At 35.5% G+C, this 254708-nt stretch overlaps 8 protein-coding genes across 20 annotated transcripts; 5 read left to right on the top strand and 3 right to left on the bottom strand.

Annotated features, from left to right (window-relative positions):
• Positions 1-22606: 22606 nt before the first annotated feature.
• On the bottom strand, positions 22607-70997 carry LOC138336336 (uncharacterized). Of its 3 annotated transcripts, none has more exons than XM_069285792.1 (4): positions 70652-70997; positions 28759-29225; positions 27567-27678; positions 22607-27187 (listed from the first exon to the last, which is right to left on the bottom strand). In XM_069285792.1, the coding sequence occupies exons 2-4, from the start codon at positions 29171-29173 to the stop codon at positions 27004-27006; spliced, it is 711 nt and encodes a 236-aa protein (XP_069141893.1). In that variant the 5' UTR covers positions 29174-29225; positions 70652-70997; the 3' UTR covers positions 22607-27003. The 3 variants fall into 3 exon arrangements, with proteins under 3 accessions (XP_069141893.1, XP_069141882.1, XP_069141887.1); XM_069285781.1 differs by lacking the exon at positions 70652-70997 and adding an exon at positions 49395-49694; XM_069285786.1 differs by lacking the exon at positions 70652-70997 and adding an exon at positions 49406-49694.
• On the top strand, positions 49719-66549 carry LOC138336319 (uncharacterized). Of its 2 annotated transcripts, XM_069285761.1 has the most exons (9): positions 49728-49854; positions 52343-52883; positions 53402-53504; positions 55282-55412; positions 55657-55778; positions 56223-56405; positions 59133-60726; positions 61013-61194; positions 64280-66549. In XM_069285761.1, the coding sequence occupies exons 2-9, from the start codon at positions 52466-52468 to the stop codon at positions 64919-64921; spliced, it is 3375 nt and encodes a 1124-aa protein (XP_069141862.1). In that variant the 5' UTR covers positions 49728-49854; positions 52343-52465; the 3' UTR covers positions 64922-66549. The 2 variants fall into 2 exon arrangements, with proteins under 2 accessions (XP_069141871.1, XP_069141862.1); XM_069285770.1 differs by lacking the exon at positions 52343-52883 and having other exon boundaries at positions 49719-49854.
• Positions 70998-71094: 97 nt separating the features above from the next.
• On the top strand, positions 71095-81702 carry LOC138336310 (uncharacterized). Its single transcript, XM_069285750.1, is given in 9 exon segments — positions 71095-71522; positions 71849-72389; positions 72910-73012; positions 74822-74952; positions 75197-75318; positions 75762-75944; positions 76332-77928; positions 78370-78551; positions 80088-81702. Coding segments are annotated over 8 exon segments (3378 nt in total). The 5' UTR covers positions 71095-71522; positions 71849-71971; the 3' UTR covers positions 80730-81702.
• Positions 81703-86214: 4512 nt separating this feature from the next.
• Positions 86215-106335, bottom strand: LOC138336295 (uncharacterized). Of its 2 annotated transcripts, none has more exons than XM_069285739.1 (10): positions 106206-106335; positions 104852-105314; positions 101590-101692; positions 97493-97629; positions 97152-97273; positions 96079-96252; positions 91392-92949; positions 90875-91056; positions 89090-89933; positions 86215-87830 (listed from the first exon to the last, which is right to left on the bottom strand). In XM_069285739.1, the coding sequence occupies exons 2-10, from the start codon at positions 105285-105287 to the stop codon at positions 87676-87678; spliced, it is 3711 nt and encodes a 1236-aa protein (XP_069141840.1). In that variant the 5' UTR covers positions 105288-105314; positions 106206-106335; the 3' UTR covers positions 86215-87675. The 2 variants fall into 2 exon arrangements, with proteins under 2 accessions (XP_069141840.1, XP_069141832.1); XM_069285731.1 differs by lacking the exon at positions 106206-106335 and adding an exon at positions 105926-106199.
• Positions 106336-124813: 18478 nt separating this feature from the next.
• On the top strand, positions 124814-141761 carry LOC138336286 (tryptophan 5-hydroxylase 1-like). The gene is made up of 14 exons (XM_069285719.1): positions 124814-125329; positions 125591-125981; positions 130932-131051; positions 132315-132519; positions 132957-133066; positions 133214-133281; positions 136322-136372; positions 136725-136823; positions 137760-137806; positions 138391-138526; positions 138697-138823; positions 139082-139177; positions 139501-139634; positions 140058-141761. Exons 2-14 carry the CDS (start codon positions 125811-125813, stop codon positions 140278-140280), a joined length of 1587 nt encoding a protein of 528 aa, XP_069141820.1. The 5' UTR covers positions 124814-125329; positions 125591-125810; the 3' UTR covers positions 140281-141761.
• Positions 141762-149756: 7995 nt separating this feature from the next.
• On the top strand, positions 149757-156202 carry LOC138336271 (stomatin-like protein 1). 3 transcript variants are annotated; one of them, XM_069285688.1, is made up of 10 exons: positions 149757-149882; positions 150392-150650; positions 151057-151160; positions 151533-151599; positions 151820-151902; positions 152906-153109; positions 153466-153521; positions 153867-153991; positions 154272-154523; positions 154888-156202. In XM_069285688.1, exons 2-10 carry the CDS (start codon positions 150449-150451, stop codon positions 155121-155123), a joined length of 1329 nt encoding a protein of 442 aa, XP_069141789.1. In that variant the 5' UTR covers positions 149757-149882; positions 150392-150448; the 3' UTR covers positions 155124-156202. The 3 variants fall into 3 exon arrangements, with proteins under 3 accessions (XP_069141789.1, XP_069141809.1, XP_069141800.1); XM_069285708.1 differs by lacking the exon at positions 149757-149882 and adding an exon at positions 149989-150081; XM_069285699.1 differs by lacking the exon at positions 149757-149882 and adding an exon at positions 150072-150207.
• Positions 156203-160310: 4108 nt separating this feature from the next.
• On the bottom strand, positions 160311-176772 carry LOC138336243 (proteasome assembly chaperone 1-like). 5 transcript variants are annotated; one of them, XM_069285678.1, is made up of 5 exons: positions 176625-176772; positions 174740-174849; positions 173369-173580; positions 172914-173112; positions 160311-161382 (listed from the first exon to the last, which is right to left on the bottom strand). In XM_069285678.1, coding segments are annotated over exons 1-5 (615 nt in total). In that variant the 5' UTR covers positions 176717-176772; the 3' UTR covers positions 160311-161380. The 5 variants fall into 5 exon arrangements, with proteins under 5 accessions (XP_069141779.1, XP_069141745.1, XP_069141764.1 ...); XM_069285644.1 differs by lacking the exon at positions 160311-161382 and adding an exon at positions 170607-170860; XM_069285663.1 differs by lacking the exons at positions 160311-161382; positions 176625-176772 and adding exons at positions 170607-170860; positions 175819-175972.
• Positions 176773-176815: 43 nt separating this feature from the next.
• On the top strand, positions 176816-253817 carry LOC138336223 (synapse-associated protein 1-like). 3 transcript variants are annotated; one of them, XM_069285636.1, is made up of 10 exons: positions 176816-177179; positions 183421-183503; positions 184732-184878; positions 186922-187061; positions 187195-187286; positions 188840-188902; positions 189863-189904; positions 224704-224868; positions 236888-236974; positions 250216-250352. In XM_069285636.1, the coding sequence occupies exons 1-9, from the start codon at positions 176921-176923 to the stop codon at positions 236950-236952; spliced, it is 1056 nt and encodes a 351-aa protein (XP_069141737.1). In that variant the 5' UTR covers positions 176816-176920; the 3' UTR covers positions 236953-236974; positions 250216-250352. The 3 variants fall into 3 exon arrangements, with proteins under 3 accessions (XP_069141737.1, XP_069141721.1, XP_069141729.1); XM_069285620.1 differs by lacking the exon at positions 236888-236974 and having other exon boundaries at positions 250216-253817; XM_069285628.1 differs by lacking the exons at positions 189863-189904; positions 236888-236974 and having other exon boundaries at positions 250216-253817.
• Positions 253818-254708: the final 891 nt, after the last annotated feature.

Genomic DNA, 254708 nt, shown 5'->3' with positions numbered 1-254708 from the left:
GATACACTATACAGCTATTCTCATGTAAGATACACTATACAGCTATTCTCATGTAAGATACACTATACAGCTATTCTCATGTAAGATACACTATACAGCTACTCTCATGTAAGATACACTATACAGCTATTCTCATGTAAGATACACTATACAGCTATTCTCATGTAAGATACACTATACAGCTATTCTCATGTAAGATACACTATACAGCTATTCTCATGTAAGATACACTATACAGCTATTCTCATGTAAGATACACTATACAGCTATTCTCATGTAAGATACACTATACAGCTATTCTCATGTAAGATACACTATACAGCTATTCTCATGTAAGATACACTATACAGCTATTCTCATGTAAGATACACTATACAGCTATTCTCATGTAAGATACACTATACAGCTATTCTCATGTAAGATACACTATACAGCTATTCTCATGTAAGATACACTATACAGCTATTCTCATGTAAGATACACTATACAGCTATTCTCATGTAAGATACACTATACAGCTATTCTCATGTAAGATACACTATACAGCTATTCTCATGTAAGATACACTACAGCTATTCTCATGTAAGATACACTATACAGCTATTCTCATGTAAGATACACTATACAGCTATTCTCATGTAAGATACACTATACAGCTATTCTCATGTAAGATACACTATACAGCTATTCTCATGTAAGATACACTATACAGCTATTCTCATGTAAGATACACTATACAGCTATTCTCATGTAAGATACACTATACAGCTATTCTCATGTAAGATACACTATACAGCTATTCTCATGTAAGATACACTATACAGCTATTCTCATGTAAGATACACTATACAGCTATTCTCATGTAAGATACACTATACAGCTATTCTCATGTAAGATACACTATACAGCTATTCTCATGTAAGATACACTATACAGCTATTCTCATGTAAGATACACTATACAGCTATTCTCATGTAAGATACACTACAGCTATTCTCATGTAAGATACACTATACAGCTATTCTCATGTAAGATACACTATACAGCTATTCTCATGTAAGATACACTATACAGCTATTCTCATGTAAGATACACTATACAGCTATACAGCTATTCTCATGTAAGATACACTATACAGCTATTCTCATGTAAGATACACTATACAGCTATTCTCATGTAAGATACACTATACAGCTATTCTCATGTAAGATACACTATACAGCTATTCTCATGTAAGATACACTATACAGCTATTCTCATGTAAGATACACTATACAGCTATTCTCATGTAAGATACACTATACAGCTATTCTCATGTAAGATACACTATACAGCTATTCTCATGTAAGATACACTATACAGCTATTCTCATGTAAGATACACTATACAGCTATTCTCATGTAAGATACACTATACAGCTATTCTCATGTAAGATACACTATACAGCTATTCTCATGTAAGATACACTATACAGCTATTCTCATGTAAGATACACTATACAGCTATTCTCATGTAAGATACACTATACAGCTATTCTCATGTAAGATACACTATACAGCTATTCTCATGTAAGATACACTATACAGCTATTCTCATGTAAGATACACTATACAGCTATTCTCATGTAAGATACACTATACAGCTATTCTCATGTAAGATACACACTACAGCTATTCTCATGTAAGATACACTATACAGCTATTCTCATGTAAGATACACTATACAGCTATTCTCATGTAAGATACACTATACAGCTATTCTCATGTAAGATACACTATACAGCTATTCTCATGTAAGATACACTATACAGCTATTCTCATGTAAGATACACTATACAGCTATTCTCATGTAAGATACACACTACAGCTATTCTCATGTAAGATACACTATACAGCTATTCTCATGTAAGATACACTACAGCTATTCTCATGTAAGATACACTATACAGGCTATTCTCATGTAAGATACACTATACAGCTATTCTCATGTAAGATACACTATACAGCTATTCTCATGTAAGATACACTATACAGCTATTCTCATGTAAGATACACTATACAGCTATTCTCATGTAAGATACACTATACAGCTATTCTCATGTAAGATACACTATACAGCTATTCTCATGTAAGATACACTATACAGCTATATTCTCATGTAAGATACACTATACAGCTATTCTCATGTAAGATACACTATACAGCTATTCTCATGTAAGATACACTATACAGCTATTCTCATGTAAGATACACTATACAGCTATTCTCATGTAAGATACACTATACAGCTATTCTCATGTAAGATACACTATACAGCTATTCTCATGTAAGATACACTATACAGCTATTCTCATGTAAGATACACTACAGCTATTCTCATCATGTAAGATAGACTAACCACCAATTCTATGTAAGATGTGTAATGATACTACAGAAAATGACATGGACAGTCTAACCACCAATTCTATGTAAGATGTGTAATGATACTACAGAAAATGACATGGACAGTCTAACCACCAATTCTATGTAAGATATGTAATGATACTACAGAAAATGACATGGACAGTCTAACCACCAATTCTATGTAAGATGTGTAATGATACTACAGAAAATGACTTATGACAGTCTTACCACCAATTCTATGTAAGATGTGTAATGATACTACAGAAAATGACTAATGACAGTCTAACCACCAATTCTATGTAAGATATGTAATGATACTACAGAAAATGACATGGACAGTCTAACCACCATTCTATGTAAGATGTGTCTATGTAATGATACTACAGAAAATGACTATGACAGTCTAACCACCAATTCTATGTAAGATGTGTAATGATACTACAGAAAATGACTTATGACAGTCTTACCACCAATTCTATGTAAGATGTGTAATGATACTACAGAAAATGACATGACAGTCTAACCACCAATTCTATGTAAGATGTGTAATGATACTACAGAAAATGACATGATGTACAGTCTAACCACCTAATTCTATGTAAGATGTAATGATACTACAGAAAATGACATGGACAGTCTAACCACCAATTCTATGTAAGATGTGTAATGATACTACAGAAAATGACATGGATTACACTGGACAGTCTAACCACCAATTCTATGTAAGATGTGTAATGATACTACAGAAAAATGACATGGACAGTCTACACCACAGCCAATTCTATGTAAGATGTGTAATGATACTACAGAAAATGACTATTCGCTCATGGACAGTCTAACCACCAATTCTATGTAAGATGTGTAATGATACTACAGAAAATGACATGGACAGTCTAACCACCAATTCTATGTAAGATGTGTAATGATACTACAGAAAATGACATGGACAGTCTAACCACCACATTCTATGTATGTGTAATGATACTACAGAAAATGACATGGACAGTCTAACCACCAATTCTATGTAAGATGTGTAATGATACTACAGAAAGCTATGACTATGGACAGTCTAACCACCAATCTATTCTATGTAAGATGTGTAATGATACTACAGAAAATGACATGGACAGTCTAACCACCAATTCTATGTAAGATGTGTAATGATACTACAGAAAATGACATACTAGTCTAACCACCAATTCTATGTAAGATGTGTAATGATACTACAGAAAATGACATGGACAGTCTAACCACCAATTCTATGTAAGATGTGTAATGATACTACAGAAAATGACATGGATGTACAGTCTAACCACCAATTCTATGTAAGATGTGTATACAGCTATGATACTACAGAAAATGACTCATGTACAGTCTAACACTATACAGCTAAACCACCAATACAGCTAATTATACTACAGATGTACAGCTATTCTCATGTAAGATACCTATACAGCTAATTTCTCATGTAAGATACAATGATCACTACAGAAAATGACATGGACAGTCTACACCACAATTCTATGTAAGATGTGTAATGATACTACACAGAAAGACTATTCTCATGACAGTCTACACCACCAATTCTATGTAAGATGTGTAATGATACTACAGAAAATGATGATGGACACAGTCTAACCACCAATTCTATGTAAGATGTAATCATGTAAGATGATAAAGCTTACTACAGAAAATGACATGACAGTCAGTCTAACCACCAATTCTATGTAAGATGTGTAATGATACAATTCTTAAAAATGACATGGACAGTCTAACCACCAATTCTATGTAAGATGTGTAATGATACTACAGAAAATGACTTGACAGTCTAACCACCAATTCTATGTAAGATGTGTAATGATACTACAGAAATGATACAGTCTAACCACCAATTCTATGTAAGATGTGTAATGATACTACATAATGACAGTCTAACCACCAATTCTATGTAAGATGTGTAATGATACTACAGAAAATGACTATGGACAGTCTAACCACCAATTCTATGTAAGATGTGTAATGATACTACAGAAAATGACTTATGACAGTCTAACCACCAATTCTATGTAAGATGTGTAATGATACTACAGAAAATGACATGGAACAGTCTATGTACCAGCTACGACTCCAGCTAGTCTCATGTAAGATACCAATTTATCTTACAGTCTTAACCACCAATTCTATGTAAGATGTGTAATGATACTACAGAAAAATGACTAAATGACAGTCTAACCACCAATTCTATGTAAGATGTGTAATGATACTACAGAAAATGACAATGACAGTCTAACCACCAATTCTATGTAAGATGTGTAATAATGATACTACAGAAAATGACATGGACAGTCTAACCACCAATTCTATATAAAGACAATGTGTAATGAATGATACTACAGAAAATGACATGGACAGTCTAACCACCAATTCTATGTAAGATGTGTAATGATACTACAGAAAATGACTGGACAGTCTAACCCACCAACTCCAATTCTATGTAAGATGTGTAATGATACTACAGAAAATGACATGGATGACAGTCTAACCACCAATTCTATGTAAGATGTGTAATGATACTACAGAAAATGACATGGACAGTCTAACCACCCAATTCTATGTAAGATGTGTAATGATACTACAGAAAATGACTGACTAATTCTATGACAGTGTAATGATCTAACCATGGACCAACCACCAAGATATGTAAGATGTAAATGATACTACAGAAAATGACATGGACAGTCTAACCACCACCAATTCTATGTAAGATGTGTAATGATACTACATGTCTAACCACTATTCTATGAAAGATGTGTAATGATACTACAGAAAATGACATGGACAGTCTAACCACCAATTCTATGTAAGATGTGTAATGATACTACAGAAAATGACATGGACAGTCTAACCCACCAATTCAATTCTATGTAAGATGTGTAATGTAATGATACTACAGAAAAACCAATGACATGTAATTGATTTAGTGTAATGATACTACAGAAATATCTACAGTCTACCACCAATTCTATGTAAACATGTAATGATTTGTAAATGATACTACAGAAAATGACTTGTATGACAGTCTAACTAACACCAATTCTATGTAAGATGTATAATGATACTACAGAAAATGACATGGACAGTCTAACCAGAACAATTCTATGTAAGATGTGTAATGATACTACAGAAATGACTAATGACAGTCTAACCACCAATTCTATGTAAGATGTGTAATGATACTACTACAGAAAATGACATGGACAGTCTAACACCACCAATCTATGTAAGATGTTAATGATTACTTGTATTTGTGATTATTGTTAATGATAAACCAATTCAGAAATGTGTAATGATACTACAGACATTGACTATACAGACAGTCTAACACCAAATCTATGTAAGATGTGTAATGTACTACAGAAATGTGACTAATGACAGTCTAACCACCAATTCTATGTAAGATGTGTAAATGATACTACAGAAAATGACATGGACAGTCTAACCACCAATTTCAAGATCGTGTAATGTAACTATGTAAGATGTGTAATGATAATGATACTACAGAAAATGACAGTCTAACCACCAATTCTATGTACAAAATGACTAGATAAACTGACTACCACCAATTCTATGTAAGATGTGTAATGATACCCTGAAAACTACAGAAAATTCTATGTAAGATGGGTAATGATTTACCTACTATCAAAACTAATTTGAGGAAAGTGAAACCACCAATGTATGTAAGATGTGTAATGGCAAATACTCTAGTGCACAGAATGAGGAAACAGTCCACCAGAAATTCTAATGACAAATGGAACTACACAACTGAACCTAACCACCAATTCTATGTAAGATGTGTAATATGTAAGACATGAAATGTAATGTAATGATACTACAGAAAATGACATGGACAGTCTAACCACCACCAATTCTATGTAAGATGTGTAATGATACTACAGAAAATGACATGGACAGTCTAAACCACCAATTCTAATGTAAGATGTGTAATGATACTACAGAAAATGACAAGTACAGTCTAACCACCAATTTCTATGTAAGATGTGTAATGATACTACAGAAAATGACATGGACAGTCTCCTCACCAATTCTATGTAAGATGTGTAATGATACTACAGAAAATGACAATGACAGTCTAATGGCCAAGATAATTCTATGTAAGATTCAAAGTGTCTTGATGATACTACAGAGACATTTATTCTTCTTAACCACCAATTCTATGTAGATGATGTGTAACCAAGATACTACAGAAAATGAAAGCTTATGAGAGTTCCTGAGTCTTACCACCAATTCTATGTAAGATGTGTAATGATACTACAGAAAATGACTAATGGACAGTCTAACCACCAATTCTATGTAAGAGGTGTAAAGATACTAAAGAAAATGATGATGGATTTCGGTAAATTGAGGTAAATGTGTTGATACTACACATGTGACAGTCTAACCACCAATTCTATGTAAGATGTTGTAAATGATACTACAGAAAATGACTGATGGACAGTCTAACCACCAATTCTCATGTAAGATGTTTAATGATACTACAGAAAATGACTAGTATTTGACAGTCTAACCACCAATTCTATTAAGATTGTAATGATACTACATTAAAATGACAGATGATAGGGTAGGTGTGATACTCAGAAAATGGTCTATTTGTAATTACTGCAAGAAATAGATACTACAGAAAGTTATGACAGGACAGTCTAACCACCAATTCTATGTAAGATGTGTAATGATACTACAGAAAAGTGACATGGACAGTCTAAACCAATTCTGTAAGATTGTAAGAGATACTACAGAAAATGACAGTGTCTTGGAGAAGTACTAACCACCAATTCTATGTAAGATGTGTAATGATACTACAACTTGAAAAAGACATGGACAGTCTTACCACCATTCTTTATAAGATGGTGTAGTGCCTACTGAGGAGAAAATGACTAGTGCCAAGATTCTAGAGTTAAGAGTGTAATGTACTACAGAAAATGTGTTTATTTACAGTCTAACCACCAATTCTTGGTTACTATGTCACCATGGTGTAAGACCGGAACTTCCCATAGAGGGCGTGTCACTCATTTTAGGCAATGACTACAGAAGAGAAAGTTAGGGTAGATCCCTTAGTGTCCAATTCCATGATAAAACATGATGTGAATGATACTTCAACAGGAAATTCCTGGTATTTTCAGTCTAACCACCAATTCTATGTTCAGATGATGTAATGATACTACAGATGTTGACATGAGACAGTCATTAAGTCCACCCCTTAGGTGACAGATTCTTGTAATGATACTACAGGATGTGGGACAAGTGGACATTTAACCAATTCTGTAAGATTTGTATAGTGATACTACAGAAAATGACTTCTTTGTGACAGTCAAAATCACCAATTTCTAGAAGATGTGAGCTTATACTAGAACAGGAAAAGACCTGAAATCTCCTTATGTAAGATGTAATCGGGCTTTGAGTGACAGAAAATGACATGAGAAAGTCCCGGTTTGTTACTTCACAGTCATGGTTGTTGATGCGCAAGTGATACTACAGATGACATGTGTCTCCGAGGAAGACTGGAAGGTTGTCAATACAAATAGTTGTCCCCCACCGAGGTATAGGCAAGATACCAATTTGTCTCATGATCAAGATATGGCAATGGCATACTAGGTGAAAATGACTTATGGACAGTCTTACATCATTCTTTTGTAAGATGTGAAATGATACTGGCAGAAAAATGACATGTAGGTCTTGTCATAATTCTATGTAAGATGTGTAATGAAACCTAATCAGAAAATCCCATGTTGCACAGTCTGCACCCCATTCCAATTCTATGAACCATTTAGTAGATGATTATACACTGTGTAGGTCAGTCTACCCACCAATTAAGTTGGGATGAGTAATTTTAACAGATTATGTGTGCTTCCACACGTCCTGAAGCCATTCCACTCAGGAAATATTAAAGCCCCTATCAAGATGTGGTAATTCTTTACATTGAAAATGGTCTTCCAAAAGCTGTCCAACCACCAATTCTAATTTCATGATGGTATTTTTCAACAAGTCATGTACCATGCTCAGATCAAGCAGTATAATTCTATGTTATCATCCAGATGTACAAGGGTGACTTATGAACAGTTTTCATCAGACATTCTATATGATGAGATTTATTGTTTTGATACTACAGAAAATGATTGGGACATGTATAACCACAATTCTATGTAAGTTTGTGTTAAGATACTACAGAGAATCTCTTGGCTTAACCAGTCCAATTTGTAACTTGTGTTATGGACATACAGTATGGTCATTGACAGTTTAACCACAATTTATGTAAAGATTGTAATGAATACTACAGAAAAAATGTCTAACAGTCTAAGCAAATTATGTACAAGTGTTGTGAACTGGCAAAAGAAAATTTGGACAGTACTAACCACCAATTCTATGTAAACATGTATGATAAAGATGCCCGTGCAAGAAGTTTTGATCAGGTGACAAAATTTTGGCTCTATTACCAATACCGGGTCAGCCTTTGCAATATATTTTGGACCTTATGTGTTGAGAGAAAAAATCGATGATGTTAACTACAGATTGTACAAACTCCAGGGAAAAGGCATTTGATTTTCACAATCCTATACCAATTATGTCATGGACCTACATGTATATGTAGATAGAGAAGAGAGCAAGACCTCTCAACCTATGTGCTACTTTGGCCTCTGTTCTGATTACTAAGTGAAAGTCAGGGATATTTGTTTAGTTAGACAATGGTGGTTACAATTGATTTAGAAATTGAAATGTTACGAATTGATTGTCGAACTTGGACAAGAAAACTTGTCATTATCAGTTAAAACGTTTATGTGCTTCTTAAAGACGTTGATATTGAGTATAAACATTTGTTTCCTGATGGTACCAGGCAAGTAAATGATGCTATCTATACTTCGTGGATAGTAATGACCACCTGTCAAGCAACATCCTTACCGTGTCAATCCTTTGAAAGATTAACACTTAAAGAAAGAAATTCAATACATGTTGGACAATGATTGATTTATTGAACCAGCAAAATCTGAATGGAGAAACCAGTGTTCTGGTGCCAATTCAGACAATGTTGGTACCGGTTCTGTACTGACGTGGTGTGGAAAAAGTAAAAATAGCGTTGCAGTAAAACAGTTCCTTATCCAATTCTGTTTTACTGATTGACATTAAAATGTAGTTGGCAAAGCCAAGTACTGTAACAAGTTTGACCTGTTGATGAAGGATAGGCTATGCCTTATGAATTGCTAAAGAAGTGTCGGCATTTGTAACCTCAAGGTTTATTTCACCCTACAAAGTTATGCTATTTGGTATGAAGAATGCCCCTTTGTAGGTCTTCTTAAATTGTGATATGACATAATTGTTTTATGATGGATATTTTATTCTTAACTACCACGCACGTTTAGACATTACGCGGGATTGTGAAACAAGATTCACTACCATGAAATTGATGTAAACTTATTGAAATGTGAATTTTGTCATGAAACAACTGTTGAATTTTTAAGGCCATGTTTAGGACAGGTGGCGGTTAAACCTGTTCAGGATTCCAAATCAATTATAGTAATGATATCATGGAATTGAAAGTGAGAACAATTATAGACCTAGAGATGTAATTATGGCCATACATCAGAAACAGATTTTGAAAATTTCAAAATTTAATTACTAAAAGGTCCTTTACAAAGAAAAAAATGTCAAATTTGTCTGTCAGACGAATGTATAGTTGAGTTATGTTGAAAATTGCTAAAGCAAATTGAAATGAATATTCTGACTGAAAATTTTTTTAAACTGTTTTCCGGACAGTGTTATGTAGGCAGGATTTGTAAGATGCATAGTATTACTGAACTTTTACCAAAGGAGTATTTCGGAGAAAACATACAAACACCAGCTACCAAAATTGAGAAAAAATTGTTTAACAGTTTTGGTCTACCTTATTTTAGATGTGTATACTTTGCACTACAGTTTATGGTGGTCTTCATTTCTAGAAGAACCCTTTGTTACATTCATTTGGGAAAATCAGTGCAAAATTTAAAGTTCATGTAATGTTTTTAACTTCATGCATTCTATCTTTTACACAAACATAGTCCTCAATGAAGGATGTTTATTACTAGGACTTTTCACCAAAATATGAGATATGTCAATAAGTTTTGTCCTCATTAGATTAAAATGTACTAAGTTCTGTTATGGTACCATATGTAAAATATTACATGTAATAAAAAAAGTAAGTTTAGAAAACTCATAGCTTTTTTATACACAAAGGAGGGATTCCTCATTTGGGTTAACATTGATTACTTACATCAGACTACAGTTACCCAAATATGTTGATGGCACATCATTGCGATCAATGATCTACCAGAAACTACGGTACTAGTCAAGTGTACAATTTAGTTACCACATCCGATGTCCTAAATTTATTCAAAATACAGTTTTAGCTATATATACTCAAGCTACTTTTGTACATGTTGACCATTATACAGTATGTCCACACAATGTAGAATCTACTAGTTTTTTTCATGTTTGTTAACCCATTGATTGATTATACTTTTGTACCTGATATACAAATACTGGATACGTGTTATTAGATTGCGATAATTACTATTTGCAATATACTACTAGGTCCTATGCTCCAATACACACAGATGGCCCAACAACAGTAATTTAAATATAGAAGCAAGCGCGCGTTCGATACGAACCAGATCTAGACCTTCGTATGATATGCGATCATGTGTAGCGCCATTATATAAATGTAGACTAAGTACAGTTTGCATACACAAATATGTAGCCGTGTTCCCTAGACAGTAATTCTGTTTATCTGTGTCAATGCAGGCAAGGAATATGACCATGTATAAGATATATACTTCCTTGAAGTAAGTAAAACATACATGTTGCATATGTACATTTGTACATGTATGCACTTGATCTATTTTACAGTTATGAGAGGTACGGTTTGTATTGATATTGACAAATCCTTTGTGTTATTCAGGCTTTATCACTCCATTCCTCGTACTGACGGAGTGAAGCGAATCGGGAAGTAAAACCAGAATTTTGGAAATTTTCTAGTTATTGTGTACTATATGTACCACCAGAGGTTTAAATAGTATTTAAATCTCTGGTACGACACAACAATCGTTTTTAAAAAGTTTGTAGTTTGATATGAAAGTTATAAAATCTCAATTACTAGCCTGGATATTGAATGGAATTTATTGGGTAACTGCATAAACAAGTCTGCTGGCTGTCCTTGGTTAACTACAACGAAGAACCAACTTACTTATCAGATCATGTACAAACAGTTACATTTTTAGATTGTAAAATAGTCGGAAATCTGAGAGTGATATTGCCTAATCGAAATACTATAATGAAAATATATCGATGGGAAAATTCCTCAAATGGTAAACTTATCGAAGTATTGAGGGGAGGGGGGGTATAGCTATAAAAGATATTCTGAGGCTTGAATCTACACTGTACTGATATCCCATGTACTAATGAGGGAGTGAATAATGCAACATCTTTGATTGCAGACAATAACGATGTATGTCGGTTATATACATAGAAAAGTGAAACCAAAGCAAACCAAAAAAAGGCACTTTGGACAGACAAGGATTTTTTTAGCCTTAGGTCAACGGTTAACAGTCTGGGCAATAAACTTAAGCTCAGGCTGAAATTTCTGTTTTATTGCAAACAACTTAAACATATGAAAAAAAGAAGAATATAAATGTTTAAGCAAACAATTCTTGAAAAAATAAATGCAATGCCTAACAGTGAGTCTAATCAATTGTGGAAAGTACTGAAATCCCTCAAATTCCGTAAAATTGATGACGAAGATACCCTCATTGGCAAGAATTTTAAGCACATTTAAAAAATTTGGGGAACATAAGCAACTGTCAGGATCCAGAATTTAAAAAGGAAATCGAATTGAAACTTAATCAGCTGAAAGAGTATTACGGAGAACTATAACAATAAGAGAAATTACAGATGTTATCAAGCTCCTAAAGAAAAGAAAATCGGTCGGACCTGATTATATATTCAATGAAATTATAAATATTTCTATAAATGCTATGCTTCCGTCATTAGCAAAGTATTTTAACGCAATTCTAAGCCGTTGTTGCAATCCTAATTCCTGGAATAAATCATACCTTATTCCTGTTTTCAAATCTGGTGATGCAGATCTCCCTATTAATTACAGAGGCATCTCTCTTCAAAGTTGTCTGGCAAAATATTTAATTCAATTTTGAATAATAGAATTACTGTCTTTATGCCAGATATGATATGTCCAAATTAATTTGGTTTTCGGAAAAATAGTAGAACTAATGATGCTTTAAATACTCACAGGCCAAAAGCAAAGTGTATGCTTGCTTTCTTGACTTTACAAAGCTTTGATAGCGTTTGGAGCACAGGTTTACTAAATAAACTTGCCGAACATGTAATGGTAAAAATATTTTCAATATAATATGCGACATGTATGAAAACACAATCCTCAATTAAATTCAAAACGTTTACGACGGACTAATTTGATATTATGATATCAGAGGGGTAAGACATCCCCATTACGTTTCATCTTCCTACGCCACTGGATGTTTTAGATCATAAGAAGACAAGAGTCGTATTAAATTTTCAAAATCTGTTTGATGGTGGTTAATTGCATCTTTATGACTGTAGCAGGGTCTACTTAGTGGTTTTAAAGTAATGAAGCACTCCACGCAGAAGTAATCCAATTGATGAAGTTTCTTACTCCACAAAACACCCTCTTCATGAATGAAGAGGGCCCAACTCCCGGGAACACCCGTACGTCGTACGTAATGGAGCTGATCTATCTAAAGTACGCTCTAGATCAAGATCTACATATAATCATATATACGTCCTGTCTCTACCACGGCCAGTACGGGAGTGACGCTACCCTGTCATCTACAGGATTTAGGCCTCTTTGTTAAAAAGTCATTTGAACATAGGAAAGCTGGCTTGATAAGTGTAAGTTGTTGTTTTGATCTACTCTGTGTTATGTATATCTATGTTTTGCTATCGGTCCCTTTTGTATGGATGTAAGGAAGCAATAAAGTTGAATTGAATTGAATTGTAACAGGGCGAAAGTAGTGTTCCGCCAGCCGGGCTCGAACCCGCGACCCCGGAAGAACAGGGAAAATACATATTCCTGTCGAGTGCCCCGACCAGGAATCGAACCCGGGTCTCCGGCGCGGAATTCTACGGCTCTACCGACTGAGCCAAAGAAGCATGCTCCGTCAGTTGAGTGACAGAGACCGTATTTATCACTATGTACAAACCACACCGACCCGCTCCTTTTACAGTTATATACGTATACGTACCATGATGTTTATGATACTCATCAATTTGTTTTATTCATTCCAGATAACTAGATTGATTAGAGCCCAATTCCTACATGAAGTCACAAGTACATGCATGTAGTTGTAAGATGTGCGGAATATACCACTTTGATACTTGGTGATAAGTTAAACTTCTCCAAACAGTAAAATGGCATGGGTAGTTGACAACATTAAAGTTCAACCTTGGGACAGCATACGTAAACAACTTATAGAAATGTTTGATGACGATGAAGATATATTTGACAATGTAATTCAGCATTCGGAGGAGTTCTTGAAAATGTCTGAAGGAAATCCGCGTCCCTGGAATGGCAATGAATACTTCCAAATACTAGAAAGCAGTTTTGGGAGCTCAGTGGACATGGTCGATTTCTTGATACGAGTAACTAAGGAGCTGAATCTTCACACGGACATGGGCACCAGGCCAGTGGCCGATACCTTACAACAACACAGGAGTGAACTGATGTGTAGACTCTCTGTTTATCACCTTTTAGCGTTTGTTTGCTAAGTCGAATTAAACAGAAAGTAATGATGAAAATGTTGATTTGTGTATGTTTGACCCCAAATTTCTCCCTCGATTTGGTTTTCGTAATTATAAAAATTATGTCATAAGATACATCACGCCAAGATTTATGAGCATGCATAATTTTAGCAAATTTGTTACTTCCGTTTCCTTATTACCCAAATCGCAGTTATAAGCGTGTTGGTAGGTTAAATTAGCCGTGTAAATATTTCGTTCAAGATGATTATCGCTCTTTCTCTTCATTTAATACACATGTCGCCCTAGGCTGTATTACATTGCTATTTATGCAATAAAGCCTCGTGACGTCACAACATCAACACAATTACTACTTTCTATGTAGAATTTTAACATTTGTTTCAGAAACTAGGGTGGATTAACTTCAAAACATACAAACAACGGAATTTTGCAGTTGCGTTTTTTATATTTTATTTCGAAATAGTAGAGGAAAATATAATGAAGTTGTAAAATTGCAATAAAATGTCGAAGAATAAGAGAAAAATACCATTTCATATGTGTATATGAAGGATAGGGATATTTCATCCTCATTTTGTGGCCCTCGGGTAGAATATCCCTATCCTTCACATCCACATATGAAAGAGTCTTATAATATTATAAACACAGTGTATTTAGTTTATGTAGCTAAGATACAGAACAAAGACATCCATTCATAAATAAATATTGCATTTCATTTACGTTGCTGTGTTAATTATATCCAATTTACGAAGGTTTATAAAAAAGTTACGTCACACATCGGAGAAATCCTTTTATGACATGGTCAATGATGCATGACATGGAGGATCGCCTTTATATTATCTGTTACCTTATTCTACGTATGGTGTATAGATACAGATGGTTTATCTGTTATCTGTAGAGGTCGTGTGCTATCATCCATGGCGACAGGTATCAGACTAATAGTCTATTGATTGTCCTGAAAACGTTGTAAACTAAACACATTTAATAAAACATCAAAAAGAAACCTAGTTCCGGTTGTTTGCTTCCAAAATGACATGAATTATTCTTGAGGTTATCATAGATCATACCTAGAAAATCAATACAACACTGAAAGCCAAATAAAGTACTGGAGCATGACAGCACGTGCAATGTGCATTATTTAGGCCATGTTTAGGCAGATGCAGGCAAGCATGCAGTCAAATAACAAATGGGCATATACAGAGGTAGCTTGCGTTTTATTAAAGCTAGTTTCCATTAGTGTAACGACTATATGATGAATTATATAGTAGCCCCAAGTTTTGTGAGTTATCAGTAACATGTTTGAGGTGTGTTAAACGTAATTTGATATGTATAAACGTGATCGGTCGGGCTCATCGGTACAATCTTAGTGTTTGCTCAAATGCCACTTCAATTGGACATCATCAGTTCTCCTCACAATACACATTATTCTATAGGTCTAAACATTAACAAGCATGTTTCTATGGTATTGTTTTATTTCGTTGTGAGAGAACGTTCACAGGAGCCGCGTGGTTAAGATGTCCCGGCAAGCTACCACCAACTCTCCACTTTTAGGTCGCGAGTTCGAATCCCATGTAGGGGAGTTAACAGGTACAGGCCGTTGGTCGGTGCTTTTTATCAGAATATTCCGGAATTTCTCGACCCAACGACCCTGGCATTCTTTAAAAGGCCGCACTGGATAATAGGACATTAAAACAATTAAAGACCAAAATATAAACTCAACAGAGGAAGTATTGCTTATTTACATCAGGCGGTTTCTGATTTCGACGCGCCTAGGTCGGTATTATCAAAGTTGGCGTATTTTTGACTAACCTGTCATTTTTGGTAAGACCGTCAAGTCTGAGACATCCAGCATCACGTATTGCTCTTAAATCTTATTCAATGAGTGTGTTGTGGTATTAATATTAATGTACTACGCTGTATATGAGAATATCTTGATATGTCTGCTAAGGATGTAAGGCCTACCAAGGGCCATAGTGAAATAGTAGCATTAAGATAACAATGACAGTATCCATCATCCTAACTAGTTGAAGATCAAAATTTTTAGTAGTACGTTTATCTCGTTCTATATGTACATAAAATTGCAGCTTTTTCCTCGTTAGTGAGTTTTTACTGAGGCTAAATAAACGGAGGCTGCAGAAAATACTAAGAAGAAACAAGAAAAATTGTTTACGTTACAGAGCGAAGCTACGAGAGAGTAGAGATTAGAGTTTGATATACGAGTAGATGACAGAATTTGTGAGATGATATGACACCTTGTGTCTCAGAGTGTATAGTCATGAAGAAATAATATATTAAGATACTTAATACTATTTAAAGTGATGCTCATTCTTATATTTGTTTCATGAGATAGCGGGTTAATTTTTCTGACTATCACACCGCCGTCGAAGATTCGTATCATTGTGAAACGATAATGTATCAAAAGCTTGCAAAACCTAGCAAAGCGTGCCAAAGAAATATACCAACGCGAGTGTTCTCGTATTATGAATTTGGACTAGGCCTAGCACAGGTACTTGACACATTATTAGTATGACACTCTTCGGATTACCTATAACACGATACTTATATATACTAACTTATGACTTTTAGATATATCGGAGAGGTTGCCTTGGACATGTCAGTGGCTTATCAGACTATACCTAGTGTACAATGTTATCGTCCGTGCTTGAACTAATATAAACTTGGGTTTGGGCCGGCTACTAATAAATGGATATTTCACATTACTCAATAGACTGCTCCTTAACAAGTAGTATAGCATATGATTAATGACTTTATATATGCAGTTTTTGGTATCATCTGTAGTTAGATATAGTAAAACTATTGATTTAAAGATGTAACTACAACTGACCTACATGTACCTTTATAGTTCTAGCGACGCATCATAGTAATTGATGCCGAGATGACCCCCGCGACCACATGTCATTTTGTAAACCTGAGCAAGACCTAATCACCACAGGTATGCTCATGGGATGTTTTAATTTTAGATAGGAAGAGAGCTAGTAGTTGTGGAATGATCGACAGAATGTTCTCCAGTTGTGTACTACAGTGTTGGCATGTCATAGCTACGTTTAAATTAAAGATAAACAGTTCCGAAATCCGGCTCCATGTTATATATTAGCTTATAGTGAAGTGGAGGTGCCGGTAGGACCACTATGACCGAGTTGTTGCCGGCCCATGACATTAAGAGAATACAACCAAGACCATATAATAGATTTATATATTAAGAACAAAATATTATATTGTGCGCCCTGCGATGTCATCAGGTAGGCTCATGATGTTATTGTCTTTATTAATCACTAACGACAACGGCCCATAACGTCTTACCATTCCAAGTTATAAGGTTACTGTGCATATAAGTTTTGATGCTGCCATCATGAAATAAGGGGAGTCGGGAAGTGTTGGGGCATAGTATATTATTATTATTATTATACATTAAAACAGTGCTGAAAACCGATACTTACATTATATATATATCATTGGCTTCTGATGTAAAATATGTGTTCTCAGTTTAAATATCACATACATAAGTGTATATAGACGAATAATGACAATAAAAAAGCTAAGCTAATTTTATAACATATATATAATATATATAATTCATTTTTCACAAAAAATAATACGGGCATGCCACTTGAAACGTCATGATAATACACGTGCATATCAAAAAGTCTCCAATACTTTTAAAATGACATACGTATCAAATTACTTAGTAAACGTTTTCTGTCATAATTTGCGTGCCCCTGTGTTTTGGCTGAGGTGACCAAGATTGCTTTTTACGGTCTCGGAATAGCAGTTGAGACTGTTTGTTTGACACAAGTTCATAAGAAATTTAACTGTCGAAAACAAGATATATCTAGATTTAAATATCCATGGAAAAGTTACATAACATAAGACCACGATCGAGAGCATCGTGGGTAGCGATAGGCCAAGGTCGTCTCCTTGCAGGCGGTGTATGGGATTCGCAAATTATTAAGTCTAATGAAATAAATGATTATTCTAATTACTGGATTATGTAAATAATGAATGTACTTGCAATATTTCCAACGTTCAACATTTTTATTTTGCTATAATTGATATCGATGCTGCTATCGTTTTTGCGATGAGATGAGAGATGAGATGAGGAGGTTTTGCAGGGTCATCTCTGTTTTCCCTGTCGACACCAAAATAAAACTTGTATTGTAAGATAGTGACCGGGTATTCTGTTTATCCTGCAACTTTTTCATTATACATACAGAAGATGGTATTCAAAACGAAAGCAAATTGCCTGTTATTTACACGATTTCGCTCAAAGCGAAACGCTTCTTTGATGATCAAGAAAAGATGCATTCACTAAACCGAATGAGTGTGTACTCCTTTTTACTACCGTGGGAATTATGTAAGCGACGTCATTCCAGTGATTGTGACGTCACTGTTTGGCGGGACTGACTGCCGTTTCATTCTCTCCTACTAAAAGTAACGTCACTGGAATGTTCGGGATCAAGTCAACAAATTTAGAAATTGAATCAAACGAAAGAAATTAAACATTTATTTACTGACATCGTAATATTTTCCTATTGCAACTATTACAGGAAATTTTTATTATCCGATATCGGGTTTTGTGCCCGACTAATGTCGATATTAGAGCTGAAAATGCATTGTTTCTTGATATTATTCCGCTTCTATTGTTGACTTTAAATTCGTAAAATGAACTTAACCCGCGAAGGGCGTCAGAACGCTTGTTTTCAACGTGAATAAACACCGTAGTGATAAAGACCTTCCAAGTGAATATTTGCATCAGGGAAGTAGGGACACAAAAAGACGATTTTCTCCAAAAGTAAGTAAGTTACACTACATTAATTTTGCTGGAACACTTAAACAAGAGGCCCAGAGGGCCTGTATCGCTCACCTGGTTTTTTGTTAGTAATTATCACAAGAACTCTGACAATTAGAAAAATAAGCAAAATTGACTCCCAAAGTTTAATTTTTGAATCACAACCATACAATGATGCTATTGATACCATACAAAATTTTGGGGGTTGCCTATCCAATACATAGGTTTCAGGAGACAAAGTAATTTATATGAAAATAGTAGCCTAATTGACCTTTTGACCTCGCATCTATTGCCGTCTAAGGCCCCGGGGGTCAGCCCTATCATTTGTACAATTTCAAATCCCAACCCCTATAAGGATGCTACCATTGCACTAATAAGTGCTCTTCCATTCTTTGAGTTGCAGAGAAGAAGTCGTTTATATGGAAATAGCTAAATTGACCCCTTTTGACCCCACCCTTCAGGCCCCCGGGGGGTCAGCCCCATCATTTGCAAAATTTGAATCCAAACCCTATAAGGATGTAACCATTGCATTATGAGCGTAATCCCATGTTAAGTTGCAGAGAAAAAGTCATATATATATGGAAATTGACCACTTTTGACCCCGCCCCTCAGGCCCCCGGGGGGTCAGCCCTATCATTTGCACAATTTTGAATCCCCACACTATAAGGATACTACCATTGTATTATGGGTGCTATACCGTGCTTAGTTTCAGAGAAGAAGTTGTTTCAATGGAAATAGCCAAATTGGCCACTTTCGACCCCGCCCCTCAGGCCCCCTGGGGGTCAGCCCCATCATTTGCACAATTTTGAATCCCCACCCTATAAAGATGCCACCATTGCATTATGGGTGCTATACCATGCTTAGTTTCAGAGAAGAAGTACGTTTATATGGAAATAGCCAAATTGGCCCCTTTTGACCCCGCCCCTCAGGCCCCCCGGGGGTCAGCACCATCATTTGTACAATTTTGAATCCCCAACCTATAAAGATACTACCATTGCATTATGAGTGCTATCTCATGCTTAGTTTCAGAGAAGAAGTCGTTTATATGGAAATAGCCAAATTGACCCCATTTGACCCCGCCCCTCAGGCCCCCGGGGGGTCAGCCCCATCATTTGTACAATTTTGAATCCCCACCCTATAAGGATGCTACCATTGCATTATGGGTGTTATCCCATGCTTGGTTTCAGAGAAGAAGTTGTTTATACGGAAATAGCCAAATTGACCCCTTTTGACCCCCGCCCCTCAGGCCCCCGGGGGGTCAGCCCACATCATTTGTACAATGTTTGAAATCCCCACCCTATAAGGATGCTACCATTAAACATTTATTTACTGACATACATCCTACAGAATCCGATAATCGGAAGTTTTGTGCCGACTAATGGTCGATATAGAGCTGAAAATGGACCGTTTCTTGATATGCCCCAGCCCCTCAGCCCCATGATGGGTCAGCCCCATCATTTTGTCACAATTTGAAGTTAGTAGGCCCATAAGTGAGCTACCAGTTCAGAACTCTTGTGTTGAAAATGAATAACCAACCGGATCGGTTATGGATGAAGAAGTTCGAAATGATTGACGGGACTGTCACGGACGTCTACGACGTCCGACACTGTACAAGCTTACCCGAAAATTTTCAGACCCGGACAGCCACGGTTATTAAGTCTACCTAACGTCTACCTTGAGTCTATTTTTGCTGGACCAGGTGATTAAAAAATCGTTCCGATTTCAGAACAATTGGAATTATGAAGATATCTCTTACAGTATTTTTATTATTATTATTATATATAATGTAAGTTAACAAGCTAACCGATACTTACATTATATATATCACTGGCTTTTTAGGTAAAATATGTGTTTTCGTTTAAATATCACATACAGTGTATATAACAATAATGACAATAAAAAAGCTAACCGAATTTTATAACATATATGAATAATTCATTTTTCACAAAAAAATAATACGGGCAGCCACTTGAAACGTCATGATATACATGTGCATATTAAAAGGTCTCCAATACTTTTTAATGGCATACTATCAAATTACTAGTAAACGTTTCTGTCTGTCATAATTTACGTGCCTCTGTGTTTTGGCTGAGGTGACCAAGATTGCATTTTATGGTCTCGGAATAGCAGTTGAGACTGCTTGTTTTACACATGTTCATAGAAATTTAACTGTCGAAAACAGATATATCTAGATATATATATCCCATGAAAAGTTACATTATATAAGACCACGATCGAGAGCATCGTGGGTAGCGATAGGCCAAGGTCTCCTTGCAGGCGGTGTATGGGATTTGCAAATTATTTAGTATAGATAAAATAAATTATTATTCTAATTACTGGATTATGTAAATAATGAATGTACTTGCAATATTTCCAACGTTGGACATTTTTATTTTGCTATAATCAATATCGATGCTGCTATCGTTTTTGCGATGAGATGAGATGAGGAGGTTTTGCAGAGTCATCTCTGTTTTCCCTGTCGACACCAAAATAAAACTTGTATTGTAAGATAGTGACCGGGTATTCTGTTTATCCTGTAACTTTTTCATTATACATACAGAAGATGGTATTCAAAACGAAAGCAAATTGGCTGTTATTTACACGATTTCGCTCAAAGCGAAACGCTTCTTTGATGATCAAGAAAAGTTGCATTCACTAAACCGAATGAGTGTGTACTCATTTTCACTACCGTGGGAATTATGTAAGCGACGTCATTCCGGTGATTATGACGTCACTGCTTGGCGGGACTGACTGCCGTTTCATTCACTCTTACTCAAAGTGACGTCACTGGAATGTCGGGGATCAAGTCAACAAATTTAGAAATTGAATCAAACGAAAGAAATTAAACATTTATTTACTGACATCGTAATATTTTCCAATTGCAACTATTACAGGAAATTCTTATTATCCGATATCGGGTTTTGTGCCCGACTAATGTCAATATTAGATATGAAAATGCATTATTTCTTGATATTATTCCGCTCCTTTTGTTGATTTTAAATTCGTAAAATGAACTTAACCCGCGAAGGGCGTCAGAACGCTTGTTTTCAACGTGAATAAACACCGTAGTGGTAAAGACCTTCCAAGTGAAAATTTGCATCAGGGAAATAGGGGACACAAAAAGACGATTTTCTCCAAAAGTAAGTAAGTTACACTACATTAATTTTGCTGGAACACTTAAAAAATCGTTCTGATTTCAGAACAATTGGAATTATGAAGATATCTCTTACAGTATTTTTATTATTATTATTATTATATATAATGTAAGTTAACAAGCTAACCGATATTTACATAATATATAATTTTCAGTCATGTGGACATGACGTACATAGGAATTATTTTACATAATGAATAATTTGCATGCCCCTGTGCTTGGGCTGAGGTGACCAATATTACATTTCACGGTCCCGGAATAGCAGTTGAGATGGGTTGTTTTTATCTTGTACATACGTTCCTTCCACATATTCATAATTCTAAATATAACTGTCGAAGACAGATATATCTGGATTAAATTATCGATGAAAGTTACATAATACATATGTATAAGACCATGATCAAGTGTATTGTGGGTAGCGATAGGCCTAGAACGTCTCCTTGCAGGCGGTATATGGAATTTTCAAATTATTATTTGCCTAGTTGAAATAAATGATTTGTTTTAATGTCCAGGAGACAGGAGTCATCTCGTCTTTCCGTGTCAACACCAAAATAAAACTAACAAGGAGACAGGAGTCATCTCGTCTTTCCGTGTCAACACCAAAATAAAACTAACAGGTCTATTCAAGGACACGTCCTTTGCCTAGTTACTGTAAGATACTGACCATGTATATATCCGATGTAAATCCTCAGATATATAATTATTTATTCTGTAGTAATAGAGCTACATGTACATGTAGCCCTCGCCAGATATTGTGAATAGTTTGAATAGGCATGTTTGCACGATATATTAAAAAAAAAAAAAAAAAAAAAAAAAATTGCCGCCGGTGGTGAGAATCGAAAGATCAGAAGATCTGCACGTTAACACTCAACCAGATTTATGCTTTTTCATATACAGTGATTTTTTTATAAGAAGCAGATAACATTGTTGTATGATAGAGTATTTCCTTATAGGAAAAATAAAAAATTGTAAATGTAATGTGCATGTAGCTGTTGTTTCAGCATGAAGAAAAGTGAAAAAAGGATAATAACACATTGATCACAACTCACAAAGTTTTTTGTTGTTCTTTAATATACCTGGTATACGATAATCTTTGTTTGTTATTTTATTGATTTTTTTTCTGATATGCTCGAACGTCGTTAAAGACACCCTCTGAGAGGAATGAGTTAGATTTCGCCGAGACGAAGCACACGCTCGTGTTACGTTGATATGGAGAAAACGACAGTTTTTATTTTATACCATGGAATATCAAAGTTATATTATGCATTGAGAAATTGTACAATACAATCTTTTTTAGATTATATCTTTCTACTGCGTATGCATCGTAAAATTCTACTAAGTTGCATGAAAAATCACGATAACTGCAGGTACAGGTAGGCCTAATGTTATACAATGCACAGTCGATGTCGGGAACAGATCCGATTTGATGCATTCAACTCAAATATAAAAAAAGGAATGCTATAGCCGAAACCTTTTGGACTCAGAGATAGTCAAAGATCGCTTTTTTAATGAATAAGAAAAAATAAACACGAAAAAATCACGATAGCTGCTCGCAACCCAGTAGTACCGCGGTTTCATCGGTTTTCGACGGCGAAAGACCAAAATAGATTTTTTACACACAATGTCAAACATATTCAATTCAACTCATTAATTATATGTGTCAGAAGCATGTTAATGATGTTTTTTGTGCATATTTCATGAAATTCATCTACTAGAATCTAAACGAAGCCTTGTATCCACAAACGCTGTAAGATTTACATTGTAGCCTACGTAGGCCTACTGTTTCTTTTTGTCAAAGTGACGTTTAAATAATGAAATGTTCCATGATAAAGTAACACTATTATTTTAAACTATGTTAAGCTGTATATGAGTGCAAATTGCCACCATAATACCGCAAATGAGTGCTTATTCAATCCTTCAAAACGTCAGCTTACAAGGTCGAATCACCCGGGCTCATAGAGGACTAAAAAGTGACGTCATTGGAATGTTCGGGATCAAATCGTCAAATTTAGAAATGGTAATCAGAATAAAGAAATTAATCATTTATTTACTCACATCGCAATATTTTCATATCGCAACTGTTACAGGAAATTCTTATTACCTGGTATCGAGTTCTATGCCTGATTAATCTCGATATTTAGTGCTAAAAATATCTGGTTTATTGATATTATTCCGCTACTTTTGTTGAGTTTGAATTCGCAAATTCGAAGGGCGTCAGAGCGCTTGTTTTCAACCGGAATCAACACCGTAGTGATAAAGACCTTCCAAGTGAATTTTTGCATCGACATAAAAAGTTGATTTTCTCAAAAAGTAAGAAAAATAAAATACATTAATTTTGCTGGAACACTAAAAACATCATTCTGATTTCGGAACAATTGGAATCATAAAGATACCTCTAACAGTATTTTTATTATTATTAGTATATATTATGTAAGTAATTATTATTCTTCTACACTTATTTTGTGTCCAAAAGATCTTCAAAACGGTAAGAGGTATGCCAATGGCTTTATTGTTATATTGTATGGCATGAGTTGAAGAGGTGACCGCAACATTTTTAAGTAGGTCAAAAATCCAAGATGGCCGCCATGACGTCATACCTAAAAAGTTTAAAACAGCCATAACTCAAAAACCCTTTAAGATACAGCAAATATTTTTGATGTTTTATGTAGATCATGTAATAGACTAACTTTCATTCATTACAGCAATTAGGTCAAAGGTCAAATAAAAAAGCTCGCTATGGGGTCAAAGTTCACAAATTTTTATTTTTTTGATTTTGCGAAATTTCTTTTTACATATCGATGCAGAATGTCATTCTGATGAATTTGGTGTCTTTTATTTTTCGGTAGCACTTCCGGTTAATGCTGTATGCCATTTTGAACATTCCTTTGATCTTTGCGAAATTCCCGCCAAAATGTTTAACATTATATATTGTCGAATGACTAATATAGTCTACAATTGCTATAGAAAAGACCCCTCTAATGTTCTCTAACGTTTGATATGACTTTCATCTTCATCAAAAAAACAAAATGGCCGCTATGACGTCATATCTTAAAATTTAAAAATGCTTATAACTCACTAACAGTTCTTTTCACAGAGTTCATCCAATAATATTTTTTGCAGATAATCTTAAGCGTAAACTTTTTCTCTCTACATGTTATTACAAAAAATGGCAACTTCCGGTTTTCGGTAAGGGTCAAATGTTAAAGGTCCTGTTTTAAACAATAAACTTGAAAACTTTTCTACTGAAGTTCTGTAAGGTCTATGATCTTTATATTTCATATATAAGATGTCCAGGGGATGGGCTATGAAGTCAGATATAAGAATGACCTTAACCCATATTCAAGGTCACATGAGTCATATATGTTCAAATCTTTAAATGACTCAACAATAACCAAAATGACAAGAGTTTTCATACGTTCAAGGTCACAGGGGTCCAGAGTTTAAATATACATACCGGGGTATATATACTTAACAACACTGCAAGTCAGATGACGTTAAGGCGCATTCGATCTCGTTATCATTTGCTCGAACGAATTTGGAAATATTAATTGGATTAAGATGAGAGTTCTCTTCGGCTGATCAAACTTAATCTGCGCAAATAAAGATAACTCCCCCTAAAAACCTATGTAACAGTATATTTCTTTATAAGTGATTACCCTTGTTCATATGTTGGTAAGCAAGTCGAAATGACTCAACAATAACCAAAGAGTTCTCTTCGGCTGATCTAACTTCATGCAGATCTTCACTAAAACATTTTTATTCGGGGCTGAAAGTCAAGGTCATTTATTGGTTACAACTTCAAAACCCATGCATTACCTAGTTTTTAACTTACCTGGCAATGACGGTATTGTAAACTAAATATAGTGAAAAGCCCGCCAAATTGTCTATGACAATTTCTAGTTTGATTTGTTGATGATTAACAAAATATAGTTGATTTCCTCTTCAGTATTTATTTTCCATTCTTGTCATTCTAACACACATTACATATTGGGATGCTGGCCTGTACTATAAAATTGGTCTAATGTCCATGGGTTCGGTGCACAGGCCAGCACACCACTTTCTCTCTGGTCCACACTCTTTTTCTAACTAACTAACACACTCTATATCATTATCCCATATATTACAATAATTACTAAAAATACTAAGTTAGACTTTGATTGGCTATACAATTAATTAGTGGACGGAGTTACCCTAAAAATCTTACATTACAGTGATAATCTAATATACTCTTGCCTATGGTCAACATTGTACAATAGAACCCAAATTAAATGGACATGTTTATTTTACTAATTACAATTAGACTGGCTGAGCCAACTTAGGGGCTTGTCACCTGTCTACTCCCTGAACATGCCAAGACTGGTCACTGGTCAACTCGAACTAATGAACACTATTCAAATCCAATTATCTAGTCTTAGCTCCAAAATCCTGAATATAAACCAACTATAATAATCTCCTATATTTGAAATACAATTTATACTGAAATATCTGAACAAATGTTGAAATATAAAAATTACTATTTATTAAAGACGTCACACATCCATTAACAGAAGACCATTACCACTAGTTCCGCATTCTGCCATTGCATTTTACAGAGGTATTTGCACTTGCTATTATTATGTCATTCTTGTGCACAAACTAATGAGGTAACAATCAAAAAGATATTTCACTGTCAATGCTGCATTCCAATTGGTCAAAAGCCAGTGAACATATCAAAATTTATATTTTCACTGGAGTGAAGTACATGTATATCACTTTTATGTTATATTTCACTGTGGAAAATTTGATAAATATCAATACTGACTATGCGAAATGTTGCCCAGGTACTGTAAGATGATGGCCTGCATCTTGCTATCCATGGTATCTTTAAGGCTGTTTTGTAGATCACATGTAGCTTCATCTGACATTGTTTGATCATCTTTCTTCTGAAGCTCCAAAATGATGTCCTTCAGCAAATCTCCCATAGAGGACTTCCCTCTGTAACACAAAGCATCGTGAGCCTAATTACTGATAAATGTCCATATGGACAAAGTTATACACGTAAAACATTTCTGTGGTTTTTATTTTACTAACAAAAATATTTGGTCTAACCACTGATTCACTAAATCATTTCAATGTTTATGTATTTGCCATTTTTGGTTGAAGTTACAGTAGACATCCACTTTCGTTCACATGTGGAGCTTCCAAGGGGTAATTTCTCTGGAGTTATTTCCCTTACCTTTTAACTCCACTGAAATGTCAAACTTATTCAATGTCATGTGATCAAATTTTAAATCAATCAGAGCATTATAAATGAATGTGAGATATACTGATATTTTTGATACATTAATTTCAAAAACAATGCAATGAATTTTACCTTAGATCTATTTTGATGACTTCCCAAAAACGATCTGATGCCCAAAGTCGCCGACACACTTCATTGCCAATGGATGTCTTTCCTATACCTCCAGCACCCCACAAACTGACACCTTTAATTCCAGAATAGTACTGGGGTTTATATGATAACCCAGGAAAACAAAATTTCAAAACATACCTTACTACCACATATACAAGTAGATTCTAATTCAACACATTTTGTTTTATCATCTTACCATTAGTCCATTATAGTACAAAGGAAATTAGTTTTCAATAGAAAAGCATCTGGACACTATGATCAGCTAAAAATGGTGTCACAGTTAGCTGATTGTAATTATCTTCCAGAAATTGTGAGACCATTTATTGGTCAAAATATGACATCCCAATCACTGGAAAGTGGAACTAATGTTGATCACATGATTCAAACATCATTTTGTAATCAAAACCATCCTACTGAGAAATACATTTTTAATCACCCACACAATCTTATCCCAAGCCTGAAATCATCCGATATTCCAGTTTATTTCCTTTTATTGGGTACTTAATGCAATAAAAATGTTGTTGGATCCAATCCCTAGATATTATTTAGCTACACAGTTTGTTAGTGACCTAACAAGTAAAACATGGTTATATTTAAATAAACTAGTATCGGTTGAGGCAAAGCCGAGTCTGATAGGTGTTTATTTTCGATGCATTATTTTTTCCATTTTAAGTCACTGACAAACTGTGTGAAGGCCCTTTCATTTAAATAACTGCAAAATGCATTATGTATGACTAAAATGACTCATAACTTTTTCACCTCATTGAATGACTCAAACACGTTGTCATGGTCAATTTCTGTTTAATAATCCTGAATAAGTATTGCCAATTTTGTTTTGCTTTTGAAAGTGGACATCAGCATCGTCATTCAAACATATTGTTTCCATTTCTCTGAGTGCCGTTGTCCAAAGCATTACTTAACCTCCATCTAATTGCTAATGACGTTTAGGCGCAAAGAACTTTAACTCTATCATCCAAACCTAAACCAATTTCTACTAACCTTATACAACTACATTGTATATCTTAGATATCATGTGACATCATTTTAACCAATAGGAATACAAGATTATTGTCTGAGGCGGGATAAAAAGGTTGACACTGGTGATTTTTTTTACAGTAAAAACATTTTTAGCAGAAGGTTAAAAATTACTTACCAGTGATATTTACGTCTTTGTTCTGGATGAAGGTGTTCATAATATCATTGATTTCTTGATCTCTTCCAATAAAATTGGAATCAAAAATGTTCTTTTTCATCCAATCTTGTTTAAGTTCCTCAAGTTTGCATTTGCACTCCTTTAATGTATCTGCTACCCTCCTTGTACCAAATAAGATATGCAAATTCTGGAAATCAGTGACATTCGTCAGAAAATCAAGCATATCTTCTCGTCCCAAATTATTTTCAAGAAGATCAAAATATTCTTTGGGATTTCTGACATTTTGAGAATGAAGATTAGTCCTAGACAGATTGACAATCTCCTTAAATGAGCTATCATCACCCTCTAGTTCTGATATGAGTTTCTCAATTATATCATCTAGGTCATCCATCTTCGTCTGCTCTCCGAGATCCATGTAATTATCTACCTTGGTAATCGTCTTGAAGCTCTACACAACGTACATCCACCTACAAATGAAATATTATAACTTTCATATAATATATGAAATCTGTGGATGATTTAGTCTTATCAAAATGATCTGTGTAGAGCTCTATTATTCAATACAACTCGGGGCCCAGGCATTTTTTATAATAATACATAAAGCATTACAGAAGATATGGAAAAATCTTCAGTAAATAGTTTAATTCCTAAACTACCTGGTATATCTATTGAACTTTTATTTTTGTGTATAGGCTATTGGCTTTTTATTTCTATGTTATAAGCTAATGAGTTTTATTTTTATGTTTCTAACCTATTGGGATTTTATTTTTAATTTCATAAGTTATTTGCTTTTTATTTTTATGTTTAAGTCTGGTTAAATATTTCATAGTTTTACCAAGAGCTTATACCTAACATTTATGCATTGGAGCATAATTTGCAATATTTCCACATTTAACTGTGGGTAACTATTATTCTTTTTAAAGAAAGCAATGGTTATTTATGTCCAGCAAGCAGTCATACTTATCAGAAAACTAATTTAGAAATTCGCTAATTCATGCATTAGCGTTTTATGTGTATGCGTAGGGTAACTGACGGAACACGGAACATATTAAAATGCAGTATGCGGAATGACAGTACACACTAAAAACACAGAAACATACAATGAGATAAAGTTCAATATTTTCTTTTTTTCTGAGCTTAGCAAACTTAATTAAAACTGTTGGTCTTTAGGTCTGGCTACATTGCATCTTGCACTAACACAAGCTCACAAATTACAAAATGGCTCCCACCAGGACATTTGAAATTGCTTAGCAATATAGTTCTTTCCAACCAAAGGGTTTTTGGAAAGATAATACTTGTGATGTCAGTATTGTCCATGATAAAGGGGAGGTAATTCAATTTTTATTTTATTTCATTTTTTTTTTTTTTTTGCAATACACATGAAAAACTAGGGAAAAACCATAACAATGAGAAAGCTAGTGGGATTATTTAATAATACTGCAAACTTTTGCAGACTTTTGGCTTTAAAGATATACATACACCTCTTATATAAGTTATAAGCGAGAACCAATGCTTCATACCATCTAAGGTAGATCATCAAGGAGACTCAAGGGAGGTAATTCTGTCTGTAAATATAAATAACTTGTGCAGAAAGTCTGACTAAGGGGAGATAATTAAGTCTCTAACAAATCCTTATATTTGATTCATTATAATTATATATACTGTATTCGACCCAATAAGCGCCCAGGGCGCTTAAAAAACTGATAAAAATGAAAAGGTGCTAATAAGTCAAAATTATTGCAAATCTATACCGTTTTATGTAATTTTGGTCCTTATATATGTCTTGGCAATTGAAATTGAGGCCTCAAAAAGGGGGAGGGGCGCTTATAGGGACATGGGCGCTTATTGGGTCGAATACGGTATATATAATTTGTCAATGACAAAGTTAGAAAAGGGTGAATTCAACCCAAGTTCATCATTGGTAACTGTGTATAATTTTAATATAGTGTGATAAGTTATTACAAAGTAAATGAATTCAATCTATGTTTACCACACTGGTAACGGTGTATAATTTTAATATACAGTGGTGAGATATTAAAACAGGAGACAATTCAATCTCATAACATGTAGGTAACATAAGTAAGTCTAAGGAAAGGTAGCTGTCATTAGCATCTAAAATACAAGTACTATCACCAATGTTAACACAGATAATTAACACAGGTAATATATGTAAGTCTAAGGAAAGGTAGCTGTCATTTGTATCTAAAATATAAGTACTATCACCAATGTTAACACAGGTAATTAACACAGGTAATATATGTAAGTCTAAGGAAAGGTAGCTGTCATTTGTATCTAAAATATAAGTACTATCACATCAATGTTAACACAGATAATTAACACAGGTAACATAAGTGTAAGTAGTAATTTGTATCTAAAAAAAGGTAGTTAACTGACACATTTGTATCTAAAAAGGTAGCTGCATTTGTATCTAAAAAAAGTATCACCAATGTTAACACAGATAATTAACACAGGTAAATATGTAAGTGTAAGGAAAGGTAGCTGACATTTGTATCTAAAATATAAGTACTATCACAATGTTAACAGGTAACTATGTAAGTGTAAGGAAGGTAGCTGAATTTGTATCTAAAATAAAGTACTATCAATGTTAACAGATAATTAACACAGGTAATATATGTAAGTCTAAGGAAAGGTAGCTGACATTTGTATCTAAAATATAAGTACTATCACCAATGTTAACACAGGTAACATATGTAAGTGTAAGGAAAGGTAGCTGACATTTGTATCTAAAATATAAAATATAAGTACTATCACCAATGTTAACACAGGTAACATATGTAAGTGTAAGGAAAGGTAGCTGACATTTGTATCTAAAATATAAGTACTATCGCCAATGTTAACACAGATAATTAACACAGGTAACATATGTAAGTGTAAGGAAAGGTAGCTGTCATTAGTATATAAAATATAAGTCCTATCATCAATGTTAACACAGGTAATATATGTAAGTCTAAGGAAAGGTATCAGTATCTAAAATATAAGTACTATCATTATATCAATGTTATTTCACCACTCTAGTCTATCAATGTGAAGTTCGAAGTACTTTGAAGTATCAGAACATTTTATTTCACCTTCATCTCGTTTTACATTCCCATTTAAACAAGAGATCCCAGAGGGATCTTGGTGCCCACCAAAGAATGATCTATGTCTAACAATGGAAAGAGGGATCTTTTCCCTGCTTTTCAAACATTTAAAAAAATACTACATATAAAATTTGACACAGATCGCTTGAGTACTTTCTGAGAAATTGCGGTAACAAACTTCAACAATGAAATCCAAGATGGCAGGCAGTTGGCCATCTTGTTGACCAATCAGTCCAAAAAGGTACTATGCACAACTGGGGCCCAAGGGGAACCTATATATGGAATTTGAGAGAGATCCCTTCAGTAATTTCTGAGAAATAGCGGTAATTATCAAAATCCAAGATGGCAGACGCTCAGCCATCTTGTGGACCGATCAGTCCCAACACGCAATATGCACAACTAGGGCCCCAGAGGAACCTTAGTCCTACATATGAAATTTGAGAATGATCCCTTTGGTACTTTCTGAGAAATAGCGATAACAAACTTTTAACTATCAAAATCCAAGATGGCTGCCTGGCGGCCATCTTGTTGACCGATCAGTCCCAAAATGCTACATAATGTATATGCACAACTAGAGCCCCAGAGGAACCTACATATGAAATTTGAGAATGATCCTATTTATACTTTCTGAGAAATTGCGATAACAAACTTTAACTATCAAAATCCAAGATGGCTGCCTGGCGGCCATCTTGTTGACCGATCAGTCCCAAAATGCAGTATGCACAACTAGGGCCCCAGAGGAACCTACATATGAAATTTGAGAATGATCCCTTTGGTACTTTCTGAGAAATAGCGATAACAAACTTTGACTATCAAAATCCAAGATGGCTGCCTGGCGGCCATCTTGTTGACCGATCAGTCCCAAAATGCAATATGCACAACTAGGGCCCCAGAGGAACCTACATATGAAATTTGAGAATGATCCCTTTGGTACTTTCTGAGAAATAGCGATAACAAACTTTGACTATCAAAATCCAAGATGGCTGCCTGGCGGTCATCTTGTTGACCGATCAGTCCCAAAATGCAATATGCACAACTAGGGCCCCAGAGGAACCTACATATGAAATTTGAGAATGATCCCTTTAGTACTTTCTGACAAAATAGCGATAACAAACTTTAACTATCAAAATCCAAGATGGCTGCCTGGCAGCCATCTTGTTGACCGATCAGTTCCAAAATGCAATATGCAAAACAAGGGCCCCATGGGAACCTACATATGAAATTTGAGAATGATCCCTCCAGTACTTTCAGAGAAATAGCGATAACAAGAAATGTTAACGGACGGACGGACTGATGATGGTGGGCTAAAAATTAAAAGCCGTTTCGGAAAAGGCACACTACCTTTCCAAAGATTAGTTTCTTAAAATCAATTGTAACATAACAAAATTAATATTGATGGCATACAACAACACCAAACAAATGCAAAATTCCCTGCATAAACTATGTTAACAGTGAATACTCATTTCGCTGTTTTGCTGTCTAGCGCAGTGGAAGTCAACTAGCGCATGGTAATTAGGACAACGGCGGGAAAAATGATACGACCCGCATTATTAAAATTGACATTTTAGTTATTTTACTTTAATCATTTAGATGGTGATGACATGTGTATTATTAACGTTTAGCTATTAATTTTTGCGACTCTACAAAAATATATAATCTTGTTTTACTTTCCAATTATGAAAATTAAATGCAATTACGAAAGACTTTAATGACAGTCTAACCACCAATTCTATGTAAGATGTGTAATGATACTACAGAAAATGACATGGACAGTCTAACCACCAATTCTATGTAAGATGTGTAATGATACTACAGAAAATGACATGGACAGTCTAACCACCAATTCTATGTAAGATGTGTAATGATACTACAGAAAATGACTTATGACGGTCTAACCACCAATTCTATGTAAGATGTGTAATGATACTACAGAAAATGACATGGACAGTCTAACCACCAATTCTATGTAAGATGTGTAATGATACTACAGAAAATGACATGGACAGTCTAACCACCAATTCTATGTAAGATATGTAATGATACTACAGAAAATGACATGGACAGTCTAACCACCAATTCTATGTAAGATATGTAATGATACTACAGAAAATGACATGGACAGTCTAACCACCAATTCTATGTAAGATGTGTAATGATACTACAGAAAATGACATGGACAGTCTAACCACCAATTCTATGTAAGATGTGTACATGATACTACAGAAAATGACATGGACAGTCTAACCACCAATTGTAGATGTAATGATACTATGTACAGATGTAAGTAAATGATACTACAGAAAATGACATGGACAGTCTAACCACCAATTCTATGTAAGATGTGTAATGATACTACAGAAAATGACATGGACAGTCTAACCACCAATTCTATGTAAGATGTGTAATGATACTACAGAAAATGACTTATGACAGTCTTACCACCAATTCTATGTAAGATGTGTAGATGTGTAATGATTAACTACAGAAAATGACATGGACAGTCTAACCACCAATTCTATGTAAGATGTGTAATGATACTACAGAAAATGACTAATGACAGTCTAACCACCAATTCTATGTAAGATGTGTAATGATACTACAGAAAATGACTAATGACAGTCTAACCATCAATTCTATGTAAGATGTGTAATGATACTACAGAAGATGACATGGACAGTCTAACCACCAATTCTATGTAAGATGTGTAATGATACTACAGAAAATGACTAATGACAGTCTAACCACCAATTTTATGTTAGATGTGTAATGATACTACAGAAAATGACTAATGACAGTCTAACCACCAATTCTATGTAAGATATGTAATGATACTACAGAAAATGACATGGACAGTCTAACCACCAATTCTATGTAAGATGTGTAATGATACTACAGAAAATGACTAATGACAGTCTAACCACCAATTCTATGTAAGATGTGTAATGATACTACAGAAAATGACTAATGACAGTCTAACCACCAATTCTATGTAAGATGTGTAATGATATACTACAGAAAATGACATGGACAGTCTAACCACCAATTCTATGTAAGATGTGTAATGATACTACAGAAAATGACATGGACAGTCTAACCACCAATTCTATGTAAGATGTGTAATGATACTACAGAAAATGACATGGACAGTCTAACCACCAATTCTATGTAAGATGTGTAATGATACTACAGAAAATGACTATGGACAGTCTAACCACCAATTCTATGTAAGATGTGTAATGATACTACAGAAAATGACATGGACAGTCTAACCACCAATTCTATGTAAGATGTGTAATGATACTACAGAAAATGACATGGACAGTCTAACCACCAATTCTATGTAAGATATGTAATGATACTACAGAAAATGACATGGACAGTCTAACCACCAATTCTATGTAAGATGTGTAATGATACTACAGAAAATGACATGGACAGTCTAACCACCAATTCTATGTAAGATGTGTAATGATACTACAGAAAATGACTATGACAGTCTAACCACCAATTCTATGTAAGATGTGTAATGATACTACAGAAAATGACTAATGACAGTCTAACCACCAATTCTATGTAAGATGTGTAATGATACTACAGAAAATGACATGGACAGTCTAACCACCAATTCTATGTAAGATGTGTAATGATACTACAGAAAATGACATGGACAGTCTAACCACCAATTCTATGTAAGATGTGTAATGATACTACAGAAAATGACTATGACAGTCTAACCACCAATTCTATGTAAGATGTGTAATGATACTACAGAAAATGACATGGACAGTCTAACCACCAATTCTATGTAAGATGTGTAATGATACTACAGAAAATGACATGGACAGTCTAACCACCAATTCTATGTAAGATGTGTAATGATACTACAGAAAATGACATGGACAGTCTAACCACCAATTCTATGTAAGATGTGTAATGATACTACAGAAAATGACATGGACAGTCTAACCACCAATTCTATGTAAGATGTGTAATGATACTACAGAAAATGACTAATGACAGTCTAACCACCAATTCTATGTAAGATGTGTAATGATACTACAGAAAATGACTAATGACAGTCTAACCACCAATTCTATGTAAGATGTGTAATGATACTACAGAAAATGACATGGACAGTCTAACCACCAATTCTATGTAAGATGTGTAATGATACTACAGAAAATGACATGGACAGTCTAACCACCAATTCTATGTAAGATGTGTAATGATACTACAGAAAATGACATGGACAGTCTAACCACCAATTCTATGTAAGATATGTAATGATACTACAGAAAATGACTTATGACAGTCTAACCACCAATTCTATGTAAGATGTGTAATGATACTACAGAAAATGACATGGACAGTCTAACCACCAATTCTATGTAAGATGTGTAATGATACTACAGAAAATGACATGGACAGTCTAACCACCAATTCTATGTAAGATGTGTAATGATACTACAGAAAATGACATGGACAGTCTAACCACCAATTCTATGTAAGATGTGTAATGATACTACAGAAAATGACATGGACAGTCTAACCACCAATTCTATGTAAGATGTGTAATGATACTACAGAAAATGACATGGACAGTCTAACCACCAATTCTATGTAAGATGTGTAATGATACTACAGAAAATGACTAATGACAGTCTAACCACCAATTCTATGTAAGATGTGTAATGATACTACAGAAAATGACATGGACAGTCTAACCACCAATTCTATGTAAGATGTGTAATGATACTACAGAAAATGACATGGACAGTCTAACCACCAATTCTATGTAAGATGTGTAATGATACTACAGAAAATGACATGGACAGTCTAACCACCAATTCTATGTAAGATGTGTAATGATACTACAGAAAATGACATGGACAGTCTAACCACCAATTCTATGTAAGATGTGTAATGATACTACAGAAAATGACATGGACAGTCTAACCACCAATTCTATGTAAGATGTGTAATGATACTACAGAAAATGACATGGACAGTCTAACCACCAATTCTATGTAAGATGTGTAATGATACTACAGAAAATGACATGGACAGTCTAACCACCAATTCTATGTAAGATGTGTAATGATACTACAGAAAATGACATGGACAGTCTAACCACCAATTCCTATGTAAGATGTGTAATGATACTACAGAAAATGACATGGACAGTCTAACCACCAATTCTATGTAAGATGTGTAATGATACTACAGAAAATGACATGGACAGTCTAACCACCAATTCTATGTAAGATGTGTAATGATACTACAGAAGATGACATGGACAGTCTAACCACCAATTCTATGTAAGATGTGTAATGATACTACAGAAAATGACATGGACAGTCTAACCACCAATTCTATGTAAGATGTGTAATGATACTACAGAAAATGACATGGACAGTCTAACCACCAATTCTATGTAAGATGTGTAATGATACTACAGAAAATGACATGGACAGTCTAACCACCAATTCTATGTAAGATGTGTAATGATACTACAGAAAATGACATGGACAGTCTAACCACCAATTCTATGTAAGATGTGTAATGATACTACAGAAGATGACATGGACAGTCTAACCACCAATTCTATGTAAGATGTGTAATGATACTACAGAAAATGACTAATGACAGTCTTACCACCAATTCTATGTAAGATGTGTAATGATACTACAGAAGATGACATGGACAGTCTAACCACCAATTCTATGTAAGATGTGTAATGATACTACAGAAAATGACTGACAGTCTAACCACCAATTCTATGTAAGATGTGTGAATGAATGACATAAAAAATGACTATGACAGACAGTCTAACCACCAATTCTATGTAAGATGTGTAATGATACTACAGAAATGACATGACAGTCTAACCACCAATTCTATGTAAGATGTGTAATGATACTACAGAAAATGACATGGACAGTCTAACCACCAATTCTATGTAAGATGTGTAATGATACTACAGAAAATGACATGGACAGTCTAACCACCAATTCTATGTAAGATGTGTAATGATACTACAGAAAATGACATGGACAGTCTAACCACCAATTCTATGTAAGATGTGTAATGATACTACAGAAAATGACATGGACAGTCTAACCACCAATTCTATGTAAGATGTGTAATGATACTACAGAAAATGACATGGACAGTCTAACCACCAATTCTATGTAAGATGTGTAATGATACTACAGAAAATGACTATGACAGTCTAACCACCAATTCTATGTAAGATGTGTAATGATACTACAGAAAATGACTATGGACAGTCTAACCACCAATTCTATGTAAGATGTGTAATGATACTACAGAAAATGACATGACAGTCTAACCACCAATTCTATGTAAGATGTGTAATGATACTACAGAAAATGACATGGACAGTCTAACCACCAATTCTATGTAAGATGTGTAATGATACTACAGAAAATGACATGGACAGTCTAACCACCAATTCTATGTAAGATGTGTAATGATACTACAGAAAATGACATGGACAGTCTAACCACCAATTCTATGTAAGATGTGTAATGATACTACAGAAAATGACATGGACAGTCTAACCACCAATTCTATGTAAGATGTGTAATGATACTACAGAAAATGACATGGACAGTCTAACCACCAATTCTATGTAAGATGTGTAATGATACTACAGAAGATGACATGGACAGTCTAACCACCAATTCTATGTAAGATGTGTAATGATACTACAGAAAATGACATGGACAGTCTAACCACCAATTCTATGTAAGATGTGTAATGATACTACAGAAAATGACTAATGACAGTCTAACCACCAATTCTATGTAAGATGTGTAATGATACTACAGAAAATGACATGGACAGTCTAACCACCAATTCTATGTAAGATGTGTAATGATACTACAGAAAATGACATGGACAGTCTAACCACCAATTCTATGTAAGATGTGTAATGATACTACAGAAAATGACTATGACAGTCTAACCACCAATTCTATGTAAGATGTGTAATGATACTACAGAAAATGACATGGACAGTCTAACCACCAATTCTATGTAAGATGTGTAATGATACTACAGAAAATGACATGGACAGTCTAACCACCAATTCTATGTAAGATGTGTAATGATACTACAGAAAATGACATGGACAGTCTAACCACCAATTCTATGTAAGATGTGTAATGATACTACAGAAAATGACATGGACAGTCTAACCACCAATTCTATGTAAGATGTGTAATGATACTACAGAAAATGACATGGACAGTCTAACCACCAATTCTATGTAAGATGTGTAATGATACTACAGAAGATGACATGGACAGTCTAACCACCAATTCTATGTAAGATGTGTAATGATACTACAGAAAATGACTGACAGTCTAACCACCAATTCTATGTAAGATGTGTAATGATACTACAGAAAATGACATGACAGTCTAACCACCAATTCTATGTAAATGTGTAATGATACTACAGAAAATGACATGGACAGTCTAACCACCAATTCTATGTAAGATGTGTAATGATACTACAGAAAATGACATGACAGTCTAACCACCAATTCTATGTAAGATGTGTAATGATACTACAGAAAATGACATGGACAGTCTAACCACCAATTCTATGTAAGATGTGTAATGATACTACAGAAGATGACATGGACAGTCTAACCACCAATTCTATGTAAGATGTGTAATGATACTACAGAAAATGACATGGACAGTCTAACCACCAATTCTATGTAAGATGTGTAATGATACTACAGAAGATGACATGGACAGTCTAACCACCAATTCTATGTAAGATGTGTAATGATACTACAGAAAATGACATGGACAGTCTAACCACCAATTCTATGTAAGATGTGTAATGATACTACAGAAAATGACATGGACAGTCTAACCACCAATTCTATGTAAGATGTGTAATGATACTACAGAAAATGACATGGACAGTCTAACCACCAATTCTATGTAAGATGTGTAATGATACTACAGAAGATGACATGGACAGTCTAACCACCAATTCTATGTAAGATGTGTAATGATACTACAGAAAATGACTAATGACAGTCTAACCACCAATTCTATGTAAGATGTGTAATGATACTACAGAAGATGACATGGACAGTCTAACCACCAATTCTATGTAAGATGTGTAATGATACTACAGAAGATGACATGGACAGTCTAACCACCAATTCTATGTAAGATGTGTAATGATACTACAGAAAATGACATGGACAGTCTAACCACCAATTCTATGTAAGATGTGTAATGATACTACAGAAAATGACTAATGACAGTCTTACCACCAATTCTATGTAAGATGTGTAATGATACTACAGAAAATGACATGGACAGTCTAACCACCAATTCTATGTAAGATGTGTAATGATACTACAGAAAATGACATGGACAGTCTAACCACCAATTCTATGTAAGATGTGTAATGATACTACAGAAAATGACATGGACAGTCTAACCACCAATTCTATGTAAGATGTGTAATGATACTACAGAAAATGACATGGACAGTCTAACCACCAATTCTATGTAAGATGTGTAATGATACTACAGAAAATGACATGGACAGTCTAACCACCAATTCTATGTAAGATGTGTAATGATACTACAGAAAATGACTTATGACAGTCTTACCACCAATTCTATGTAAGATATGTAATGATACTACAGAAAATGACTTATGACAGTCTAACCACCAATTCTATGTAAGATGTGTAATGATACTACAGAAAATGACTAATGACAGTCTTACCACCAACTCTATGTAAGATGTGTAATGATACTACAGAAAATGACATGGACAGTCTAACCACCAATTCTATGTAAGATGTGTAATGATACTACAGAAGATGACATGGACAGTCTAACCACCAATTCTATGTAAGATGTGTAATGATACTACAGAAAATGACTTATGACAGTCTTACCACCAATTCTATGTAAGATGTGTAATGATACTACAGAAAATGACTTATGACAGTCTAACCACCAATTCTATGTAAGATGTGTAATGATACTACAGAAAATGACTTATGACAGTCTAACCACCAATTCTATGTAAGATGTGTAATGATACTACAGAAGATGACATGGACAGTCTAACCACCAATTCTATGTAAGATGTGTAATGATACTACAGAAAATGACTAATGACAGTCTAACCACCAATTCTATGTAAGATGTGTAATGATACTACAGAAAATGACATGGACAGTCTAACCACCAATTCTATGTAAGATGTGTAATGATACTACAGAAAATGACATGGACAGTCTAACCACCAATTCTATGTAAGATGTGTAATGATACTACAGAAAATGACATGGACAGTCTAACCACCAATTCTATGTAAGATGTGTAATGATACTACAGAAAATGACATGGACAGTCTAACCACCAATTCTATGTAAGATGTGTAATGATACTACAGAAAATGACATGGACAGTCTAACCACCAATTCTATGTAAGATGTGTAATGATACTACAGAAAATGACATGGACAGTCTAACCACCAATTCTATGTAAGATGTGTAATGATACTACAGAAAATGACATGGACAGTCTAACCACCAATTCTATGTAAGATGTGTAATGATACTACAGAAAATGACATGGACAGTCTAACCACCAATTCTATGTAAGATGTGTAATGATACTACAGAAAATGACATGGACAGTCTAACCACCAATTCTATGTAAGATGTGTAATGATACTACAGAAAATGACTATGGACAGTCTAACCACCAATTCTATGTAAGATGTGTAATGATACTACAGAAAATGACATGGACAGTCTAACCACCAATTCTATGTAAGATGTGTAATGATACTACAGAAAATGACATGGACAGTCTAACCACCAATTCTATGTAAGATGTGTAATGATACTACAGAAAATGACTATGGACAGTCTAACCACCAATTCTATGTAAGATGTGTAATGATACTACAGAAAATGACATGGACAGTCTAACCACCAATTCTATGTAAGATGTGTAATGATACTACAGAAAATGACATGGACAGTCTAACCACCAATTCTATGTAAGATGTGTAATGATACTACAGAAAATGACATGGACAGTCTAACCACCAATTCTATGTAAGATGTGTAATGATACTACAGAAAATGACATGGACAGTCTAACCACCAATTCTATGTAAGATGTGTAATGATACTACAGAAGATGACATGGACAGTCTAACCACCAATTCTATGTAAGATGTGTAATGATACTACAGAAAATGACATGGACAGTCTAACCACCAATTCTATGTAAGATGTGTAATGATACTACAGAAAATGACATGGACAGTCTAACCACCAATTCTATGTAAGATGTGTAATGATACTACAGAAAATGACATGGACAGTCTAACCACCAATTCTATGTAAGATGTGTAATGATACTACAGAAAATGACTATGGACAGTCTAACCACCAATTCTATGTAAGATGTGTAATGATACTACAGAAAATGACATGGACAGTCTAACCACCAATTCTATGTAAGATGTGTAATGATACTACAGAAAATGACTTATGACAGTCTAACCACCAATTCTATGTAAGATGTGTAATGATACTACAGAAGATGACATGGACAGTCTAACCACCAATTCTATGTAAGATGTGTAATGATACTACAGAAAATGACTAATGACAGTCTAACCACCAATTCTATGTAAGATGTGTAATGATACTACAGAAAATGACATGGACAGTCTAACCACCAATTCTATGTAAGATGTGTAATGATACTACAGAAAATGACTATGACAGTCTAACCACCAATTCTATGTAAGATGTGTAATGATACTACAGAAAATGACATGGACAGTCTAACCACCAATTCTATGTAAGATGTGTAATGATACTACAGAAAATGACATGGACAGTCTAACCACCAATTCTATGTAAGATGTGTAATGATACTACAGAAAATGACTTATGGACAGTCTAACCACCAATTCTATGTAAGATGTGTAATGATACTACAGAAAATGACATGGACAGTCTAACCACCAATTCTATGTAAGATGTGTAATGATACTACAGAAAATGACATGGACAGTCTAACCACCAATTCTATGTAAGATGTGTAATGATACTACAGAAAATGACTATGGACAGTCTAACCACCAATTCTATGTAAGATGTGTAATGATACTACAGAAAATGACATGGACAGTCTAACCACCAATTCTATGTAAGATGTGTAATGATACTACAGAAAATGACATGGACAGTCTAACCACCAATTCTATGTAAGATGTGTAATGATACTACAGAAAATGACATGGACAGTCTAACCACCAATTCTATGTAAGATGTGTAATGATACTACAGAAAATGACTATGGACAGTCTAACCACCAATTCTATGTAAGATGTGTAATGATACTACAGAAAAATGACATGGACAGTCTAACCACCAATTCTATGTAAGATGTGTAATGATACTACAGAAAATGACATGGACAGTCTAACCACCAATTCTATGTAAGATGTGTAATGATACTACAGAAAATGACATGGACAGTCCTAACCACCAATTCTATGTAAGATGTGTAATGATACTACAGAAGATGACATGGACAGTCTAACCACCAATTCTATGTAAGATGTGTAATGATACTACAGAAAATGACATGGACAGTCTAACCACCAATTCTATGTAAGATGTGTAATGATACTACAGAAAATGACATGGACAGTCTAACCACCAATTCTATGTAAGATGTGTAATGATACTACAGAAAATGACATGGACAGTCTAACCACCAATTCTATGTAAGATGTGTAATGATACTACAGAAAATGACATGGACAGTCTAACCACCAATTCTATGTAAGATGTGTAATGATACTACAGAAAATGACATGGACAGTCTAACCACCAATTCTATGTAAGATGTGTAATGATACTACTACAGAAAATGACTATGGACAGTCTAACCACCAATTCTATGTAAGATGTGTAATGATACTACAGAAAATGACATGGACAGTCTAACCACCAATTCTATGTAAGATGTGTAATGATACTACAGAAAATGACATGGACAGTCTAACCACCAATTCTATGTAAGATGTGTAATGATACTACAGAAAATGACATGGACAGTCTAACCACCAATTCTATGTAAGATGTGTAATGATACTACAGAAAATGACATGGACAGTCTAACCACCAATTCTATGTAAGATGTGTAATGATACTACAGAAAATGACTAATGACAGTCTAACCACCAATTCTATGTAAGATGTGTAATGATACTACAGAAAATGACATGGACAGTCTAACCACCAATTCTATGTAAGATGTGTAATGATACTACAGAAAATGACTAATGACAGTCTAACCACCAATTCTATGTAAGATGTGTAATGATACTACAGAAAATGACATGGACAGTCTAACCACCAATTCTATGTAAGATGTGTAATGATACTACAGAAAATGACTTATGACAGTCTAACCACCAATTCTATGTAAGATGTGTAATGATACTACAGAAAATGACTAATGACAGTCTAACCACCAATTCTATGTAAGATGTGTAATGATACTACAGAAAATGACTTATGACAGTCTTACCACCAATTCTATGTAAGATGTGTAATGATACTACAGAAAATGACTAATGACAGTCTAACCACCAATTCTATGTAAGATGTGTAATGATACTACAGAAAATGACTTATGACAGTCTAACCACCAATTCTATGTAAGATGTGTAATGATACTACAGAAAATGACATGGACAGTCTAACCACCAATTCTATGTAAGATGTGTAATGATACTACAGAAAATGACTATGACAGTCTAACCACCAATTCTATGTAAGATGTGTAATGATACTACAGAAAATGACATGGACAGTCTAACCACCAATTCTATGTAAGATGTGTAATGATACTACAGAAAATGACTAATGACAGTCTAACCACCAATTCTATGTAAGATGTGTAATGATACTACAGAAAATGACATGGACAGTCTAACCACCAATTCTATGTAAGATGTGTAATGATACTACAGAAAATGACATGGACAGTCTAACCACCAATTCTATGTAAGATGTGTAATGATACTACAGAAAATGACATGGACAGTCTAACCACCAATTCTATGTAAGATGTGTAATGATACTACAGAAAATGACATGGACAGTCTAACCACCAATTCTATGTAAGATGTGTAATGATACTACAGAAAATGACTAATGACAGTCTAACCACCAATTCTATGTAAGATGTGTAATGATACTACAGAAAATGACATGGACAGTCTAACCACCAATTCTATGTAAGATGTGTAATGATACTACAGAAAATGACTAATGACAGTCTAACCACCAATTCTATGTAAGATGTGTAATGATACTACAGAAAATGACATGGACAGTCTAACCACCAATTCTATGTAAGATGTGTAATGATACTACAGAAAATGACATGGACAGTCTAACCACCAATTCTATGTAAGATGTGTAATGATACTACAGAAAATGACATGGACAGTCTAACCACCAATTCTATGTAAGATGTGTAATGATACTACAGAAAATGACTAATGGACAGTCTAACCACCAATTCTATGTAAGATGTGTAATGATACTACAGAAAATGACATGGACAGTCTAACCACCAATTCTATGTAAGATGTGTAATGATACTACAGAAAATGACTATGGACAGTCTAACCACCAATTCTATGTAAGATGTGTAATGATACTACAGAAAATGACATGGACAGTCTAACCACCAATTCTATGTAAGATGTGTAATGATACTACAGAAAATGACTTATGACAGTCTAACCACCAATTCTATGTAAGATGTGTAATGATACTACAGAAAATGACATGGACAGTCTAACCACCAATTCTATGTAAGATGTGTAATGATACTACAGAAAATGACTATGGACAGTCTAACCACCAATTCTATGTAAGATGTGTAATGATACTACAGAAAATGACATGGACAGTCTAACCACCAATTCTATGTAAGATGTGTAATGATACTACAGAAAATGACATGGACAGTCTAACCACCAATTCTATGTAAGATGTGTAATGATACTACAGAAAATGACATGGACAGTCTAACCACCAATTCTATGTAAGATTGTAATGATACTACAGAAATGACTATGACAGTCTAACCACCAATTCTATGTAAGATGTGTAATGATACTACAGAAATGACATGACAGTCTAACCACCAATTCTATGTAAGATGTGTAATGATACTACAGAAAATGACTATGACAGTCTAACCACCAATTCTATGTAAGATGTGTAATGATACTACAGAAAATGACTATGACAGTCTAACCACCAATTCTATGTAAGATGTGTAATGATACTACAGAAATGACTTGACAGTCTACCACCAATTCTATGTAAGATGTGTAATGATACTACAGAAATGACATGGACAGTCTAACCACCAATTCTATGTAAGATGTGTAATGATACTACAGAAAATGACATGGACAGTCTAACCACCAATTCTATGTAAGATGTGTAATGATACTACAGAAAATGACATGGACAGTCTAACCACCAATTCTATGTAAGATGTGTAATGATACTACAGAAAATGACATGGACAGTCTAACCACCAATTCTATGTAAGATGTGTAATGATACTACAGAAAATGACTAATGACAGTCTAACCACCAATTCTATGTAAGATGTGTAATGATACTACAGAAAATGACTAATGACAGTCTAACCACCAATTCTATGTAAGATGTGTAATGATACTACAGAAAATGACTTATGACAGTCTTACCACCAATTCTATGTAAGATGTGTAATGATACTACAGAAAATGACATGGACAGTCTAACCACCAATTCTATGTAAGATGTGTAATGATACTACAGAAAATGACTTATGACAGTCTAACCACCAATTCTATGTAAGATGTGTAATGATACTACAGAAAATGACATGGACAGTCTAACCACCAATTCTATGTAAGATGTGTAATGATACTACAGAAAATGACATGGACAGTCTAACCACCAATTCTATGTAAGATGTGTAATGATACTACAGAAAATGACATGGACAGTCTAACCACCAATTCTATGTAAGATATGTAATGATACTACAGAAAATGACATGGACAGTCTAACCACCAATTCTATGTAAGATGTGTAATGATACTACAGAAAATGACTAATGACAGTCTAACCACCAATTCTATGTAAGATGTGTAATGATACTACAGAAAATGACTAATGACAGTCTAACCACCAATTCTATGTAAGATGTGTAATGATACTACAGAAAATGACTAATGACAGTCTAACCACCAATTCTATGTAAGATATGTAATGATACTACAGAAAATGACATGGACAGTCTAACCACCAATTCTATGTAAGATGTGTAATGATACTACAGAAAATGACATGGACAGTCTAACCACCAATTCTATGTAAGATGTGTAATGATACTACAGAAAATGACATGGACAGTCTAACCACCAATTCTATGTAAGATGTGTAATGATACTACAGAAAATGACATGGACAGTCTAACCACCAATTCTATGTAAGATGTGTAATGATACTACAGAAAATGACATGGACAGTCTAACCACCAATTCTATGTAAGATATGTAATGATACTACAGAAAATGACATGGACAGATTATGTAGTTTCTAGTCTAAAGCACTTGTGCATGTTATCTCATCAATCAATTAATTTGTTTACAGATAGGTTACAGGATCAAAAAGGTATTTGATTTTCTACAATATTTCCCCTAGATACAGAGGTTGTCAAGGACCTACATGTATCTTGTATAGTACAGTGTAAAACACTTATTCATCCCTACAACGTATATATTACACATTAGTACATCACATGAGAGAACACTGGATTCTGATTGGCTACACTCATGGGTACTATTCGCAATAGTGCCCGGGCAAGCGGGCACTATTGAAGTGGCGCGAAATTGAATGTGAATGTATTGTGACGTCACCATTACATGATTTCATTATAACGTTGCATGTGCTTCGATCGAGACGTCAAGATGGCGGACAGGCTGCTGTGTGCTGGGATGGAAGTAAATGTTACTTTTCTACAGAAGATAGTTCACTCACGTTCTATACTGATTTACTTTTAATCTTCATGAAGCAAAATCTCGTTTTATAGAAACACAGATTTCTGTGACAATTCCTATGTTGTACTTTTAATGTGACAACGTGGTGTGGAAATGAAAATAGCGTTGCGAGGTTGCCTGACGTGCTTCTGTTACGATGACATGAAAATGGGTCTCATGTGAGGTTTATGTACTTAACCCATTATGGCCTGGTTAAGAGAGCGCTATTGCCTCATAGAATTGGCTCCTGATGGGATAGTGCCCTCGCCGATCAGCTCGGGCACTATTTCATCCCTCGACAATACTATGAGGCAATAGTGCCCTCTCAACCAGGCCATAATAGATAAATGTGCATATATATATACATTGTTTATTTTGAAGTTTTTTCTGTATGCATAGTTTAGAAATTGAGGCGGGTAGGGTAAAAAAGATTCCGTCCTCTGCAGTTATGCATATTTTGTAATGACATATTGAGGATGAAACCCTCTTCATTTTTAAGTGTTCCGTTAACTCTAAAGTGAGAACAATTTTATAGACCTAGAGATGTAATCATAACCATCATATAACAGATTTTGAAAATTTCATAGTTTAATTACTAAAAGGTCCTTTGAGATGAGGAAAGCTGGCTTGATAAATGTTAAAGTTGTTGTCATAATCTATAATTTTGAGTTATGTATGTTTTGCTATAAAATTGAATTGAATATATTAATTGATTTTAGTTTATTTTAATGTCCCCTTGACATTCCGGACAGTGTTAATGACATGGCAGGATTTGTAAGATATATTAGTCTGAGTAAAACAGGAGTATTCCGGAGAAAACATACTTAAACCAGCTAGTAAAGGCGAGTATTTGTTTAACTCAGGCGAGTATTTGTCTAACTTTGTAGGAAGATTACAATTTATAGGTGCTCTCCATTGTCTAGAGTGTATAGTCATCAGGGAAATTCAGTGCAAATTAAATGTCATGTTTGAATGAGTTTTACCTGTGTTCTATTTTTAACAGCATAGTAAACAATGAAGATGGTTTAATTTGTGACTTTTACCAAAATTGAGACAATTGAAGTTTGTCTCATTTAGATTAATAATGTACTAAGTTATGTTATGGTGCCATATCAAAATTATTACGCCTTTTTTTGATAAAAAAGTTTAAGTTTAAACTTCATGCATTTCTCTTACACAAAATTCCTCATTTGGGTAACTTATTGATTACTACAAACAGGTAACTGTTACCCATATGTAATAGGCTTACATGTAGATTACAACTACCTCACTACGTGTACATGTACAATGTAGTACAGTGTATAACAAATACAGATGGCTATATTTATACAAAAGGAGGGATTTCACTACTTAACAATACTTACATCAGACTTACAGACTAATGTTGATGGCATCATTGCGATCAGCTTCACGTACTAGTCCACACAATTTACCACATCCGATGTCCTACATCAATAGATTTTACATGTTGACCATTATACAGTATGACAGTAGAATCTACTAGTCTGTTCCCATTGATTATACTTTTGTACCTGATATACAAATACTGGATACGTGTTATTAGATTGCGATAATTACTATTTGCAATATACTACTAGGTCCTATGCTCCAATACACACATATAGAAGCAAGCGCGCGTTCGATACGAACCAGATCTAGACCTTCGTATGATATGCGATCATGTGTAGCGCCATTATATAAATGTAGACTAAGTACAGTTTGCATACACAAATATGTAGCCGTGTTCCCTAGACAGTAATTCTGTTTATCTGTGTCAATGCAGGCAAGGAATATGACCATGTATAAGATATATACTTCCTTGAAGTAAGTAAAACATACATGTTGCATATGTACATGTATGCACTTGATCTATTTTACAGTTATGAGAGGTACGGTTTGTATTGATATTGACAAATCCTTTGTGTTATTCAGGCTTTATCACTCCATTCCTCGTACTGACGGAGTGAAGCGAATCGGGAAGTAAAACCAGAATTTTGGAAATTTTCTAGTTATTGTGTAATATATGTACCACCAGAGGTTTAAATAGTATTTAAATCTCTGGTACGACACAACAATCGTTTTTAAAAAGTTTGTAGTTTGATATGAAAGTTATAAAATCTCAATTACTAGCCTGGATATTGAATGGAATTTATTGGGTAACTGCATAAACAAGTCTGCTGGCTGTCCTTGGTTAACTACAACGAAGAACCAACTTACTTATCAGATCATGTACAAACAGTTACATTTTTAGATTGTAAAATAGTCGAAAATCTGAGAGTGATATTGCCTAATCGAAATACTATAATGAAAATATATCGATGGGAAAATTCCTCAAATGGTAAACTTATCGAAGTATTGAGGGGAGGGGGGGTATAGCTATAAAAGATATTCTGAGGCTTGAATCTACACTGTACTGATATCCCATGTACTAATGAGGGAGTGAATAATGCAACACATCTTTGATTGCAGACAATAACGATGTATGTCGGTTATATACATAGAAAAGTGAAACCAAAGCAAACCAAAAAAGGCACTTTGGACAGACAAGGATTTTTTTAGCCTTAGGTCAACGGTTAACAGTCTGGGCAATAAACTTAAGCTCAGGCTGAAATTTCTGTTTTATTGCAAACAACTTAAACATATGAAAAAAAGAAGAATATAAATGTTTAAGCAAACAATTCTTGAAAAAATAAATGCAATGCCTAACAGTGAGTCTAATCAATTGTGGAAAGTACTGAAATCCCTCAAATTCCGTAAAATTGATGACGAAGATACCCTCATTGGCAAGAATTTTAAGCACATTTAAAAAATTTGGGGAACATAAGCAACTGTCAGGATCCAGAATTTAAAAAGGAAATCGAATTGAAACTTAATCAGCTGAAAGAGTATTACGGAGAACTATAACAATAAGAGAAATTACAGATGTTATCAAGCTCCTAAAGAAAAGAAAATCGGTCGGACCTGATTATATATTCAATGAAATTATAAATATTTCTATAAATGCTATGCTTCCGTCATTAGCAAAGTATTTTAACGCAATTCTAAGCCGTTGTTGCAATCCTAATTCCTGGAATAAATCATACCTTATTCCTGTTTTCAAATCTGGTGATGCAGATCTCCCTATTAATTACAGAGGCATCTCTCTTCAAAGTTGTCTGGCAAAATATTTAATTCAATTTTGAATAATAGAATTACTGTCTTTATGCCAGATATGATATGTCCAAATTAATTTGGTTTTCGGAAAAATAGTAGAACTAATGATGCTTTAAATACTCACAGGCCAAAAGCAAAGTGTATGCTTGCTTTCTTGACTTTACAAAGCTTTGATAGCGTTTGGAGCACAGGTTTACTAAATAAACTTGCCGAACATGTAATGGTAAAAATTATTTTCAATATAATATGCGACATGTATGAAAACACAATCCTCAATTAAATTCAAAACGTTTACGACGGACTAATTTGATATTATGATATCAGAGGGGTAAGACATCCCCATTACGTTTCATTTTCCTACGCCACTGGATGTTTTAGATCATAAGAAGACAAGAGTCGTATTAAATTTTCAAAATCTGTTTGATGGTGGTTAATTGCATCTTTATGACTGTAGCAGGGTCTACTTAGTGGTTTTAAAGTAATGAAGCACTCCACGCAGAAGTAATCCAATTGATGAAGTTTCTTACTCCACAAAACACCCTCTTCATGAATGAAGAGGGCCCAACTCCCGGGAACACCCGTACGTCGTACGTAATGGAGCTGATCTATCTAAAGTACGCTCTAGATCAAGATCTACATATAATCATATATACGTCCTGTCTCTACCACGGCCAGTACGGGAGTGACGCTACCCTGTCATCTACAGGATTTAGGCCTCTTTGTTAAAAAGTCATTTGAACATAGGAAAGCTGGCTTGATAAGTGTAAGTTGTTGTTTTGATCTACTCTGTGTTATGTATATCTATGTTTTGCTATCGGTCCCTTTTGTATGGATGTAAGGAAGCAATAAAGTTGAATTGAATTGAATTGTAACAGGGCGAAAGTAGTGTTCCGCCAGCCGGGCTCGAACCCGCGACCCCGGAAGAACAGGGAAAATACATATTCCTGTCGAGTGCCCCGACCAGGAATCGAACCCGGGTCTCCGGCGCGGAATTCTACGGCTCTACCGACTGAGCCAAAGAAGCATGCTCCGTCAGTTGAGTGACAGAGACCGTATTTATCACTATGTACAAACCACACCGACCCGCTCCTTTTACAGTTATATACGTATACGTACCATGATGTTTATGATACTCATCAATTTGTTTTATTCATTCCAGATAACTAGATTGATTAGAGCCCAATTCCTACATGAAGTCACAAGTACATGCATGTAGTTGTAAGATGTGCGGAATATACCACTTTGATACTTGGTGATAAGTTAAACTTCTCCAAACAGTAAAATGGCATGGGTAGTTGACAATATTAAAGTTCAACCTTGGGACAGCATACGTAAACAACTTATAGAAATGTTTGATGACGATGAAGATATATTTGACAATGTAATTCAGCATTCGGAGGAGTTCTTGAAAATGTCTGAAGGAAATCCGCGTCCCTGGAATGGCAATGAATACTTCCAAATACTAGAAAGCAGTTTTGGGAGCTCAGTGGACATGGTCGATTTCTTGATACGAGTAACTAAGGAGCTGAATCTTCACACGGACATGGGCACCAGGCCAGTGGCCGATACCTTACAACAACACAGGAGTGAACTGATGTCGCGTCAGAGAGACGAGGAAGAAGACAAGAACTTCGTCGGCAGAAAAAAGTACATAGAGGAGATTGTTGAGATAATTGTGGCTGTGCGAAACAAGTTCAAAGGTAACTCTAACAAAGTACGCACGGAAATATCGCAACGAAAAAAGCATACAATTTTACTATGCAATTTCAATGTTTATTTCATGCTGATGTGAAATGTATCATAATTGTTCATAGACATCAAAAGCTAACACAATGAAAAAAATGCAAAATATAGACGCATCTATTAAAATCACATAATTTTTATGACGATAAAAATAATTTCGTTCAAAATAACTTGGTATTTATATCACTTTGTTTGAGCTGTAAAAGAATGAACGCTAGCACAACAGTCTACCTAAGCTTACATTATAATAAATATAATATAATTATTATAAGGTTCATTTTCAAACAGAGCAGTTTCCATTTGAGGAGTATAAGCAAAAAAAACCGGACGGAATGATTTTGAATTTTTCGCTGAAGGACGTCCAATATGTGTTCAATTGTAATTGTAGTTCACAAGTAATGCAGTTTACACACATGAAAATAACAAAACAAAAATCATCTTGATTACAACAGCTCAAAGTTGAAAATTGTTTTAGGTGTAAGCATTTGTGGGATGGGAGGTTTAGGCAAGACAGCACTGGCCAACAAAGTCTGCAGGGAATTACAAGGGACATGGAAGATAATTAAAGTTGATCTCCGGTAAGTATCCTAAAACGACATAAACTGGCTTGATCTCCGGTAAGTGTCCTACAACGAAGTAAACTGACCCGATCTCCGGTAAGTATCCTAAAACGACGTAAACTGACTTGATCTCCGGTAAGTATCCTAAACCTTCGTAGACTGACCTGATCTCCAGTAAGTATCCTAAAACGACGTAAACTGACCTGATCTCCAGTAAGTATCCTAAACCGTCGAAGACTGACCTGATCTCCAGTAAGTATCCTAAAACGACGTAAACTGACTTGATCTCCGGTAAGTATCCTAAACCGTCGAAGACTGACCTGATCTCCAGTAAGTATCCTAAAACGACGTAAACTGACCTGATCTCCAGTAAGTATCCTAAAACGACGTAGACTGACCTGATCTCCGGTAAGTATCCTAAAACGACGTAAACTGACTTGATCTCCAGTAATGTACTAAAGCTATGTAAACCAACTTGATCTCCTGTATGTATCCTAAAACGACATAAACTGTCTTGATCTCCAGTAAATATCATAAAAAGAGATAAACTGACCTTATCTCCGGTAAGTATCTTAAAACGACGAATACTGTCTTAAAACTGTATGTCATGTTACATTGATTAGTAAAAAATAATATAAGACTGAGAACATTTCGTTAAAGGGACAATTCAGCCTAAGAGAACATTAAATTGTGTACATATATCGGGAAAAACAAGTTCTAATTGAAATCAGATCAGTCGGTTTTACTGTGATATGCCTCAAAAGCCCATGGTTGTGACATGTGTGTAGATGTTCAAACTCGCTCGCTGTCCGCCATTACACATTGTGGTCGGACTTCTTGCATGCCGAACCCTGTCCCTTGCTCGTAGAGTAATGCAATTTTTGTCTAGAACTGCTCAAATCGCTCTGACAGTAGTGTGTTTTACCTTATTAGGGGAATTGTCTTGCCTAAAAATCATTTTATCACCTTCTCAGTGGTTATGTAGTGTATTTGTTCAACGTGCGTGACTTTGGCTCGGGTATGGGTACAGCGTCCATATTGTACCTGCTTAATCGTATTGATCAACGATTTGATATTTCAACGATATTAATTAAAATACTAAACAATGACGTGGAATTTGTCAATATTTTATGTTATATGTTTCATAAGAAATGTAGAACAATACATTTATGCCATATTTTGCTTCTTGGTTATGTAAAAGAATTAGCCTGAGTGAATTGCCCCTTTAACTATAGGCGGGGTTCTGTACATGCATCAGTATAGAGGACGATGATAAGCAGGGTGACACCAAAGGAAGCTATAAATACCTACGTATACTCCATTTGTTACTTTTAACAAATCTGCATTCCGATTTGCTTTCAACATTTGACTACTTTTTAAGTGCATGTTTGTTATTTTAATTGAATTTGAAATAGGTATTTTTTTATCTAAAGTATAGAACAACTGAATATTTACTGTATTTGGGTACTACATCTTATGTCGGAAAGTTAATATATGTGGCGGTTAGCTTCCCTGAATATGACAAGAAACTACTGCTTGATCACCACTGTATAAATATAGAGTTAAAAGTTATAAGATAAAAAAAAATCCAAACAAAGGTTACTTATCATGTTTATCTAAAAAAATGTTCAACAGTTACTTGTTGAGACACCTCTATTTATCTAATGATGACTTTTTCGGAGAACTTTCTTTATGTCGTTTTTATCATGTATTTAGCCTTTGCAACCAGTTGCATTTATTAAACTCTGTATGTAAATATCATCAAACTCCATTGTAATTAGTTTTGTATTGGCAGCGAAGTGAAATGCACAAGGGAAATGTACAGAAAACTGTTTATGGAACTTACAAGCGGATCCCTACCACGAGGAGATGAAGGCGAGATTCTCCAAATGATTCTCTGTTTTCTGAGGGACCATGTTCATTCTAGTAAGTGTTGAATATCATACTATATAACTAAAATGTTTTGTTTATTTGAAATTATCATAACTGGTCTATTGTCTAAATAAAATTGATGAACTTCCCTAAGAAAGACTGTTCTTGTAGAAGTACCCAGACAATAGACTTAACTATGTCGGTGTAAATCCTCATAAGTTACATTGTTCATCATTGTATATCATAGAGATCAATTTGTTCTACTAAAGGTGACAAGTCATATAAAATCATGTTTTAGAAACCATAGTGTTACTAGACAACATCGAAGATGTTTTGGAAAGAGAGGGAATACGCAAGCTTCAGAAAGAGTTCTTGGACAAGCTCTTCGAATTTTTCAACGAGTTTGGGGATGAATGCAAAGTAAGGCGACACTACTATCAAACACTAAACTCGTACAGCATTGGATTTATTTTTCTTATCATCACTCTGTTAGCTGGATTTAAAATTATTTTGATAATTTTGGTATTGAAAATAATCATGGTCATCTGAGCAGTAATTGCATTTTGTTTTAAATCGTACACTTATCAGAGCATGGATTCGTAACCAGATTGATCCGTCTAGAAATTACCAGTATGAGATAAAGCACCATTTATGTGAAGTTGGCAGGGTCATGTCAAATCTTCTAGTTCTAGTTCTAGTTAAAGAATTTGAACTTGCATATTAAATGCCCACCTTAGCCCAAACCAGCAGAATACGTGTATATCATATTAAACTGGGATTTAGAGTTAAAACAACTCCGAGAGAATGAGGTTTCAGTTTTTTATAATGACTAGATATAGACGTTTGTGGATATTATCGTTTTAGATTCGCCTTCTTCTGACAACACGCATTCTACTGACTTGTCATCCACTGATACCTAACGCCGTAGACAGATTCTGGAAAATGGTTAGACGACAAGAAAGACATTACGCATTGATAAGGGAAATCGAAATGCTTCCATTTGGTATCCAGGAAGCAATGGAATTCTTCGCAATATGCATGGGAGAGGTAAGACACACAAACACTTAAAATGAACAAAATCTGGAGAAAATATACAATAAAAGTATGATACACCAAATGGATATTAATGATATAGAAAATAAGGAAAGGCAGATATCCGAACCCTATGGTAAGTGTAGCTACTACGGTGACATCATAACTTCACTGCAATAACTCCCTCACAACACTTCGGTCAAACAAGGATGTTTGGCAGATATTTTTCGATATATTAGCTAAATCATATACAATGTAGTTTAGATCTTTGTTCTTTTTGAAATTCTATATACGTAACAAAGTTTTCAATTGTAGTCATTGGCATAATAATCTGCTTTCATTGATCACAAGTCGAAGGACTAATTATTAACTTACATTATATATAATAATAATAATAATAATAATACTCTAAGAGGTTTCTTCATAATTCCAATTGTTCTGAAATCAGAACGATTTTTTAAGTGTTCCAGCAAAATAAATGTAGTGTAACTTACTTACTTTTGGAGAAAATCGACTTTTTGTGTCCCTATTTCCCTGATGCAAATATTCACATTTGCCATACTTGGAAGGTCTTTATCACTACGGTGTTTATTCCCATTGAAAACAAGCGTTCTGACGCCCTTCGCGGGTTAAGTTCATCTTACGAATTTAAAGTCAACAAATGAAGCGGAACACTATCAAGAAACAATGCATTTGCAGCACTTATATCGACATTAGTCGGACACAGAACTCGATACCGGATTATAAGAATTTTCTGTAATGGTTGCAATAGGAAAGTATTACGATGTCAGTAAATAAATGTCTAATTTCTTTCGTTTGATTCAATTTCTAAATTTGATGACTTGATCCCTAGACTGGTTCCCGCCTCAGTTACCTCCCTTGCGTACGCTTCACTGAGCGGAGCGCAGCCTAGCGGAGAGTAGAGAACTAAGGGAAGGGAACCAGTCTAACTTGATCCCGAACATTCCAGTGACGTCACTTTTAGTAGAGGTGAATGAAACAGCAGTCAGTCCCGCCAAACAGTGACGTCACAATCACCGGAATGACGTCGCTTACATATTTCCCACGGTAGTCAAAAGGAGTACACACTCATTCGGTTTAGTGAATGCATATTTTCTTAATCATCAAAGAAGCGTTTCGCTTTGAGTGAAATCGTGTAAATAACAGGCAAATTGCTTCGTTTTGAATACCATCTTCTGTATATATAATGAAAAAGTTGTAGGATAAACAGAATACACCAGTGGCGTAGGAAGATGAAATGTAATGGGAGGCAAAGGTCCTCAATATTTTGTAACCCAAATTATTGTAATTTAGAAGGGCTGAGATGAGTTTTACAATGAATTTTGATGATTTTGCGAGGGCCCGAAAGCGCGAGATTTTGGTGTTTGGGGGGCCGGGGCCTCCCCGGGAAAATATTACCATTTAGAATAGCTTAAATGAGTTTTGATGAATTTGCGACCGCCCAAAGGCGCGATAATTTGGTGTTACGGGGTCCGAGGGTCTCCACCGGGAAAAAAATACGATTTGGAATGGCTGAGATGAGTTTTACGATGTATTTTAATGATTATAAAGCGTTCTTAACATTGAAATTTTTCGATTTAAAGCTACCTGCATTTAGAAATGATAATTGTGTCGTCATCACATTATGCAACCCTACTCGATCTGAATACACCGGCTTCACACCATCGGCACATTGTTGTGTAACATAAAAAAATGAATAAATTGTCTCGCTAAGACATAAACAGATTGATCTTTTAAGAGACATTTTTTTAAATAGTACATAGAATCCCTTGATGGACACTTTTAGTCTAGTTCGTGTGCATTGAATTTTTACTATGTAAGGTTTGACATTATGTGCTTGAACGTTTTAGGAAATGCGCCGCGCAGCGGAAAATTTTCTAGAATGAAGTACGAAAAATGTGCAGGAGGACCCTTTTTTCTTTCAAATAAGCATTTTTGGAAAATTTCAGTCGGCGAAAATGGGGAGTGGGGGGGGGGGGGGGCAAAAAGACATGTTTGCTCCCCCCCCGTCCTGGGAAACGGGAGGGGGGAAGCAGTTGCCCCTCCCGCCCCCGCTTCCTACGCCCCTGTACACAGTCACTATCTTACAATACAAGTTTTATTTTGGTGTCGACAGGGAAAACCGAGATGACTCGGCAAAACCTCTTCATCTCATCTCCTCGCATAAACGATAGCAGCATCGATATTAATTTTAGCAAAATAGAAATGTCCAACGTTGGAAATATTGCAAGAACATTCATTATTTACATAAACCAGTAATAAGAATAAACATTTATTTCATCTAGACTAAATAATTTGCAAATCCCATACGCCGCCTGCAAGGAGATGTCCCTGGCCTATCGCTACCCACGATGCTCTCGATCGTGGTCTTATATTATGTAACTTTTAATGGGATATTAAATCTAGATATATCTGTTTTCAACCGTTAAATTTCTATAAACATGTGTAAAACAAGCAGTCTGAACTGCTATTCCGAGACCGTAAAATGCAATCTTGGTCACCTCAGCCAAAACACAGGGGCACGCAAATTATAAAACTCGGTTAGCTTTTTTATTGTCATTATTGTTATATACACTGTATGTGATTTTTAAACGAAAACATATATTTTACCTAAGAAGCCAATGATATATATAATGTAAGTATCGGTTAGCTTGATAAATATATAATTAACATAATACGTATCTTTTAAATTAATTGTTAATATCCTATTTTGTATTGTAGAAACAGTTCGACACTAGACAAATGGAAAGGATAGTGAAAATCTGTGGTTTCAGTCCACTAGCTATTGAAGTCCTATGCAGTTCCATGCTCCAGAATTCATTATCCCCAGAAACTATCATAGCACAACTAGAACCAAACTTCTGGCTGAAACATATTTTAAAACCAAATGTTTTAAGCTGTCTGAAAAAATCATTTGAGCCTTTAAACAAAGGCATACAAAATAATTTGATACGACTTTCTGTTTTTCGTACTGCATCGTTCGGTATTGATGCTGCTGCAGCAGTCCTCGAGATGTCTTCAGGGCACTTTGATACGAATGCAACAAGACAGAAGCTACTGATACTGAAATCATGTAGCTTTATTCAGATTGATATTGAAGACCGTCAACACACAGAGAGATTTTCGCTGCATCCAGTAGTATATCACTTCTTGAAAAACGAAGCAAAGAAATCTGGAGATTTTCGCAAAGAGCTTCAGATTGCGACGAAATACTTTGCTGAGCACTTCAAAAAAGTTATTTGCGAAGTTGCAGAAGAAATGGAAGAAAACTGTGTAGCTGGGTACAGAAAACTGGGATATGACAAAGCGCATGTACTAAACCTATATGAAATAATTGCAACACATGACCTGCAATCTATTTTTAGCAAAACTCGCGATAGCCTTGAGACAGTGGTGGAAAGTAGGAGGGTTTATGAAATCGCAGACCTTCTTCTGTACGACGATACGAAGTGGAGTGTTATACGAAATTTTCTTCTTACAACCACGAAAAGCAAAGACAATCAGCTGCATTATCTATTCTGGCGTGCTTGCGAAATAGCTGTTCTGGTGGATCTAGATAGAAACGAAGATGCCAAAAGGAAAATCGACGAAGTAGATGTGGTGATGATCAAAATGAGAGAGAAACATGAACCAGACAAGGAAACAATGGCAGCCGTCAGTGGTACCTTTCACTTTCAAAAGGGTAGATACTTCCGCAGAGAATACCGCTGTGAAGAAGCACTTCGCTGTTTGCAACTTGCCGAAGAAGAGATTTTACGTGTGAAGAAGGTGAAGGAAAGCCACTTAATCCTTTTGTCTAAGATTTATAATGTCATGGGAGGATCTGAATATAGAAAGAAGAATGCAAATTATTGTAAAGCCAGGGAGCGCCATACGCGGGCATTGGAAATCATCCGAGCACGTACACACACTCACGAAAATAGTGAATACCTCAATGTTGAGGCGTCCGAGTATATCCAAAACATTGGAACATGCTTTCTTAGGGAGGGTGATACACATCGCAAGGCGGGAAAAGAAAAAGAGGAAATTGAATCAAAATACAACAAGGCTATCGAGCATTTTACAACTGCAGTACACCTTGATCAGCAGATGAAGCTGGATAACATGGCGATTCATGCGCAGATCCTTCAGAACCGAGGAGAAGCTTTCGGTTCTATGGAGAAATGGAAAAATGCTGAGGAAGATCTGAAGGAGGCCATGATACTTCGCAGCAATATACTGGCTCATCCAAACAGGCAGATCACTATAGGAAAGTTTAAAATGTCTGAACTACTGTATAAAAAAGGCGTTTTCCTTTATCATACAGGAGAAAAGGGTTAGTTGTTTTCGTCTTATTAGACATCCCACCTCTAGTGGTTATAATGTAACGTTTACTACAGAAATATGTTAATGTAATATACAGTTGTAGTTTCATACGCTAGTAATAAAATCATTTGAGATGGTATTCAGAAAATAGCACAACGATTTTTTACCCCCCTGAACAATCGAGATTTAAACATCATAAATTATCTTTTTTGAAAACCTGTATTTGGAATGTAATTTCGATTGTGAAACGAATTGTAGCAGCGTCATTTCTCGTTTATTTTTACTTACTGTTTCAGATACAGCATTGGATTCAATGTTATGCGGTAGGCTGCTATGTGAAGATATAGCAAAGATGGTCGTTACAGGAGGACTGCCTGTATACGACGCTCACTACCCAGAGGTCAAGGATCTGACCTTCAAACTTTTATATACCCTCCATGACAACAAAACACGCCGTCATGTTCGTAACCAATACAAGGTTTGTAATCATGTAATATTTGTATATTTTAATATATTAGGTATTTTGTGGCAGAGCAAAGAATACTGTGAACGAAGAGTACTGTAAACAAAGAATAATGTAAACAAAGAATAATGTAAACAAGGAAACTGTAAACCAACCTATTTGCGCATGCGATGTACGTAATTCGCGCATATCACGGATTACCAAAAATCGACTTTAAGTACAGTAGAGCGTTTTACAAAAAATCGACTTCAAGTACAGTAGAGCGTTTTACCAAAAATCGACTTCAAGTACAGTAGAGCGTTTTACCAAAAATCGACTTCAAGTACAGTAGAGCGTTTAACCAGAAATCGACAACAAGTACAGCAGAGTGTTTTACCAAAAATCGACTTCAAGTACAGTAGAGCGTTTAACCAGAAATCGACTTCAAGTACAGTATAGCATTTTACCAAAAATCGACTTCAAGTACAGTATAGCGTTTAACCAGAAATCGACTACAAGTTCAGTAGAGTGTTTTACTAAAAATCGACTTCAAGTACAGTATAGCGTTTAACCAGAAATCGACTACAAATACAGTAGAGTGTTTTACTAGAAATCAAATACGAGTACAGTAGAGCGTTTTACCAAAAATCAACTTCAAGTATAGTAGAGAGTTTTACCAAAAATCGACTTCAAGTATAGTAGAGAGTTTTACCAAAAATCGACTTCAAGTACAGTAGAGAGTTTTACCAGAAATCGACTACAAGTACAGTAGAGCTTTTTACCAGAAATCGACTTCAAGTACAGTACAGCGTTTTACCAAAAATCGACTTCAAGTACAGTATAGCGTTTAACCAGAAATCGACTACAAGTTCAGTAGAGTGTTTTACCAAAAATCGACTTCAAGTACAGTATAGCGTTTTACCTGAAATCGACTACAAGTACAGTAGAGCGTTTTACCAGGAATAGACTACAACTGCAGTAGAGTGTTTTACCAGAAATCAACTTCAAGTACAGTAGAGAGTTTTTCCAGAAATCGACTACAAGTACAGTAGAGTGTTTTACCAGGAATCGACTACAAGTACAGTAGAGCGTTTTACCAGGAATCAACTTCAAGTATAGTAGAGAGTTTTACCAGAAATCGACTTCAAGTATAGTAGAGAGTTTTACCAGAAATCGACTTCAAGTACAGTAGAGAGTTTTACCAGAAATCGACTACAAGTACAGTAGAGCATTTTACCAGAAATCAACTTCAAGTACAGTAGAGCGTTAACTAGAAATCGATTACAAATACAGTAGAGCGTTTTACCAGTAAATCTACTTCAAGTTCAGTAGAGCGTTTTCTAGAAATCGACTACAAGAACAGTAGAGCGTTTTACCAGAAATCAAATACGAGTATAGTAGAGCGTTTGACCAGTAAATCAACTACAAGTACAAAGCGTTTTATCAGTAAATCTACTACAAGTGCAGTAGAGCGTTTTACCAGAAATCAACTACTAGTACCGTAGAGAATTTTTCAAGAAATCAACTGCTAATGCAGTAAAACCTTTAACCAGTAAATCTACTACAAGTACAGTAGAGCGTTTTACCAAGAATCGACTACAAGCACAGTAGAGCGTTTTACCGGAAATCGACTACAAGAACAGTAGAACGTTTTACCAAAAATCAACTACAAGTACAGTAGAGCGTTCCACCAGAAATCGACTACAAGTACAGTAGAGAGTTTTACCAGAAATCGACTACATGTACAGTAGAACGTTTTACCAGAAATCAGTAGAGCGTTTCACCAGAAATCAACTACTAGTACCGTAGAGAATTTTTCAAGAAATCAACTGCTAATGCAGTAAAACCTTTAACCAGTAAATCTACTACAAGTACAGTAGAGCGTTTTACCAAGAATCGACTACAAGCACAGTAGAGCGTTTTACCGGAAATCGACTACAAGAACAGTAGAACGTTTTACCAAAAATCAACTACAAGTACAGTAGAGCGTTCCACCAGAAATCGACTACAAGTACAGTAGAGAGTTTTACCAGAAATCGACTACATGTACAGTAGAACGTTTTACCAGAAATCAGTAGAGCGTTTCACCAGAAATTGACTACAAGTACAGTACAGCGTTTTACAAGAAATCAACTACAAGTACAGTAGAGCGTTTTACCAGAAATCGGCTACAAATACAGTAGAGTGTTTTACCATAAATCAAACTCGACTACAGTAGAGAATTTTACCAGAAATCAGTAGAGCGTTTCACCAGAAATTGACTACAAGTACAGTACAGCGTTTTACCAGAATTCGAGTACAAGTAGAGTAAAGCGTTTACAAGTATAGTAGAGAGTTTTACCAGTAAATCTACTACAAGTACAGTACAGCGTTTACTAGAAATCGACTACAAGAACAGTAGAACGTTTTACCAGAAATCAACTGCAAGTACAGTACAGCGTTTTACCAGTAAGTCTACTACAACTAAAGTAGAGCTTTTTACCAGAATTCGACTACAAGTACAGTAAAGCGTTTTACCAGAAATCAACTTCAAGTACAGTAGAGTGTTTTACCAGAAATCTACTACAAGTACAGTAGAGCGTTTACTAGAAATCGACTACAAGTACAGTAGAGCGTTTTATCAGAAATCGACTACATGTATAAGTACAGTAGAGCGTTTTACCAGCAAACCACGAAATTAAATACCCGTAAAAATATCGTTGGGCGTGAAAACGCGAGATAAATTTGCCGCGAAAATAGCTAGGTTTACAGTAGGTTTTTTAATTTTGTCTTTGATGAAGATAAAACATATATCAGAATGACCTTGACCTTATTTTTGTGTACGAATTCTCAATCTGTCCTGACGAACGTGTGACTTTTAAGGTGACAAGTAATATTGTAGGTCGCGATGCTGTAAAGGTTTGTTTCATTATAAGCTATTGGTGATTCAAGAGTCGAAAATTTAAGACAAATGTAGATCGTGAAATAATACTCATCTGTGTAACTCTGTTAATTGTCGTTTTAAGGACTTTTGATAAACATAATTACAAAAGTTAAAAGTTTTGATAATTTAAATTTAGAACAAAACCAAAATGATTTAACATCATACTTTAAAATTTCATTTCTGAATGTCTTTTTTCAGAAGTTCGAACGAGGGAAATACGATAAACGAAACAGCAGTCGTAAAAGCATTGAACAGTCGCATTTTACGCGAAACCCCAAGTATGGAACTAAGTGGAGGAACCCGGCTAAACAGGATGATTCTGATTCCTCGTCTATCGATGAAAATAGCGACAGCAATGATGACGAACTTATTGAAATGACCCAAGAAGAAGCTGATATTGACTTTACAGGTGTCAAACCTACAGTGGATATTGAACAAGTAAGGAATTGGTATGAAGGAGGCGGGGCAACTCATTATCTCAAAGCTGTCTTTGCAAGAGGTAGAGAGGAGGACGAGGAATCAGAAGAGGATTTGAATGAACGTATTTCATCGTTAGGCATTGGTGATGTTCACGATGATGAACATTTACAAAGAGCCACTGATGACGAGTCAATGGGAAACAGGGATACAAGAACTCATGACCCAACTGCACTTCCTCCAATGGAGGTGGATGAATATACCGTGTCAAACACCCACAGTGAGAACACGAAACGCTTACCTCACACTCAAAAATCAAGAAAACGACCACAGAGTGAACGCGCGGCTCCGCATCAAAACCAGGAAGACGAGGAGGAATTGGCAGTGCAGGGCAAACGACCATACCAACGTGATACCAATTAGCTATGGCTACTCGTAACAATGGATGACGATATTGCTTTCTAAGGAAATCCTATCACCGCTGATAACTGCTGGAATGTCTATCAATTTTGTTCGACAACAATACCACTGGATCTCATAGTAAACCGTTTTCTCAGACACTTGGGTGTAAAGATGTTTTAAAGATAATACAGTGCACCGTTTCGGACGATATCTTTTAATGTACGAAAAAAAACCAAACTATCTGTCTTATCTGATATACAGAGTGTCACTCCCTCGGATATTGAGGATGTTCATTTAGTTTTATCGGCTCCTAGATTTACACAATGGAACGGTGAACGCATACTCCTACTATACACATGGTCTTCGAGCATTGTTCAGCAGCCTTTCTTCATGTCCTTTTCTGATTTTGTCGATTCAAACTGATTTTGATTCACTTAGGAATGTTTCCTTGTGGCGTAATATCAAATTTATTTGAGTTTGTAAACGGCAATTTCGAGAATATTTTTTTTCATTCCTTCTCAAATTTAAGTCCTTTTCAGAGTCGATATAATAACTTCAGTTCACTACGAGGAAAATTGTCAAATGAGATATACAGCAGAAGTGTGAGAGGTTATCTATAACTTGTTTAAAATGCGTATAACTTCAATAAAAATCTTTTAATTCTTGTAACCAAAATAAATTAACTTATAATAATAATGTAGTGTCGTTAAAATACACAGAACCTTATAATGTATGTGTGATTATATATCTAATTCACATTTAAAACGATTGTTCTTGGCTCCAAATAAATATTGCAATATATCGCGTAAAATATCAACAGGCTAAATCTATGAATGTCTCTAAAAATCATTAATAAAAAATACTACTGCACAACACAACCAATACAATAATAAACATTGCAGTACAAAAATAATAATTATAATTATTTAAAAGCCCACTACCATTTAAAAACAAAAAATAAACTAACGGTGATAAGGACGACGGCGGGAAACAAAAGAAGACCCGCGCTGTGAAAATTAACAATTGATTTATGTTAATTAAATTGTTTAGGTGCTGACAAGTGTAGAATAAACGGTAAGTAAATAACTTCTGCGACTCTACAATATTATCATTACAATTTAAAAAAAATTAAAGCCGTTTCGGAAAGGTAGTGGACCTTTAATGGCAATATTTGTGTCGAACATATAGTTATAAAACATAACTTTATATAATCAAACATTATCATCATTACATCTCGAAATGACACCACGATAAGTAACTGAAATCGGGTAAGGCTTTCTTAATTCTTCCGAGAACTTTGGAATCGTACGACATTGTTTATTGATAGTCTTGTATTTACAGAGCTATATTTCCGGGCAGGTATCCATTGTGACGTCATTATTTTGTGAGAAAAACACGTGTAATTTTATCAGAAAATCATGAAGATACGCACACAAACAGATGACGATACAATCAATACCTACCTAAGGTCAGATAACACTGTTTTATTCAAATTCAGGTCTTTTATATAAAACCAGTAATGATATCAGTTACCATGGTAATGAAGCTGTACAACATATCATTAGTAACATATAAAATGGTGTCGTGTGTTTTGCTCGTTTTCTCCTCTGCTACGCTATTCATTTGAATAAATATGGAATTTTACGCTTTTACTGTCTTATTAGTTTCTAATTTTCTCGCGAGACAATACTAAGAAATTTGAAGTCAAACGTGTTCTCAGCAAGCTTGACAAGTTTGGTAAAAGTCTCATTACAACATGCTGCGTTCAAGATATAGCCCAACGCACAAACCGACTATCACTGTACTTATACACGTATGATAAAAATTCAATACAAAATTAAGCATTTATCAGTAGTTTATCAATAGCTGCAATTATTTATCAATATAAATCTATCATAATATCGCTAGTATATTAATTACTGCTGTAAATATTAACTATAAAGGCATCTTAAATACAGAAATCACAACCGTAAATAATCAATAAATAGATCATTTTATATGAATTGTAGACCTAAAACTACAGTATTATGGTATTCACCATAGTCATATCAATATCCGTTGTAGACCTACACAATAATCATTTTTTTTTATTTCTTTTTTCTTTTTCAGAAGTTTTCAATATGTAAAAGTTACATCAGACATCTGCACACAAATCATTCATCATCTTCATCATCATACATATACCACTCAATATACAACGTCATTCAGTAATCACCATATCCCACAGTAGCTCCATACTTTTGAGAAAACCCATGTCATTTTTTTCTAACAGGTCTTATTTTCTTGCATTTTTCATGTAGATTTCAAATCTGTAAAGATAAATGGGTGTTCTCGAACTACTTTTTGAGATATTTGAGCTTGAAATATACCATCCATGCAAATTTGCTGACTGAAAATAGAAAAAATCATAAAATTATGTTTTCTGTAATATTAGGGTGAATGTAGTCTCGATCCTGTTGATATTTTGTCCTAAATTCCTAACGATAGAACAATATACAAAACTCTTGTATTTTTACAAATGCTAACTAATTTTTGTTATTTTCCAGGACCGTTTCTATACGTAATTATCATGTTTTGCCATATTTTCGCCCGTAAAAAATCAATGAATAGGCCAAAAAGGAAATGAAACCCATGTCAATTTCACAATATTTGTATATGATATACCCAAGATAATATATTTTTCAAATATCATATAAAAACATGGGGTCCTCGATCAAAATTTCACATTTTTGTAAGCTTGAAGTTTGTAACTCACAACCCTACCCCCATTTCATCCAGTGCTAAGATGGGTCATATTTGATTATTTTTTGAAAATCATGCCACAAAAAAACTTTCCACATCAGTTCATATGTTTATGTGATAGTATATCTGGTTTATGTCTGTTTGTTTTTATGATTTTCTCCAAATTTTGTGTTTAAAGGAAATTCGTATGCGATTTTTTTTAGAATTCCGGAATTTCGGTCCGGCCGGGTCCCCTCATATCATTTATAGCGATGAAGAGCACTTCCGGTGTTTGAAAATCCATTCCCATTTACGACAGAGAACGCAAAAAACCTCAGAGATAGCATATAATTTTCACTTCACTGCTTTTATTTGATTTATTTAATGATTTTAAGCATTCAATATTATATATAGACAATTTTCACCTATTGAAAAAATATCCAAGTGGGATGTCGTGGCGTATCGGAAATCATTCTGGACTTCAAATTCCGCAACTTCCGGTATAGCGTCATATAAATTGGCGCGGTTTTCAAAAGTATGGACCTACCTTAATATCATCAATAACTCTTATATTTTAATATCATAAGAAATGTTATCACATCTATCCTCCTATCATCAAACATAACATTATATATAATACCATCACCCGCATCGACATCATCCATAAAATAATGATAATTATACAAGGTCATCACAGTACATGTAAGCGTCGAAATTGATATGAATGAGTTATATTTGTAATATTATTTTAATTGAGTTGTGCACAAACAGAATAAACATACCGAATACTAAGGAGAGAGGGAGAGAGACAGACAACACATACAGGCAGACAGACAGACAGATAGACGGACAGACGTGCAGACAGACAGATAGATGGACAGACGTGCAGATAGACAGACAGTCAGAGACAGACAGACAAGCAAGCAGGCAGAGACAGTCAGACAGAGACAGACAGATATGCAGACAGACAGACAGACCTGCAGACAGACAGACAGAAAGGTGTGTAAATATGAGACATCAAATATTCAACATCGCAAGAAAAGCAAAATTTGATTAATTGTGGCAATAACTTTCAAGGTCAGGAAGATAATATTATATTCACTATAGTATCATCATATCCGGTATATCAGTCGTAGATCTAAAACAACATAATTATGGTATTCATTGACTATCATAATATATCAGGTGTAGACCTAATCAACGATATGACCAATCAAAAAGAGGCCCAAAGCTTTAACGGTCTTCTGACATTCTAAGCAACAATCTTAAAGGAAATTAATTAAATATGGCGTCATGGTGACCATCTCTGATTTGGAAACAACCCAAAATATAACAACACTTGGTTGGGACCATGTCAGAATCATTTCAGGCAAGTTTCAGCTTAATTGCACCGACGGAACTGGAGACGAAGTTCAAAATGTGATTTCAAGATGGCAGCTGTGGCGGCCATCTTGGACTTCGGGTCGACCCGAAAAATAACAACCATTGGTAAGGACCATGGTACCGCACAAAGCTTCGTAACTTACGAATTTTCGCAACTTTTGCGTAAGTCATGTTTACGAATTACTAAGCGTTTCACATAATTTCTACGCATTTTCATGTCGGTATTGCAACACTCGTCATGTCTCCTTCAAATGTGGAACTATCGCAATAATATTTACACATTGTAAAACTACGGATAAAAACGGACAACTTTTGTTCACTTTCTCTTTCAGCGAGTTATAAAATCATGCCAACTCATGCTAAATCCGAGCTATTGATTCCACAAATCGGCACATAACTTCAATGGAAATCTGGTGTGGTACAAATTTTAAATTTTAAACATCTTATGCACATGTAAGATTTCAAATCTCAAAAAGTCCATCCAATGTATATCTTATACAATGTACATACATTGTCTACAATATTTATGTTCTAAGTTTATTCTGTACGTATATATATAGTTTAAAAATCGAGGCGGGTAGGGTTATGCATATTTTGTTATGACGTCGAGGATATACCCATTTCATTTTTAAGTGTTCCAATATATCTACAGTGAGAACAATTTTGTAGACATAAAGATGTAATTAACCATCATCTAACAGATTTAAAAAAAAAAATCATAGTTTAATTATTAAAAAGTCCCTTGGCTGAGGAAAGCTGGCTTGATAAATGTTTAGGTTGTGGTTTTGATCTATTATTATCTATCTATTATTGTTACGTATGTTTTGCTATCTATCCTTTTTGTATGCATGCAAGAAAGCAATAAAGTTGAATTGAATATATTAATTGATTTTAGTTTATTTTAATGTCCCCTTGTCATTCAGGACAGTGTTAATGATATGGCGGGATTTGTAAGATATATTATTCTGAGTAAAACAGGAGTATTCCGGAGAAAACATACTAACCAGCTAATAAAGCCGATTATTTATAGATTACAACTACCTCACTACGTGTATAAATACATGTGCGATGTAGTACAGTGTATAACAAATAGAGATGGTTATATATTTATATTTATCCCATAACTATGCATGTTTCACAATGGAAAAACCATGTGATAAATTCCATAGCAGTTGGTTATCGTTTATGTTTACACACTCCAGTGTGTCAACACCTACGGCGCCTCTGATTGGTCAACTCCAAGATCTCTTGATTCCGATTGGCTCTCAACTTCGGGCTACTTTCATTGTATTTACTGTTTAACAGGTAGTTGCTTATTCAAAATATAAAATAATATAATATTGGCTCTCTATTTATGCACAATATTTTATGGCGGGAAATGTCCCTGAATGAAGACGAGAAAATGGTCACCACGGTATAAATATAAAGTAAAAGTTTTGGGATAAATAAGTTCCCCAACGCGTGACTGTTGTTTAGCATGTTTATCTAAACTCTCGTTAGTTAATTTTCAAATTTTGAAAAGACACTCGCTAAAGCTCGTGTCTTTTCAAAATTTGAAAATTAACTAATTCGAGTTTGATAAACATGATAAACAACAGTCACTTGTTGAGGAACCTCTATTTAACAATTCTTTAACAATATACTTACATAATGTACATCAGACTTACAGACTAATGTTGATGGCATCATTGCGATCAGCTTCGCGTACTAGTCCACACAATTTATCACATCCGATGTCATGACCTACATCAATAGTTTTTACATTTTGACCATTATATACAGTATGACAGTAGAATCTACTAGTCTACTCCCATTGATTATAATTTTGTACCTGATATACAAATACTGGATACGTGTAATTAGTTTGCGATAATAACTACTTCCAACACACTATTAAGTCCTATGCTCCAACACACACAGATGACACAACAGAATACATGTATATATTTAGATAAAGAAGTGCGCGAGGTGTTCAATACGAACTAGACCTATGATATGAGATCATGTGTCGCGCCATTATAAAAATGTAGACTACAGTTTGGATACACATATATATAGCCGTGTTATTCTGTTTATCCATGTCATTGACAGCGTTCGAAATTAACGCCTATCCGTCTGCCCGTGACCGGATACTTTATAGTAGGGTAGACAATTTTTGCCATGCACCTGGTCCTTTGACCGGCATATTTTTGGTCCAGTTCTGTTAGAGTACTAAAGATTTACAAAGCAAAAATAGCAGTTGCATTGAAGAAAGGTTGAAGAAAATATTCTGGTTTTCAGTCAACTTTGCTGAGAGCGCACGATACTAAAACAGATATGTCGATATTTTATTGTAGAACTATTAATTTGCCAGTATATAAACTACAAGGATGAATTGTAACTTTGTAAGGATCAGTTATTTTCAGTCAGGAACAGTTATTTTTAAGTTCAGCCAATCCTCCGGTCCAGTTGGAAAATATCCTCAAGGGAGAACACTAGTCAATGCAGACAAGGATATGACCATGTAGAAGTCCTTGATGTAAGTAAAACATAGTACATGTACATGTATGCACTTGATCTATTTTACAGTTATGAGAGGTACATTTTGTATTGTTTTTGACGAAGCATTTGTGTTATTCAGGCTTTATCATATCATTCCTCGTATTGAAGGATTGAAGCGAATCGGGAAGTAAAACCAAAATTCGGGGAATTTTCTTGTAATTGTGTTCGACACAACAATCGTGTTTAAAAGTTCGTAACTTGATACGAAAGTTATAAAATTTCAATTACTTGCCTATAGATTTGTATTGTTTTATACGTACAATGATGTTTATGGCACTCATCAATTTGTTTAATTCATTCCAGATAACTAGATTGATTAGAGCCCAATTCCTACATGAAGTCACAAGTACATGCATGTAGTTGTAAGATGTGCGGAATATACCACTTTGATACTTGGTGATAAGTTAAACTTCTCCAAACAGTAAAATGGCATGGGTAGTTGACAACATTAAAGTTCAACCTTGGGACAGCATACGTAAACAACTTATAGAAATGTTTGATGACGATGAAGATATATTTGACAATGTAATTCAGCATTCGGAGGAGTTCTTGAAAATGTCTGAAGGAAATCCGCGTCCCTGGAATGGCAATGAATACTTCCAAATACTAGAAAGCAGTTTTGGGAGCTCAGTGGACATGGTCGATTTCTTGATACGAGTAACTAAGGAGCTGAATCTTCACACGGACATGGGCACCAGGCCAGTGGCCGATACCTTACAACAACACAGGAGTGAACTGATGTCGCGTCAGAGAGACGAGGAAGAAGACAAGAACTTCGTCGGCAGAAAAAAGTACATAGAGGAGATTGTTGAGATAATTGTGGCTGTGCGAAACAAGTTCAAAGGTAACTCTAACAAAGTACGCACGGAAATATCGCAACAAAAAAGCAGCATACAATTTTACTATGCAATTTCAATGTTTATTTCATGCTGATGTGAAATGTATCATAATTGTTCATAGACATCAAAAGCTAACACAATGAAAAAATTGCAAAATATAGACGCATCTATTAAAATCACATAATTTTTATGACGATAAAAATAATTTCGTTCAAAATAACTTGGTATTTATATCACTTTGTTTGAGCTGTAAAAGAATGAACGCTAGCACAACAGTCTACCTAAGCTTACATTATAATAAATATAATATAATTATTATAAGGTTCATTTTCAAACAGAGCAGTTTCCATTTGAGGAGTATAAGCAAAAAAAACCGGACGGAATGATTTTGAATTTTTCTCTGAAGGACGTCCAATATGTGTTCAATTGTAATTGTAGTTCACAAGTAATGCAGTTTACACACATGAAAATAACAAAACAAAAATCATCTTGATTACAACAGCTCAAAGTTGAAAATTGTTTTAGGTGTAAGCATTTGTGGGATGGGAGGTTTAGGCAAGACAGCACTGGCCAACAAAGTCTGCAGGGAATTACAAGGGACATGGAAGATAATTAAAGTTGATCTCCGGTAAGTATCCTAAAACGACATAAACTGGCTTGATCTCCGGTAAGTGTCCTACAACGAAGTAAACTGACCCGATCTCCGGTAAGTATCCTAAAACGATGTAAACTGACTTGATCTCCGGTAAGTACCTTCGTAGACTGACCTGATCTCCAGTAAGTATCCTAAAACGACGTAAACTGACCTGATCTCCAGTAAGTATCCTAAACCGTCGAAGACTGACCTGATCTCCAGTAAGTATCCTAAAACGACGTAGACTGACCTGATCTCCGGTAAGTATCCTAAAACGACGTAAACTGACTTGATCTTCAGTAATGTACTAAAGCTATGTAAACCAACTTGATCTCCGGTATGTATCCTAAAACGACATAAACTGTCTTGATCTCCAGTAAATATCCTAAAAAGACATAAACTGACCTTATCTCCGGTAAGTATCCTAAAACGACGTAAACTGACTTGATCTTCAGTAATGTACTAAAGCTATGTAAACCAACTTGATCTCCGGTATGTATCCTAAAACGACATAAACTGTCTTGATCTCCAGTAAATATCCTAAAAAGACATAAACTGACCTTATCTCCGGTAAGTATCTTAAAACGACGAATACTGTCTTAAAACTGTATGTCATGTTAGATTGATTAGTAAAAAATAATATATGACTGAGAACATTTCGTTAAAGGGACAATTCAGTCTAAGAGAACATTAAATTGTGTACATAAATCGGGAAAAACAAGTTCTAATTGAAATTAGATCAGTCGGTTTTACTGTGATATGCCTCAAAAGCCCATGGTTGTGACATGTGTGTAGATGTTCAAACTCGCTCGCTGTCCGCCATTACACATTGTGGTCGGACTTCTTGCATGCCGAACCCTGTCCCTTGCTCGTAGAGTAATGCAATTTTTGTCTAGAACTGCTCAAATCGCTCTGACAGTAGTGTGTTTACCTTATTAGGGGAATTGTCTTGCCTAAAAATCATTTTATCACCTTCTCAGTGGTTATGTAGTGTATTTGTTCAACGTGCGTGACTTTGGCTCGGGTATGGGTACAGCGTCCATATTGTACCTGCTTAATCGTATTGATCAACGATTTGATATTTCAACGATATTAATTAAAATACTAAACAATGACGTGGAATTTGTCAATATTTTATGTTATATGTTTCATAAGAAATGTAGAACAATACATTTATGCCATATTTTGCTTCTTGGTTATGTAAAAGAATTAGCCTGAGTGAATTGCCCCTTTAACTATAGGCGGGGTTCTGTACATGCATCAGTATAGAGGACGATGCTAAGCAGGGTGACACCAAAGGAAGCTATAAATACCTACGGATACTCCATTTGTTACTTTTAACAAATCTGCATTCCGATTTGCTTTCAACATTTAACTACTTTTTAAGTGCATGTTTGTTATTTTAATTGAATTTAAAATAGGTAGGTTTTATTATCTAAAGTATAGAACAACTGAATATTTACTGTATTTGGGTACTACATCTTATGTCGGAAAGTTAATATATGTGGCGGTTAGCTTCCCTGAATATGACAAGAAACTACTGCTTGATCACCACTGTATAAATATAGAGTTAAAAGTTATAAGATAAAAAAAAATCCAAACAAAGGTTACTTATCATGTTTATCTAAAAAAATGTTCAACAGTTACTTGTTGAGACACCTCTATTTATCTAATGATGACTTTTTCGGAGAACTTTCTTTATGTCGTTTTTATCATGTATTTAGCCTTTGCAACCAGTTGCATTTATTAAACTCTGTATGTAAATATCATCAAACTCCATTGTAATTAGTTTTGTATTGGCAGCGAAGTGAAATGTACAAGGGAAATGTACAGAAAACTTTTTATGGAACTTACAAGCGGATCCCTACCACGAGGAGATGAAGGCGAGATTCTCCAAATGATTCTCTGTTTTCTGAGGGACCATGTTCATTCTAGTAAGTGTTGAATAGAATACTATATAACTAAAATGTTTTGTTTATTTGAAATTATCATAACTGGTCTATTGTCTAAATAAAATTGATGAACTTCACTAAGAAAGACTGTTCTTGTAGAAGTACCCAGACAATAGACTTAACCATGTCGGTGTAAATCCTCATAAGTTACATTGTTCATCATTGTATATCATAGAGATCAATTTGTTCTACTAAAGGTGACAAGTCATATAAAATCATGTTTTAGAAACCATAGTGTTACTAGACAACATCGAAGATGTTTTGGAAAGAGAGGGAATACGCAAGCTTCAGAAAGAGTTCTTGGACAAGCTCTTCGAATTTTTCAACGAGTTTGGGGATGAATGCAAAGTAAGGCGACACTACTATCAAACACTAAACTCGTACAGCATTGGATTTATTTTTCTTATCATCACTCTGTTAGCTGGATTTAAAATTATTTTGATAATTTTGGTATTGAAAATAATCATGGTCATCTGAGCAGTAATTGCATTTTGTTTTAAATCGTACACTTATCAGAGCATGGATTCGTAACCAGATTGATCCGTCTAGAAATTACCAGTATGAGATAAAGCACATTTATGTGAAGTTGGCAGGGTCATGTCAAATCTTCTAGTTATAGTTCTAGTTAAAGAATTTGAACTTGCATATTAAATGCCCACCTTAGCCCAAACCAGCAGAATACGTGTATATCATATTAAACTGGGATTTAGAGTTAAAACAACTCCGAGAGAATGAGGTTTCAGTTTTTTATAATGACTAGATATAGACGTTTGTGGATATTATCGTTTCAGATTCGCCTACTTCTGACAACACGCATTCTACTGACTTGTCATCCACTGATACCTAACGCCGTAGACAGATTCTGGAAAATGGTTAGACGACAAGAAAGACATTACGCATTGATAAGGGAAATCGAAATGCTTCCATTTGATATCCAGGAAGCAATGGAATTCTTCGCAATATGCATGGGAGAGGTAAGACACACAAACACTTAAAATGAACAAAATCTGGAGAAAATATACAATAAAAGTATGAGAGACCAAAGGGATATTAATGATATAGAAAATAAGGAAAGGCAGATATCCGAACCCTATGGTAAGTGTAGCTACTACGGTGACATCATAACTTCACTGCAATAACTCCCTCACAACACTTCGGTCAAACAAGGATGTTTGACAGACGGTTTTTAATATATTAGCTAAATCGTTTTCAAATTCTATATACGTAACAAAGTTTTTAATTGTAGTCATTGGCATAATAATCTACTTTCATTGATCACAAGTCGAAGGACTAAATAAATATATAATAAACATCATACGTATCTTTTGGATTACTTGTTAATGTCCTCTTTTGTATTGTAGAAACAGTTCGACACTAGACAAATGGAAAGGATAGTGAAAATCTGTGGTTTCAGTCCACTAGCTATTGAAGTCCTATGCAGTTCCATGCTCCAGAATTCATTATCCCCAGAAACTATCATAGCACAACTAGAACCAAACTTCTGGCTGAAACATATTTTAAAACCAAATGTTTTAAGCTGTCTGAAAAAATCATTTGAGCCTTTAAACAAAGGCATACAAAATAATTTGATACGACTTTCTGTTTTTCGTACTGCATCGTTCGGTATTGATGCTGCTGCAGCAGTCCTCGAGATGTCTTCAGGGCACTTTGATACGAATGCAACAAGACAGAAGCTACTGATACTGAAATCATGTAGCTTTATTCAGATTGATATTGAAGACCGTCAACACACAGAGAGATTTTCGCTGCATCCAGTAGTATATCACTTCTTGAAAAACGAAGCAAAGAAATCTGGAGATTTTCGCAAAGAGCTTCAGATTGCTACGAAATACTTTGCTGAGCACTTCAAAAAAAAGGTTATTTGCGAAGTTGCAGAACAAATAGAAGAAAACTGTGTAGCAGGGTACAGAAAACTGGGATATGACAAAACGCATGTAGTAAACCTGTATGAAAAAATTGCAACACATGACTTACATTGGCTTTTTAGCAGAACTCGCGATAGCCTTGAGACAGTGGTGGAAAGTAGGAGGGTTTATGAAATCGCAGACCTTCTTCTGTACGACGATACGAAATGGAGTGTTTTACGAAATTTCCTTCTTACAACCGAGAAAAGCAAAGACAATCAGCTGCATTATCTATTCTGGCGTGCTTGCGAAATAGCTGTGCTGGTGGACCTAGATAGAAACGAAGAAGCCAAAAGGAAAATAAACGAAGTAGAGGTGATGATGATCAAAATGAGAGAGACACATGGAACAGACAATGAAACAATGGCTGCCGTCAGTGGTATATTTCACTTTCAAAAGGGTAGATACTTCCGCAGAGAATACCGCTGTGAAGAAGCACTTCGCTGTTTGCAACTTGCCGAAGAAGAGATTTTACGTGTGAAGAAGGTAAAGGAAAGTCACATAATCCTTTTGTCTAAGATTTATAATGTCATGGGAGGATCTGAATATAGAAAGAAGAATGCAAATTATTGTAAAGCCAGGGAGTACCATACGCGGGCATTGGAAATCATCCGAGAACGTACACACAAACACAAAAACAGTTATTGCCTCAATGTTGAGGCATCCTAGTATATCCAAAACATTGGAACATGCTTTCTCAGGGAGGGGGATACATTTCGCAAAGCGGGAAAAGAAAAAAAGAAAATTGAATCAAAATACAACAAAGCTATCGAGCATTTTACAACTGCAATACTCCTTGATAAGCGTATGAAGCTGGATAACATGGCGATTCATGCGCAGATCCTTCAGAACCGAGGTGAAGCTTTCGGTTCTATGGAGAAATGGGATGATGCTGAGGAAGATCTGAAGGAGGCCATGATACTGCGCAGCAATATACTGGCTCATCCAAACAGACAGCTCACTATAGGAAAGTTTAAAATGGCTGAACTACTGTACAAAAAAGGTGTTTCCCTCTACTATAAAGGAGAAAAAGGTTAGTTGTTTTCGTCTTATTATCCCACCTCTAGTAATTATAATTTACCATTTTATTAAAGAAATATGTTAATGTAATATAGTTTCATTCCCAAGTAATAAACTATTTGAGATGGACTTCAGAAAATAGCATGATGATTTCATTATCCTCTTTAAAACAGAAACTTTTGAGAACTCCTGTCTTTGGATTATAATTTCGATTATCATTTAGAAAGGGTTTTATGAATTATGGATGTGTACCGATTAGTAGTAAAATGATTTCTCGTTTCATAGCTCACCTGATCCGAAGTGCCGGTGAGCTTATCTCATGGCGCGGCGTCCGTCGTCCGTCCGTTCGTCCGCACATTTCCTTTAAGAAAATAAATTTCAGAACATTATCTGGTATTACAAACTAAGTGAGCGATACTAGGCCTCTGTGCCTCTTGTTTACTTACTGTTTCAGATACAGCATTGGATTCAATGTTATGCGGTAGGCTACTATGTAAAGATATAGCAAAGATGGTCATTACAGGAGGACTGTCTGTATACGACGCTCACTACCCAGAGGTCAAGGATCTGACCTTCAAACTTCTATATACTCTCCAGGACAACAAAACACGCCGTCATGTTCGCAACCAATACAAGGTTTGTAATCATGTAATATTTGTACATTTTAACATATAAGGTATTTTGTGGCAGAGCAAAGAATACTGTGAACGAAGAATACTATAAACAAAAAATGTTGTTAAGGAAATAATACTGTAACAAAGAATACACAAAATATATTACAAAAAAAGAAAACCGTAAACAAAGAATACTGTAATAAAGAAAACTGTAAACAAAGAATACTGTAATAAAGAAAACTGTACACAAAGAATACTGTAATAAAGAGAACTGTAAAAAAAGAATAATGTAAACAAAGAATACTGTAAATCAACTATAAGTACAGTAGAGCGTTTTACCAGAAATCGACTACAAGTTGAGTAGAGAGTTTTACCAGAAATCAACTAAAAGTACAGTAGAGAGTTTTACCAGAAATCAACTCCAAGTACAGTAGAGAGTTTTACCAGAAATCAAGTACAGTAGAGAGCTTTACCAGGAATCGACTACAAGTATAGTAGAGAGCTTTACCAGGAATCGACTACAAGTACAGTAGAGAGTTTTACCAGAAATCAACTACAAGTACAGTAGAAAGTTTAACCAGAAATCAACTACAAGTACAGTAGAAAGTTTAACCAGAAATCAACTACAAGTACAGTAGAGAGTTTTACCAGGAATCAACTACAAGTACAGTAGAGTTTAACCAGGAATCAACTACAAGTACAGTAGAGCGTTTTACCAGAAATCGACTACAAGTACAGTATAAAGTTTAACCAGGAATCGACTACAAGTACAGTAGAGAGTTTAACCAGGAATCAACTCCAAGTACAGTAGAGAGTTTTACCAGAAATCAAGTACAGTAGAGAGCTTTACCAGGAATCGACTACAAGTATAGTAGAGAGCTTTACCAGGAATCGACTACAAGTACAGTAGAGCGTTTTACCAGAAATCAACTACAAGTACAGTAGACCGTTTTACCAGAAATCAACTACAAGTACAGTAGAGTTTTACCAGAAATCGACTACAAGTACAGTAGAGCGTTTTACCAGAATTCGACTACAGGTACAGTAGAGAGTTTAACCAAAAATTAAATCCCCGTTAAAATATCGTTGGGCGTGAAAACGCGAGGTAAACTCGCCGCGAAAATAACTTTGTTTACAGTAGGTTTTTTAGTTTTGTCTTTGATGAAGATGAAATAAAGATGAGAATGGCCTTGTTTTTGTTTATGATATGTCGTTCTATCCTGATGAATGTATGACCTTTAGGAATACCTACAACCAGCGATATACGGATACATATTGATAGGGGAGCTACTATAATTCATAAAACATTTCATATTTTCTATTTTTGTCTATTTTATTCATATGCTTTATAACACATTGTAATTCTTTTCTTTTTTGATCTCATAATATTAATCAATAGTTTTGCAATGAAACAAACTATAACGTTAACCGTATAATCCTACCCGTTACCCAGGTATCACACAGAAAATATTTTGATCATTTAAATTTAGAACCATACCGAAATAGTTCATATAATCACCATACTTTTGAAATTTTATTTCTGAATGTCTTTTTTCAGAAGTTCGAACAAGGGAAATACGATAAACGAAACAACAGTCGTAAAAGCATTGAACAGTCGCATTTTACGCGAAACCCCAAGTATGGAACTAAGTGGAGGAACCCGGCTAAACAGGATGATTCTGATTCCTCGTCTATCGATGAAAATAGCGATGGCAATGATGACGAACTTATTGAAATGACCCAAGAAGAAGCTGATATTGACTTTACAGGTGTCAAACCTACAGTGGATATTGAACAAGTAAGGAATTGGTATGAAGGAGGCGGGGCAACTCATTATCTCAAAGCTGTCTTTGCAAGAGGTAGAGAGGAGGACGAGGAATCAGAAGAGGATTTTAATGAACGTATTTCATCGTTAGGCATTGGTGATGTTCACGATGATGAACATTTACAAAGAGCCACTGATGACGAGTCAATGGGAAACAGGGATACAAGAACTCATGACCCAACTGCACTTCCTCCAATGGAGGTGGATGAATATACCGTGTCAAACACCCACAGTGAGAACACGAAACGCTTACCTCACACTCAAAAATCAAGAAAACGACCACGGACTGAACGCACGGCTCCGCATCAAAACCAGGAAGACGAGGAGGAATTGGCAGTGCAGGGCAAACGACCATACCAACATGATACCAATTAGCTATTAGCTTTTAATGTGTCAACGTGCAAGATGCTATAAAACATAGGTGGCTAGGACACTAACAAGTCGTAGCTTTTAAAGCTGATACAGTGCACCGTTTTGGACGATATCTTCAAATGTACGAAAAAGTACCAAACTATCTGTTCAATCTGATAAATAGAGTGATATACCCCCTGATAATCAGATGGGTTTCATTTAATTCTATCGTTTCCTAGATTTGCACAATGGAACAGTACACACTTATTCCTTCTATACACATGGTCTTTGTGCATTGTTCTGCAGTCTTTATTCGTGTCGTTTTCTGATTTTGTCGATCCAAACTGATTTTGATCGGTTTGGTAAAGATTTTGTTTTGTGCATACGTATGTTTTATATGATGTTATTTACTTTTTATGACTACATTTAACATACAATAACACATTGTCCAGGTATTTTACTATCATTATATTTAATTCATTTCATTAAATTTAATTCATTTAATGATAAAATGCATGTTTATAATCGATAAAATATTTTACAAAAGGGGCAAATTGCAAAATCTTTAGCCAATATTGATGTAAAAATAATGGTAATATGAAACATGCAATCTGATTAACCTGTTCATTCTTTGTTCATTACCCCCGTCGCCTGCAATTGGTAAACAAAACCATGAACAGGTTGTTTCAATCAGATTGTGGAACATGGGTTTGAGTTTCATACCTTGGCACTGCCTGAATGCACATCGTATATATATATATTTGCGGTTATATAATTCTATAAGCCGACATTTGCATTGTATTTGGAACGTTGTTGATATATGTTTTGATTTAACAACAGGGTTTGAGATATTAGTAGGAAAAGACAAAATCAGATCGCCACATGTGGCCTGTTTTAAGTACTAATTAACATACAGGAACAACACTATTATTATACATGTTGTAAATGAAGAGAATAGGGAAGATCAAACTTCATTTAAATAAATAATTAATTCTTATATTGTTCTCACCGATATCTTTGTTACTTGATCAACATGTGTATAATCGTATAACAGTTGAGTACGTAACGATACATACTTAAATAACAGTTCAAGCATCAGAAAAGTTTGCTTTACCCTTATCATTATCAAGAACAATACACACACTTATATATTAGATAAGCTCTGAATTCCCATTGTTCTCATGGGCTAATCCATGGTGACGTGAAGTTCAATATTATGCATATTGACTCGATGGTTCCGTCTTAAAAATCACCTAATCAATATTGCGCTGGTGAACTCACTTTGGTCAAATGTTGAGTTCACCAGGGTGGTGTCCAAGGTCATATTGTTTGAAATTTGTTTGCGTATCATACGGCGATATTTAAAAATTAAAAAAAAAAACTATAAAATTGTACCCGTATAATATTAAAATTAATTTGATTCGGTCAATATGGTTTCTACCACCCGGGTAGAATCTATGACCTCAGTCTATGCCCTTTTTCAGTCTGTAATTCTATCAGGACGGTATAACACCATATTGGCATCACCACAAAGGTTCATAATTGATAGATACCTTAATCACAAAAAAGGCCATTGCATCACGATACATATTATGCTTACATACAGAAAATATTTTATCGGGACATATTGTTGTGATCTTATTATGCACAGGATGTTTATAAACGATAACAAATGGTTCTGGATTTTTGCCTGCTAACTTTTATGGACTTAATACTATCTCACTTTGGAATCTTTCATTCATTATAGAGCAGTATCAACTTTGTTTCAGTTTGTAAAGCGTGATTTCTCGAAATATTCTTTATCGCTCCTTCTCGAATTTAAGTCCTTTTCAGAGTCGATATGCAATACCTTCAGTTCACCGCGAGGTAAATTGCCAAATGAGATATACAGCAGTAGTGTGAGAGGGTATCAGACACGATTTATAACATATCTAAAAAGCCTATTACGTCAATAACAAGAGATCCCAGAGGGATCTTGGCGCCCACCAAAGAATGATCTATATCTGACAAAGGAAAGATGGATCTTTTCTCTACTTTTTAAACTTTTTCAAACATACTACATATAAAATTTGAGACAGATCGCTTCAGTACCTTTTGAGAAATAGCGGTAACAAACTTCAACTATCAAAATCCAAGATGACTCCTTGGCGGCCATCTTGTTGATCAATCAGTCCCAAATCAAAATATGCACAACTAGGGCCCTAGGGGAACCTACATGTGAAATTTGAGAAAGATCCATTCAATACTTTCTGACAAATAGCGATAACAAACTTTGAATATAAAAATCCAAGATGGCTGCCTGGCAGCAATTTTGTTGACCGATCGGTCCCAAATCACAATATGCATAACTAGGGCCCTAGGAGAACCTACATATGAATTTTGAGACAGATCCCTTCAGTACTTTCTGAGAAATAGCGATAACAAACTTTGAATAACAAAATCCAAGATGGCTGCCTGGCGGCTATCTTGTTAACCGATCGGTCCCAAAATGCAATATGCACAACAAGGGTCCTAGGGGAACCTACATATGAAATTTGAGACAGATCCCTTCAGTACTTTCTGAGAAATAGCCATAACAAACTTAAACTATCGAAATCCAAGATGGCGGCCTGGCGGCCATCTTGTTGACCGATCGGTCCCAAAATGCAATATGCACAACTAGGGCCCTAGGGGAACCTATATATGAAATTTGAGAAAGATCCCTGCAGTGCTTTTTGAGAAATAGCGGTAACAAACTTTAACCATCAAAATCCAAGATGGCTGCCTGTCGGCCATCTTGTTGACCGATCAGTCCCAAAATGCAATATGCACAACTAGGGCCCTAGGGGAACCTATATATGAAATTTGAGAAAGATCCCTTCAGCACTTCTTGAGAAATAGCGGTAACAAACTTTAACTATCAAAATCCAAGATGGCCGCCTGTCGGCCATCTTGTTGACCGATCGGTCCCAAAATGCAATATGCACAACTAGAGTCCTAGGGAAACCTACATATGAAATTTGAGAAAGATCCCTTCAGCACTTTCTGAGAATTAGCGGTAACAAGAATTGTTAACGGACGGACGGAAGGACGGACGGACGGACGGACCACGGACGACGAAAGCATCGGAAGGACGGACGGACGGACGGACCACGGACGAAAGGCGATTTGAATAGCCCATCATCTGATGATGGTGGGCTAAAAATGTATCTTGATATGCCTAAAATAAGATTTCAACACATAACAATTGCAAGATTCCCGTCATGACCCATACTTTCTTTATTTTTACAAATGATATAGCTTATGAACTTGAATCAACAACACGTTTATTTGCTGATGTGTCATGTCATGAAATAGAAGTAGTTTAAACAGAGATTTAGAAATATTACCGGTAAATCGATTGGCAAACACTTAATTGGCTTCAGATTATTTTTGATACTAATAAAACTGAGGTAGTTTTATATCATTCTGATTTAGAGATTTTTTTTCTTGAAACCTCTCTTTGGTTGTGCTACGAAAGAAGAGCTTGACGTATTTTCATTTTAAAGTGGCGTTAGATATATGTCTTTGTAAAGCGTGTCAGTCGCGATCTATTCAAGTCACAGGCATATGTTTAAGTTTTGTAAGATTTTAAGTTGTCCCTCACTGGGTCCGTTTAATTATGTTGGGCGGGATTTTTTTTTGGAAAAATTACGATATACATTCTTTACTATAAAATATTTGTTATTAAGTATATATGCATCCATAATGCAGATGTAATCAATATTGCATCGCATCACATGTCTTGCTTCAACATGTCCCCATCTGGGTCCATCTTAGTATACAGGGTTTATTGGGAAAATGGCGATATTTAAAAAAAAATAATTTTATGTGTTTAATATGAATTTTTCACTATGAAATATTTGTTATTAAGTAAATAGAGGTTACACAATGAGTGGTTGTTGAATATTAATTTATTCCACACGAGTGAGTTATTTTTTTAAAGTTACAAAAGACACGAGCTTTAGCGAGTGTCTTTTGTAACTTTTAAAAAATAACTTACGAGTGTGGAATAAATTCAATATTCAACAACCACGAGTAGTGTGACCTGTTTCTACCACAATCATATTCGTTTTTAGTCGATAGAAATACGGCACGGATACATTAACGCGTATTTACCGAAATATGCAAATAAGGTGTAGTAATATCTTTATCAGCAAAAAGACACTAATTAGTATTCAAAAGTAATAGTTTGATAAATAATCATCGATATCAAATTTTTCTAATTGGGAACATCTTTAGGGTTAAATAATACTCCTATAACGTCTAATTGAGTTCAAATCTTCATAGTTGCTTCCAGAAAATAAAACTCAATGTCGGACTACATGCATACATGTAAAAGCATTCGCACGACACGGCATCGTCAATTTCCCGCCAGATAATCACCAAGCCATAGTTCCATCAAGATCAAGTTCGTTTCATACACGTTAAATCTACGAAACTCATCAGAAAAATTCTTGTCGTAAAGATGTATTATTAGTACTAAAGGTCAATTTAACATGTATGAAAATGTCACGTATTTTGACACAACGACCACGACGATTACGCTTTCAAATAGCAGTTTTGGACGTCAGGCGGCGATCACAACATAGAATGACGTCATTTGATCATTGGTGACGTTGACAATGATGACGTGACACTGAGAAATAAATTGTTAATCAACAGCTGCAGTGTTTATTCAATGTCCTGAGAATTGAATAACGCCGCCTATTGTGGTAGAAATATGCATTAATAATGCTGATGTTTTCAATATTGCATCGCATAACATTTCCTGATTCAAAATGTACCCGACTAGGTCCGTCTTCGTATCCGGGTCGTTTTTTGGAAAAATCGCGGTATTTAGAAAAAAATTCATGCGTTGAATATGAGTTGGGTCTAAGTTTGTATACGATTTTTTAAGGATTATCTGGTATTTAAGACATATTTTCATTAGTTTAGTACTTTTGTTAATAATTTGAAAATATGCATGCTATTTAAGGATACTCCACCGCCGACAGAGCAAAAATGATACACATCATTTGGACAATAATTTGTGTTTAATCGTGTTTATATATGTCTAAATCACACACAAAAAAATCATACAATATAATTTGTTTTGCTTTGGTGCATACGCAATCAGTACTTCATTTCATATAGGATAGAGTACCACGGATTTTTTTCGGGATGCAATTAATTATTTTTCAATATTTTTGTCTTGAAGTAAAATGAGAAACTCAAACTTTTCAACGATGGTAATGGTGTAAAGTAATAACTTTTGTAACTGAAGAAGAATACTAATTCGTCTGTTCCTGTTTTTGAAAGAGAAAAATACTTTTTCTCAGCGGTGAAGCATTTTTTAAAGAACATGCGCAATGAAAAAGTTGAAAGACAATCGGAATCAAGAGACGTTGGAGAGTCGCCGTGCGCGTAGATGTACAGATTTGGGGTTGTAGTAATCAGCTTCTATATGGAATGCACAGTAATGGGATAAATATATAAGAAGATGTTTACATTTATTATTTATAATAAACATTCCTCTTTATTCCTCCAAATAGAAGAGTTCCATAGAATGAACAAAATTTAACATGACAAAGAAGAAAACAAATAAAAGTGGAAAACCAACGTATATATATTTCTTCAAGAAAAACACCTTCATGACAAATGCAAAATACCTTTGTCATGAGGGTTTTTTTTCTTGAAGAAATATATGATATATGTACAAAGAACATTTTTTGAACTTTATATATATATATATATATATAAATAAAAAAGAATAATGTCCATGTGATGGTTTCCATATACATAAAAAAAAAACACAACTATAAAACAGTTTTTTCTCCCTAGCGCTTTCTCGGCTCATGCCGGTCTTCAGGGGTTTTTATATATATATATAAGTAAAAAAGAACCATGTCCATGTGATGGTTTCCATATACATAAAAAGAAAACACAACTATGAAACAGTTTTTTCCTCCCTAGCGCTTTCTCGGCTCATGCCGGTCTTCAGGGGTTTGAATTCTTTTATTTGTAAAACATGACATCATAGTACAATGACGTCATAGTAAGATTACGTCATAACATGGTACATTAAGATATTGTGAATGGTTCTGGAAGAAACTAACAAAAACATGAGGACAAAATAAAAACTAATATGAAGTTCCTTTGTCCCGTTCTGGATTTAGCACAGAAAATAAAAGAATTCAAACCCCCGAAAACTGTTTTATAGTTTTGTTTTCTTTTTATGTATATATATATACATGTATAAGCAATTTTACATTTTTTTTACATTTACAAAAAGTGAAGTGGATATATATATATACTTGTACACGTAGCAATAAAACGATGAACCAAATATCAATTTTAAGTGATACAATATTATGCGAGCCTTACAGTTTAGACACAAACTTTGAAAAAAAGAAATATATGTTAGAGTACTTGAAGAATTAAATAAAAAATTACTAATTGAAATGTTAGAGCTGAGACTTTGTCAGCATTTATTTAAAAGTGTTTAAAATATTTTCATAAGTTTAAAACGATTTCTTTATTTTAAAACAATTTTGCCACAGTTAAAAAAACATCTTTTTCTCTTTAGCGTTAAAAACAACAAGACCACAAAAGGATGGAGTCAATTGCTAATTCATTTGAAAACATACATTGGTATATCAGTCAGCGGGAACGTTGAAAAATGCAAGAGAATAGAAACAACTATCTGTAACATTTAGATAAAGCTACATAATATAAAATACATATATATCAATATACACTAAATCATTTATTTTAAAAATCAGGTTAACCTCGATATATTTTAACACATGGATATAATATCTGTATACAGCACTCGTATACAGTAGACATGTCAAGACATATAGTTTGCTCTAAGTATAGACGAGTTATCTATCTTTATGGGCATTTTATTCAAGTATCTCCCAACTCTTCTACTGGTTTGATGATAATGTCCCCATTTGTATCTCCATATTCAAATTCTTAAATGCCGTTTTGAAGTAGGTGCATGGGTGTCGTCTGAAACGCTAGATTGGCGTGTGATTTTTGCTTTCCGCCTTCTTCTCTCTTTTGTCTGGTCTAGCTCGGGTGTTTGTGTCTCAAGCCCTGCATTTTGTTCTGGGTCTGAATCTATGATAAATAAGACAAGCAAAATCATAAATTCCTCACAGTATCAAAACTGCCATTGGCAAATTTTTGTTACCAAGATGACCTATTCACACAATCACTTTTTGTGCATATCATATTCTGACAGCAAACTAACTTGACAGGACAACAGTAAACATTTCTCTAAATCTGTATCCATTGTTTACCGACATAAGCGTGTTATTTAACAAGTTAACAAGAGCTTTTTGAGAACAGCAAAGCTCGCCTCAGGCAGCCATTTACGTAAGATCTTATCATTCAAGAAGTTTACCTATATTGGGCCTATTGAAATTCTCCAAATCCTGTGTTTTACCCCTAAAATGAATACCCATACCCATAATATATATGGTCCTAAGAGCCTATGTAAACCAAGGCAGAAACCAATGTCAGTCCTAAAGTAAAATACAAATTGACGACTAATCCATCTTTTTTTCATCCTTAAAATATTTGTCCATACCAAAGACAAGACTTAAAAGCCTATATTTATTTAATTAATGTAGAAAACAATATCAGTTGTTATGTATATCATTTTTTCTACACTTACACCAAAACTTTGACCAGGTCATTTTGACCCATTGCGCCTCTTGAAATTCTCAAAATCAAGCATTTCCTTCCATAAAATGATAGCTCACACCCATCACAACACTTATAATCCTAACTTCATTAAGAAATCAATGTCAGTTGCTACAGATAACAGTTTTTCAATACTTACACCAAAACTTATCCATGTATTTTTGGCCTTTGGGCCTCTTGAAATCCTCAAAATCAAGCATTTGCTTCCATAAAATGATAGATCATACCCATCACAACACTTATAATACTAACTTCATCAAGAAATCAATGTCAGTTGCTACAGATAACAGTTTTTCAATATTTACACCAAAACTTATCCAGGTATCTTTGGCCTTTGGGCCTCTTGAAATCCTCAAAATCAAGCATTTGCTTCCATAAACACTTACAATCCTAAATTAATGAAGAAATCACAGTTGCTACAGATAACAATTTTCAACACTTACATCAAAACCTTCACCTGAGACGCCAACTCCAGAGTGATTCCATAAGCCCCCCTCTCTTCGAGTGGCGAGCTAAAAAGCTGCATATTCTTTCAATACTGTTGTGGAATTCTGGCAAACCAGATACAATCTGACTCCTTATATGACACTAGACTTATAAAGTTAACACTTAAACCAGAGGAAGATAAACTTAGCTCACTCTGATGTTATACAATATCTGTAAAATATTACCTTCTTCCAATATGGTTTCCGCTGCGCCCAGTTTCAGCAGGTTGCCTCTCTTTTCAATACTAATATCAACCTTTTTCAGTTGCTCCGAGACAGAGATGATACCATCTTTTTCCACACTGTATTCCAGAGAAGCAGATTCCAAACTGGAGCCTTGCCACGCCTGACGCCTCTGCGCTCCACTGTCCAGTACATTGTCTTGTAGATTTTTCAGATCTTCTATAATCTCAACACTTTCCTGAGGAACTAGTTCTGGTCTACCGAACACATCCATATCTAAAGAACTAGACTGGCGTGTTAATTGAGGGGTTTGCGCTTTGTTTTCTGTATCTACTTCCATGTCCTCATCAACTTGATGATCGTGGATCAAATCGACCATGCATGTGGATTTTGTTGATGATGGAACAGATGCATTTTCATTGTCATCATCTTCGTCTACGCCTTCCTCCATATTGAGGATGTTCATATCTGAATCATCCTCAGTCGTTTCTTCTTCTGGTAGAGGCAGGTTTTCTTCTGGATTGTTTTGATTATTCTTGAAGAAAGATCCATCCAGAATAGTGGTAAAGTCTACGGCAGCTTGCTTTTCATCAAACAAATTCGCAGAAATTCTTTCCTTGACTACCAAATACTTCTCGTCACCATCGTCATCATCAGATGAAGATGACTCAGGCAAACCTATATCTGAGTCGTCTGAATCGTCAACTCCTTGTGTAACTGGAGTAATAGTTGTTCTTCCCGAGTTTATCAAGGCATATAACTCATTTTGTGTTAACCGTGGCTTTGTTGTTGCTTTTATGCTCCTCCTTCTCTTAATATCTTTTTGGTAGAAGCCATCTTCAAATTTCTGCAAGATACCATAATTCCATATTGTGAAACATTAAAAAGTTTAAGGATATTTTCTGTTGAGAAGTTAAAATTTTCTTTAGAAATTAAATTACTTAATCTCCATTAAGATGTAATATTATAGGTGATAATTTCAAACTTAAATTCTTAATGTCTTCGATCCGTGAACCTTTAACAGCAAACAAGTACTTGATAGAGCTGAAATGTTGTTGCACTGGTGATTGAATTGAAAAGTTGAAACCAAGGGATCTCGGAGGGATCTTGGCGCTCACCAAGAATGATCTATGTCCGACAATGGAAAGAGGGATTTGTTCTCTGCATTCTAAACTTTAACTAAAAACTGCATATGAAAAAGTTGATATATCCATTTAGTACTTTCTGGAAAAAACGGTAACAAAATCAATTATCAAAATCCATGATGGCGGCATGTCGATCGGTCCCAAAATACAATATGCACAACTATGGCCCTAGGGAAATCTATTATGGAATTTGCGACATATTCTAAGAGTCCTTTCTGAGAAATAGGGGTAACACGAATTGTTAAAGGAAGGATGGGCAGACAAGAGACCACAACGAAAGGCGATTTGAACTATCCACCATCTGATGATAGTCTCCACTCCTGTACATACTTCCGAGGACTCTCCACTCCATTACAAACCTGGATTATGTTGAGAATTTTGTTGAGGTCTCTCAACCCCTAGATTTTGTTGAGAGGTTTGTGGAGGTCTCTCCACTCCTGTACATAGCTGAATTTTGTTGAGAAGTTTGTGGAGGTCTCTCCACTCCTGTACCTACCTGGATTTTGTTGAGAAGTTTGTGGAGGTCTCTCCACTCCTGTACATAACTGGATTTTGTTGAGAAGTATGTGGAGGTCTCTCCACTCCTGTACCTACCTGGATTTTGTTGAGAAGTTTGTAGAGGTCTCTCCACTCCTGTACCTACCTGGATTTTGTTGAGAAGTTTGTAGAGGTCTCTCCACTCCTGTAAAGTGGCATGGATCTTGATGATTAAGTCTTTCACTTCTGGATAATCCTTATGGTTGACTGGGAGCCCTCCCCAGGTAATGAAGTCCACGACCTCGTCACATCTTGTTTTTGCTCTTAACATAATGTTTATTGCATCCACTAGAAAAAATATTAGAACAGGTTTACAATTTTTAAATAAACACTAAATAATAAAGGGATAAAGCACAGACCTTGACATTGTCGTACTACATTATTGTATTTTGAAAATCGTTTTCTTAATCTATGCAAAATTAAGTGGTTACATAAGGTTAAATGTTCTGATAATACTCGTTCGCATCAACTGTGACAATATTCATCATTTAATAGTGATCAAAACCCAAATGAATATGTTTAGCCTGACAAGATATTTGCTTTATTAACTGTTCACATATGTGAGGTTAATTCCTACATTGGATAATCGATTTTTCAATTAAGCAAAAAGAAATGGTATTTACATCGATGGTTGCGATGGTATAACCAGACTCCTTTCTGATACTGGACTTTAGCCATCTTGAAGGTGACCAAAGTGAGTAGTAAGTGTGGGGGGCTCATCAACTGCCGTCTTAACATCATAGCATCATTTACGTCCTTTTCTGCCTTTTCAAAATTGCCCAAGGCAGCATATGTTTCCCCTCTATTCTGAAGTATCTGTGCTTCCCCATCCTGCTTGTGAAGATTCATCCGGAAGTTGAGGCTCCTGCCATTTGTGAAATGCTTAACAGCTTCATTGTACTTTGCTTTTGCCTCTTCTTCTTTTCCTTCTTTTCTGAAGGCTTCCCCTTCTTTGAATAGACACATAGCCACATTTTGGATATACATGGGAACTTCAATATTATACCAATTCTTGGAGGTTTTGGTAACAATTCTCAAGGCACGGTAATGTAATAGGCGAGCCTTTTCTATGTATGACTCGCTTTGTCGGAAGTAAGAGCAACCTAAGGCATTGAAGGTTTTAGCCAGATATACTTGGTAGTTTCTCTTCACTCCTCGAATCCTGAACATGTTGGCTGCATGTTTAAGATTTTCAACGGATGCTTCACATTGATATTCTCGGAGACATAATCTTCCTTTTGTATAGAAAAAACTACCAATCACAGCAGCCAAAGGAAGTTCTTGTGCTCTAACTTCGTTGAGTGAGATTTCAATTTGTTCAAGTATTGCGCTTGCTTCTTGGTTTCTATCCATATCCATCACCATCGTAGCCTGGTATATCTGCCACATAATATGTTCCAGTTGGTTTTCCTTCTTATCCTTGGTCTTTGCAAGGAAGTTGTTCACAAGGCTCCATCTTGTTTCATCATACAAAAGTTCATCTGCTATCTCCGAAATTCTTCTACTCTCCATAATAGTCTGCAGGTTATCGGTTGTTTCTAAAGCATCTGGTCCTGCAAGAATCTCATAGAAATGTAACACATGGGCACGGTCAATGCTTAGTATCCTTTGACCTTTTATACAGTGTTTTTCCATCTCCTCTGCAACTATGCAAATGACTTTGCGAAAGTGCTTCACAAAATTGTACTTTGCTATTTTCATATCCTGCAAGAATATTCCAGATTGTGCTTTACTCTTTAAGAGATGAAAGACAAGAGGATGAAGAGAGTATCTGGTTTGAACTCTACATCGGTCAATTAAAGCATATTCGTCAGTTATCTCCAGGAAATGGCGTGACTTCAGGTTGAACAGTTTGAGTGATGTTTGCTTGGCGAGTTCACTCCTCTCACCAAGTACAGCTGCAGCTGCTTCAAGGTCAAAAGAAGAGGTATTAAACACCGACAATCGAACCAAATACCGTTTTTCTTTTTCACCCAGTGAATCAAAAGTCTTTTCAAGGCAGTTGGTTACAGCCAAAGTGCCTTCAATAGATCCAACTTTTGACTTGGTTTTTAAGTCTTCAATGATTGTGTAGGGGTTAAGAAGGCCATAGCGAATAGAGCTACACAATGTAGTGATGGCCAAAGGGCTATACCCACACAGCTTCACAATCTTCTCAATCTTTGAGCTATCAACATGTTTCTGAAGTGTATCAAAACAACAAGAATTACTCATACTGATATCACATTTATGTACAAAATGTATTTTTGACTTCAAAGAAATTAAATGGACAAGTTTTGATATAAAGATCTTCTGAGCAAAAATTAAATTGGATAGAATTGGTTTCCCGTTGTTTGTAAAAGAAGGTAGATCTTTAATCTGAAGAATTTTAGCTCACTTAACAATGGAGCCTCCCCTTTCCCTCGCAAAAGAAATGGAGCCCATACAGGAAAATAGCAAAAATGCCTTTTATATTTCTACCATAAGGCACTCATTGGATGTCAAAACCTTGTTGGTTATTTCCTCTTTCTTGATCTGAATTGAAATACAGAAAGTTGAAATAGCCACTGACTGCAACCTCTTGCTGCTTCCATCACAATGGCTCACAGGGGTTAATCAATATTAATAAATGATAAATCAGTTTTTCCAAAGAGACATTTCTAACACGCTTAAATCCAATGAGTACTACTAGAAATTGGCAATGTCGTGTAAATTGACTCCATATAAACAAAAGTTATTTTTTCCAGAAAAGTGGATTTTTTTGACAATTGTAACTTTAATTAAACCGGAGACTCATCATTGATTCAATACCCATAACAAGAGGCCCAGAGGGCCTGTATCGCTCACCTGGTTTGTTATGCCAAGTAATGATCTGAATATAGGCTCATTGTTTCTTTTCTGAAGGAATTCTAATATTAACCTCTAAATCCCCTATTGGGCCCCAACCCTCCTGCCCCCAGGGGGTCAGAGCCAAAATTTATACAAGTTCTGTTCCCCTTCCCCCAAGGGTGTTTATGGCCAAATTTGGTCACAATCCAAGCAAAACACTAGGACAAGTAGCGATTTAAAGGATTTACCTCTATTTCCCCTATTTGGCCCCGCCCCTCCTGCCCCGGTTGGTCAGAGCCAAAATTTATACAAGTTCTGTTCCCCTTCCCCAAAGGATGTTTGTGGCCAAATTTGGTAACAATTCATGTAGAACTCTATGACTAGTAGCGATTCAAAGGAATTAACTCTATTTCCACTATTGGGCCCCGCCCTTCCTGCCCCCGGGGGACCAGAGCCAAAATTTATACAAGTTCTGTTCCTCTTCCCAAAAGGACGTTTGTGGTTTAAATTTGGTTACATTCCATTCAGAACTCTATGACTAGTAGCGATTTAAAGGATTTACCTCTATTTCCACTATTGGGCCCCGCCCCTCCTGCCCCCAGGGGTTCAGAGCCAAAATTTACACAAGTTCTGTTCCCCTTCCCCTAAGGATGTTTGTGGCTAATTTTGGCTACAATCCATGCAGAACTCTAGGACAAGTAGCGATTTAAAGGATTTACCTCTATTATCCCTATTGGGCACCGCCCCTCCAGCCCCAGGGGGGCCAAAGCCAAAATTTATACAAGTTCTGTTCCCCTTCCCCCCAATGATGTTTGTGGCCAAATTTGGTTACAATCCATGTAGAACTCTATGACTAGTAGCGATTTAAATGATTTACCTCTATTTCCCTTATTGGGCCCCGCCCCTCCTGCCCTCCGGGGGCCAGAGCCAAAATTTATACAAGTTCTGTTCCCCTTCCCCCAAGGATGTTTGTTTCCAAATTTGGTTACAATCCATGTAGAACTCTATGATAAGTAGCGATTTAAAGGATTAACCTCTATTTCCCCTATTGGGCCCTGCCCCTCCTGCCCCCAGGGGGGCCAGAGCCAAAGTTTATACAAGTTCTGTTCCCCTTCCCTCAAGGATTGTTTGTGGCCAAATTTGGTTACATTCCATTCAAAACTCTATGACAAGTAGCGATTAAAAGAATTTACCCCGCTCCTCCTGCCCCCTGGGGACCAGAGCCAAAATGTATACAAGTTCTGTTCCCCTTCCCCCAAGGATGTTTGTGGCAAATTTGGTTACATTCCATTCAAAACTCTATGAGTAGTAGCGATTTAAAGAATTTACCTCTATTTCCCCTATTGGGCCCCGCCCCTCCTGCCCCCCGGGGGTCAGAGCCAAAATTTATGCAAGTTCTGTTCCCCTTTCTCCAAGGATGTTTGTGGCCAAATTTAGTTACAATCCATGCAGAACTCTATGACTAGTAGCGATTTAAAGGAAATGTTGACGGACAGACGGACGGACGGACGACGGACGACGCGCCATGACATAAGCTCACCAGCCCTTCGGGCCAGGTGAGCTAAAAATCCATAAAGAAACATCTAAGAGTTGGGAAACAAGGAACCCAAATCTTCTCATGGACTATTTAAACAAGAAACCTAATTTGTGTTTGCAAAAATTGGATCCATGTTTGTCTAAATCACTCAATATGTTTTTTAAGTCATAAAAAAACAAACGTTCCTTGATGTGTTGTTTTGAAGTCAGTAACAGACACCTGCTCTGGCCTATCTCACTATATACACCTTACTGACCTTTAAAGGGGTTATAGGGGATCAGTAATTGATTATATACACTAGTTAGCAATTATGTAAGAAGCAAACATTTCCATATGAAATTGAGACAGAATAAAGCAAGATGGAAATGGAATGGACTGTGATGTTATGGAAATGGTTGAAATGGATCAACTTGGGTATATATCCTACATGGCCCTCCCTTTCATGGCAGGAGAATAACATAGTATGTTCCCCATATATTATGCTGTCTTAAAGAATGGCAAGAGGAGGGGAAAGCAGTTCCTTCAGATGATCTGTTTCATTCAACAGACAAACCTAGTTTGTTATATGACAGTTACAAACCCCTTATGACAGTTACAAACCCCATATCAAACCATAAATCATAGAGAGGAAATTAGGAGCTGTCTGTCCTTACACCTAATATTGGGTTTTAGGAGAGGAGAGTTCAAAGACTTATTTGTCCCCATATTAACAGAGCCTTATTAGGGATTATTTTGTTACTGTTAAAAGCTTATAAGGGATAATTTTCTTACTGTAAAAGGCTTATAATAAAGTATCCTTTTGATACTGTTATTTTACCAATGTAAATGACAGGAATCATTAGTTATATATAATTTTACTTGAGAATGCTCTTATTATAGCTGAAAATTTTGGTATTTGTGTTGTGGTCGAAGTTAAAACCTCAATACACTGTATGTTATATAAAATTTAATTCAATTGAACTCACTGTGCCAATAGACTTGATAAAGAGTTCATTTGCTTCTTCTTGGTTCATGCCAGTTAACTCTTTCTCCAGTATAACACCAATGCCACTGTCCTGGCGGGCTGTAAATTTCCTAGCTCCAGCTGTTCCTTTGACAAACTTTGATATCTTTATACGGGATGTCAACAGCATACGCAGCTGGAAAAATCAAAAGCATTAATATATAATGGTCATAAGTGTGATGATAACAACACGTAAAGCTAATATCAGGTCATAGGGTCAAAACGTTATAACACTAGGTCACAGAAAGATGTATTGGTACAGCACATAATCAAATATTACACCATTTAGGTCACAATGTTAAAACACATGCAAACAGTGATGCACATGTTCAACATTGGTCACATAGTTTCAACACAATTTATGGTCAGATCACATGGTTACATATTGTAACAACATAATTATTGTCTAATTACAACAAATCCATAAAGAGTAATGATTGAAACACAGTGATATTAGTTATTCACAAGAAGTTGTTTGATTTTAGCCTTTTTGACATTTCTGACCTTGAATGGCAGTCAAAGTCATTCATTTGAACAAACTTGATAGCCCTTTATCCCAGTATGCCAGATGCCCAATGTGAGTATCATGGGCTTTTCTGTTATTAAGAAGAAGTCGTCTGAGTGAATGATCTGTTGTTATTAAGAAGAAGTCGTCTGAGTGAATAGTTTACGGACCGCACATGGTAGAATGCGCACGATGAGGGATGAATCATGATGACTCTAAAGGTATTCAGTCGGACATAATTATTGATTATGAGAAATATTGACAGTATCTATTTATAGTACAAATAACTTCCATATGAGTGTATCGCTTTAAATTGATCAACTGGAACCACATTTATTCTGATGATATATCATATGTCTCCACATAAATACTTTCACTGATAACTCTGTGTACACCTCATTATCAAGTTATTTAAGCTAAATAGTGTGCATATTTCATTATGGCAAACATATATGTACATATAAGTGGAGATGAAACAAGAGAACAACAACATGTATTACTCTAAAATGTATTCCAAGACACATTCATACTTTACACTCATCACCAAATTCCTGGAGAAATTCACCGAATCTCGACAGAAATCCTTCCTTAAACCTGACCGTCCCTTCTTCATTAATAACATCATCTATATTGTCCAACAGCAGGATTCGTGCTATAAAAATCAAATATAACCCTGAATATAACAATAATATAAAATCCTTCCATAGAGGATATTCATGTATTAAGAAGTAGTTGGTGAATTCTATTCAATATCGTTAGTTTTTCAATATTTCACAATGAGATACTTTTCAAACGTTGTATCATATCTAACGACGTGTCAATCAGAAGTTTCTCAATGTTGTACATCTAATATTAATTGATTGCATCTTACGTTGTTTTATTCTGTCTTCCTCTTCCAGAAAGTTCTGAATTTGTCCCAGAATTTCACTTTCATCTTCAGCAATCCTTCCAGGGCACTCAAGTTTCATAAAGATTTCCCTCAGTAGATCACGCAACTTGGTCACTTCCCTGTGGACACATTTCAGGCAGTCAGAACAAATTAGGATTTGTATTTAGAAGCAATATACTGGACAACCTTCACATTGAACCTAATGCCATTCTTTTCATAATTCTTCAAATTAGTGCCATTCCTTATAATATGAAAATATTGATATAAAAGTTATTCTAAAAAAATGTTAAGATGTTAAAATGGGTTACTTTCCAGATAAGTTTACATGTAGGCTTTGAATTGATCAAGTCCTTGCATATAAAGGTAAATTCAGTAGTTTATAAATAACTGAAGATATATCCTTATTACTAAAGAAATTACATAGTCAATCAGATTATATTGTCCAGCTAAGCCCACCCATACCGAAATAAAGCATGCTTTTATGATGCTTTTAGTGACATATTTTAGTACTTTTTCTAAAAAGTACAAAAAAAGCATGCTCTTTTAGTACTTTTTCCGGACACATCATCAGGGCAGAGTACTTTTTTTGTACTTTTTTTGGACTCTGAAATTTTGCAGAGTACTTTTTTTGTACTTTTTTGGACTCTGAAATTTTGCAGAGTACTTTTTTTGTACTTTTCTGGACTTAAACATTCTGCAGAGTACTTTTTTTGTACTTTTCTGGGACTAAGTCATTTTGCAGAGTACTTTTTTTGTACTTTTCTGGGACTTAGTCATTTTGCAGAGTACTTTTTTTGTACTTTTCTTGGACTTAGAATTATTCACATGGTATGAGAAATGTTCAGAGTAATTTTTTTGGACTTTTTTTGGACTTAGAATTTTTCACAGAGTATGAAAAATGTTGTGTACTTTTTTTGTACTTTTTTGGGACTTAGAATTTTTCATAAGGCATCACCATTTCAGTGTACTTTTATTTTGATTTGTTTTTTTTTTCTACTCCAATTTTTTTGAGGGGGAGTTTTTTTAACAAAATTAAATATTCAATTAAGAATTGTTTACAACTGAACATTAGAAAGAAATATAATTCAACTTCCGGTAATTAAGATGTTTATTTAATAAGTGAATGTTGCAGATGATGTTTTGAATAATTTTACATTCTTAATGTTAAGTTTTTATTTTCATTTCTTTACCATAAATGTTTAAATTATTTCTAATCACTTAAGTGTTCACCTTAAAATATTGTTGAAATGTGTTTATATAAGTGTTCACCTTAAAATATTATTGAAATGTGTTTCCAATTCCCTTTCTCTCTAAATGAGTTAAAATGTAGTAGTATACACTAGGCCCATGTACATATATGTTACATAAAACCAATGCCTATGTGATCAGCATAAGATGCATTAAAATTAGAGTCTTAATTATCAACAGTCACGTGCACACTGACACACGTGCAGCTAACACAAAAGGTAAAATCTGTTTTCATGGAAGGTTCTTAAGTAAACCAACAGAAGCAGAATCACTGATGCAGTAAGAAGTTCTTCCTTTCCCCACAAATCTTAATCAAAGCAAGAAGCCGCAAAGCGTGGCATTATCCGCTGCACCCCACAGTTGGTATACAAACCCAAATACATCAAGGTTAAAGTAACAATTATTCAAGTATAACTTTAAATGTATGCAAGTGTTGTTTGTAACTGAAAAATTAACAGCAGGTAACAAAATGTGTTAATTAGACACATATAATATATACTATTAAACGTAAATTATTGTCCAAATGATCAATATTGTCTATGCTCTGTCTGTGGTGATGCATTTTTAAAACAATAAATATATGATATTATGCTTATCATATATGACCTTATGAACATTAGGCCCTTAAGGTGGTTCGATACAGTTAGGCCTAAAAATTTCCCCTCGTTTAATTTTTTTTCAAATTTGCTCACTGAAAGATTGGTTGATAAACTGTTTATTAAGGCTTTTATTTGAAATTTGACCGTGCGGTTTTGGAAATATTGTACTCTCAATAACCCTACTTTACCGTCTGTTTTTCTCAGAATACAATTTTACACACATATTTTCAAAGCTTGGTAATTGACTGAAATATTACAAACAACCACATTTTATATCTTTGATATGTAAGTTTATATGGCTATCAATGACCTCAATGTCGGTTCCACTCTTAAAAATACATTATGCGAATTATGCGAATGCGTGTAAATGCGGCCTAAATACCTAATTTCAAAAAATTGTGTCGTTTAATTTTCTTTATTTTTTGTCCACATAATTAGACAGTTGTTTGGGTTATGATGAAAGAATATAAAAAAATTGACCGCTGATTTTTTGAGTAATTAGCCTTTTTAAACCCCTACCCCTAAAAAATGACTTTTTTCACAATTATGTTATTAGACCTAAATCGAGCTGTAATATTTTTATAAATAACATCTTATATTTTCAACATTATAAAGTGTAATAGTCTGACAATATAAATTGTTATACCTGTAAATTTTATTTCACGATGCCACTGATTTGATGCTATACAAAGCTAATTAAGAAATGGCACAAATAAGCCATTATTTTGCCTGGATATAATATCTGAAAAATTATTATGGAAAATTCTGTGTAAAGACTCCACTTCAATTACCCTTTAGACAATCCATGATTAGCGGAAAAATATTTTATCAAAATCTATCTTTCCATCGTCAAGATATCTTAGCTTCAATAATCGTTTGATGCAGATATTCAAGCATAAATTTGAATTTGGCGCCAAATTTGTAACGATGAAAGCGTCTACGTGACAAAGATCGAAGTTGATAACTTCAACTTGATCACAACAATGTCGTTAAAATCAATGTCATCATACACATCTGTATGTCTTTGTATGTTTTTTGAAGAGATATATCTGCATATCTAATGCATGTATATATATGTTTATTATCCGAAGTAAACTAAAACAGATTTTTGGATCCTCAATATAACCTGTACAACAAGTGTATGCCTAAGAAAAAAAATCTCTTATTCTGAATCCTCGACCTACGTTCAGCTGATTACTGTAGACAGGAAAATAATTAGTCTATGCCTACATGTACATGTTTAGTTTCTATATCACAGATATAATACTGTTGTTGACACTAGCTTACATGTGCTTTTTCGTAAGATAGTATTTGATCAACTGAATCAGAGTACTTCCATGCATTTTCTCAAAACGGGAAATACATGCATTATCTAATTACAGAAGTTAGGCCTATGTCTTATCATACATGTGTACAGTAAATAAGGTCTTGTTTCCCGAACGTGTTAGTGCTTATTGGGGATTATATTAGCTAAACATGATACATGTAGACATCTACATACGCAATATTCATGAAATATACTGGCTTGTACAAATTGAACGAAAAGCAGGGGTGGGGCGATTGAGAGATGAAAATATTTCTGTATGTAGTTTTATACTAGAGGATAACTCGGCAAAATTGGAATATCTTGATTTAATCATGCATCTCCCTTAAAACACATGTAGGGTATTAAGTGTTAAATATTCATAGTTTAACGGAGTTGAACAGAAAATGTTTTAATCACTTGATTGTTATGAAATCTCATTTTATTCAGTACAGTACAAGATCGAGTCCGTTTGTATGAGTTATGTAATTTGCTTCTCAAAAGATACATGTAGCTTCATGTTATATTAGCCTAGCCAAATTCAAAGATCTGACAACATTATTTTTTCTAGTTTGTCGAAACTAGGTCCTACACCTACCGTACAAACTTTGATTTTCACCCGGTATCAAGCTTTCGGCAAACCGAACTAAGTACAATATCGACAAATACGCCGTTTATCGACTATACTATCCTGATTTTAACGTTAAAAGGTAAGATATCGTTAGACGGATAACATATAGATCGCTATTCTTCATAATCTTAGTCACAAAAGAGTTTTCATGTGCAGTTCCGAATGCACTCATTGACCCGAGGAGTTCCGAACGAATGGCGCATTCGATCACTGTACAGAACGTCCTTAATTAAAGCATATTATAGAAATATTTAATTAATCATATATTTTACAAGCAGCAATTCAATATTACCAATACCTTAGCTCAATGATGACAATCTCCCATCGACGTTTCATGAGCCTACAGATGTGGCTTGCAAGAGTTGTCTTTCCTAATCCACCCATTCCACAGATGCAAACACCTGTAAATTAACATCTCCACATAAATGGCTGGATTTAAGTCCCAAAAGAACAAAATAACTTTACACTGATATGTTTATGTTCAGAGATATCAATGTTAGAGGGTGGCTGTCATTTCAGCGATAACTCACAAGTTCTCATAAGGGGGTTGAAAGATACATCGATTACATGGCTTTTATTGAATGTCAACTTTTTGAGTAATTTTTACTCTGCTTTCCAGCTCTCTAGTGCTTCAGGAAATTAAAATCAATTTTCATCTTTTACTATCTATATGGTTACACACACCATGAAACATTGATATTAAAGGGTTTGTGACACAAAAAGTGATAAGTTGTCTATAGATTGGGCCCCCTTTAAGTTCACCGAAATAGCCCACTCCATGGGGATGGCAAATACACACACTGAGATACCAGGCTATACATAGGGCCATCTGGGCAGCTGACCGATATGCAAAAATGTATTGCGATAAAGAGGCTGTAAGCCAGCACACGTCACTGGTTCACCGACTGGCTCAACGCTGCTGATGAGACAGACACGAATAGAGCTAAACACCTAAACTTACAGTTATCTTATCCTGTGTTTCACATGAAATAATTACAGGCTGTCATTATAAATTCAGTGTGGTGCAATGTGCTGCTTATGGCTGCTATAACAATCACAGAAATAAAATAAGTTAAAATAAAATAAGTTTTTTAAAACAAGTTCTTTCGTTTTCTAAAGAAGAAGGGTATTCAAAATACATGGTTGCATTACATAAGTGTCAAGTTTAAGCTGACAGAAAATCATCATTTGTGTGAATGGGGTTTTATATTGAGGCATTAAATTACTTCAGGGTCAATTTAATTCATATTTGAAAAGGTGATCTATTATCTCTGACCTGATAAAGGTATTTATTGTACATTTATGTTATAATTACTCAGCCCTGTTTGTTAGTCAACATTACACATGGAATGTGAGTGTTTCAAATGTGTGTTTGCTTGTAACAACTGAAGGACAATTTATCATCACCATTGCCTGCTACTTAATTACTCATACTAATGCTACAGTACACATTATTAAATAAATAATTGCATAATATCAGTAATAGTATCTGGCTGTATAGTCGTATAAATACATTATATGGAGAAGAGGATTGATGTAATGTATATAAATATTGCAACAAAAGTAATATTTCTTTAATAATAAATATATCAATAGGTAAAATTAATAACAATATAAACAATTTACAGAGATGTTTTTTTATTGAAAACTAGAGAATTGAGATCATTTATCTCATGACAGCAGAACGTAGATTCCGAGTCCGTAACCATTGGATCACAAAAACCACATCAACACCTGTTGAAAATAAAAAATACCGGTATAACTAAATATGTATCCACAACATAAAATGGAAAAATTGACTTTTGGTAATTGAACCATGTAATTAGCTTTGTCTCACAGTAGTAACCAATGTCATTATTATACATTCCTCTGTTGTTAAGAATACAATCCTCATTTACTGAATTTTTCAATTGTATATTGACATAGTAATAAAGTGTATTACATTGTTGTCATTGATGTTAATTAGAAACAAGAGATTTTATTGAGATACATGTATATTTGGTATGTAAAATTAGTGTAATAATTATATAATTCGTAAGTCACTGATATCAATCATACAAACGCATTTAGGTTAATGCATGTATAAAGTTATAAAAGGAGAAATTAATTGTTCTCAAGGGATGATTTTAATGTAAAAAAATTATTTATGTAAGATATATTTAAGATTATATTCACTAATCTAAAAGATATCTGATGATTACCCATGAAGGCATCCACATCTATATTTAATGCCAATAAGTTAAAATAATAATAGGTGTATTACAAACCATGCTGTGTTTGTCAACCGATCCTCTTGATTACCTTCTTGGTTTTCTTGATCAGCATCTGAAACATCTGGCGATGTTATCCCCTTTCTCCGTAGAAAGAGAATTATCAGTGTTCATCAAAGGGTCAAACTGGTATGGGATAATGTCCGGAACAAATCCCAAAGCAGGGATATCACTGTCATTGTTTTCCACTGCAGATATTTAAAGGGACAATTCAGTGAGGCTAATTCGTTACATAACCACAGAGCAAAATATGACATAGATGTATTGTTCTATATTCTTTATGAAACATATGACAAGAAATAGCCACAAATTCCAAAACATTGTCAAGTATTTTGATTAATACCATTGAAATTCCAAATCGTTGATCGATACGATTAATCAGGTACAACATGTACGCTGTATCCTTACCCGAGTCAAAGTCATGGAGGTAAAACAAATGCAATATATAACCACTGAGGAGTTGATGAAATTATTTTTAGACAAGAACATGCATCTAATAATGTTAACACAACTGTAAGAGCATTTTCAGGAGTTCTGGACAAAAAAAATCTTTATTACACATGCAAGAGTCAAGGTTCGGCATACAAGGCTATGTGTAATGGCGATTAAACATTTCACATGTACATTTGACTACAGTGGGCTTTTCTGGCATATCACAGTAAAACTAACTAATCTAAGTTCCAATAGAACTGGTTTGTCTCCGAAATATCTGCAAGGTTTATTGTACTCTTAGACCGAATTGTCCCTTTAAAAAAACACTAGAAGACTCTGTAGTTTTTATCTATAAATATATAGTATCTACAGCAGACAGCAGAGCATGGTGAAAGGGATGACGCGTTGGTACCACGTGACTGGCTAGCTCATTAAAGTTTTCTCAGCCGCAGCAATTCACCCTTATTGCCCTTAAAGTAGATAAACAGCTTTGCGGAGTGCTGTGAAACGTGTGTCAGCCAACATTGATGGGGTCAAACTATCAGAAAGTCTATAAAAAGGTTTTTGTGTCACAAACCCTTTAACTTCACTGTGTGCCAGCTTAACATGTCCCCTTCCTATGTGAGAGAAAGATTGAATATCATTAGATCAGGTGTTATACCCTACAAAGTACACCTGAGAGAGGAACTTACTTATCACAGTAGTATAAGATTTCTCTGTTTTTTGTAAACTAGCTTACAGACTGTGCAATAATTTTGTGAAATGTTTGCCAAATTTGGTCCTAATAAAAGCAAACCTTAATTAATTTTTCAATTTCTAACTGCCCTGGGTGCTTTTTGGGTGGAATATGGTACATACCTTTGTAAATTCTACTATCCTCCTCCAGTATCCTCCTGATGTCATGAATATACTCCTTCCTTCCTACAAAGTTTCTGGCACTTCGTTCATCTTCAATCTCTGCCCTTCTGTACTCCTCAAGGTCTTCCTTGTACTGCCTCAAAATCCCAGCAACTGGTACTGTTCCAAAGTCGGTATGCAAACAAAGCTGGTCGATCAACACAATCAGAAAATCCAATAAGTCTTCTGGTAACATATTGTTTTCCAATATTGTGAAGTATTCAGTGGCATTTTGAGGAGGGTTTCCTCTGCCAAGGTGGTCTTGTGAATACCTGAGGACACTGGCAAAAACATCAGGACTAGCATCAAACTCTGTAATAAGAGCATGCCTTATAATGTCCCACCTTTGAACTTGAGTTGTCCTTCCAATAGAACCGCCTCCTTCAAACATTGCCATCCTTATTGACTTTTGTTATACATGTACCTAGAGTTGTTAATGAAATAAATTAAAAGTTAATAAATCAACATTCATTTTCTTAAAAACATAATAAGAATTTATAAACATAAAAATAACTATTAAAAGGAAAAAAGTCTTATTCATCAAAAGTTAAGCAAAAATATAGATGTAACAGGACTGAATTGGATTCCATCATCATTCACCTGTAAGGTAAATGCACATGTATGATGTAACTCAATTGGTGCAGCTAATTAGAGGTGCTCTGAATAAGTAATATATGCAGATGTGCTGTTACTGAAAACATTAAGGGTTTTATTCTTAATGATTGTGTAAGGGGATAAAGACTGATAAGACTGAAAAGAGAAGTGTAGCAAGATTGGACTTGCTCAGTCATCAAAGATTATGTATTGGTTATTATAAAGATTATGTATCTTGTATGACTACTAATGTTTGGAGTGCTATGGCTCAAACACATAAATGTATTATTAAAAGGGGCATTTAAAAAGCTTTTGATAGTTTTGATGACTTTTCAAAATGTACCAAAATGCCCCCATTGCATTAGGATAGCTACACGACTTAATGTATAAGGCTTCAGTATCTACCACAATGAAATGAAATTGGAGTAAAACAAATCAAACCTTTGTTCATAAAACATAGGCCCACTCTTCTAGATTCACTTTAGTTGGGTCAATAACACAGACTACTATACAGCTTGAATCACAAGGCCTACGTTAGCCTAGTAGTCTACCACAAATTATCAATATGAGATCATCTACTTTCACTTTCGATTTCGGCCAAATTCAGTTACTGGAACCCTTTATACTTTGTATTTGTTGAATATGCACTCATAAAGTCTAACAGGTGATTCTTGCAAAGTCCAATGAACTGATATGAAGGAAATGCATAATCGGTGTTTACATATTTGTGCATTCGTAGAATATTGTCAGTAGCAGAGTTCTCGGAACGTAGCCCATCCTTGAACGTAGACCATTATCATCCGGAACTCCTCGGGGAATAGATATTACATAGATTCTCGGTATAATACCCGATGAGTTCAGGATGAGATAATTATGATATCCGATAGGCGCATTCGTTACGGATCTCTTTATAGTAAGTTCTGTTCGAGTTACTTCCCTTGACAACGTTTGGTGAGAGTTCAACACGTGTACAGTAAATCTCCTATAAACTTCATGCGCCAAAATGGTAAAATTACAATATTGTTATGATATAGAAAATAATTTAATTTTATATTTGCATATTACATATTTATCTGCCCTTGCCGTTAGGCACACAGTATACTATAGTGATTGTACGGTCATCTGTTTGCGAGCGTAACGTCATAACGTTACTTTTCAGAGAAAACGACGTGAATTTCGCTCATAAAACAACATAAAACAAAATGGATATATAACGCAAGGGAAGTACCTCTGTAATAAGACGAATAGGTTCATTTAAGTTATTTTGTGTTGCATATTGATAAGAAATTATAACTGCAAGTCACTACGTGTATATTAATACATTTTAATATATAATTTATAAAGCTGCTCTATTCAATGTAGACGTTAGCGAACACTCACTTGATTTGAGAAAAAAACACCGTTCTTTGAGACTAGGATCGAGCACTATACACTGGTGTTGGACACTCCTGAATAAGAAGCAAGGCAGTCGACAAATGTAGTCTGGTAGTGTGCACTGTGTATTTTCTCATATAGGAAATTAGAAAACAAATTTCAATATCAGATATTGTATTTCCGATATCGGGAATTCAATTGCCGAAAATTCAATTTCCGATATCGGAAATTCAAGTTATTCCACCATGCAAAAGTGAAAGTCTGCGCATCAGCTACCATGGAGCAGTTATTGCAGCAGAATGAGAAAGAATTTTTGATATCGGGAATTGAATCTCTGATATCGGAAATTCAGTTTCTGTTATCAGGAATTAATAAGATTATACCATATCGGTAATAGAATTCCTGGTGTTGGAAATAGAATATCCCATATCAGAATTAGAATTTTTGATATGGAAAATTGTTTTCTTATTCCTGATATCAAAAATAGAATTTCCGATAACGGAGTTAGGATTTCCGATATCGGAATTAAAATTTCGATATCAGAATTAGAATTCCCGATATCGGAATTAGAATTAGATTTCCGATATAGGAAATTAATTTCCGAGATTGATTTCCGATATCTGAAATTTGATTCTGATATCGGAAATTTAATTCCGATTTTGGAATTAATACAATAAAAAAGTAACTTGGATTGCCATACGGTCATGCCATAGGTAAGTCACCGGAGTGACAAAGGTATTGTAGGTGCCTTGGAGTAGGGCACTACATGGCAGGCGTGCGAGGGGTTGTCCACGGAGTATAACGGGGAGGGTAGTGACATACCTCGAGTAGGACACTATCCTCTCGGCGGTTGTGTTTACTATAGCCTCTTAACATATCAGGTTGCATAAACATTTTGTAAACATTGGTCAACTGCTCGACCAGGTAGTCGAAGGATCACGATCTCTTCTACATCAAGGTGTGTTGGATCACGATCTCTTCTACATCAAGGTGTGTTGGTTGTACAGTGATTTTACAGTATATTAAGGGGTTGTCGGCCCAAAGAGCTCTGAGGGCGAGACTGGAACAAAGTAAAACATAACAGAGAAGACCGTCATTCAACATTAAACAAGCGACTATATGATGGCAGTGTCTCAAGACTAGATTTTAAAGCTCATTTCGAATCTTGTGCAGCACTAGCCAACTGGACGGAGACGGAAATGGGGTTGTATACACAGGGTGTGCTCGGCTACCTCCCTGGCGGACCTCGATAAAAATACAGAGATTTAGTGAATGCACCGCCAAATCAGACCGATCTTTACCGTGCCCAGTTACAGGAGAAACACCAGAAGACAACAGAGTATTTGCCGGAGCTTGAATTGGTCTTCAGACGGCATGCGAACCAGGCATACCAGACTGCTCCATCTGATCTGATATTATAGAAGTCCTTGCAAAGGAGCAATTCAATGATAGAAGGTGATGGTGTTGTGACGTAGGACGGTTAGAGTCGAGTTTGCTGATTCCAGGAATGCAGTCTTCAGGTAAGAACACCTAAATATTTCGTCTGGTCTACGTAATTCAGTTGCTGGTTGTATGTGTTGTAAGAGCTAACTGTTTTCAGCACCATGTACCATATGTCTTCCCATGCATGGTGTATCGGCAAGTAGCTGTCCATAAGAAATTCACATGCCATGAGTCGAGAAGTAGACTGCTTAGCCAGGCATGCGATTTACGTATCAAAGAAATAGAGAGGGAGGAAGGTCAAAGGCATTTCATGGAAAACGCCAGCTGTAACAGGACAACTCTACGATGAACAACTTCTTAAAGATTCAGTTCTTGACATTAAAAATAAAAATAAAAACCGAAACCTGCAGATAAAATGTATGTTTTGTTTTCAACTGAGGGTACTTTTATCAACATATAGTTTTTGAGTTTTGAGATCATGAAAATGAATTGAAGCTAGATGCGTTTTGTTTCTCACAGAGACTGTTCGACAAGATGCAATATCGAATTAATGTAGTGTTCTCGTTGATGCCAATGTTGAATTCGATAAAGTCGATCGAAATATATCCTCAACAGAAAGCTGTAATTCCTGACCATAATAATAAGAAAAACTCTAAATGTAGCAGCGTGTACGTGTATACGATAGAAGTTAAACTTCTTTAAACTACTCCTCCTCTCTAGGAAAACGGTGTGGTTCTAATTCAGTTCAATGTCAATCATCTACAAATTAAAATTGAAAATATGAATTTCGATGCTATTCGGGTGACTAAATAAATATCATGGCGTTACTATTCAGTGCTGTAATCACTCCCGAAAGCAATCAAGAAAATGTAAATAAATCTGAAATATGCCTATGAAATGCTCTCGTTAAAATAAAGGTATTGGCTGCATATCCACTATTTATAAGCAATGCTAATTTCCCAATATATTCAAAGCACTAATCCTAACAGGAGGATTGTCGTGGAAATGTTCTCATAAAGGCCATAATTTGACAATAATAGAATCTGGCCCCCTGCTCCCCTCGCTAAACGAGTCCAGCGTGCTACCGGTCTTAATGAATATGCATGATTGGATATCAATTAACCAGGATATCTTTGTATTGAATCTCATTGTAAAGAAAGCATTCTGTACAAACGACATTTCGATGTTACCAGTTTAAAAAGAGGGAAAACGGAGAGACAGTTCTGAAGAAAAGAACATTAAAACAATAACTAAAATAATCAGATAAAAATAACAGGACAAAACTGGATAATTCACTATAAGTGCTCTTATATTGACGCAATCATGTTCAAAACTATTTTTAGAAATAATAATGCATACCTGATCCCTTCGTCCGAGGTGTGTTATTGATGTTACTGACACCATACAGCTGTTTCCTCCCTCTGAGAACGTATATTAACGTCACGTGAAACATAAACATAAAAAATGATATCAAAAACTGCTATGAACTAATATGTGTTTGTGAACGACAATGGAAGTTATAAAGATCCTTTCCCTATCCCGGTGAACATTTTCGAATAACTATTTATGTATTTAGCTTTTATGTTGCACCTCATTGTTGGTTGGATTCAACCTTTTCTGATAACATTATGAAATCTCAGAATGTGTAAGATTTTAATCTGCTTCTTTCCGAAACATCTTGACCTCTTCCATTATCAATGCAGCCTTGATATTACATGCTGACAGTCAGCTGATGGTCTCTTAATTTTTCGTGGTTCATGAAAATATTAATTCTGACAATGGGAAAATTGCATATTTTCCACAGATGTGCTAAATGACAAATCTTGCTTTATTTCGTTTGCGATATAAGGTTTTACCCTATTTTAGTATAAATCTTAACCATGTCTCATTCAGAATCGCACTGTCTGAATATATGGAATTGTACGTTTTGTTGTTGAAGCCGATTCATATCACGTTTGGTTGCCATTAAATCTCACCAACTGATCGTAACAAAAGTAATTAATGATGCTCATGACAGTAAGAAATTATATTCGTAGCAATACATCATATGGTTTATTTTATACAATATGTGTCCGACATGCACATCTTTTATCTGCCTCGTGTCTTTTATCGCATTCCCTAAGCCTTCACTCACTTGCTGACACGAAATCACGTCACAGGCCTTTCACAACCACCGCGTGTTACCATGGAAACTGTATCTGACATTTTGCTGGGGTCATTTTCTATTCATATTTTGGGACCGTTTAAGAAAGAAGAAATGACAGGGATTAAGGACTTAGTCTGGTACCGTACAATCAATAGTGACCTTTTCGGGAGGAAGAAACATTTGGTGGATTTATAGGATTGTTGGAATGGAATCGTGCCAGTCTAATCGTATTCTACTCCAAACTTAAAACAAATAATGTAATGAATGGCGATCCCGTATGGCTTTATATATCAATTGTTGTTTTAAAGTGTTTTGATTTTTTAGTCATACTATAGAAATATATAAGTCTGATCTAATTATAAATATTCTTTCACACGAGTATTATTGCCCTCGTACAGATTTCTCAGTGAAATAACAAACGTTTCAAGCGGTACAATTATGTATGTATACGTTGTCGAAGTGGACAACCCCTTAAAAAGTCACATCCGAAATCGCATTGCTAGCAAGATAATACAAATAAATTTGACGTGTTTCGCTGCTGATTTTGAGTGTGCTATGATCCATTGTTCAGATAGTCTTGATATTGGGATTGAAAACTGTATGTCTGATTTTAAAAATAAAAATACACGCCACGGTTATTTTAATTTCTTCGCGCAAAAACATCGAATATGCTTGTTTTTGAGAAAAATTACTTAAACGGCACATTCCTTAAACTCATGCCATATTGTTAGGGAAATATAGACTAAGTACATATGTTGCATAATGTTAAGCATGTGTTGTTTTAAATACGTAAATAGAAAATTAATTTATGGCAATATTTAAAATACATATGTATAACTTTATACTTTAAATACATAATATGCTTCCAATCGATTTTCCAGAAAGGTAAATCAATTCAGATCTAGAATTAAGTTAAGTTATTCTGGTTCAGGATTGTAACCAACAGTTCTGTTTACCAGACTCAGATCAATTTAAATTTTATAAAACAGTATACACAACTTTTAGTACGTAGTAATATTAACAAACGAACTGGATACAACATATCAGATATACATAGAACAACTTGCCACAACATGTTGTATTTATACGCATCTGATACGAAAGAGTTCTTAATCTTTTTTGGTTTACCTTTTAGAATGTTCACTAGCACTGTGTCTAATGGCGGAATCCCTCTATTAATTGTGACTACACACTATGGTCATATACATACGGGTGTATCTCTGAACGCCAACATTTTGGATTTACCTGTAGGGTAGTTTGTTGTGACAGTGGTTATAGTCTTTTTCCTAAAAGCTGACCAATGCCAACAGGTAAATTTACCTGTAAAAGTTACCTGTGTTGATACTTATCTAAATGAATATTGATTAATTTATATTTCAATAAGTGTTCATATTTAATATAGATACATATATCTATGAAAATCTAACAATAGAATCTATGAATGAAATTAAATTAAATTCACAATGATTTTGTTTCAAGAATTTTAAAAATTTCCTTGATATATCTAAAATCTCTGGTATCAATCTCATTAGATTTTCAATAGATTGATACTAAAATTAAGCAAAATTCTTTGAAACTTATTTCACATGGAAGTAACTTTCCTATTCAGTAATATCAAAGAAAAAATCCAAAAAGGAATTATCCTATTTCAACTTAGTGTAACACCAATTCGATTAAAAGTTTGTAATGATATAAGCCTTTTGCCTGTTGAAACGTGCTTCATTTTAACAAGGTCTTCCATATATATGTCTGTTAAGTGACCTTACATGTATATACATCTATAGTACAATATATTTTGAAAGTTGCATTAGAATGCATCATTTATCATACTGCATTCTTATCATAAGATGGTATTTATATCAGAATAGCAAAAGAACACCCAATAATTAAACTGTTGTCCGTTAACATCGCAGTAAAATGATATATTTTTGTGCATGTTAGAAACTACATAAAAATTTCTTTCCTATGGTTGATTTTCGGTCAAATATCGTTATTTCGGTATTCTGAGCACTAAGACCTACAACATATGGACTTGAAATAATTTTGCCAGTATTGCAACATTAACATCTATAATGTGTATTAAAATGAATATGGTTAAAACCCTTAGTAACAGTCTTCAATCTCATTTCATTTAGTATTTTTACATTATCAAGTTACTTCTAAAAATATTTTGTATCTAAAATACATATAGAGCATTAAAAACCAATGATATAGTATTACCAATGTTTATAAAACATCACATATATGTGTTTGTGTCGGCTTCAATAGATTACCAACTTAAACTATAATCAACAGGTCAAAATTTCCGACAAAATTAATTTAAACTTTTATGATATTGTTTTTCTCCACTCATTTTCTAACCAAATACTTGAAGGTGTACGTATATGCGATAAACGAAATGCGCAACTATGCACGGTCACAAGAAATGAAAGTTGGCTAAGAATGCAGTCCTGGAGAACTCCTATGTCAATACAGAATACTGTTACATTAAAATATACACTGATCAAGAAACCTGTTTTTCTGATAAAATTGAGATATGTCGTTCCGTACACGTCTATAAGCCAGCGTTGGTAGTTTTAACTGTTCTAATCGCCGATGCTAGGTTCTTCATTCCCTCATTAGGATGCTCCTTATTGGTGTCACTCAATGGTATTAATATTTTCTAAAGATGGGGCTCGTAAAGGACCCGACAAAGCCTAGTTGGGATTTTACAAATCTTTTCTCGAGAGGAACAAACGACTTTGAAATGTTCATAAATTGAATAACGCGAACATTGATTTGGCGTTATTTTTAACTTACGTCGAAATGTGAATTCATTATTGCGCCTATATCTTTCTCTTCTGTAGTTGATACAACTGTTATCTACCGCGGTTGTAATCATGTGACAGTCTAGTTTTACAACTGTTATCTACCGCGGTTGTAATCATGTGACAGTCTAGTTTTACAACTGTGATCTACCAATGTTGTAATAATGTGATAGTCTAGTTTTACAACTGTTACCTACCGCGGTTGTAATCATGTGACAGTCTAGTTTTACAACTGTTATCTACCGCGGTTGTAATCATGTGACAGTCTAGTTTTACAACTGTGATCTACCAATGTTGTAATAATGTGATAGTCTAGTTTTACAACTGTTATCTACCGCGGTTGTAATCATGTGACAGTCTAGTTTTACAACTGTTATCAACCGCGGTTGTAATCATGTGACAGTCTAGTTTTACAACTGTGATCTACCAATGTTGTAATAATGTGATAGTCTAGTTTTACAACTGTTACCTACCGCGGTTGTAATCATGTGACAGTCTAGTTTTACAACTGTTATCTACCGCGGATGTAATCATGTGACAGTCTAGTTTTACAACTGTGATCTACCAATGTTGTAATAATGTGATAGTCTAGTTTTACAACTGTTATCTACCGCGGTTGTAATCATGTGACAGTCTAGTTTTACAACTGTGATCTACCAATGTTGTAATAATGTGATAGTCTAGTTTTACAACTGTTACCTACCGCGGTTGTAATCATGTGACAGTCTAGTTTTACAACTGTTACCTACCGCGGTTGTAATCATGTGACAGTCTAGTTTTACAACTGTGATCTACCAATGTTGTAATAATGTGATAGTCTAGTTTTACAACTGTTATCTACCGCGGTTGTACTAATGTGACAGTCTAGTTTTACAACTGTTATCTACCGCGGTTGTAATCATGTGACAGTCTAGTTTTACAACTGTTATCTACCGCGGTTGTAACCATGTGACAGTCTAGTTTTACAACTGTTATCTACCGCGGTTGTAATCATGTGACAGTCTAGTTTTACAACTGTGATCTACCAATGTTGTAATAATGTGATAGTCTAGTTTTACAACTGTTACCTACCGCGGTTGTAATCATGTGACAGTCTAGTTTTACAACTGTTATCTACCGCGGTTGTAATCATGTGACAGTCTAGTTTTACAACTGTGATCTACCAATGTTGTAATAATGTGATAGTCTAGTTTTACAACTGTTACCTACCGCGGTTGTAATCATGTGACAGTCTAGTTTTACAACTGTTATCAACCGCGGTTGTAATCATGTGACAGTCTAGTTTTACAACTGTGATCTACCAATGTTGTAATAATGTGATAGTCTAGTTTTACAACTGTTACCTACCGCGGTTGTAATCATGTGACAGTCTAGTTTTACAACTGTTATCTACCGCGGTTGTAATCATGTGACAGTCTAGTTTTACAACTGTTATCTACCGCGGATGTAATCACGTGACAGTCTAGTTTTACAACTGTTATCTACCGCGGTTGTAATCATGTGACAGTCTAGTTTTACAACTGTTACCTACCGCGGTTGTAATCATGTGACAGTCTAGTTTTACAACTGTTATCTACCAATGTTGTAATAATGTGATAGTCTAGTTTTACAACTGTTACCTACCGCGGTTGTAATCATGTGACAGTCTAGCTTTACAACTGTTATCTACCGCGGATGTAATCATGTGACAGTCTAGTTTTACAACTGTGATCTACCAATGTTGTAATAATGTGATGTCTAGTTTTACAACTGTTACCTACCGCGGTTGTAATCATGTGACAGTCTAGTTTTACAACTGTGATCTACCAATGTTGTAATAATGTGATAGTCTAGTTTTACAACTGTTACCTACCGCGGTTGTAATAATGTGATAGTCTAGTTTTACAACTGTTACCTACCGCGGTTGTAATCATGTGACAGTCTAGTTTTACAACTGTGATCTACCAATGTTGTAATAATGTGATAGTCTAGTTTTACAACTGTTACCTACCGCGGTTGTAATCATGTGACAGTCTAGTTTTACAAAACTGTTATCTACCGCGGTTGTAATCATGTGACAGTCTAGTTTTACAACTGTTATCTACCGCGGTTGTAATCATGTGATAGTCTAGTTTTACAACTGTTATCTACTGCGGTTGTAATCATGTGACAGTCTAGTTTTACAACTGTGATCTACCGCGGTTGTAATAATGTGATAGTCTAGTTTTACAACTGTGATCTACCGCGGTTGTAATCATGTGACAGTCTTGTTTTACAACTGTTACCTACCGCGGTTGTAATCATGTGACAGTCTAGTTTTACAACTGTTATCTACCGCGGTTGTACTAATGTGACAGTCTAGTTTACAATGTTATCTACCGCGGTTGTAATCATGTGACAGTCTAGTTTTACTGTTATCTGTTATCTACCGCGGTTGTACTCATGTGACAGTCTAGTTTTACAACTGTTATCTACCGCGGTTGTAATCATGTGACAGTCTAGTTTTACAACTGTTATCTACCGCGGTTGTAATCATGTGACAGTCTTGTTTTACAACTGTTATCTACCGCGGTTGTACTAATGTGACAGTCTAGTTTTACAACTGTTATCTACCGCGGTTGTAATCATGTGACAGTCTAGTTTTACAACTGTTATCTACCGCGGTTGTAATCATGTGACAGTCTTGTTTTACAACTGTTATCTACCGCGGTTGTAATCATGTGACAGTCTAGTTTTACAACTGTTATCTACCGCGGTTGTAATCATGTGACAGTCTAGTTTTACAACTGTTATCTACCGCGGTTGTAATCATGTGACAGTCTAGTTTTACAACTGTGATCTACCGCGGTTGTAATAATGTGATAGTCTAGTTTTACAACTGTTACCTACCGCGGTTGTAATCATGTGACAGTCTAGTTTTACAACTGTTATCTACTGCGATTGTAATCATGTGACAGTCTGTTATCTACCGCGGTTTAATAATGTGACGTCTAGTTTTACTGTATCTACCGCGTCATGTGAGTATAATAATGTGATAGTGACAGTCTAGTTTTACAACTGTTATCTACCGCGGTTGTAATCATGTGACAGTCTAGTTTTACAACTGTTATCACTACCGCGGTTGTAATAATGTGACAGTCTAGTTTTACAACTGTTATCTACCGCGGTTGTAATCATGTGACAGTCTAGTTTTACAACTGTTATCTACCGCGGTTGTAATCATGTGACAGTCTTGTTTTACAACTGTTATCTACCGCGGTTGTAATCATGTGACAGTCTAGTTTTACAACTGTTATCTACCGCGGTTGTAATCATGTGACAGTCTAGTTTTACAACTGTTATCTACCGCGGTTGTAATCATGTGACAGTCTAGTTTTACAACTGTTATCTACCGCGGTTGTAATCATGTGACAGTCTAGTTTTACAACTGTGATCTACCGCGGTTGTAATAATGTGATAGTCTAGTTTTACAACTGTTACCTACCGCGGTTGTAATCATGTGACAGTCTAGTTTTACAACTGTTATCTACCGCGATTGTAATCATGTGACAGTCTAGTTTTACAACTGTTATCTACCGCGGTTGTAATAATGTGACAGTCTAGTTTTACAACTGTTACCTACCGCGGTTGTAATCATGTGACAGTCTAGTTTTACAACTGTTATCTACCGCGGTTGTACTAATGTGACAGTCTAGTTTTACAACTGTTATCTACCGCGGTTGTAATCATGTGACAGTCTAGTTTTACAACTGTTATCTACCGCGGTTGTAATCATGTGACAGTCTAGTTTTACAACTGTTATCTACCGCGGTTGTAATCATGTGACAGTCTTGTTTTACAACTGTTATCTACCGCGGTTGTAATCATGTGACAGTCTAGTTTTACAACTGTTATCTACCGCGGTTGTAATCATGTGACAGTCTAGTTTTACAACTGTTATCTACCGCGGTTGTAATCATGTGACAGTCTAGTTTTACAACTGTTATCTACCGCGGTTGTAATCATGTGACAGTCTAGTTTTACAACTGTTATCTACCGCGGTTGTAATCAATGTGACAGTCTAGTTTTACAACATGTTTAGTTTACAACTGTTATCTACCGCGGTTGTAATCATGTGACAGTCTAGTTTTACAACTGTTATCTACCGCGGTTGTAATCATGTGACAGTCTAGTTTTACAACTGTTATCTACCGCGGTTGTAATCATGTGACAGTCTAGTTTTACAACTGTTATCTACCGCGGTTGTAATCATGTGACAGTCTAGTTTTACAACTGTTATCTACCGCGGTTGTAATCATGTGACAGTTTAGTTTTACAACTGTTATCTACCGCGGTTGTAATCATGTGACAGTCTAGTTTTACAACTGTTATCTACCGCGGTTGTAATAATGTGATAGTCTAGTTTTACAACTGTTACCTACCGCGGTTGTAATAATGTGACAGTCTAGTTTTACAACTGTTATCTACCGCGGTTGTAATAATGTGACAGTCTAGTTTTACAACTGTTATCTACCGCGGTTGTAATCATGTGACAGTCTAGTTTTACAACTGTTATCTACCGCGGTTGTAATCATGTGACAGTCTTGTTTTACAACTGTTATCTACCGCGGTTGTAATCATGTGACAGTCTAGTTTTACAACTGTTATCTACCGCGGTTGTAATCATGTGACAGTCTAGTTTTACAACTGTTATCTACCGCGGTTGTAATCATGTGACAGTCTAGTTTTACAACTGTTATCTACCGCGGTTGTAATCATGTGACAGTCTAGGTTTTACAACTGTTATCTACCGCGGTTATAATCATGTGATAGTCTAGTTTTACAACAGTTATCTACCGCGGTTGTACTAATGTGATAGTCTAGTTTTACAACTGTTATGCACCGCGGTTGTAATCATGTGACAGTTTAGTTTTACAATTGTTATCTACCGCGATTGTAATCATGTGACAGTCTAGTTTTACAACTGTTATCTACCGCGGTTGTAATCATGTGACAGTCTAGTTTTACAACTGTTATCTACCGCGGTTGTAATCATGTGACAGTCTAGTTTTACAACTGTTATCTACCGCGGTTGTAATCATGTGACAGTCTAGTTTTACAACTGTTATCTACCGCGGTTGTAATCATGTGACAGTCTAGTTTTACAAAACTGTTATCTACCGCGGTTGTAATCATCTGACAGTTTAGTTTTACAACTGTTATCTACCGCGGTTGTAATCATGTGACAGTCTAGTTTTACAACTGTTATCTACCGCGGTTGTGATCATGTGACAGTCTAGTTTTACAACTGTTATCTACCGCGGTTGTAATCATGTGACAGTCTAGTTTTACAACTGTTATCTACCGCGGTTGTAATCATGTGACAGTCTAGTTTTACAACTGTTATCTACCGCGGTTGTAATCATGTGACAGTCTAGTTTTACAACTGTTATCTACCGCGGTTGTAATCATGTGACAGTCTAGTTTTACAACTGTTATCTACCGCGGTTGTAATCATGTGACAGTCTAGTTTTACAACTGTTATCTACCGCGGTTGTAATCATGTGATAGTCTAGTTTTACAACTGTTATCTACCGCGGTTGTAATCATGTGACAGTCTAGTTTTACAACTGTTATCTACCGCGGTTGTAATCATGTGACAGTCTAGTTTTACAACTGTTATCTACCGCGGTTGTAATCATGTGACAGTCTAGTTTTACAACTGTGATCTACCAATGTTGTAATAATGTGATAGTCTAGTTTTACAACTGTTATCTACCGCGGTTGTAATCATGTGACAGTCTAGTTTTACAACTGTTATCAACCGCGGTTGTAATCATGTGACAGTCTAGTTTTACAACTGTGATCTACCAATGTTGTAATAATGTGATAGTCTAGTTTTACAACAATGTTACCTACCGCGGTTGTAATCATGTGACAGTCTAGTTTTACAACTGTTATCTACCGCGGTTGTAATAATGTGATAGTCTAGTTTTACAACTGTTATCTACCGCGGTTGTAATAATGTGATAGTCTAGTTTTACAACTGTTATGCACCGCGGTTGTAATCATGTGACAGTTTAGTTTTACAATTGTTATCTACCGCGATTGTAATCATGTGACAGTCTAGTTTTACAACTGTTATCTACCGGGTTGTAATCATGTGACAGTCTAGTTTTACAACTGTTATCTACCGCGGTTGTAATCATGTGACAGTCTAGTTTTACAACTGTTATCTACCGCGGTTGTAATCATGTGACAGTCTAGTTTTACAACTGTTATCTACCGCGGTTGTAATCATGTGACAGTCTAGTTTTACAACTGTTATCTACCGCGGTTGTAATCATGTGTCTAGTTTTACAACTGTTATCTACCGCGGTTGTGATCATGTGACAGTCTAGTTTTACAACTGTTATCTACCGCGGTTGTGATCATGTGACAGTCTAGTTTTACAACTGTTATCTACCGCGGTTGTAATCATGTGACAGTCTAGTTTTACAAATGTTATACACCGCGGTTGTAATCATGTGACAGTCTAGTTTTACAACTGTTATCTACCGCGGTTGTGATCATGTGACAGTCTAGTTTTACAACTGTTATCTACCGCGGTTGTAATCATGTGACATTCTTGTTTTACAACTGTTATCTACCGCGGTTGTAATCATGTGATAGTCTAGTTTTACAACTGTTATCTACCGCGATTGTAATCATGTGAAAGTCTAGTTTTACAACTGTTATCTACCGCGGTTGTACTAATGTGATAGTCTAGTTTTACAACTGTTATCTACCGCGGTTGTAATCATGTGACAGTCTAGTTTTACAACTGTTATCTACCGCGGTTGTAATCATGTGATAGTCTAGTTTTACAACTGTTATCTACCGCGGTTGTAATAATGTGTTAGTCTAGTTTTACAACTGTTATCTACCGCGGTTGTAATCATGTGACAGTCTAGTTTTACAACTGTTATCTACCGCGGTTGTAATCATGTGTTAGTCTAGTTTTACAACTGTTATCTACCGCGGTAGTAATCATGTGACAGTCTAGTTTTACAACTGTTATACACCGTGGTTGTTATCATGTGACAGTCTAGTTTTACAACTGTTATCTACCGCGGTTGTAATCATGTGACAGTCTAGTTTTACAACTGTTATCTACCGCGGTTGTAATCATGTGACAGTCTAGTTTTACAACTGTTATCTACCGCGGTTGTAATAATGTGATAGTCTAGTTTTACAACTGTTATACACCGCGGTTGTAATCATGTGACAGTTTAGTTTTACAACTGTTATTAACCACGGTTATAATCATGTGACAGTTTAGTTTTACAACTGTTATACACCGTGGTTGTTATCATGTGACAGTCTAGTTTTACAACTGTTATCTACCGCGATTGTTATCATGTGACAGTCTAGTTTTACAACTGTTATCTACCGCGGTTGTAATCACGTGATAGTCTAGTTTTACAACTGTTATGCACCGCGGTTGTAATCATGTGACAGTGTAGTTTTACAAATGTTATCTACCGCGGTTGTAATCACGTGACATTCTAGTTTTACAACTGTTATCTACCGCGGTTGTAATCATGTGATAGTCTAGTTTTACAACTGTTATCTACCGCGATTGTAATACTGTGACAGTCTAGTTTTACAACTGTTATCTACCGCGGTTGTAATCATGTGACAGTCTTGTTTTACAGCTGTTATCTACCGCGGTTGTAATCATGTGACAGTTTAGTTTTACAACTGTTATCTACCGCGGTTGTAATCATGTGACAGTCTTGTTTTACAACTGTTATCTACCGCGGTTGTAATAATGTGTTAGTCTAGTTTTACAACTGTTATACACCGCGGTTGTAATCATGTGACAGTTTAGTTTTACAACTGTTATCTACCGCGATTGTTATCATGTGACAGTCTAGTTTTACAACTGTTATCTACCGCGGTTGTAATCATGTGACAGGTTTGTTTAACAATTGTTATCTACCGCGATTTTAATAATTTGATAGCCTAGTTTTACTTTGGTGTATAGATCCTACTACTACTTTTAATTCCTTACACTTTTCTGGACGAAATAGCCAACTGTTGCTCCAACTGCACATTGTATATATTTATTTCATCGTAAAAGACGATCAAATTTTGGATATTATTTTTTCTTTTCATCTGTATCCTAACGTCTCCCTTGACTCCGTCTTTCTTCTTGTCGTGAGTTGAGTGTCTGTCCCTAGGTGAAGGCTCTAGTTTCTATCCCTGGCCGGTACACGCCATAGTGGTAGTTTCTGCTTCTGCTTAGCGCTCACCAAAAAGGCAGAGGGATGACTTGTTTATCTGTTTTCAGTATTTGTTCTACAACAGTGAGGTATCAAATAGTCCAAACAGTCCCCATTGTCGAATGTTGATCGAGTAATGATTTCAGTAAGATAGCACTACAAAAAAGACAAGCGTTCCATTATTACCAAGAGGCACAACAGAACATAGTATTGTCTCCCAAAAACGCACTATGTACTTTCACTGAAGACCGTAATTAAATGACCCAGACTGAAATCTAGGACTTCAATCTTAACAATCAACCAGCGTTTAATTCATGCAGGGATTCTAATGTTTTAAATCGCTCATCTTTCATTCATACAACACGTGTCGATTTGACATACTTTTCTATACAAAATAGATAAATACAACTTATGTAGAAAGCTCCGAAATTAAACTATTCATAATGGCAAGGCTGATATTACTGTGATTCAAATATAAGACAGCTGCGTCGTTTACAGACAGGCGTTGAGACATTATAGAACATTTAAATGTAATGAAGTGGTGATATTGATTATTTACCACATATGTTACCTAATCAAAAATGGAATTAGTGTACCTATGTACTGGGCATTATGTGATGTCTAGAATTTTTTTAATTTTAAGTCCTAGACCGCTTCTTCATGATAAGTAAATTGTTAAAGAATGCACTGTAAAAGGCTATCTTTCTCAACCACTTTCACTATCAATAGCTGTATCCGTTTACATAAAATAGTTGTTGAAACAATAAAGCTATCATAATTGGTATGCGAGCCTAATATCAGTGGGGTTTTGTTCAGAATAAAAGTAATGCAATTTGCTCGCCAAGACCGAAGTTTGTGAATGGTGTTAAAACATAACAAGACGATACACAAATCGCTTCTCTTGCTAATGCATGTTGTCTGCCTCTCTTACATTTGGCTATGGGGACAGTTAAGAGACGGATACACAAAAAGTTTGGTTTGTATTTCTTCCTGTGCGACATGCCTGCGTGGTATGGATGATTTAAAAATACAATGTAATGAACTGATGCATAAAAATAATTATTTAGATTCATACATCTAAAAATGTTGAGTTTTACATCTAATCAAGTAATCTCTAATGCCACATAGGAATTATCTGAGATATCGCACAAATACAAATTACCATCCAAGTATACGTATTCCAGAATGAAAAATATGAAATTATATGTTTAGCATTGATTCGCTAAATATCACTGGACCAATTACATGATAATAATGTATTTGCATTTAAACTGATATATTGTAGCAGGCCTGATATTGATTTCAATTAAATCTACTAGATTCCGATCATTTATATGAAGGTCAACCATATTCACGCCACAACACATAAATCACCTAGGTTCTGTATACCAACGTTCATTGGCACGCGATTTACGTTCGCGAATTGTACGATCCAAATGAATTTGCGAATTATATCTACATCACTTATATTAATATGAATTCCCATTCAATGGTTTATTCTGCGAATCTTTGTGAACTTTTTTTAAAATGTAAATAGCGGAATTTATCAGACGCGAAATAAAGACAGTTTACAGTACACCTCATACTTGGTATAGCGATGTTGTTCGCAAAGAAGTGTCGCGCAAGCCCAATATAAAAGAACAATAGATCAGCAGAATAATACAAATTATATTGCTTAAAAATTCTATGCCATACCTACCAGATTTTATCGGCCGCTTGAAACACAAAGTAGAAACGTGTAAGGAGATACACGAAAAAACAAAAATACCGGGATACATCCCCCCTCCCAAGCCTAGAACAGACAGGACTCGGGAATAGAACAGGCAGGACTCGGGAATAGAACAGGCAGGACTCGGGAATAGAACAGGCAGGACAGGGGACTAGAACAGGGAGGACTGGGGACTAGAACAGGCAGGACTGGGGACTAGTACAGGCAGGACTGGGGACTAGAACAGGCAGGACTGGGGACTAGAACAGGCAGTACTGGGGACTAGAACAGGCAGGACAGGGGACTAGTACAGGCAGGACTGGGGACTAGAACAGACTGGAATGGGAACTCGAACAAGAAGAACTGGGAACTCGAACAGGCAGGAATGGAGGCTAGAACAGGCAGAACTGGAGACTCGAACAGGCAGTATAGGGGACTAGAACAGGCAGGACTGGGGACTAGAACAGACAGGAATAGGAACTCGAACAGGCAGGACTGGGGACTAGAACAGGCAGGACTGGGGACTATTCATTGTTTATACATACAATGTAATGTAATATGTAACACAAATGAATATGCCATGAGTAGAATGGTGGGGGTTGTGCAATCTGTCGGAAGGGGGTCCTCCAATCACTCTTGCACTTCGCCCATCATTTTTATTGGATGATTTTCTCAACTCTGTAAATTTAGCTTTCATATCTTATTAGCTAAATATGGCAAGATCTATCCTTGGCCACATTGTATAAAAATGTGAAATAGAAATTAAATAAAAGAACAACGAAAAGCACTATAATGAAAGGGATTAAAGACAGGAAAGCAAATTTTCAATGTCAACATATCGAAACATTTTACAATACAAAAGGGGGAAAAAGAGAGAGAGAAAAAGAAAATTGATAGTAAATAGTGGAAATACTGTATGTAAGGTACATATTTATGTATAGCTTTACTTAGTTGGTTTTAAGTATGAAAGTATGTGTTTATGTATGAGTAGGTAAGGTGGAATTTGTTTTACCAATTATACGTAAGTTGCATGAACTTTGGATATGAATGAGAGAGAGAAAAAATAAGTGAAAGTGAAAAAAGAGAATATTGAAAAGAAGAATATTTGTATGACGTAATTGCTGATTAATGGATTGAAGTGAAAAGTATAAAAAATATATAGTAGTGAAAGGAAGAATATTTGATTTATGTCATTATTGGTACCAATAAAAAGTTAAATAGTTTATTAGATCTTTATGTGACGGGAGAAGAGTCTGAATCATATGCAAAAAAGATACAAATGTCGGATGAGAAAGAATGTATTGGTACTTAAAATTTGGACAAAAACGATGCTGACACTGAAAACGTCTGACATGTCTGATGACTCAACTCTGAGTGCTATAAAAGGAACCGTGGACTAGAACAAGATTGACCATTTAGCCATGATTATAGAGTTGTTGTTTTTTTGTACGGAAAAAAAAGGAATTATAACAATTTCTTCTGTGTTTTAATCTTTAAAGCTGTCATTGTTACATTTTTTTAAAATATTTTCATTTCTAATAAGATACTTTTTAGATGTTTATTTGATACTATTTTATACACTTTAATAAGTATTTGCTATAACTAAGGACGATTTTTAAGCACCGCAGTTCATTATTTTTTTTCAAATCCGGTCAATATGCAGACTAAGACTTGGTTCATTGGCAGAGTTGAAGGGAAGTCGTGTCATCAGTGTTGTAATGCCTGATGAGACAATTAAAGATTAGTACATTACTTCAGCATTGATCACACCCCCTAGTACCAAACATGCTAAGTGTCGCGTACACGATGTGTCACGTTTAATTAACAACTTTCCGGGGTACAGTAGGACTGACATAACTCGTATCGACTAAGCTAAACACGATATACTATACCTTAGTCAGTAGTGTTAACAAACACTAAAATAAATACGTCAATTTGCTTACGTATACCCTTCTCCGAGAGTACGTCATACACCTGCACTGCACGAGCGGATAAAACACGCCCTCACGAGCCAACATCACTGAGTAGAGATCTAAATGCAAATGAGAAGCATTGTCCTATCGATGAAGCATTAGAGGACCCCATCAGTCGCTGTATAGCCTGCTGAAGATCACAACCAGCTCTCGCAGAGATACAAAACAGGTAACGTACTCCGGCTCTGTTAAGTTATGCAACTAACTTTGGTTATCAAACATTTTCAGAGGAATTTCGAAACTTAGTATGATACCGATTCAAAGCAAATCACAGAATTCTGAAATGATTACTCGTATGATATACGTGGGTAAAATTTTGTCACGTCTAATACGGTAAGTTACAAGTGTCAACATTTACCTTCTTAAATTATTATAGTATTGTCATTATGTATCGATTTCTCTTATTAATATTAATTTTTCACATTTTCAGATCAATTACGATAGACCTGTTCTAAAGTACCCACTGTTCTTTCGGATTCTACCTAAATCAGAAGCGTATTTCGAGGTTGGTGTATAATATTCTACTGTTCCCCTCGGATCTATACCACCTTTCCTTACCTCGTCCTGACTACCCACTCGTCAAGCTGGGTAACTGTGTGGAGGCGTATAAGGCGGCGTTACGGACGACAGCCATCTGTGGACGGACAGAAATGGACCGTCGGACGGACATGGAGCGCCGGATAGAGACAGAACGTCGAACAACAGAACTAGTTCATGCAAAGACAGAAAAACGTGATGTGAACAAAGCGGAACAGTTCAGACAAAAACGAAGATGTAAAAGCATATCAGCGCCAACAGTTAACGAAATAGCCGAGTTAGAGGTAATATTGTATAATCTCCCCAATGTTTGCATGTTTAACTTTGGCATAAATTAGTTACATAACATCAGACCTAACTTTGATAAATTTCAGGTTATGCATTTCGAAAAAAAATGGCATATCATGCATTTTGTAAGATACTATCGAATTATAGTTGAGTATGATATGGGTTTCGTTTCATTGGCAACGCTGATGATTATTTCAAAAAAGTGCATATTCTAGTATAATAATGTATTCTAGAATAATAAGTTCATTTACTTGTAAAAATGTTATATCCAGCTTATTTCAAAAAAGTGCATATTCTAGTATAATAATGTATTCTAGAATAATAAGTTCATTTACTTGTAAAAATGTTATATCCAGCTTATTTAAAAAAAAAGTGCATATTCTAGTATAATAATGTATTCTAGAATAATAAGTTCATTTACTTGTAAAAATGTTATATCCAGCAAAGAAAAAAATCATGTCAGTGTTTGTAACTTTTCAATCTATTTACTGATACAAAGACGGAATGATTTCATAGAAAAATGGAGGCTTCTCAAAACAAATTTTCTCATAACTGCGTATAGTAGAATCCAATTTATATATTGGGTTCCCAGGTCTAACTTGAATGTTTTTTTTATATAATGGAGCTATAACACGGAAAGGAATTACAGTAAATCTCGAATATAACGAACCCAGTTAAAATCCATATTCATATATCTACAGTTTGCACTGACATGGACTCAATAACCATGCTTTCTAGTATTATCATTATCAGTGTATAATAATAGTAGAACACGTACGCGTGCGTCGATTCTATTGTTACGGGAATCGTCGCTGGCGTAGCAACTTTGGGTCGACCCCGCTTTTGGCGTGAAGATATAAATGACTCGATTCCAATCAGCTGTTCAATCGAATTCGTTGATGATGACGGGAGAGAAAAAAATATGGGTATTTTTATAAAAAAGATGAAACTGTCATGAGAATAAATAATATTCATTTACTTGAAAAACTTTTAATATAAGGAATAGATAATTTACACGTGCTCCATTATCACTATACCCTCATAACCTAAACAATATAAAAAATATATCCATAATAAAACGAAACCAAAATGGATATAATATTAGTACTATGACCATATGTATAACAAATTACAAAATGTATGTTCATAATGATCTCTTTATTGCGTCCATTAATCTAATTCTTGTTGTTGTAAATACTTTTATCGCATAATCCGCCTGATATCCAGTGATTTCGCCCGTGTATTATTTTTGCGTATGTCACTAGTGTAATATGACCTGGAGCGATTTTCATTGGCTAGAAATTCATTGTGACGTCAGACAGAAACAGTAAAATGACGTCAGGATTACGATGACGCCGGGACAAAATGGCGGCCTCGGCTGGATTCTCGGAATAGGCCTACATTTTGACGTGAAATTCTTTGTTATATAGGTATTTGTAGTTATGTGATAAAAAGTATCTTAAATTTGTGTTCATTTCATATGAGATTTTATGAAACTCGTCTCGAAATTTTAATTTTTGCTCGCCAAGGCTCGCAAAAATAAAAACTTCTTAGACTCGTTTCATAAAACCTCATTTGAAATGAACACTCATGCAAGATCCTATATATATATTACGAAACTCGAATGAAAGTTAGATTTTTTTGGATGTTTTCTAAAACCTTTAGTTTTTTTATTTGGAAAAAGGTTGTTTTCTGTAAACACTGGGAGGAAATACAAAAGATTATCAACTTCATTTTTTATCCAGGTCATTTTCGGGAACGAAATCAAGTAAAACTGAATACAAATGTTGTTTATATTTTTATTCACTCTATCTATACAACTAACTACTTATATAATCAACATTGTTACGTTGTTACTAGCAACTATTGTAAACTTTTTTTTTAATCTAAGAAATGAAACTTTTATGTTCTATGACTGAATATATTTATTATCATTGCATCATTTACAAGAAGACTTTGTTTTGTCATCCAAAGGATTTTTTTTCGGGAAAACAACAATTTACAACACTTACGCAGTTTTGTTTTGGGACGCTTAAAGGTTCATGAAAAGAATGAAATTAAAATCAACAAATTTCATACAATAAATTATATCTATCGGTTTAGATATACATATAATAATGATGTATGAAGAGAGATATTAACTAATGTATTGATATCAGCATCAAAAATAATTTTACGGTAAACGACTGTGAGCTTTAAAACAGCCCTACTGTACGGTATTTGTACCTTTTATTAAAGTGCAATGACGGTTGATGTTCAGAGACGATGTTAATGCATAACGTTTGATAATATGTAAGAATAGTTTAAAGCATCATTAAATGCTATGCGTTTGACATATATGTGTAATTACGTAATGTAGTTTAGATATAGCTTTATAAATCATCAATCTAACCCTGTCCTATCTGTTCAATGCTAGACGATGTGTTTTTTCCATTGATCACTCACAAACCCTCCCTTACCATGTTCTACATGTATATAGCGACTGGTATTAAGGCATTTGTTTGGTCCTTTGACTTTACGTAAAATCAACCTTTGTTAGTGTAAAGAAGTGAAGATGATGTTAAACAAACCTTTAAAACAAAAGACTATATAGATTCGGTATATATGTTACATCAGCACAACTTAACAGCTAGCCTACCATAAATTAACAGTTTCGTTTAGATTTATTACTGCCAGTTACACAAGGAATTGCCCGCCATTGTCATAGAAATTGAACGTTACCATAGTAACCAATTATATATTTATTTACCCCTGGACACCTCTCGCACCACTCCCCAAGCAGGAGTATACTTTATCAGCTGTAAATGAGATAGTTGCTATTCAGCATTATATGGACCCTATAGGTGAGAGACGGTACCCGATAGTCTGTTACCTATTTCGCTATATGTGTCATTGTTATAGATGATAATAGAGGCATTGTTATAGACCTTGATATAAGTATCCACTTAGTGACGTAAACTTGGGGTGTAAATGGTCCATGTCATCAAAGGCAGATCATATCGATATATCACAGAACTATACTACACTCTTGATTTTACCAGAACTTTTGTTTAAGAAAAAATATTATGAATAAGGCAGATGTATATTTTCACAATTATCTTAATTCAATTGAATTAATTTTAGCAACAACTCGCTAATTTTATTTATCATGTTTATAGCTAAAAACTATCTGTATATACATAATAATGAAAATAAGACACTATCTGTATATACATATAAACTATCTGTATATACATTAATGAAAACACTATCTGTATAACATATAAATGAAATAAGACATAATGTAAACACTATAATAAAAAGAAAATAAGACACTATCTGTATACACATAATAAATGAAAATAAGACACTATCTGTATATACATATACATGAATGAATGAAAATAAGACACTATCTGTATATAATTAAGACACTATCTGTTTAAAAATAATAAGTGAAAATAAAATAGACACTATCTGTATATACATAATAACATATAATGAAATAGACACTATCTGTATAAAATAAATGAAATAAGACACTATCTGTATATACATGATAAATGAAAATAAGACACTATCTGTATATACATGATAAATGAAAATAAGACACTATCTGTATATACATAATAAATGAAAATAAGACACTATCTGTATATACATGATAAATGAAAATAAGACACTATCTGTATACACATGATAAATGAAAATAAGACACTATCTGTATATACATAATAAATGAAAATAAGACACTATCTGTATATACATATCTGTATATAAATGAAAGTAAGACACTATCTGTGTATATATAATAGAAATAATACACTATCTGTATATACATAATAAATAAAAATGAGGCATTATCTGTATATACATAAAAAATAAAAATAAGGAAAATGATGTTCATTGTTATAGGTTATAAGATTACTGATCAGAATAACAGCAAATTTAATGTTCTTTTGTCCTTAATTGGCTATACAATATACAAACATTATCATATTTCTAACAGAAGAGTTGACAATTGTTCTATTGTTTCCCTATTCAAACTATATCTCGATAGAAAGTTACTGTTATAACGATACAGAGATATGAAATTATTAAAGAATATGTCAATGAACTTAAATGAAGAACAAAATAATTTAAAAGATTTTTAAAGTATAAATGAATAAAACATTGTTCAATGATGATAAACCTTGTGGCTCTGAGCGCTTCGCGCTTAAAATGTATTTATAACAGTTTAATGTATAGATTTTATATGTAAAAGATGGTGGTCGAGATAAGATCATAGTTATTGATAAGAGATAGTTGTAAAGGAGAGAAGGTGGTTGAGGTGATAAGACGAGGTGGTGGTAAAGGTAAGATAGCGGTTTTGACGAGATGAGGGCAGAAGTGAGATAGCGGTTGAGACGAGATGGTGGTTGAAGTGATATGGCGGTAGAGGTGAGATAGTGGTTGAGAAAAGATGGTGGAGTGATATGGCGGCTGAGACGAGATGACTAAAATGAGATGGTGAGATGGTGGTTGATACATATACGAGATGTTAGTTGGGATGAGAGGAGAGAGATAAGTAGAGAGCATGCTAGGATGTATATATAAGAATTATATTGAAAATAAATGTGTAAAATCCAAGAGTCAAAACGGAAAATATAATACTTGCTTTGTATACGCCTGAGACTATATGAACATTAAAGATCATTAAAAACGAAGCCAAGGGCTAAACAATATAGAAAAAACAACTTTCATTGTGATAATGAATAAATAACAACCAAAAAGCGCTGTTCTCTTACAGATTACACATAGTCGAGTGGTACATGTTTCTTCGACCAAATCATATCAATGTCAATGCACTTCACGTCCATGCTGTGCTTAATTCCTATCTATAAACAGAGACTTCTAACAGACAAAAATGCATGTGAATTTTGGCTTGACGATAATTGTAGTTACCTTGTCTTCATGTCTTTTCGCAGGAAAACCTGAAGAAGATTGATGGGATATACAGTCCGTCTGGTCTAGGTAAAACCACGTCCATTGTGTTTACACTACAGAATCAGGTGGGCTGTCTCATCAAGGCGCTCCGGATATTTCAGGTGAGTTATTGTCTAAGGGTAACCATATATGCATTAAGTGTGGCAAGTAATCTGTTTTGAATTTAATACAGGTATGTGCCAAGAATGACTTGATGTCTGATTAATCCTAACATTCAGCTATGATGCATATTTGAAAGAATGATGTTATTTAGTCGAAACATAAATATTTATGAAAGCATATTCAGCATAAATATTTGGCTTTAAATCCATTTTCGAACACAAATAAGCAGAGGTTCTGCATTATAAAAAAACCACCTCATATTCTATTCCATACTATGACACGTGTACGTATAGTTGATTACTTGGACTATTAGACTATTAGTATTTGGAGTCCTACTGCCTTCGAATTAAGAGGTTAGTCACTGTAGCATCATTTTCATAGGCGTCACATATGATATTCTAAACGAACGAGAGAGTCACCTTTGCGTTCCAGTGAAATACTGTATACTACATGAGACTAGAATTCGGACATGGCTAAATACACTAAGTCGGATGGACGGACAGAAACTGACAGACACATACCTTACAATATAGTCTATTACATGAAGAGTCTATAGTGATATACACACACAATTTCCTGCAGATTTGGTGTTAGAATTGTCCCTGTGGTCGTGATTACACGATCGTTAAAAGGCGTCAATTAAAAGCTAGGATCTTGTTTTGCAATTTTACACGGAGATCTCCTTGGCGTATCGTATCCTCTGACACTACCTTTAACCGCACCATAAGTTCGGCAATCAACACCGTCTCCCTGAAAATTACCAGTATACAAATGAGCTTAATGTTGGTGGTCGATTAAGGGGCAATAACAATTTAGAAGGAAGTTGAATTGTATATCTTTTTCTGATGCATTGGATTTTAGTTTTGCTTATCTTTGATTGAATCTTTGCATTGGTTAAATCAAATCCTGTGCGAATCAACAAAGACTAAAAAAAAAAAAACATTGATAACTGCTAAAGAAATTTTCAACCACTTTCGACATAAAAAAATATTGTATCTGGTAGTTTAATACATAATCCTTAAATAAATAGAGCTGTCATGTATTGATAAAATGTTTTACATTATATTATATTGCCTTTGGATGTTGGAAAGGCTAATCTCAAAATCAGTTTATTCTGCATGATGTCGATGACTTTTTCATCAATGTCATAACTGCAACATCAATGGTCGGACGGAAAAAACATGCATATCATTTGAAAAGACATCATTATTTGAATAAGAACAATATGACAATGTTGTTATCATTTGGCATACAATTTTCAGGAAAACCATATCAACGTTGTACATATAGAATCAAGGAAATCTAAGCGTAGTGATTCGGAGTTTGACATTTACGTAGATCTCGAAACAGATAATATTCGACTAGAGGAATTAATCAAACGTCTGAAGAAAGAGGTCGCTAGTATCAGCTACAACGACTTGCCTGTTCCTCCTTCACCAGCACCTTCCCTCCGGCTACCTCCCTCAGGTAGGTGATTAGTTACCATGACAACTATCCTCCTCACTAGTCTCCTCAGATAAGTAAAACGTTACTACGGCTACTCCTCCATATACGTAGGTATCATTGGTTAGCTGATACAAACTAAAATTTACTTCACCAGTCTATAACATGATCTTTGTATGAAAAACGTGGACCTATAATATGAATGCGCAAATTTATTTTGTCATGGCGGTAAAAAATCTGTAATGTAGTTCAACCATTGTGAATTCAAATGCGCGAATTTCGCAAACAGTTCACTTCTTTGTTAAAATTTGATTGCACCTAAATAAGAACATTTATAGTACATTCCTCGAAATTTAAAAAGTTCAAACTCATTAACATTTAAGTTATGAAAAATATTTAAATTATACAATACATGAAACAATGGTACAATATATAATACTTATGTATTTTGTTTTACACAGCTGAAGATTTGCTACTTAATGCTCCATGGTTCCCAAAGAAGATTTCCGACCTTGACCATTCCGCAAACCGTGTACTGATGTATGGTATTGAATTGGACGCTGACCATCCCGTAAGTACCAGTGGAATGTATTTATGCTGGTATAAAGGGTATTCAATCATTTACTCAAAGTCAAAATGAAACCGTGACGATGTACTCAAAAACACTTCTTTACCTGATAAAGCATATAAGTAAGACGTCTTATAATTTGGTTTTTAGGGATTTAAAGACAAAGTATACAGACAAAGACGAAAGTATTTTGCAGACATTGCCAAGGAATACAAATAGTAAGTATCGTCACAGTATCTGTTTTAATAACATAACGTTGTGTTTAGTAAAACTACGTATATTTCATTATTGATGTCCTGTTCTTTTTTTTTACTTTATAGTATTGGCTTTTGTCATAGTCCTATTATGTCTTACTTAAGTAGAAATGAGAAATCAATAAAAATTGTAAAGCTCTTCAATTTTGCCAATGAGAAAAAGAGAAAAGGGGTTTAAATCAGTATTTTATATTTAAATGAGCATTATTGAAATGAGCATTTGAATTCAGTTAAAAAGCGATACAATTGCCATAGGTTATGTTATGATAATTACTTTTCAAAATCATAACAATTCTAAGGACTTCTCTTGTGTTGAGAATTGGGACATTTGGGTGATTTAAATGGCATTCATTCTATAAGTAGCATCGCACAGAGTTTATTATAGAACACTATACATCACGTGACCAGAAGAACTAATCTCACGGATTTCGAAGTCTTTGTCCATAGTCATCACTATCATAATTCTATAATATCTCATGAATTTTAACAGTTTTGTATTAGTTACAGCGCACACTCGGTCACAGAATAGAATTTATATATAGATCGCTCTACCACGTCCCCGGTGTTTTGTTTGTTTGTGTCACGTTTCCCTCCCTCGCTTTTGTCCCTGATTTAGTGTGAGACTTGGATGTCTTTCTGAATAAACACAATTGATATATATCTGTGTAACAACCAAAAGTGTACTGTGCAATGTTTATACAAAGGAACGGAAGGAATTTTGCTGAGTCCAATGTATTTTTGTCGTCAAATACTCCTATTTTTATACACGGAGATTTGGTCAGATATAAAATGGAATAAAAGAAGATCCACGTCGATTTATATATGCATGATTGGGCTATCTGAATGTAAGGTTTACAATTGCTTTCATTTCATGTAATTGGCCTCTGTTGGGTTCGGGCCGGGCTCTCCGCGTCCTCCCTGCCCTAGCCTCATCCATATTTATTGGCTTTTAGGCAATCGATGCACATTTCTATTCATAGATTTTCGCGCACGGGGTTAGACTGCGTATGCAACGTCGATTTGGGTTTGTTTTGTGACAGTCAGGTCCATCCCGTGTAGTTGTTACGTCACCGACTGAAGGTGATCTGTGTCTAGTCAAGCGTGTCGGATTTTTTTTAGAAGTAATCAATTGCATTTTTGACAAAATGTCTTTGACATCATTCAGAATATGTGGCCAATAACACTGTTAATGTCCTCCAAGAGGAAAGGTCACCTTCGAAAATAACAAAAAGGCTGATGAGAAAGTCAAAGACACATATTTGAATAAGTAAAGCTCTTTGATCCTTCTAGGAAGACAAATTGGTATAATATACAGAGCAAGCAAGTACTGCTTTATCTATAACTACAAATAGGATTTAGATTTTATTTTCAACGTCACCAAAATACCTTTATACATGAAACGTTTACAGTAATGATTTAAACTATGCGTGGTCGATTTTATCTAAAAGTCCTCGTGTAAACAGATCAATAATCTGCTGAACCTCTTCTCATAGAAAATACCCTTATTTAACTGAGAGACAAAGTGTGTCTGATTTTAGAGTGCTAAAGTAAAGAAGGAGCGTACACGAATTTAGCTATAAAGGCTCATTTCGTATCAGATCTCCAGCGGCCGGTCTTCATAGTTTGTATCATTTAACAAATATATATTGTGCACCTGGATAGGAAGATTTTATTTTTAAAAAATGCTTAAGATAGTTTACTCCCAAGTTTGCCACTTCATTAGTTATTTCCTAATTATAGAATTGAGAAAATACGTATTCTGATTATCGAAATAAAACGCAAGAGAATGGAAATCACAAATAGACGCATTATATTTAGACCTTTTGGATATTCAATCTTCTATTCTTGGTTTCGATTTATTTTGGATTCTTTAGAAGGATGATAGCTACATGTATAGATACCACAGTTATTTACTCGTAGAAGCGGCTAAATATGAAGTGGGTTTTTTTGTAAAATATCTCCACGAAACGGTTGACATTTATTCGAGTGTCTTCCAATGTGAATTATGCTGTCTCTTAGTACATGTTCTAGAATCTACACATGCACAATTTGTATTTCTACTTCTGCTTAGAAAAAAAAATTGAATTTGTCATTGGATTCATTATCGGGGAGTTATGCGTAAGCATTACATGAATGATACTAATGCGCATTATTTTTCTGTTCTCTCATCTTAAAGAATCTTGACCTAAAGTCCCATAAAGGTGATAAACGTCTTTTATATAGAATGATGTGATAACTTGATGCTTGCTACAATTAAGATAGATTGCTGTTGTCCAGAATAGCTCAGCGATTTTTGTCGTAAGCATGTGAACATACCACAGACTCCCAAAACGTCTTGCTTTTAGGGAATAAGAATACAATTGAAGAATTAAATAAGTTAATACAATAAATCTACGCAAGGAGCAAACTTTTTGATAGGAGAATTCTGAATCAGTTTCTAATGTTTTATATATTGGGTGTTATTCACATTACGACTGATCAGTCTAACGATGTTACAAGTATCGACATACGCAGACGAATGTGGCGGAGACATACACACTTGTATCAGCAAACAAAGGCGCATTCGTTAAGGATTTACAAACGTTACAGTGGCTGTCAATTCTGATATGTCTAATGCTTTTTATCTACAGAAATCGATAGGGGTACTGTACAAGCTGGCGACCAATTGTTCTGATAACTTTCCTGGTTGCAATGTGTTTGGGACAATTATGTATGGTATAGGCGTTCAATGACATGGGAATCTGCTGACCACAGGAAACTGTTTATCTGTTTATTTACTCAGATGTTTTATTCTTACAAATGATAAATTTCATGGGTAGAAATATGTTTGGACGTCTTATGATTTCAAGTTATGATATTTCTTTTTTAATAGAAAAGCCTGTCGTCATGATAATCTTGACAATGCCCTATTACCTGAGTACTTTAAATCGGGTGTAAACCATTGAAATGTTCTTTATGATTTCACTATGTAACGCTAATCCTGATATAATCATCTTTATTCTAGTGGACAACCTATACCCCGAGTGGAGTACACGCACGAGGAAATAAGCACGTGGTAAGTTACGTCTCTAAATGCATGGAGTAAAACAAGTGTATTATGAAGATATACACAAAATCGTATATTATCCCAACATTTACGATATTTTAGACTATATTAAAATTAGGTTTTAATGTAGATTGATTAAAAGATAACTGTTGATTAAGGAGATTGTTTCAGAGATGTATTATGATATGTATGTGTGTCATTACTTGTCGTTCTACTCTCACCTCAGCAGCAGACCTCGTTATCATCAAAAACCTTCTTCAAGTGTAGTTAATAGTTACAAAGAACTTTCGAATATAATCTATTTATCTATCACCAAGGATGCATTCTACATTTATCACCATTTTAATATTTTCGTTGCCAGGGGGACTGTATTTTCTGAGTTGATGAAGCTGTACCCATCGCACGCCTGTCGAGAGTATTTACGGAACCTTCCACTACTCATAGATCACTGTGGCTACAGGTAAGGTACCCTTATTGCTAAACATCAACAACGCTACAGGTAAGGTACCCTTATTGCTAAACATCAACAGCGCTACAGGTAAGGTACCCTTATTGCTAAACATCAACAGCGCTACAGGTAAGGTACCCTTATTGCTAAACATCAACAGCGCTACAGGTAAGGTACCCTTATTGCTAAACATCAACAACGCTACAGGTAAGGTACCCTTATTGCTAAACATCAACAACGCTACAGGTAAGGTACCCTTATTGCTAAACATCAACAGCGCTACAGGTAAGGTACCCTTATTACTAAACATCAACAGCGCTACTGGTAAGGTACCCTTATTGCTAAACATCAACAGCGCTACAGGCAAGGTACCCTTATTGCTAAACATCAACAACGCTACAGGTAAGGTACCCTTATTGCTAAACATCAACAACGCTACAGGTAAGGTACCCTTATTGCTAAACATCAACAGCGCTACAGGTATGGTACCCTTATTGCTAAACATCAACAGCGCTACTGGTAAGATACCCTTATTGCTAAACATCAACAGCGCTACAGGTAAGGTACCCTTATTGCTAAACATCAACAACGCTACAGGTAAGGTACCCTTATTGCTAAACATCAACAACGCTACAGGTAAGGTACCCTTATTGCTAAACATCAACAGCGCTACAGGTAAGGTACCCTTATTGCTAAACATCAACAGCGCTACAGGTAAGGTACCCTTATTGCTAAACATCAACAACGCTACAGGTAAAGTACCCTTATTGCTAAACATCAGTGACTTATCTCTTCTATGCCTTACCTACAAAGGACGGCGGAATTTCATTTTAAATGATAAAGCAAAGTAGACGTGTCCTTATTATCGCTCTAATAGATAGATGCATATTTATATATTATTGTTTATCGTGAATTGTGACTAATGTATAGATATATATTTTCCCCCAGAGAAAACAATTTACCACAACTAGAGGACGTATCAGAGTTCCTTAAAGGTTGGTATATTTATTCATATGAAGCAGAGAAAATCATGTAAATATGAAATAAAAGTGTTTTTATATGTGGTTAATGTAAGGCAATTAGTTCAACCTTGTTTTTACATGAAAGTGCTACGTAATCTGTAAAAGAAAGAAAAAAAATAGCAATACCTGGTGTAGCCTTATAAGTTGGTGTTTTTGTTTTTTTTTTTGGGGGGGGGGGTGTATTATTATTATAATTTATTTGAATGATTTCTTTCGTTTCATTTCGTTTCATATGTTATTGTCTGATGTTAAAGACAAAGAATCCTTCGTTATGCATTTACAAACAGAACAACACACTTCTGATCGGCCATATGCTTTTGGATATGGAATTTATTTTCTCTAGCGTTTACGATTTTATATCTGTGTATACTCTCGACTGCACGACATACTATCTATACGTTTGAAAAAACACACCAGTATATCGAGCACTGAAAACGCTATTAAGATTGCTTGAATTGATATGGCGAACGTGGGATATGGTAAGTCGAGTATTAATTGTAAAACCGAGAGATTCTGCTTTTTAGGTTTGTTTCTAATTTTGCGGGTTTTTTTCTTAGAAAGAACAGGTTTCCAGCTGCGTCCCGTGGCCGGTTATCTTTCATCACGTGACTTTCTGGCTGGACTTGCGTTCCGTGTGTTCCATTGTACCCAATATATCCGCCACAGATCTGATCCATTCTACACGCCAGAACCGTAAGATTGCTTATATATCACCTTACATATTATAAGTTATAGTATAGCACATATCAACTGCTTAACATTTACTTTCCTTATTTAGTGAAGCGTTTTTGTTAGGTAATGAAATACTAATTATCATGGGGCAAAAAAATAAAAACAAAAACACCGGCATATATATTTTCCAGTGATTGCTGTCACGAGCTGCTAGGCCATATGCCCCTGTTAGCAGATCCCAGCTTTGCACAGTTCTCACAGGAGCTCGGATTGGCATCGCTGGGTGTCTCGGACGAGGAAGTACAGAAACTAGCAACAGTAAGTTTGTTCTTGTTTAACGGTACGCGAACACAGTTCTGAATAAAATAGTCATGATATGAGATAAATGTCAAAATGCAGTAATGGAACAATAATGACAATAAAAACAATTAATATTGGTTCTGGAATTAATATTTGTTAAACTGTATGAGATCATTTCAAAATTGACTTAGAAGAAACGTAGAAGATATGATGTATTAGTAAGCACTGTGAAGATCATTCTGTATTAACAAATGCTCTATTGCATTTCATTTTCAGTGCTACTTTTTCACGGTGGAGTTCGGCCTGTGTAAGCAGGATGGAAACCTGAGAGCCTATGGGGCGGGACTTCTATCCTCTATTGGAGAGTTGAAGGTGAGTTCATTACCTATTGTACTAGTGGTATCCCTCTATTTTATTATGGTCTAGGTAGCGTTTCTATTTGTAATGTTCCAGTCCTTCATGATATTGATAAGCTTTAAATCAGTTATTTGGAAAACGACCAAACAGTTTACCCAAAATTGAATTTCTTTGTTGCGAATCCATCACAAATGAAAAAATAAACAATTTTGTTGTGTAATTTCTATATTGTTATGTTGAGAAGAATAGTATAACATTAAGCAAAGCTTCACAAGATAAAGATAATTGGTCAGTATTCCTATATAAAACTGTCTAAATGATACAGTCTTCACTTTCAGCATGCTTTGACGAGTAAAACCGAGAAGATTCCATTCGAACCGACCCGGACTTGTAAGCAGGAATGTTTGATTACGACATTCCAGGACGTCTATTTCTTCACCGACAGCTTTGAGGAGGCAAAGGACAGGATGAGGTAAAAAAATGTATTCCTCTTGAAATAAATACCAAGTATATTTTTATCTGTAACGTTTTCTGGGATGACCAGAGCGTGGTGATGTGACTGTTTGAATATATCCATAGTAATTATCGCGGCAATGATGTCGCAAATGTTGTCGCGTTGGCGAGCGGTGACTGTAAACGTTTTGTACTATTACTCACTGTGCTGATCATTACTCAATGCCTATTAAATGGAAGATGCTACATTCTACATTTGTGTTATACGGCCCAAGAGGAGACCAACATTTTCTAAAATATGGCAAAAGACACTTTTCTAGTAAATAAAAAATACATATAACAATAGATTCCTGGATGATAGTATGCATGTCTGCACCAGTAAAGTGATACTTGTATAGTACTATATAGTAAGTGTCAGTTTTGTTCTTTTTTTGTGTTTTAGACAATTTGCGTGTACCATCAAGCGTCCTTTCGCCGTGCGGTACAATCCGTACACACAGACCGTCGACGTCCTCAACAATACGCGCTGTATCGCGTATGCTGTCAGCGAGCTCAGAGGCGACCTCTGTATCGTCTCTGACGCGCTCCGTCGACTTCAGCAGCTGGAGGTTGCTATGGACGAACAAGAAGAGGCCGAGAGACTGGAAGGGGAGACACCACGATGACGACCTTGAAAAGCAGGAGTTTGACATGACACGCAGAAAAATATGTTAATGATATATACAGAACAGATAACAATTTTGAGAAAATGGACTGAAAAAATATATCTTAGATACCATATATCAATGTGTTATTGTACTATGAGACTGATTCATTTTATTCAATGCTTATACCTGAAAAGTGGATATATGTACGCTAATTAATGTAACCCAACTGAGTGCTATTTCGCCATCATATGTGTTTATTACCGATGGAGGAGGTAAGTTATACGAGTTGTTTCACAGCTGAGAGGCGTTAACAAGCTTTAGAGGCATTGTCACAGTCATTATTAGTATTGATCTAGTATATATAGTACTATCATATTTAATAGCGGTACAATTTGTCTTAGTTTAAGTTTATTTATCATTTAGGCCTAGCTAGAACAAGATTTATACCGAGTAAGCATAAACTATGTACGCAAAGCGTAAGTGGTAATGCTTATATATACGGGACATTACTACAAAGGATTTCAGTCAGAAACATATTAACAAGTTTCTGTTCTATCCAAACTGTTTTTAAATCGCGTAACTCGTGATGGTTATTCGACTTGAAGTCCAGCAAGTGTCAGCTTATTCAGAATCATTCTGTCGTTCCTTACAAATACATGCACAGTATATATATTCTGGGAAATAAGCGACCCGAAAACTAACTTATTATGGGTGTTATTTTTCCCATTTTCATATACATTCATATCTACACAACATAGAAATAATGATATATTTCACAAATGATTATAGAAATACAATATCGTTTTATATTTTCCGGATCTACCTGTTCACTGATCAAATAGTACAGGAACAACTGAGTTAGTCAGTTGTGAAAATGTTGTGATGATTAATTCAAAGCCGATAAAACGACATACTTATTCAGACTGAAATCACTATTGTTTTCTGTTAGGACATACATACATAATTTTTCTATTCCTTGTGTACAAGTGTGTGATATACAAGAGTTGCCGGATATATCATGTAACTATGGAAATAATAACCACAATATATAACGTTAAGTTCTATACTATAGCGTTAGACACGAAAGCAAGAGTCGCTGGGTTATTCCTAGTGGTGTTAGTGATTTAAATCAATACTAATCATGTTTTCTGTTCTATACTCAATATAACAGATATCTGATTGTCTTTATTTATTAATCAAATGTGACTTTTATCACTTGTTGATAACAATCGTCAAGTGTCCATTACCACCACTTAACACGTCACTTAACACGTACGGACGTATGCCATGTCACTGATGACAGAGAGTGGTCAAATGAAAGGTCTTGGGCACTATATCGTGGCAGGTTTAATAGAAATCTGATTAACACTACCGATAGATACCATGATGTCACTACGTCACTTAAGTCCCGGCGATTGTAATATACGTTAGTTATACTATGTATTATTTTATTCATGTTATTGAGTCTAATTATGTTAATAAATGTATATTCGCAATGGTTTCTTTGTTATCGTTTGTGTGCTAATCTGATACGAAATAAACAGACAAGAAAAAGGTTGATAAAACTTTCCTTTAACATTCGACCTCATCATATTTGCTGAAAAGAAACATGTTGTGTGCTTGCATTACATACAGGAACATGTTGTCTATATATTGTTACACTGACTAGTAAACAAAGATGCTCACTTCTGTTGGTGTCCAGGGATGGAGAATCGAGGGGAACCTGAAGTGAATAGTCGAACATAAAATGGAAATCTTATCTTAGAGAGAAACAGATAACTGTATCTAAACATGGGAACTTTTTATCTTTTAATGCATGTAATATATACTTCTTATGTTCTATATTGATCATTAATGCCATTGACACCACCATCCTCGATATTCCTGATGTTACTATCTTTGTCGTTATGTCGTTATCCCTTGAATGTCTCATATAAAACCTGAAGGCTCTGTATGTGGCATCAGATGAGACAGGTAGTTTGGTCCTTTGATGTACACCAGAAGAATTGCATAACTATACATTGTGGCTTGTATTATTTTGAAGTTAAATGTTGTTCTGCTATCTTCAAATTAGATAATTTCTGTGGGTCTGTAATAGCCACAGGTATTTTCTCCTGAAATGCCTTCAATCTTGCTATGGCATATTCCATGGGTGGATGTTACGACAGTAATAGTACCCTTGGAATATCGAGAATGGAACATCACCAGAAATGAGCTGCATCACAACAAGTGTAGGTTGGTGAATGTCCACTTCCTCCTTCTAACACTGCAATATAATATATGCCAGACATTTATAGTGTTTTCTCATATAAATATACAGCGAACGGCATGTACAATTATATATCCCATTGAGTTATACTCTCTGACATTTATAGTGTTCCTCGCGAACGTTCAAGTGAATATCAAAAGTAAAGTGATTCGCTGAAACTATTAAAAGAAAAAAACGTAACAGGAAAATAGAAAATGCAACGTTCCTTTTTTCGTCTTTTGAAGCTGTGCCTGCAAGAAAGGTTTATCAAAACAAATTTAAGGTTTAAAAAAATAACGGATCAACATTAGAAAGTAACTGGCATTATGTGAAATCTGATAGAATTAGAAGTTAGCATTAACTAACACAGAAAAGTGAAACGTGTATATCGACAGTGAATAGAGCAATAGATTTAACAAACTTTCTTCTTTTGAACCTTTTCGATTCTACATTGCCATATAGCAATTGTGAATGCAGGCCAATTATCAATTCCCTGATCAAAGGGAAAATCATAAGAAGAGCAATTGTCCTTTCGGCGATTTTATTTTGTGCGTTGGATGTGATTAGATTACATTATGTGGCCAAAGGGAGATAATAGTCACTCTAATTGTACGAGTTATTCCCCATTGGTCGAAGATCTTCATAAGAAAGGAGAATGAACGTGGAGTTTAAACGTTTTCTTGTTGTGAAGAATCAAGACATGTAGAGCGAGTTCCCCAACCCAACCTCACGTCCATGACACAACTGTAGTTTAGTAAAAGACTTCAAGTGCTACACGTTCATTCTCCACTAAATGTACAAATTCCATTATTAAGTGTCCTCTATCAATATCGGGACTTAAAAACCATGTTTTTATATCATGTTTGTTTCACACGTGAAATGTATTAATTGATCTTCGAAAATAATCAAGTGTGGTTCCTCGGACCAATTAAGATTTTTCTCATCACCACATTAAATATGGCTCTCGTGACGAATTTCGACTGTCCTCTTAAGCTATAATGTATTTCATAAATCATCTGTGACTAAGTAAATGGGTAAATGTTACATTTTTTTCTATCATATCATAGATATTAGCATACGCAATGAGAATAGACAAGTATTGGCACACAAAATGCTTAGATATTTTTTATATAACTCATTTTATCATTGTCACAAACTATGCTGGCAGATACGTTACCAACAAATAAAATCATGTACACAATTGATATATTATCAAATGTCCAGGTTTTTTCGTGATAATGAACTTTAATATGTATACTAACTTTTACCTTTATGACATGGACACATCCATTAACAATTAAATGGACAGGTGCGATCTAATCTTGAAAAAATACATGTTACGCAACGACATCAACAGATACGTTACTACTATGTACTTGATTACATAAGATGCTACTTTCCCACAGAGATAAATTCACATCACAGTTTGAAAAGAATATAATACTAAGTGTTACAATGTTTGTGGTTTGTTCGACAAGTCACACGGCAGGGGCGTAGGAAGGGGGGGGGGGGGGGGGGGGGGGGGGTGCCCCCCCGTTGCCCCCCCCCCCCCGTTTCCCAGGACGGGGGGGGGGGGGGCAAACATGTCTTTTTTTTGCCCCCCCCCCCATTTTCGCCGACTGAAATTTTCTAAAAATGCTTATTTGAAAGAAAAAAGGGTCCTCCGGCACATTTTTCGTACTTCATTCTAGAAAATTTTCCGCTGCGCGGCGCATTTCCTAAAACGTTCAAGCACATAATGTCAAACCTTAAATAGTAAAAATTCAATACACACAAACTAGACTAAAAATCTCCATCAAGGAATTCTATGTACTATTTTAAAAAATGTCTCTTAAAAGATCAATTTGTTTATATGTCTTAGCGAGACAATTAATTATTTTTTTTATGTTACACAACAATGTGCCGATGGTGTGAAGCCGGTATATTCAGATCGAGTAGGGTTGCATAATGTTATTACGACACAATTATCATTTCTAAATGCAGGTAGCTTTAAATCGAAAAATTACCATGTTAAGAACGCTTTATAATCATTAAACTTTATCGTAAAACTCATCTCAGCCATTCTAAATCGTAATTTTTTTTCCCGGGGGAGACCCCCGGACCCCCCTAACACCAAATTCTCGCGCCTTTGGGCGCTCGCAAATTCATCAAAATGCATCGTAAAACTCATCTAAGCCATTCTAAATCGTAATTTGTTCCCGGGGGAGACCCCCCGGACCCCCCAAACACCAAAATCTCGCGCTTTCGGGCGATCGCAAAATCATCAAAATACATAGAACTGATCCTGGGGGTCACCCTCAGACCCCTAATAAAACACAAAAATCTCGCGCCTTCGACGCTCACACGCTAATTTGGCCAATTTGCGTATTCGTTAATTTCCTTTTAGCGACCCCACTGTCTATAAATGTGTACAAGGATTAAATTTAGTGATATATGAAAAATGTACATAAAGCATATATTATATGGTTGGGAGTTGAATTAATCTCCTCCTGTAGGTGTGGCGGGGGTACAAAATATTGAGGACCTTTGCCCCCCATGACGTTTCATCTTCCTACGCCACTGCACGGTGTCATTCAAATGATGAGAGGGGTTAGTGTCGGTCAGTACGTTACCGACAGATACGTTATGGAAAAATACCCATATCGACAGAAATTCTCACGCTTGTCATAAAACATTCGAAATTAGCTTAACCACGTGGCAAGTGTCCGAGAGTTTGTCAATAGTTTACAAGCGGGAAGATTCGTTATGTTGCCAGTGTTGTGAAACCCCATTTACTTTCCTTTAGTATACACCTGTACATATTAACATATATATACATTTCTGATAATAATCACGTGATTACTAACACCAGTTAGCTGTATTGATTAAGCTATTAGGTATATAATTAATTGTTAAATGTATAAATCACATATCAAAATAGTAACGTATCTGGTATAAAAGATCACGTATCTGTTTGATGAAAGATGTACCGTTAACTCTAATATTTAGTGTAAACTAATAAAAATAGTGTTACATCGACTAATTCAAATACATTTTATAGCCAGATATTGTTAGAATGATTGTTACAGTGGCGTCGCTAGCAGGAAATGAATGTGGACGCAATTTGTAGTTCGAGCGCCGAATGCACGATAATTTAGGTTTGTGGGGGGTCCGCCCCCTCCCCCCCCCCTCCCCTGGAAAAATTATGATTTAGAATGGCTGAGATGAGTTTTACGATGTATTTTTATGATTTTAAAGCGTTCTTAACGTGGTAATTTTTCGAAAAAAATATCACTGAAAACGGATTAATTTATATTGCAGATTGAAAGTTACCTACATTTAGAAATTATAATTACAGTTTGTATAATGTCGTCATATCTTTATAATTAATTTTTCTTTGTTTTCATACCAAATCTGGCTTTCTGATTGGCCAATATTTTTTTTGCATACCACTATGAAAAAAAAATCCAAGTTTTCATACCAAATCTGGCTTTCTGATTGGCCAATATTTTTTTTGCATACCACTATGAAAAAAAAAATCCGAGAATGGCGCGAAACCCCGACGTTATCGTGACGTCACAATAGAGACATTGACGTTGCGTATTGATTCGGAAAAAAGAATCCCTTGAAAAACCACTATAATGTTACATTTAAACATACTTCATTTTATCAAATAGAGTATAAAATTAATTATAAGTATTGATGTCACTATTTTTTAATTTTATCGGGTTATGAAAAAAAAATTGTTTGCAAACTTTTGTGAGAATCCGCTACGCGGATTCACACAGTTTGCAAACAATTTTTTTTTCATACCCCGATAAAAATTAAAAAATAGTGACATCAATGCTTAAATAATTAATTTTTCTTTGTTTTCATACCAAATCTGGCTTTCTGATTGGCCAATATTTTTTTTGCATACCACTATGAAAAAAAAATCCGAGAATGGCGCGAAACCCCGACGTTATCGTGACGTCACAATAGAGACATTGACGTTGGTATTGATTCGGATAAAAGAGTCCCTTGAAAAACCACTATAATGTTACATTTAAACATACTTCATTTCATCAAATAGAGTATAAAATTATTTATAAGTATTGATATCACTATTTTTTAATTTTATCGGGTTATGAAAAGAAAAATTGTTTGCAAACTTTAGTGAGAATCCGCTACGCGGATTCACACAGTTTGCAAACATTTTTTTTTCATACCCCGATAAAATTAAAAAATAGTGACATCAATGCTTAAATGAAAAAAATCCAAGAATGGCGCGAAACCCCGACGTTATCGTGACGTCACAATAGAGACATTGACGTTGCGTATTGATTCGGAAAAAAGAATCCCTTGAAAAAACCACTATAATGTTACATTTAAACATACGTCATTTTATCAAATAGAGTATAAAATTAATTATAAGTATTGATGTCACTATTTTTTAACTTCATCGGGTTATGAAATAAATTTTGTTTGCAAACTTTTGTGAAAATCCGCTACGCGGATTCACACAGTTTGCAAACAAAATTTCTTTCATAACCCGATGAAGTTAAAAAATAGTAACATCAATGCTTAAATGCAAACATGTACTGTATTTTTGCCAAACGCAGCCGTGTGTATGGTGATTTCGCTACTACACTGCGATTTTTTGAAAATTTTATAAGAAAATAGAGTTTTAAGAGACAGCTAGTCAATTTTCGCGGGTTTTAAGGCGTTTCAGAACGCTAAGCTTCTTTCTGCTGTTGCCGTTGTTGGTGGCATGGTTGCTAAGATCTGAAGGGCTAAGATCTGAAGGATCTTGTGTATATTCCTTGTTAGTCACCTGCTGTCTTGTTCCTGTAGGGTTTTCGGCTTTCAAAACGTAAATTTTCTGACACGAGCTCGAACCAATTTATAGCGAGTATATTCTGATTTTGAAAAAAAAAATGGAGAATTGGTGTGCATGCAGTTGCGTTTTTGCGTCAATGGTAGCTACGCCACTGTTTTATACTAATGATACGGTAATGTGATATATAAACATGATATAACGTATCTGTTTATTTGGTAATGTACCTGTCATATTTGGTAATGTATTTGTACTTTTGTATGTAAACTTCAAATTGAGTAAACTTAGTTTCATTTGTAACAATTTGTTTCAGACTAGATATGGTCAGAAAATGTAAGTTTAGGGTTGTTTGTGGCAATCAAGTATGACGGAGACTGATTCGTTTCTCAGGTGGAAGGCGAGGAAAATGAGAATGAATTATTCCTTTTCTTCATGTCAAAAACATCAACAAAGGACAAGTGAAGTTTCGTTGGCCAATAATTTCAGACGAACTGTTTATCCTGAGTTATCACATCTACCTGTCAGCCGTGCGGGTCGTTTTTTCCCCCAATCAAATGATAAGAACGCCGAAACCATCCGTAGTCAATGGGAATCGGTGTAGACAGATACGTTACCAATATGGTAGAAACATAATCATCTCTTCATCGACGCCGCTTTCAATAGTTTTGATCTATCGTTTGATAATTTCGATGTTGTAGTTTTGACTACAAGTTTTGAAGCAGATTCGTGTTATTAAATTCGTTTATTTTCTAATACTTCATAAAGACATATATACCAAGAGAACAGATACGTTACCGCTGCTAATTTAGGCAAAAATCTAAAGTATTGCAGAGAAGTGAAACCGCTGAAAAGAACATTTTCTTTGATGCATTTGACGAATTTATGAAACAGAAAAACATAATAATCCTGTCAGATTTCTACAGTCATATATTAAGTATGTTGTAACATATACGTTACTGTTTAAAGCAGGATTTTAATGTCTTATACAGTAATTTGTGATTTATACAAATACAAAATTACTGACATGTACTTATGCAGATATAAGTACAGTTTGATAATAAGGAAAAATATAGAAACAAAACACTTTTGTACTTTTTTTATATGAAACTATTCGAACACACTTATGAATCATTCAAACCAATATTCACAAATGAACTTTTCATAACTGCAATTGATAAAGACAAGTTGCTTTCCAGATGGACAAATGGCTTTGAATGGAAATAAAAGTCCAAAACCAAAGCAAAAATTCAGTTAAAGTGTATATTTTGTGGCATTTCTAATGACAAACATCAATTTAGCTCATTTTAACAAAGTCACGTATCTGTTATTTACCAAAATATGATGGTTGACTGTAACAATTATAACTTTTCTATGAGTAAAGATAAGAGCCAGCCCTTTTGGATTTAAAAAGTAGAGATATTTGCCATACAAATGACATTACATAAGAACTTTGTTTTCAATTTTCATATTTTATGTTTTATTCTGAAAACATGCAAATTAGTGGAGAATGAAGTATAGAAGATTAAAAGGTGCCTGAGAGACGGGGCCAAAGAGTCACGTTAAAATTCATATTAAAAAATATTAAAAAGATCTCTCATTACTTAAATCAATACATAGGTGGAAATCCCGTGTTTTGGTCGCGATCAAATCTTGTTTTAATTAGACTGATGTTAGATGGACGTCTATTTCCAACGTTTCATTATTTATCTTTGACAGGAAACTACAAAGTACAATCTTTTAAATCGTTAACATTCATTTTACCAGCTTGCTTTATGCCACCTTGCACTGAACCTCTTTGATTGTAACCCATTTTAGACCAAATTAGTGTTACAATGGCAAAAAAACAGGGCCGTTAAGTCTAGAGAAATTTTTAGTGTCTTTCACTCTATGCTTCAAAATAATGGCCGGAACCGAAGTCTGAGATCGAAATCCCGACGTTTAATTTTTTTTTCGTAGAAAAGTGGAAAAAATTAGGGTCGGGGGTACAAAAATTAGGGTCCGTCGGGTAACCAACCCTAAACAGACATTTTTTTGCCTTATCAGATTTTACCTGAGAACTCAATATTTGCTTCACCTTAATCGGTAGGAAGTCACTTTATTACTTTTTAAAACAGTATAAAATGCATCAGATCTACTTCTCAGCAGAAAATATATATACCAAGGTAAATTTTAGAAAAAAAAAGTTTCATACCTGACCTTTTTCATTCCTACTTTTTCAAAGTACAGTAGAACTTTGACCAGGGTACGTTTTTTAATCAGCTCACATTTTCACCAGCGTTAGGATTACTTAAAAATAACTTCGAGAACAGTTTGTGGCATAATATTTTACTTTACAGTTATAAGATAATTAAATTGAAAGTCTTAAATGTATCGCATCAAATATGTTGTAAACTGACTAAATTTATTTCTAGAATAATTTCATATCCGCAATTCCATTCCCGTTTCCGTTTTCGACTTCCGGAATTTAGTCAACTTTTATTTGTTTATGTTCCGGTCACGATGTTGTCGGCAACTGAATCCTAATTATTGTTAGATTAACTCAAGGAAATCGTTTTGGTGATGTGGTGCATTTTATAAGTAAGTGTTTAGTTTATTAGCATCGAAGATAATTAAATAGAAAATGCCATTTAAGTTTATTTTAGCAAGCAGGTCGATATCGCTTTACATTTCATCATTGATGCCATGATGATTGTGAAATACATGTTAGGCTGTTCTGTTGAGTGACCCAGGCCTACCGCTGAATCTACATCTGCTGTTGTACATTCAAAATGTTTTTGTAAGAAGTTGACAATATATTGTACATACCTTGTACATATTGGAAACAACCTGTTGTGTTGAAGCAATGTACAAGTTGACGATAACTTGAGCTTGCTGTCAGCGGCAATTTGTTTTCACAAGGAATGTGAGCAGTTTTTACTGTCATGGTTGTATCTATTCTCACCTTGAATATTGCTCTGGATGTCAATGAATGACATGTCATTTGTGTGAAATAATAAATTCATCATTCTCATTTCAAGATTTTTAATTTAAGTTCAATTCATATAAAACTATCATAAATGATAGATATTATTGATTTCAATTTACAGACACCAAAATAAACAAATTATTCAAGTGTGACAAGATGTCCTATTAACTTCGTATCCATGGCGGCTAAGTACTCCCGCTTGCCCACAGAGGACAGCGTTAGTCTGGATTACAGCTCTCCTTTCTCCTATGGTATCAGTGAGAATTCCACTAAATACGATTCTTACTACACCTACGGAGGCAACATGGAGAAAAAGTACCGCTCACATTACACATATGATGGAGGTGCTCCTAGAGGCGAGGATGCCAGGATACATGTTGGTGAGAATTCATAACCAAATAATCTGTCAAGGCATCACAAGTGATCAGTTAATTTCCATAAATTATAGGGTCAATTTTATACATTTCCAAAGTCCCACATGATTATATACCACTGAAAGTGTAAAAGATAGGTAAGTAATGAGGTTTAGAGAGGGCTTAAGGAATTTTTCAAACTTTTTGCCACTATAGTTTTTGGTTTTGATGCAATGAGGACTTTTTGGACTTGATATTTAATTTAGCTGGTTGACTTTTTTAGAATGAAGGTATTTTTTTAAAGGGAGGTAATACCTTGAAATACACAATGATATATATTGATTGATTGTAAAATATTTATCAAATAAAAAAAATAATTTACTGCTGATAAACTCAACTTTTTAAAACTCTTTTAATTGTCTTTTCTTGACAGAGAAACGGTCAATGTTGTCAAACATTTGTCATTACTTCATGATTGGTCTTGGCTTCTTCCTTTTGGTCATCACCTTTCCGATATCAGGATGGTTCTCTTTTAAGGTAATAATAATACGTTCGGTATCCCCTACTGAGTGAGTACCAGGACTGTATGATATTCCAGTTCATCCACATCTATGTAGGCCAGTATATATGATAATCTTTCAAAGTTACAGCATACCCCACGATAAATGTCCGCAGTACTGTATGAGTTCTCTATATCCTCTATGGCTATGTAGGTCAGGACAAAAATGTATCCAGTTCACCGAGCTGTAGTGTATCACAATTTACCTCTGGATGTTACACATAATAATAGGCACCTTAAAACTAGCCCACATCATTCAGCTCTTTTGTTTTTTCTAAGTATCAGTATATTAAACCAGGTACAGGTAAACAAAATTTGAATTAAAGTGTGTTTCATGAATCATTTTGTAGAAAATATCGGAGTTTGAACGACTGGTGGTGTTTAGACTTGGACGTCTCCAAGGAGTAAAAGGACCAGGTACGCATCTACATTTTTGCTGTCATACTGTAGCTGTTTCCATTTCCATCTATCAGTGAATTCTAAATTGATGATAAATAGATCAATAGTGGTTATATGTTTCTTTTAATGGCAGCTTTTGTTAAGTTCATGACCATTTATTGATCATGAGTTCAATATACCATTTACGATACAGTTATGCAACTTATACATATTTACCTATAAATTACTCTCTCTTTAGGTATGGCATTTGTCCTGCCCTTAATTGACAGAGTGAGGAAGGTAGACATCGGTCTGAAGGCTTTCAACGTCCCTCCTCAACAGGTACTATAAAGGCTGATTGTGTAGTGTTGTTAGTCATTGGGGGGGTATACTCATTGAGGAAGGGAGATAACTTAAGTTTGAATAGAATGAATGCACATAAAATAACAACTGTTTTCAGTTGTATGTGAGCGGGGAGATAAAATTTGGTTTTTAGCCCACCATCATCAGATGGTGTGCTATTCAAATCGCTTTTCATCCGTGGTCCGTCGTCCATCCGTCCGTTAACATTTCTTGTTACCGCTATTTCTTGGAAAGGGCTGAAGGGATCTTTCTCAAATTTCATATGTAGGTTTCCCTAGGGCCCTAGTTGTGCATATTGCATTTTTGGACCGATCAGTCATCAAGATGGCTGCCAGGCCGCCATCTTGGATTTTGATAGTTAAAGTTTGTTACCGCTATTTCTCAGAAAGTACTGAATGGATCTCTCAAATTTCACATGTAGGTTCCCCTAGGGCCCTAGTTGTGCATGTTACTTTTTGGGACCGATCAGTCAACAAGATGGCTGACAGGCCACCATTTTGAATTTTGATAATTGAAGTTTGTTACTGCTATTTCTCAGAAAGTACTGAAGCGATCTGTCTCAAATTTTTTCTTGGAAAGGGCTGAAGGGATCTTTCTCATATTTCATATGTAGAACTCCTGGAACCTGCATATTGCATTTTGGGACTGATCGGTCAACAAGATGGCCAACAGGTAGCCATCTTGGATTTTGATAATTGAAGTTTGTTAAGTGTTATATATCTCAGAAAGTAATGAAAAGATCTTTCTCAAATTTCATATGTAGTAATATGTAGTAAAAGTTTGAAAAGCAGAGAAATGATTCCTCTTTCTATTGTCAGACGTAGATCATTCTTTGGTGGGCGCCAAGATTCCTCTGGGATCTCTTGTTTGTCACTAATGCCTTGTGATTTGAAGTATTGTTGGTTTTGTTTTGTTTGAAAAAATTAGCTACCTATAATCTTAATTAGGATTGAAAGTAATGTTTTAGGTTTTTGCCTTGTAGTTGATCACTGCTGACCGAGCTATCATTGAGGTAGGAGCTGATGTCCAGTATAGGATCAAGGACGTGACAAAGTCCATCACATGTATAGAGAACCCTAATCAGTGTCTGAGAGGACTGGTCCAGGCTTCTCTTACCAATCAGCTCCTCTCCAAGGAAATGAACATCATAGAAAAACAGAAACAGTGGATTATTTCTAGTATAGAGGTACGTCTCTATAATATGCAAGTTGATAAGAATACAATATTTAGTATACTAGCTGGTTTGATGATCTATTAACGCCCATGTTTTTTATATAGAAATAGGGAGTACAGGTGTGACTAGACTTTTTTTTCTTATTGTTTGAATTTTAATGTTTCGTTTTTATAAACACGCATGAATGTGAAAATGGTTATTCACAAGGCTGTTCAAGTCAAGTCCTTGGAACATGAATGAAAGAATCAAAAGAAAATGATTATTTAATCATCAAGATTTATGATATTAGGTAGCTGAGCAGTATGTAATTACATTCTTATTAAATACAATAGTTCTGTAGAATACACAAATCTTCCCAATCATTATAGGAGGATAGTAACAGAACAGCTAACAACTGGGGACTGGAGATCACTCGCATACAGTTGTAAGTACAGTATCTATACAGTCAGTTATCCATTAATTCAATAATCTTCTGTACGTGTGTGATAATTAACGAGGCCGGAATCAGGTAACAAAGATAAAGTGCTCTTATTTAGCAGATTTTGTTTACTTCCCTCACTTGATTGAAACTACAGATTAAATAAGATCATTGAAATCTGAGGGGGAAATATTTTTAGAGCGGCATAATTGTACCTTCATATCACTAGAAGTAACACTATGGAATATTGGTGTTCCAATTCTCCACTGACTTTAATGATGTACATTATTTTTATAAGATCCATCTCTTTTAGAGAGAACACTAAAAGTTGAATATTATGATGTTTATTAGACCACCCATCAAGTTATTGAAGGCCCCAGAAGGAGCCCCAAAGGGAGGAGCACCCAACTTTATGATGCCCCCGGGCCTCCCTCAGACATTCCAGCAGCTTACCTCAGTATTTATGGAGGCAGCAGGTACTTTCTGTACATTGTATTTTGAGATAAGAAATTTGACTTTGTATAGCATTTCAAACTTTAATGATAAATTATAAAGGAAATTGTTCAAATCACTAGTCATATGAAGTGACTACCAGTAGCTAATTTAATCTGAAATGACAATCTATTTTTCGATTCAATACACTGGTTACTGTTGTAGTTCAAAGACATGATCATTAACTTGCTTGGAACTCCTTAGAGCTAGTTTATTGCCATATAGAAATAACAAATATATTATAATCATCATTATATATCCCAGCCGCCACTCAGAGTCATGGAGCTGAAGGTCAGACCGTAGACGTGTCACAACAAGATGTTGTCACGGTTATCTCTGAGGATGGAGCTGTGGGGAGTGACGATTTATTATCAGGAGAAGTTCCGACACCTCGTGATATTATCATACAGACGAATGGTGTCCTCACTGAGGCAATGGTGAAGAGTGTGCGATCTGTGTATCAGTTTAATCTCAGAGGAAATGATGGTGGAACTTTTTACCTTGATCTGAAAAATGGTATGGATATAATTTGAAAATTAACTCAATCTTTGGGAAAAATCACTGATATCAATTCAATGTTCCCATATGCGATTTTTATCTCACCACATCAATTCCGTTATTATGGTCATGACACTTTCCTTCAGATTGCATTTTGTGTGGCAGACTTATTATTTTTTTGTGAAGTACCTGCCGTCACCTCCTCAAAATTAAACCAAGCTTAATCATGTGGATTACCATAAGATAAACACACAAAAAATATTATTTTATTGTTGCTACTTTTCTTTTCATGAGGTGGTAACTTGGAGTTTATTCAGATGAAAGTTATTGACACATCTTTGCGATCATAAGGGTCAAGTGATTTTGTTCTTGAATTTTGCAGGAAGTGGTCATGCTGGTGAGGGATTGCCCCCTGGTGGTGAAGCTGATGTTGTTTTGTCTCTTTCTGTGACTGATATGCAGAGAATGTTTATGGACAAGTTTAAGCCCATGCAGGCCTATATGAGTGGACGCTTAAAAGTGTCCGGGGACTTATCAGCTGCTCTTCAGTTAGAGGACATCATTAAAAAAGTTGTCAAAAAGATGAAAGGCGGCCAAAATGGAATTCAAATTGTATAACTAACACCATGCCTTATATAGCACAGAATCAAGAAGAAAACCATTCTTACATTTTTCTGTAATTTATATAATATTGTTTGATCTCAAAGGACGGAAATAGTTTTTGAGTAAAATTTTGTAACCATTTCACAATACTAGGTATTTGTATTCCAGTAATGAAGTTATATAGTTTACATATGTGTTGTTTTATCGAAACAAACTGGTAAAACTGTATACTAAGAAGAGCATTTCCAAGAAATTTTGTTTCTGCTGTAAAACATGACATAGTACATTTAGTGAATGGATTTCATGAATTCCATTCAAATAAAACTGAATAATACAGCCAACTTTATTTAAAACAATCATTAAAGTAGTTTCAATATAATTATTGAAATGATACATATATATTTTATGTGTTTAAAATGAAAGCACCAATAGCTCTAGCAAGAAATCCTCTGATAACTGGGTATATAGATAAGTAGTTTCCTGTTTAAGATATTACATAGATGTGGTTATGACTGAAGATTGTTTGGATTGTAAGAATTGGTTGTATGACAACAGCATTACATTGTAAGACACACATAGTATCATCCTCAATATCCCTGGGGTTACTATCACTGTCATGATATCCATCCCTGGAATTTGGCTGGAATATGTCATAGCAAAAACAATAACAGTAAAACATGGTTAAAACAAACCTCTGGGGACCAACAAAATCACTTCGTTATGAGCAACGTTTGTTATACAGATAATGCAGACATATCATGGTTACACTAACGGTGACAAAAATTACTACAAGTATGTTATAACTACGAATTCGTTGTAAGTATTTCACCTAATTTTTTTATCTATAGACTGTCAAATGTTACTTCTGAAACGTTTTCTGGTCCTGATATTATAACTATAGGGTTTGCATGGTACCTAGTGTATTACAAAATCATATGAAATGGAGGCAAGATCTAAAAATTACCTGTTGACAGGAGGCCTATTGGTAGGTATATGATCAGAGATGAGTGAGTGGCTATATACCTTGTTCTTAGACACAAACACAAGATTCTTTTTAAGCATTAATGGAAAAAACGCATTAACTAGGCCAAAAACCATCTACAGCTTTGTTGCTATAAAAAGTCTGGATTGGAGGATGTTAAATGTTTCCAGCTGCCAAGACAATCATGTAACATATTGTTTGTTTATATTAGAGTTTTATGAGGAATGAATTATATAGCACAGAACAATGGGACACTAGAGTCAAGTTTTTGATCTGTAGATTACTATAATTACTGTGTACCCTTTGGTGACCAGTCTGTACACGAGAATCAGCTACTGATTCTGTAGGCTTGGTTTAACACTCTAGAATCTACACTTTGATTGGCCTAGTAATGTCTAGTTATATGTCGTATATTTAATATGAAACCTGCATAAATGATGGCGTTAATTGTCACAGATACTAGTAATACTCTAAATGTAGGTATTGGAGGATATCCATTTTAGTAAGTCCTAGATATCCACTATGTTTTAGGTAGTATGACAATGTTAGTAGCTGTATAACTTGATTTTCAGTATGAGATCAAATAAATACGTGTGTGATTATTTAGAGACCTTATTTAGTATACTAATTTTATGTTTTAATTTATTAAGATTTATTTGTTTATTTGTTACAAAGATGTTTTGTTTTTACAGCTATTTTCATTAACACCATCTTTCACAGTGAAATCCAATAGTGTATTTGCATCTTTTAAATGATTATTTAGTAAATAAATATATACAATTTATTAAATATATTCAAAACTCTGTTGTTTTTAATCCATTGTGTAGATAATCAATGGACTGAATCTGCTTCCAGCTGGTTTTAGTTTTGGTTGGAAATGGTTTAACGTTCAATTAACTTGCAGCTGCAACATTATTTTTTGGCGAGTTGGTTTTAGTTTTGATTTGTATAATGTTCTATTAATTTCCAGCTACGACATCATTTTTTGGCATGTTGGTTTTAGCTTTGATTTGTATGACATTCTTTTAACTTGCAGCTTAGACATTAATTTTTGGTGAGTTGGTTTAAGTTTTGATTTGTATAACGTTCTATTAACTTCCAGCTGGCACACTATTCCCTTTAATTCATATTGACAATTGAATTTTTCACAGCTTTCCTTGACAAAAAGTTGAAAGGATCTTTCTCAACAAGAGATCCCAGAGGGATCTTGGCGCCCACAAAAGAATGATCTACGTCTGACAATAGAAAGATGGATCTTTTCTCTGCTTTTCAAACTTTTACTACAAACTTCATATAAAATTTGAGAAAGATCTTTTCATTACCTACTGAGATATATCACAGTAACAAACTTCAATTATCAAAATCCAAGATGGCTACCTGTTGGCCATCTTGTTCATCAATTGGTCCCAAAATGCAATATGCACAACTAAGGTCATAGGGGAACTTAAATATGAAATTTGAGACAGATCGTTTCAGTACTTTCAGAGAAATAGCACTAACAAACTTCAATAATCAAAATCCAAGATGGCGGCCTGTTAGCCATCTTTTCCAACGAATGGTCTGAAAATGCAATATGCACAACTAGGGACCTAGGGGAACCTGCACATGAAATTTGAGACAGATTATTTCAGTACTTTCTGAGAAATAGTGGTAACAAATTTCAACTATAAAAATCCTTGATGGCGACCTGTCGGCCATCTTGTTCACTGATCAGTCCAAAAATGCTGTATGCACAACAAGACCTCTAGGGGAACCTGCACATGAAATTTGAGACATATCCCTTCACTACTTTATGAGAAATAGCGGTAAACAAACTTCAATTGTCAAACAAGAGGCCCAGAGGGCCTGTATCGCTCACCTGGTTTGTAATGCCAAGTAATGTTCTGAATACAGGTTCATTGTTTCTTTTCTGAAGGAATTTTTAATATTAACCTCTAAATCCCCTATTGGGCCCCACCCCTCTGCCCCCAGGGGGTCAGAGCCAAAATTTATACAAGTTCTGTTCCCCTTCCCCCAAGGATGTTTATGGCCAAATTTGGTCACAATCCAAGTAAAACTCTAGGACAAGTAGTGATTTATAGGATTTACCTCTATTTCCCCTATTGGGCCCCGCCCCTCCTGCCCCCAGGGGGTCAGAGCCAAAATTTATATAAGTTCTGTTCCCCTTCCCCCAAGGATGTTTGTGGCCAAAAATTTGGTTACAATCCATGCAAAACTCTAGGACAAGTAGCGATTTATAGAATTTATCTCTATTTCCCTATTGGGCCCCACCCCTCCAGCCCCTGGGGGGCCAGAGCCAAAATTTATATAAGTTCTGTTCCCCTTCCCCCAAGGATGTTTGTGGCCAAATTTGGTTACAATCCATGTAGAACTCTATGACTAGTAGCGATTTAAAGGATTTACCTCTATTTCCCCTATTGGGCCCCGCCCCTCCTGCCCCTGGGGGATCAGAGCCAAAATTTATACAAGTTCTGTTCCCCTTCCCCCAAGGATGTTTGTGGCTAATTTTTGTTACAATCCATGCAGAACTCTAGGACTAGTAGCGATTAAAGGATTTACCTCTCTATTTCCCCTATTTGGCCCCGCCCCTCCTGCCCCCAGGGGGTCAGAGCCAAAATTTATACAAGTTCTGTTCGCCCTCCCCCAAGGATGTTTGTGGCCAAATTTGGTTATAATCCATGAAGAACTCTATGACTAGTAGCGATATAAAGGATTTACCTCTATTTCCCCTATTGGGCCCCGCCCCTCTTGCCCCCAAGGGGTCAGAGCCAAAATTTATACAAGTTCTGTTCCCCTTCCAAAATTGATCTTTGTGGCCAAATTTGGTTACAATCCATGCAGAACTCTATGACTAGTAGCGGTTTAAAGGATTTACCTCTATTTCCCCTATTGGGCCCCGCCCCTCCTGCCCCAGGGGGGTCAGAGCCAAAATTTATACAAGTTCTGTTCGCCCCTCCCCCAAGAGATGTTTGTGGCCAAATTTGGTTACAATCCATGCAGAACTCTAGGACAAGTAGCGATTTATAGGATTTACTTCTATTTCCCCTATTGGGCCCCGCCCTCCTGCCCTAGGGGTGTCAGAGCCAAAATTTATACAAGTTCTGTTCGCCCTCCCCCAAGGATGATTGTGGCCAAATTTGGTTACAATCCATGCAGAACTCTATGACTAGTAGCGATTTAAAGGAAATGTTGACGGACGGACGGACGGACGGACGGACGGCGGACGGACGGACGGACGACGGAGACGCCGCGCCATGACATAAGCTCACCGGCCCTTCGGGCCAGGTAAGCTAAAAACCAAGATGGCGTCCTGTCGGCCATCTTGCTCACCGATCGGTACCAAAATGCAATAAGCACAACTAGGGACCTAGGGGAAAATGCATACGAAATTAGAGACAGATCCCTTCATAATTTTCTGAGAAATAGCGGTTACAAACTTCAATTGTCAAAATCCAAGATGGCAACCTGGTGGCCATCTTGTTGACTGATCGGTCCAAAAATGCAATATGCACACCTAGGGCTTTAGGGCAACCTACATATGAAATTTAAAAAAGATCCCTTTAGTACTTTCTGAAAAATAGTGGTAACAAGAATTGTTAACAGACGGATGGAAGGATGGACGAAGGACCAATGACGAAAGGCGATTTGAATAGCCCACCATCTGATGATGGTGGGCTAAAAACATACACTATACATGTAGTTGTGTATTTCAAAAGCAAGTGAGAACATTGATTTTGACTGCCATCTAAGATTGTTCTGACAATTGAACTTTGTTCAATACTTAACTTCAGGCTATATATATGGATGGGGCCGTTGTGGCTAAGTGGTTAAGATGTCTCAACATATTACCACAAGTTCTCCACCTCTGGGTTGCGAGTTTGAATACCATGTGGGGCAGTTGTCAATTACTGACTGCTTGTCGGTGGTTTTTCTTCAGATACTCAAGCTTGGCACATCCTTACAGGACCCTGGCTGTTAATAGGACGTTAAACGTATAAAACCCAAACTTATATCAAGAAGGAATCACTTATTAGCACAAGACAGGCTTGATAGACAACAACATTGATAGGGCCCTCTTTAACTTCAATGTAGACAAGTGTAAGTCAAAGATCAATGATAACAGACAAATAGAACAGGTACTTCAAATGATGTACCTTGAATACAAATGTCACAAGACACAACTTATAAAAAAATAATTTATTTGGGTCAGATGACTAAAAATGTAAGTGTTATATAAAACAACAAATCTTCATGGTATTTGAAAAAGTGCCAAATTTTCGTGGCAGTCAGTAACCATCGTTCTTAAAGGCCCATTACCTTTCCGGAGCAAAATATAAAGGTTTCTTAAAAAACATTAATAACACCAGAAAATGCATACCGATGATCTAAAATAAGGTTACGACACCAAACCTATGCAAGATTGCCTGCGTAATATATGAAAACAGTGGAGAGTCAACTCGCTGTTTTGCCGTCTGACGCAGTGATAATCAACTACCGCGCGGTATTTAGGACAACGGCGGGAAACATAATACGACCCGCGTTATGAAAATAAACATTTTATTTATTTTAATCAAATCGTTCAGAAGGTGATGATAAATGTAGTATTAACGGTAAGTTAATAATTTTTAGGACTCTACAAAATTATCGATCTTGTTTTACATTCCCATTTTAAAAATTAAAAGCCGTTTCGGAAAGGTAGTGGACCTTTAATATGACAGATGACTACCTTATGGTATATGGAGTTCTATAAAGATAAGAATCATATATATATAAAATGGTCATTTTCAGATTCATGTACATTATACTGTACAATTACATAACATTTAAATTCTTGAAAATTTCAGACACATACAAGAAAACCAGATTGGGTAGCTAATATAACCATATCCTGGACAGCCACATTATATACATGTACCGTAAATAGATAATGCACTAGTCATTTGTGTTACATGATCACTGGCATTTAGCCCGGTCATATAGAAGGGCCGGTCATATAGAAGGGCCGGTCATATAGACATCCCATTCTGATGAAGTAATAACATAACTAAGGCTATTAGTATGTTTAGTATACATCCATTAGGAGGTCTGGATTGTCAATTTACAGATCAGACAGGTGTTCAATTCAAATGTTATATTCCTTATATAGCAGTGTCCTTTGGTCACATGTGTAATTATAAATGTCCATAGGTAAGTTATTGACTGCAGGGCAAGATCCATTCAAAGATACAAAGTGTTATGACTTGTATGAAGGGCCACTATCTTCTTTAATTCTTCTTCAGCATGTGGATTTTTCTGTAAGATAAAATAATGGTAATTAGACTTGAGACAATTGGCATATAACATAACACACTTACTAAATGTAATGAAGCTATGACTTTCCAATTGAGAAAATTCAAATGTACTTGTCATTTTTGTTGCATACCTTATTAATGCTGATAGCAGATATGATCAACATACATTACCTCAACTTTGCCAGCCAAGGGTACAGTAGTGTATGATACTGAACCCTTGGCAGATGTCATGTTAAAAGTAAAGTTTCCACACTGCACCACCTGCTGGATCATCGCAGTTGCCCCCCTTCCATTTATATATTAAGCAACCAATGAAAAAGCTTGTATCTTTGTTGTATGGATTGAAAAATGGCAGTGCCCTTTGGGATGCACATGTTGTTGCAGCAGATTTAAAATACCAAAGATAAACATGCTCATGAGGCACTAGTTTGTCAGTTTGGACACCGGTTTTTGTGTTTCATGCTTCAGTGTTCAATTTAGTCAGGAGATCACAGTTTATCTTTGCATAATTTGATTACCTTTGAGAAATAGAAACCACGCACATATTAATAAGATATACTTTCCCAATCTGTTTGAAGAGCAATGTAACCATGTACTTCATTTAGCTGGTCTAAAATATTTATAAATTGACTAAATTGTAAATATGACTCTGCTAGGAGCTGTTGTTGACAGTCATGGTATGCTTCAATTTACAAATGTAGGTCACTATGGTTCAGTTTTGTTGACAAATAAAAACTTGGTTGCATGAACCTGGATAAACCCAATCAGAATTTGAAATGGGGGAAGTTCAATTTTGACACAACATCCACTAAGGGTTGCAGGTAGAGCATCAGACTGATTATCCTTGGCTAGCAAAATTGAGAGTACCTGAATGACATGAGATAAGATCAACATACCTGTACCTGAATGACATGAGATGAGATCAACATACCTGAATGACATGAGATGAGATCAACATACCTGAATGACATGAGATAAGATCAACATACCTGAATGACATGAGATAAGATCAACATACCTGAATGACATGAGATAAGATCAACATACTTGAATGACATGAGATGAGATCAACATACCTGAATGATTTGAGATCAGATCAACATACCTGAATGGCATGAGATAAGATCAACATACCTGAATGACATGAGATAAGATCAACATACCTGAATGACATGAGATGAGATCAACATACCTGAATGTTATGAGATAAGATCAACATACCTGAATGACATGAGATAAGATCAACATACCTGAATGACATGAGATGAGATCAACATACCTGAATGACATGAGATGAGATCAACATACCTGAATGACATGAGATGAGATCAACATACCTGAATGACATGAGATAAGATCAACATACCTGAATGACATGAGATAAGATCAACATACCTGAATGACATGAGATAAGATCAACATACCTGAATGACATGAGATAAGATCAACATACCTGAATGACATGAGATAAGATCAACATACCTGAATGACATGAGATAAGATCAACATACCTGAATGACATGAGATAAGATCAACATACCTGAATGACATGAGATAAGATCAACATACCTGAATGATTTGAGATGAGATCAACATACTTGAATGACATGAGATGAGATCAACATACCTGAATGATTTGAGATCAGATCAACATACCTGAATGTTATGAGATAAGATCAACATACCTGAATGATTTGAGATCAGATCAACATACCTGAATGTTATGAGATAAGATCAACATACCTGAATGATTTGAGATCAGATCAGCATACCTGAATGTTATGATATAAGATCAACATATACCTGGATGATGATGGGATAAGATCAACATGCTTGATGAAATCATGAAATCAATGTTATGATCAGATCAACATACCTGAATGTTATGAGATAAGATCAACATACATACCTGAGATAAGACATGAGATTGACATGAGATAAGATCAACATACCTGAATGACATGAGATGAGATCAAGAATGACATGAGATCAACATACCTGATTGACATGAGATAAGATCAACATACCTGAATGACATGAGATAAGATCAACATACCTGAATGACATGAGATAAGATCAACATACCTGATTGACATGAGATGAGATCAACATACCTGAATGACATGAGATGAGATCAACATACTTGAATGACATGAGATAAGATCAACATACCTGAATGACATGAGATAAGATCAACATACCTGAATGAAATGAGATAAGATCAACATACCTGAATGACATGAGATGAATAGACAACATACTTGATTGACATGAGATAAGATCAACATACCTGAATGACATGAGATGAGATCGACATACCTGAATTGACATGAGATAAGATCAACATACCTGAATGACATGAGATGAGATCAGTACACGTACCTGATTGACATGAAATAAGATCAGATTTAACATGAATAAAATGAGATAAGAGATCAACATACCTGAATGATATGACTTTGAATGGTGTTGAGTACAAAGGCAGAAAAGTAATCAGGCACTAGATCAGACATACCTGAATGAATCTTTGATTACCGTGAGTAGAGCATACAGTAGAGAACAGTCTTCTATAACCATGGATCTGACAGGTACTCAATACTGTAACAGACCAGTTAGTACATGTATACAGCAGTAGAGAACAGCTCTATAACCGTGGATCTGACAGGTACTCAATACTGTAACAGGACCAGTTAGTACATGTATACAGCAGTAGAGAACAGCTCTATAACCATGGATCTGACAGGTACTCAATACTGTAACAGGACCAGTTAGTACATGTATACAGCAGTAGAGAACAGCTCTATAACCGTGGATCTGACAGGTACTCAATACTGTAACAGGACCAGTTAGTACATGTATTACAGTAGTAGAGAACAGCTCTATAACCGTGGATCTGACAGGTACTCAATACTGTAACAGGACCAGTTAGTACATGTATACAGCAGTAGAGAACAGCTCTATAACCGTGGATCTGACAGGTACTCAATACTGTAACAGGACCAGTTAGTACATGTATACAGCAGTAGAGAACAGCTCTATAACCATGGATCTGACAGGTACTCAATACTGTAACAGGACCAGTTAGTACATGTATACAGCAGTAGAGAACAGCTCTATAACCGTGGATCTGACAGGTACTCAATACTGTAACAGGACCAGTTAGTACATGTAAGTACAGCAGTAGAGAACAGCTCTATAACCGTGGATCTGACAGGTACTCAATACTGTAACAGACCAGTAAGTACATGTATACAGCAGTAGAGAACAGCTCTATAACCGTGGATCTGACAGGTACTCAATACTGTAACAGGACCAGTTAGTACATGTATACAGCAGTAGAGAACAGCTCTATAACCGTGGATCTGACAGGTACTCAATACTGTAACAGGACCAGTTAGTACATGTATACAGCAGTAGAGAACAGCTCTATAACCGTGGATCTGACAGGTACTCAATACTGTAACAGGACCAGTTAGTACATGTATACAGCAGTAGAGAACAGCTCTATAACCGTGGATCTGACAGGTACTCAATACTGTAACAGGACCAGTTAGTACATGTATACAGCAGTAGAGAACAGCTCTATAACCATGGATCTGACAGGTACTCAATACTGTAACAGGACCAGTTAGTACATGTATACAGCAGTAGAGAACAGCTCTATAACCGTGGATCTGACAGGTACTCAATACTGTAACAGGACCAGTTAGTACATGTATACAGCAGTAGAGAACAGCTCTATAACCGTGGATCTGACAGGTACTCAATACTGTAACAGAACCAGTTAGTACATGTATACAGCAGTAGAGAACAGCTCTATAACCGTGGATCTGACAGGTACTCAATATACTGTAACAGGACCAGTTAGTACATGTGTACAGCAGTAGAGAACAGCTCTATAACCGTGGATCGGACAGGTACTCAATACTGTAACAGGGCACTAGACCAGATATATGGTACATGTATACCAGCAGTAGAGAACAGCTCTATAACCGTGGATCTGACAGGTACTCAATACTGTAACAGGACCAGTTAGTACATGTATACAGCAGTAGAGAACAGCTCTATAACCGTGGATCTGACAGGTACTCAATACTGTAACAGGACCAGTTAGTACATGTATACAGCAGTAGAGAACAGCTCTATAACCATGGATCTGACAGGTACTCAATACTGTAACAGGACCAGTTAGTACATGTATACAGCAGTAGAGAACAGCTCTATAACCATGGATCTGACAGGTACTCAATACTGTAACAGGACCAGTTAGTACATGTATACAGCAGTAGAGAACAGCTCTATAACCATGGATCTGACAGGTACTCAATACTGTAACAGGACCAGTTAGTACATGTATACAGCAGTAGAGAACAGCTCTATAACCATGGATCTGACAGGTACTCAATACTGTAACAGGACCAGTTAGTACATGTATACAGCAGTAGAGAACAGCTCTATAACCATGGATCTGACAGGTACTCAATACTGTAACAGAACCAGTAAGTACATGTATACAGCAGTAGAGAACAGCTCTATAACCGTGGATCTGACAGGTACTCAATACTGTAACAGGACCAGTTAGTACATGTATACAGCAGTAGAGAACAGCTCTATAACCATGGATCTGACAGGTACTCAATACTGTAACAGGACCAGTTAGTACATGTATACAGCAGTAGAGAACAGCTCTATAACCATGGATCTGACAGGTACTCAATACTGTAACAGGACCAGTTAGTACATGTATACAGCAGTAGAGAACAGCTCTATAACATACTGTAACAGGATCTGACAGGTAGAGAACAGCTCTATATGGATCTGACAGGTACTCAATACTGTAACAGGACCAGTTAGTACATGTATACAGCAGTAGAGAACAGCTCTATAACCGTGGATCTGACAGGTACTCAATACTGTAACAGAACCAGTTAGTACATGTATACAGCAGTAGAGAACAGCTCTATAACCGTGGATCTGACAGGTACTCAATACTGTAACAGGACCAGTTAGTACATGTATACAGCAGTAGAGAACAGCTCTATAAACCGTGGATCTGACAGGTACTCAATACTGTAACAGGACCAGTTAGTACATGTATACAGCAGTAGAGAACAGCTCTATAACCGTGGATCTGACAGGTACTCAATACTGTAACAGGACCAGTTAGTACATGTATACAGCAGTAGAGAACAGCTCTATAACCGTGGATCTGACAGGTACTCAATACTGTAACAGGACCAGTTAGTACATGTATACAGCAGTAGAGAACAGCTCTATAACCGTGGATCTGACAGGTACTCAATACTGTAACAGGACCAGTTAGTACATGTATACAGCAGTAGAGAACAGCTCTATAACCGTGGATCTGACAGGTACTCAATACTGTAACAGGACCAGTTAGTACATGTATACAGCAGTAGAGAACAGCTCTATAACCGTGGATCTGACAGGTACTCAATACTGTAACAGGACCAGTTAGTACATGTATACAGCAGTAGAGAACAGCTCTATAACCGTGGATCTGACAGGTACTCAATACTGTAACAGGACCAGTTAGTACATGTATACAGCAGTAGAGAACAGCTCTATACCATGGATCTGACAGGTACTCAATACTGTAACAGGACCAGTTAGTACATGTATACAGCAGTAGAGAACAGCTCTATAACCGTGGATCTGACAGGTACTCAATACTGTAACAGGACCAGTTAGTACATGTATACAGCAGTAGAGAACAGCTCTATAACCATGGATCTGACAGGTACTCAATACTGTAACAGGACCAGTTAGTACATGTATACAGCAGTAGAGAACAGCTCTATAACCATGGATCTGACAGGTACTCAATACTGTAACAGGACCAGTTAGTACATGTATACAGCAGTAGAGAACAGCTCTATAACCGTGGATCTGACAGGTACTCAATACTGTAACAGGACCAGTTAGTACATGTATACAGCAGTAGAGAACAGCTCTATAACCGTGGATCTGTCAGGTACTCAATACTGTAACAGGACCAGTTAGTACATGTATACCGCAGTAGAGAACAGCTCTATAACCGTGGATCTGACAGGTACTCAATACTGTAACAGAACCAGTTAGTACATGTATACAGCAGTAGAGAACAGCTCTATAACCGTGGATCTGACAGGTACTCAATACTGTAACAGACCAGTTAGTACATGTATACAGCAGTAGAGAACAGCTCTATAACCGTGGATCTGACAGGTACTCAATACTGTAACAGGACCAGTTAGTACATGTATACAGCAGTAGAGAACAGCTCTATAACCGTGGATCTGACAGGTACTCAATACTGTAACAGGACCAGTTAGTACATGTATACAGCAGTAGAGAACAGCTCTATAACCATGGATCTGACAGGTACTCAATACTGTAACAGGACCAGTAGTACATGTATACAGCAGTAGAGAACAGCTCTATAACCATGGATCTGACAGGTACTCAATACTGTAACAGGACCAGTTAGTACATGTATACAGCAGTAGAGAACAGCTCTATAACCGTGGATCTGACAGGTACTCAATACTGTAACAGGACCAGTTAGTACATGTATACAGCAGTAGAGAACAGCTCTATAACCATGGATCTGACAGGTACTCAATACTGTAACAGGACCAGTTAGTACATGTATACAGCAGTAGAGAACAGCTCTATAACCGTGGATCTGACAGGTACTCAATACTGTAACAGGACCAGTTAGTACATGTATACAGCAGTAGAGAACAGCTCTATAACTCTCTGACAGGTACTCAATACTGTACAGATTAGTACATGTTACAGCAGTAGAGAACAGCTCAATACCGTGGATCTGACAGGTACTCAATACTGTACAGACCAGTAGTACATGTATACAGCAGTAGAGAACAGCTCTATAACCGTGGATCTGACAGGTACTCAATACTGTAACAGGACCAGTTAGTACATGTATACAGCAGTAGAGAACAGCTCTATAACCGTGGATCTGACAGGTACTCAATACTGTAACAGGACCAGTTAGTACATGTATACAGCAGTAGAGAACAGCTCTATAACCGTGGATCTGACAGGTACTCAATACTGTAACAGGACCAGTTAGTACATGTATACAGCAGTAGAGAACAGCTCTATAACCGTGGATCTGACAGGTACTCAATACTGTAACAGGACCAGTTAGTACATGTATACAGCAGTAGAGAACAGCTCTATAACCGTGGATCTGACAGGTACTCAATACTGTAACAGGACCAGTTAGTACATGTATACAGCAGTAGAGAACAGCTCTATAACCGTGGATCTGACAGGTACTCAATACTGTAACAGGACCAGTTAGTACATGTATACAGCAGTAGAGAACAGCTCTATAACCGTGGATCTGACAGGTACTCAATACTGTAACAGGACCAGTTAGTACATGTATACAGCAGTAGAGAACAGCTCTATAACCGTGGATCTGACAGGTACTCAATACTGTAACAGGACCAGTTAGTACATGTATACAGCAGTAGAGAACAGCTCTATAACCATGGATCTGACAGGTACTCAATACTGTAACAGGACCAGTTAGTACATGTATACAGCAGTAGAGAACAGCTCTATAACCATGGATCTGACAGGTACTCAATACTGTAACAGGACCAGTTAGTACATGTATACAGCAGTAGAGAACAGCTCTATACCATGGATCTGACAGGTACTCAATACTGTAACAGGACCAGTTAGTACATGTATACAGCAGTAGAGAACAGCTCTATACCATGGATCTGACAGGTACTCAATACTGTAACAGGACCAGTTAGTACATGTATACAGCAGTAGAGAACAGCTCTATAACCATGGATCTGACAGGTACTCAATACTGTAACAGGACCAGTTAGTACATGTATACAGCAGTAGAGAACAGCTCTATAACCGTGGATCTGACAGGTACTCAATACTGTAACAGATCCAATTAGTACATGTATACAGCAGTAGAGAACAGCTCTATAACCGTGGATCTGACAGGTACTCAATACTGTAACAGGACCAGTTAGTACATGTATACAGCAGTAGAGAACAGCTCTATAACCGTGGATCTGACAGGTACTCAATACTGTAACAGGACCAGTTAGTACATGTATACAGCAGTAGAGAACAGCTCTATAACCATGGATCTGACAGGTACTCAATACTGTAACAGGACCAGTTAGTACATGTATACAGCAGTAGAGAACAGCTCTATAACCATGGATCTGACAGGTACTCAATACTGTAACAGGACCAGTTAGTACATGTATACAGCAGTAGAGAACAGCTCTATAACCATGGATCTGACAGGTACTCAATACTGTAACAGGACCAGTTAGTACATGTATACAGCAGTAGAGAACAGCTCTATAACCATGGATCTGACAGGTACTCAATACTGTAACAGGACCAGTTAGTACATGTATACAGCAGTAGAGAACAGCTCTATAACCATGGATCTGACAGGTACTCAATACTGTAACAGGACCAGTTAGTACATGTATACAGCAGTAGAGAACAGCTCTATAACCGTGGATCTGACAGGTACTCAATACTGTAACAGGACCAGTTAGTACATGTATACAGCAGTAGAGAACAGCTCTATAACCGTGGATCTGACAGGTACTCAATACTGTAACAGAACCAGTTAGTATGTATATAGCAGTAGAGAACAGCTCTATAACCGTGGATCTGCAGGTACTCAATACTGTAACAGACCAGTTAGTACATGTATACGCAGTAGAGAACTCTATAACCGTGGATCTGTAGGTACTCAATACTGTAACAGACCAGTTAGTACATGTATACAGCAGTAGAGAACAGCTCTATAACCGTGGATCTGACAGGTACTCAATACTGTAACAGGACCAGTTAGTACATGTATACAGCAGTAGAGAACAGCTCTATACCATGGATCTGACAGGTACTCAATACTGTAACAGGACCAGTTAGTACATGTATACAGCAGTAGAGAACAGCTCTATACCATGGATCTGACAGGTACTCAATACTGTAACAGGACCAGTTAGTACATGTATACAGCAGTAGAGAACAGCTCTATACCATGGATCTGACAGGTACTCAATACTGTAACAGGACCAGTTAGTACATGTATACAGCAGTAGAGAACAGCTCTATACCATGGATCTGACAGGTACTCAATACTGTAACAGGACCAGTTAGTACATGTATACAGAGTAGAGAACAGCTCTATACCATGGATCTGACAGGTACTCAATACTGTACAGGACCAGTTAGTACATGTATACAGCAGTAGAGAACAGCTCTAAAACCGTGGATCTGACAGGTACTCAATATTGTAACAGGACCAGTTAGTACATGTATACAGCAGTAGAGAACAGCTCTATAACCGTGGATCTGACAGGTACTCAATACTGTAACAGGACCAGTTAGTACGTGTATACAGCAGTAGAGAACAGCTCTATAACCGTGGATCTGACAGGTACTCAATACTGTACAGGACCAGTTAGTACATGTATACAGCAGTAGAGAACAGCTCGATAACCATGGATCTGACAGGTACTCAATATTGTAACAGGACCAGTTAGTACGTGTATACAGCAGTAGAGAACAGCTCTATAACCATAGATCTGACAGGTACTCAATACTGTAACAGGACCAGTTAGTACATGTTTACAGCAGAAGAGAACAGCTCTATAACCATGGATCTGACAGGTACTCAATATTGTAACAGGACCAGTTAGTACGTGTATACAGCAGTAGAGAACAGCTCTATAACCATAGATCTGACAGGTACTCAATACTGTAACAGGACCAGTTAGTACATGTTTACAGCAGAAGAGAACAGCTCTATAACCATGGATCTGACAGGTACTCAATATTGTAACAGGACCAGTTAGTACGTGTATACAGCAGTAGAGAACAGCTCTATAACCGTTGATCTGACAGGTACTCAATACTGTAACAGGACCAGTAAGTACATGTATATAGCAGTAGAGAACAGCTCTATAACCGTGGATCTGACAGGTACTCAATACTGTAACAGGACCAGTTAGTACATGTGTACAGCAGTAGAGAACAGCTCTATAACCATGGATCTGACAGGTACTCAATACTGTACAGAACCAGTTAGTACATGTATACAGCAGTAGAGAACAGCTCTATAACCGTGGATCTGACAGGTACTCAATATTGTAACAGGACCAGTTAGTACATGTATACAGCAGTAGAGAACAGCTCTATAACCGTGGATCTGACAGGTACTCAATATTGTAACAGGACCAGTTAGTACATGTATACAGCAGTAGAGAACAGCTCTATAACCATGGATCTGACAGGTACTCAATACTGTAACAGGACCAGTTAGTACATGTATACAGCAGTAGAGAACAGCTCTATAACCGTGGATCTGTCAGGTACTCAATACTGTAACAGAACCAGTTAGTACATGTATATAGCAGTAGAGAACAGCTCTATAACCGTGGATCTGTCAGGTACTCAATACTGTAACAGGACCAGTTAGTACGTGTATACAGCAGTAGAGAACAGCTCTATAACCATGGATCTGTCAGGTACTCAATACTGTACAGGACCAGTTAGTACATGTATACAGCAGTAGAGAACAGCTCTATAACAGTGGATCTGACAGGTACTCAATACTGTAACAGAACCAGTTTGTATAATTAATATGTAACACTAGAATGATAATGGTCAATGAAACAATTAATCTCTCTCAGGGTGCATTGCGGTCCCCACAATTTCACCTCTGTCAACTGCTCACGAACTGGCCATCTGTTTACCTAGGGTCACATAATATTACGACATGATGATGGTTTAAACATTGTGCCCCTTTTATATACGACGTCAAAGTGATTGTTTTTGAAACGGCAGACGTCATATGCAAATCTTTACTATTTACTTACAAGTAAATCTAGTGTATATATCCACAAAAGAATCCATTATTGTTTGGTTTGATATTGAATGATCAATTTTATATTTTATCAGAACTGACAGTCGTTTACAGGAAAAAGATACAAAAGCAAGCTTACAATATGTATTTAAGAATTTTAAAGTATGTGTCCGAAATATACTTTTCAATAATCTTGAAACTTTGCTGGGCTGTTTACAGAGAAGAAATTGTGAGGACCGCAATGAACCTTGGGAGAGATTGTGAAACAATATCTCTCTAAGGAATACAAGTAACATATCCACATTAGATTTCTAATAGGTTGATAAACAGTTTAATCTTTATTACATGTAGGTACATCAGTTAAATTAATTGACAAGTAAGCCATTGCTTGATAATAGAAGACAATTTTGTCAAATTGTTATTCCCATCACATTATCACTCTTTTATTCAAATAAACCCATGACCTAGGAATGATATCTTCCAGTTCTCGAAAACGCTTCTTATAAGGTGTAGGTCATGGGTCAAATATGTACAATGCCCTAATATTTAAGAAAATCACATTTTAAAATGTATCCATGTGCAAATGTCTTTATCAGATGAAGAGATCGGTCTTGAATTTCAACAAATTTACTTACACTGGGCTGGTAAACCAGCGATTACATTTGGCTGTTCAACATATGGACAAAGTGGTGTTCCAGCAAACTTGGCAGATTTCAAGGCCCTGAGAAATGGTGGCTGCATATCCAGTATAGGTATATCAGTCTTATATTCACTGGTGGGGCATGAACACAGTATAGATATGTAGTTCATTTTCATAGATATCCCAGCAAACAACTGAAAGACACATTCAAAATGACAGTACTGTTTTTATTTTGGTTAGCAGATACAGTTATGGTGTTATTATAAAGACACTGTATGTTTGCACTACAGTTGGACAATTAAAATATCATAAGGGTGCAGTTTAGAACTGAAATGCATTTGTTTGTTTTCTATTTTTTTTTATTTTCAAAGACTGCATCAGATATATATATATGTTTTATCATGCAGTCTTTTTAGAGAAATCTACCATATATCACGTCTGAGTCCCTACCTTGGTAGCAAAAGAATATGACTGTTCTGGAGTGATGTCGACATTACACTGACACACCATCACATGTCGGTTCTGTGTACTTCTGTATAAGTAACATGTTTTATCTGTGGGCGAGGTCTGTTGAAATGTGTTGAAGTCATGCTCTTTTATTCCACCAAATAGTCCACCAAGTAACTCAAACTCTTGGTGCAAGATATAGGCTCTAGCAAATCCTGAAAGATTAAATGACAAATAAACTCTTAAATCTGCTAAGTATTTAATCATAGACCAATTATACACATTTTAATCCTGCTAATGTGTTTCTGAATCACCAGTCAATATCATTTTAGCCAGTGAGATCTTCTTTGATGACTTTTTGTTCTTTGATTTGTGATCATTCTTTTATGCAATGACAAATTTATATACCAGTAACTTCACTGTTTTATTACATTATAATCTATGGCTTGATCATGAAACTGGATCCAGTTCATTCATTTTTTGCAAATCTGTAAAGCTAAATACATATCACCATTTAGACTCATGGCCTCAAGACCTTACGTTTTAACACTTTATAGATTATCTCCCCTTACTACGAAACTTAATCTGACAGGCTATAGAGAGACAAACATTATCAAGCCAAATTGTATTGATAAATCTATACACTAGTGACAAGACTACTAAGGATGCAATGGGTTTTTGTTTGTTTAATTTTTAATCATCAAGATAAAAGTGTATCCTAGATAATAGTCCAAACTGTTCACTTGCGGAACTCTTATCTCTTATGATTTCTGGCAATTTATATATGTGCATTATCTATGAATATGATATATTTTTTGCAAACAATTATGGCTTGTTAATTAAAGTATACAGTATAGGTATGGAGTATAATTACCTGAAGGGGCTGGACCTATGGCTTTAATTAATGTATAACAAGTATACAGTACAGATATGGAGTAATTACCTGTAGGGGCTGGACCTATGACTATATATAATTAATGTATGACAAGTATACAGTATAGGTATGGAGTAATTACCTGTAGGGGCTGGACCTATGGCTATAATTAATGTATGACAAGTATACAGTACAGATATGGAGTAATTACATGTAGGGGCTGGACCTATGGCTATAATTAATATATGATAAGTATACAGTATAAGTATGGAGTAATAATTATATAACCAGTAGGGGCTTGACCTATATGGCTATATTTGATGTATGACTAAAAGTATACAGAATAGGTATGGAGTAATTACCTGAAGGGGCTGGACCTATGGCTATAATTACTGTATGACAAGTATACAGTATAGGTATGGAGTAATTACATGTAGGGGCTGGACCTATGGCTATAATTAATGTATGACAAGTATACAGTATAGGTGTGGAGTAATTACCTGTAGGGGCTGGACCTATGGCTATAATTAATGTATGACATTCCAGCTTTCCATCCTCAGTTGCTTTCATTTCTGCTTTTGCCTTTTCTGACCATCTCATCCATAGATCACTAAAATATTTAAGTCAGATTGTAAATGAAACTGAAAAAAATACTTCTACATTAATTAACATAGCAGCATATCAAAGTGTCCATGTGCAATATCAATCTTTATTAAATCTATTTCCAACAATTTGTCAGCGAACTCAAATGATCCCAAAAAAGATCAAAATTTAAAGTGGGTGGCTTTATTATTGTCAAAAGTGTATGTGTGACTATGTGATATCCTCTTTGGCGATGTATTAAAGTTTTCACTATCACCATGCATGCATTGTCCAGCTGCTAGTCCATACAACGGCTGGCAGTATCATATACCGGTATATGTTGGTAATCTCTGTTGAACAAAGAGTTCTCACAAATATTTTAGTTCAATAAAAAATCTAAAACATAACAATCTCAATCCTTGCATTATGTAACATTTTATGTGCAATCTTTTATATATGTACAACAGTGCAAGTTAACCTTATACTGGTTCATTATTGATTTTCATATTCATTTAATATTTATTCACTGACATGATAATATATATATGCAGGTACATAAAAAGCCACTTTATGTCACAGAAAAGTAAATCTTTAGATGTTTTCTTTTAAAAATAACATATCATTTATTCATTTCTTTTCATCCACATATATTATCATGACAGTAACACGTATGGACCAATTTATAAATACAGTGTAACTTGTCTAAACCGGACCCTGTACAAATCAGAAACTTTTTCCATACTGATTAAATTGTAAGGTTCTGGCATATTAATTAATAAAATATAGTACCGGGGGTACTTAAAACTGTTACTCCCATAACATGAGAGTCGACTGGTCAGCCGCTTTTTTATCGGACGTTATTTTGCTGACTGTCGACTCTCATTTCCGAAGGCCTATTTCTTTGATGCAGCTTCCGACGTCAGATGAAGGCGGAAGGAAAAGTGCAATAATATCAATATTTCTTGCTCTTACAGTGATAACACTGATGTGTACTTACAGTTTAGGTATTAATTATCCCATTTATCTAGGAAAACCATAGTTTACGGCCTCATAAAATAGTATTTTAGCGGATTAGATATGATGAATCCCTTCCGTAACATTTTGACCTAGTTTTAAATATGGCGGCTGGTTACTACAAAAAACGGAACGTGAATTCAAGCGGGCAGAATACAAGTAAAAGTAAAGGCAGATCAAGCGTTTTGGGGACTTTGCAATTCGTTTTTTCTATTTACCAGGCGAATCGCTTTCATCATGAAGTTTTGTCTGGGTCATGAAAGCTTACGTTAGGAGATGTAAATATTTGTTTTAGATGGATTTTACGGCTGATTTTGTCAAAAAAATTGTTGATTTATGAAAAAGAGGTAGGTATTTGACATTGATGACGATTTAAATATGATTTAAACGTTTTATATTGTCACAATCCAAACTTTGAAAATGTTACCCTCAGCATCGGGTAAATGGCCTATCGGAAGTTAGAGGTTAGACACGACGTAATGTTCCAAAAGTGTCTCGTCGTGCTATACCTCTAACATTGTTGGAGTATTAAAACTGTATGATCCAGAATCTGTCTACACTGACATCCTGACTTATCTTGGTAATTTTACTCCATTTTTCATCCATAATTATTCAATTTATCCATCTATGAGTAAATTAGAAAGCTCTAGTCTATTCCATTTCTAAAACGATGATAAAGCAAAACACGTGTAATTATGGCATGCAGATTTGTATATTTTGACACGAAAGAACTAGAAAATACATTTATTGGGATACGATTAAATAACTGTTATTTCTTTAAATGATTACCAATCAAAAGGCTCCAAATCATCGTCCTCGTCTTCATCATCGTCCACTGCTCTAGACGAGACAGGCAAAATTTCTCCAAAGAACGTCGCCATGATTAAATTTTCTTCAATGTCAATAAAAAGCTTAAACTCTGAAGTGCTCCATGTGCATTTGTATCAACCGTAGCAACGACCCAGATTCGATGTTTTGGTTTCGGTCAAGGTCGAACGACGTAATTCACAGAACCATTTGTAAAGGCATATGACAAATATTGAATTTTTGTTTTGAAGGCATCTGCGTAGAATTTAAATGAAGTCATGTTTAGTTCTATGACAAGTTGGCTTGGTGTTGGAGATGACAAAAGTCCAACCAACGATTCGACTTCGGAAGAAAACAAGGAAAACGAAAAATCAGGCGACGAGACCCAAGAGCAAAATCAGCCATCCGAAACGAAGTCAACAGAAAAAGACAGTCCGAGCAATGACTCTGAAGAAAAAGACTTGTCTTTTGATGAAGCTAAGCAAGCATTGGAAGATGTATCTTCAAAAGCAATAAACACAGCTAAGGAATGGGGTAGTAAGTATATATGATAGAACATACCTATAAGGACTTGAGTTAAGTTAGACGTTTCTTTCATTCTAATTTTAGAAACCGACAACACACTGAAGTAAAGACGTTTACCTACTAATACCAGACTATGGCAATGAATACAACGTTGATGACAAAATGTCATAAATGATCAAAAAATATCATATGTTTGCTTTTAACTTTAATATCAGATTCTTCTCAATCACTGAAAATTAATAAAACATCCCAGTGCATTGTCCAAACTCTCCATTGTAATTCAAAGTATTTTTTATTTAAATACAAATGAAGTTTACACAATATATATTCACAGAAGACCAAGGAATTCAATATTTTTTGTAATCCTAATCATTCCAAAATAATATTGCATGCACACATGCAAAAAATTAAATCAGTACTTCATAGTGTAACGACTCGTTTGCTATGACCGTAGTCATTAGCATAGAGTAGAATGATACAATTAATTTGTTTTGCTCTGGGTTCGACTGCCGCATTAGCTTGCAGATTCCTGTCTCGCTATGATATTCAAAGGTACTAGTAAGTATGGACTATGGACGGCATCAAATTCATTTTACAGTTTATTAACATTTAACATGTGTAAAGTCGACAACAAGAAAATACCCTCGTGGCTCAGTGGGAAGTAGTGTGTAATGGACAGTTTTGCTGCTAATATTCTCACGTTTTCGCTATCAGAATTATCTCCTACCCATCAATGAAAGACAGAGCACATGGCGCTACACACCGGGCCGATTATCGATAGTTTAACCTCCAATTTCACAAACACCGTTCTCCAGCGAAGATTCTCAAAATATCTCCTTAAAAGCTAACCCCGAAACTCACTAACGGAGGCTCCCACTCTTTTCCAGCCTACCAACGGCTCTCAACACAAGAGTGAAGACTTTTCATTACTATCAAAACCCGTCTAAAAGGGAGACATGCCAAGTCCAACATTGCACAATTTCACAAGTATTTCAAACCCAAAAATACAGCAAAAATATCGACTGACAGCGAAAAATACACACACAGTAAAGTTATCGCATTTCCATACTATACGATAACAGCAAATTAGGGAAAGGATGGGCGACAAATATATAAAAATTACATAGGATTCAAAAACACAACCCTCACCTTTCAAGGCCCGGTAGAAAACTGAAAGTCTCGGTGTAGTCCCGAGATCTCGTGCCCAGCAAAGTCCTGCCAAAGTCTAGGTTAATATAATTTCCGGAAAATATAGCAACGAAGCGCACCGCAGCTTCGTTACAATAGTCCTTATCGCTATATTTAAAAATAGATTTTTTATTTTGTTGAGGTTATGAGGGTATAATGATAATGGAGCATGTGTAAATTATGTAACCCTGGATTCTTCCATTCCAATTTGATTTCTGGTTTGTCGGGTTTCCCGCTCCTATTTTCCGAAAATAAAATAAAATAAAAATTACCGCTCCTCATTTTTAGCTCACCTGGTCCAAAGGACCAAGGTGAGCTTATGCCATACCGTGGCGTCCGGCGTCCGAATGTCCGTCCTTCCATCAACAATCAACTTCTTCTCCATAACCGCTGGTCGGATTTCAACAAAATTTGACTTGTAGCATCCTTATGGGCTACTCACTGAAAATTGCACAAATGATGGTCCTGACACCCCCCCCCCTCCCAGGGGCCTGAGGGGCGGGGCCAAAATGGGTCAATTTGGCTATTTCCATATAAACAACTTCTTCTCTGAAACTAAGCATGGGATAGCATCCATAATGCAATTGTAGCATCCTTATAGGGTGGGGATTCAAAATTGTACAAATGATGGGGCTAACCCCGGGGGCCTGAGGTGCGGGGTCAAAAGGGGTCAATTTGGCTATTTCCATATAAACGACTTCTTCTCTGAAACTAAGCATGGGATAGCATCCATAATGCAATTGTAGCATCCTTATAGGGGGGGGATTCAAAATTGTACAAATGATGGGGCTACATGACCAGCCGGGGGCGTGAGGGGTGGGGTGAAAAGGGGTCAATTTGGCTATTTCCATATATAAGCGACTTTTTCTCTGCAACTGAAAATAGGATTATGCTCATAATGCAATGGTAGCATCCTTATAGGATGGGGATTTAAAATGGTACAAATGATAGGACTGACCCCCCCCACCCCCCACCCCCCACCCCCAGGGACTGAGGGGCGGGGTCAAAAGGGATCAATTTGGCTGTAATCATATTTAAATGACTTCTTCTCTGCAACTAAGCATGGGAGAGCACTCATAATGCAATGGTAGCATCCGTATAGGGTGGGGATTCAAAATTGTACTAATGATGGGACTGATACCCCCGGGGGCTGAAGGGCGGGGTCAAAAGCGAGCAATTTGGCTGTTATCATATAAACGACTTCTTCTCTGCAACTAAGCATGGAAGAGCACTCATAATGCAATGGTAGCATCCTTATAGGAAGGGGATTTGAAATTGTACAAAGTATAGGGCTGACTCCCTGGGGCCTTAGACGCGGGACCAAAAAGGTCAATTAGGCTACTATTTTCATATAAATTACTTCCTCTCTGAACCTTTGTATTGTGATAATTACAAAAAAAACCAGGTGAGCGATACAGGCCCTCTGGGCCTCTTGTTTGGTCTGGGAATCTAGCGAACACGGAAAATTTTTTATTGGGTTCATTTTTACTAGTAACCATTTCCTGGTCACTCAGATGTTTGAATTATTCGTGCATTGCCTCTTTAAACACGCAAGTGTCTTACAAACCTTTCCAGCAACATAAATGTAAAGTTTTTCTGCCACCAAGTGCAGACAGAGTGGTACTTAGAGATAGCGACTGAGGGACGCATACTTTTTAATAGGCCATGTCCTGATTTCAGTCTGTTTTTGCCGATGTGGGCAACTCTTTTAAAAGACTTTGCATTTGATCTGATTCTCACATTAAAGATGGCGACGACCATGCATATATGACAGGTGATTTGACTGGCCAACTTAAGAATGAAACACAGTAATCAGGCATGTCAATTATATGACGGCAATCGATAATTATAATTAACACCTCAGTTACATTATATCTGAAGACCGGCCAGTGTGTACTATGACACGTAGCCCAAATAGCTTGCATTTGCCAACATGTTTTGACAGTTAGGTGATGATTCGTCTGCTATTTGGTCAAATATCGGTAGTAAATTACACACTCTTATGTTTCATTTTGACTTCTACAACAATGTAACTTACATTTGCCTTCATTTTTGTGTTGATAGGTTATATGTATGTTTGTGTTTGATTTACCCAAAGTATTTCACTAGAAAAAAAAAAAAATGAATTTAATATATTTCTTTTATGATATGAATGCTGATATACATGTCGTGGAACTTCTGAGCCACACTGTTCACAAATTTTTATACAAATACTTTTTTTAAAGACAATAAAGGAATGTAATTAAAATGAATAATCTTTGTGTTTATACTTTTTGTATATATAATATAGTTACATGAATAAACATGTATCTCATTTTAAGTATGAGCAGCTAAATAAGTAACATAAAACAAAAATTGTCAGTTTCATACAATATTATGTGACAACTAAGAAAGAATATATATGTTGGATGAGGTTATATTGATTTAAATAATGAATGCTAACCGCTGGTTGTTTATATTAGTTTGTTGGTTTTTGCTGAATGCTCCGTCAACAGCAAATTAATTATTGAAATTATTGACAATAAGTAAAGCTTACTAAGATACATGTATAGCTTTCTTGATTATTTCCTTTCAAGTATCAAGTGCTATTCTATGTTAAATTTGATTTGTCTTAAAAATATGAAATATACAATGCATGGAAAACATTTTGAGTAATATAGTGATTTTTCTCCTTATATAACTGGAGTCTGTAAACGACCCCATTCCCAATGCCATACCCCCCCCCTTCCCTCCCCCCAATTTTTTTCCCAATTACAATGAAAATTTCCCAAATCAAATCTCTGAAAGACAAACAAGACCCGAAAATCTCTCCACTTGTTGTTTAAAGTGAACAGTCGGGCAAGGATGGCTAAAGTCGGTAAAAATGGTGTGAATGTATCCAGTATAATTTCTTATGAAATAGAAAAATAAAATCTCTCGCCAAAATCTGTCTGCGTACGAAGAAATTAATTTAATGTATAGGAATCCTAAAACATCCTCCCGGCTGACTATGTTCGTGGTTACATTTACACGCAGCCTCGCTTTCAATGCTTTCAACTTTCCTTTACTTTAATGGTCAGAACTGGGAAACGTAAGCAGAACTTGGCCATCGTATTAATATGTGAGAACTTTTGGAAGGCCAATGAACGCATTTAAACTGGTTTTCTTTGCCCGACTATTCACTTTAATCTAAAACAACCTACTTCGAAGCTGTTGTGGTCATCGTCTTTTGATAAAATAAAACAGTTTACTGTTTTACAATATTAATAACCTATAATACCATGTTTAGTAATGGGAAACTTTTTCCCAAAACTGATCTTTGTGCAATTAAAAATTCCCAATTTGTTACAAAAATCCCCAAATACCCTGAAAAATCACTGAGCATAATTTCTATAGCCGCACCAAGGATTTATAAGTGAGAAGGATTCGTGTCTGTCTCTTTACATTACTAAACACCACGCGAGACGCCTATGAACCGGGAATAAAAACCGTTTTTCTCAACAAATACTTGTCTTATCGAGTCAAACGAAACACCATTGTAGAGTTTATTAAATTTCACGACGTTTATAACTTGCTTTAAAGACGGAATATTTAGGGGATATGTCTTAAATTTTCGTTAAAAAAAATTGACAGCCCATGAAATGACAGCACCGCTTCAGAAAGTAAGACGGTAACCCTCGCACCCGCAAGCTACATCAAAGGCTGCGCCAGCGGATATCAAAGGAAAATCAGTCGTCGCCCAACGTCACGGTCAGTGCACAAACAAAAAAGCGCCTGCCTCGGACTTCCCCAAAACCCAGTGTGACTTATCCTTCTCATATACGTCCTTGGCCGCACAAATACTTCCTTTTTTACATCTTTGATACATTTATGAATGTTGAAAACACTGAAGAAAACAGCAAAACTCGGTTATTATGTGTTTATTCACAAAATAAACTTTATGTTTCACAAGATTTTTTATTAGACTTTTATAGAAATAAAATATTCGCTCGCTCCAAATTTTTCAGATTTCAAAATATTTTTAAAATTAAAAAAAAAAATTGCTTGCTCACTCCTATTTCAAAATTTCATAATCCGAAGAACAAGAAATCAAATTGGAATGGCCTAAGTAGAATTAATTTTCTAAAACTATATACCAAAGTAAGATAAAAAATTATTGAATGTGATTAAATCTAAAGGATGCCAAAAAGCGAAGGCTTATGTAAGGCAGATACTGATATAACTGTAATTGAGTCATTCATGCAAATGTATATTCCCACCAAAAGTTGGGTCATGACACGACATTGCTACGCCTATTCCCGCAACAATTGAATCGCCGCACGTGTTGTACTGTCATTATACACTGATAATGATAATACTAGAAAGCTGGTTATTGAATCCATGTCAGTGCAAACTGTAAATATATACATATGTATGTATAAGCCCTAATATATTTAAGAAATATATGCAGTCAGTGAACATAAGTATTTGTCAATGCTATTTTTTCCCCTATAAATTCTATGAATTTTCACTTTTGTTGTTAATTTTCCTGATGTATGATGATTTCAACAAAATATAGAAAATTGTCTTCACTTTCAGCTCATTTTATTTATTTGCATAACTTTTTTCCATTGTGTGCATTTTGAGAAATTTAGAAGATCTGTAATTGTGCCAGCTATTTCACTAACATGATTACATTTCAAGAGGCTATAGTTATAATTCGCCCTTTTTGGAAACCTCCGCACGATGTGTTTATGAATATAAAACCCAATTGACCCCTGTAACATTAGTGTTATACAGGTGTAATTTAGACCTGAATCTCCCTTTGCGAGACAACTTTCCCTTGACTTTCATTTTATATCATTCTAACACTAAAATCTACTATAATTCCTTCTTCATAACCGGTTCAATTTGTTTGTTTAAACTGCTATTAAAGTGAAGAAATAAATATTCTACTCTATATTCTAACCTCATATGATTATTTCACTTAAAACAAAACTTATATGCCTATAATGAAATGATGACCTTGGTTAGAGTTTTCTTCAATAGTACAGAATTCGAACATGGTAGCCTTGGGAAACTAATATGTGAAATTTTGATGTTTTAGGTTTCCTGTACAGCTATGGCAAAGCAGCCTCTAAGACAGTTGCCGATCATGCAAAACAGATAACTAAATCTGTTGAAGAAAAGGTATGATTTGGCTATAGATAGGAGAACATTATGTTGGTTAAGCCGAATTTTTAATCAAAATTCTACTCACTTTTTGTTTTTAGCCCACCATCATCAGATGGTGAGCTATTCAAATCGCTTTTCGTCCGTGGTCCGTCGTCCGTCCGTTAACATTTCTTGTTACCGCTATTTCTTGGAAAGGGCTGAAGGGATCTTTCTCAAATTTCATATGTAGGTTCCTCTAGGGCCCTAGTTGTGCATATTGCATTTTGGGACCGATCAGTGAACAAGATGGCCGCCAGGCCGCCATCTTGGATTTTGATAGTTAAAGTTTGTTACCGCTATTTCTCAGAAAGTACTGAAGGGATCTCTCTCAAATTTTATATGTAGGTTCCCCTAGGACCTTAGTTGTGCAAATTGCATTTTAGGACCGATCGGTCAACAAGATGGCTGACAGGTAGCTATCTTGGATTTTGATAGTTGAAGTTTGTTACTGCTATTTCTAAAAAAGTAATGAAGTGATCTGTTTCATATTTCATATATGTTGTATGTTTGAAAAAGTTTGAAAAGCAGAGAAAAGATCCCTCTTTCCATTGTCAGACGTAGATCATATTTGGTGGGCACCAAGATCCCTCTGGCATCTCTTGTTGTGCATTGCATAAAGTTTTGTCTCGTCTTTGATGATAGTCGAGGGAGTCAGCAGTATCAATTATAATATACCCACGGTAGCTTTAATTAGATATTTGTATTAAAGTTCACTTTGGACAAAATTAATCACATCTAATCTGAACTGAATCTTTGTCAAGTTGCTTTTTGAATCTATCATGTATATCATCTATACATGGGCAGAAATAAAGAAAGTACTAGTTCTGGTATTTCTGGTGCTAAAAGCTCTCAATTTTAGTGGAATTTAAAAATTAGTGTAAAACAATTGTAATTGTGTTTGGAACATTTAGGCAAGTACTTTTTATCCATCAGAATGTAACTTTAACACATTAAATGATATGAAATGGGGAGGCATGTAGTACTACACTTGTCCATCCTGTACCCATGTGGCATGTCCTGTCTATACATTGTCCAGATTTATATGGGGACATTTATATCCTACAGATCTCTCTAGTTTTAAATTTAAAGTAGGGTGTGTTATGTAACAAATATTACATTATCTGAGTATCATACAATAAGTAGTACAATATTGTGTAAAATAATGGGATACAAAGTATTTTAATTATTTAAACTTAATTTTCAGACATTCCTTGGAGAGTTCAGTCGTGAACAAGATAAGTTTGTCACAGAAAAGAAGGAAAAAGTGAAACGCTCTGAGGCCGCTGTACCTCCATGGATCGGCTACAATGAAGAGGAAAGCATGAAAGCTCAAATCCTAGCACTCTCAACAGTAAGTCTTCAGGATTTTTGTTTGAAAAGAATACACTATATATATATATATTGTTTATCTGTAAAAAGTTCAAACGGGTGTTTTGATCCTTTATCCATTTCCTAACTATATATCAGAAGGGGGTATCACAATGGCATACTGGATCTCCATTTCAGGTAATCCAATTTAGGATGTGCATTTGCAATCAACTAGGAATTGAAATCAACTAAAAAAACTCCTTGGTTGCACTCAGTTTCTCCTTGTTAATGATTATGTCATGGGTAGAAGCGGTTGAATACCGGTACTCATTATCAAGTATCCTGCAAATACTTTATCCGATTATTGATTGTACAAGAGGAGAAGTTCCCAGTCATTGAGAGCTTGTTCTGTTACTGTCGACGCAATAATAGTGTGAACGGTCTCGGTTGATTACTACATCAGCATGCATATATGCCGTTGCTATTGCCTGGCAGACTGTCGCTACTCTTTCGATAACTTGGTCACAGTTTTGGTTATGTTATCTCGACGGTGCCGGCAGGTGGCGCTGTTACCTCACACACATGTGTTGTGGGAAACACCCTTGTCAGTAGCTGAGCTACTGTCAAAATGGATGACTTTGTTGGGCGTGTTAACCCGGTACTGTCGTTAAATACAATGAGAAGTTAGCCTTTGTTGTGTCCACTTACCTATATTTACGACCTGATACCAGTACAACAACTTGATTTGATTGTTTTTGTCATATTTATTTGATTAATCAAGAGATCGAGGCAACACAAGGACCTAGCTAGCTACAGTAGCAATAAGCATCTGGCGTTTGTAACACAAACTGTACAATACTTCCATGCTTAAGATAACTTAAATACATAATATCATTATCTGATTAGGTGTTATATTAACCTTGAATAGTTTGATATTTGAGATTTTGATGTCATGGTATGGAAGCACAATGTGTTGCAAACAATACAGACTGTCGTACTTTGACAATACAGTATATAGACCAGCTCCGGTAGATTAAATGAGCATGGTTTTCATGGAAGAAAAAAACCCAACATTCCTACCATTCCAAATATTTTTGGCATCGTTTTGAGATTAAAATTAAAAATATTTTATTTGTTTAAAAAAACACTGAAAGCCAACTCACAGAAATGGTAAAAGTAAAGTACCTTTAGCTTCTGTACGTGTAGTCCAGTTTCCTAATTCATACGTTTAGTATTTTTTGGGTTACATTTCAGTCTTTGATTTCTCCATGATAATGTTTCAACGCTTGCCAAAAACTAATCCACACTGATGTCCGATTTGACTATGGTAATTACTGTGCATATTGAACGTAATCTTACAATATGTAAACTACTTCAGTAATATTGCTTGGAGTCTTGCAATGAACGGTACGTTTCGTTGAAAACATATGTAATCGTTGTCGCTTGTCGCTGCAGCTATAATGAAATACTTATGTAGGCTTACACATGTGTATGAGGTAACAGCACCACCTGCCGGCACCGTCGAGATAACATAACCAAAACTGTGACCAAGTTATCGAGAGTGTAGCGATAGCCTGCCAGTTGGCAATAGCGACAGAATACTGATGTAGTGATCAACCGAAATCGTTCACACTATTAATGCGTCGACAGTAACATAAGATATGTACACATGCCAGCCTATGTTAAGGTGCCAATAATACATCACAAAATCTAGATCATCATAATTATGTGTTTGTCTAGATTGAAATTTTGTCAAGACATTGTTTGAAATGGAAGTGAATTAAAGTGATCAATCTTCAAATACCAATTTGTTTGAAATGGAATCTGCAAATTCCAATTCCTTATTAGAACTGCTTGTTTTGTTTTGATTAAAGAGACAGAGCACTTTAATCCTTCTATTTGACCTACTCAAAATTGTAGTTCTTTGCTCTACACCTTAACCAACATGTGATGGTCTAATTTGGTATCAAATGAAATCAAAAAACAAAAACAACAAAATTTTCTAGTTTTATAATATTTATTTTGTAAAAAAAAGGATGTTGTTAGGAAATTGTTTTTTAAACTTTGATGTTTTACTGTTTTAAAGGACAAGAGACATTTCCTACGCAACCCTCCATCAGGGATCCAATTCCAGTTCCACTTTGAGAGTATGTTTCCTATCGCTACAGCAACTCTACAGGAGGATCCAAACCTACAGAAAATGAGATTTGAACTTGTTCCAAAACAGTAAGTGTTTTTATCTATCAATGATATGTCCATCTGGTTACACTGATAATAAACATGTATACAGTCATTTTAGCTTAGTGGTCAAAAGTATCATTTTACCAGCCATTTTAAAGTTTTGACCTTTGACTTGTAGGATCAATGAGGAGACGTTTTGGAGGAACTTCTTCTACAGAGTATCACTGATCAAACAATCTACACAGCTCACTGTTTTGGCACAAGAGACAGGTAACATCAGACTAGTGCAACATAATGCAAATAAAATCTGATCTCTCACCGAGAACTTTATTGGATTACTCAGTATTTGCACTCATGAATTCAAGTTAAAATCATCATCTTTCACCAATGCCTTATGCACTGGTTTCTTATTGTACTTGATATTACTTTAATTTCCTGTAATGTATTAATTTTTTCTACAATTTGATCTGGGTTCAAGGTCACTCATCTGAATGGGGGCACAAATTATGCCACTAGATTGATCATACCATTGATCCATTAACTTTTATTCAAGAGAATAGTGTTTATTTATTATAAAGACTGTAATTGTGTAGCTAGACTGCACATTCTTTATCTATATATGGATCTAGACTATCCCAAAGTTCAATCATATTGTTTTAGGGGCAGGCTTTACGTAAAATGTTGTGTCTATAAACAGGCCATGTATATACAGTAAAACACAGATAAGTCAAAGTCAGCAGGACAAGGCAAATATTTGACTTAGCCAATGGTTCAACTCATCTGTGTTTTACTGTTTAGGAAGACATTGACGTCCAAGTTTTACTGACTGTACCAACTGTTTTGAGGTTGGCATTTTACACACATATTGGTTTAAGATAGGCAATAAATAACAAGACAATTTTCTAAGAAAATATGATACTTATTTATTTAATAACAATGGATGATTCATATTACAACATACTTTTAATACTAACATCTTTGATTAGCCACGTGGTGTTACACATCGACATTAGCACTACACTATACATTTATATAACATTACACTCAAAATAAATAGAGGAAAAGAAACCAAATAGAAAGATTAGCATGTACATACTTGCAGTATGGCTTTAAGTGGATGTATTTTCCATCTTTATTAAAGACAAGGTAAACAAATCTGCAATTGTTCGACAGACAGCGCTACATGTTACTGCTGCGTTGAGAAGGTGAAGGTTGTGGCAGCTGAACTTATCACAGTGTTTGTTTATAATGTACATGCTACCTCCACAAGGTTTTGAGAAGGAATTAATAATTTCATATCATTACATCGATTTTTGTATGAATAAAGATTCATTGACATTGTTTCATATATAGATAGTATGAAATTGATTGCAAGATATATTTAATACGAATTTGTCTCATGTTTACAGTTGATTATATATAATTACTGTTTAGTTTTTGCTCCTGTGAATCGTCGGCTATGTACATATAAACTTGCAAATCATGACGGTTTGAAGACACTACGTTTTATTCAATAAGTGCTTCGAAATATGTGCAATGGATGTATTTTGCCCTTTCCTTGTAAACAAGGGGCTTTAGGTTTTGATCAAACAATAACATTTGATAGCACTGTTACGGTTGATTAGTCATAGTACGGTCAATTGGATCAAGACTTGACTTTTACCTGAGACAGCGTGACACCGTAATGTATATTAGACGGAAGGGACCACAAAATGTATTCGATTCAACCGCAATTGGGAACTATTGAAAATTTGACTCATGCAATGTTTTCAATCTAACACATGTTCATGCAACTTAGAAATTGTTCATTATTTGTATTTTAGGTAGCACTGGTGAGAAATCCAGCAATGGGTCTAGACGTTCCTCTGTAGGGAGTGTGGACAAAGGTATGTGATCACTCTATCTCTCGTCGGTAGGTCACCTACATCAAGTTACCATATAAGTAGTACACAGAATAGGATGCAAGTATCAAAAAAATGCACATGGAAAAATAAATTTTCCTACTGTGTGTACTTGTATAACGGATTAATGTAACTGGTATAAGAATTCCAGTTCTCATTTGTATCTGTTACATTTTGTGGTTGCTTTGCTTTGCCAAAATTCTATGTTTATTAGTGGGCATTACACAATGATATGATTCACATTTTTAAGTAGGACATTGAATTTGTTTGTACCTGTATTCTCAATTACAATGCCATTATATAATGAAAAGTAATGGTAGATAAGTATTATCGTTACATTTTCTCTGAAAAGCTGAAACTGTCAACTAAGGCATTTACAACACTTTCCTCGATTTCAGTTATTTAACTTTTTAGGCCCTGTCATGAAATAAAGGGTAGGAGAGCAGGTAGTCTGTTTGATTCTGTCCCTTCCCACTTTGACATAAAGAAACGCGTTGGGAAGGGACATTTATTTCTTACAGAGTTTTTTGTTGTTGTGAAGTTTTCACAAGAAGCTTAATGAATGCTAAGCATTCCCGAGTTCCTAAGCTGTAACATTTGTTCAGTGGAAATTACTTTTAGATTAATCATTGCATTTAGTGAAAACTCACAATGAAATGAGGGGATTATACTAATTATTCCAGTTTTTGTTCTTAAATTGCCAAAGTGCCTTTGATAATGATCTCATGCTGAGCCCAGCCCCCCCCCCCCTCTCCATATCATAGATATTATGGAACATTTCTATTAATTTAATAGATAATTGTTATGGCACATGTGTTGAATATGTTGAATTGACCTAAGTATAAGCACACTTAATGATTTCGTGATGAGTCAAGGGTTACTTCCCTTTGACTGTCATGCCTTTGGTATCAAGCTCAATCTTATTTCGATTAATATTTTATAAAGGCTACTTGTTTGTGAAAAAAGTGAAATCTTCACAACATAATGGTATGTACTTTGTTATTCAGTTTCAGCTTTGGGCTGGGTATTTTGTTTTATAGTTGTTTTTCCTTGTGATTTAGCTGGTTAATTAATGTTTACATGTAATTTTCATTTGTTTTATTTATTTTAATGCTTGAAATATCTTTCAATTGTTCAAATTTATAGACAGAAGTTGGAGAGGTGTCACTCTGTATAACCTATGGTGTAGAAGTGGAGGGTAGTAGTTACAGTGTATATCACCAAACTTACTTGTTACTGTCCAAATTTGTGCTGAACTACAATTGAGAATTTCATCAGTGTATGTAATGCATACAATCAAATTATAATTTCATGAGCAAACCGAGATAAGATATAATTACGCATTCACGGCGACGTGCAAGCTAACAAGTCATTAAAAAGCAAAGGTCTCGCGGACAACGAAACTACGGCTGGTGCGCGAGATCTTCACTTTTCAATATGGAAGAGTGATGAGAAGAACAACCAAGTAAAGTCATGAAATAACTGCAATATGATTTATTTCATAAAATCTATATTGCATCAAGTCATATAACTCACCACAAAACTAAGAACAAGTACAAATCAAGTCTAACGATACAGGCTGGAATGCCTGGAACGAACAAAATGACTAGAGAGTCTATCACAAAAAATCAAAGTCTGATTAATAACAGAAAGCAGTTACTCGCTGCGGTAACAGTCATAGATTAGCATGGCCGGGGTCCTGTCACTCCTTCGGGTTGTCTTTGGGGCTTTTGTAACCTACAAATAACAATAGGAGCATTCGACCAAAATAGTGATATATTTCACTACATTAAAATGACTAAACCAGACATAACAAGTTCATAGGTCAACAAGCAGGGAGGGAGTCGCACATGAAAGGGTGGGAATTATATCTTATCTCGGTTTACTAATGAAATTATAATTTCATTGTATGCATTACATGCACTGATGAAATTCTCAATTTCATGTCGCAAACCTCGATAAGATATAATTACGCATGTTTAAAGCACTAACTGACCTATGAGCCCAGGATAGTATAGCATGCTGGCATTTACTGACTTTCTCAGCAATTGGTGAGTCTCTCAAGTAATGCCTCTTGAACGTAGAGGCCTTGGACCAGTGAGCCATGACCATGATCTCCTTACAAGACAAGCCCATCACCTTAGCTTTAGAAGTTGAGGCTCCTCGAGTAGAATGGGCCTTGAACTGCTGTGTATCTAATCCTGCCAGGCCTAAATACCGTGACTAGCCAACCTGCCACAGTACATGCAACTTCAGGTTTGTGAGGTTCAACATATATAGCTCAACAAGATTTGGTTTCAATTGACATCCGAACAACTTCTCCATGCTCGAGATCTGTCAAGATAAGCCCTTAAGGTTTTAACTACGCAGAGTTCTGGTTTTTCCTCAAATGACTTAAATTTGATCTCTAATGGGGGTTGGCCAATATGCCTGGATTTAGACAACTTTCCCAGTTTAAAATTTAAAGCATCCCCTGTGTCAACCATTAACTTAATGTTCAAGGCGGACAATTCCGAAGATCTGCTTGTTGATGTCAAAGCCATCAGCAGACTGAGTCTCAAGGTCAGCATCTTGTCAGTAAGGGCAGAGCTAAGTTCTGAGCTGAGATGTAACAAAACATTATCTACTTCCCAAGTGGTAGCGTATCTGGGGAGTGGGGGCCTGGCATTAAAGGTAGCATTCAGAAATTGTTTCACTAAGTTATGTTGACCGACTTATGTCCATCAACTAATTCATGAAAGGCTGAAATGGCTGATCTGCGCGAGTTAAGAGTCCTATAACTGTCCCCTTTGTGTTTGTGCCTTTTCTCCAGGTGAATTCTGCCAACATATTGGCAGCTTTTTCCGAAATTCCTCGACCAACGTCTTGTTGCTGGAGATTTTCCAAGACGCTAATTTGAAATTGCTCTGAATCAACAGCGGATGGGTTTCTCCCTTTGCATTGGACAGAAGGTCTTTGAACGGAGGTAGTAACACTGGGGCTTCCACCAGAAGGTCTAGTAGGAAAGGGTACCATGGGCGAGTTTGCCAGGTTGGTGCTATTATAACCACTGTCGAGCCCTCTTGCTGAACTTTCATCAGGCACCTGGCAATCATTGAGAATGGGGGAAAGAGGTATAACCCCTTCTCTAGCCATTTCATCTGAAAAGCATCCGTCGTCACTGCGTATGGATCTAGGTGCCAACTCACATATCTTGTTAACTGGTGATTGTGTCTGCTGGCAAAAAGATTGGTCAGGAATGGACCCATTCTGGTATTCAACTCCTTGAACACACTTGCTTTCAACTTCCAATCGCTGCTGTCTCTGAAGTTGCGAGACTGCCAATCGGCTTCCCTGTTCAGTTTGCCTGGTAGATATTCTGCTGTTAGAGCTATGTTTCTCTCCAAGCAGTAATCCCATATATATATATATATTTATATATAATCCCCCCCATCCTCTGAATGAAGGCAACTGCAGTCTGATTGTCCAATCTCAAATGGAAATGTATTGGAGAGTGATCCTTCGTAAATATTCTGAGAGCAAGCAAGGCTGCTTTCAGCTCCAGAACATTGATATGGCAGGCACTCTCTTCCCGAGTCCATAACCCTTGTGCCCTCCCGGACCCTGTCACAGTTCCCCACCCCTGTTTGGAAGCATCTGTCTCTATGATGAGGTTCGGGCCTGCATTTATTATTGTTTTTCCATTCCAATTTTCCAGCTGACAAATTCACCACCTCAGCTCCCCCAGACAATCCTGGTTTAACCGGACTGTGGCCTGGTAAGACTTGTCTGTCAATAACCCCTGAATTTGTGACATTTGAAGGTGGCGATAATGTAATTGTGCAGGTGTCACTGCCTGTAGAGATGCAGTTATATGACCTATCACCTCTTACAACATTCTCACTGTTACTTCCTTGTTGGTAAGTAACAGGCGACATTTGTCGACAATCATTGTAATTTTTGCCTTGGGTAGTGACAATGTCATTCTCACCGAGTTTACCAGATATCCTAGGAACTCTAGTTCCTGAGTTGGAATCCACACTGACTTCTTAAAATTGATCATGAAGCCTAATTTCTTTAACAAGAACATCAGCGTGTGTAGATCCTTCAGATGATTGTCCTTCGACTGATTTAGAACAATCATATCGTCGAGGTAGATAACCATCCGTATCCCTATTCTCCTCAAAAGGGCCACCACTGGTTTCATTAATTTTGTGAAAAACCTGGGGGCCGGAGATAGGCCGAATGGCATAGCTAAAAATTTGTATGTTCTGTTCCCCCACAGAAACTTAGATATTTTCTGTGTGACTGACACATGGGAACTGAGAAATAAGCATCTTTGATGTCCAGCTTTACCATATAGTCCCCTTTTTGAATGGGAGTTTTCAGAGCCTGAATACTCTCCATTTGGAAATTTTGATATTCCACAAACTTGTTCAAACTTTTCAAGTTGATCACTGGGCGATTCCACCCATCTTTCTTTGGAACTAAAAAGATCGGGCTCAGAAACTGACCTACGCAGGAGTTTACCATAGCTATGGCCCCTTTTTAGCCCACCATCATCAGATGGTGGGCTATTCAAATCGCCTTTCGTCCGTGGTCCGTTGTCCGTCGTCCGTCCGTCCTTCCGTCCGTCCGTCCGTTAACAATTCTTGTTACCGCTATTTCTCAAAAAGTACTGAAGGGATCTTTCTCAAATTTCATATGTAGGTTCCCCTAGGACCCTAGTTGTGCATATTGCATTTTGGGACCGATCTTGTTGTAACATACTTTGAACCTCTTCCTCCATTAGGCGATTCACCTGACCTGCCACACACGGTGACCTTGGGCGGTCTTGTATTGGCTGTGTCAGAAAGGGTATTTTCAACCCTTGTACCATTTCAAGAATTAAAGGGTCCTGTGTTATTGAACGCCAATTTGTCGCACAGTATTTCAGACGACCCCCGACAGGAATGTTGTCGGGTATTGTGTGCAGATTTAAACACACAACGCTTTCGTGGACCTTTTTTATGTCTAACAGGAAGGTGGGGCCCATTAGATCTGATCTGTCTGTATGGGTTTGAATAACTGTGTGTTGGGTAGGATTGTTTACTCTTTCTGAAAGAGACATATTTTCTACCCTTAAGAGTGAAGATAACCCACTTGTCTCTACTGGGCTTATGTCCATGTCCACCCCTTCTGCATTGGTGTGATGTAAATCGGCCTCCACCTCCTGCTCCTCGAGATGGGGCCTTGCTCCGAAAGGGCTGGTTTCCTTTCCCATTGTTGGACTGTGACTGGTAAGATGAAGAACTTTTGCAGTCACGAGCAGCATACTGCTTGGATTTTGCGGCTAATTCTTTAGATATCTCACGTGTCTCTTTACACACCGAGGATGACTTCACTAAAGCTTTATAAAACTTCTTCCCAAACAGTTTATTTTCAGACTTCAGCTCCTCTGAATTGTCCTTTAGCAATGCTTTTGCTTTCTTAACATCTTTTGTTAAATTGCACAAAATGTTCATACGTCTATGGTAAGTAGTGGTGTTGAAAGCCTGACCTAGCAAGATAATGGACTTTTCCACTAATTCTAAGCATGAGAACAAGTCAAGATTATCCTTGGTCTTCCCTGATCTGATGTTATCAAGGTCTGCCCACACTTCAGAGAGAGGCCCCATAACACTGCCTACCCTTGACTGTATAGCCACCAAATTTTGGTCATACGGTTTGCCATAATATCGTTTTACAGTGTTATAAATATCCGGGATATAGCTGTCGACCTTTTGGGCTGACATTGCTAAGTTCTTTGAAACAGGATATTTATCAAGAATCTTATCCTGCAAAAGTTTGTCTGGCGTAAATGTCGTAATCTTGTCGGCGACATATCTAGCCATATCCTGTGGGATCGATGGAGCCTCTAGGGCTGGCTCGTTAATATTGAAATGAACATATTCATTATCATGACTGGGATTCGCATTCACTGAGGTTTTGTCAATCCTCCTATGCTTAGCACTCTGAGAATCATCACTCTCTGAAACACTACCTGGGTCATCTTGACCCGAGGGGCAGCCATGGCTGTGTCCACGTGCTCAAGATCGGCGAAAATCACTAGATCTACTATCAGAGCTGTGAGAGCTATGTCACCTCTTACGGCGGTGACGAATTCTGTCACAATCAGAACTAGAGTCTGATGAATAAGCTTTATATTTTTATAGCTTCTTTCATAACCACAACGCTTACAGGCGATCGAGATTTCCTCTCCCTCATAGGGGGAGATTCTGAACGGGGTACGCTATAGCGTCCCTCAACATCGCTGCCCGACTCCTTAGAAAGGGAGGGCTTTGTGGGATCCATCTCGTAAATATACCCGTCGGAGAAAGGTACTTACACTGTAAAACGAAGTGTCCGAGTCGTAGTCCTTGTCAGTAACAAGTATCAACAGGATGGATGAGTAAAAAATGACAACACAAGGTAATGTGATTTATTCAGCACGAAGCCATATTGAAAAGTGAAGATCTCGCGTGCGAGCCGTAGTCTCGTTGTCCGCGAGACCTTTGCTTTTTAATGACTTGTTAGCTTGCACGTCGCTGTGAATGCGTAATTACATCTTATCGAGGTTTGCGATATGAAATAAATCCATGATTTTGTTTGAATATTAATGGTTTTATCAGAACCCAGCTTGCATTGTGCCGAATGATAAAGTCTACTTGTCGATTATCTCCCCTTTCTATAACTTTAGATTGGATGTAAGAGTATATTTGCATATTGTAGATGGCAATTAAATTTAAGTATTGATATTCTGGAGCCCAGGTTATGCTACTCTTAACATGCTCAATTAGTCCTCATTAGAATGGTTTTTGGTGATGCATGCATGCCTAGTTGTTTCAAACTTCCAACAGAGATCAAATATGGAGACTCAACATAATCTCTTAACATAATGCTTCTGACTGGAAACTAGGTATATAGATGCTCCATCAATACTGTATTCAAAATTTTGTATTTGCATATTGTGAAGTTACCTGTGCCCTTGTAGGTAGGAATCAATTGTGATGTCATGTGCTTATAAGCAAGGACAATGCCATCTTTTTTCAAGAAAATGACATGAGCTTATGACACACAATTTTGATATAACAATGGACACGATTCTTCAAGTGCTGATATACAAAGACAGATCATATATACCAATCTCAATGCAAGATGTAGTTGCACCTTCTATCATTCCTATTACCAAGGTATATTAGTACTCCATCGTAATTAATTTCATGTCATAATAGTGTTAGTCGAAATTTTCGATTTTGAATCATTCCTTATTCTTTTTTACTTTTCCAAAGGTTGATGTGAATGTATCTTTTACAATGCTTTCTTTGGCTTTATTCTTGGTATATAGTGGAAACACTGTAACTTATTTTGCAATAATGATCAACACAAAGCTACTCAGATATCAAATATGAATGTGAAGGGTTATAAGCTGATAACCTCCAGATACATTGATAGGTTAACTCCTTTTGAATTCATGAGGTATTGTGCAGTACCATAAAAGTTTACCACAATTATTACACATATATAACATATGAAATTACACATGTATTATTGTATTAATGATAAATTACTATGGATAGCATTGCAATTGTTTTCAAATAGATGAAGATGTAGGTAATGCTACATTTAAGAAACGTCTTCTCACTTCTATAATCACAATATTTGATTGAGTCAGATATGTTGAACTGTTTCGATTCATATTGATTATCTAGTGTTGCTGACTATGAACAAAAAATCTCCTATTTCTAATTTCAGGAGTTTACATGTTTCATATACAGCAGTTTATTGTACTTGCTTATGATTATGTTAAATGTTTCATTTTCATGCACAAAGTTATAAAGTATAAGTTAATGGCACATTAGTAGTGAATACACATTGTTATCTATATAAAAGTGACACTATAGCTAGTGTACTCAGACACACATTACATAACCACTCAGTCCTCATGTACCAGGATACAATTGTCGGTCAGACTATGACAAGGATATGTTGTTTATATCATAAGTATTTGTGTAAACATAGTTTGTACTTGAGTGTATGTTTATACATGCAATAACTCTTAAAGAATAATGATAAATCCCATTTACATATCTCCTGTCAAACTTTTGATGTTCAGTTTCCTATTTGGTATCCTGGTCTGATGTGAATAAGAATAGATTTAGGGTAAATCGTTGTATGAATTATTTCTTTCTTTTTTAAAGTAGATAGTTACTTTTTGCTTTTCAAATGTAGGTTACCGTCTGGTTACCTGATGTACATTGATTTGTGTGGCACCTGACTAATGTGTAATTTTATTGATGGTCGCGTGTGCATTAGTCATGTATTGTCTAAGTCGACTGACATGTTTATAAAACTAAACATGTGTTGTTTGGTTGTCCCAGCTGTGACTGATATATTTACATCTGAGCTACTTTATAAATATGAAATCAATTTTATTGCTGACATAAAGCTGACATATCTACAGGGATATTTCATTTTCTCAGCACCATGTCTGGTTTCAATAAACTTATTGGCGTCAAACTGTACATAATGTCACTGTTCTTAAACATTACATACTACTTATAAACACAAGTAGATTATCAATGCCATACATGTTGTTTACCTGTATTTCCTTTGGTTATCAACCTCACTACCAAACCTGCTTTAAGGGTTGTTACTCTCAGAGATTTCACAGGATAGTATTTTACCATATCATATTGGAAGTTTAGCATCCATCAGTTTACTTTAATGCCATCAAATTTTGTTTATCCGGAAATACATGGCCTCCTGAAAATGAAACCCTAAAAATTAATTGGACAAGTTTTCTGTGATGTCTTGTGTTCATGATTTGGGGTAACTTGTTAGACAGTACTTTTGAACACTTTTACAAGATACAAAATGCAGTATCATGATATATTTTAACAGTAATTGCCCATATATTTTCTATCATTGATACAATCAAGGTAAATTTAACAATGCCATTTTACTTTGCATGGTTGACTTAGTGTTGAGTTTCATGCATTTGAAGGGATTTAATTGCTATTCAGTTCGTTTAACATTGTTTTCCTTTTTCAGCAGCATAATGTTTAGAAAAACAAAATGCAAATAAAATCTGATCTCTCGCTGAGAGCTTTATTGGATTACAGGTTATTATTTGTATTCATGAAGTTCAAGTTAAAATTATCATCTTTCACCAATTTCCTGTAATGTATTAATTCTATCAGTAATTTGGTCTTTGTAAAAGTTACTCAATAATCACATGCACCTGTGTTTCTGGTGGAAATCCACACTATCTGGTATTTCCATCATTGCCTCATATTAATGTACATGCTGTAACATGAATCATATGCCAAATAACAATGACATGTACATAAGTTTGTGAATGTAATTGTACATAAGTTTGTGAATGTAATTGGTGTTTGTCATATAGACGTTGTCAGTTGAGATCTTAAGTTCAATATTAATGTAAGGTTATTTGATACAAAGACTTTGCTATATCTATATCTTAATGCATCGTATAATCTATATCTTAATGCATCAGGTGAGATATTGTTATTGGGTCCATATACATGCATGTCTGTATAGGTTTTGGTGAATAATGATATCTGCAATGTCCATTTGTAAATTAGTATGATTAGAATTGCCCATTCTGTATTTTGTATGTAACTAGAAGTAGCACATGGTGATAAAAGATCCAGCATGGCAGCAAGAAAAGTGTAATTGTCCTTTGTTAACACAAAATATTCGGTGTTACACACCCCTATAGAACCCTACAATATCTATGCTAAATTTCAATGAATTATGTTATAGTGTCCATGTCTTTATAGGTTTTGATGAACTTTGATTGAAAAGTTTTGATGAACTTCGATTGAAAGGTTTTGATGAACTTTGCTTTAATCCATGGGCTAATATGTTATGGGTTCCTGTTTACATAGAATTCAGTGACTTTTTGACATCATAATGAAATTCATATGAGGAAATAGTGAGTAAGTTAGGTTTTATAGGGACCGCAGTGGCCGAGTCCTGACATATTACCACAAGCCCTCCACCTCTGGGATGTGAGTTTGAATCCAATGTGGGTCAGTTGCCAGGTACTGACCTCTGGTCGGTGGTTACTCTGGCTTTCCTCCAGCAACAAACCTGGCATGTCCTTACATGACCCAGATGGCTGTTAATTTAATAGGACGTTAAACTTATAAAACCAAAACTAAAGTGAGGCTATAGAAAGCTATTGTATTGAGGCGGTTTGTTGCATTAACTTTAATACACATCTAATATTTCATCTGCTTGAGTTTCAGTAAAATTTACAAATACATTTTTAGGTCACCTGATCACAGATGTGGTAGAATCAAATACTCTTCATAGATAGAAAGGTCTCAAGGCCCTCTACAAAGATTGTGAATTATATGACCCTGGGGTCTCAGGTTTCCCCCTGGGGAGGGGGTTAAGTTTACTATAGTTTATATTGGGAAAACACATTTTTGAGCATTATTTGGTCATTTGTAATAGTAAATGAGTCAAATGTTGTCAGAATTATCAGTATGAGATGGCCATTTAGTCCTATTAACAAATTTTCTATGACTGACCACCAGGGGCCTTAGGGGCAGGGTCAAAAGGGGTCAAATAGGCTAAAACTTCAAAAATCTTCTTCTGAAATTCTGGAAATGGTAGAATTAAATGCTTTTCATAAATAGAAAGGTCTTAAGGTCCTTTACAAAAATTGTGAATTATATGACCCTGGGGTCTCACGTTTCCCCCTGGGGAGGGGGTCAAGTTTACTATAGTTTATATAGGGAAAACACTTTTATGAGCATTTTTTGCTCAATTTTCATAGGAAATGAGTCAAACTTGGTTAGAATTATTAGCCTCAGATAGAATTTTAATATTATATACACATTGGTCCTGGCCGACCCTCTTGGGGCAGAGGGACGGGGCTAAAAAAGGGTCAAATAGGCTAAAACTTCAAAAATCTTCTAAAATTCTGGAAATAGTAGAATCAAATAATTATAGATGGAAAGGTCTTAAGGTGTTTTATAAAAATTGTGAATTATATGACCTTGGGGTCTCACGTTACCCCCTGGGGAGGGGTCAAGTTAACTTTAGTTTATATAGGAAAAACATATTTGTGAACATTATTTGCCCAATTTTCATAGGAAATTAGTCAAACTTGATTAGAATTATTAGCCTAAGATATAGCATTTTAACATCCATATCCGTCCTCAATGACCCCCTGGGGGACCAGAGGGGCAGGACCAAACAGGGTCAAAATAATTAAAATTTGAAAAAATACCTCAAAGTTCACAGGTTTGATGGAAGCAAATACTCTTCATAGTCTAAAAAGTCAAATTTAATAATCACTGACCAACTTCAAGGCCCAGCATATAGTGTTTATATGTCTATAATTTGTTTCATTATTTGTTTTATTATATATTCTAACTCAGGTGACCGTTAAGGCCCATGGGCCTCTTGTTTTTGTTTCTTGTTTTGATTTCCATCTGTATTGCATCAACTTGACTATAATTCTTGATTGCATCAGCAGAGTAACTAGACACTATAGTATTGCATCATTAAAGATGCTCCACGGCTGACAGAGCATAAATGATATCCATCACTTGAATAATAATTGGTGTTTAATCATGTATATATTTATATCCAATTAACACAAAAAATTATATAAAATAATTTATTTATCCTTTGGTCCATGCGCAATCAGCACTTCATTCCATATAGGATATAGTGCCAAGGAATTCTTAAGTTGTATTGATCAAAGGAAATACCTGAAACAATTCTCTCTGTATGTCCTGGTAAACATTATCAGCATACAAATATAGATCTGATGTTAGATCTGTATGGGAACTGGTGAACTGAGGAAACAATAACAGAACTTGGACTGGGCTGATCATCAGGTCCAGGTAGCTCAATTGGCTAGTGTTCTGGGGTCCTACATTTGAATCCCAGTCATTTTCTTCTCTACTGTTACTTTGGCACTCAACAATATACCCCTGGGGGTGATAAAGGGATCTTGAGTTTTCCAGGGCAAATGCTTTTAGAAAGGAGGGAGGATTCTACATATACTGATTGACTCAATCGAGTTGATCAGAGCATCTGGCTAGTGTTTGAAAGTCCTGGGTTCCAATCCCAGTCTAGCTGCTACATTTTCCACTTTCCACTTAGGGTTTTATAATGTATGAAAAACATATCATAAGAATATCAAATTACTGATCAATAAATTACTTTTTTCAAATTTGAATCAAATAATTGACAGAAGGATGTGGTAATATATAGATGTGATGATATAACGTTTTACTGATCAGGTTGTAACATGACCAAGTACTGTAATCAATATGATGGTCACAGCACCCCTTGTTGTATGATGTTGGTGATGATCATGAGTCATCGCTGTTGACAGTCTCCATGGCCACTGTACTGTTGTAGTATCACATGACCTGTCAATACGTTTCTGCTATCACCTTTGGGGAAATGTCAACATATTTGGGTGTTTTTTCACATTTTCAAATTTTAGCTTACTACTATCAGAAAATTTTCATTAGTTTTAATGTAATGAAATGAATAATTGCACATATGTTTAATGGTTCAAATGGAGCTATTTAACTACTGTTGAAATAAGGTTAAAACTAAGACAATTAAGACAGTATTACTGTACATTCATACCTGTCTAAAAAGACCACTCAAAGGACAGATGAAAAAATGGTCTTTATATAACCATATGGTCTTTACACATGTGAAATTGTGTCAAAATTGGTCATTTGGAACCCTAGGAAAGTGGTCTTGGTCTTTATACAAAAGTGGTCACTGTTTAAAGGCAGGTTTTACAGTACATGCTAAAATAGGGATGGTGTCTAAATTGCATAACTGCTAAATGGCATTACATTGTTAGTTATTAAATCCTTGGTGAGACCATGATTGAAGTAGAACCACATACTCCCATTAAGTTCCATTGACCTCTTTTCTATATCTCTGATATTCTTTATTTATAGCTGTTTATCTTTTCTACTTTAAGTAGGAATTTAATAAAAAAGGAAACAAAGTCAAATCTTCCTTCAGCTGTAGGGTTAATAAGGTCAAAATTAACTTTAACTGTGATCTTTAGAAAAGCTATTTCAAGTTTGTTTTCAAAAATGTCCAACCAACAAAGTATAAATCACTTACAAATTCATCCCCTAATTACCCATTCAAAGTATTTCAGTTGTGAAAACGTGTCTAGGATGGCTGAGCACCCTCTTCTCTAGTGCACATGACTAAAACCAAATTAACCAACTTCTGATTACCAAAATGAACTTTTACACTCTGTACAAAACAAAAACGACATTGTTTAACTATGAATCGAAACTTGTGACATTGTCTGGGAGGTGATGGGAAAGTGAACATTATCCAAGCATTCTTTTGTTAATGTAATGAGATAATTATAGTGAATGCATTATAGTACGCTTGCTAATGTCGGCATCACTAGAAGAACTGTCAATTTCAATGTTATAGGCCACGTCTGTTTTGAATACATTGACCGAATTAATATTTTGGTATGAAACACAGACAAAAATTATGAAAGACAGCTAGGTTATGAAAGAGAGAATTAATCAATATTGGAGTTTGTGATCTATCCTTGATGCTGTCGTGTTTATCACTGTTATATAGGGATCAGGATGCCTTAAAGTCGTAAGGGGCACTCTTCTCACCTCATCGCCAGCTTTTTATAGAAAGTGCTCTCAGTTATTCACAGACTCGAACTTGAAAATACTTGACCATCAATATCGAGACTCTCAAGAAGTTAATCAGTAAAGAGTGTCACCTTCCTAAGAAAAATGCCAATGCAATTGCCACTTTGTTCTTTTGTTGTGAATCATTGTACTGAAATTATTTTATGATGTCTAATAATCAGAACATATTCTCATCAACCAATATAAAGAGTGTGTCTTAAGAAACTCGTTTTTGTCTGCAGTACATCACAAAGACATCTTTTACTAAATCACTAAGAAAACTACCATTTAAGTAAGTAGGATCTTTGTATGGTTTTGATTGAGTATAGCAAACTGAAGATCACAAAAATAAATATCACAAATTAATGAAGACAAAATTCCTAAAATTAGGGCAAGACAACTTTGATGGAGTTCTCATAAAACTTGTACACTATTCATATTGTTTGTATTCCATGTATTCTTAACATATCCTGGAATCTTGTATTACTTCCTGTATTGGTGAAGAGTGCATGCACACAAACATGGCATCTCTTATATTAGAAATCTTTGATTTTTTGTTTGGTATCAAAATATTTGGTTTGTTGTTCCAAGAGAATCAAATTTGGTAAGAATAAAAAAAATGATAACTGACTCTCAGTCCACAGGCTGCCACTCAATCTTGTAAATGTGCATAACACCACTCTGAAAGACGTTAGCCTTAATTACTTAGTCAGGTTTCTACAAAAACTACAGTTCCTTAAGAATTTATACAACAACAGCCGCACTGATTGTTATCACAAACACTTTTCTCTTGCAGATGTGTACTTTTCTTGCATGTTGACATGCGATGAATGCATTTATTTGCATTAGTGTTTTGTAAACATTTCCTACATTTCTAATTCTGTACATTAATGACAAATGCTGCACAGACATTCTCAATTCACATTCATTGATACATAGAAATGGATTCCTTTGATGTTGGTAAAATTTTTATGAAACAACTGTAAAATCACTAGACAGTGAAGAGGAATATAGATGAAATCTCACTGTACATTAAATATTTACTGGAAATTAATAATCCCTGTCTAAATTAAATATCCTATTACAACTCTATTTATATAATTGACATGGAATATTGTTGAAATCTATATTTTAGTGAAAAATACTGTGTACTTTCAACTTAAAATATTTCCATGGGCACTTCCTTCTGTATTTTGGAAATATGTCATTATTGTCGCTGAAGTTTAAATATCACTAATTGTTCATTATATATCAGATATTTGGCTTCTCCAATGTTATCATAAGTGAAGGTTTTTGTATATTTTTTTTCTTTTAAAAATTATCTCCCCTTGCTAATTGACCATGATAAGTATCATGGTTCTAAGTGGCTCCAATCTATCAGATTCTGAAATACACACATATATATATAAATAAATACCGGGTAAAATGTTTTACTTATAATTTACAAACTTTCAATGAACATTCCAAATGGTAAACTGCCATCAGTCTTTTTCAATCTGAAGATAAACTGTTTTCAATGACCTTTTCATTGTTTTGGTAGCATTTTCACTTTCATTTCAAAAATGTTTTTTATTTAGTCAAAAGATTCAATTATCACTTTCCCAGTAAACTACTCAGTGGTGGGTGTTTTGAATACAGGAAAAATTCAATGATTTCACAAACAGAAGTCGTAGGAGATAAAAACAGATTTTGCATTTTCATTATTTTCCAATTATATAATAATTTAATAAATATATGTAAAACATTATTTGATGTGTGCCAGTGTTAATGAAGCCTTTGACAGATTACGTAACTGTTAATGGCTGCTGCAAAATGGCACCAATATTGATAGATTCTGGTAGACAGATTATGTTTTGCTTTCAACATACAGCTGCTCCATCCAGTTTTTATTAGGGCCAGCATCAGAGATTCAGGAGCCCTATAGTAATCACTGTGTTCATTTGTCTGTCTGTCTGTCTGTCTGTCCACAAATTTCCTCAAAAACCATTAGGCTCATTGTTTTGAAACTGCATGTGGTAAAAATAGATTGTATGTAGATGTGCAATAGATCTTTACATTTTATCATGTGAAAACCATGACGGCTGCCATGTCTCCTATAAAGGCATGAACATTTTAAAAAATCATCAATGAAAATAAGAAACAGATTTAAGGGGATACTGAATATCATGGTTTTAGTTTTGAAGCGGTTTGGAAGAAAAAAATGGTTGCAGTATTATACCAGAGTAACAAAGCCTGTAAAAGCTAAAAAAAACCATTAGATGAGATCAGTACCCTTAAATCTTGCTTAGAAAGTAGACCAATTTTATCTACAGGTTTTAAGATGATTAAGTCACTGGCCATTTCATGCAAATCAAAATACCAGACAATATAATTTGTCTGCTATGTAAAGAACATTAAGTATTTATAGGGAAGTGAACAATGTTTTCCGGCCATGTTGTTTATAAAGGTATATACCTCCTAGCACTAATGGGATTTTGATCACTTGTTGGCATGTTTGGTCATCATTAATTTGACAGCAGTCAAAATACATGTTTAATCTGGCCATGGATTTACATTTAACAGTCCAATTACTTTACAGCACCTTCTGTGGTTATTGGACTTTCTGTACCAATAAACTATTGTATCAATGATTTTATATAACGGTGAGAAACTGAGCTGTACCTGTACACTTACACCGTATTCATTCATTCCTTAAAGAACAAAATTCTCAATTGATTTTCCAAATAAAATATTAAACAATGCATTGAAGATATTAACCAGCATTACTTGTTTTATTTTACTGAACTTAAACATAAAATATAGTATACACGTACTTCTGTGTTCAGGATTTGTCTTAGAGACATATTTTGTTTTATCAATTATCACCATAGAAATAAAGTGCATGTTATTGTATAAAATTAAACATTGATATTGATAAATCATAAACAGAAGTGATTTCCCAGCAACTGTTAGTATAACCATCATGTTGAATTGTCAAAAACGGAAGTAACTCCTTTCAGACATTCTGTGAAAATTCTCAAAAACGATAGAAACATGATACTAGAAATGAGATTTGATTTTATATCAAATGCAAGTATATTGAAGCTGTTTCTATTTTTTTTTTGTAATCAACAAAATGCTCTTGAAAAAAATGGCTTTTTTTAACTGCATGAACCAGTTGACTTGCATTTGTAAAGTTACCTGTTATGGTATTACATGAGCTAATTATATATGCACTATTACACCATTTCTGTCATTTTGTCTCCGTTTAAAGGCTACAACCTTTAAAAAATTGCTTGGGTAGACATTTTCTCCATGTTGGGGGCTACGCTGTAAACTGGTGTGAAATGTGAATGTCACATACGTTGATAGCCATATCGATTTTCAGTTTGCAGGTAAATCATATTTTCTGCTGACACTGACTTTTGGTGACAGGAAATCTAGAAAACCTTCATTCCCAATTTTCCACTGCATTAACTGCTATTTAATGCTAATGGATACTATGTATAATTTTGAAGCTAAATATAGGAAAGCTATACTCGGACTCCTAAATGTGTTATGTAATATACAGAAGTGAACGCATGAAAGCATGAGCTGTTAAAATGACCAAGTATTAAAGGTGTCTGACATTCTACAGTGCTGTTTACAATTCCTTATAAATATTACATTTATAAATAACAACTTTTTTTGCTTTCAAATGAAGTAGTACATAGCTTAGAGATGGACTTTCTCTACCGTTTGTTTCTCTATTATTCATAAATTACAGAATGTACTTCAGTCTTTTTGATCCATAATATGAGAGTTACCATAACATGTTTCGGTGAAGTAATGTGATACAATTTTTTAAGAAAGTTAATAAATTGTACACGACACTGGTATTCTGCCGAGCTTGTTTTCCATCGTGTGGTTGGTGACCTGTGACAGAGTTCACCTGTATATAGAGTACAGCTGTTCTCTTGCTTGAGGGGCCCCAATGGGATTATCTCAATGTTTCACTGAAATAAAAGAAATAAAAACTTATTAGTATCTTTTTATAAATAAACAAATAGCCAAGTAAACAAATTATCATAATTTATTTCTTTATTATTGTATCTCATATTTTCATTTTTATTTGACTTATTACCATGCAGAACATGATGAGGTTGGGTTGGACGAATTGCAAAATATTTTAATCAGCCTGGTAACAATGAAAAATAATGCTGAAGATTTCACCGAGCTAATGATATAGAAATAAGGTCACGTAACCAGAGGCGATTTAAGAATAGCACATTGTGATTGGTGTAGATTTGTGTTAATGTATCAAGGTGAATGTTTGTTGTTTTCTTGAAAGGCATGGCTGACTATGAATGTTTTCACTTTTAATCTGTGTTATTCACATACACAAAGATATAGGATATGTCACTTCTGTATAATATCAAGAAGGTAAAATAAGAAAATTAGGTTGGACTAGGAGTACTATGGGTAAAATTAAATGGCAGTGTTCTAGTATCCAGCAGTAAACAGCCGGACATACTATCATTGTAAATCAATTTAAAAGTCTGCTTCAGATGTAGATTTATTCATGGTCTGTATAGGTATTTATTTTGTGCCATAGACAATTATATTGTTTGGGTCTGGTGCAATTTGATATTTCATTATGGCCATATATATAATTCTATAAAAAGGGGACATTATATGTATATATGGACATTTTATTATATTGGAAACTGTTTTGTGTAGCATTGTCCTTGGTGTTTCGAAATATGTAACAAAAAAGTTCTTGGGTAAAAATTAACATTCTGTATATCAGAGTTATACCTGGAAATGCAAATATATCTCTTACCAATAACATAAAACAAAAGATAATTGTCTCTAGGAGATCATTGTTGGTTTATATAAGGTGTAATATATAACAGAAGCTGTTTTTTCCAAATACACAAACAAAACAACTTGGCACTATAACATTGAGGTGGCTTGTAGATATAAATATTTGTATGACAAACCACAAATATCTAACATTTCAATACTGTTAATTTGGGTGATTTTCCACATAGGCCTTCATTTATTTTTTTTATTAGAGTTTGTTCCCTTGGTTTAAAGAACATACAGTTGATGTGCATACAGTATATGATTGTTTTTTTTTCTTCTTTTTTTTAAATTGTCCTGTAAATTCAATTTCAGTTGTCATTGTGAAAAATATAATAAACTAATGTATACTTTGTGAATTTACATTTATAAATAGTCAATCTTTTGTTTTAGTTATCTCCCTTGATTTTATTAAAGGGACAATTCAGTCTAAGAGAACATTAAAATTTGTACATATATCGGAAAATACCCAGTTCTAATGGAAATTAGATCAGTCGGTTTTACTGTGATATGCCAGAAAAGCCCATGGTGGTGAAATGCGTATGAAATGTTCAAACTCGCTCGCTGGCCGCCATTACACATTGTGGTCGAACATCTTGTATGCCGAACCCTGTCCCTTGCTCTTAGAGTAATGCTACTTTTGTTTAAAACTGCTCAAATTGCCCTGACAGTAGTGTGTTTACCTTATTAGGTGAAATGTCTTGACTAAAAAATCATTTTATCACCTCCACAGTGGTTATGTAGTTCATTTGTTTAACGTGCGTGACTTTGGCTCGGATATGGGTACAGCGTACATATTGTACCTGCTTAATCGTATTGATCAACGATTTGTAATTACAACAGTATCAAATAAAATACTAAACAATGACGTGGAATTTTTCAATATTTTATGTTATATGCTTCATAAGAAATGTAGAACAATACATTTATGCCATATTTTGCTTCTTGGTTATGTAAAAGAATTATCCTGAGTGAATTGTCCCTTTAATAAATAGCAGAGTAGTTTTCATCCTACAGCTTTCCAATGATTGTTCGGAGAAATTCCTTATGATTTACCTGACGATTGATGATCATCGATAGTTTTTCTGAACTTGATATTAAGCTGCCTTTTAGACTGGTGTTTAGATGTGAAGATAAAATCTTTTGTGTACGACTTGTGACGATGACCACTGAAATGGATGGCATTTATGAGACTATAAAAGCTGAATCACTTTGTATTGATTGTGGTTTTTGTGTTGTCAGGATTAATATCCTGATCTATCTATCCTTTCAGCTGTATGTATTACAGTAACAGATCTTTTGAATAGTAACTTTATGGACCATTAATCACAAGTGCTTTAACCACAAATTTTAGTACCACTGGGACTGATTTTACATTTGAATGTCAGAATATTGAACAAATAATCTATATTCCAGAATGTTTGGTAGGTTATACGCATAAACTGGGGAAAAAGAAACTAATTATAATTGTCATGCATGTTATATAATTGCATTATTTCAAATGCAACTTTATAGATGTACTTCAAATTCTAAATACCATCTTACAAGCAATTTATTATCGTGAAGCTAACTTTACAAAAATGGATTTTAAAGAAATTTGTCAAGGACAGTGTATAATCATTCATTTACATTATCAAATATATTATATCTTACATGTACATACAGTCTACTTTTATTTACTATTGTTTGTGATAAACCGAATTGGAACAGCACTCAGCCTAACGTCACAGTAGGAAAAAATGGTTTTGGTTTTTAGCTCACCTGGCCCGAAGGGTCCGTCCGTCGTCCGTCCATCCGTCAACATTTCCTTTAAATCGCTAATTGTCATAAAGTACTGCATGGATTTTAACAAAATTTTGTCAGAAACTTCCTTAGGGGAAGGGGATCAGATTTTGCATAAATGGTGACCCTGACCCCCCTGGGGCAGGAGGAGCGGGGCCTAATAGGGGTAATAGAGGTAAATCCTATAAATCGCTACTTGTCCTAAAGTTATGCATGGATTGCAACCAAATTTGGCCAGAAACTTCCCTTGGGGAAGGGGATCAAATTTTGCATAAATGGTGACCCTGACCCCCCTGAGGCAGGAGGGGCGGGGCCCAATAGGGGTAATAGAGGTTAATCCTATAAATCGCTACCGTATTTTCCGGACAATAAGTCGCACCTGTGTACAAGCCGCAGAGGCCTTTTTTACGATTTTTAGCTCACCTGGCCCGAAGGGCCGGTGAGCTTATGTCATGGCGCGGCGTCCGTCGTCCGTCGTCCGTCGTCCGTCGTCCGTCGTCCGTCCGTCCGTCCGTCCGTCCGTCCGTCCGTCAACATTTCCTATAAATCACTACTTGTCCTAGAGTTCTGCATGGATTGTAACCAAATTTGGCCACAAACATCCTTGGGGGAGGGGGAACAGAACTTGTATAAATTTTGGCTCTGACCCCCCAGGGGCAGGAGGGGCGGGGCCCAATAGGGGAAATAGAGGTAAATCCTTTAAATCGCTACTTGTCCCAGAGTTTGGCATGGATTGTAACCAAATTTGGCCACAAACATCCTTGGGGGAGGGGGAACAGAACTTGTATAAATTTTGGCTCTGACCCCCCAGGGGCAGGAGGGGCGGGGCCCAATAGGGGAAATAGAGGTAAATCCTTTAAATCGCTACTTGTCCTAGAGTTTGGCATGGATTGTAACCAAAATCAGCCACAAACATCCTTGGGGGAAGGGGAACAGAATTTGTATAAATTTTGGCTCTGGCCCCCCAGGGGCAGGAGGGGCGGGGCCCAATAGGGAAAATAGAGGTAAATCCTTTAAATCGCTACTTGTCATAGAGTTCTGAATGAAATGTAACCAAATTTGGCCACAAACATCCTTGGGGGAAGGGGAACAGAACTTGTATAAATTTTGGCTCTGATCCCCCGGGGGCAGGAGGGGCGGGGCCCAATAGGGGAAATAGAGGTAAATCCTTTAAATCGCTACTAGTCATAGAGTTGTGAATGGAATGTACCCAAATTTGGCCACAAACATCCTTGGGGGAGGGGGAACAGAACTTGTATAAATTTTGGCTCTGGCCCCCCGGGGGCAGGAGGGGCGGGGCCCAATAGGGGAAATAGAGGTAAATCCTTTAAATCGCTACTTGTCCTAGAGTTTGGCATGGAATGTAACCAAAATCAGCCACAAACATCCTTGGGGGAAGGGGAAGAGTACTTGTATAAATTTTGGCTCTGATCACCCAGGGGCAGGAGGGGCGGGGCCCAATAGGGGAAATAGAGGTAAATCCTTTTAAATCGCTACTAGTCATAGAGTTGTGAATGGAATGTACCCAAATTTGGCCACAAACATCCTTGGGGGAGGGGGAACAGAACTTGTATAAATTTTGGCTCTGGCCCCCCCGGGGGCAGGAGGGGCGGGGCCCAATAGGGGAAATAGAGGTAAATCCTTTAAATCGCTACTAGTCATAGAGTTGTGAATGAAATGTAACCAAATTTGGCCACAAACATCCTTGGGGGAAGGGGAACAGAACTTGTATAAATTTTGGCTCTGGCCCCCCGGGGGCAGGAGGGGCGGGGCCCAATAGGGGAAATAGAGGTAAATCCTTTAAATCGCTACTAGTCATAGAGTTCTGCAGGGATTGGAACCAATTGGCCACAAACATCCTTGGGGGAAGGGGAACAGAACTTGTATAAATTTTGGCTCTGGCCCCCCCAGGGGCTGGAGGGGCGGAGCCTAATAGGGGAAATAGAGGTAAATCCTTTAAATCGCTACTAGTCACAGAGTTCCGCATGGAATGTAACCAAATTTGGCCAGAAATATCCTTGGGAGAATAAGAACTGAGTTTGTATAAATTTTGGCTCTGGTCCCGGGGGGCAGGAGGGGCGGGGCCCAATAGGGGAAATAGAGGTAAATTCTTTAAATCGCTACTAGTCATAGAGTTCTGTATGGATTGTAACCAAATTTGGCCACAAACATCCTTGGGGGAAGGGGAACAGAACTTGTATAAATTTTGGCTCTGGCCCCCCAGGGGCAGGACGGGTGGGGCCCAATAGGGGAAATAGAGGTAAATCCTATAAATTGCTACTTGTCCTAGAGTTTTGCTTGGATTGTGACCAAATTTGGCCACAAACATCCTTGGAGGAAGGGGAACAGAACTTGTATAAATTTTGGCTCTGACCCCCTGGGGGCAGGAGGGGTGGGGCCTAATAGGGGATTTAGAGGTTAATATTAAAATTCCTTCAGAAAAGAAACAATGAACCTGTATTCAGAACATTACTTGGCATTACAAACCAGGTGAGCGATACAGGCCCTCTGGGCCTCTTGTTTATAAATTTTTATGTACACACATAAGACGCACCGTTACATAAGCCGCAACCAAAAGTTAGGCCCATGCACCCACGCAACCCTCTGTGTATACGATCGATCTCTAATGAAGCACGGTAATGCTTATCGATCGATTAGAATCACGAAAACTGTCTGTAAACTTGTTCTGTAAATGTATAACAAATAAAACTCACAATGATGTAAATATCTTTAGCAAAATTGATTTGGTCATGTTTCTGTTCGTTGTTTACTCTGCCATTACGTAAGACTTCTTGTGTGTAAACAAACATGGCGGCCGTACGAATTCACGCTTACTCTCTCTCATATTTCAACATGCCGGTTAAAATACTTTCCTCAATATGCATACGATTTTCTTTTATATCTATTTTGATATACTTCGCGTATTAATTATATTGATGTGTATAGGATTACTTTATTATCAAGACTATCATTAACCTAAAATTGACTTCGTTTAAAGTGTTCTCTCTCAACTTGCCACCCCATGATGCAATTCACCGAAGCCTTATTTTTGTAAACTTCCGGATATGATTTCGTGGTGTTTGCCGCTGCAGAGATCGATTAAATGATGTTTTATACGACTGTTTGGTGCTTTTTAACATCGCTATAATGTTCTATATTACATGTAGGCTAATTCACACTATAAACTTGACTGCCGATTATTTCATTGAAGTCACAGCGACAGGATTCTGAGAAATACACATGTTGACCGTGTGTAACACGTGTGCAAGTTATATTTAGCAGTCATTCAGAAGATTGTTTTTTCCCTGTCTGCGGACATTTCTTTCACTCAAATAATATTTAAATAATATATTTAACTTATTGTTTGATATTTGATGGTTTTTGACGTTTTAGTTATTATTTTCTTGGTAACGATCCTGCAGCAAATCGATAGCGAAATCAGTCCGCCATTGTGTTGTGACTGTAAACAACCACGCTTCTGTCGGCCGATTTTCCATGAATTAAACAATTTTACGATTGAACATGTATCTGGTACGTTATTATTTTTATCTTTATTATATTTTCATCACATATTATATCGTTTAAACACTTTTACAGTGATATTTTCGATGTATAACTTTACTAAACCGCTATTGTGTTGCGCTAGTAAACAAACACGTTTCAGTCGGCGGATTTTCCTTGAATTAACCAATTTTACGAATGAATATGCATCTGATATTGTAATCATTTTCATCGTTAATATATTTTCATTGCATATTTTATCTTTTAAACACTTTTACAGTGATTTGTTCGATGTATAACTTTACAAAACTGGCGAGTAAAACTTAAGATTTTCACATGTGAATCACGACGTAATAATGCCAAAACATCGTCAGATTTTGGTTTTCGTCCACAGATAAGTCGCACTGGTGTATATGCCGCACTCCCGATTTTCAGGGAAAAAAGTAGCGGCTTATACTCCGGAAAATACGGTACTTGTCCATAGAGTTCTGCAAGAGAAAATCTCAACAAGGGTTAGGGGAAGGGGGTATGCGGCAGCCATACCATTTGCACATAAATGGTGACCGCTTTCGTATGTAGGAAAACACTAGTTAAAATGGGGGCGTACCGCCACGTGGGATTATCTAAGGAACAGAACAATACAATCATAAAGAAGGTCAAAAATGGCTTGGAGGGGCGAAAAAACATACATGCAGTGGCGTACCGCAAATAGGGGTACGCAGTAGAGTGTAATATCACTATATCCCAACAATACATACATAAAATCTTACTAGTCTACAACTGTTCACCAAACCATTTGTCCTAGAGAGTACAAAATCATGCATTTAATGGACGATGCATGCAACAAATTTGATTAAAATCAGGCAATAATATGTAAGCAATAAAAAAAATTAAATATACTTGCTTAGAAAAATAAAAATTGTGTTCAGATTAGGATTAAATCATATTTACCGCTTAGGGAAGGAGACTTCAGGGGCCCCATCAGATTTTTTTCTATATTTGTTCATAAAAAATGTCTTGGAATTGGTAGCTAAGGTGTCTAATTATAGAGGTTTTTTAACAAATTTTGTTGTATTCTTATAAATGGACTAGTTTTTTTGTTGATATCACTGTCTTATGACAAGTATATTATTTCACGCCTTTATGGAAATTGAGGAAAATTTAGTATATTCTTCATCATTTACATTTTTTCCCATTGTACAAAATAGGTATATTAACAACAAACCAGGTCACTGAATTCATTCAGTGCGGAATGAACAACATAATTAAGAATGATTTTTCTACCCTTATGTACGAGGAATTCAGAAAAGACAAGGCCACTGGCATTTTGGGCAATAAAATAATTTTCCAACCAGATCCATCACGTTATCTTATAGGGATACACAACAAAAATGAACCATGCATTACACTTGTCACTGTGGAGAAGAGTCGGACTGATATCTTTCGGCATAGAATTGCCAGTGTTGAAATGATCCCTGGAGTTAGATGTTCATGCACAGGGAGACTCTTTTAAAAGTATTTTCTAATGATGAAGGATTAATCATTGAACTCTACCAATGGAGAGCTTTTCAGGTTTTCTAAACCACGCCACCACATGGATTTGGGCGTTCCAATGCTCGTTAAAAATCGATGTTGCATAAAATGGATATTTATCGTAAATATCTTTCTTCTTTCTTGGCATCTGAAAAGATTAAAATTGTAAATAATGTCTAGTGTTATTTTTTCTTTTTTAATTGTGAGGATATTAAAATACTAATATAGCACTTGCTTCAATTTAAAAAAACAGAAAATGTTAGGAACATTTAAGGACGTACTGGCTGGTGTGCTAAATTAGAATCTACCCTGACCCCCCTGGAGCAGGAGGGGCGGGGCCCAATAGGGGTAATAGGAGGTAAATCCTATAAATGGCTACTTGTCCTAGAGTTCTGGATGGATTGTAACCAAATTTGGCCAGAAACATCCTTGGGGGAAGGGGAACAGAGCTTGTAAAAATTTTGGCTCTGACCCCCCTGGGGGCAGGAGCGGCGAGGCCCAATAGGGGAAATAGAGGTAAATCCTATAAATCGCTACTTGTCCTAGAGTTCTGCATGGATTGTAACCAAATTTGGCCAGAAACATCCTTGGGGTTAACAGAATTTGTATAAATTTTGGCTTTGACCCCCTTGAGCAAAAAGAGTGGGGCCCAATAGGGGAATTAGAGGTAAATATTCAAATTCCTTCAGAAAAGAAACAATGAACTTGTATTCAGAACATTACTTGGCATTACAAACCAGGTGAGCGATACAGGCCCTCTGGGCCTCTTGTTAATGCCTTAAGAGAGAATGTATTGTTGGTATATAGAAAAAAACACCCTTTTCTCATCGATAATAAGAAAACCTTTCCAAAGGCATTTTTAGCCCACCATCAACAGATGGTGTGCTATTCAAATCGCTTTTTGTCCGTGGTCTGTCGTCCGTACTTCCGTCCGTTAACAACTCTTGTTACCGCTATTTTTCAGAAAGTACTGAAGGGATGTTTCTCAAATTTCATATGTAGGTTTCCCTCAGGCCCTAGTTGTGCATATTGTATTTTGGGACCAATCAGTCAACAAAATGGCCGCCTGAGGCAGGAGGGGCGGGGCCCAATAGGGGTAATAGAGGTTAATCCTATAAATCGCTACTTGTCCTAGAGATCTGCATGGATTGCAACCAAATTTTGCCAGAAACTTCCTTAGGGGAAGGGGATCAGATTTTGCATAAATGGTGACCCTGACCCCCCTGGAGCAGGAGGGGCGGGGCCCAATAGGGGTAATAGAGGTAAATCCTAAAAATCGCTACTTGTCCTAGAGTTCTGCATGGATTGCAACCAAATTTGGCCAGAAACATCCTTGGGGGAAGGGGAACAGAACTTGTATAAATTTCCCCCGGGGGCAGGTGGGGCGGGGCACAATAGGGGAAATAAAGGTAAATCTTATAAATGGCTACTTGTCCTAGAGTTCTGGATGGATTGTAACCAAATTTGGCCAGAAACATCCTTGGGGGAAGGGGAACAGAGCTTGTAAAAATTTTGGCTCTGACCCCCCTGGGGGCAGGAGCGGCGAGGCCCAATAGGGGAAATAGAGGTAAATCCTATAAATCGCTACTTGTCCTAGAGTTCTGCATGGATTGTAACCAAATTTGGCCAGAAACATCCTTGGGGTTAACAGAATTTGTATAAATTTTGGCTTTGACCCCCTTGAGCAAAAAGAGTGGGGCCCAATAGGGGAATTAGAGGTAAATATTCAAATTCCTTCAGAAAAGAAACAATGAACTTGTATTCAGAACATTACTTGGCATTACAAACCAGGTGAGCGATACAGGCCCTCTGGGCCTCTTGTTAATGCCTTAAGAGAGAATGTATTGTTGGTATATAGAAAAAAACACCCTTTTCTCATCGATAATAAGAAAACCTTTCCAAAGGCATTTTTAGCCCACCATCAACAGATGGTGTGCTATTCAAATCGCTTTTTGTCCATGGTCTGTCGTCCGTACTTCCGTCCGTTAACAACTCTTGTTACCGCTATTTTTCAGAAAGTACTGAAGGGATGTTTCTCAAATTTCATATGTAGGTTTCCCTCAGGCCCTAGTTGTGCTTATTGTATTTTGGGACCAATCAGTCAACAAAATGGCCGCCTGAGGCAGGAGGGGCGGGGCCCAATAGGGGTAATAGAGGTTAATCCTATAAATCGCTACTTGTCCTAGAGTTCTGCATGGATTGCAACCAAATTTTGCCAGAAACTTCCTTAGGGGAAGGGGATCAGATTTTGCATAAATGGTGACCCTGAACCCCCCTGGGGCAGGATCGAGGGGCGTGGCCAAATAGGGGTAATAGAGGTAAATCCTAAAAATCGCTACTTGTCCTAGAGTTCTGCATGGATTGCAACCAAATTTGGCCAGAAACTTCCTTAGGGGAAGGGGATCAGACTTTGCATAAATGGTGACCCTGACCCCCCCTGGAGCAGGAGGGGCGGGGCCCAATAGGGGTAATAGAGGTTAATCCTAAAAATCGCTACTTGTCCTAGAGTTCTGCATGGATTGCAACCAAATTTGGCCAGAAACATCCTTGGGGGAAGGGGAACAGAACTTGTATAAATTTCCCCCGGGGGCAGGTGGGGCGGGGCACAATAGGGGAAATAAAGGTAAATCCTATAAATGGCTACTTGTCCTAGAGTTCTGGATGGATTGTAACCAAATTTGGCCAGAAACATCCTTGGGAAAGGGGAACAGAACTTGTAAAAATTTCCCCCGGGGGCAGGTGGGGCGGGGCACAATAGGGGAAATAAAGGTAAATCCTATAAATGGCTACTTGTCCTAGAGTTCTGGATGGATTGTAACCAAATTTGGCCAGAAACATCCTTGGGAAAGGGGAACAGAACTTGTAAAAATTTTGGCTCTGACCCCCCTGGGGGGCAGGAGCGGCCAGGCCCAATAGATGAAATAGAAGTAAATCCTATAAATCGCTACTTGTCCTAGAGTTCTGCATGGATTGTAACCAAATTTGGCCAGAAACATCCTTGGGGGAAGGGGAACAGAGCTTGTATAAATTTTGGCTCTGAAACCCCTGGGGTAGGAGGGGCGGGCCCAATAGGGGAAATAGAGGTAAATCCTATAAATCGCTACCTGTCCTAGAGTTCTGCATTTATTGTAACCAAATTTGTCCACAAACATCCTTTGGCGAAGGGAAACAAAACTGTATAAATTTTGGCTCTGATTCCCCTGGGGGCAGGAGGGGCGGGGCCCAATAAGGGAAATAGAGGTAAATCCTAAAAATCGCTACTTGTCCTAGAGTTCTGCATGGATTGTAACCAAATTTGGCCAGAAACATCCTTGGGGTTAACAGAATTTGTATAAATTTTGGCTTTGACCCCCTTGAGCAAAAAGAGTGGGGCCCAATAGGGGAATTAGAGGTAAATATTCAAATTCCTTCAGAAAAGAAACAATGAACTTGTATTCAGAACATTACTTGGCATTACAAACCAGGTGAGCGATACAGGCCCTCTGGGCCTCTTGTTAATGCCTTAAGAGAGAATGTATTGTTGGTATATAGAAAAAAACACCCTTTTCTCATCGATAATAAGAAAACCTTTCCAAAGGCATTTTTAGCCCACCATCAACAGATGGTGTGCTATTCAAATCGCTTTTTGTCCGTGGTCTGTCGTCCGTACTTCCGTCCGTTAACAACTCTTGTTACCGCTATTTTTAGCTCACCTGGCCCGCAGGGCCGGTGAGCTTATGTCATGGCGCGGCGTCCGTCGTCCGTCGTCCGTCGGCGTCCGTCGTCGTCCGTCTGTCCGTCAACATTTCCTTTAAATCGCTACTAGTCATAGAGTTCTGCATGGATTGTAACCAAATTTGGCCACAAACATCCTTGGGGGAGGGGGAACAGAACTTGTATAAATTTTGACTCTGACCCCCCGGGGGCAGGAGGGGTGGGGCCCAATAGGGGAAATAGAGGTAAATCCTTTAAATCGCTACTAGTCATAGAGTTCTGAATGGTATGTAACCAAATTTGGCCACAAACATCCTTGGGGGAAGGGGATCAGACTTTGCATAAATGGTGACCCTGACCCCCCCTGGAGCAGGAGGGGCGGGGCCCAATAGGGGAAATAGAGGTAAATCCATTAAATCGCTACTAGTCATAGAGTTCTGAATGGTATGTAACCAAATTTGGCCACAAACATCCTTGGGGGAAGGGGAACAGAACTTGTATAAATTTTGGCTCTGATCCCCTGGGGGCAGGAGGGGCGGGGCCCAATAGGGGAAATAGAGGTAAATCCTTTAAATCGCTACTAGTCATAGAGTTCTTTATGGAATGTAACCAAATTTGGCCACAAACATCCTTTTTGGAAGGGGAACAGATCTTGTATAAATTTTGGCTCTGGCCCCCCGGGGGCAGGACGGGTGGGGCCCAATAGGGGAAATAGAGGTAAATCCTATAAATCGCTACTTGTCCTGGAGTTTTGCTGGGATTGTGACCAAATTTGGCCATAAACACCCTTGGGAGAAGGGGAACAGAACTTGTATAAATTTTGGCTCTGACCCCCTGGGCGCAGGAGGGGTGGGGCCCAATAGGGGATTTAGAGGTTAATATTAAAATTCCTTAAGAAAAGAAACAATGAACCTGTATTCAGAACATTACTTGGCATTACAAACCAGGTGAGCGATACAGGCCCTCTGGGCCTCTTGTTCAGAAAGTACTGAAGGGATGTTTCTCAAATTTCATATGTAGGTTTCCCTCAGGCCCTAGTTGTGCATATTGTATTTTGGGACCAATCAGTCAACAAAATGGCCGCCAGGCCGCCATCTTGGATTTTGATAGTTAAAGTTTGTTACCGCTAATTCTCAGAATTTACTAAAGGGATCTTTCTTGAATTTCAGAGGTAAGTTCCCCTAGGGGCCTAGTTGTGCATATTGCATTTTTGGACCAATTGGTTAACAAGATGGCCGACAGGCCGCCATCTTGGATTTTGACAATTGAAGTTTGTTACCGCTATTTCTCAGAAAGTACTAAAGGGATCTGTCTCAAATTGCATGTGCAGGTTCCCCTAGGGGCCTAGTTGTGCATATTGCATTTTGGGACAGATAGATGAACAAGATGGCCGACAGGCCGCCATCTTGGATTTTGACAATTGAAGTTTGTTACCGCTATTTCTCAGAAAGAACTGATGGGATCTGTCTCAAATTGCATGTGCAAGTTTCCCCTAGGGGCCTAGTTGTGCATTTTGCATTTTGGGACTGAACGATGAATAAGATGGCCGACAGGCTGCCATCTTGGATTTTGACAATTGAAGTTTGTTGCAGCTATTTCTCAGAAAGTACTGAAGGGATCTGTATCAAATTGCAGGTGCAGGTTCCCCTAGGGGTCTTATTGTGCATATTGCATTTTCAGACCGATTGGTGAACAAGATGGCCGACAGGACGCCATCTTGGATTTTGATAGTTGAAGCTTGTTATCACTATTTCCTAGAAAGCACTGAAGGGATCTGTCTCAAATTTCATGTGCAGGTTCCCCTAGGCCTCTGGTTATGCATATTGCATTTTCATACCGATCGGTGAACAAGATGGCCGAAAGGACGCCATCTTGGATTTTGATAATTGAAATTTTTTTCCGCTATGTCTAAGAATGTTCTGAAGGGATCTGTCACAAATTGTATATGAAGGTTCTTCTAGGGGTCTAGTTGTGCATATTGCATTTTAGGACCGATCGGTGAACAAGAAGGCCGACTTGTAGCCATCTAGGATTTTGATAATTGAAGTTTGTTACTGTTATATATCTCAGAAAGCAGTCAAAGGATCTTTCTGAAATTTCATGTGTAGTAATATGTAGTAAAAGCTTGAAAAGCAGAGAAAAGATCCCTCTTTCCTTTGTCAGACAAAGATCGTTCTTAGGTGGGCGCCAAGATCCCTCTGGGATCTCTTGTTAAGTGACTCTATCGTTTTTCGATTTTGTTGAAATTTCTCAACTTTTATTAGCCCACCATCATCAGATGGTGGGCTATTCAAATCGCCTTTCGTCCGTGGTCCGTCGTCCGTCCGTCCTTCCGTCCGTCCGTCCGTCCGTCCGTCCGTCCGTCCGTCCGTCCGTCCGTCCGTTAACAATTCTTGTTACCGCTATTTCTCTAAAAGTACTGAAGGGATCTTTCTCAAATTTCATATGTAGGTTCCCCTAGGACCCTAGTTGTGCATATTGTATTTTGGGACTGATCGGTCAACAAGATGGCCGCCAGGCAGCCATCTTGGATTTTGATAGTTAAAGTTTGTTACCGCTATTTCTCAGAAAGTACTGAAGGGATCTTTCTCAAATTTCATATGTAGGTTCCCCTAGGACCCTAGTTGTGCATATTGCATTTTGGGACTGATCGGTCAACAAGATGGCCGACCAGCCGCCATCTTGGATTTTGATAGTTAAAGTTTGTTACGGCTAATTCTCAGAAAGTACTGAAGGGATCTTTCTCAAATTTCATATGTAGGTTCCCCTAGGACCCTAGTAGTGCATATTGCATTTTGGGACTGATCGGTCAACAAGATGGCCGCCAGGTAGCCATCTTGGATTTTGATAGTTAAAGTTTGTTACCGCTATTTCTCAGAAAGCACTGAAGGGATCTTTCTCAAATTTCATATGTAGGTTCCCCTAGGACCCTAGTTGTGCATATTGCATTTTGGGACTGATCGGTCAACAAGATGGCCGACCAGCCGCCATCTTGGATTTTGATAGTTAAAGTTTGTTACGGCTAATTCTCAGAAAGTTCTGAAGGGATCTTTCTCAAATTTCATATGTAGGTTCCCCTAGGACCCTAGTAGTGCATATTGCATTTTGGGAATGATCGGTCAACAAGATGGCCGCCAGGTAGCCATCTTGGATTTTGATAGTTAAAGTTTGTTACCGCTATTTCTCAGAAAGCACTGAAGGGATCTTTCTCAAATTTCATATGTAGGTTCCCCTAGGACCCTAGTTGTGCATATTGTATTTTGGGACTGATCGGTCAACAAGATGGCCACCAGGCAGCCATCTTGGATTTTGATAGTTAAAGTTTGTTACCGCTATTTCTCATAAAGTATTGAAGGGATCTTTCTCAAATTTCATATGTAGGTTCCCGTAGGACCCTAGTTGTGCATATTGCATTTTGGGACTGATCGGTCAACAAGATGGCCGACCAGCCGCCATCTTGGATTTTGATAGTTAAAGTTTGTTACCGCTATTTCTCAGAAAGTACTGAAGGGATCTTTCTCAAATTTCATATGTAGGTTCCCCTAGGACCCCAGTTGTGCATATTGCATTTTGGGACTGATCGGTCAACAAGATGGCCGACCGGTGGCCATCTTGGATTTTGATAGTTAAAGTTTGTTACCGCTATTTCTCAGAAAGTATTGAAGGGATTGTTCTCAAATTTCATATGTAGGTTCCTCTTGGACCCTAGTTCTGCATATTACATTTTGGGACTGATCGGTCAACAAGATGGCCGACAAGCAGCCATCTTGGATTTTGATAGTTAAAGTTTGTTACGGCTATTTCTCAGAAAGTATTGAAGGAATTGTTCTCAAATTTCATATGTAGGTTCCCCTAGGACCCTAGTAGTGCATATTGCATTTTGGGACTGATCAGTCAACAAGATTGCCGCCAGGTAGCCATCTTGGATTTTGATAGTTAAAGTTTGTTACCGCTATTTCTCAAAAAGCACTAAAGGGATCTTTCTCAAATTTCATATGTAGGTTCCCCAAGGACCCCAGTTGTGCATATTGCATTTTGGGACTGATCGGTCAACAAGATGGCCGCCAGGTAGCCATCTTGGATTTTGATAGTTAAAGTTTGTTACCGCTATTTCTCAGAAAGCACTGAAGGGATCTTTCTCAAATTTCATATGTAGGTTCCCCTAGGACCCCAGTTGTGCATATTGCATTTTGGGACTGATCGGTCAACAAGGTGGCCGACCGGTGGCCATCTTGGATTTTGATAGTTAAAGTTTGTTACCGCTATTTCTCAGAAAGTATTGAAGGGATTGTTCTCAAATATCATATGTAGGTTCCTCTAGGACCCTAGTTCTGCCTATTGCATTTTGCGACCACCATCTTGGATTTTGATAGTTTAAAGTTTGAAAAGCAGAGAAAAGATCCCTCTTTCATTTGTCAGACATAGATCAATCTTTGGTGGGCGCCAAGATCCCTCTGGGATCTCTTGTTTATTTTTTGTTGAAACAGTTATATAACACTCCATCAATATAAGGGTATGAGTAAGTAGAAATTGTGGTTCAATTAATGGCCATTTCATTAAATATAATCAATTTCACCTGAATTCATGTTGATAGAGAATGTTTGTTTCCGCTACTGGCATACTGCCAAATACCAAGGGGAGGTAACTTGGTGCTGCATGTGTGTTTACTACAGGAGATATTGTAGTTTTTATCCCCATATTATATCTTCCATTGTGTACTGTTTGGCCATGAACCCCATACAAGGCCAACCTCTGTAAAGATTTATGGCAAAGGCGTTTAAATAATGGAAATCCCAATGGCTATAACTTTGTATCACTGTACATATAAATATTTTACACATTGAATGTTTGAGTCACCTTATAAAATTGATTTTAATTATAAATCAAAAAAGCAATATTGAAATTAAAATGTTTAATCACACTATTGCCCATGTTAGATTGTTTGTTAGATTGTTTTAGGGAGATATTTTATATCTTAATGCTTTGCTACACACAATAATAGACTCTATCTATACCACTGGTCTATATCAGTTAGAACAAGTTACTTAATGTCAGCTTCTCATTAAGCTGGACGATATATAAATTTGATTTTTGATTGAGCTTTGAAGTAAACTGTAATGTACATTTGTATATCCAGAAATATTTTTCTTTTACTGCCCAGTCAAACAAAGATTCTGAATGCATTGAAGCATTATCTTAATCTGTTAATACACAATTTAACATAATGAAGTAAAAACGGTATAAAGCTAGTATATTAATAATCCGAAATAAAAGGCCAAAATAAATTCAAAGTAAAATCAAAATCATTTCCATGGAATATATATTCAGCCACTATAGGGCCTTCTCCTGTCCAAAATAACACTAACACAATGTGTTCGTCTACATGCAAAAACAAATTAACGTGAAGTGCTTAAGGAATGTTAAAGTGAAATTAATAAATTTAATCATCATTAAGTACAGAAAAAAATACTGAATATATATGCCAATAAAGAAATTCTGTTTACATTTATTATCTTGTGTCCTTGACCTCTGATTATCCAAAGTTTGTAAACATGTGTGTCTCCTGTGGATAATTATATACCATATATTAAGAAAGAGTTCTTTTTCTTCTTAGGATCCAAGCTATTTACTATAAGCATTATTATGGGTATTTAACAAAATTAAGTATTCAAAAATGTAGAAAAAATTAATTTGAAATATTTTCCTAACTATCTTTTTAGCCCACCATCATCAGATGGTGGGCTATTCAAATCGCCCTGCGTCCGTCGTCCGTCGTCCGTCGTCCGTCGTCCGTCCGTAAACAATGCTTGTTATCACTATTTCTTAAAAACTGCTGTAGGGGTTTTGTTCAAACTTCACATAGAGGTTACCCTTGGTCCATATTTGTGCCATACAGATTTTGAGGCTGATCAGAAAAACAAGATGGCCGCCAGGCAGCCATCTTGGATTTTCATAGTTAAGGTTTGATATCCCTATTTCTCAAAAAGTGCTGAAGGGATCTTTCCCAAATTTAATATGTAGGTTCCCCTAGGGCCCTTGTTGTGCATATTGCATTTTTGGACCAATCGGTTAGCAAGATGGCCGCCAGGCCGCCATCTTGGATTTTGATATTCGAAGTTTGTTATCGCTATTTCTCAGAAAGTACTGAAGGGATCTGTCTCAAAATTCATATGTAGGTTCACCTAGGGCCCTAGTTGTGCATATTGTGATTTGGGACCGATCGGTCAACAAAATTGCTGCCAGGCAGCCATCTTGGATTTTTATATTCAGAGTTTGTTATCGCTATTTCTCAGAAAGTATTGAATGGATCTTTCTCAAATTTCACATGTAGGTTCCCCTAGGGCCCTAGTTGTGCATATTGTGATTTGGGACCGATTGATCAACAAGATGGCCGCCAAGGAGTCATCTTGGATTTTGATAGTTGAAGTTTGTTACCGCTATTTCTCAAAAGGTACTGAAACGATCTGTCTCAAATTTTATATGTAGTATGTTTGAAAAAGTTTAAAAAGTAGAGAAAAGATCCATCTTTCCTTTGTCAGATATAGATCATTCTTTGGTGGGTGCCAAGATCCCTCTGGGATCTCTTGTTACATTTGATATATCTTTGTCATCTTATTGATTGATATTCAACATTTTGGAAAAATAAGAAATATACCTAGGAGTGTTTGAAAATAAAGGGAAACAACTGACATGTGGAAAATGACATTGAACAGAGTTTAGAATAAAGTTTTCATATATGTATACTTACTTTGTACTTTTCAGAACAACTCCCCAAAGAAGATGAATTTGTAGCTGGAAGCCCTCCTCAAGATGAGTTTATCAGTGACAACTTCCAGGAAAATGATGTAAATGATGATGATCTCCGAAAGGAAATGCAACTCCTGGGAGTTGATGAGGGTGCAGGCGACAAAAATGAGCAGGAGGAAGGTCAGTAGAGTAGATTCTGGCTGGTCAGTGAAACAGGTTTATAATGAAAAATCTAGTGTATTTATACTTATTACATGTGAAAGTGTAAAAATGATCATATTGTTTTTAGGTCATCTGACCCGAAGGGTCAGGATGATCTATAGCCATCATGCTTAGTCTGTCATCGTGCGTCGTGCGCCGTCTGCTGTCCGTAAACTTTTCACATTTCAATCTTCTTCTCAAGTTTGACTAGTGGGATTGAGCTGAAACTTACATGAAATGATCCTGACATGGTCCTGACCAAGAGTTGTTATTTTTCGGGTTGATCTGAAATCCAAGATGGCCGCCATAGCCGCCATCTTGAAAACACATTTTGAACTACTTCTCAAGTTCTACCTGTGCGATTTAGCTGAAACTTACACGAAATGATCCAGACATGGTCCCGACCAAGTGTTGTTATTTTTCGGGTCGATCCGAAGTCCAATATGGCCGCCACAGTCGCCATCTTGAAAACACATTTTGAAGTTCTTCTCAAGTTCTACCAGTGCGATTTAGCTGAAACTTGCATGAAATGATCCTGACATGGTCCTGACAAAATGTTGTTATTTTTCGTGTCAATCCAAAATCCAAGATGGCCGCCACAATCGTCATCTTGAAAACACAATTTGAACTTCTCAAGTTCTACTGATGCGATTTGGCTGAAACTTGCATGAGATGATCCTGACATGGTCCCAACAAAGTGTTGTTATTTTTCGGGTCGATCTGAAATCCAAGATGGCCGCCACAGCTGCCATCTTGAAAAAACATTTTGAACTTCTTCTCAAGTTTTCTACCCGTGCGATTTAGCTTAAACTTAATGAAATGATCCTGACATGGTCCCGACAAAGTGTTGTTATTTTTCGGGTTGATCCCAAATCGAAGATGGCTACCATGACACTATATCTAATTAATTTCCTATATGTTTAGGCCCTTGGGCCTCTTGTTTGAAATAAAATTTGTTGAAAGAAATGGAAAATGATCCTGACATGGTCCTGACAAAGTGACACCATATATATATATAATTAATTTTACTGTTGCCAAGGTAGTCAGATGACTGTTAAGGCCCTTTGGGCCTCTTGTTCCATACTCATATCCAGAGGTTGTTTTGACGTGATGTTCATTAAAGATATTATCTCAAAGAAATTCAGATAATAAAAGTCTTTAAAACATTTACCAAAAAAATCAGTTAGCATATTTATTATAAGCCTGTTTTGCTATTCAATGTATAATACAGTTTAAGTAAATATTTTATTGAAGCTTGATTTACTATGATGTGATGTGGTGTTTTTAAGAACTTGTATGTGAAAATGTCTTTTACACTTTGATTTCAGTTACTTTGCATGACCTTTGATGGGAATCATTTAAGTTGAGCTTCATTTTTTTTGAGGAGTAAAAGAAAACAATTCATATTTGTACTTCATTATCATTTTAAGTAACCTTTGACCTTCATTCAAAAATGTATACTAGGTATTCAAACATAAATTTTTCGCTTGTTTTCTTTAGGGTATAACTCATGTCAGGTACAAATCAAATATGTATAATATTATCCCCTTTTCCTCGTATCTTGACCTGAGATATTTTTAGCATTTTGTTTTAGGATAGAGATACATAAATCCGGATTTTTAGAATAATATCAGTGCCACATCAACTGATATACATAAGGAAGAATTCTATAACTCATTGTACACAAAATGATAAGGTTTTTCCTCTTGACCTTGACCTGTTATTCATGTTAGATACAGACTGCTCTGATATAAGTCTGCCAAAAACTCACAGATGGAATGTATAAATGATGTTAGTATTATAGATGGTAGACTGGTCAGATGGTCATTGTGACCTGATGTACTAGGGTTACCAGGTACACATAGTTGAGATTTATCAATGGAGTATCAATCTACATCAGGAAGGTAATCATTCAGTAATTTACTAGACAATGTGGACCTTTTACAACTGTTAAATTTCAGAGAGATAGATAAATATAGCAAGAAATTCTAAGCTTTACATAACAGATTACTGTCAGAGGATTCATAAAGTTCATAAAAATTTACAGGAAGAAAAGTAATCAAATCATAGCCAAAATACCTACTTTCCAACCTATAAACAACCACATTGGTCATTATTATTGCTCTGAAGTCGGCTTTTTATGCCAATTTCTTTTAGTCCAACACCTGTTTTTACTTCATCTGCCTTTTTACCTTGGATTCAGCCATCTTCATTTGTATAGTAACTGCACCAAAATACATTTTTTTTCAAACTTAATTGGTAACAAATTGACAAGTCTAAGAACTAGATAATGTTTTTGTGATACTTCTACTTGATAATTTTGGATGATGTTATGACCCTTTTTTTATACCATTCTGTAGTCAAATCCTTTAAAATGGTATGCTACCTATAATACATTAACATTGTCAAGCATTATATATAACAAGGTCTTAATTGGCATTCATGTCTTCAGCTTTATTTATAGATGTATAAATGTATGGAGACAGATTCAAATGGCCACCGACAAACAATGTAAAACATAAGTTAACAATTATGTAATCACATGGGAAGTTGTCACACAAGGAACTATTATTGGGTACTTGTAGGGCCGGAAAACGCACTGAAATGTCCGTATCATATTACATGTTTCCAATCAAAACAAGCTGTATTTAGACTGTGTTAGTTGATCTCAGATAAAAAGCATTTTAACCTTGACAATTTAATTGGATAACAGCCATTCATTATAAAGTGCAAGTCTATTGGTGAAAAAAAAAATTTAAAATGAAAAAAAATATAAAAAGTCGTACAAGTGGTCTTGAAACCTATAAGATAGAATGTGCATATATACAAATGTAGTGATGTGATGAATGCAGGCATTACATTCTTTTGTAGCATTTTATAAGCTGTGTATAGATAATGACTTATTATAAGTTGATATATAATTTAAATTCATATCTGGAGAGGTCATTTGGTTTCTAAAAAAACTGGGCTGTCTGATTAGTATCAGTAATGATAAGATAACGAGGAAATAGATGATAATGACAATGCTGTATTAAGTTGGCTCACCTCCAAAGAGGTAAACAAACAAAACACAACAACAACATTATAATATCTTTGAAGCCTATTGGACTATTAAGTTTCTAATTTTTTTTTGTTATTTAATATTCCTTACAATAAATCATGTTTTGTTTTCCTATTTTATTTGGCAGGCGTACCTTTATTTATGTATTTCCTTGACTCTAGATTAAAAAACTAATGTGCCAAGGTAATATTTAATAAAATACAAGACCTGACTTATGTCTCTTTGGCTTCTGATTAAAGTGTCTGATTGAAAACAGATTGCTGTTAAACAACCCTTGTTTTTACTTGACGGTTTCAATTTGCTATGACCCAGATACATTTGGAAGGTCATACATGATATGTGTGTTGCTAGATCTTGTAAACATTCAGATTACCATATTAGATCTTGTAAACATTCAGCTACCATATAAGATCTTGTAAACATTCAGACTACCATATTAGATCTTGTAAATATACAGACTACAATATTAGATCTTATTAACATTCAGACTACAATATAATATTAGATCTTGTAAACATTCATATTAACATATTAGATCTTGTAAACATTCAGACTACTGTATTAGATCTTGTAAACATTCAGGCTACTATATTAGATTTTGTAAATATTCAGACTACAGTATTGCATCTTTATATTCAGACTTCCATATTAGATTTTGTAAATACACAGACTACAATATTAGATCTTTACATTCAGACTACGGCATTGGATTTTTTAAATATATACAGACTACAATATTAGATCTTATTAACATTCAGACTACTTTATTAGATCTTGTAAACATTCGAACTACCATATTAGATTTTGTATATATTCAGACTACTGCATTAGATCTTTACATTCAGACTACCATATTAGATCTTGTAAACATCCAGACTACCTTATTAGATCTTGTAAACATTCAGACTACCATATTAGATCTTGTAAACATGCAGGCTACAGTATTAGATCTTGTGTGGTTTATATGTTATGTGGAGAATACATGGTTAGTATCTTACAATACAATGTTATTTTTGGTCGAGATGACAAGGCTTTGCATAGTCATCTTGGCTTTACGTATCGCACACCAAAATAAACCTTGTATTGTAAGATACTTACAGTGTATTCTGTTTATCCTGCAGTAATTTAAATAACATAACATTCTTATCAAACTGTCAGAGCCACCGTTTGTTTACTTTTCTAGGACTGCTCACAGCGCAGGAAAATATCCATTGATTGCACTGTTAACTGTCATGGGAAATATCATTGCTTCATTGCTTCATAGCAAAATAGTTCTGCTGTTTTTACTTGATTTAGAATTTCTTTGACTTAAACATGTATTAAAAAATATGACATGAATCGTATACAGATGAAGCACAAGTTTATCCGGCAGTAGTAATCGGTCAGTATGTGGGACAGTTGCAGGACGAATAATGATATAACTAGTTTATTTGATCCCATGTACTATCATTGAAATCTACTGATATATAATTCTGCAGTTTTACATCTTAAACTATTTGGGGATGGGAGAATGAAGTTTACACAGGTTTTAACAGCATTATTACCATGGCCTAGGTGTCACGGTACAAAAATAGTAATTTTTATACTTCAAACATTTGTTCAGATATTTCAGTATCAATTGTATTTCAAATATAGGAGATTATTATAGTTGGTTTACATTCAAGATTTTGGAGCTAAGATTAGATAATTAGATTTGAATAGAGCTAAGATTAGATAATTAGATTTCAATAGTGTTCATTAGTCCAGGTTGACCAGTGACCAGTTTTGGCATGTAAAGGGAGTCGACAGGTGACAATTAAGCCCCTAAGCTGGCTCAGCCAGTCCAAGGACGTATATGAGAAGGATAGAAGGATAAGTCACACTGGGTTTTGGGGAAGTCCAAGGCAGGCGCTTTTGTGTTTGTGCACTGACCGTGACGTTGGGCGACGACTGATTTTCCTTTGATATCCGCCGGCGCAGCCTTTGATGTAGCTTGCGGGTGCGAGGGTTACCGTCTTACTTTCTGAAGCGGTGCTGTCATTTCATGAGCTGTCGATTTTTTTAACGAAAATTTAAGACATATCCCCTAAACATTTCGTCTTTATAGCAAGTTATAAACGTCGTGAAATTTAATAAACTTTACAATGGTGTTTCGTTTGACTCGATAAGACAAGTATTTGTTGAGAAAAACGGTTTTTATTCCCGGTTCATAGGCGTCTCGCGTGGTGTTTAGTAATGTAAAGAGACAGACACGAATCCTTCTCACTTATAAATCCTTGGCCAGTCTAATTGTAACTAGTAAAATAAACATGTCCATTTAATTTGGGTTCTATTGTACAATGTTGACCATAGGCATTTACTGTAAGGGCATATTAGAATATCACTGTAATGTAAGATTTTTAGGGTAACTCCGCCCACCAATTAATTGTATAGCCAATCAAAGTATAACTTCGTATCTTTAGTAAGTAATTGTAACATAGGGGATAAGGATATGAACGTGTGTTAGTTAGAAAAAGAGTGTGAACCCGAGAGCAAGTGGTGTGCTGGCCTGTGCACAGGACCAATGGACATTTTAGACCAAATTTATAGTTCAGGCCAGCATCCCAATAAGTAATGTGTATTAGAATGACAAGAATGGAAAATAAATACTGAAGAGGAAATCAACTGTGTTTTGTTAATCATCAACAAATCAAATGAACAGTTCACCAAGTGCGTAGACCAACACAGAGGTTTCAGAAGGGTGTGGCTTATGGGATACCACGCTAATTCCCCAAACTAAATAGCCACATCCTGATCGACCTCCGAATCACAGAATTGGGGAAAATACCCAAAACCCCAGCAAACCACTTGGTGACATAGGTATACTGGGACCCTATAGCTACCAGTAGTCGTTAAGGAACACTCACGGTAGTTGTGATTTGGTCGTTAAGGAACAGAAGTCGTGATTTGGGAAAAAATTTATTATTTGCATCTCATGAAACATAATATTTCCACATAAACACCATCATGAAGTATTGGTCAGCAGCTCCAGACATTCGAAAATCTGGACGCGCAGTAGAATATGCACCCAATCACGACTACTGTTCCGTCACGACTACTGGTCAGGACTCAGTAGATCTGACAGTGGTCACATGCACTTTTAATCACAGACAGTCTTGACAATTTCCATTTCATATTGAAAAAAAATATTTTTAAAAATTCCTTATCAGCAGTGTTTCGAATAAGAATCCAAGTCCTACATATCTGTATGGTGACTTTGAGTGCTGAATTTTTATGTAGACTGTATGGTGACTTTGAGTGCTGAATTTTTATGTAGACTGTATGGTGACTTTGAGTGCTGAATTTTTATGTAGACTGTATGGTGACTTTGAGTGCTGAATTTTTATGTAGACTGTATGGTGACTTTGAGTGCTGAATTTTTATGTAGACTGTATGGTGTTTTTGAGTGCTGAATTTTTATGTAGACTGTATGGTGACTTTGAGTTCTGAATTTTTATGTAGACTGTATGGTGACTTTGAGTGCTGAATTTTTATGTAGACTGTATGGTGACTTTGAGTGCTGAATTTTTATGTAGACTGTATGGTGACTTTGAGTTCTGAATTTTTATGTAGACTGTATGGTGACTTTGAGTGCTGAATTTTTATGGATTGTGGAATGTTTTTGTTACTGCATGATTAATCTTATTACACTCAACAGATACGACTTGATTTCACTGAAGTATCTTTTCTAATTATAATCTTCCCTGATTTCACTGAAGTATCTTTTCTACGGATATATTCCCTGAATTCATTAAGTATCTTTTCTCAGGATATATCTTCTTTTATTTAAAATATTACATCTTTATCTTAACACTAAACAAAAATTGAAATTATTGACGTCAAGGTAATATAACGATTCAAGTACTCAAGTTTATGTGGAAAAAGATTATTATTTAGTAGTAAAAATGATAGCACTATGAGAAGTACCATATACATAGAAATCCTACATTTCCTGATATCAATTAGAAAACATTGAACCCTCGAGCTCTCTCTGTTGCGAATCAAGAATATCAAATCCCTGTGTTTGGTATGGCTTTACTTCAGTAAACACTATGCTGATGTGAAAGTTTTTTATCTAGAATCATTTTCAAATGCGGTAATGTGAATAAACGGAATATTGAATCCAAGATGTAAATATTTCCTGTGCTTTACATGGAACATATTGTGTTGTTGATGGTTAAGATATTTCCGTAGGTGAGAGTATTGATGCAGATTGGGAACTTCAACTTATGGAAGAAATTTTACAGGAAGATCAAATGTAACAAGTTGGTAAGCCCATCACTTCTAGATCAAACAGAATCAAGGCAAAGGTTTTCATGCAATTGCTTTTGCCACACACCTTGTATTTGCATGGAAACTTAACCTTGGTTTCTGTAGGAGGGTCAATGCCTTGCTGGTATGAAAACAAGGTTTAGTGGAATGTCATCTATTATATTTTAAATATAATGAAAATGATCTTATTGCATACATGTGTAATTAAGAAAGATAAAACAGTTAACATGTTTCAGATAATCTGCTTTGAAACATGTTGGTCTGAACTTTATCTTGATTTTACATGAAAATTGATTAGCAGAACGAAAAAAATATCTTTCAATTATGCTGTCTTTACATTCATATGCATATTTGTCAAGGGACACAACTTTAGCTCTCAACTCTCAAGATATCACAATACCATAAAATATTTCGTTTGTGTCATCTCTAATACATTATATTATTTAGGTAGATGATCTTCCACACATGTCACCTTGATTTTGGTAGGCTTTCCATCAAGGTCTTTTGTAGAGGTCATATGGTTCTAAGAAGATAAAGCTGCATGTTAATTTGTTTCAGCCAGACAGTAAATCCAAAAGCAGTTTTAAGAGATGTAGAATTGTAATAATATGTGATTTTGGTGATTAATTTTGGAAAGAAATGAGACACAAACAAAGTAATTTCAATCTAAACTGTAGACAAAACTGGTCTGTACTGTTGTGGCTACATGTTCTGTTTTTTTCTGTTCCTGTGCCATCTACATGTGGTATCTAGTTGGACGACTCAAAATGAAATTCTAGCCAAGGGAGGTAACTCAATGGATGTTATGATATTGGTAAGATTTGGAGGGAAAGTAGATACGGAATAACAGTGACGCTTGACATTATGGTTCATCCTTCCTGTAGTTGGTCAAGAATAATTTCCAATTCCACCTGATTTAGTAAGAATAGTAGCTTTATTTGCTATATATCTTTGCTTCCTTTCTGCATGCCTCCATCCCCAAAACATTTATATAGTAACTGATAAATGTTTTCAATCTGGTATCTTAAAATTACTTTCTGATTCATATTGTTATGATTTTTTTTTTTTTTACCTGAGCTCTCTTAGTGAAATGTCCAGGTAACACAAATATAGGTTCATCGTTTGTATGCAGACCAGGTTGAAAATATCAAATAGATTTTTAGGACTTTCTTTAGATTCTTGAAAGGACATTGCTTTTCAGATCTTTTTTAAATTTCCATTGATTTCTGTAAATATATCGGCTTTTATATGCTCTGGTATCTGGATTTGATTCACTGATGATTAGGGTGAATTAACACCGTTTATGATATGATCTACAAATATAGAAGTGATGTGTTGTTTATCCAGCTCTGTATATCACCTGTTAGGGACACCCTCCAGCATCTGTATCAGATGTACAGGACTGTATTGCTTCCTGATCAATATAAAAAGAAGCTTGTAATTGTGTTTGTGTATTGTATGTGTTTATAGAAACTTTCATTAAATGATAAAAATGTTGAAGGGTTTATTTTTGTTGCCTATATATGACTATGAAATCTTTGAACATTATGGGACATATAGCTTCCCAAAACGATTTCTTCTCAAAACCAAACCCTCTCTAAACCGACTGAATCCTATGCACCAACCATGATAGATTTGGGAAGTTTCACTGTATGGCCTACCTCATGTTTCACTGAACTCCAACATAAATCGTGCTTTACATTTAAGTGTACTGTAGATTATTGAACACTTAAGCTGACACGGATCTTTGTCCCCAAGAAAGAAGTTATGATCACCTAGTGACCTATATATATATGCATGTAGATGTCTGTAGCCCCAGGTCTCCAGGCACATCAATAACATACAGACCATTACTGAACATATGGAAGTTTCAGACCTGAATAATATCTGTAAAAACCAGTTAGATATCTCATTCCCCTTCAATTTATGATTTTTGTCTACATGTTCAGCAATAATAATATAAGAGTACATTACAACAACAAAAATTGTTAACCTTTTTTTACTTCTCTAAAAATTCTTTATATGAATTTGAGTTAACATCCCCCCACCCCCATATAAGTATACAATAAAGTCTATAATATGACTTAAGGCTAAGACTTAAAGGGCGCAGCCAGATGTTTTGATATGAATCTTGCACGACATAGGAAAAGCAAAGATCTACTTGTTTATTTTATTGTCTAGTTCATGTAGAAGACAAAATTTAGAAATAAAAGGACACACTTTAAAATATAGAAGTAACTGATGTTATAATTGTCTAGCATAAACTCAAAGAAATGAACTCAAATATTCAGATTTCTCTAGCCATTCAAGGCCTGGAGTGCCGCGTATGCGAATCCTATGATTTCGCACCATTTGTTGACGTTATGTGAAGTCATGATTCCTTGTGCTCATCTTTGCCTTGGTGGATATTTTGACTGCATTCTATAGCTTTGAATTTTCAAAGTGTTATTATTATTATTTAAAAAATAATAAAAAAATGTTTAATTACCAATGTTATGCATTTGCATTAGTTATATATTTACTGGGGAGAGCAGTACCGCAGCAATGCACAACCGCCCCAAAATGGCGGTTGCAAACTGAAGCCTGTCAGTGTGTAGGATTGAATTTTGAAGATAGTGTTTTTTCTTTTATTTTGTGTATCCTTTACCTTAGAAGTGCTTAGCACTTCGTGCCCGAGGGCTGCTCCCTTATTATATATTAATCTATCACTTCTATTTACTTTCTTATATTTTCTTATCTTTAAATTATATAAGAGATTTAAATGACACAAGGTGCTTACATGCAGGTCTTCATATGGAATTGAGGATTGAAATGTGTGGGAAGGGTTTTAGTATGGAGCTGTTACTTCCATTTAGTATAACACCCTTGAAAGTTGAATCATGATCCTGCTTCCTATAGAGAAATGACTCCTCTCCCCCTGCTCACCTTGGATTATGGAATAAGTCAGGAATAGAATTAGAAGACATATAGAAACAATACAGTTAGAAGAGATGATAATTTGTCAGCAAGTTTTAAGCACAGGAGTATGACATTCTGTCAATAAATAGCATAAATATGTACATATCTATATAAATACAACTTATATGCTATTGTCAAACTCCTGTATTTTAGCTTGGTGACATGATGACTAAAGAGATTCTGAAACTGATTTCATGTGAATTGTTTTATTAACAGCTAGGATCATTGTTTCCTAGCTAGAACACCAGAAATTGTCAGATGGTAAAGCCAGAAAATTTTCTGTGCTAATTAACTTTTCTCGGGTTGGTAATATACATGTTCTGAAATTAACATATTCTTACCAATATATCATACTGTATTCGACCCAATAAGCGCCCATGTCCCTATAAGCGCCCCTTTCCTTTTTGAGGCCTCATTTCTATTGCTTGGGCATAAGACCAGAAATATCAAAATTGTATAGATTTGCAATAATTTTGTCTTATTAAGCACATTGGCACTTAATGAGGCAAATACGGTATTTAATTATATGAAGCAGAAACACATATAAAGTTTACATTGACCAGTCAAAATATAAATTGTAGCTGTATAGATCCATATTGTCTGGATACAAAACAAAGCAAAAAGGAATAGTCAGGTCCTTATAGGAACAAAAAATAAAATAATCAATAATTCATGATATCTATAAACTTTGTAATAATATGAATAATTTCTGAAGGAAATAATCTGTTTGTTGTCGTAACAGGAAAAAACAGCATCATAAATACATATACACTTTTAAAGTTTTATATGAAAATGGATGAGTAATGAATGAGGATTAGACTTAAAGCCAAGTCAAAGTCGTTACAAGGTCGATTTAGTGGCCACAACAATAAAGTAGTGAATCATCAGGTTTTATAGAACATTTTATAAAAAGTGAAAATCTCGTGATTACGGGTATCTCAGCAACCATGTCAGTCAATGAAATTACATCCAACACAAACATTGTATTGTAGAGGTGAAGGACGGCCTCACAAACATTTCACTCTAACAATAATCCTGACAACAACATAGTACTGTAGCAATAACACAGACAAAAGGCACAAAATCACAGGTCAAAGTTTTACTTAGCAAACTCTTAAAACCATATCTTACCTTACACTGACATTATACAAATTTCTGACTGAGCTCATGCAATGATGATTCATTAGGATAGAGATGGGCATTTAATATTTATCTTTGTGCATCATGGCCATGGTCACCCTTGTGAAAGGATGTGTAACCCTCAAGTGGTAAATCTCTTCTGTAGAGAGAGAAAAATCTTATAATGCATGAAAACAAACATTTCAAAGCAGTATTCTTCTGATAGTTGTTTTGTCTTGTGTGCCCATGTATTTCTCAGCCTGGTACAAGATTATTTCATCATTATGTTGTCCATCATAATTCAAATGGTTAGCTGATTTATTTCTTCATCCCATTTCATCAGAATTTCTTAATTGAAATTCTAGTCATACTTTTTTTAAACATTGATAGGCTTGATATAGAATGTATGCATGCATTGTTGATACGGTCACTTCAGAATTAGAGAAATTAATAGATCTTCTGTCAATAGGAAAAAACAGGAGAAGAAAGTGAAATATTTGAATTGTAAGTGTAGAGTGACAAGTTGTCTGTGGTATGTACTGTAGTGTGCTGTTTTGACTGTGTTTGTAGTTGAGTTGAGTGATGAGGAGTTGCTCAGTGACAGAGAGCCCAGCATCTGGAGACTGGCTTACTGACCATGGCTGTTTCACCTCTAAGGTCTGCATGCATGGGGGACCTCTTGTATTATGCTTGTCAGCTTTCTCTGCCAAACACATTACCCAAGATTATGCACACAAATAAAATCTAAACATTCATTGTTTGGATAATTTATTTCATTAATTTTTAAGCTATAATTTGGTGTTCATAAAAGATTATAATTTGGACATTTGATATCAATTTATTATGAAGCATAATATTTTGTTAAAATACTTTTAAAGTTCTAATCATTTTGTGTATATTCTAGATTACTCATAATTCAGATTTATTTGTCTTTATAATTAATTAACTATCTTGATAGAAATCATGTCTTGGAGTTAAGTTTTTGCTTTGTATAGAGATGAAAGGGTGATGGAAACTTTTATTTTGATTCTTCATAGTTCTGGTAACTAACTCTTTTTCAGTTTTCAGACATTACAAAAACAAGTATTAATTTGTCACATGATAATATATAATTCTACTAACAGTATAAGCACTCCACACTCTGCTTTGGCTACCTATATTTGTCTATTTCAAAAAGATAAGTTCACATGTCAGCTGTTGAATTTACTCTCGATAGTAAACACGAGATCATTAAGTGAAATGACATTTATGCTTCACTGTGTACACAATAAAAATTGTGTGATGTCTGATATTCACTGAACAATCCTAATTTTAATATTGAAAAGGAACATAAACCCCGGCTTAAGTTGGTATAACAAATTAAAAGTCACATATCTCTAATTAGAAGCACATATGATGTAGATTTCAAACAGCTTTACTTGATTCCATCCTCAGTTCCGGGTGTAAATTGACATTATATATATATTAGTTACCTGTGGGAACATAGACCTCATATGCTGTGCAACTTACACCTGGGACTCAGAATGTTACAGATAATTATGATAATGTATGTTATAATCATTACATGTAGCTAGCTGTTGTTGATCTATGGGTATTACATATTTTGATTGTTTTACTTTTCAGCTTCAGTTTAATATAGATGTGTCTAATTTTTTTTGCATCATGGTGCCCATGCACTTATAGCTAGTTAAGCTACCATGCGAAAACCTGACAAATCCTTTTTCTATTATTCTTCAATAAAAAGTTGTCCATTTGACTTTAAAAGAATGACTTGGGCCCTTTCAAATTACTTCTTATATTGCCAAGGAATTGATTAAATTATGCATTATACTGTGTACAATCATAAGATAAGTAATTGTTCTCCCGTAATACATTTCTGAAGCCTTTTCTACTCTTGGGTTTAATGATTACCATATTATCAATAAACTATTCCAAGTCAAAATCATATAAAGAGCAAGAGTATATATTTATTTCTGAATAAATTGTATTGTTGCATATTTACGTTTTTGTAATATAGACTTAAAGGGGCTGCTGTGACTGAGTGGTTAAGATGACTTAGAATATTACCATATCCTCGATCTCCATTTTAATGAGTTTGATAATTGGAACTTAAATGGGGCAATAGCTAGGTACTGACCAAAGGTTGGTGGCTTTTCTTGGTGTACTTCTGATTTCCTTCACCTTATTGACATAACATGCCCAGAAATGACCCCTGCTTGTGGTAGGATGTAAAACAAAATAGATTGTCTAGTCAGCTGTTTATTCAATGTCAAGAGTCAGCTGTTTATTCAATGTCAAGGTAAAAAGAACAGTTTCAAACTTGTCTGGGACAGATTAGAAATGATAGTCATATCTAAAAGTACTCATAACAGTGACCATCTCTAATTCTGATAACTCCTCTCTGGTGAGTACATTAATATTGCTATAGTTTAGTCTCAGCTATGTGGGTTTGAGTTTTATTAGTTAACCTCCTATTAAAAGCCAGGGTCATGTAAGGACGTGCCAGGTTGGTTGATGGGGGAAAGCTGGAGTACCTGGAGAAAAACCATTGACCAGCAGTCAGTATCTGACAACTGCCTCACATGGGATTAGAACTTGTGACCCAGAGGAGGAGAGCTTGTGGCAATGTATCGAAACATCTTAACAATTCGGCCACCGCAGCCCTTTAGCTATGTTGCTTTTGTATTAATTACCTGTCTTGTAATTAAGAAGTCACTGCAATGGGTGCAGGTTGTGGTTGTCAAATAGTTAATGCATCGTCATTTTTTTATACTATTGGTTCCATAAGCCCCAACCAAGGGATCACACATTTGAAGTATACATGCATTATGGTTAGTTTTGAAAATTTTTCTTGGAATGACTACAGCTAACAAATGGATAATAAAACAAACCAAAAACTACTTATGGCAATATAATGACATAATTGCAATACCTGGTACCTTAAATCTTCATTGTTGAGGTATTCTGAGACTGATTAGGAATAAGACATTATAATAATCAAGACTACAGACATTTATAGGAGATCAAACAGTGGTGTGTCCGTCACTATGATCCCTGGGGAACACAGTATATCTAGGCTAATTACACTACTCCTAGCTTTCCGAGTTCTTCATTGGCAGTAAAAGCAAAGACATGATTAACCCAGACTTGGCCACTAATTATTACATATGGCCTTGTCACAGAGTGTATAGACGGTCAGTGTGATGTCATAAACACACTCATATTGGCCAATCCTACACAATTTCACCTAAGTCCTTGGTAAGTGGGATAACAGTGATGTTTTACTGTAGCCGACCTGATTGGGAGATCGATCAGAAGATGGCTGTGACAGAAGAAATCTGGACACAGTCAGTAGGTCACCCTGAACTCACATGGCCTATATATAGATTGTGGACCCGATCCTCCTCTGGGGATGATGTGTGGAATATCAATACAATATCTGTGATGATGTCTGTCTTCACAGAACAATAAGGATCATGTTTAGACAGATATTGTACCAGAGGTGCTATAGATATTTGCTATGCTTGTTTGGAAGGAAATAAAAAGATCTGTTAGTCTTATAAATCTCTAAAAAAAACTAAAAAGAAATTGATACAACTTGACATTTATAGCTATGCTCTGTTTGCTTGTTCTGTTATAATTTTAGACTTCATACAGTCATTAATGTAATTCTGATGATTGAACTTTACTTCTAAAAATATTTTAATATCAACTTATTGATAATTATGAAGAGATGGAAAATTAACAATATGATATGAAATGAATTCATAGGAAGATACAATCTATTGTATCATTATAAAGATATACATTCTGTAAAACGTGAATGTAAATTAGATGTACATGTAGTTATGTTTTAACAGATTTACAACGTTCTCTGATAACTTTCCTGATATGACATAGTAAACAGTGTTAGATATATCTATGAAGATGTGAAATTAAATAGTATTCTAATGTACTTTTCCTGGTGGTATACTGCTCAAATAATTAAAGTCAAGAGTTTGGGGTTGGCTATCTGCCAAATACTGACAGGGTTACGATCTGGAAATGTATGTATAATTACTATCTGTATTGTGTATTGATATATCAGAGAAGAAGTAAAGCTGACTAGTACCGGCCCTGACTATCCAGTGACTGATCCAGACAAATTATCCATGTCCATGATTAGTAATTTACTGATCTTTTTATGTGACAAAAACACCTGATTTCCTGTTACTAAATTGTACATAACTGCCTGGTGTATTGGCCATAGCTTGAAATTGTACTCTTAGTTGTCATGACAATTACGTTGCAAAAACTTGACCAATTACATAACCAATAAATGCCATCACTTGAACCAGCTCAAAATCCAATGTAGTGATGTAGAATTAACTACCCATAAAACTATAATAATCTCAATATTGGAATCTTAAACTTACAACTTAGAATTCTAAGCTTGAAAAAACTAGTGTACTGTTATGAACTATCAATGAATAAAAATATAAAGTATGCCAAATAGATTATAAGAATGTTAAATCATGTCATTCGTTAAAACCTGTCTTGAAAACTATTAAATGTCACTTTTTCATTTTATTTTTCATTTTCCAAGTTAGCATAAAATATCAAAAAGCATTGTACATGTTCCAGAAGAAGAATGTAGATTTTTAGGTCACCTGAGACGAAGTAAACAATTTACATTTTCGACTTCTTCTCCAAAACTGCTGAAGCAATTTCAATGAAATTTTGCACAAACCTTCTAAGGCATAAGGCCAATCAAAATTGTGAATTATATGGTCCCCACCCCCCAGGGGGCTGTGGGAGGGACCAAAAGGGGTAAAATTGAGTAAAATTTCAAAAATCTTCTTCTCTACTCACAGATGTGGTAGAATCAAATACTCTTCATAGATAGAAAGGTCTTAAGGACCTTTACAAAAATTGTGAATTATATGACCCTGGGGTCTTGTTTCCCCCTGGGGAGGGGGTTAATTTTACTATACTTTATATTGAGAAAACACATTTTTGCGCATTATTTGGTCATTTGTAATAGGAAATGAGTCAAATGTTGTCAGAATTATCAGTATGAGATAGCCATTTAATCTTATTAACAAATTTTCTATGACTGACCCCCAGGGGCCTTAGGGGCAGGGTCAAAAGGGGTAAATAGGCTAAAACTTCAAAAATCTTCTTTTAAAAATTCTGGAAATGGTAGAATCAAATACTTTTCATAAATAGAAAGGTCTTAAGGTCCTTTACAAAAATTGTGAATTATATGACCCTGGGGTCTCACGTTTCCCCCTGGGGAGGGGGTCAAGTTTACTATACTTTATATAGGGAAAACACATTTATGAGCATTTTTTGCTCAATTTTCATTGGAAACGAGTCAAACTTGGTTAGAATTATTAGCCTGAGATAGCATTTTAATATCATATCCACATTGGTTCTGGCCGACCCCCTGGGGGCAGAGGGGCGGGGCTAAAAAAGGGTCAAATAGGCTAAAACTTCAAAAATCTTCTTCTGAAATTCTGGAAATGGTAGAAACAAATACTTTTCATAAATAGAAAGGTCTTAAGGTCCTTTACAAAAATTGTGAATTATATGACCCTGGGGTCTCACGTTTCCCCCTGGGGAGGGGGTCAAGTTTACTATAGTTTATATAGGGAAAACATATTTATAAGCATTTTTTGCTCAATTTTCATTGGAAATGAGTCAAACTTGGTTAGAATTATTAGCCTGAGATAGCATTTTAATATCATATCCATATTGGTCCAGGCTGATCCCCTGGGGGCAGAGGGGCGGGGCCAAAAAAGGTCAAATAGGCTTAAACTTCAAAAATATTCTTTTAAAATTCTAGGAAATGGTATAATCAAATACACTTTATAGATGAAAAGGTCTTAAAGTTTGTTTATAAAAATTGTAAATTATATGACCCTGGGATCTCCTGTTTCCCCTTGGGGAGGGGGTCAAGTTTACAATAGTTTATATAGGAAAACACATTAATGAGCATTTTTTGCTCAATTTTCATAGGAAATGAGTCAAACTTGGTTAGAATTATTAGCCTGAGATAGCATTTTAATATCATATCCATATTGGTCCTGGCCGACCCCCTGGGGGCAGAGGGGCGGGGCTAAAAAAGGGTTAAATAGGCTAAAACTTCAAAAATCTTCTAAAATTCTGGATATAGTAGAATCATATAATTATAGATGGAAAGGTCTTCAGGTGTTTTATAAAAACTGTGAATTAAATGACCTTGGGGTCTCACGTTACCCCCTGGGGAGGGGTCAAGTTTACTTTAGTTTATATAGGAAAAACATATTTGTGTACATTATTTGCCCAATTTTCGTAGGAATTAGTCAAACTTGATTAGAATTATTAGCCTAAGATATAGCATTTAAACATCCATATCCGTCCTCGATGACCCCCTGGGGGACCAGAGGGGCAGGACCAAACAGGGTCAAATTGATTAAAATTTCAAAAAATACCTCTAAGTTCACAGGTTTGATGGAAGCAAATACTCTTCATAGTCTAAAAAGGTCAAATTTATAAACCACTGACCAACTTCAAGGCCCAGCATATAGTGTTTATATGTCTTTAATTTGTTTCATTATTTGTTTCATTATATATTTTAACTCAGGTGACCGTTAAGGCACATGGGCCTCTTGTTTTTTTTTGGTTTGATACTCAAAATTTGAAAATAGAAAAAAAAAAATTTTGGGAATACATGTACTCAACACATCAAATATGCTTACACAGCAGCCTATGTTAACATAGCATGATATCCTGAGGAAGTTGACTTCCAACTTGATTGGTCTCACCGAATACAGGTCTCATCAATTGGTCTCACAGATTGGTCTCACCAATTGGTCTCACGGATTACAGGTCTCACCAATTGGTCTCACAGATTAGTCTCACCAACATCCACAAATACTGTAAATTAAGAACTCTCTATGTAAATGAAACCTTTTCACCACGGTGAATACCTATAGCTGGTCCTATTAGGGCTAGACCAAGGACAGATTTATACATCAGGCAGAACTTACCACATCAGAGCATGGTCCTCTTACACAACATAGAACAACATACTCTCAATTCTCTGTCAGGAGTTTTCTTAAAAAATTATTTTCAATGGCATTTAAAAATTGGAATATTTACAAAAAATACTAATATTGCAAATTCCAACCTCAAATCAAGAAGATCAACTGAAATAGGCATTGGTGGAGGTTATGGTGAGACCTACCTGACCAAACAGGAGTTGGTGTAGTAGGGATACACTAATGTCATTTTCCAATCTACAACCGAAAAAGCTGAGTTTATTGGTGGAGATTGTTTCATCTAGAAATAAACTGCTTATCAAGGTCTGATAATACCCTTGTAAAAATAAGCTTTCGAGATGTTTAGTTTCTTCAAGAGGAGCATGGAATCCACAGTGTGACGTTAATTATTATTGACAAATCTCTTCATATTTGGATAGAAACATGGAACAACAACTTCATGACTGTCCCATGCATTAGATCATACAAATATTTTGGATTCTGTTTTCTTCATTCATATACTTCTATTTGAAATTATATTACCAGGTAAAAAGTACATGTAGTTATAAATCAATGGTGTTGTTATATCATCATAGTCTTTATAATGTCACTATGGCTGGATTTATTTTATAGTCTTTATAATGTCACTTGGCTATTTATTTTATAGTCTTTATATGTCACTATGGCTGGATTTATTTTATAGTCTTTATAATGTCACTATGTGATTTATTTAACTTTATAATGTCACTATGGCTGGATTTATTTATAGTCTTTATTATTGCTGATTTATTTTATAGTCTTTATAATGTCACTATGGCTGGATTTATTTTATAGTCTTTATAATAGTCACTTATAATGGCTGGATTTATTTTATAGTCTTTATAATGTCACTATGGCTGGATTTATTTTATAGTCTTTATAATGTCACTATGGCTGGATTTATTTTATAGTCTTTATAATGTCACTATGGCTGGATTTATTTTATAGTCTTTATAATGTCACTATGGCTGGATTTATTTATGTCTTATATGTCACTATTGATAGTCTTTTATAATGTCATTATTAATGTCACTATGGCTGGATTTATTATAGTCTATTGGATTTATTTTATAGTCTTTATAATGTCACTATGGCTGGATTTTTTATAGTCTTTATAATGTCACTATGGCTGGATTTATTTTATAGTCTTTATAATGTCACTATGGCTGGATTTATTTTATAGTCTTTATAATGTCACTATGGCTGGATTTATTTTATAGTCTTTATAATGTCACTATGGCTGGATTTATTTTATAGTCTTTATAATGTCACTATGGCTGGATTTATTTTATAGTCTTTATAATGTCACTATGGCTGGATTTATTTATAGTCTTTATAATGTCTATGGCTGGATTATTTTATAGTCATAATGTCACTATGGCTGGATTTATTTTATAGTCTTTATAATGTCACTATGGCTGGATTTATTTTATAGTCTTTATAATGTCACTATGGCTGGAATGGAATGTGCCTAGTATACATGATGGCATTTGCCACTTGTATATAAGGTGTAGCCCAAATCTGTCAGAAATGTTTTTGAAATAACATGTGTGGTCCACATCATAGCCACTTAAAGTTGATACCCTTACTACAAAATTACAATAATATTCAAAGCTTTATTGTACATTTGTATGCAAATTATTGTTAACGTTAAATAAAAAATACATGTTTACAGTATATCTATCTATTTCTATCTATTTATGCACAGTCATGTTTTTGAGATTAATTGGTTTTCTGTCCAAAAAAAAGCATGCTAGTATACCTCTGTTTTACTGATTTAAAAATATATTTTTCTTGACAAAATGCTTTACATTACTTTGTACTTTAAAATGCTTTGCACTTTAATCATTCAGAAAACTTATTCCTATATAAACACCCTGTAATCAGATATAGTCAGTTTATTAATCCAGCATCATGATAGATTGCTATATAACCAACTATGATGGATTTTAATGCTAGAATCACTTGAAATTTAACAAATCGATATAAGAATTCTACCATCAAAGTTGAGCAAAGTTAATTACTATTTATGTTTAATTGATAAAACCTTTGAATTATTCAATTAAAGAGAAAACTGAATGTTTCATGTGAGGTTTTGTCAAAACCAACAAAAAACTTCAAATGATAGCTATATGAGGTTTCAACGTACTGGTAATATCTTTATTCCTTTTAAACTGTTGAATATTCTAACATCTCTGAATTATTGCACCCTGATAGCATCTCGAAAAAGGTTTTTATAGGTCATATTCATTAGAAGAGCTAATCGAAAGATTTCAGAAACTTTTCCCAGCTCATATTTTCTCCTAACCTTGCTATGATTTTAACACCATCTGATACCAAAGTCTCTAAAACGTTTTGCACTTGAGGTTTGTACAAGCATTATGCCCTCCTGATCATGTTCTGTGCAGGCTTTGATCTCTCTCTGAAGATTAAAACAGCTACATTATAACTAGAATCATCTAAGAAACACCCTGAGATTTTTTTTTACTTAGATATTTTTTTCTTCCTTCAGATTATTACATTTACACTCTGACATTTCTTTAGTACGTGGTATGATGTATAAATAGCTAGAGTTTGCAGTTTGTACCAGACTGACAGAAAGCTTGGAGTTTGACAATTTACCTTATGGTAATATTTATTTAAAAATAGCATAACAACAGCTGTGACATGTCCTAGATTTAGAAAAAGTGAATTTTTATATCACCATGCTGAGCTGACTTAGATGTATAAAGGTTAACAAAGCTCCATCCAAATTAGTATACAACAAGTAGCTTATATCAAGACAGCATTATATATCCTCATTATTTATTCAGAATTATATATCCTCATTATTTATTCAGAATTATTACTCAGTTCATACAATGAAACCTTCAATTTTAAATCTTTATTGTAAAATATTTGTTCAATATTATAAGGTGAATTTTAAAGGCACAATTCAGTCTAGGAGTATATTAAAATTTGCACATATTTTGGAAACAAACCAGTACCAATACAAATTAATTAGTTGGTTTAGCTGTTATATACCAGAAAAGCTCACTGTAGTGAAATGTATGTGAAATGTGCAAACTCGCTAACTGTCCGCCATTACACATATATATATATATATAGTGGTCAGATGTCTTGTATGCTGAACCCTGGCACTTGCTATTGTAGTAAAGAAATTTTTGTCTTCAGCAGTGTGTTAACCATATAAGATGCATGTTCTTGTCTAAAAATAATTTCATCAACTCCTCAGTGGTTATATGCATTGCATTTGTTTGACGTGCGTGACTTTGGCTCGGGTATGAGTACAGCATACATGTTGTACCTGCTTAATGGTATGATCAACGATTTGGAATTACAACAATTTCAATCAAAATACTTAACCATGTCGTGGACTTTGACAATATTTCTTGTTTTATGTTTCATAAAGAATGTAGAACAATACATTTATGTCATGTTTTGCTTCGTGGTTATGACTTAGCCTCACTGAATTGTCACTTTAATGAAACATATAGACACACCAAGTTAGGTACAGTTCAAAGATAGCCTTTCTTTTCATTATAATTTCTTGATCCTAAAGTTAGGTGTTTGAGTGTTATAAAAATTGACTCATAGGTAACAGAATATGAATTAACATCTTAGTAGGTGGTATACTTAATTAACCAACACGTACAACTACATTATCCCATAGTTAAGTTGACTATAGACATTACCATTCTGAGTAAAGCAATGATTTACTTAATTAACCAACACTATCACCATTTTAGTGTCTGCTGAGATTTGTAAATAAGCGCATCTCTCTAAATACTCCCATCCTATATGTGGGAAGTACATGGTCATTATTTCCTGGATTGTTGTACAACATCTGCACATTATACATTAATTACATGTATAGTGTTTATTGCTTTATTGACTGACTAAGATATTTGTTTGTGAAGTCCTTGAAGTAGCTGGTGGCTATCTCTTTTCATAACATACAGGAGGCTATGGCATATACCTTGGGCAAGAAATAGATATATTTAATGTGTAAAGGGATTATGAGAAATTTGTGTGTAGCGGGGTGGCAGTTACATGTTATATACGATATATACCCCTGATTATAAAATAATCATCTTCCAAATCTGTTAAACATATCATTGGATGTAGCAAAAGGAAAATTAAAATAATAAAAAATAAAGTGAAAATTATCCTCATTTTGTTGGAGCCATTTTAGACTTATGTTATATTTCCTTCCATGGTAGGAGGGTTGTTGGAGTATGTAGGGGTCTTGTTATCTCCTAAGAAGAAGAAGTACTTGTCTGTTTGCTAAAACTTACCCAGACAGCTACCGGTATAAATGAATCAATTGGCACATATTAACCACATTGTCTCAGTGCTTGATTTGTTATTCACATACATATGCATCGAGTTCTCATACCATTCTCATTTGAGGTCTAAAATGTTTTGACAGAGTTATGCCCCATCTGTATGAGTTTTCATCATACACTTGGTGAAGAGGCTTAGAGTACTTGTCATGAAGGAGAAGTGCGGCGGCACAGAAGTGACAAGAAAAATATTTTTTTAATGTAGGACAAAAAATATATTGTGTGTAGGGTGAAAAATATTTTTTTCTTTTACGTGCTCACGTAAAACTTATTACGTGAGCACGTAAAACGGTTACGTGCTCACGTAAAACACTTTGTGTAAGACAAGAAATATTTTTTATGTATGGTGAAAAATATTTTTTTTATGTTGGACGAAAAATGTTTTTTTTAATGTAAGACAAAAAATATTTTTTTTATGTAAGGTGAAATATATTTTTTTCTTTTACGTGCTCACGTAAAACTTATAACGTGAGCACGTAAACGTTTACGTGCTCACGTAAAACAGTTTGTGTAACACAAGAAATATTTTTTTTATGTATGGTGAAAAATATTTCTTTTATGTAGGACGAAAAATGTTTTTTAATGTAAGACAAAAAATATTTTTTTCTTTTACGTGCTCACGTAATAAGTATTACGTGAGCACCTAAAAGAAAAAAATATATTTCACCTTACATAAAAAAAATATTTTTAGTCTTACATTAAAAAAAACATTTTTCGTCCTACATAAAAAATATTTTTCACCATACATAAAAAAATATTTCTTGTCTTACACAAACTGTTTTACGTGAGCACGTAAACGTTTTACGTGAGCACGTAAACGTTTTACGTGCTCACGTAAACGTTTTCTACATAAAATCTTTTTTTTTGTCCTACATTAAAAAGAAAAAAAATTTCGTGTCACTTCTGTGCCGCCGTAGGAGAAGGGTTATTAATTAATTACTGTACAGCTGCCAGATATTTTGAGTTAGTTTTGGATTGAAGATTGAGAGGAATTTGAGGAAAGAAAGACTTTGTTCAGTAGGGACCTCTTCGTTAAGATTCTATGTGGGAAAAAATCTCTTGTTCCATTTAGCAAAATGTTCTGGTTGTTTTGGTATAAATCTGACAACCAGTTAAATGAAACAAAACATTTTGTTGGAATGCAGCAGTTTGTTTGGCATATCATCTTGTTTGACGGTTCCACATTTGAACCAGTATCGCAGCTTTAGAAAGGTTTTTGAGTCTAGTTCCCCAATATCCATAGCTGTTTCTTTTTCTTTTACCAGAACCCATATTTGGGAATCGTAATTGTTTTGGTTTTTTTTGAGATTTTAAGACTTTTCATGGAACATTAAAAATAAAACACAAAATTGGCAAAATTATTTATATATCTGTCATGTTGGATAACGCATGCTTAGAACATGATTGGTTTGTTGGATAATGCATGCTTAGAACATGATTGGTTTGTTGAATAAAATATATATACATGTACATGGTTTTGGATGTATATAAGATAGAGTAAGTATGAGACAGTGAGAGAGGAGGTAGATTTGGAGGAGTTCAACAGAAGCTGAGGCGTACCAGAACCTTTCAAAATGATGAAGTGTTTTGGGTGTTTTAATTAATTCAACAGGATTTGTTTACACGTGTTTGTGAACAACATGTGGCAAAGCTGCTATTCTTAGAAGCTGGAGATAGATTATAGAGAAACTTTAAAAGTATTGCTAGTGAACATGATTTATTATCACTACATGTCATTCTTAATGTTGGCAGAAAAGTGTGAATTCTCATATATTTTATGGAACTCAGAAACAGTCTGCTGGTGATGTCATCACCATAGAGTCTGTAAACAATCTCAGATATATGTGTACAACTGCTTCCAAATTTTGTTTCCCTTGGAAATTTACAATCTGGTTGTATGAAGTTACAGTCATCTATTTTGCTGATACTTTGTGCTAACCTGTAACTTGATGAATTCCCCATTGCAATGAAGTTACATATGTATATTGTTGATGGGATGGTAAAAAATGGATTTGAGGAATGAAAGCCTATTAATATAAGGCATCATGAAGTCTCTAAGATATTGAAATACCAAATTGTGAATAATTTTGTTCAGCTACCATGTGTCTCATTAAAAAGAGGGGAGATAATCTAGTATGAGAATGAGAGAAATCCTCATCAAGAGCTTTTGTTTTGTTGGTAGTCTGTAAGAAATCTGCTATAAAAATGGTGTCACCAGCTTGAGGGTTAAAACCGACATCAGAGGTCAAAGGTCAATACATTTGGTATGTGACCACAGCATCTTAAACATTCCATAGAAAAGTATCATGTTCTAGAATTTTAAAGAAAAATGAAAACCTACATTTAAGCTTCCTTGATGTCTGATGCTTTCTCAAAGACAATTTTATAGGAATAAGTTGGTATATCTTCATTAGGATAATGGAATATTGATAGGTTGTTTGGATTTTCTTTACCTGGTATAACGTATCAATGAAGTGAAATCCTACAGGACATGTTTTGTGTTTTACAGACACAGATATTCCTCAGTGGGAGAAGGAGTTACAACAGGAACTACAGGAGTACGAGATGGTAAACGACGGTACAGAGCTGGATGAAGACGATGGCGATATAGAGAATGAAATACTACAACAGATCGAACAGGAGAGCAAAGCCATGTGATAGTGCTGTGATACACACAAGGTCGTGACCTTAGCAACACATAAGGTCGTGACCCTAGAGAAACTACTGTACATCATTGTGGAAACGTTACCTCTACTATTTCCTTGGGAGTAAGGGGAAGGGTAGGTGACTGCTTAAATACAACACTTAGCTTCTTCATTTCTATGTTTTTGAAGTTGCATTCTATGCAGATCCTTATCAATTGTTATGTTTTCTTTTTGTTGAATACTTGTTATGATGAAAAATTTGAAGGCAGATATGAAATGAGTAAATATTAAAGAACTTTTATAACTTTACAAAACAAATGTGAAATATAACTGTATGACCTTGTTTTATTTTTGTGTGTGTCGTTTAATGTAGTTATTTTTATGTCACAAAGAATGCTGATGAATGTTATTCAGTTACCAAAATCATATTTAATTTCAACAATATTTAATTTCAACAATATTTAATTTCAACAGTACGGAAATACAAATATTCAAGTTACATTTGTATTTAGAAATGATTTTTAACATCCAAAGTCTTAAATGTTTGTGACTTTAGTTGATCGTGGCATCATTTGTGTTTTGTAAACAAACTTGTCTGCTGAAATTTGATCACACCAAAACAAGGTACATGAACATGTAATAGCCATAACAAATAGGAAATGACTGTCCCAGTCGACCTGGGTTGAGACTTGAATACCCAGATATGGCAATATCTATTTCTTAAAAAGTATTTTATTCATTGCTTTCCCTTGATTTTTAAGAAAAACAATTGGACAGTATTTTAGATAAACAAATTAGGTTTTAATACTTACATAATATAGAGGTATTGATTATTTGATCGGCTGATATACTTTGAAATGTCTAAACGTCCTTTATGACAATTCTACGATATGATCAATTTATAATATGACAATACGGTTATATATATCTAAAGAATCATAGTCAAGAATGTTTGTTATAAACAAAGTCACTGTGTGACTGTACCACAGTGCATGTTTTCTTCCCATATCGTCAATAAATAGCTTGAAATCTATGTCAAGGTAAAAGGAAATCAACAAAAAACCAAACTTCTACAGATCACATGTTGTTTTCTATAGGTAACGACATTGATAGACCTGCTGTTTTGTGATAGAGTAGGGAACCATTACCAGCTGTCATTTAAGTTGCCAATCACAATCCATTTATATAATATATAGATTCTGAAACTCATGAAATTTTCATTTGAGAGCTTTAAACATACACGAAAATCAATTGGACAGGTGGTGTTCAATATGTACATGGAATTTTAATAAGATGATCAGGTTTCACAACATATTGAATATTGTAGTAAAGAAAAAAACCAGAGGACCCGAACACCCAATCAGATTGTGTTTATTTTTAAAATCAATGTTGTACAACAATCCACAGTACATAGTTTAACATACAACTACAGGACGATATATGTTGTTGTTTATTATGCATTTATAAATGTGCTGTACTTGTAATGTATTATCATTGCAGCGTACCTAATGTAGATTGTTTGTTGTAGATGATTTGTCACTACACGCTAAGGTCACGACCTGTGAAATATTTGTATATATGAAATTTACATATATGTATGATAATGACATGATATGAATATTTAATGACATTGTACAACAGAGCTATTTATGTTTATAATGATGTAATATACTAAATGGGAACAGCTTCTTGTAATGATATGTTGATGTACAATTAGGGCTCTATGTAGCTGCTGTTCAGTCCCTCTGTAACAGTATATACAGTCAAACCTGCTGTAAAGGACACCTCTGTATAAAGGACACCTGTATATAAAGGACAAACATAACTCCTTGATGCAATGTAGTTGACCTCTGTATAAAGGACACCTGTCTATAAAGGACATGTTTGCTATGCCCCTTTAGTGTCCTTTATAGTCAGGTTTGACTGTACATACTGATACCTTATACAAACTAGTACTGGGTTTCCATAGCTATATTTTGATTATCATACAAATAAACAATTCATCTAAAGATAGTACAATTGAATCTTGTAAATTCCTTGCTCGTGGAACACAGAGATCCAGTTAAATACAAATTGTTTTGTTGATCTCAATATACATGTATAAGTAAAATACACTTCAGTTTGCTCACATTGTCGCTGGCTGCTAGTAAACAAGGCTTGTCTGGTACATACTGATTTTCCATAGATTTGGTTTTTTTTATTTCCATACAATTTTGTTTAATATTGTATATGTACACAATATTCCATACAATTTTGTTTAATATTGTATATGTACACAATATATCTGAAGTCATAATTTCTATTTGATTTCTAAAATATTTTAAACCGTTTTGTTATTATTTGTCCAAAGTACTGGTCAGAGTTGTCATCTATTCAATGAGGGAAAGAGCCAAAAGGAATATGAATTATTTTTCTTTTGATTAGTTAATGATTTATCCTTGAAATACTTGTTTTCAAGCATGTCTTCATTTTGTTTTGATATTAAGATTTTATTGTGGAAACAGAAATTTAGTTTCTGTGTGGTTTTTCATCGTTATGGTTATGGTTTTTGACTACATATTTTTGGTAAGCTGATGTAAATACTCGGGAGTATCTCTAATATCATATCCAAGGTAGAATGCAATATCTCATGACTGTCATATTGGAAAATTTGAAGGGGATTCGTCAGTGCAGGTTCTGCCTGTTACTTTAACTAACTCACCTGAAACATCTTTTATCAATGAGATGTTGAATTGAATTCGGAATCACTCTTTCATTTTCAAGTTTAATATGAAAAATTTGAGAATTTTTTATCTGCTTAGTTTCTTTGAAAACAAAAGGACCTCAAACAATGTTTTGGATTCAACATTATAGTACAAGTACATTTGATATATACACTGTATTATGTTTGCACCTCCTAAAAATAGTTCTACATTTCCCTCAACTGTGCATGAAAAGATATTTGACAAAACTGCAGTAGATATCTAAATTTTGTTTTTGTTGTTCATCTCATACAAGAATGGAGATCGCTTTAGCAAGTTTTCTCAATAATTTTGCGACTTAAATTGATCCTTCTTCAATCATGATAAATATATCTATTAAAATTTAAAATTCACACTGATTTAACAATTGATTCCTACAGGAACTACATTTCTGACCAGTTACAGTGCGGTCCTACTGAATGAGCAGTAATAGATTTCACACCGACCAGCCATGTTATATGAGTGTTAACACTTCTGTTGTGTCCTACATGTTCCTAGATGCCTTTAATCTTATTGTAAATTGATTCATTATCAGTACAAAAGGCTTATAGGTGGGATTTGTGCTGTTTCATATTTTGGTAAAATATTTTTGTGAGAAAACATGTTTATTTGACGTCATTCTATATATTGTCATGATGTTATTTTCATCAAATGAAAACTTTTGTTTTATAGGAAATCATCTATAACAAGTACCAATAAAACACAATATTTCCAGGTGAAAACAATTTGTAGTTATAGTTCTTATGTTCTGTGTACCACAAGTCTATAGATGATTCTTATTTATAAATAAGCCCAACAATTAGATGATGGTGAATGTCGAATTTATGACTAAGCTTGCCGAGTGTTGACAGTCAAAATCTTCTACAAGGTACCAGTTATCTCTGTCCATCTGACAGACCCATGTTTGATTATTTGCACATACTTTTAACAAAAAAAAGGTGAAATTGTATTTGTTAGAAACATCCCAATATTTCATAATGAATGATGTTGTCGATAATATATTGATGAGCATCACATTTATTGATGATGTTACATCATTGTCTAGTGCATGTGAACTGTTCTTTCCCTACCCTAATCACAGGCCTTTAGCTTTATAGATATATGGACCTCTGTTATACCAGAATCTCTCAGTCGGGTAAGGGTGAAAAGTCTGTAATATTACATTGTGCTGTTACTCAACATTAACATTAAGTGTTTGTTTGCATTATCACATGAATTTACATTCTTCCTACAGGAAACCATTGTATGGATTAGTGTTCATCAATTAAATCATCTGTCTGACTAAATACTGAGTCTGACGAAATCCTGCAAAGCGATGAGTGTTTACACCATGACTAATACGATCAAAATGCCTGTTACATAATAGCTATGCTAGGAATATGAAGTCATATTCATCCTTTATCGGGTCGGCCGGCATAGTATATGTCCCTGAATCACTGTCAGAGAGCAAAAAGATCACTTTTGTTACTAACTACAGATGCAGAACCTCATTAACTAACTCAAATAACGTTTCTCTTGTTTATTGAACTTAAAAAATGCACTAACTTTGAGTTACGACATTTGTCTGTACTTTCTGTCAATGTAGGATTGTTTTTAGTTTATAATGAGCATTATAA

This window comes from Argopecten irradians, chromosome 1 (genome assembly GCF_041381155.1).
Source record: "Argopecten irradians isolate NY chromosome 1, Ai_NY, whole genome shotgun sequence".
NCBI lineage: Eukaryota > Metazoa > Mollusca > Bivalvia > Pectinida > Pectinidae > Argopecten > Argopecten irradians.
This window is presented reverse-complemented; position numbering and strand designations above follow the sequence as displayed.

Excerpts from the sequence above, each read along its gene's own strand:
- LOC138336336 (XM_069285792.1), bottom strand. The coding sequence starts at position 29,173 with ATGGATCTCGGAGAGCAGACGAAGATGGATGACCTAGATGATATAATT. Across the intron at positions 27,679-28,758 it reads CAAAGACGTAAATATCACTG|GTGTCAGTTTGTGGGGTGCT; the intron begins GTAAGTAATTTT and ends CTGGAATTAAAG. Across the intron at positions 27,188-27,566 it reads GTCATCAAAATAGATCTAAG|AGGGAAGTCCTCTATGGGAG; the intron begins GTAAAATTCATT and ends TTTGTGTTACAG.
- LOC138336319 (XM_069285761.1), top strand. The coding sequence starts at position 52,466 with ATGGCATGGGTAGTTGACAATATTAAAGTTCAACCTTGGGACAGCATA. Across the intron at positions 60,727-61,012 it reads TTATCATACAGGAGAAAAGG|ATACAGCATTGGATTCAATG; the intron begins GTTAGTTGTTTT and ends TTACTGTTTCAG. Across the intron at positions 61,195-64,279 it reads ATGTTCGTAACCAATACAAG|AAGTTCGAACGAGGGAAATA; the intron begins GTTTGTAATCAT and ends GTCTTTTTTCAG.
- LOC138336295 (XM_069285739.1), bottom strand. The coding sequence starts at position 105,287 with ATGGCAATGTTTGAAGGAGGCGGTTCTATTGGAAGGACAACTCAAGTT. Across the intron at positions 91,057-91,391 it reads ATACCATCGCAACCATCGAT|TGGATGCAATAAACATTATG; the intron begins GTAAATACCATT and ends TATTTTTTCTAG. Across the intron at positions 89,934-90,874 it reads AACTTCTCAACAAAATCCAG|AAATTTGAAGATGGCTTCTA; the intron begins GTAGGTACAGGA and ends GGTATCTTGCAG.
- LOC138336286 (XM_069285719.1), top strand. The coding sequence starts at position 125,811 with ATGGACCGTCGGACGGACATGGAGCGCCGGATAGAGACAGAACGTCGA. Across the intron at positions 137,807-138,390 it reads CGTATCAGAGTTCCTTAAAG|AAAGAACAGGTTTCCAGCTG; the intron begins GTTGGTATATTT and ends TTTTTTTCTTAG. Across the intron at positions 138,824-139,081 it reads AAGTACAGAAACTAGCAACA|TGCTACTTTTTCACGGTGGA; the intron begins GTAAGTTTGTTC and ends TTTCATTTTCAG.
- LOC138336271 (XM_069285688.1), top strand. The coding sequence starts at position 150,449 with ATGGCGGCTAAGTACTCCCGCTTGCCCACAGAGGACAGCGTTAGTCTG. Across the intron at positions 151,903-152,905 it reads TCAACGTCCCTCCTCAACAG|TTGATCACTGCTGACCGAGC; the intron begins GTACTATAAAGG and ends TTTGCCTTGTAG. Across the intron at positions 154,524-154,887 it reads TTACCTTGATCTGAAAAATG|GAAGTGGTCATGCTGGTGAG; the intron begins GTATGGATATAA and ends TGAATTTTGCAG.
- LOC138336243 (XM_069285644.1), bottom strand. The coding sequence starts at position 176,716 with ATGGCGACGTTCTTTGGAGAAATTTTGCCTGTCTCGTCTAGAGCAGTG. Across the intron at positions 174,850-176,624 it reads GATTTGGAGCCTTTTGATTG|TGATCTATGGATGAGATGGT; the intron begins GTAATCATTTAA and ends TAAATATTTTAG. Across the intron at positions 173,113-173,368 it reads CATATTCTTTTGCTACCAAG|TTGTTTGCTGGGATATCTAT; the intron begins GTAGGGACTCAG and ends TGTGTCTTTCAG.
- LOC138336223 (XM_069285620.1), top strand. The coding sequence starts at position 176,921 with ATGTTTAGTTCTATGACAAGTTGGCTTGGTGTTGGAGATGACAAAAGT. Across the intron at positions 187,062-187,194 it reads TTTGAACTTGTTCCAAAACA|GATCAATGAGGAGACGTTTT; the intron begins GTAAGTGTTTTT and ends TTTGACTTGTAG. Across the intron at positions 188,903-189,862 it reads TGTAGGGAGTGTGGACAAAG|GCTACTTGTTTGTGAAAAAA; the intron begins GTATGTGATCAC and ends TATTTTATAAAG.